This window comes from Molothrus ater, chromosome 5 (assembly GCF_012460135.2).
Source record: "Molothrus ater isolate BHLD 08-10-18 breed brown headed cowbird chromosome 5, BPBGC_Mater_1.1, whole genome shotgun sequence".
Classification (NCBI taxonomy): domain Eukaryota; kingdom Metazoa; phylum Chordata; class Aves; order Passeriformes; family Icteridae; genus Molothrus; species Molothrus ater.
The window spans coordinates 49,791,840-50,076,044 of record NC_050482.2 but is presented as its reverse complement, the minus strand read 5'-3'; the positions used below and the strand labels follow the sequence as shown (position 1 = coordinate 50,076,044).

At 47.1% G+C, this 284,205-nt stretch overlaps 6 protein-coding genes across 10 annotated transcripts; 5 read left to right on the top strand and 1 right to left on the bottom strand.

Annotated features, from left to right (window-relative positions):
- The first annotated feature begins 4,085 nt into the window (after positions 1 to 4,085).
- Positions 4,086 to 27,695, top strand: MGAT3 (beta-1,4-mannosyl-glycoprotein 4-beta-N-acetylglucosaminyltransferase). The gene is made up of 2 exons (XM_036400662.1): positions 4,086 to 4,338; positions 21,017 to 27,695. Exon 2 carries the CDS (start codon positions 21,018 to 21,020, stop codon positions 22,524 to 22,526), a length of 1,509 nt encoding a protein of 502 aa, XP_036256555.1. The 5' UTR covers positions 4,086 to 4,338; position 21,017; the 3' UTR covers positions 22,527 to 27,695.
- Positions 27,696 to 34,860: 7,165 nt separating this feature from the next.
- On the top strand, positions 34,861 to 35,337 carry LOC129046703 (MIEF1 upstream open reading frame protein). The gene has a single exon (XM_054514888.1). It carries the CDS (start codon positions 35,112 to 35,114, stop codon positions 35,322 to 35,324), a length of 213 nt encoding a protein of 70 aa, XP_054370863.1. The 5' UTR covers positions 34,861 to 35,111; the 3' UTR covers positions 35,325 to 35,337.
- Positions 35,338 to 35,359: 22 nt separating this feature from the next.
- Positions 35,360 to 44,933, top strand: MIEF1 (mitochondrial elongation factor 1). The gene is made up of 5 exons (XM_036400942.2): positions 35,360 to 35,505; positions 36,839 to 36,987; positions 37,133 to 37,313; positions 39,340 to 39,602; positions 40,659 to 44,933. The coding sequence occupies exons 2-5, from the start codon at positions 36,844 to 36,846 to the stop codon at positions 41,463 to 41,465; spliced, it is 1,395 nt and encodes a 464-aa protein (XP_036256835.1). The 5' UTR covers positions 35,360 to 35,505; positions 36,839 to 36,843; the 3' UTR covers positions 41,466 to 44,933.
- Positions 44,934 to 56,439: 11,506 nt separating this feature from the next.
- Positions 56,440 to 58,114, top strand: ATF4 (activating transcription factor 4). The gene is given in 3 exon segments (XM_036401069.2): positions 56,440 to 56,666; positions 57,178 to 57,399; positions 57,402 to 58,114. Coding segments are annotated over 3 exon segments (1,062 nt in total). The 5' UTR covers positions 56,440 to 56,449; the 3' UTR covers positions 58,025 to 58,114.
- Positions 58,115 to 65,870: 7,756 nt separating this feature from the next.
- On the bottom strand, positions 65,871 to 68,333 carry RPS19BP1 (ribosomal protein S19 binding protein 1). Its single transcript, XM_036401589.2, has 4 exons — positions 68,237 to 68,333; positions 68,006 to 68,146; positions 67,608 to 67,705; positions 65,871 to 66,506 (listed from the first exon to the last, which is right to left on the bottom strand). The coding sequence occupies exons 1-4, from the start codon at positions 68,283 to 68,285 to the stop codon at positions 66,372 to 66,374; spliced, it is 423 nt and encodes a 140-aa protein (XP_036257482.1). The 5' UTR covers positions 68,286 to 68,333; the 3' UTR covers positions 65,871 to 66,371.
- A 34,195-nt stretch (positions 68,334 to 102,528) lies between these two features.
- Positions 102,529 to 280,415, top strand: CACNA1I (calcium voltage-gated channel subunit alpha1 I). 5 transcript variants are annotated; one of them, XM_036400208.2, is made up of 38 exons: positions 102,529 to 103,005; positions 103,136 to 103,169; positions 115,933 to 116,234; positions 182,384 to 182,495; positions 183,492 to 183,625; positions 199,804 to 199,901; positions 214,620 to 214,779; positions 217,450 to 217,765; positions 218,393 to 218,485; positions 224,253 to 224,556; positions 225,912 to 226,312; positions 233,298 to 233,449; positions 234,503 to 234,688; positions 235,342 to 235,459; positions 235,901 to 236,056; positions 236,503 to 236,593; positions 238,507 to 238,709; positions 239,828 to 240,244; positions 241,138 to 241,238; positions 242,293 to 242,416; positions 243,302 to 243,370; positions 244,231 to 244,415; positions 244,753 to 244,879; positions 245,952 to 246,077; positions 246,525 to 246,614; positions 247,030 to 247,222; positions 248,340 to 248,491; positions 250,216 to 250,325; positions 250,931 to 251,064; positions 251,789 to 251,859; positions 254,722 to 254,800; positions 255,356 to 255,477; positions 256,199 to 256,537; positions 257,146 to 257,292; positions 261,467 to 261,583; positions 261,955 to 262,123; positions 262,984 to 263,180; positions 273,979 to 280,415. In XM_036400208.2, exons 3-38 carry the CDS (start codon positions 115,954 to 115,956, stop codon positions 274,681 to 274,683), a joined length of 6,579 nt encoding a protein of 2,192 aa, XP_036256101.1. In that variant the 5' UTR covers positions 102,529 to 103,005; positions 103,136 to 103,169; positions 115,933 to 115,953; the 3' UTR covers positions 274,684 to 280,415. The 5 variants fall into 5 exon arrangements, with proteins under 5 accessions (XP_036256101.1, XP_036256102.1, XP_036256103.1 ...); XM_036400209.2 differs by lacking the exon at positions 103,136 to 103,169; XM_036400210.2 differs by having other exon boundaries at positions 102,529 to 103,169; positions 261,958 to 262,123.
- Positions 280,416 to 284,205: the final 3,790 nt, after the last annotated feature.

Below are 284,205 nucleotides of genomic sequence, written 5' to 3'. Positions count from 1 at the left end.
AGTATTTGTACCAGCACTTGTTCAACTTCCCTCTTGCTCAACTGCAGCCTGATTGCAGGAAATGGTGGTTGCCAGTGACTGTAATTTTCTTCGGATACAAGGCCTCAGAGCAGTCAAGGAGGAGATAAATATCATTGTCTCAGGCCGTTTGCATCGTGACTGATAGAAATGTCACTTTGTTGTTTCCCTCCCTGCCACCAGCAGTGCAAAGTGAACAAGGGCATCGGATTTCAAGACTGGTTGGCTCAAAGGAGAACTTTGTTTGCAGAGTCTAGCTCCAAAGGGCATTAAAAGGACTCTAATTCCAAAGGGGAGGGGGGGAAAGACGTGACCTTTTGGTGCCCTTCTGGAGAAAGGGCGACAGTGAAAGTTTGGCTCTGCCACCATTAACTCTGCTCTGTAACTCAGTGTGAAGGAGTTAACCAAATGTCGTGACTTGAACACAGAGAGACCAAGAATCACTTACCAGCATTAACCACAAGGTGAAGAGAAGTTGCCTAATAGCAACTGAGCACATGCCCTTGGGTGCAAACCAGGTTCATCCAGAAGTGATGGAGAAGGGTCTTTCCATCCCCTGCCTCTGGCTGGCAGGTTGGAGCTACCAGCTCCGCCGGGTTTGTAACACCCAGCATATGCCTGACACCCTGCCTGGAGGGTCTTGCCCACACCAGCCACTTTTGGCACTGCCCAAGAGGAAGAAAATAGGGCATGTCACAGATCACAGCCACCAAAATATAAGAGAGAAACCCATATAGAACAATATTTTGCTTCAAAACCTTGTACCTGGCAAGGCAGAAGCATGGAGTGGGGAGGCGCAAATCGTCACAGGAGTGAGAGCACCACCTTGGCTTCAGCTGCACACACAAAGTGTCTCAGTTAGTAAACAGGCTCAGCTGTGGCTGGCTGCTGTTTTATCTTGCTGCTTCCATCAGAATTCATTTGCATGCAGCCGTTTGGATTTTTAGACCTTTTAAGGTTAACTCATTGCAATATGTTAATCGGCTGTTTTTCCCGGAGGAGCAGCCGCCGGGGCTTAGGGAGCGTGGAGAGCAGAAGTTGCTCTGCCAGCGGCAGGATGATCATCTCTGCTACATTCGTGCCTGGGGTTGCTGCATGCCCAGGACATCTCTGCAGTGTGCTCAGCGACTTCCTGGCCTTACCAGCCTCACACATCGATCTGAGCTCAATTCCTCTCTCTTGCCCCGGAGAGGAGCTGGAAGCATCACAAGCCATGCCAGAAGGGGTGTTTGGATGCCATGCAGCCCATAGGCACACATGAGCATTCCCTTCCTCCCTCCCCTCTTTTGGCTCATCATGGAGCTCATCTGAATTGTTTTGCTATAAAATCCCTTCCTTGCTGCTGGTGCTGGGTTGGGTTGAAATTGGCCAGTGGATTCAAACCGTATGGTGGGCGGCTGATAGACAGGCAGATAGACAACATGATTGTGAGAGCTTCATTTCTGTAAGGAATCGGGCTAAAAATGACTCCTCATCCCAAGGGAGCTTGTCCAGCATGTCTCAAACCAAAGTACGCAAAACAGGGAGAAAACACTCCACAGACAGCAACGGTTACAGTGCTAATTCAAGATTAGCACAGTCAGTTTTCTACCCTACCACAACCTCTCTGTTTGGCCTCCAGCAAATCACATAACTTTTCTAATCCTCTGTTTCTCTTATGTAAAACAGTACCAAAGGTTTGGGGTTTTACCTTTAGGAGAAGGGATGACAACTGAGTAAATTAGAAATCATGAGGTGCTTGGATACTACATCTAAGACTACAGCCTCACCCTGGTGCCATCAAAGCAGATAATACCATTAGTAAAAACATATAAAACCCCCAACTTCTGTGTCTGGACCCGCAAACCCAGAGCCACATGGCTTTGGAAACCAGGTCCCCCTTTAGAGGAGGTACTGATGCAGTTGCACTGGTGTGGAGGAGATGGTGTGGAGGAGATACCAGCGTGCTGCTGCATCTGGCAATGTACTAGCACATGCTGAAACAACAGCCCTCTGCATCATTCTGCTCTGATGCTCAATCCCTCTCTGAGCTCAGGAAAAAAGAGCAAAATCTTGTCTTTCCTCACACAAAGATTTAGAGGCGAAGCTAAAATCCCACATTCTCTTCACATTGTTGCATGGTGTAGCAGAGGGGCAGACACCTCAGGAAGGCTGCAGGAGCCTGTCTCTCGTTAGGAGTACTGAGCGTGGCAAACACTGTCACAAGACCGAGGAGCTGTGGTATTGCAGGTGCCTCTCTGTGCACAGGATGTTATTCTACCTCTAGGTTTGTGGTCTGAAGCTCTTGAACATTTGCACTCTCTGGGTGAGCCCGTAAGCCTTCAGTTTTATCACATTAACATGGAAAAGTGTTAGCTGTCTTCACATCACCCCAGGGGTAATATTTGCAGCAAAGGGATAATGTTTTATGAGGAAAGGAGGTCTGAAATAGTGATGTTTTCTTCCCTTTAGTGCCAACCATTCCTTCTTGATGGGTGTTCACTGGCTGGGGGAAATGAATTGGTGATGGCTGCCCATCCCTAATAGGATTTATACTCCCAGAGCTGAAATCACCCACACATGCAAGGCTAATACTGTCACTTGCCAGCCATCTCAAAAAAAAACAAAAAAAACCACCCAAACCAAAGAAAAAGCAGTCATGGACTCAATGCAAGTGGAATCATGGCTGTCAAATTCTTCATAGGGATGTAGAAGCTGGGGACTCCCTCCAAGCCCAGTTCTCTGCTTGGGACCCATGACTGTCTTGAAGAACATAGTCCTATCAGAGAGCAACTTCATCCTGGACCCACAGAGACGGGGATGCTGTTGTCTTCCCAATGTGTTCCCACCAATATGATGTTGCTTTCCATGTCCTCAAGGACTTGTGCTGGTGCGGGGTTGTGTCTGCCACAAAATGACCCCTCTCATGTCATGAGAACTTCCCTTGCTGTATCGTTGTCTTCCTCCTATGTCCTCATTCCTTTCCCCCAATATTCTACAATACTCTAGAGGCACTTCTGAATCCAGCTGACCTCTGGCTGTCTTTACTCATCTTTCTAGCTGAGTTTGCATCAGGGAAAATTCCCCTTCAGTTATGCTGTCTCTTTGCCTGAGCTCTGACACGTTCTCTATCTTAGCCTTAAAACTCAAAATTAGGGTGACCCCCTCCCATGGAAACCCTCTCTGGTGCTGGCCAGGCAGCAGATCAGAATGTAGGGCAGACTCTTGTGCCACAAGTGCTCAGAAGAGCCGGTGGCAATTTGACAGAGCCACTTCTCACCTTCTCCCCAGCGAGCTGCCCCGTGTGCCCATACGATAAATGGCAAGTTGGAGAGGTGTTGGCACCGAGGCTTGTTTGTAATGTGCTGCTTTTCCAAATTCCCACGAAATGTCGAGGAAGGGTGTACTCTAATTCTGCTTCCTTTGACCTTTTGCTTGCTCCTGGCTGCAAGGATTGAGGTCCCATGGTTGTGTTTCAGCATGTTTGTAGCGGTGCCGCTCCGTCAGGGGGGAGGGGGTGGTGGTATTTGGTATTATGGTTTGGCTTGGCTTTGTTTTCCTTTCCAAAGATGGGCCCAACGTGGAAGAAGGCAGGGAAAAGTTGAATTGAGAAAAGATAGCTTCTGCGGTTAGGGTGCACGACCGGGAGTCAGCAGACGCAGGTTCTATTTCTGGCACCGCAGCAAAACTTCCTGATGTCGCCGGGCAAGGCAGCTCACGCATCCCCACCTCGCCTCCCTCCCGCCAAGCATCGGGAGCTCCCGCCCTCGCCGGCCCCCCGGGCCGCGGGAGCGATGCGGAGAGGGCGGCTCTGCCGCGGGGCTGCGGGCGGCACGGCGGCTCTGCCTCGGCCCGCGGCATCCTCGGGGGGCACCGCCTGGCCCGGCGCTCGCTACCGCAGCCCGCTCGACAGCCACCCCCGGCCCCATCCGCGGGGCTCCTTTGTGCGGGGGGCGGGGGGCGACCGGGCCGTGCCCCGGGGGGCGGGCGGCCCGCGGCGGCGGCCCGGGGGGGCGGGCGGGCGCGCCGGGGGAGGAGACAGGCGGTGAGGGCGGCACAAAAGGGGCTGCTGCAGCCCTGCCCGCTGCCGCCGGCGGGGCTCGGCTCGCCGCGGCTCCGCAGCGCAGCGCATCCTTTCCCGCGGCCGGGAGGAGCTGCCGGGCCGCTCCGCGGCGGAGAAAGAAGAAGGCGGAGGAAGGCGGCGGGGGGCTGCGGGCTCCGGGCTCGCCTCTCGCCGCGGCCGGCGCCGAGCCATGCCGGGGGGCGGCGGGCGGGCTGGGGGCGAGCGGCAGCCTCGCCCCGCCGGGGGCCCGGCGGGCACCGACTCTGCGCCGGCCGGGGGTGAGTGAGCGAGCGGCTCTGCCGCGGGGCTGGGGCGGCGGGCAGAGCGCGCCCCGGGGGAGCCGCCCCGGGGCTGCGGGCAGCGGCGGCGGCGGGACCTCCATCGGTCCGTCCCCCCCGCCGCTGTCGCCACCTGCAAGTTGTGCCTCGGCCCGGGGGTGCGGCGTCATCCCCTGCGAGCGCTGCCGGAGAGGTTTCCCCCACCGAGCCCCCACCTTCGCGCTCCTTATTTATTTATATTAGTGCTATTTTTTTATTCTCTCCCCCCCCCCCCCCCACCCCACCCCCCCATAATCCCGGCATCCCCTGCTAGGGAGCATCGGCTGTGGGGAGGAGGGCGGTGATGCTGCCAGCCCCCTGCCCGCAGCGGAGGGCTCGCCGGGGATGGAGGCAGCCTCCCTCCGGCCGGGGCACTGCAGCGAAGGCCCATCTGCTGCCCGGGCTCGGCTTGCGAGGAGGGCACGGGCTGGGGATGCGTGCCAAGCCTGCAGCAAGCGAGAAGGAGTAACAGGAGTGCGTGCGTGGGAGGGAAAACATCCATACAAATAAATGTGTATCGTCAAACGTCCCCTGTGCCCTGCTCTGTCTCCATGTCAGATGGCTGCAGGTCCCCTGGTCGGGGCTGGCCGCAGAGGGACGCGGGCACCCAAGTTCTCCCCGCTCATGCGGGGCTCTCGGGTTGTTTGTGGGCTGGAATAGCTGTGTGTCCTACCACAGGCTGGTGTACCTCAGTCCTTGCAGAGTTTTGCTCCCTGGGCGAGCGTGACAAGGTTGATGGGGAGCACGGCATCTGCTGCAGCTCTGGAGTTCCTCAGGCAGCTCAGTGAGGGAGGGAGCGTGGCGCGGGATGGAGAGAGGCTTCTCTCAGTGCCTCAGCTTGTGGGTTTCCTTCGGGGATTTCCACACGCTGTGTTTCCTCTAGCCGCGCCTGGGTCGCATGGGAACCCCGCCTATTTCCCAGAAATGATGCTGGGGTCTTGGATTTTTCCTCCGCACCCTAGGACAGAACATCGGGTCAGGAGCATGCCTGCCCAGTCTCCAGAGCATAGTGTGGGTGCTGAGCACCTCTCCTCCAGTTAATTCCACATCTCTCTTCTTGAGTGGGTAGTTCAAGCCTGTGAAAACACTCGGTGGCACCCCTGCTAACAAATATGACTTGAGTCACCAGGAACCCCCAAGCCTGTGCAAACTGAATTTCAAATTCCTGCATACTCTTGCCCCTGTGTCCCTCACCTTGGCAGGGTGTGAGTCAGCAGGAACTTTTCAAGTTCCTTCCCCAAAGGGTGTCTCTTGTGCTCTGTGGGTCCCTCCTGCAGCAGTGATGTTTAGGTCCAGCTGGCAACTGTGATTTAGGAAGCACTTGCAAGTTCCTGTTGCTGCAGCCTGGCTGCTGCCAACTTCTCAGAGAAGGACAGAAATCAAGCAGGATCTACCATTCATTGCTTGACCCTCAGGCAATTGAGAGACATCTCTGAGGGGAGGAAGGACTATGCGTGTCCCTACGCTCCAGCAAACCTCCAGTTTCTAAAGCCCCTCTAAACACAGCTCTAGCACCTGTGCTTGTTTCAGCCCCAGTACAAGTGCTGGGAACGTGTCCTCCAAGCTAGAGCGGGAGAAGAGCGGTCCTTTGAGCTATTCCTGGGGAGGGAGTCTCCAGCCTGCCTGTAGCACTATAAAACAAGCAGTGAATAAAAGCCATTGCAAACTGCAGAAGAGCAGTGAAGCTGTGGCTCCTCTACTGCATGTAGTAAAAGTCCCTCAAAGATTTACAGCTCCTCTACACTCTCAGGTGATTTTGCAGTAGGGGTAAGAAATCCACTGCAAGGTATAGCCTCTCTTGAGGACTCAGTTATACCTGCATTGTTTATTAATGCCCTGGATATGCCAGTTATGTCCTTAGGAGAGGAGGTGGATTCAGGCTAGCTGCAGGTGTATTTTTTTGCCTAGTTCCTAATTTGGTGGCCCAACTGCTGCTTTTTGTCTAGTATACTTCTGGTCCTAGGTGCTGCTGTGGCTCACCTCCATTGGAAGTGCTCTCTACACTCTTGTTTCCAAAGTGGTTTTGGTGGCTGAGTTGCCTGCCTGCTTTCCTCCCTCCCTGAAAATGCTGCTAAGATTGGAAAAAAAGTTGCCTGCGTGGCATGCAGGCATTGTCTTAGCAAGGAGGTCAAGAAGAGCAGGTGGGAAATAGTGTACTTGCAGGAATGTTAGCTTAAGTAGATGCTCACAGCTGTGAGCTTGCCTTGAGCACTTGTGCCCAACGTGACACAGGGGTAGCTGGTCTGGAGGCTTGCTGGGGCTCATGGTGAGCACAGAGCCTGTTGAACCTTGGCCAGGCACATGGCAGGCGCAGACACTCAGTGTGTTTGCCTGAGGAGCGTACCTGTGAGGTTTGTGTACTTGTGGGCTTCCTGTGCGCCTTGTGTTTACCTTTCTCCTCCTTCTCCCACGCATATCTGGCTAAGTGGAGTGTGACACTGGGGCCTGCCAGATTGATGTAACATGCTTACTGCATGCCTTTGAAGGAGGCTTGTGTGGCAAATGTGGGTGGCTGTTTGCTGGGCGTGTGTAGCAATGCACATGGGTCCTGCTGGATGCACTTGGCATGGAACTTTTGCTGATTTTTATGGCTGCAATAAAGGTAGAGCATGTTAGCAGTCATGGGAATGGCAGTTGTTCAGGGCAGTGCACATAGATGTTGTGTATGTTCAGTAGGTGAAGGGCACCTTAGGCTAGACAAATTCCTCTCTGTCCCTCCCTTGCTTTGACCTGTCAGCAAGCAGAGATAAACTCTGTCTCGTGGAAGGGTTTATAGCTGAGATTTCAGCTTGTTGTGTCTGAGCTTCCTCCTCTCTTGAGAACAGTATCTTTAGGGTGCACCTGCTATCACAAATTGACACTCCTATAGCCCCCAGCCTCTGTGCTGGATCATAAAGGTGGAGGAAGGAGGTGGGGGAGTTTGCTGATGGACAGATGGGGCAAGCTGGGCCAGCATTCATTCCTAACGGCCATTAGGCTTTAGGTGGGGTTAGTTGCTCTAAAATGAGCCCTTTGTACATTGTTGGAGTCTGTGACCCAATCAGTGGGATGTAGCTGGAGGAGGTGGTGCTAACGAAGACTGGTACAGCTGTCAGTAACTCTGGCAGAGAGGAGGGCGAACTGACTGGCACAAGAGATGTCTTCATGACTTTAGGTCAAGTGGAGGTGCCTCAAAAGGCTGGTTCATGTTACCAGCCCTGGCTACAGAAGCAGAAAAGTGTGGGTAGTTGTGCCCACGTGTTTTCTGCTGCTGTCACACATCAGTTCTGCACAAAAGGTCAGGCTGCACTTCACTAGCACAAAATGCCATCAGGACACTACAATGAAACATTACAGTGGGATCTGAAATCTGGGGAGGGTAGGCACGTGGGGCAGTGCAATCTAGGGGGATGTGGGCAGTCTTAGGAATGCCTGCTGTTCCCAACTGTGGACATTCTTGGAAAGGTGGTGACATATCTGCAGTGCACATGTGAACCGTGCTGTCGAGTCAGTGATTCAGGCTGGCCTTGAGGAGGCATGACAGAGCTGCGTGGAGGGGCCAAGCCTGGCACTGTGGGCAGGTTTGGGTCGGGTTTTGGGTGCTGTGATAGCATTAGGTGAGTTTCTGGCAGGGACTGGGCTGTGCCACAGCAGCAGTGCTGGGTGGGGTGCCAGGACCAGCTGCTTGTGCCAGGGACCAGGGCAGAGGTGCTGTCACAGAGCTGGTGAGTTTCCCCTTCTCCAGGGGGAAATGCTGGAGAGAAATGCTGTGTGCTGGAGTAGTGGAGTAGGATTTACAAAAGCACTCTATGCCTGCATCCCTGTGGAATAAACTCTGGCTGCGTATCTGAGGAAGGCAGAAACACGATTTGTTTACCTTTTTTTGAACTTCTTTGTGTTCCTTGGCATGCAGACCCTTTACTTCCCGAAGCTGTTCCTGAAGTACAGCAGGTACCTCCTGCTCTTCAGACCTCTGAACACCTGTAGCAGGGTAGGTGTATTTTTGTGCTCAGAAACTTGCTCAGTAGAGCTGATAGGTGACAGGGAGTGCAGCACTGCATTTTGATGTTTCATCAGGCTGGCTGCCTTAAAAATGGCAAGGGCTTGTTGTGGAGTGGTGGTTTTGGAAGTGATTATTACCTGTTTTAGGACAGCAGGACTTATGTGAGCTGCTTGCTGTTGAGGCCTTGGCCTTTTGTACCAAGATAACCCCCCTAGCTGAACAGGCAGCTTGATGACCTCAGCTAAGGTTCCTTGTTTCCCCACCAAGGGGAGTGCCCAGCTCTATATCTAAATAGGCTTTTTCCAAAACATCAGCCATGGCTGTGGGGTATGACCACAGTGAGCATTGACAGAATTCTTTTTCAGCCTGTAATGCTCAAATTGCAAGCAAGAGGAGAGGTGAGGAGAGGTGGATGTGGCTGACCGGAAGAGAAAAGCAGAGGGTGCTTCTCTTCTTTCTGAGGATCATCTCTGTCTTGCGTTTTGACAGAATTTCTCTCCAAGGACCTTGAAGCAATCTATTAAGCTTCTTTTAATTAGGTAAGCCCTTACCTAGAGTAGAAAAGTCTCTTGTATTTCCCACACAGGGAGACTGAGGCATGGAGCAAGGCTGTGCTGTGCCCAGTGGCAAACGCAGGGGTTGGTCAGAAGAGCAGCAACCAAAGTGCCACGCTCCCTGTACTTGCTTTGCTGCTGGTTGTCTTGGAAATCCTGGAGGACAGCTGGGTGGGGTGCTGAGCCAGAGGTTATCCATAACTTTCTAGTCATCACTTGGGTTCTGCAGCCCTTTTCATCACAGATATCGCCTCCTTCTTGATCTGCTGCCTAATCTATAATCCCAGCTGCCTGCTGCCTTTCCCTCAGAGAATCCTTCTCCCCTCGGTGTGTAAATCTATACAGGTTGGGCTAGGGTTAGCAGGCAGACTCAAACTCCATGCTCTCTTCAAGACTTTGGGGTAATTTTTATCTTGGGATATTGCTGCATGTCTCCTGCATGAGGCAGGTTTGGAGCACAGCTGAGAGAAGCACGGATGCAAATCAGCCCCGCCGCACAGCGGCTCGCAGCTGTGAGCTAAGCACAGGTATCTCCTGGCTTGGCGTGCAGATACAGAGCTGGACAGACAGCCAGGCAGACAGCATGGCAAAGAGTCCTGACAGGGAGTCTCTCTCCTAGATGCTGAGCCCTTTAAGAAGGGGAAGGTAGGCTAGAGCCCTGAGATTTTAAGCGGGTTGTGCTGAGGCTGAAGAAAGGGCTACGGTAGTGCTTTTAGTTCTTCCTCTAACCCAGACCCTTCTAGCTGGGCAGCAGGGAAAAGGAGGAGGCTGGAGGCCTGTGCAGGCTGAGCATGGACAGACCTTGGAGGCTGCAGCAGCTAGGAAAGGTAGGCTTTTGGAAGAAGGATTTGGCTGCAGGGGCTGAGGGTGCATGGTGCTCACTGTGTGTGAGGAAGTTGTGTTTTTGTGGAGCTTGTGATGTGAGGGCTGGCTCTGAGGCAGAGCAAAGGGCAGGGTAAACGAGGAGAGCAGTGCCCTGGAGTGATCAGCGTGAGCTACACTCTGTTGCTTAATGACCGCATTTCCAAGGGAAACTTTGGAAGCCCTGATATTCAGGGAAGCAGGATCTCCTGAAGGCAGAAGATTGGGGCAGCAGAACTGACTGTATTTCTCTCTGCTTTCAGCTCAGCCTTCCTTGTATGTTATTTGTGTTAGCAAAGCTCTTCTTTCTTTACCACTCCAGAGGGTTTTTTTGTTCCCTTTTCTCCTTCCCACCTGCCCCAGCAGTCCTTTCTTCCCTGCCTCACTGTGCCAATGCTGTCCAGCTGCAGCTTTTGCCAGCTAATCCGATCCATGGAGGCAAGACCTACTGAGCAGCCTTGCTCGAAGGGGACACAATTTTCTACACTTGCTCCTGGGGCCATGTGAGGTCTCTGGAGAAGAGGTGGATTAAAGGAGCTGCTGTTTGCCCATCAGCCAGCCCTGTGTCCCCAAATCCCTCCTGTCGTGTCGTTGCTTGGTGCAGGCCTGGCTGTGAGCAAGTGGCCAGCGTGCTCTCAGATATGTGCTACTGGCACAAAGCCTCTGTGGCCTCAGAATCCCTATTGAGCAGCAACTTCTGGAGGAAGGGTTGACCACACCTGCATTCAGCTTGGCCGGGGGTACGATGGGATTGCTTCTGCATAATTTAGCAGTCTCTTGAATTATTTATAGTGCAGTTGTGCTCTGGAACAGAGTCTTCTCGCTTCCCGTGAGCACTGGGGGGGAGGGAAGGGGAGTTTGTCAGGCATCCAGAGTCTATCACTTAGTGATGAGGAAGTGCTGTGGGCTTCCTTTTTGCCTGTGTTTGTTTGCATATGGCTCTGTGCAGCACTGAAAATGCAGTTCTGGTTTCTGTATTGCTCAGGTGTGTGATCCTGCTGAGCATCTCTGTGGCTTGGGATTGTGTGAGAGGTTCCTGAGTTCAGAGCCTTGTCTTTGCAGTAGAGACTGTGTCAAGCTGGAGACAGTCAATCTGGTGCTTGGATTTGGTCCCTCACTCAATTACAGTGCTGGAATCTTCTGGACTGTTCTCTAAAATATTTAGATGCTTGAAAGCATTTTTCTTCTTTCAAAGGCCCATCTTGTCTTGCCAAAATGTTTTTTAGATTTGTCATGACACGGTCCATTGGACTTTGCACACAATCATCAGGACCTGAGCACTGGGTAGACCAGGTGGTTGAGTAGCAAACTGTGCAGCTGAAATTGCCATCACTTCTCAGTGATTAAACCTTGAAGAGAAGCTGACTGGGGCGGTTTGTTACAGGCTCTTGCAGCAGTGGAACATCATGGAGATGAGCTGGGTAGCCCAGCTATGTACGAGTTTAATGTCCTTTGTCCCTCTGCCCCACTGTGGCAGGTTGCTGCACCATACAGGTGAGCTGTCCTGCTTCTGCCCTGCTTGTCCTGTTGGCTTCAGCATGACCACAACTCCCCTCCTGCACTGCACATCCTTCTTGTTCATGACTGATTTTCATAATGAGCTTACACATAAATTCTGTCTTTCTCCTTTCCTTCCTTTTTGACCTGTTTGTGGCAGCTGACTTCTCGGAAACACAGTTCAATATAAATGTTTGTGTTACTGAAGACCTTAAAGAGGAGGAGGAGGGCTGAGAAAGAAGGAAAGAAAGAAAGAAGCTGTAATCAAGTGATTGTGGTACTAAACCGCTCTGTCTGTTGTGCAGTTGAGCAGAAATGCTCAGCTTCCCTGTTTTTATTTGCACGGTGTTCACTTGTGGCTTTTGTGTTTGGGGCAAAGTTGGACAGGTAATCACTGTATGTTCCCTGGACAAGGTGTGCTGTCCCATCTTGCCCTGGCCTGGTTCTTGGTCTCATCAGCCTGAAAAGAACCCATTCTTTCATCAGATGGTTTTACCTCTTGTCAGGGGCATTACCCTCTGGCTAAACAGAAAATTCCTCCTCATCCTTCTCAAGAAATAAGGCGACCTAAAGGAAGAATGTGAAGACAGGTGATCCCCAAAACTGTGTGATGTCCAGGATGGTATTTGATTTTGCTGATGAAGACAAACTTTCTCCTTCTTTTCCTGTAGACGTGCTCCTAGTTCTTTCTGCTTGGATTAATCTGGAGATCAGGGTACTGCTTTGCTTAGTGAAAGGGAATGTTTGTGCAGAAGCAGTAAACATATTGTTGAGACCCAGGCCTGCTGCAATGCCTGTAAACAAGGTCCAGTTGTCTGTGGGAGGCAGAAGAGAGATTTATGTGACCCTGAGTTAAGTGCATTAGGAAGCTTTTGATTTCATTCTGGGAAACTGCCCCTTTTCGTGGTACCATATGCCTGTTACCGGCATAGAGCTGTGACTGCAGAATTGATTTGTGGGGATTAAATCCAAGGGGCTGCAATGCTGCAGTCAGAAGGATAACATAAGCAGGAGGTTGTCTCTGCAAGCCAGAGCCCCTGAGCTCATGCCCTTCGTCCACCCCAGAGGTGGGAGTCTGGGCTGACTTATTCCTGCCTCGGGGCAAGGCACTGAAGAGCTCTCTGCCTATCGGCCCTTTCTGTCTGAAAATAATAACAAAGTGAAGTGGCAGCGGGGGACCCAGGCAGCCCTGTGTCGAGGTCTTGCCTAAGTCTTGAAAGAGGAAATGAAGAACAAAGGCAGAAGAGACAAATAAATAAGGGTCTGTTCGTGGTCCAAGAAAAATTCCCATGGGCTTGTGTAACATTCTCGGGAAGATGTGACACTCCCTGGGCTGGAGTTAGTTTTTGAGAAAGGAAGGGAAAGGGGGGGAAAAAGGCGAGAGAGTGAGCAGCGGGGGTTGGGGAAGGGGAGGAGAGAAGGAGGGAGATACCTCTGTGCGTGGAGTCAGGTTTCTGCGTTTGTTCCTGCTGGAGAGGGGTTAATGCTCTTTGCATGGGATTGGCTGGTCACCAGACATGCAGAATGGAGGGGGATCCGGGGGCTGCCAAGCAGGACCCCTGTGGCCTGAAAAGGAGGGGAGGAGGGGAAGGAAGAGGCTCTTCCAAACAGTAATAGGTCGGCTACTGTGGGAAAGTGAGCACACTGCCAAACCCCAAGTAGTTGGTGATGGATGGGGGAGGAAAGAGGGTGGGGATGGAGGGCCAGCTCTTCTCCTGGCCACTACGATCTTGCTGCTATTCCATGGCTTCTCTTTATTTATTGTCTTCCTGGGGTTTAATTATTCTGCTCCTTGATCCCCTTTATCCTGGGGATGCACAAACAACTGCCACCCGCTTCAAAAATAGCTGGAGTTAACGTGGTTTCTCCTGCCTGCGTGGGTCTGTGTGCTTCACCCATCACCATGGCATCAAGTGTTTCTTGCCTCTTTCCTCTTTTAAGTGCCTTGCTCTGGGCTCACAGGGCACACTTCACCTTCCTCTGGGCTCTTCAATCTGCATCTCCCTGTTGTTTGGGCTGTCACACAGTCCCTGCTTTCCTTTGCACAGGGTTTGTGTGCCTGATCTGGCCTGTCTGCCACGTGCTCGTCCTCTTCACCCATGGACCTGCAGGTCTGAGGGTAACCTGGACTGTTCATCTTGCAGCTGTTCTCAGGATTTGTGGCTTGTACTCCACTTGCTTGACCTGCCTGGAATGCCTGCCAGGATCTGCATTGAAAGCAGTTGCCTCCTGCTGCTGGTTCTTCCATTTCCTTCCTTGAGATGTGCTCCTTCTCTGATGCTGCTGGGAAGAATTAGTGAGCTCATGGTGGTTGAATGGGGGCCTTGTTGGAGATTTGGTTAGATGAACAGTGGCTACAGTTCTGTAATTTTGAGTTTCTGAGGATGTATCTACATCTATGTGTTTTGATCAGAAGTGAACTGGTAAAATAATTTAGAAAGTTTCTGCTGGTCATCTGCTTGTTCCCATGCCTAGGCGTTTTCTTCAAGTTTATTTTTAACCCAGCTAGATCTGCTGCTGATATGGCTGTAAAAGCAGACTTTCATGTGATTGACAGCTTGAATTCATGCAACTGACAGCTGAGGGATGGGTAAGCGGTGATGGTGGTGAGTGAGGGGGGAGAACCTCTGACACAACAGCCTGTGTTGTCACGTGCCTCACTTGAAGTCTCTGCAAGCTTTATTTGGTTTTGACCTGTCCCTCTTTGCAAGGCACCAAGGGAGATCTTGCATGCTTGTTTAATTGCCCCATGGTCTGTCTGAAGACATAAATTGCTTTTTTGTGTAGTGTTGTCCCTTTTCCCTTTCCTGTTCCTCATGATGGAGTATCCCTTCCCTGTAAGACCCCAGAAGACCTAACCAGCTGTGTTTTGCAGTGACTGACTGCTGTGCAGCTGGAGCAGTGAGCAGCAGCAGTTCTGTGTTTCTCTGGGAGAAGGGCCTGGCATCCTGGGTGATGCAATGAGCAATGCCTCAGCTCGCCCTTGGATGTGCAGAGGCCCAGCCTGGGAGCCAGGTGGTGGCATGAGCTCCAGGGCCATCCCAGCAGACCTCATGGAAGCAGATGTTTTGAGGAGGCAATAAGCAGGGCTGGGGAAGGGTTCTTCCAGGATATCAGGCACTTCCAGGCAGAAGTGAGGGAGAGAGGTGCCGCTTCTCCTAGAGCAGAAGAGCACTCAGGCTAGTGATGCTAGGAAATTGAAGGTGCAGCTTCTGAGAACCTCTGAAGGATTAGGGTGTGCAGAAGCATCTCTGAAGCAGTGGAAATTCCTATGGTGAGACTGGATTTAGCTGGAGAGAGAAGATTAGCTAAAAGGGAGCCCAGCATATCTGAAGGATGCTGAGAAGAATATTTGATTGATTCCAGTGGAGTTGGAAATCCAGCTTAGTTTCCTTTAGCATGCAGTACTGCACTCTTGTGACGTCCAAGTACTTCTTGGATAAAATTAAATTGGTGTCTTGTAGGCCATTACTGGATTTCACTAGAGTTTTCTAGTCTTTTTTAAATTTTAAATTTTAAATTGAGGGTTGGAGAATTAGATAATTATGCTGCTATCAGTAATATGGTAGCTACAGTAAGAACAGTCTGTTTGAGTGGAGGGTTTTATAATGGACTCTGAAGGTGTTCAGATGTTGGTCTGTTCTGCTGACTTCTGGAAGATCAGTCTTGAGACAAAATCCTGTCAACAAAGACTACTTTATCTCCAGGTCCTATGTGTTCTGTGTGGAGGGTTAAGAGCTGCTTTGTCCCACAGTGTGAAGCTGTCTTGTTGCAACTGGAGGTGTAGCATCTGAAATAACCAAGGCTTAGTCCACTGAAAGGCAGGACAAGACACTTGAGAGAACAGTTGAAGGTCCATGGGAAGTGTGGATTCTGAACATACTGTGCTTGCAGAGGTAAGGAGGTGAGCAGATACAGCACATGAAAAGCTGGAGGCTTTGTGTTGTATCCATCTTAGTTTCTGTGTGCAGCAGATAGCAGCTGCTGGTGTGGAGCACTTGAGTCTCCTAGAGGAATGCATTAAAGAGATACTTTGTTTGTTTTTTGACTGTGCATGCTGCAGGTGCGTTGAGACTTAGCAAGGTCTCTCACATAGTTTGAAGGCTTGTGGTTGACATGTACATCATGTACCTGTCCTCCCTGGGAAGGGGAAGGCAATGCCTTTCTTTGTGCTGTGCTGTCACCCTTCCCTGGCCAACCTCAAACCTTAGTTTTGCGTAGATTCACCCTTTAGCTATCTTTTTTCCTCAATCTGGTTTTCTTTTTGACTTGATAAGACCTATTGGTAGTGGGTGATGACAGCTCCAGGGGACAAATGACAGTCAGGGTGGCATACTTTTGAGTGCTTACCTTACCACTCTTCTTACCTGTCTGCAGAAATGGAGGGAAGGTGCTTAGGACAGAGCCTTGCTGTCCCTCAGCCTGACCTTGCTTGGGGAGTGCCCCTGCTGGATGGCTCCATCCAGCTGTTTGGGCTGGCACCAAGTCAGTGGCACCTTGTGGTCAGTTGCCTTGGGGCTGCAAAGAAACGCAGAGTGTGAGGTATTGCTGTTTTGCATTTGTGCTGTGGGCAGCAGCTCTTGATGAAGGACACAGAAGAATGTTTTATTCTGTCCTTGGAACTTGCAGGGAAGCTGATACGGACCTGCTTACATTGAAACCACCTTGTGCTGTGGCTGCCAGAGCTTCTTGCTGATGTCCTTGTAGCTTGCAGTCCCTGAAAGCACCGTGGCATCCTTCATGTGAGAGATGCTGAGCCCTAGCTAACTTCTGGTACATCCTGCTTCTCTCAGATTTTCCTGCAATGTAGGATAATCTTCTTTTCCTACCCTTAAGCAAAGTGCAGTCCTGCTGTGCCTGAACTCGTGTGAGTTGTTGACAAATACTAAGTTTTATGCTTTCTCCTTCTGTGGATGTTTGCAGGACAAAAGTAACTTGAGATTTTTAGAGTGTTTAGAGGTACTCTGGCTCTGACGATGCTTGCTTGGTTCCTGTGCTTGAGGATGGCAGGTAGACCTAGTACTCCAGAAATGTGGAGCCTGTTCCATTTGTCTCTAGCTGGAGCAGAGAGAGTTGGGCCCTCTGTGTGGAGTGGGGGGTGGAAGTCATACTGGGTTTCTAATCTGCCATGTGAAAGTGATTCTAATTTGAATTGCTGCTTTGTGTTGAAGTGTCTGAGTGATCTGCAAATATGTTACTGCATGGGTGTTATGGGATAACTTTAGGCAGAGGAGATGAGCATTATGGTATCAGGGGAAAACCAGAAGCTTCTGCTCTGACTTGTTCTCCACAGCTTCATTTTCCCTGTAACCATGGGAGAGGTCTAAGGAGTCTCGAGTCCCATGCCCTAACAAGATGGGGTAACAAGCCTGTATCCAGCAGCCTGTTGTGTGGCCTCTTGCCAGTGTTCTCCAGAAGAGAACATTGGGGCTGGTGAACTGCCAGCTTTTATTGGTGCATATCTTTCTCTCTGGATTCTTGAAAAATAAGTATGTTCTTTCAGGATGGTATAAATCAACTGGTCACTGAAATGGCAACAGGTGCCTGGGGATAACTCATGTGCATAACACTTCTGGCTTTTTTCCTTTCTTGAAAGCACTTCCCCTGCATGGTAGAGAAAGAACTTCAAGCAAGGAAACATCAAACCCCAACAAAAAGAAGCTTTCAGCTTGTCTCTCCAGGACTGTGTGTTGCTGAAGCAGTCTATAACTGTGCACTCCCTAAAGAGCTTTGTCTTAATGGAGCTGACTGTCCATACTACTTCAGGCTTTTTCTTCTACTCAAACATCAAAGCTTTTCTTGCTGCTGACAGCAACTTGATCACTCTCCCAGAGATCAAGTAGACTTTTCCCCCCTTCCTCAGTCAAAATTGTCAGAAGGGAAATACCTCTTCTTGCTGTTTTCTGTGTTCCTGGTCACTGATGGTTGCTTTGTGTTGGAGCAGCTGGGCTCTTCTGTGACACACTGAGATATCTCCCTGACTGATACCTCCTTTCTCATTTCCACCGCATGTAAATATTTTGGATGGGGAGGGTGGGGAATCCTCCCTTGCTGGCCTTTGTCTCCAACTAGCTGCTACCAGACATGCCTTTCACTGCAGGGCTGATCAGAGGATATGGGAAGGGATAGATGATTGATGGTATTTAGTCTTGGCTCACCCAAGGGTGCATGAGTGTTCTCCACTCCCTGGCAGAAGAATCCCTGGCATGTGAGAATGAAGGTGGTTCCCAGGGAAGAGATTTTGAAAAGGACACACCTTGCTTCTTTGCTTCCCTCCCCTCTTCCAGGAGGGGTTAGGAAATGAGGGAAATGAGTTTGTGTTCCCACTCCCTAACAAAACCAACTGAGCAGTGAAAATTGCCTGCTGGGCAGTGTCAGCAGGAACAGCAGAGGGTACTGCAGGGCCAGCTGGCCTGGCAGAGCAGCCAGGGAGGGCTGTGCACCCCAGCCTGGCACAGGAGCCCAGGCAGCCCTGCCCAGAGCCCCTTGTGCCCGTGGCTGAAGGGCTGCAGAGCCACATGCTGAGCCTGACAGATACTGATGTATGCTAATGGCAAGGGAGGAAAATCTGCTTTGCTTCCTAAAGCCATGCGTCCTGCTATGTTGACACGGCGTGCTACATCTCAGAAAGCAGAGCAGTTTGTTGAATGTCAAGAGTTATGGCTTTTTGTCTGGGAATTTACTGTGGCATGCAGAGCATCATCACAGCCATCTGAGAAGGTGATGTGCCTTGTGTGATTTTTTCAGCACTTGCCTTCAGCCCTGGGCTGGCCCAGGGGAAGCTGGCTGCCCTGCATTTGTGTGTCCTGTAGGAACTGGAGCAAAATGAGCATTACCTGGCAGTCATTGGGATTGCTGTGTTGGAGCAGGCCAGCTGTTCATCTTGCCCTGGTTTCAGTGTCTGAGAGAGCAGCCTGATGTCTGGAAGTAATGCCTTGGAGAAGTCACAGGACACCTGGCAAGAGAAAGTTGTACTCATTTACCAGTTAGGGACGCTTTCTACTGACACCCACGTTGCAGTGTGATGCCATTTCCTGTTTCACCTATCCCAACCCCCAGGTGTGCCAATCTCTCCTTTCCCCTCCCCCTTTGCCCTCCTGCTGAGAGCTGTCCATAAATCTTAACATTCCAGCAGGGTTGTGGTGTGGTTGGCAGAAGTTCAAAAGATGCCCCTCAGGTCCGGGCTCATTGGCCTGTCCAAGTGTCTTATCCCTTGAGCCTTCCCCTCCTCCCACCTGGTTGGTGCCTCACCTGTCCCTTCCCCTCCCCCTGTCCCCGGGCTTAAAAGGACACAAGACCATGCAGTTGGGATTCTGTTGGGAGCTGTTACAAGATTCAGAGGTCTGTCATCCTGGAATAAAACTCTGGATTAAAACTCTACAGCAGAATCCTCTCCTTTTTCTCTTCACCGTCACCTGAACCTTTTCCACCAGAGGTAAACTGAGTTTCCACTATGCCTGGATTTGTTCCAAGTGCCCAGCTGCAGCACCCAGCCGGCCAAAGGTATCTCTGGGGTGAAACACCACAGCTGCCGCCTTTGGCCCAGCAGCAAGGGTCAGACGAGGCCAGGCACGTCCCACCAGGTAATATTTGGATTAATATTTCATACACCCAGTTACTGCTAATTTAGTGGGAGTTTGGCTTCCTTGTGCCCCTCTCTTCCCCACACTTCAAGACAGACTGAAAACGGGTGATGCATAAGGAAAAGGCACTGAATATTCCTCTATTTTACAAGTGATCTTGCTGCTTCTGCAAGACATTAACAGAGTCTCAAGGAAAAAATCAATCATGGATAGAAAGAGATGCTCATGGTGTGTTCTGCAGCCCCTTGTTTTGCCTACATGAAGAAAGCTTGACAGCAAGCCCCAAGATTATCTTTTATGGCTTTTAACAAAAATATCCAACCCCTTAATGGCCGGGCCACTACAAAGGTGATGTCCAGAGCCAGCACCCTGCCCTGCTGCTGACTTGTGTTGTGGCAAAGTATATCAAAACCCCTACTAAACATTAACCAATAGAATCAAGTTCTCTTTCCTTTTTCCTTGTTTATTTTTCTTTCAATTTTTTCCCCTCCAAGGCCATGGTGTAACTTTTCCACCAGCTTCAGGCTTGCAGTCCTTGCAGTCCTTCAGTCAGAGCTTAATCTGGGACTCCTTGCCCTGCCACCTAAGCACTGGGGACCATGGCAGTGGATGGTGACTTCCACTAAAAATGTGACTGCCAAGTGAACAGAAACACTTTGCTGAGCTGTAAGGTACAACTGTGGACAGCCCCTCTACCAAAGTCTGTGTCAGAGCCATCTGTGGAAAGCCAGATACATTTTTCTTTGGGCAGTTGCCATCTGTCTAAATGCTTTATGGCTTTTCACTTCAGTATTAGAGTCTCCTCAAGTTACTCAGTAACACACTTTGCTGTATTTTACCTAATACCCTCTGAAGTGGCAGGAGCTGGTTGGGTTCTTCTTCCTTGTGCCCCCACACCTGCCCATGTGTGGGGCAGCTGCCCCGTGACCTGCAGGAGCAGGGACTGCCTCCAGTGAAGGTGTTGCTGGCACCACTGTGTGCCAGGTGGAACCTTTATAAAAGATCCTGAGCCTCTCAGGAACTTTGGCCGTGGAAGGGAGACTGCACCAAGGAGAGAAGCACCAGAATGGAGCATGTGGAGGGGGTGAGGTGGTACGTGTCACATGTGTGGGGATCTCTGCCTCTTTGTCACTGCAGGAAGGGTGTCATGCTCCAGGACAGCCTCTGCTTTTTTAGTCCTTTTTCTGAATTGTAGTCTTCAATCACTTCTCTGCCTGACAGCAGCTCTATGTTCCCTGCCTGGGCTGGAGGAGGGGAGGTGGTGGAGGGAAGAATGAAGGCAATGCTTCATGTTGTTTGGAGGGAAGGGCTCTGCACCGCTGGCTTCTTCCTGGCCTGACGTGGATCCATCATGATGGCACAGTATTACTGGCAGAGACAGCTAGGCATTTATTTTTGTCACCTTGATCCAGATGTAGAAAAACCTCAGCATCTGGTCCACAGAAAGTGAAAAGCAAAATGAAACATATGGAGATACAGTGGACTTGAGAATCACAGGTGGGAGAAGAGTAAATGTGACAGGATCTTAATTTTATTTTTGTTTTCCTGTCCTCCATGTGAACTTGGGTAGTATTTCCTGAGAACAAGGGTGGTTTTTTAGGGTGTGTGTTGTACAAACATTGTAAAGATCTGGGGAGCGTAGGCTGCCTCTGGCAGTCTGACTAATGATCTCGGTCTTTTAAAACTGCATCTCTTGCACTGGTCATGTTTCAACCATGTCCCCCCAACTCTCTCACCCTTCCTGGGCTTTTCAGTTTCTCCCAATCCCCTGGTGATGCACCTCTGAGGAGGTTTACATTAATTTAATTTCCATCAGTGAGTAGGGGCAAATCTTCCATGCGTGGTGAGTTCACTAGATCATGAATTCCTGTTATTCTGGATTTCCTGTCTTTCTAACCCATTGCCAGTGCCTTTCTTGTCTCTGCGGATTTATGAGACTAATCTAGCAAAGGTTCAGCTTGGTGTAGCCCAGCTGAAGCAAAAGGTGCAATGTGAAGATGGCAGGGGGTGAGGGTGTAATTCCTGGAGTCAAGTCTCTAAAGATGCATGCTGAATTTGGACCAGCATTTCTCCCTTCCCCAACCTGTTTTTCTAACAGTGGTAAACTTTCTGCACCTCAGTAACTATTGAATGTGACTTTCCTTTTCGTGGCTCTTCCACAGGATGAAGATGAGACGCCATAAACTCTTTCTGACTCTCTGCATGGCTGGTCTCTGCCTCATCTCCTTCTTGCACTTCCTCAAGGCCCTTTCCTATGTCACCTTCCCCAGGGAGCTGGCTTCACTTAGTCCCAACCTCGTCTCCAGCTTCTTCTGGAACAATGCCCCCGTCACACCTCAGGTCAGCCCTGAGCCAGGGGGTGCAGAGTTCCTCCGCACACCCCTGTACTCCCACTCCCCCTTGCTCCAGCCCCTGTCTCCCAGCAGAGCCAGTGAAGAGCTGCACAAGGTTGAGTTCGTGCTGCCAGAAGATTCAACGGAATACTTTGTCCGTACCAAAGCCGGTGGCATTTGCTTTAAACCAGGCACCAAGGTGTTGGAGAAGCCACCCGCGGGCGGCCGGCAGGAGGAGCGAGCGGATGGCGCGGCCTCGGGGCGGCCGGCTCGGAAGCCGCTGAGCGCCGGCGGAGCCAAGCGGCGCAAGTGGGTGGAATGTGTGTGTCTGCCGGGCTGGCACGGCCCCAGCTGTGGCGTCCCCACCGTGGTCCAGTATTCCAACCTGCCCACCAAGGACCGCCTCGTGCCGCGGGAGATCCCCCGGCGGGTGATCAATGCCATCAACGTCAACCACGAGTTCGACCTGCTAGATGTCCGCTTCCATGAGCTGGGAGATGTGGTGGATGCTTTCGTGGTGTGCGAGTCCAACTTCACGGCCTACGGAGAGCCGCGGCCCCTCAAGTTCCGCGAGATGCTCCTCAACGGCTCCTTTGACTACATCCGCCACAAGGTGCTCTACGTTTTCCTGGACCACTTCCCGCCCGGTGGCCGCCAGGACGGCTGGATTGCTGACGATTACCTGCGTACCTTCCTCACCCGGGACGGCATCTCCCGCCTCCGCAACCTGCGCCCGGACGACGTCTTCATCATCGATGATGCTGATGAGATCCCGGCCCGCGATGGCGTGCTCTTCCTCAAGCTCTACGACGGCTGGACGGAGCCCTTCGCCTTTCACATGCGCAAGTCACTCTACGGCTTCTTCTGGAAGCAACCGGGCACCTTGGAGGTGGTCTCGGGCTGCACCATGGGCATGCTCCAGGCTGTCTATGCTACCGACGGGATACGTTTGCGACGCCGTGACTACTACACCATGCCTGGGTTTCGGCAGTACGAGAACAGCACGGGACACATCCTGGTGCAGTGGTCGCTGGGCAGCCCCCTCCACTTTGCTGGCTGGCATTGCTCCTGGTGTTTCACCCCAGAGGGGATCTACTTCAAACTGGTGTCAGCCCAGAACGGGGACTTTCCCCGCTGGGGTGACTACGAGGATAAACGAGACCTCAATTATATCCGGGAGCTGATCCGGACTGGTGGCTGGTTTGATGGTACAATGCAGGAGTATCCCCCTGCTGACCCCAAGGAGCAGATGTATGCTCCCAAGTACCTGCTCAAGAACTACCAGCGGTTCCGCTACTTGTTGGAGAACCCCTACCGAAAGGTGGAGGGTGCTGGGTGAGGCCACTGGGTGGGAAATCAGAACTTCACAACAAAGGGAAAGAGTCGGGTGTTTTCGTCTGTTCCTTCTTTTGTTTCCTTTGTTTATGGGCAGGGTGTGCTGTTTACGTGGGCTCTCTGCCCTCCCTCACTTCCTGTTCTTCTTCCCTTCATCCCAGGGTGATGCCTGGGAACCCAAATTCCTCAGTCACATGAAGGGAGACCTGGACAGGAGGAAGAGAGATGTTGAGAACCCGCTCTGTAGTAGCATAAAGACTTCCTTGCATCTTCTGAGCCTCTCCTGCTGGCTGGAGAGAATCTCTGCAGCCAGCTGGCAGATTTTCCTCTGGGGGAGGCTGAGAGGATCCCATGGGGAGACAGGGCAGCTGTTCCCATCCACCCTCATCCTTTGTGGATTGGAGCAAGCATAGATGCAAGCCTGGGCTGTTTATTGAGCGTGTGAGTCAGCAGGCACAAACTCTTGTGAGTGGTTGCGTGTGCAGATGTGTGTCACTGGCATTTTTTGGATGAGTGAATGTGCAAAAGCATCTCAGTATGCTTTTTTTTTTTTTTTTTAAATACTGCTATATTCAAAGGGTATTTTGGAGAAGGGAAGTCCTTTGCTTCCAAGGTGTCCTTCTCAAGATGCAGCCCCTTGCACAGGCTTAATACATTCTGTCCTGGGCTGGATCTTGTCCCAGTACTCTACCAATCCTGGAGCAGATAGCTAGGAAGCAGAGGAGAAAGCTGGGTTTGAGGGTTTTTTCTGCTCATTTTTCCCCCTGCCCCGACAACACTGCATGGACTTGTCCTACAGAAGCCAGAGTGTCTTCCCTGCAGTACAGGCTTCTGTTGGGGCTGGGATAAGCTGTGGGGGACTCAGTCAGATGGTGGGAGTGGACGTTTGCAAGTGCATGGTTGCCTGTGTGCATGAGTGCTCACATGCATGGGTTTGGTGTGCACCTGGGTGTTTATTACCAGTACTGGGGGGGAGGAGGACATAGTGGGGCTTGGCTGTGTGTGCTTGCAGAAAATGGTGGGATCCAGAAACTGTGATCTCAGTGTTGGCATGGCTGATTTCTTGGGCAATTCATAGAAGAGGACCAGGGATAGCATTGGCTCTGCATAGCCAATTGTGGGACTGTTGCACGACTCTCTGGGGCTCTAGAGCCCCACAGGCTATGCCTCTTGCAGGGCTGCTGCTTACACATGCTGGTTACTCCTTCTTACCACAGAGTAATAAAAGGGAGTAGAGGAAGGGCAAAATTCTGATTGTTGTGCACAAACAAAGCCTGTCAAGGCACGGGGTCCATCTGTCTGCCCTTAGGGTGTGAGGGGGCTCTTGAAGAAACAAGCCAGGGCCAATTCTTCCTGGGGCCAAGAGGCTGTTTGGGGACCACGGTGCAATCGAGAGTGTGTGCAGCCCACATCTGCAGCCTGGGCCATGCAGACAAGACCATGGAGAGGAGAAGGGGCTCAGGAGTGTGCTAGTTGCAGCTGGTTGGGCTGGTGTCTGCTCAGGCATGGGCAGTGAAGACCTTGCCTGCTGTTGTATTGGGTTGTTGAGCTCACTGAGGAGGCAGATTCTTGTCTCCACCCTTACCACCACCCTTCCTTAGCAGATGGCTTGACAGGGTGCCCAGAGCCTGGGTCGTAGTGGGCAGAGGGTGAAAATCATAATGAACTTGCTCTCTTAGCCTTCCAGTGGAAAGACTGACTCATGTTCCGAGCAGGATAAAGAGGAAGGCGTTGGCACAAAGAAGTGTGGCCCTTCTGGCCAGCTGTTCTAAAGCAGGAGGGTTTTCATTGCCCTTAACTCCATCAGGGTTCCATGGTCCTGTGTTGCCCAGCATGTGCCACTCTTGTGCTTCATTCCTACCTATGTCTCTCTCTTTTTTCCCTTCCTAGTTCCCTCTCTAGAGAAGAGAAAATTGTCAACAAAGCCAACTTACTTGCCTAATAAGGCAGAGACTGCAATAAAAAGAAGATGAATGTCTTTTTCTGATCAAATGGAGATGCAGTTCACCTTAGCTCCTTCCTCATGTTGTGTGCCGTAATGCTTCCTTAGGAGAACTGAAGGAACCTCTTTTTTGTTCCATTTTTGGTCTCTTTAAAATCACTGTTCTCAGTTCTGTTGTGCCTTCCCCACAGGCAGAGAAGCCCCTTTGGGAACTGGGTAGAGAGACAAACTTTGCTAGGAGAATGCTTTTCCCCCAAAGGGAAGTTGTGGCTTTAAGTCCAGACTGATTGATGTAGCAGGAGGAACTCCTGACACAGTGATGGGGTTCTGGTGCTGAGCAACTGTGTGGAGGTCTTAGGTATAGAGAGATGGTAGAGAAGTGGGGTCCCAGCTGAGAAAGGAGGAGCCTATATTGAGCAGGATGAAAGCCACAGCACTGAGGATGTAGCACAGGGAGAAGAGGCTTTCCCCAGGGACAGCTGGAGGAGAGCAGGTGTGTTGGGTTGTGCAATTCAGCAGCAGCACAGTATGGAAGGAAGAAGCCATTTCTCATTTTTACTCTGAGGAGGGAGCCTGAGGTCTGCTCTTGGACCTTTTGGCTTTGCTTTGTCTCAGTGATGATAACACAAGGTCATTGCCAGGCTTTGCTGGAGACAGAGGAGAAAGACAAGCCAGGCTCTGCGTGGGTGCTTTGGCAGCACCAGAGCCCCACTTGAGCAGGAGCTGAAGTTCACGTGTGCTGGGGCTGCACCTCCTTATCTCCCACAGTGGGAGCAGCCTTTCCTCTGATATCCCTTCCCATGCATGGACATCCTTGGGGATTTTTAGTGCACAGCAGTCATGTTTTCAGTGTTGAGGTGTGGCCTTTGTCTCTTGGGAGTTTAGTAAGCCCACAGCTGCAGTATCTGCTTCTCCCATTCCTGAATTACAGCCTGTTGCTTTCCCTCCTCCATTATTTGCTCCATCATTCTCCTCTTCTCTCTCTGATTTATCTCTCCCTTCTGCTCCCTTGGGCTGGAGAAGAAGGTATTGCTGGAAAAGGAATGCTGGGGCTCTTGAGCAGAACTCCTGCCCTGCCTGTCTCCTGGACTTACTCACTTCCTTATTCTTAGGAAATTAAATTGAAACCAGACTTCTGTTGTAGTGGGAGGAAGGGGCTTTAGAGATGAAATGCATTCTTTATTGTTTCTCTTTCTCAAGAATTGTTTAAGCATTTTTTGATTTAAGGCCAAACCAGTCAATGTTTGTCTAATTTGTCTGGCTAACTCTGTGTTTATTATCCTTAGGGAGCTAGAGTGCTTGTCATTAAAAATCTTCCTTCCTGTCCCTGGAGGGAACAGACACTACTAAGCTGGCTTTCACACAGTGGTTTTCCAAGGTGGTGGCTTGCCCTCTGCTCGGCCTTGCCTGTGCTGCCTGCTGGGACCTCTGCAGCCAGCTCCAGGTGGGACAGCCACCCCTCCAGACAGCTGCCACAAGAGGGAAGTCAAAAGTAAGTGTGTGTGTGAGGTAGTGAGAGGCAAAGCAGGGGGCAGGTTTGTGTCAGATCCTTGTTTCCCAGTGCTGGACTCTGAGTGAGCACTGAAGCTCCTTCATTTTATCTGAAGCAGGTTCTGAGATTTGAGAAGGGAAAGACCAAGAACCTTGTCCTGGCACTGAGGTGGAGCTGGGCTCAGACTACCAGAGCCTGATGTCTGTGGGTCGTTGCAGCCCATGGGGGCAGTGGGCAGTGAATCCTGCTGTCTCTCTTGGACCAAACTGTCCAGTGGATGGAGGGAATACATCACCAGCCTTTTCCTGCAGCCCTCTTCAGCCTTGTGCTTTTTCATTCCCAAAGCCTTTTTTACCTTCAAATTGGTAAACAGTGGGGCCAGGAAATAGGTGAAGCAGTGTGTGGCACACTCAAGCCTTGCACTTCTTTCTGTCTGTCTTGGTGCTTCCCACCTAGGAAGAGACTGTGTGCCTATGCATGGCTTTGGACTGGAGAGTGCCTCTTCCTCTTTTGCCCCAAGGGAAAGGAAGGACGTGGGCTTTGGTGCACCTGCAGCTGCTGAGCTTGCTGAAGCAGAGGGAGTAGGGCAGGTTAGACCCATTTGCCCATCTGGGGGTAATGCCACACCCAAGTGACAGAAAAGACATGGTGACTTTGTGCCTGTGGTTGGTATGGAGGATGACATGCTCAAAAACACTCTTGCTGTTGCTTTCTCTGATCCCTGTGTCCTGCTGAGGTGTTGTGCTTGTGCTGCCCAGGCCAACCTACTCTGTGTCTCTGTGACAGGTGAACAAGGAAACCCAGCTGGCACGGAGGGAGAGTGTCAGAGCAGAATTGGGTGTTCATTCCCCTCTGCCTGCCTTGCTGTTTCCTTGTGGGAGGGTGTCTCTTCCCCTCCTCAGTGTCCCTGGGGCTGTGTCCCTGTGTCCCAGCTCCTGCTGGCAATCTCTGCGGCTGCTATGCCTCTGCACTGTGAAGATGCTGTCCAGGGTCACTCCTGGTTCCATGGGTGAACACTGGTGGTGGAGAGGGAAGGGACGGCTCGTCCTGGCTTCACTGACCTCTAACCTTGGTGAGAAAGGAGGGAAGTGAGTGGGAGAATGGATCCTGTATCCCTCCATCATTGTGTTCTCCCTACCCACCCTAATCCCCTGATTTCTGAGACATTGGACAAACTCCTGTTACGGGAAGGGAAGGGGAGCAGGAGGGTAAGGGAGTGGCAGGAGGGGCTCAGATCCAGCATTGAGAAAGAAGAACTGTTTCTAATGCAATACACTGATGTTTCAAAGCTTTGGGCACTACAGGTAATGGATTAAGAAGGGATCTGAAATACTCCAAGAATTCAAACAGCTGTTTTTTCCTGCCTGTGCGGATGATGATGCAGTATCATCCTGGAGGTGGTCCAGCAGCACTTCTGAGCCTGGGGTCCATCTGGACCTACTGCTGGTGTTGCTCCTGGAGGGGCTCCAGGACACCCTGCTTTGGAAAAAGAATGCGTGGACTTGCCAAAAACTAAAAAGAAAAGAAAAAAATAAGAGCATCTGCAAAGCTCCTTTCAACTCTGTAATTTATAAACAGCAAGTAATAATGAACTTTTTGTAAGGATAAATCAAATGTACATTCTGAAATCATTTTCTCTGTAAATGGTTGGATTTCATTTCACCCTTAAAGGGATGCTTAAAAGGAGGAGATAATAATAAAAAATTAAAAAAAATTTACAAAGTATGAAAAGAAACCAAGATGTGTGTGACAACTTTTATTTCTGACTGCCTGGCCAAGGGGGCTGCTTGGAAAATGGGGTGAGGGAGCTTCCTATCTTGGCAGAACACTGTTCCCAAAAAGGGAGATGGAAGAGGATCTGGCTGGTGTGGGGACTGATTCCTGATTTTGTTGGCCCCTGTCAGAGCTAATCTGCATGTTAGGTGAGTGTGAACATGTAAAGGCACATGAGTGGGAAACAATGGCTGCTCGTGGCTCTCAGAAGAGCTGGTGGACGTGGGAACCATCTCATAAAATGGTCCCTTGACACCATCTTTGCTCCTTTGGATGCATCCATTTTTCCAAGTAAAGCCCTGGAAGCCCCAGAGCCCCAAATTAAACCTCCCAGTGCAGAAATGCCTCTCTGGTGGCTGACTTTTGGCATGGTGCATGAGAGAACATGACCTCCTTGTTTTGGTTTATTTTTAAACCTGTCTGCTGTAGTTTTGGCTGTTCCCATTACTTGGTACCAAAGCTGGTCCTGCTCTGAATCCTCCTAACCATCTGGCCTCTGCAGTGCTTTTGGCAAGGGCCTTTTGAAAGCTCATGTGCCACCTACAGCTATTTAATTTTTTACCTTTTAAAGTGTCTTATGCTTCAGGTTCATTCCTGATTACATTTAGAGATAGTGACTGTAAGCATTATAGATTATTTTCCTCATGATTATTCGCTCCAGTGAATTCCCTCGTCTTTCATTCATCCATACCAGTCTAATGTTCTCAATTCTCCTTTTGTGGAAGGGTCTCATCAAACTAGAGGCTTGTGTTGTGCATTGCTGAATGCAATTCTGCTGCTTCCCTCTCTGGAACAAAGGGCGTGAAAGAAACCTGCCATTAAAAATTAGCAATTAAAATTTTCTACATAGAATTTTTAGCATTCTTAGTGATTACTGTATTTTTGTGCCTGAACAGGGGATAATCTAAAAATAGTTGATGACCAGCATGCTTGAAATTTCAATTTTTCAAGAGGGGAAGTATAAGCCTGTAAGCACAGACCGATGGCAACTTAGTGAGACAGTTTAAAAAATTACTTTGACTAGGTCAAAGGTTCTCCCATGTTATTTTTCTTGCCTCTAACACAAAATCCTTTCTGACACATATTATTTTAAAAAGTAACATAAATGACATTTCTTTTTTGTTTCTTGTAAGATTTTAAAAGACCTTTTTTCCTGGAAAGCATGAGCTTCTGCTGCAGGAGCTTCAAGTGCCTCTGTGAGCAAGAGGGGTTGACTCTTGGACAAACCAGTCTGGGGTGGAGACATTCCTTTGCAGGAGCAGTGGGGAGCACGTGGCCCCACCACAACCCCATTTACCGTGTCAGAGGGTCCCTCAACACACCAATGCAGCGTGCATCCTGCGTATGGATACAGAGCCTTAAGCACCATATGGAATCAGGAGCCTGCAAGCCATCTGATGCCAAGCAATCCTGCGTGTTTTGCAGGATTTCAGTAACCCAGCAGGTGTTAGATGGGCTGATGGATCCTGGAGCAGCTCTGGGTGACCTGCCTGGAAGTCAGTGGTTTCTCCCAAGCTCTTGCTCTTTGTCATGGATGTCTGGTGCTCATCCTGGGCATTGTGCAACACTGCTCGGTGGGGAGGCTGGGAGGGACCCTCTCATGCAGGGGTTGGCTCCAGCTGATTCCTAATTGATGCCTATCAGGTGAGCTGATAAAGGGATAGACATGCTGTTTCCAAACACCAGGGTGCTTGGAAACAAAGTGACTTCATTATAAACTTAAGACACCTTTCAGAAAGCTGGAAGGGGGATACCAGACCCCATTTTGCCAGCTGTTTGTTTTTGTTGCTGGGATACGTTTTTTCCCTGTGTGAGGACACGTTTTAATGTGCTGCTTAGCAGGGACAGTTAATTTTCAAGTATTAATCCAATTTTATATTATGCTTCTAAATCTCGCTGCTTTAGCGGCTCAGCTGGGGAAGCGGTGAGGTCTCAGCTGGCTGGCAGGCAGCCCGTGGAGCAGCCAGGGAGAGTCACCCCAGCCCCAGAGAGCGTCACCAGCAAATGGCTTCATGCTCACAGCTGCAGGCACTGGCTGCCCTGCTTTCCAGAGCACTGCCACGGACAGGATTTGGCCACGGCCATGGCAGAGGGGAGGCACGTTCTGCTTCCTGGCAGTGCTGTGTGTTCCTGAGGCTCCTGGGCATGCTGAAGGCAAACCTTCACTGGGCCGTGAGCTTTGCAGGGCTTCGCTCTGTCACTGCAAAACTGTCCCATCTAGAGGAGGGGCTCCGGATCGCTGGAGTGAGAAGCTGACATAAGGAATATAACCCATGGATGCTTGGTTGAGGAGCCTGGCTTGGGGCCAGGCTGCTGCAAGCTCTGCCTTTGAAGCTGCGGCAGGGACAAGCATATCAGCAAAAAGGAAAAGGATCAGCCCTCTTCAGCTAATGTTTGGGACATTACTGTAAGCATCTCTGAGATCCCCAGACATGAACCTTTACTTGGAACTAAGGAGCATCTGGCAATCCCAACATTTTCAGCATTTCTGTGTGTGCTTATTTTTTTTAAGCAAAGTGAGAAGTGAAAATAGTCCTTACTGTCTTTTAAAGTATATTACAGCTATGTAAGAATACAAATCTTTCAAGGCCATATCTCTCCTCACCCTGCCAAATGAAACACAATATAAAACTCCATTGTTTTACTCTTGTGTTTCCTATGCCTTATGGCTTGAACAATGGATCCTCTTGGCTGAAGTCCATCCCAGCAACGATTTAATTTGGGAACACACTTCACCTTTCTAAAAATAAGGAAAACTGAGAAGAAGAGCAAATAAGCTGTATTGAATAAAGATCTAAAATGACTTCTCCAGGATCTGAAATGAGAGAAAATATGTTATCCAAGGAATGCATAAAATAAAATAACATAAGCCTGCCTCTATGCAGCAAACTCTTTCCTGGCATTTTAGCCCTGTTCTACAATCTGGACTTTTTCCAAAGAGAGAGCAACAAATCATCAGTTATATATTTTTTTTCCCCCCTCAGACACTTACTAAGAACCAGGCATACACACAAAAATAAAAGAATGTAGAAAACATCTACCCACTTCCTTTTGCTTCGCAGTGTTTTTAAAGCTTTTATCTCAAACTGTTACCCAGAAGTGAATGTCAGACCACAGCAAAACCAAAACCAGATAAATGGAACAAAAATAAATCTAAGGGCCTGTGACTTACTTAGGCAAGGTGTGCAATTGGTGCCTTTGCTTAGAAAAAGAAGAGAAGCAGAAAGATAGAGCAGCCATGCCCTTCTCAGGTGGTCTGTATGTACATGGGACCAAACCATACCTGATGCTGGAGTCCAGGATACCCGTACACAAACCAAAATCCCATGTTCACGCTGAGAGTGCCTCATCCCAGCACACAGCAGGTGAAGGAGCACAAGAAAGCCTGAGGTCAGCATGTGCAGCTCAGCTCAGGCAGGTGGTACCACCAGCTGCAAGCCCTCTGCTTTCTGCTGACACTTCCCCTGCAGAAAACAGGGGCTGCTGTAGGGATGCAAGACTGCAAGGACAACAGCACTCACAAAAGCAGGGTCTCTGAATGGCTCTTTAAACCTCCTGCAGCATGCAGCTGGTGCAAAGTGAAAAATGAGGAGGGGGAGGCCGGGGGATGGAATCTTACCAGTCAGGGAATAATGAGAAAAGTTCCCAACAAACTCAGCCATGGAGAAATTTGTTTGAAGAAACACGAGTCGTGCTGGGAGTGAAGGTGGGCACAGACCAATTGTAAAAGTACTACAAAAGCAATTTCAGTGTGTTAGGTAATAAAACTGAGCCTCCTCAGTGGCTGTCAGTGCAGTCCCTCATGGGGACAGCAGCTCTGTTTCACACAGGAGACCACTCACTGCTGATGGTGTTTGCAGCCCCCTGCACTGCAGGGATGGAAGGCTGGGGGTCTGAAAAGCCCCACTACAGCTGCAGCAAGGCTGGGACCTTCCCCTTCTTCCCCCTGTCAAAAACACAGCCTGAGCATGGCTTCCCAGATCAGATATTTACTGTCTCTACTACAATGTGGGTTTCAGCTCTAAATCAGAGATGCTCCTTGAAAGGTGGCTTTGTACCAGTGGTCTCTCCTCCCTCACCATCTGTCTTCCCACATGCACTCAGCATCAAAGCTGCTGGGGCTTCAGGGAATGAAGCCACAAGTGCCACCCTTGGGCCTCCGCCCCTCTTGGCTTGTCACAGCTGGAGAGCAGGATCTCAAATGCCATTAATCCTTGCAACTGCTCAAGGAAAGTAAAGAAACAGAGCTGCAATTAAAGAGAGCTGTTGAACGGGGCTGAGACTGCCAAAAGGCCTCCTACAAGGTCCATTTACTAGAAGATACTAAAGATGTTACGTTCAAGCTCAGATACCATTGGTGGGTCACTATCCGTCTTCCCCCTCATATTTTAGAACTTCTCTCTGGCTCCTCTAAGAGACCAGCCTTCTGCTTCCAAGCAGAGTTTGCTTCCCATCCTTTCACAGCCCCTCCAAGATGCCATTTGCAGCTCTGAGGCTCACATTCACCTCCCTGCTGCCCATGGAGGGTTTACTGGCTGGTGACAGGAAGCACAGGGATGTCTCCCTGGTTGGGAATGGTGCTGCCCTTGCAGAATAGGTGGTGGGAAGCCCTGGACATGGCACCTGGCTCCCAGGAACAGAGGCTGCAAGCTGGGCTCAGGGGCAGCCATTTGCTGTTTTTAGTGGCCATCAAAGCCTGTGGCAGTGGCTGCCTGAGTGGGAGGACTGGCTGCAAGCATGAGAAGACCAGCAGAGGAGTGGCAGCTCCAGAGACCCCCAAGGAGGCGAGGGACAGGAGGGGATGCCTTAGTCTTATTCCTCTTTGCAAGGGAGAAGGGGCAGGTTGAGGGCGTGGGCAGCCCCAGTGGGGCAGCGGGCACAGCGAGTGACATCCCACAGGGGCTGGGGCACTTGGTCACACTGCACAGGGTGGGTGGGGGAGCTCTCAATGCACACACGCAGCTGCTGGCGAGGGGCCCGGGAGCTGGCAGCCAGCCTGGGGGAAAGAACAGAGAGAAACACCAAAAGAGGCACAACCCAAGGGGCTGGGCTGGGGACGGGCACTTGTGGAGGTGGCACTCCTTGGCTGCCGTGGCAGGAGGGCAGCAGGGAAATCCATCACTGCTCTGCCTGACCTGGCAGATCCCATCAATAGTACACCAGGGGTTTGCCACATATGGCTGCTCAAGTTTTGATCCAGACTTGAGAATTTTGGGGACTGGGCTGATCAGCACACCTGCCCAGGGGTGACAGAGCCTGCTTGTGAGAAGGGAAGTATTTCTGAGGATTAACAACCCAAGCAGGAGGCAGGAAGCTGGGAGGAGGGGTCAAAGATCAATTTTCATTCTGGCAGCAGGTTAAGAGAAGGGAATGTGAATGCTGCCTCCGAGGTCTTGGATAGCCCAGTATATGAACTGGTGATCTGGAAATAAAGATGAGCAATATACCGAACATTTTTAAAAGTTGACTCAAAGCTATTGACTCTTGAGGAGATCAAAAAGGACTCAGTAAAATGCAAATGTGGCAAATGGGGAACACCACATATTTGCCAAGGATCAACTGGGTATGTGCAAGGTCAGAAGAGGGAAAACAAATTGCACATAAGAATTACAAAGCTCCAGATGTTCTCTAGCAATCCAAGAAATAATATGGATGTCACACAAACCCTGGCTATGAAAGTAGCTGCAAGTTAAAAAAAAAAAAGCACATGCAAAATATTAGCATGCAGAAGGAAGAAGGAGGGAATAATATGGAAAATATGATAATGCTATTATGTAAATTACTAGCACGGCCTCTCTGGGAATACTGTCTGCAGTTCAAGTAAGCCCTTCTCAGAAAGGGCTGATTAGGGGCATGGCAAATTCGCTCACAGAGAGATCAAAATGATTGGGGTTGTTTATCTCAGAAAGGAAATGAACAAGAGGAGATTGGCACGGAGTGAGCCAGTCCAGAGCTTCTGTTTTTCTTCCTGTTTAGTTCTATCACTGTCATATCTGGTGTCGCTGAGAATTGTGTGAAGTGATGTGGCTCTCCTCTGTTACACACCATTTGCTCCTTCTCTCACCCTCCCTTCCAGGGGAGGCACAGCACATTATGTTTTATATTTAGGTAGGACCTGGGGAGGAGGAGATGGCTAAGGAGAAATATATATGCCCCAGAGATGCTTCACAGTAGAGAAGGTGAGAATGGAAAAGTGGGATTTACACCTGGACAGTAGAGCAAAAAGTTCTGGCTTTGAGAGTCTCTTTCCATCAGCTTAGGCAGATCCCAGAGGGGCTGCCAGCTACTGCCCTTCTCCTAGAGCCTTGAGGCTTCCAGACCAAGCCCTGGTCTCGGGGGGTTCCTTGGAGATAAAGAAAAGCAGCTTGAATTTGATAAGTTAGTTTGTAAAAAGCATCCCAGAAGTCAGAAGTACCTTGAGAGGCAGCATTGATGGACTGCTCTCTTCCAGGGAAGGGTCAGGTTGGACATTAGGGGGAATTCCTTTGCAGAAAGGGCCATTAGACATTAGGGATGGGCTGCTAGGGAGCTGGTGGAGTCACCGTCCCGGAGGTGTTTAAGGAAAGACTGGACGTGGCACTGGGTGCCATGATGAGGTTGACAAGGTGTTGTTCAGCCAGAGCCTGGACTCCCTGCCCTCAGAGCTCTTCTCCAACTTCACGGAATCCGCGCTTCGTGACCGTGGCGCACAGCAGACGCTGCCTCTCTGGCCAGCGCGCTATGTTGCGGCACACGGAGCCCCACACGGCGCACGGACCCCCCACACGGCACATGGAGCCCCAGACGGCGGGAGCCCCACACGGCACACGGAGCCCCACACGGCACACGGAGCCCCACATGGCACACGGAGCCCCGGGCGGCGGGAGCCCCACACGGCACACGGAGCCCCGGGCAGCGGAAGCCCGGGCTGCCGGGGCCCTTCCCGGCCGGAGCATCCCGGGCTGCTGGGGTGGGCCGGGCGCGGGCCGCTCCCCTCCCTCCCGGCCGCCAGGGGGCGGTAGCGCCGCGCCGCCGCCACCTCAGGCCCGCGCGGCTCGCTGCCCGCGGTGCCGGCGCTGCCATTGGCGGGCGCGGGGGCGCGGCCCGGAAGCGGAAGCGCGGCGCTACCGGGTGACCCCGGGAGCGGCCCGGAGCGGCCCCGCGCGCAGCCCGGTGAGAGCGGGGCGGCCACGCTCCTCCCGCGGGGCTGCAGCGGCCCCCGCGCCCGCCCGCGCCCCGGACCGGCCGTTACCCCGCGCCGTTGGACAGGCGGCCCCGGCACCGAGCGGGGCCCGCCACCGAGCGGCGGCCGGCGGGTCCCTCGGGGAGGGAGAAGCTGACCCGGATCCCGCCCTCGGTCACTCCTCTGCCGGTCGCCCGCCCGCACCGCACAGCTGTCCCCCATGGCCGCGTGGTCCCGGGAGGCGGTGCTGACTCTGTACCGGGCTCTGCTGCGCCGCGGCCGCGGCCTGCGCTACACCGACCGGGATTTCTACCTGGCCTCCATCCGCCGCGAGTTCCGCCGGAACCAGGGGCTGCAGCGGCTGGAGGACAAGGAAAGGCAGCTGGAGAAGGGGCAGGCTTTCCTGCGGAGCAGGCTCGGGGGCCTGGTTTAGCCATTCCCTGTAGCTCCCACCGGTCCCACGTACCTCCCTCTTCTTTCCAAAATCCCCTCGCCCACCAGAAGAGATGATTAACACTCACTACCCACCACTTTCTTGAAGAAGTCCTGAAGGTGCTTCCACAGGCACACCAGGAGGGCTCTCCTGTTCTCTTCATAAATGCATTAGGTCACAGGTAGGTCATTTACAATGATATAACCGTGTTCTTCATGCTGCTGTTACAGTGAGCTTTGCAAAAGTGTGGGGTTTGTTCTGCTTGGGGATGACAAGTGAATGAATTCTTAGTGCATCCAGGCAGGAACATTGCCGCTAGCTTGGCTTTAGAAAAAACAAAGAGCAGTTTTCAACCACCCCAGACAGGCAGGCAGGCTCAGATCCTTGGAGCCTTCAACACTGACTCAGAAAACAGCCCTAAAGTCACAGTGCAGGAGTTTCTTGGTGTTTTCATGTAGGTTCACTGGGGATCCCCCTATGGCTACAGTGATGGTAAAGTGTGTTTTACAGGATCACAGAATCATTGAAGTTGGAATAGGCCTCTGACATCATTGACTACTATCTTTGACTGATATCCACCTTGTAACTAAAAGGCACTGCCTGTCACGTCCAAGTTAAACACCCCCAGGGATGGTGACTCCATCACCTTGCTGGGCAGCCCAATCCAATGTCTAATTACCCATTCTGTGAGGAAATTCGTTCTGCTGTCCAGCTTGAGCCATCACTGGCACAGCTTGAGGCCATGGTGGCCTGAGAGACTCTTTAAATTTAAATCTCAAGGTCACATTTAATGGCAATTTGAGGACACAAAAGTACACATGTAAGAAAATATTCATCTCAGTGTTTTACATGATTTGTCTGAGAGTCAAACTCACCAGCCTCCAGGGCAGGAATAAACATCAAATGAAGGCAAGGGAGCTGTTCCTTTTATGATGTGTTGCGGTCTCTGCTGCTGATTCTTGGGCATCTTTGAAGTATCTGGGATTGGACACTGTTCAGAAATTAATCTGTGAATGGAAGCTCTGAGACTGCCTGTCACTTCTTGGGGAAGATTCCACTCTATGCCAGACAGTTGACCAACCCTGTATTGCCTTGTCTGTAAGCAAAATCACACTTGTTACATTAGAAATTACAAAATAAATTGGATGTGCTTTGGTTGGGAAGCACAAATTATAAGAAAAATACCAGAATAGTTAGAAGGTTTTGCTTAATACGCAGGATTTTATTGCAAAATACTGTGGAAGTAAATTTTGCTTTCTTTCATTAAACCTATTCAATTATTAGAAACCTCACCTCAAATTTGGATGTGTTCCCTGGGGCACTGGACGTTGCTTGGTCTGTACTGTCCTGGCACTGCTGGGAACAAGCAGCAATTTGAGGGAACATCATTAGAGAGGGTGCAGGGCTGGGTGGTCCCTTCCTGTGGTAAAACCTGGGGCAGCAGTGGGTGTGAGGTGTGGGAGGAGGGGGTGAACTGTCATTTTGTCCCACTGTGTGACTCCTGTCCCTCGCAGGTGAGATGGCAGGCGCTGGGCAGCGCAGAGGGAAGAAGGATGACAACGGCATCGGCACCGCCATTGACTTTGTGCTGGCCAACGCGCGGCTGGTGCTGGGCGTGGGCGGCGCCGCCATGCTGGGCATCGCCACGCTGGCCGTCAAGAGGGTGAGCGAGGGGATGAGAGAGGGAGGGAGAGAGGGAGGGAGTGCCACGGCCAGCACCGGGCACGGCTCTGGCAGCAGGGTGCTGGCAGTGGCCTGGGTACAATGCCAGCGTTGGCCCCTTGGTGACTCAAACCCTTCTGGTTTAGATGTACGACCGGGCAATCAGTGCTCCCAGCAGCCCCACTCGCTTGAGCCAGTCGGGAAAGAGAAGCTGGGAAGAGCCAAACTGGCTGGGCTCCTCCTCACGCCTGCTGACCCAGGACATGAAGAGCAGCCTCAGCCGCTCCCTGCAGACCCTTCCCACTGATCCATCAGCTGCAGACACTGGTAAGAGGCATGGTCATCCTCCTGCATCACAGAGTCATCCAGGCCTATAAACCCTGCATTTCTTTAATGGAATGCAGAAGAAGGAAATACCGTGTCTGGCCCAGGATTTTTATGTTTTTCTTTTAAGCAGGTGTACTGGTACCTTCAAGAATCAGAACTGACATTGGGAACAAGTCAGTAATGATCATCTATTTGCACTCTTTCTTCCTCTCATGACTTCATGATGTTAAGCTTTATTCTCCCCAATTTTTGCTCTTTCAATCTGAATATCTAATCTTTCCTGATAGAAAGCTATTCCATTCGTTTCAAGCACTCTGCTGCCTTTCTTTGGGCCATTCCAGTTTGCTTGCATCTTTTTAGGGGGAGAGTATTTGAGCTGTGAATGTACTATCAGTTTACAACAGTATTTCCTGTATTATTGCTACCATTTTCCGAATAATTTCTGGATCGATGTTTCCATGTTTAGTGCTGCTTATCACTGTGTTTCTCTTCAATAGTCTATAGGAAGTGTCCTGTAGTTTTCTTTCTGGATGGGATAATCAGTAATTTAGAATCCAGCCATGTTTTGTTATGTGTGGGTGGTTCTTTGTTCTCAGTGGTTTTACTTTCTATCCCCAATCACTCATATCAGGAGATTTATACTTGAAGATTTAAACTAAAATTTAGAATCAAGCTATTAATTTGATTTCCAAATTATTTTAAAGGAAGATATCTTTGGGATGGCAATAGGTTTTCTGTTGAGGAAACATTAAAAACTAGACAGCTGTGTTAAATGGGGTCTAGATCATTTGATTGGAGTCCCCAAGCATATGGGCTGAGTAATAAAAACATTGATGATGGTGTCTTAAATTCTTCAATTAGAAGTAAATTAAAATTCAGTATGCAAAAATAATTTTTTTTTCATAAATAGGCAATGAAATCCACTTCCCTATGGTTTAGTGCATTATTTCCTTTACACAAAAATTCAAATCTATCCAAAAGAACCCAGTGGGACAAGAGACAGCAGCTGCTGAGGCTAGGATAGATGGCTTTGTGTACAGCTTGGTCAGCCATTCCTCATGTGCTGTGTGGCCAAATCATCAAAAAAATCATCAAACAAAACTTGGCAACACCCAATTGCTTTAATGGGGCCAGTGACTTGGTGATTTCTCCTGCGCCCCTTAGGGATCACAGCCCTTCCAAAGTTCTCTTGGATCTGTAATTCCCCTTTAATTCTCATTGTTAGTTTCTGAAACTCTTCATCTATGTTAAGAGAAATCTGAAATGGATGGGAAGCATTGATTTATTTCTTTGGGAAACCAGTCAGAAAAGAAGGGACTCAGAGAATCTGTGCAGGTCAGATATTGTTTAGTAATGCAGATACAATGTAAACCTTGTGTTGTTGCATTGTGCCTCTGAGTGGGCTCTCTGATCTTTTTGCAGTGAAGGTTTCAGGGGGGTATCACTGGAGCTATGATGGCCTGAGCTGGGATGGCCTCAGGATCTGTCAGCTCATCATCCTAATAACTGTGCTGATCAGACTCCCAACAACTGTTTCATTTCCAGGTGGCACAGTCTTCTCTGATCTCACATGCTAGTCAGGACTGGGTTTCACTGGTAGTTTGTAATAATCTGTTTCAATGGTAAAAACTCAAAGACATCATGCTGGTTGTTCAAAAGCGTTTTATTCACTGATCTGGGATCACACTGAAAGCTTTTGAACTGGTAACAGCACTGAATTTTTCATTAAATTGAGCTGACATATTGCCCACTGTAGCCATTAAAATTACATCCTTGTACACAATATTAGTCTGGCTAAATTTCAAATCTAGTAACTTGTTTTCATCCATTTTGATGCTCTTACTAGTATGTTTTGAAGTTCCTCAGCGTGCCCCTTTGGAGTGGTAGCTGTGTAAAGCCTGCAAAATGTCTGCCAAGAGCTTTTTGAGACCTGGGAGGCCGCAGTTCCGCGCTGCAGATTCTGTTCTGCGCAACGCTTCGCAGCGAAATCAGCTGCAACCTCAACAGTTCTCCTTCTGTCCTGCAGACTTCTTTCGACCCACAAAGCCCAAGCCATCTGCCAAGAGGAGTCAGGTGGAGCTGAAGAAGTCCCGCCTTCGGCTGTCCCTGCAGGAGAAGCTGCTGGCGTACTACCGGCGGCGGGTGGCGATCCCAGCGGACGAGCAGGCTCGGGCCAAGCAGGCGGCCGTGGATATCTGCGCGGAGCTGCGCAGCTTCCTGCGCGCCAAGCTGCCCGACATGCCCCTGCGGGACATGTACCTCAGCGGCAGCCTCTACGATGACCTGCAGGTAACTCCTGGGCTCCTCGGTCAGGAGGCTGACCACGCAGGGGCGTTTCAGGCTTCCCTGGTGGCGCTGCTGGCTCAGCACCGCATTCCTCAGTAATAAGGCCCCTGCTGCTGCCTTTCCCACTGTGGAGCCAGGCGTTGATTTCCACAGTGCTGTTTGAACAAGCATGACCAGGCTGCTCTGTCATTGTCTGCAAAGCCTTTGCTTTCTTGTTTTGTCCTTCTTTGTTTCTCCTCTGTCTCTTCTTATAGTTGTGTTTTTCTTGCTGTTTCTCCGGTACATGTCTGTTTTCTCTCCATCCCTCTGTAACCATCCAAAAACATTCCCTTAGAACTCCCATGTATTCATGTAGGTCTTTCCTACCCTTTATTTTTTTTTTTTTTAATGCATGACAGACCTGGATTGGACAGCAGTCCCTGCTGCAATATCTCCCTGATGGCAAGATGCCCATGGCTATAGTGAGTGATTCAGAGGCACACTTCTTTTTTTGAGTCAGAGCTCTGGAATGGAGCATGGAATGTCCAGTGAAACTTAGACCTGGGGTCTTAATCACATTGATGAAAAGGGATCTTTAACAACCTTTTTCCAAACAATGTGGCAGACCAGGTGAGGGCAGTGTACCTAGCTGTAGCATTGGATTATTAAACCATGGCAACGGAAGCTTGTCAAGAAACTTGAAACTCTGTCTCCTGTTTAAATTGTCATGTGGTGTTGCTGTGCCCTAGGCCAGCTGCACCTCACAACCAAGGAGCAGATTTAAAGCAGTATGTGGCAGAATGATTCATCTATATGCAGTCCATGTCAGGTCTCTAAATAGTACATACCACGTAAGCACTAGCTTCAGCTATACCTTGGAATTATCCCACTGATGGCTGGAAATAGTCCTTCAGAATGCCTTTTAACAAAGGGAGGCTGGGAATCCCACGCAGAGAGGAAAGCGAGACAGCTGAATCCTTATTCCAGCTTCCTTTGGACAAAAGGCTATCTAAAGGTGGTGAATAAAATGAATGTGGAGTGAGAAAGCTTATTCTTACTGACTTTTCTCTCTTGTGAAAGGTAGTGACAGCTGACCACATCCAGCTCATTGTACCTCTCATGCTGGAGCAGAACCTGTGGTCGTGTATCCCCGGGGAGGACACTATCATGAACATTCCTGGCTTCTACTTGGTGCGTCGAGAAAACCCAGAGTACTTTCCTCGCGGGAGCAGCTACTGGGACCGCTGTGTGGTGGGAGGTTACCTTTCCCCCAAAACTGTAGCAGACACCTTTGAAAAAGTTGTAGCTGGGTCCATCAACTGGCCAGCAATCGGGAGTCTCTTGGACTATGTGATCCGTCCAGCGGCTCCCCCAGCAGATTTGACTCTGGAAGTCCAGTATGATGCAGATCGGCATCTTTTTATTGACTTTCTGCCATCCCTGACACTGGGGGACATCGTCCTCGTTGCCAAACCTCACCGACTGGCCCAGAATGACAACTTGTGGCGCCTGAGCCTGCGGCCAGCGGAAACGGCTCGCCTCCGCGCCCTGGACCAGGGGGATTCTGGCTGCCGCTGCTTGTGCCTCAAGATCTTCAAAGCAGTGTGCAAGTTAAACCCGGCTCTGGGACACCTCACTGCCAGCCAGCTCACCAATGTCATCCTGCACCTCTCCCAGGAGGAGTCTGACTGGTCCCAGGACATGCTGGCTGACCGCTTCTTGCAGGCCCTGAAGGGGCTGATCCGCCACTTGGAGGCTGGTGTCCTCCCTAGTGCCCTGAACCCCAAGGTGAACTTGTTCTCAGAGCTCACCCCTGAAGAAGTGGATGAGTTGGGCTACACCCTCTACAGCTCTCTGTCGGAGCCAGAGGTCTTGCTGCAGACGTAATGGGGCCTTACCTAGGGAAGTGTTGATAGGGTTTAGCCAATGCAGACTTTGATTACTGCAAATTATGTCTCCTCCACTTCTCCCTGTCTCCCTCTCTCTCTCTCTTCACCACTCTCCCCTTTTGGTTCATTAGTAATTCCTGCTTTGGAGTTGGTGCTCCCACTGAATTTCTTGGTGCTACTGGTCCATTTCCACCATCTCTGCCCCAACAGGTACCCATTGGCTAGGGAGGAGAGGCTTAAACTGCAGCTCTGAGATCTTCACATAAATTCTGATGAGTTTTTAGTGTCTACCAAAAAAAATAAACCAAACTATGCACTTCTTTCTTCTGTAGTACACTTACTGCAGCAAACCCTTTTTGGTCTGAAGAAGGTGGAACTGGGCTGGTAAATCCAGTGATGATTTTAGCAGACTTGCACTGAGGTTGTTTAATTTCCTCCAGCCTGATTTTGCCCTATGTTTCTTTTTCTCTGCTGTCCTACACTGTCTCACTTTCCTTTCTTTTATGTCCTTTTGGCCCAGTCATGCAGGGCAGACTGAGTGAGATATTTCGGATAGGGTTCTTTTTGTATTTCTGAGTGGATAATGATTACACTGGCAATATTTAGGGCTGTAGAGCTTGAAATTGAAGAATTCACGCAGCTCTTGCTCCCATGGAGCCTTCTCATCCTTTGGAAGCTGGGTTCAGGATTAAGGGCCAAAATTTGTCCAGTCTGCTGCAACACAACGTCCTGTACAGACAATTCTTGTTGAGGCTGTCACAGGGGAGGAAGGAGCCTTTGTGGTCTGGTTGTGTGATGAGGCTGAAGGAGCAGAGCTTGCTGTTCCTGCCTAGCCAGATCTACTGGGAAAGGCCTCGGGAGTGGAGAACAAGGCAGCTCTTCAATTGTCTCTGGCCTAGAGGAAGAGAGGGTGATTATAGGGGAGGGGTGGGAGACACACATGGGAATGGGGATTATTTTTTTTTTAACTTCCCCCCAAGAGCTTATGGCTGTTTTGGTTTACTGGAGGTGGAAACAAGACTGCATGCCTCAAAGGGCTTTGGAATAAGCACACACAAGCCAGATTCTCACCAGCTCTAAAGGCTGTGAAGGTGATAGAACTGAACTGGTGACATCAGCAAGGTTCTGTCCCATACAGTGATATTAGGGTACATATACAAAGCTGGCATTTAGGGATATATTAGCTTTGCCATCTGCTCTGTGTGCTTTAGTCTCCTCCCCAGAACTGAGGCTGTCCATCCCCTTCCTCATTACCATGTGCTGACTTTCCAGTGCTCCCATTTTACAAATACTCTTAGAAAGCTGGTGAGGGCACACCTTCCCATTCCATCTCTTTGGACCTGTTGGCAGTGCAGTTCTGCTCACTCCTGTCTGTGGCTGCTCTCAGGCTGTAGACTCTTTATACTCTGCATTTAGCCACCTGCTGTCTTCAGGAAGTAGGAGAGAAGGTGTCCCCCCGAATGTGGAGCTCTGTGTGTATCTCAAAAGACCAGCATAACTATTGTTTCAGAAACATGTTTGCCTTTTCCCTGCTTTAGGAGCTTTTTTCACCCTTGCTGTCCAGCCTCCTTAGCCAGTGGAGAGGAGTACTGTAGCAGCAGAGTTTGGAGGGAGCAGGAATCCTTTTTTCCTTTTCTCCTCCCTTCCTCTCAGGGCTTCCCCCATCTTTGAAAGAGAAGTTTCAAGGTGAATTTCAGGAGTGGAACCATGGAGGGAAGTCTTTCATCCTGGGTTTTTTTTAGAGGCAGTGGTGAGGTGAGGGAGGGAGCAATTTCTTGGACAATCCGTCCATTTTAGCCAGTGTGTCAGACAGCATTCTGTATACAGTGATAACGCAATGTTGCATTTTAAATTATTTAATCTTTAGGGTACTGGTATTTTCTAGACTGCCAGATGTGTACTTTGGAGTCTGTGTGTGTATATAAAGTCTATAGCCTATCAAAGGTTAACAGGAATCCCATTTGTATGACTTTGTGTTTTGCAGCAGTCAGTGTTGTTCAACTGTTGATTGCTCTTCACTCTGGTTCCCAGATTTTTCCCCCCCTCTTCCTTCCCTTGCCCCCCACTGCCTTTCTTATGTCAGCCTTTCTACCCTAAAAGCAGGCAGATGAGACTTGGAGCCTATAGGCTATTGGGAGGAATTCCCCTTGTTTTTAATTACTTGAAGGTCAACAAAAATATTAAAATATCTGGGTTGTCAGGAGTTCCCCCAAAGCTCATTTCTTCAGTGTGATGTCACCCCTCACTTGGTGCTGACTCCAGTACTGTGGTCTTCACATTTTAACAGCAGTGTGGCTGGAAATCATTAAAACTAGATACAAAAAAGAAAAGGTGAGATATGACCTGAGAACAGTTGTCACATACATATCTGTATATATAATTTTTTACATGAATGCTTTTACTTCTTCCTGGCAACCTAATGAATTAATATTTTATGGCCATTTTTTGCTGCTATTGAGCTCAATTTGTGTATCAAATGGAGACTGAAGCTGCCTTTTTGCCTTTTTTGTAGACTCTGCTCCACTTCACTTGCATCAACCATCTCCATCATTTCTTCCCTTCACTTTTGCCCTCCTCTGAGCTAGCCATGAGCCTGTTCTCAGGGGGCAAATGATCGCTTCCCACAGGCAGCCACCACAGCAGGCAATAGCTGCCCTGGCAGTGGCAGTCTTGACAAAGGCCAAAGATGTGATGGGTCACAGGGACACTGCAACTAGGAATATTTTAAGAGCAAGGTCAGGTATAAGAGGCAATAGAAACAGGGAAGGTGTAGGGAAAGTATGCAGGAAACAACCACTAATGCTGCACCCAGCCTTTGGGTCAAACAGAATGTTGCAGAGTCTTTCAAATTGGCACCTTTCAGTATTAAATGCAGTACATGTGTTGATGTACAGCCTGGAGGGCTGGCTTACCTGCAGGTGGGCTACTTCCTGGTCAAATCTGTAGCACAGAGCAGGAGAACCTAAAGCTGAATGTGAAAAGGGCAGCTCCAGGCCACCTTCCTGGCAGAGCGGCTCAGACAGATTGATTGTAAGAGGCCCAGGGCATGCATTGGGCTGGTGGCTGCCTCAGCTCCAAGAATGTCTCCCTGTGTTCTGCTCTAGCTTAGCTCACACAAGCTTCCATGAGATTGTCGTCTTATTCCCTGTAACCACAGGGTGAGGACCAACTTGCTCAGCTGTGGGTTTCACTGCTGCTGAGCTCCACTGCTAATCTTTCAAGTCAGATGGATTTCTTTTCTCGTGTTTAAAAACAATTATGGAAACAAGAGGCTGCTTTCTGCCCCCTGGCAAGCTGCCATCAGGGCCCTCATTCTTAGCATGTGGGCGCAGCAGTGAGAAGTGAAGAGATGATGCCTCATCTCGTCCAGGCCTGGAGGCTGTGGATTTGCAAAGGGGAAAGTCCAAGTGCATGATCTGTGACAAGAGTGTGTGGAATTCTGAAATAAAATTACTTTCCACAGTAACCTGGTTGTCTCTGGCGTGTTTATAAACAAAGGAACCGCTCTGCTTTCATCTTGGTGCTTCACCTTCATGCTGATACAATTCTGCACCACACCAGTGCTTGGGGACTGACATGCCCCATGCTGATTCACTTGCTTTCCCTTTGCAGCTCTGGGCACTCAGCACTTTGCAGCTTGTCTCGAGGGAGCAATCAGCTCTGCAGCAGCGTCCTGCCCCTGGCAGCTTCCACACCAGTCACAAGACGATGCGTAATTGTGGTGCGGAGCCTGTCCTCCTCTCCCCGATGTGCCCGGACAGGCACCTGCTTTTCATGTGGCTCCCCAGACTTCAGAGGCTTCCGTGCCTCTGGAATATTAAACTTTCCTGTGCGGGCTCCCCCACCCTTGTTCAGTCACACCCTGGTTTTTGTGTGCCAGGCCTCTCTTATCCAGGCATCAGCCTTGAGGCAGCGAGGAAGCTGCTTTGCCAGGGGCCCATGTCTGGTATGGTAAAGTTCTTTACAGTAATTCCCAGTTTTATGTGCCTGCCTGGGAAGGTGGAGTGGAAATGTTGGATGTCAAATAAGGTGTGAAGTCATGCTGCTGTTGATGGGTCTCAGGCTTCTTAATTCTTGGAAGACCGGCTACAGTGGCAACGTTGTCCATTAAGACTTGTCTTAATGAGGACTCTGTAATTAACTGTTTTAGAGGGTATTTTATGATACAAAGGGAGTCTACATCTCCAACTTTTTTTCTAATATTCTTTGCCTGCGTTGCTTTGCTTTTTTTTCCTTTAATCTGTTCTGTAGAAACAGATCAGATGAGATCAAGCACATTTCATGCCATACAGAGTCTTACAGGAGCAGCTAAAATAAGCTGCTCTTTGAAATCTGTGACAGGCATTATCCCCTCAAGTTAAAGCCCCTGGAATGCCTGGAGCCTGCAATACATGGTTAATAGAGACAGCGGTTTGCCCCTGTGCATGAAAGCTGTCCTGGCATGAAGAGGGAGGAAAGATCAAAAGATAAGTGTCTGTTTAATGTAAAGAAGAAATAATTGAGGGGAGTGATGATAATTATTGCAAGTATGGAAAAAGTTGCTACAAAGAAGAACACAAGTAGTTCTCCAGGCTGCAAAGACTTAGAATCTCTTTTGTTCTTAGCCTAAGGAACAAATACCCTAGGAGGAAAGTGAATTTTGGAATAAGCAAAATATTTTGCCCACTTTGTTATATAACCACAGTCCTGTCCTGGATATTAATATAGCTGAGTTTACATTTTCTTTATTTACTTTCACATCTCTTAATTTTAAAAATAAATACATAAATGCTGGCCTATTTTTTTTTATATAATCTTAAACTGGGGAAGAAGGATGACTGAACCCCAAATTTGAGATTATCATGCTAAATTGTTGAACTGCATTGATAATGTTTCTTTTTTTGTTCCCAAATACTTAGTTGCATACATGGTTTTTTAAGGTTTATTTTAATATTCTACACTTTAGAAAAGCTGCAGACAGCTGCTGCTTTTTAAATTTAGTCTCATATTAAAAAAAAGAAGCACCTCTTCCAACTTTTAGTTTCACAGAAAAAAAGAGGAGCCTCTTCCAAATGAGGAAATTTTCTTCCAGATAAGATATGTTTGCTCACTACCTGCACTATTCAGTGGCTCCAGCATGGCTTACTGAATCTGGGATTGGATCTTGAAATGTGGGGCTTTGCTCTCAGATGCAGCAAGGAAGAAATGGGAGATTCTACCTCTACCAGTGAAACCCTGTATTGGCTTCCAGCCCCAGGAGAACTGCTTGAGATATCTAGATTTTATCTTCTTTATCCTTGTCAGGCTGAGTTTATGATCTGAAGGATTCAAGAAATATCTTTCCCCTCCCTTTTATTCTTTTTTTTCTCTCTCTTTTCTTTTTTTTTTTTTTTTGTAACATTCAAACCTTCTTAGAATAGGTTTAATGTCCCTTGCACAATCAAGGATAAAACTTTTACCAGCATACTTTGAGAAGGACAGCATTACTCACAAGTCAAGGACCCAGAAATGTGCTTGGTGAGCAGGCTATTACTCTTTTCTTTACAGTATGTGATCCTGTGGAATAATCTTGCAAACAATAAGGCAAAAGAGGGTGGTAAAACCAGTGGGTAAGGCAGGGAAGATCTGAAGTCACTCTGTAGATAGGAAACATTCTTGTCATTTTACAAAAAGCAACGAGAGTGGGAGTGGGACACAGAGTTTGGCTCAAGGAAGTCAAACTTCTCATGATCTTAAGCTTTGCTAAGTACTCATGCAGAAGTCAGTTCTGAACCAAATCACATTAAACACACTAAAAGTTGGATTGATTTTTATTTTGCTGCCCTGGTTCAATTTCCCTGGCTGCTGTGGCTAAATAGCTCTTTGATCTGTCTATTAACACTCAGTGCTAAGCTTTTCAGGGGAAATATATAAAAATTCTAACCACGTTCTTCATGAAAAGCCTTCTCCATACAAATAAAGGACAAAAGTTGCTCACTTGTGTTACTTGTTTTGTTTAGGATTTTCTTTTGTTAGGCAACAATTCCCTGGCTTCAGTGCAATTCCACCTTTCCCCTTCCTCTCCCTGTGGTGGAATTGTCACTGTTCTACAGAAGCCCAGGGGTGATACTGTCCCATAAGACATCCCACTACAATGATCCCAGTCCTGTACAACCCTCTTGTCTCATTGTGCTCAGCATTGCAAAGGACAGGCCTCAGAGGCAGCAGACACAAGGGTACAGATGCAAATGTTGGACTGTGTTGGCTCTTTACCTCCCACAATGGGCATTACTTCAAAACTCCTAGAGCCCTGGTGGGCTCCTTACCTCCCTTGAAAGGCAAGATGCAATGGAAGCACTATGGCAGAATGACATTTTTGCTTTCAGATTCCTGAATTTATTTAGCACAGGGGACCTTGGAGACAGTAAGTACCAGCACTTACATGGATAATAAGATGTGAATCATATTTAGCTGCTGCTTGTTTGCAGCGCTGTCAGAGGTGTGCTGCAGCCAAGGCACTACAAGGCACAGCTGTCCCAGAGGCTGCAGAGCTGCAGCTCCCATGGTGCTTGTTAGAGAGCACATGGCAGGGGCCCAGCTGCCTGGCACTCACAGGGAGGCTGGGTTCTGCTCAGGCAAGGACGTGACCAAGGCACAAACCTTCTCTTTTCCAAACTGCTGCCTGTCGTTGTGAGAGAGACAGTAGAAAACACCTAGACCTAGTCTGGTGCCTTTTCTTAACCAAGGAGCAGTGAGCTTGTTGTTATGTATGCCCAATTATCCCATAATAAAAAAAACCCAAACAATATTTGCAATAGCAGCAATTTTAATTGAATAGTTTAGAAAATATATATTGAGAATATAATTTGATCAAAAATAAGGGATAATTTGGTTCCAGTAATAGCGCATAAGCAAAAGATAAACGCGGGGTACGAAGTGCAGGGTTCTGGACCCCTGTCATCTCACGTACGAGCCTGCCAAGTGAAGATTCCCCCCTTATATGCCATGTGTCAATGCCATCTCCTCCCATTTTCGATTCATCACACTTCTACCTCCGCCCTCATCACCGCCTTTGCTGCGCATGCTCCACCACTCGTTTTGGTGGTCGCACAAGTCTTTGGGGGTCGTCACTGATGAAGGCCTCTCTTCTTCCTCGATGTCCTTTAATTCATCTTTGGGTTACACCAAGCCAGTATAATGTAAGCCAAGACTAACATAGTACTGCATTTAAGCGTCAAAGCAATAAATCTCTTATAGCTGGCATTTTCCTGGGACCCAAGCAGATTTTCCCTTCCTTCTGTTAATTTTTAGTAACTATTGTCTCTTGCTTTTTTCTCCTGTCCTTGAACATCTGCAGGGAGGGGGGCTGGAGCCCCTCCTCTCCCTTTCTTGGCATTACAACTTTTAACTGTTTTATTATTTCCAAATATTAATTACTGTATCAATACTGATTACTGTTTCAATTTTATCAGCACGAATCATACCTATTTACCACATTATGTTTTGGGCTAGGAATCTTTCTCCTCTTTTTTTTTAATTTTTAAAAATTTTGTAACTTTTTCTTTTTCTATGTAAAACAAGATAATGACTGAAGAATAATGCATCTTCAGTCCATCACCTAGCACTGCCAAGGAGGATGTTTGGTGTCACCAGCAGACCGGTGACTCCCAAGCTTTGTGCCCTGGGACAGATTTACCCTTTTGTAAGCCTGCCCTGCCTGGGGGAGACCTGTATTTCTGATAAGTGCTCAGCATCCAAGCACATCTTACTGACATTGCATGACTGAGGTGAATGGCTCAAATGTTACCTTTCTGAACAGCACCAGCATTGCCTCAAACCCAGAGATGTCTCCTCCTGAAGCCAGGACAGGGCCTCAACAGTCTCACACTCTGAGTGCCTCCCCAGCAGAGCTGGGCTGCTGTGGCTGGCTCCTGACAGACCTGGGTTAGGTCTCAAACCAGTTCTCTCTGCAGTCAAGCACAGAAACCTCCTTCCAGTAAGAGAACTGCAAACCTCCCTCACCAGGCACCACAGCAATGGCAGCAAGAGGGCAGGTGGGTTGAGAGGACACAGCACCTACACAATATGGTACTTTGGCTGCAAAGTCTTCTTTGGGGACTATTATCCAGCCTGCCCATGGCCAGGCCACCTGTAACACACCTGAGGAGGCCACCTGTCAGTCCATGTACAAGTGCAGGGAGCAGAACAGGCTCAAAGTCTTCTGAAATGATCTTTCTAACATAATTTGCCAAATCCCCTAACACAGAGACCTTAGGAGAGAAAATAGCATTCCTTCAGGAAAAGCTATAAACTCAATGGTATCACAGTTGTGTCAACATCCGCCAGGATTTTTTCTCTTCTCCTTTGTAAACAAATATATATTAAAACAGTACAAAGTCTGCTGGTAAACACTGAGAAGCTGCTGCCTGTGGAGAGTGGAAAATTATTACTGAATAATGGCTGCTGTGTTCCTCCCCAGGGACCTGGGCAGCTCCAGCCTCAACAGTGATTTATCCTCAAATGAGTTTCAGAGCTTCATCTGAACATTTGTCGTGTCAGTGTTCTTGCTGAAGCTGCCTGCCAGCACCAGAATCAAAGAGACCTCATCTCACACACCCCCAAAAGATCCCTTGACTGCTCTAAGGGGCAGTGAGACACTGAAGGAGAACTCCACTGAAGTTAACTCACGCCCTGGTGACTGGGCTGGGATGCTGCAGTCTTATAATCTGTACCTGCTTGTCAGGCCTCAGGTCTTGCTAACTTCACATTGGTAGAAAATAAGCAATGTGCATTGTCACTGTCCTCCTCATCCTTTTGCACGGAAGGGCACAAGACACCTGGCAGGTGTGACTCCAGCAGATGCTGATAACTTGCAGGTACATACATTTTGATAGACACTGAGCACACAGTCTGCAGAGGGGTCACATCAACTACAGGCCCATGAAGAAAAATAGTTGACATGAAATGTGTTTCTGTTCATTGCTTGGATAACTGGAAAGCTTTTGTTTGTGTGCTAAACTGAGCCCACATGTTCTAATGCACATGAAGGATTATTCTTGACCCCCAAGTCCTTTCATCATAATAAAATAAGGCTGGACAATGAGACAACTAAAAATATCCCCTAATGGTCAGAACAAAAGTCAGAACCCCCTCCTCTCCCTCCTTCATGCATATTTTTTGTTAAACATAATATTCAGCCAGTTGTAGCTTTGCTTAGGAAACTCATGCTTGGGCAAGTTACAACTCACCTCCCTCTTACCAGATTTGCACAATGTTTTTACTTGTGGCAGCTGGCCACAGCCTGGCTGATTCTGAGTAACTATGCCTCTGGAGACACATTATTTTGTGAGCTATCAGCATGTGTTTGGCATGCCCAAGTTTGTTCAGTAAGAAAAATGTAGGTGGACAACCAGGGTTGTTTCCATAACTGTGTGAAATAATTGAACTGTAAGTTGCAGATGTAAATTGCAGATTTAATCCTCTTTTTTATTAGTCTCATTTCTAATGTCAGGGATATTTACATAGCAGGATGGAAACAGAAGACAGTGAGGGAGTGGGTAAGCAGTGAATGATTTATTAGAGATTCCATTTGGTGTACTAGTCCAAAACAAACGAGGCAGAGCATATGGATAACTTATTTTGTATGTAATAAAAGATGGATGTTAATACCTGCCAGCCTGATCTTTAATCATATATATTTGCTTTTTGATCTAGTTTTAAAATGGAACATCTATAAAGCAATCCCTAAAGAGCTTACAATGAGAATCTGGCAGAAAATATCTTTCAGATACCTGTTTGTACCACATGAAGAAAGAAGCAAGCAAGTACTGTGAATTAGTCTGTGCCATAGAGGTTGTAGATAATTCTCCCTCAAAATTGCTCAAAATGTCTCTCTGCTTTGCCTCATTCCTCCCTTGTGTTTTCCTCAGCACTCTGTCTCCAGGAAAAATTCCTGCTAGTCTCTGGAAATGCTTTGTTCATTGAAGTAGAGGGTAAGGCTTCCTGTCCCTCCTGATGGAAGGTTCAAAGGACTCAAGTTATCCCTCATTAGAATCCCCTTGGGGCTTGCCTGACATTAACCCTTCTGCAAAGCAGGCAGTGCCCCCTCCTCCCCAGGCAGCCCAGCAGAGCCCAGGGCCAGCAGAAAGCCCATCTGCTCCTTCTCCGGGGCACTGAGGCTCAGCGGGGCCCAAAGCTGCCTGCCCAGTGCCACCATGGCCATCATGCACTCTCCCAGTGCAGTGTCAGCCCACCTTCCCCCTGGCTGCAGCTTTCTCCAGAGAAGAGCAGACATCTGTGTCACTGTTACTTTTGCTGGTTTCCCCCCCCCCCCCCGGCCCCAGCCATTCCCACTCCTCCCAGCACCCCTGCTCCCCTGCTAGAAAGGCCCAGCACTTCCCTGCCACTGACAGTCCCTGAGAGCGTCCCATGCAGCCTGTCTAGACTGTGTGAGGGATGTTACTATGGAAACATTTACGTCCTCTCTGTCTTTAGTGTGCTTACTAGCAGCATTCAGCATGTTTGTCTCCCGTATTCTTGCTGGTGGAAGAAGAAAATCTTTTCTTTAAAATGTTTACTTTATCAAGAAAACAACAACAACAACAACCAAAAACCAGAGAGGTTATAAAAGCCCATATATTGACCTTCAATCCTAAGGAAGGAGGAGGGTGAATGAGGAGTATTAGTTTTCCACCTCCTGATGCTGTTTGGCTGGAGGTGGCTCTCTGCCGTGCTGGATTTATCAGGGCACTTCATTGCTTCCCAGCCAGGCCCTTGGCCTCTCCTGCAGCGAGCTCTGGAAGAGCAGCTCCTCTCTCCTGCAGCTGGCCCCTCGTTTCTGTGTCAGGATGGATCTTGCTTATCCCAGGAGTTCCCTTTGCTGAGGTTCCCAGGACAGGAAAATAAGATCCATGGTGATAAAGCTGTTAACATGACAGCAGGACTTAACTCACCATGCACACAAATTGGTGCTCCCTCAGAAGACACCTTTTTGTGCTGGAAATTAAATTTTCTTCAGAGCTGCTCAGTCTCTGAGCAACAAATATATTATGTAATATTGGAAAGAAATTATTTTTTTAGACACTTTTGAGTTAGTAAAGAGTAGCTAGTAGTTCTGTGCTTAGAAATACTGGTAATTTCTTTTGTACAAAAATTCCCAAAAATTGTTATTTGTGCTTTAAAATAAAGTGTCTTCTACCTTGGTTTAAAAAATCTAGACACAGTGGAGATATGTCTGACATAATATCTACAAAAGAAGAAAGATAATTTATGAAGGAATTGGGCTTGTAGGTCATTAAATGATCTAACAGTTATTCTGCAGTTCTGCAGCAAACAGGGGAAATTATGCTTTTCTCTAAATGGCTGGCTTCTTGTTACTTGATTTCACTTTCTGGATTGGAGATTGTTACAGAAAATCTGTCTGGAACTCATAATACAGATGAATTTCCACCTCAGTTCACACACAAAAGGGAAAGCAGGCAGCTGGGAAACAGGCAGATCTGGGTTAAGTTCCTCATTGCCTACTTCATTTTTGCTTACGTGATTCTTGCGCACACATTCCCAGAGTCCTTCCAGAGAAATCTATAATTATCTTTTCAGGATGAAGGATTGCGTGTATAAATATTGGGTGCATTTCTGTTTGTTTAGCTGCTATTATGGTCATACAATCGGCCTTTTCACTTAAAGGAAGGGAAGGCAGGCAGGGCAGTGGATGTGAGAGCTCTCCCTTAGCCAGTGAGGACATGGAAGTGCTGTCCACCCATCCACACAGCCAATCACCCACTCGGCTTCTTTAAAAGCTGCTGCATCCTCTCAATTCTCCTTGGAGGCAAGATCTGCCTCCTCCATAGTGTTTATCAGAACAGTTATCTCAGACTGCTCTACTGCTACAGTGGTGTTTGTTGGCACTGGAGGACATTTTTCTCTGCCTCCTCTATTTTAATGAGTCATTTCAAATTCTGTGCTTACAAAGAAAGAGAGAAAGAATTAATCAAAACCAACCAACCAAAATAAAACAGCAACAAACCAACATATAGGGAAAATTGCCCTTTTTAATTCAGCAGCCAGCGCTCACATTACAGATGTCATACAGTGACATACTCTGCTTTGTAGTGACAGTGCTAAGACCAGACTGCTAAAAGTAAAAATTAGGTCACGCTCCGTCCTTGCAAATCATCAACCAGTTTTTTAAGACATTCCAGGCAGTTAGACCTGAGCAAACAAGGTGAAGGCTATGGCTTTACCCAAATACTACTGAAGCCTTAAATGGAAAATAGTGGAGCCTTTTGCAGAAGTAGCTGAGAGCAAGCTGAGTTGCAGGATGAGGGTGTTTGAACAAAGTCCCACTGCAGCTCTTAGAGCTGATGGTGCTGTCAAAGTGGAAAATCAACATTTGAATCTGGGTAACTCTGACACAGTGAGGAATGACACAGGTATTGAAACTCCCAGCTCACCGGAGCTGTCCAGTGCCTGTGTGACCCGACTGAAAGGATGATGAAGGAACTGAAGCCAGTGGAAACGTGTTGACCCCTGTGAGTTTCTTGCTGTGAGCTGTCTCAGTGGGGACCAGGCTAGATGGTGGAACTGTTTAAGCAGGAACTGGGTGGGGAAAGAGTCCTAACTTTCTTTCCTGGAAGCAGGTTGATTTGGATCAGATAAAATGCAAAACCGCACTTTGAAAGCTACCCAAGGTGACACTGCCCTTTGTAGATGCGAGGCTCTACAGGCGATCAATTAATGCTCACACCAGTCGAGTGATGTCTGCACAGAGAAGAGAGAAGCAACTACATCAGCATGAAATTGCACGGCAGACGACATTTTTATTCCTCACCTGTGGAGTAACCAACTTGATTTTCAGCCCTTGCATGGGTTGAAGGCACTAGTTTGACTGATACTGTCGGCTGCCGGGCAGCGCGGCTCTGCAGCCAGGCTCCTCAGAAGCCTCTCGGGTCGGTGCGGCGCCATGGCCGCTGTGAGGCTGCGGGCAGACGCCCTCCTGTACGCACAAAAACAAACAGCCCGGAGCCCGTAATCTACGCACTCCATGTGTGGGGCAGGCAGGGAGGGAAGGCAGCGCGTTATCTAAGGGAGCAGGAGGCCATGGCGGGCTGCCGCCGCCTCGGGGGCGCCATGCCAGCGCCTCAGCCGGGGCCGCAGCCGCCAGCTCCCGCCTGACTTCAGCGGGGCTTTGTGTGGCCAACAAAAGGAGCCGTTGGAAATCGAAGTGGGGAGCACTCTGCTTCAGAGGGGCACGTCAGGGGAAACGCAGGGCTGCCGTCAGCGGGCGCCATTTTCCTGCCCGGCCGCTCGTTCTCGACCCGCTCCCAGCATCATCTTTATTTCCCCCACCCCGTCCAGCCGCCATTTTCCCACCCGCTGTTCCTTCTGCCCCGCTTCCCCTCCGCATTGGTCTCCTCCGAGCCCTGGCCAATGACAGCCCACGGGGCACGTAAACGACTCTCCCACAGCCAATGAGCGCCGCCCTTCCCACGTGGTGAGCTGCGTGACGTCTTCCGCGCGAGCTCCGGGTCTTTGTTGGCGGGTAAAATTCCCCCCCCCCCCCCCCCCAACGCTCCCCGCGGGGGGGGGGGGGGGGGGGGGGCGCGTCCTCAGTCGCTCTGGTCACGTGTCACAGCCGCGCCCGAAGTAGGGGTGCCGACGCGCATGTATACATCATATAGTCCCTTCTTCACTGTTCCGTCGTGGAGCTGTGGCGTTTTGTCGGCGGCTCCTGTGTTTAACTCGTAGTAGAACGGCAGGAGAGAAGCCCACAAAGACAGGCCACAGGCCCCGAGCTGCTGGTGACAGGCAGGTGACGCCTGGCGGAAGGATACCTCAGCGCTGCAGCTTTTCTGGACACGCGTCCATATATAAAAGCGGAGCAGCGCCGGTGCCACCTCATTGTTTCCTGTCGCCGAGAGAGGAGGTTGTGTGCGTGGCTCTGTCAGTGTGCGCAGCACCTCCCGCGCGGCGCGGATAAGAGCAGCCCTCCCTCCCCTGGCCGCCATGGCTCTTTAAGGCGGCAGGGCCAGCGGCGGCATCGGCCAGTGCACCAGGGGCAGCAGCAGCGGCGGCGGCCTCAGCACACCCCCGGCATCTGCAACCATGGCGTGAGTATCGTGTGTGAGGGACGGCTGCTCCCTCTCTTGTGTGGTGATAGGCGCCCTCTTACCCTCTTGGGATGCGTTTAATGCGCGTGTGGTGTTTGTAGGTTTCTCACGGGGAGCGGGGGGAAATATCTAGGTATACTAATGTAATACACTAATTACCTAGTTACGCCCAAATGGGTGCGAGGTGGGGAGCTCTTTGTAGAGCGAAAATGGGTGCGGCGAGTGTCAGAAATAACAGGAAATGCCATTTCGAAAGAATTTACGAGCGTCTACGTTTCCTATCGTTCGAAAAACCTTGCTTTCGAAAAAATCTGGCATTTTATTCTGTAATATTTATTTTCTGAGATTTTCATGGGAATAAGGGACTCTCCCAGGGAGGATTTCTTGGCTCTCGCGAGGGAACGTGCTGCTGTATGTAAGGGAAAATGGGGCATTAGAGGTTGTAGGGTTTTGAGTCTTACGGACCACGTGCTGGAATCGCAGATAGATGAACGGGCTTGTTACTCATCTGGCTTCAATAGTAATGTTAAGTGTTGTAGTAATGTAGCGTTAAGCCTGCCCTGGCCATGGGGCGCGCAGTCCTGTGCGGTGCTGGAGCCGCGGTGGAAACGTGGCAGGACACAAAATGGCGGTGGCACCGCGAAATGGCGACGGGTGGGCGGGGCCGGCCCCGAGGGAGGCGGGGGACGCGCAGCAGCACAGAAATAAAGAATTGAGATAATTTGTGAAGTTCCGCCGTGCTCCCTGAGGCGCCCCCGGTAGAAAAGGCTACTATGTTGGTCGAACCAAATACTGATGGGTGCAAGTTCTGTTCGCAGGTTTTTCACGGCATCGCACAGCAGCATTGCTGTAGTCGACGAAAAAACCTTCTACTTGTCTACATCCTTCGACGTCAAAGCATTAAAAGCTGACGAAAATGAGCTTCTTGAACAACGAGATGCTGTTGGGGGATTCAATATCCCCCTTCAGCCAGCCGTGTTCGGTGGCTGAGGAAAGTCTGGGACTCCTAGATGACTACCTGGAGGTGGCCGAGCCCCTCGGTTCGCATGGGTTCTCCAGCGACAAGGCTAAGGCAGTCTCCTCCAATTGGCTTGCTGTGGACAGTTTAGGCAACACCATAGATAGCAGTCAGGGTAAGGTATTACTTCTTTTCGTAAAGGGCAACAATTACATAGTAACACAACATTCCAGTTGAAATTAAATTGCTAGGTTTTCTTAAATCTGAAGGCGATCTTAGGTGTGTTACCTGGGCTTGGAAAGAGTGTATGCTATGCTGCTTACCCTACAAACATTTGCTGGTTATGGTAAAGTGCCTCTTGTGCTGGCCTTAAAATAACACACCAGCTGTTTCTGTTCCTTGACAGAGGTAACAATAAGAAAGCATGGTTGTATGTTGTGAATGTCCCTGAATTCTTCTGGTATTTAAATAGGAGGGTTGGAATGTCACAAGAGCTGGTTATGTTGTACCCTGCAGTTTGAGGAGCTTAATGAAAGAGTATTTTTTCCTGATGGTCTACTCTTTGTGCTATAATACATGAGAGAGCAAGGATGCTGAGTTGATAAACTGATAGATTGTTTTCATAAGCTTGAGTTGCACTGTGAGATGGCTTACTGAAGTGGTAATCTACTTTCTGTATTGTGCAGAGGATGCCTTCTCTGGCATGGAGTGGATGGTGGAGAAGATGGATCTGAAGGAATTTGATTTTGATGCCCTGTTAGGTATGGAACATCTGGAAGCCACCGTCTCACCAGACGAGCTGATGGCCACGTTGGAAGACACGTGTGATCTATTTAATGCTACCATCCAGGAATTTCACAACAAAGAACTTCCACTGATGAATAACGTAATCACCCATCTCCCCGAATCCCCGTTGGAGCAGATCCAATGGCCCCATTGGCTTCCCTTTGGTCTTTTCCCCTCTCCCCAGGGTCTCTGACTTCCACTTCAGACCACTCATTTAGTTTAGAACTAGGAAGTGAAGTGGATGTTCTGGAAGGAGAAAGAAAGAGGGAGTACCCCACTGTGGTGGTGGTGATCACCAAGTCTGAGAAAGAGGATGAGAACCACTCAGATGATAGTGGAATATGCATGAGCCCAGACTCCTACCTGGGAACCCCCCAACACAGCCCCACCAATTCACTTGGATCCCCCAATGGCAACCAGTTCCCTGCAGATGCCCCTTGTGGCTCTGTGCAGTCCAAACCATACGATCATCCTGCAGAGAAGGTAGTGTCAGCTAAGGTGAAAGGAGAAAAGAAAATGGATAAGAAACTAAAAAAGATGGAGCAGAATAAAACTGCTGCCACGCGTTACCGGCAGAAAAAGAGGGCGGAGCAGGAGGCACTGTCTGGGGAGTGCAGAGAGTTGGAGCAGAAGAACCAGGCCCTGAAGGAGAAAGCAGATTCCCTTAGTAAGGAAATTCAGTACTTAAAAGATCTGATAGAAGAGGTCCGCAAGGCCAAGGGCAAAAGAGCTAGAGTCCCTGAGTAGGGTAGTCAGCAGTGTTGTGTGCATGTATATAAGCTTCCTGCTAAAGCTGTGTATTGCTGTCTAATAAATAATTTTGTAGTAAATGTGCAATGATGGTGTGTGATGAGTGGTACCTGTAAAACCAGCATGACTTGAACCACACCTCGGTGTAAGTACAAGCACAACAAGCTATTGTGTGTCTGGCGAGTGCAGTGTGTCACTTGGTGCTGCTTGTTCTGGGTGTGGATGCAGTGCAAGTGCACAGAGTGCTTGGAACTGGAGTGTGTGGAAAGTGTTGCAGTTGACTTGGCCCCTCAACAATTTACATGTATTCTAAAGTAACACTGAGGGTTTTCAGCAATTTGTAAGCCCATTGAAACAAGTGAGATTGGAGAGTCATGGAAGACATAAAGTCAGTAATACCATGTGGTGGGAGGTGCTTATTTTCAGATGTGGGTATTTCTCTGAAGGGAGGAAAAGAGTCCAGGGACAAAATAAAGTTGTGAACACTGGTTTAAGAAAGCTTGTTAGGAGACAAAGTTCAGAGCAAGCACCAGTGTTCACTATCCTGTGGGTCTCCCTAGTGCCAAAACCAGAGCAGGAGCTGTTGACTGGCCCTGTCAAACTGGTGTGAGCTGGGCCAAGTGGATGGGGATTACTGATGGGTCATGTTCCTGTATCAGTGTGAAAGTCTGCTTCAGCCAGCCACTGATGAGTCAAATTTTTAAAGATAATTCTGCCTTTATATGGCCAAGGCTGTAGCTGAGTTGGTCCATAGAACTAGTTCAGCTCTGATCCTGCCTCAGCTGTGCAGGGAGGGTACTGATGTGCTGGAGCACCTGTGTTTGTGTGGGGGTGTTGGGGGTGTTAAGGATTTGGGATGTGCCATTTTAAAACTACTTCATCTATGCTCAATTTATTTTTTTGGCCACTGATACCCCCATTTAACACTGCTTAATCCCTTTGGCATATGGACACACCACTAGTGTGGCTTCCTCAGCTGCTGGGCTCAGGTGCTGGACATCTGAGCCTGGCTGGCACACATGCAGTGCAGTGACATCAGGGCTCCAGTCTGTGCTGGAGTGGGGAGGGGCAAGGTCCTTAGGGAAACCTTGGAGAATGGTTTCTCCATGGGCTGGAGTGGAGAGGGGAGAGGTCCTTAAGGGAACCTTGGGGAATGGTTTCTCCAGTTGCAGCCTGCTGAGGGTCATGGTCTCTGACATTTGAGCTCCTTAAGCTCTCAGGTTAGGGCTGCAGTCCTTCATCCCTGCTCCTTGCCCAAGCCCTTAGAGTGAGGTGGGATAACAGCTGTGCGCTGGGGGCCTGGTGTGCCAAGGCTGCTCCAGCCCAGGGATGGTGCTGCTGGCAGCAGGAGCTGGTTGCTGCCATGGAGGGCTGAATGGCCGGGCCCTCAGAGGCACCTGTCTGTGCTTACAGCTGTGCCTGGTTGCTATTTACAAGAAGGGTCCCCATCAGGAGTTAGGGCTTGTGTCACACTGTGGAGGGGGTGGATAACTAAGACCCTCCCCTTGGAATCATGTTTGAGTAGTCTCAAACCTCCTGGGTAAGGGCACTGGTGACCAGGTACCGTATGAATGGGGTGCACTGCAAACTGGAGACTGCAAGCAGGGACAAGGAACTCTGTTGTGGTTTAGGAGGTAGACCAATGTAATAGGTGTCCTTCAATTCAGCTGCATCAACCAGGTTGGGGATGGGGATCATTAGAGGCAGAAAAGCCCCAAGGTTTTGGTCAAATTTGCACCTGAGGTGTCATTGTGCTTGGTCTCAGTTGAGCCGCAGAAAAGTGGCTGTGAGTCTATCAGTCGGTGGCCTCCCTGTGTAGGGGAAAACCCTCCTCTCCTCCTCATACTGATTCCCCCTTCCCACCACAGGGCAATCACCTCCTCTTCCCTTAGAGCCATAACAACTTCTGCTTACACCTGGCAGCAGCCAGGGCTGAGGGAGCATCTCCTGTGTTCTGCTACCCTTACCCAGTTCTCCTGAAGCCTGAAAAATTAGCAGCACGTTTATCCCCTCCCCACCCCTGTCTGTGGGGTGGGGAGGGGGTAAATGCCCTGGCAGCCCTGGCAGGACTGTCGGTGAGCCACTTGTGGCTAAAACCAATTTTTCTCTGCATTCATGCTCTGCAAGTGGATGAGCTGGCCAGTAAGTTCATGATTCTGGTTTCTACAGCCCTGCAGAGGGTAGGCAGGTCCAATTTACCAAATGACACTCACTCCAGGGAAGGTAGATCAGAGCTGGAACAGGTGAGGAGGAATGCATGATGCATCCACGCTGCTTTGCTCTCTGCAGCCATGTGAGTGCTTTTCAGAACTCCTTGCAGTAGAATCAGAAACCTGCCCTTAAAGAGCAGTCAGCACCGTCAGTGCTTGCTGAGGCTCCGAGCTTGTGGTTTTGCAGAGGCAGCCCATATGGCAATCTCCTGCAACGCCTGCTTGAAATGACGCTGTGTTTCCATACTTAGTAACTTAGTTAAGATTTTACAGGGGCTGGAGATCAGGGCTGACTCTTCCTCTGCATTTTTTATCTAGACTTTTCCTCCAGGCTTCAGTTAGGCACAGCAAGCATCACGCCACTTGGCTCTGCAGCCCAGCAGCTTGTCCAGCCTGCAGCAGGAGCCAAGGAACACCCAGGACACCGTCACAAGCTCCAGCCCACAAGGGTAAAATGTCTGATGGCCTCCTGCCTAGTAACTGATTTTATATTTTGCAAACTGCAGGAGCTCTCTCCTTTTTCTCACAGCCTCACAGAACAAATGTTCTTCAACTGATTCCTTGCAGCTTGGATAGAGCATGATACCATGTCCAGAACTAGATTGTAGTGCATGTAATGCAGGCTTTACCTACCCCTGGAGAAGCCTAGTTCTTCTACATCCTTGGAAACAGCAGAATTCCCCCAATCTGCCTTATATAAAAGCTGTTTGAATCTGAAGTTGGCACACCTGATGGGATTTCTGTCTCAGTTATTTTTCCTCTGAATTAAGGGGCAGTGAGATAGACTTCACACAAACAGAGTGTGACCCTCAGGCTCCAATTCCTCAGCCAGTTTTGTGCTTCATGGTAAACAGGAGTCCAATATTCCCCCATGTAACCAACCATCCTTGTACAGTTCACTGCTCACAAAGCCCCTTCTCATAAGCTTGTTCCTGCTGTTATCATAATATTTATAACTACCTTCCTCTTCACCCTGCCTTTAGAGAGACCCAGGTGCATGTCCTTCTCTTTCAAAAGGAAAAGAGGAAACCATCACTGCAGATAACTTCTTCACGTGTGTGTGGAGAATCAGATGCACCTTTGCAGCAAGCTTACAAAAATAAATCCACAGCTGCAGTGTTGGGGAATGAAGAAAGAATGATGATAAAATCTTTCAAATAGCTTTTGCCCTGGCAGAAAGCCCAGAAATAGCTGCAAGGACAGGCTGTCCTTTGGGAGATTAATGCTCCTCCAGTGCTCCCAAGCTGGACTATAGAAAGAAAATGTGGCTTATTCCAATGCAGTTTCACACAGTGATAGTCAATTCATAGCATTTTTTGGGGGATGGGAAATCTATACATTTTTGGCCAGAAGAATACCGGTTTTCTTTATCTTCCCATAGACTTAGGCCTTCAGAAAAAAAAAAAAAAAAAAGAAGAAAAAACCCCAAAAAAACAACAACAACCAAAAAACCAACCCAAACAGGATCTCTCTAGTCCTTCCTATAGACATAATTTCCATCTTGTGCATACTAATTTTTTCTCAGTATGGTCCAAGTAGCTTCTGGGGATATCCTACCTTCCTCTGTCCTGCTGTATTCACAGCCTTCCCATGCAGTGCTGCACATAAACTCTTGTTACACTTCATTTCCAATGCAAAGGCCATCTTGGGGTCTTACCGTGAGCATCCCTTGCTGGGCCAGAAGTGCTCACCTTTGCTGACTTTCTCATTGAAATGCTTCAGGCCCTGTGAATTAACAGAGGAATTCAGTCCCCTGACCTAGGCAATATTATTTTGGCTGCTCAGGTATCCCAGGCATGCAGTCTTTGCATTATTTTCAGTGCACTCATGCAGTGTCAGAAGTGAATGAAGTCAGAAGGAAGGAAGCTGGCTGCACCCACAAGCTCCAGTTTCCCTATTACAGAGGTGCATGCTCTCCAAGTGATGGCCAGCCACCTCTCACTTCTCCTTCAGCTGCTCTCTTCCTCTCTTTTGCAGGCACACACCCTTTTAAGGAATGGCTGGAGCAAGTTCCAGGCACAGCAGATGCGTCAGCTTAATTTATATAGGGCAGAGAATCTCCTAGTCTTGAAACTCCTCTGCATCTCCATTGCAGTGTGCAGGCAGGTGGAGAAAGAGCCCTGGTCTTTACCTCCCATTAAAGGAGATAAATGATCTTGCTGTCATGCAAACACTGCAGCTCAGGACAGACCAGCTTGGCTATGTTACTGCTTAGTCCTGCCAACAGCTTATTTCTTCAGAAAAAGGTGTGTGTAACCCTCTAGACAGCTGCAGAGCAACCTTCAAGCTTTTTGTATCCCCCACCCCCACCAGTTAGTGACTGGCTCTGTTAATCCTATTTAAAATAACTACAGATAGACAAGCAAACCTTTAATCCCTCTCCAACCAACCCTTCAGCCTGCCTTGGCTGGAGTTGCACATTTTGAGCTGTAAGCAGATAGTAGGCAGTCTGCCTTCTTTCCCACTCCTCATTTTGACTTGAATTGATGGGTCTTTATGTCTCAAAATGAGGAACTTCTTTCACTGCAACTTTTCTGAGTTATTCAGGGCCCTGCTGCTGTGTACCCTTTTTTACATTAACCAATCCCCTTCCTGAAAAGTTCAGGAGCCTGTAAGTGCTGTAGGTGCTCATGCTGTGTTGATCATGAACAGGACTGAAATGTAAGGCAGTCATGGAAAAAAATGCCAGAGGGTAAGATTGGCTAAAGTTTTTAGGACTCTGCCCCTACCCCTTGATTTTCCCCTGTAGCTTTTTCAGTGTTTTAAATCTCATTTGCCTGAGCAAGTTCATTGGCAGCCGGGTTTGTTACTGCTATGTCATTTCAAAGGCAAGAAGTTGGTGCCCTGAACAAACATGTTTTCTTGGTTTATATTTGCAGTCCCCCCCCCCCCCCCCCCCGACACACACACAGTGCTGGTAGTAGCTGTTGTTGCTTTCTGTGGCAAGGAAGTGGAGACATGCTGATACAGCCGAGGCTGTGTGGGCTTACATTAGTTTGTACCCACTGGAACAAATTTCCTTTTTTTGCTTTTCATTCACATAACAAGGGAGCAATAGGCCATTAAGAGGCTTGATGAATCTTATTCACACTAAGCTAGCTCAAGGCTGAGCATCTGGGAACTATTCTAAACAGTTTCCCTGGAAAGGTTCTACCACACTAATAACACTCCAGAGCTTTTATTTGCATTCATGTTAAAGCTGCTGCTACTGCTGCCCATTCTGACTCCCTACTGCGTGTGGGTGGAGATGCCCTTGTAAGATGGCACCCTCAGCATTCGCTAGCTCAGCTGCCTCTATTTGCTGCTGCAGGATGCTCAGCTGGTGTCGCAGAGCTGGGAAGGGAGCCAGCAGTCTGATGAGCTCAGCGAGCACGCGGCGTTGGCCCGGCAGCAGTGGGACGCGTCCCTGCGCCGCTGCTCGCAGATGCGTGGGACAGAAATGCTGTCCGGCAGATCCAAAGGTTGCTGTGGCCTGCAGCCCTCAGCTTCCAGCGTGGGAAACAGGTTGGAGGCCAGCTGGGAAAAGCAGCGACGGCAGCTGCTGCTTCCCTAACCCCTTCTTGTCTCTATCATCGGGCAGAGAAATGTGGCTGAAAAGAGCAAAGATTACAGAATCATCGAATGGTTTGGGTTGGAAAGGACCTCAGAGATCATCCCATTCCAACCCCCGAGGGAGGTGTGAATGTGGTCACTCAAAGAGAGAGATAAAGCAAACTGCCCACTTGACAAAAGATAATCTGCCATACAGATGGTAATGGAAAACAACTTGCATTGCAATCTTCAACAGCCACCATCCACTTCTGCTTCTTTTTCTTCATCCCACAAAATAAAATTTATTTAAGGATACTGTTGACTCTACAATCAGGTTTAGTTTCAAATGGCAAAATTCAGTCTGTCAGGTAGCTTTACTCTCCTTGACAACATAATGCCTCAAGAAGTATGTTGATTACTTGTGTTGGCCTTAGTAGTCTTTCCAGCCAGTAATAAGAGCTGCCACCCAATTTTGAAACTCCACTGATCTGGGTGTTATTATCCCCATGGAAAACTGCTCTGGGCCCCACTTTAAAGTTCTTCATTAGCTTTGAAAGAAGAGCTTTCCTGTTGCTTACATTTGCAAACAAACATGCTGGGTTTTGCACAAAGAGAGTGAACTACATTACCCTCCTGCCCTTTTCTGGAGCGAGGAAAGGGCCCAGGAACTGAACAACCACAGAAACAAGGATGTGTAGGAGGAGCAGGAAAGGACCTGAAGGACTTCTGTAGGGTCATAGGAAATGCCAAATACTGAAGATGAAAGCTTAAAACAAAATAACAGCCCAGAAACCCACCTCCTTCAGTCAAGTTGTGGCACAGCCAGCTTTTTCACATAGTAAATTATCCTCATGACAGCTCCACACAGAGCTGCTTGAGTTAGGCCAGCTCACATGCACTGCAGCATGCACATAGTGCAGAAGTTTTAGGGAATACATGCTGAATACATATTTTGCATATTAGGGAATACGTGCTGAATACATATTTTGCTCAACTATTTTTTCAAACAATAGTGTTTCCATTCTTTTAAGAAGCTTTTTTCCCCACATTTTTTAATTTTTGGAAGTAAGAACAAACTAAAAAAAAAGGAATTGTTCTTTGAACTGTTCTATACTTACCACTTCTGGCTGCAGATTGTTGAATCTGATCCTATTACAAGAAATCCCCTCCCACGTGCTATTACCCAATTTCCAGTACACACACTTCAGTACATTCACTATTTATTTCCCCTGTCTGGAACTCATATATTCAAGTGACCTTTCCTCCTATGCACACACACAGGAAAAGACCTCAACAGAGGAGGCACAGAGTTAAAATGACAGCACCAGGAACTATAATCAGAGGGCAGGGAAAGGATAAGTGAATTCCTGCCTGTGCTGGCATCAAGCAGCTGCTGCTCAGGTCAGACAGGCCCCTTGTAATCGGCTCCTGAGCTTAACCAAAGCTTGGCATTAGTCCTTCTCCTTACCTGCTTTTTTTTCTCCAAAGGAAAAATAGGGAACACATCTCCATCTTTTTAGGTAAGGGGCAGGATAAGGTAGTGGCAGAGCCACCCAAGAAGCACATTTACAGTGGTTTAGTGGGGACGTTTCTGGAACAACACTCCCACCTGCAGGGCCTTCTGTTTGTTACAGCTGGGAACTTAGTGGGAGTCTGGGAGAAAACAACTTCCCTTCAACCCAGCACCACAGGTCATGCTCAGATTTTAATCTGATGCCAAGACTAACATCTGGGTCACAAGCTCTCCTGGCTACAGGACCTGGCAACACTCAGCAGTGGTGCCCTGATGGCATGGCTACATCTTGGTGGGACACTTGGCTATAAACATTGAAAGGACGCTTACTCCATGTGAGAGCTCCTCCTTGGAGAAAGGGAAGATTGTGAGTAGCCAAAATGGAGGAGTCATCTCCGTTCCAACTGCACTCTTTGAAGACCTAAGCATGTCAGAGAGATGATTTAATACATGTGTTAACATGAATTGGAGAGGCCATTCACACAACTGAGTCATCCTAAAGAGAGGAATGCCTGGATCACAAAGAGAGCAATGACATGGCTCATCTTCATCACCTGTCATGATAATCACAACTACAAAGGCAAAGAGAGACAGTGTCTGCAACAATTATTTAATCAAACAGCATATAAAAAGTTTTTGCAATGACTGACAGACCTGACAGGGGCTGTAATCAGAACCCAAACTGCAGGGTTACTCAAGTTTGACAGTCTTTCAAAGCATCCTTCCTTTCTTAATGCTGGTTGAAAACATTTCTCCATTCAGATACAGTACTTTCAACACTCCCTGCCAAATAACACAGGTAGCAGGAGCCTTATAACCTGAGGAAGGGGAAAAAGATTTTTATTTGGCTCAGTCCACCCTTCTACATCAAGAATGCAAGACATGGTAGCTGCAGGAAGATAATTACAAGGAGAACACACCTTAGAGTCAAGAGCACCTCTGTGGCCTTAGCTGGCCAGCAACAAGCTCTGCATCCAGGCAGAGCTGCTCTGCAAGTCTGTGCCATCTCAAACATGCCAAGGAAATGCCCAGGCCTGAGAGCCAGACTGGAGAAGCTGCAGAAAGACTGCAAGAATCCCTGTCACGATGTTTAAGGGATCCCAAAGTATTCCCTCTCAAATTTACGGAAATCTTCCTCAGTAAACACAGTGCCTTCAGGCTTCTTCTTTTCTGTCTTCTCTGGAGGCTGATCTTTGGACTTCCTGCCTCTGTTCTGAGCAAGAACCTTCAGACAATACAGAAATGGAAAAAACAACAGTCATTGTTATCCACACCAAACCACAAAACAGGGATTTTCAAGCTCACCTGCAGCACCCCTGCTGTTCTACAAGAACCCTGCTATTTTCCAGAGTGCCTCCAAAGAAAAGTGAGAGGCAAACCACTGCTGTTAACCAAAGCAAGTCACTGGGACAACAGCAGATACCAACTTGTTATTTGGAGTCAAATATGAAAACTATTTTCTAGTAATTGTCACAGAGATAAGAACATGGACTTCAATTCAGAACTTTCTGAAACGATTACCTTCTTTTTTATCCCCTCTCTCCAGGACACAAACCAAAAAACCAACAAGTTGGTGGAATTCCCTCAGCATTTTCTAATACACTGTCACCTCCTGTAACAATCTCCAGTCTGAGAAACAGTGGCCTAAACCACTTTCTTTGTTTATGTAAGTTAGCAGCCTATATATCCTAAAACCAGCCCAAGATTCTAGCACTGTCATCTATTATTCTCTTCAAATCCTGGCATGAGACTACCTTTTGGGGAGGACCATTCAAGAAATTCTCTAGTTATGAGAAACATCATTTAGGAAGCTGAGTAATTCCTATTAGATGAACCAGCAGCACATCTGCTTCCTCGTTAATCAGCCTCCAGCTACGGAGAAGGCCACTTTGATCAACAGTAATGAGAAGGTCTAAACAGGGCACCTCTGCCAGCTGAAACTATGAACTATTTTAGGTAATTAAGAAAAGCCAGCAACTGTCAGGATATTTTGAGGAACCTGATGTAGCAGGTGGCATTCCTGCCCGTGGCAGGGTGAATGATGAACTGGATGATCTTTTAAGGTCCCTTCCTATCCAAACCATTCTATGATTTTCACTAGTATCAGAGAACATCATAGGGGGCAACATTTCAACATCAGTTTAAATCTTGCTAAGTTATTTTGCCAGTGCACACAGAAATTCCTCAAGGCCATCTGTAGACAGAAACTTAACCTGACTCTCTTGTATAAGGTATAAATCTAGAAGATCTGGGGATGATTCCCATTCACCTGTGTTCCTCAGTGGAAACAGACCCTCCCCCATCCCCCAAAAAATAACAGTCTTACTTGTTCTGTGACAGCTTTGTCTGCAACAAGTCGTCCCTTTAACATGTACTGCAGGTTTTCTCTCAAGTGATTCACAGGCTTCTTCTTATGGTACTCCTCTGGGGCAAAGTAGAAAGTGACAAAACGCATCAGCTGCTCATCCAGGCAGCTCACAAGGAGAGACAGAGGAGGATCAGCCAAGTCCCGGGAGAAAGAGGAGAAAGACACCGCTACAGCTCAGGGATAGGGGTGCGCCCACAAACCAGGCTGTGTTTAAAGTGAGCGACACAAAAAAGGGCGACACCAAGAGGACATACAGGAGAATTGGACGGGATGGGATGGATACAGCAACCGGCAGCGTGGCTACGGGACACCACAAAGGTCCCCGGTGCGAGGGCTGAGGAGGGGTCGGTACTCACCTATCGCCGACTTCACGACTCTGCCCTTGACCGTGGCCTTGCTCCTGCCGGGCTCCGGGGCCCTCTTCCTCCGCCTCGCCGCGCCCGCCGCCCTGGGGCCGGCCCGGCCTCGCTGGAGTCCCGGCGGCGCCTTCGTCCGGCCTGCAACGGGAAGAAGGACGGAGTCACTGCAGCCGTACCGGAGAGCCCCCTCCACCCGCCCTCCCGGCCCGCCCCGGCCCGCGGGCTCACCCGGCGGCTCCAGCAGCTCCAGGCCGCGGCGCAGCAGCGATGCCGACATGGCCGCGCGCGCGCGCGCTCCCGGCCGGCCCGCAGCGCCCCGCGCGGCCCGGAGGGCGGGCACGCGCACCCCGCCCTGAGGGGCGGCAGCGCCGGCTGGGCGGGACAGGGCCGGCGGCGAGGGGACGGGCGGGAGCCTGCCGGGGCCGCCCGACTCGGCAGGGCGTCGGCTTGTGGAAAGTGCATATTATATCCACTACGCAGATATTCACCATATGTAATTTGATGTATTGATTAGTAGTGCTGTATTAACATTTTAATAATATGATAAATGTAGTCATTAACCAGCAGTTGTAGTTAAAAGGTAATTTTGTAGTTAAAATAGGAACTATGTAAGCGGGATATTTTTTTAAGAAAGGAATGAGGCACTCGCGCCAGATAGCAGCCACAGGACACCTAAATCTTTCAGAGAAAAAGAATTTATTGCCCTCTTATCAGAAGAAACGAACTTCTTCCCACCTCGAAGGCGCTGTTAGGACTAAGAGGACGAAGTTGACACAGACCTGATAGAATCCCGTGTTTGAATGGAATTTATGCATCATGTATGAAGTGTGTGAATATGCAACAGGCTATTGTTTTTAAGGGTTAATCCTTTGTTAACGGGTGTCCTTTTTCAGTTTCGTGCTACCCAGAAAAAGGTACCCAGACATCTGTAACTCTTTGTCTTTATTGTCTTATATTGTCCTAATTCAATTTGTCCAAATTATTATTACTCTAATTGTATTACTATTTTAATAACCATTTTATTACTATTAAACTTTTAAAATTTAAAAACCAAGTAATTGGTGTTTTTCACAAGCTAAAACATAGGAATTTTCACCTCAAAAGGAGGCAGAACTTCTGGTTAGGGTAGTAGAGCGCCAGAACCGGCTGCACGGGGAGGCCATGGAGACTCTGTCTCTGGAGACATTCAAAGTCATCTGGATGTGTTCCTGTGTCATCTGCTCTAGGTGACCCTGACTTGGCAAGGACTGGGGCTAAGTTATGTGAATATCCAGATCATCTTAAGTCAGGAAGTTTGATGATGCAAGATCTTTGAATACTTTCAATGCTAATCAGCAAGAAAAAAGACTTAATTGGTGTAACAGGCAGCAGGCAGCATCCCTTAGTCAAGGACGTCCAGGAACTAACAAACTTTAAGGATGTAGTAAGTCAGGATGTTCTGTATCAGTAGATCAGATAGCAGTTAGTATCCGATACTCAAGGATATCCTGGAACTAACAACTTTTAAGGATGTAGTAAATCAAGATGTTGATGTATGTCTATGTATATTGCTAACTTGGCAAAATACTCAAGGTCAATGTGTGTTCCCTATGGTACTAAAAATCATGCCAAAAGGTCAAACAGACCCCTGGCCAGGTGAAGGCCCTTCCCCTGAGCCTGCACAGAAATTAACTGGGATTATGTAATTACTCCTGCTAACTCATCACAACACAGGAGCTGTAATTGGAAAGTTACATACCCTGAAGTTCTGCATATAAATGATAGTGTGGAAAGTCTGGTGGGTGTGCTTGGTTTGGGGAATGTCGCTGAGCACCTGGGCTCACACAACTCTGAAATAAATAATCAAGTCTCTCCTAAGCGTGTAATTATTGGCTGGTTGCACACCTTGTAATGAATCTGATTTTGTGGACAACACAAGGGGTCCTGCCATCTCAGGGGTCATCACAGGCCAGGAGGAAAGGGGATGCTGTCATGTTTTGTCTCAACAAGGCCCCAAAATCCAGATTTAACTGTGCTAGACTCATCAGGCTGAGAGGTTGACTCTGCCATAAATTGCATATATTATTCAGGGTTACTTTGGTGTATTTGTTTAAAGCTTTCTTCTCCAGTTTTCACCCCTCTAGAGACTTCATGCTAATATCTGCTAAATTTAGCTATCATTTGAATAAAGCTTATTCAATTATAGCCAGCGCTGCCAGTAACAAGCTGACACTGGAGGAGGAAAGCAGTTTATTCTCCCTCAGACATGTCCTGCAGGGAGAAGGGAATACAAATGGCTCTCATTGTTTCTCATAGTAATGATCTGTAACAGGGACCAATAACAGTTAAACCTCTGTGTATTAAAAGACAGTCATTCTATGGAAATTGTTCTCCAGCCCCTGCAGATGTCACCTCAATGCCTGTCTTTTATTGTTCCTTCTCTTCTGAATCCCTCCCTGGATGGATATCAGCATCCTGTGTCAGCTTCCGCTAGTGCTGCTAATTCATTTTTCTGGACAGGACTTATGTGGTGCCTATTCCTGGCTTCAGAGCTGGGGAACATTAACCATTTACTGCTTGTTCAGCATGTCACTTCTCACTCCTAGTTTTCCCTTCAATGAGCTATACTTTTAAAAATTGATTTGGAGGAAGAGTCACTGGATATGTAACACAGAACACTTCTTCATTTTCTTGTCTTCTGTTAGTAGCTGGTGAAAAATTGAACCTGTTCAGCTCTTATTCCCTGCCAGATTTGTCCTTCCAGTTGTGTGAAAGCTCACAAAGTTACAAAGAGGTTATTGTAGCTTTGTGAACAAGCTGAACAAGCCATGAGTTAATTGCCTATTGCTGAAATTGAAGAAAGCAATAAAGAATATTATAGTCAGCAGAAAAGTTGTTACTGCTTGTATATGCACATTATCTTCATCTTGGTCAGAGTGAGATAAATGATAGCTGCCAATGCAGGGGGAAGGTATTTTCAAAATACTTTATCAGTCAAACACTCTCTTTTAGCCTCTAAAATACAATTTATATGTTCTGTGTAAGCTGTTCATGGTTTCATATCACACAATATATTCAAGACAGCTTATTCTACTGATTAAACACCATGTTTGTATAATTTATTAGGAACACCTAATACATTGTTATACATGCTTTGTGTCAGAATGGTGCAACCTCACAAATGCCTTATGCAGGCATCTGATGGAAAAACATATTTTTTGCCAACACTGCAAAACATGTTTAACAAATTAGTGTGATAGAAGCTGCACTGATGTATTATCCTGTTCATGGAACACATATCCCCTTTTCTACCTCAAAAGTAAACCATTACCATCTCATTTCCATTTCTTTTGTGCCAATTAGTAACATTCTCAGTTATGTAGGTGTCTCAGAAAATCTGACTCCCTTCTCATTAAATACCTTCAGTAGCAAGGACCCATAATGCAGGCAACTCCTCCTTGACCAGCAAGGCTGGGTGCAGACTTGCTGTGATTTTAGTCAGCAATTACCTGCAGAATAAAATTTAATGAGCACACAGGGGTCACTTTGCTGAGGAGGGAAGGCAAGGCACTTTCTTTAACTGCATTCACAGTCTCCTGCCTCAGAGTCTGATCAGGCTCTTGAAACTGGTTAGTTCACCAACAGGTTAAATGGATACACACTTTGTGGTTTGACATATTCCCCAGGCTTGGATCTGTTGCCAAAGATCATGGTCTAACAGAAGCTGTGGGGTTTTTAACACTTGGTGAAATCACATACCTATTATTAATACATTACATTTCTTCATCTCCTTTTAACAGGATCTGGCAGCTTTTCTCAGGGCATGATTGTTGCTGTTTCTTCTGACTGTGTTCTGGAGGCAGCTGTGCTTGGTCTTACCAGACATGGTGATTTCAGCATTTGTCCTGCTCCTGCTGGGTGGCTCTGGTACAACCAACACCTGCCATGCTCATGCAGACAGAGGTGCAGAGTCTTCCTTTGCTCTTTGACCCTCATAGAGAATTATGCTCATATCTGTTTCCTGCACTGCAAAACAGGATGAATTTGTTGACTTATATTAGGAATGTATAATCATCTCTTAATATGAACTGGGTTTTGCCTGTGTAATATATGCTACTTCTACTACAGCTGTAGAATGTAGGCATTTGGATCACATAATGTCTTCTCCATGTTGTAAACTGTAAAGTATCCTCTGCTGACCTTAGATTAAGTCAACTGCCTGTTTCTGATAAATCTGCTTTGTGCTGAACACAGCATATGAAATGCTATATTTCTCTTTACAGGAGCTTCCATAGCTTTATCAATCTCAGTGGTGATATGCTCCTTGTGTCATCATGATATATACATTTAACTAAGCCTTTCTTTTACTCAGTCACTGTTGAAAGCAACTGAGCAGACCCTACAAATAGCTTTTTCCAGACTAGTATGTACTATTAAAAACTTAATGTTATGAGACTTTGTCTATGTCAGTACAAAAAAAAATCAGTATTTCATTATACTGTTTTAGGGCCTCTATTCAAATTAAAATTTCATCCAAGATGAATAAAATTAAAATTTTATTGCTTTGCAATCCCTCAAAAATCAGTTCAGTTAGCTCTTTGAAGCACTTTGGGGACAGAATGAATGCCAAATGTTCTTCATTTAAATGCATAACATCCAAATAAATCACTATCTTAGAGCCTGAATAATCTGAGTTTAGATGGCAAAAGCCACAGGTGCTGCATTTCAGATTGAGCATGCCTTTCTTTCTGAGATTTAAGATGTCTTCGAAAGCTTCCTGACACTAATGTTCATGTTTTATAGCTTTCTTTAATTCTCATGCCTCAGTGGGTAGCTGGCTTTTCAAGTACTAAATAACCCAGCCTACAGATCAGTTGGAGTTTGAAGTAACTTCCATATGTGAATATTATCAGTTCACTTTCTGCTTGCTTTCTTGTGGCATTGAAAAATGGTAATTTTTCCTGCTTGAATATGCGGTTAAGTTCCTGGTTCATCCTGGAACAATTATTATTTCCCTATTATTCTGGGCTTTGGAAGACATCTGATTTAGCTTGTTCCAGCTTATTATTCTGCGTTACATGCTAACAAAGATGTACCTGATATTTATGTCTAATCATACTGCTATCTGTAGCAGTTGATAATAGCTGTCTGTTTGCTCTTACTTCATGTTCCAGCTTCTGGATTCAGGGGGTTATGTAGGAGTCTCAGTCTGAAGGAATGTTGTGAAGGATGTGAGAAGACAGAAGCTAAGGGCAGCATTAGAAATAAAATGTAACAACCACAAGCATTTATTTAGTTTAGGGCTTTTTAAAAAAACACAGTTTTATGATTTTGGGAAATGGGATCCTGATGTCTGAACACTTGGTACAGTCCACACTGCCACATATATCTGTATTGTCTCTTCCAAATGAATCAGACTGATTTTCAAGCTGATTTATAGCAGATTGTCACCTCAGCATGTTTCTTCATATGTGGATTGTGGAATGTGCTTTGCTTTAAGCAGCTGTCCAGTTTTACCACTTCCCATATTCTGTATTTTCTCTTGAACAGCAATACCCAATGCTGCTGTCATTAATATTTAGCTGTGCTTGCCAACCTGAAGCAGTTTGTGCTGTGGTCACCATTCCTACAAAAAGCCATGGATCACTGTACCTCAAGTGCACAGGAACCTTTGTCCTTTAACAGTGTGACATGCCTTTGAAAAGCAATTTAACTTTCCAGCCTACTGAATTTGAACAAGGGCTGGGCAATGCTTTGATTCATACACTTGCATGGATAATATCTAGTTATTTTAGACTGACAGAAAGTCTTTTATACTGTTGTTTGTTTTGGTTTGGTTTTTTTTTTTGTTGTTGTTGTTGTTTTTTAATCCAGTGCAGGTATCTACCCCTTCCATTCACTTTTCAGTGACCTGTTCCAGTTCACCAAGAATCTGGCTCTGCCTTGCACAGGTCTGTGGATAATGCTGGAGCAGGTTAAGATTAAATCAGCTTCCCACTGTACAAGATGCTGTAGCAAAAAATGAACTCTGCCCCTGAAAGAGACATCCTATACAGAAGAGATAAGGAAGCACAAAGATTAAGCAACTCTTGACATCCTTGTCCTCTACCTGTTGTTTTCTTTTGCTCCAAATGGAAAGAGAATAAGCATCAGTAGCTCAAAGAGCCCACTTTGTAGATAGAGAAATATTTTTAAGTACATAAAATGTTGTGTTTGGGAAAAAAACCCCAAAAACAAACAAGCCCTTCTTCAGGACTTAGAATACCAGAAGAAAGCACTTTGCTAGTAATACTTTACATAAAATACAGAGTTGGTGTCACAAGGTTTTTGTGGTCAGAAAAATGGGTTTTAGAATTCAGACTCACAAAAATGCCTGAAAGTCCAGTGCCCTCCTACTTTCTACTTTTCCCTGAAGGGAAAACTCTCTTCAGAAGAGCATCTGCTGGTCTTGCACACCTCCTAGAGTGGAGCAGGCAAAACAGTAAACAGTTCTGCAGCTGGAGGGGAATGATTTCTCTCTGTTTCCCACTGCTGTCTTTAAATGTCAAAAGGATGAAGGAGTAGAAGGATCCTAGGGCTCAGAGTGATTGACTTTGCCCTGCTCCTTCTGTGGGCCACAGACATGGTTTCTGGGTCTTCCTCCTACCCTCCCCACCTTCTTCATTCCTGCAGCATTGGCTCTGGGGGAAAAGGGCAGACCTCACTGCCCCTGTTACCCTCAGTTTGAAAGACCTAAACCTATCCTGCTGTAGTTGCTTTCCTCTTTCCCTAAGAACCTAGGAGAAGACGTAAAGATCCTTAGGAGCAGGGATGGGCCTGAGTGAACAAAATATACAGGAGCTGTGGAACTGCTAAATTCTGGAGAACAGGTGTAACAGATGGCAGACACAGGAAGGGGCAAAGGCAGGGCTTGGACAGAGTACACATTTTCTTTGTAGATTTTCAGGCTGAATGAAAAGCATTGTAGGAAGGTGAGTAAATTGTGGACAACACTTACTGCCACATATACACATTGGGAACTACTGAAAACTTGAGAGATTTAGGCCCCTCTCTAGCTTATTGGAGATCTGACTTGTTAATTTTTGTGGTTTTGTGTCACTGGCACTGCTGGATCAGAAGTTTAGAGCTGTTTCATAGAAGTCTTTGCAGGGTGTCTTCCCTTGTTATTTGGAACTTACAGTTAATGTGAGTTTGATAAGACTTCCATCAGCATCTGAGCCTCCAAGTTTACAAGTGTAGGTACAGCTTGTGGTAATTGGAGTGGGGCTGTGGCCAAGCCTCATCCCCAATGGGCTGCAGCTGTGAGCAGCATTGACAGCAATGAGCCATGGAGCGCCCAGGAGCACTGACCAACCACCAAAGGGAGCAGAGGGCACCCAGGTGCAGTGCATGGACATGAGGGGTATAAAAGGTTGGGCTAAAAAAAGAAAAAAGTATGCAGATGCAGCCTCGTGTGGAGTGAGCTGATGTTACTCTGTAGGGGCAGGTGCCTGAAGCCTTCTGATGTGGTATGGTGTCACTCTGTATGGACAAATGGGTTGAACCTTTCTGAAATTGTATGGTGATACTGTCTGTATTGTGTCTTTCTCAGCTGTGACGTGTGCTGAGGTGTACCAGGACTTTTGCTTTCCTTTTAAATCAGCTTTAAGCCACTGGACTGTTACCTGCCGACTTGAGTTTTTTTGCTTTCTTGCCTCTGGACTTCAGCCTATCTTTTTTTGTTTTTTTCCTTTTTGTGCTTCTAGAATTGATCTTCCCTTTTTAAATTGCAGACTGACCTCCCTGGTTGACATCTGCTTCTTTTGTTTAACTTTTGGCTTTTCATTTACTCTTCATTCCTTCCTTACTTTATTTCCTGCTTTGTGACTTTCTTTTGTTTTTTAGTCAGAAATATAGGTCTTCCATGCCAGAATCTGAGAAATTCACCCCAAGAAAGTTCCCCACTGAATACAGAGAAAATGGACAGAAACTGAAATGAAGATTTTGGGGCAAGTTTCAGTGTATAACATTCTTTAACTAGAGGATTTGTAAAAAGGCAGTAGTGGTTCTCTGTTCTGGAAATATTGTGGACTTTGATGAAATAACATCTTGTTTCTTCCAGGAAGGATGTATTTCATTGTGATTACAGTGGAATTAATGATTTCTCATGTAAAGACCTTGGAAATACACAGAGAAGATGTTGTGTTAGAGCTGAGAGCTTATGTGTCCTCATTCTGTGTAGATGTGAAATTGGGCATGTCAGTGGCTGCTAAACATGGCTGCTTTCAAAGCAGTGACAATGAGGTGGAAGGCTCTGTGTTTTGTTCTCAGCCTCTCCACTCCTTAAAATGTTTACAAGCCCCAGAGCTGGCTCAGAATGCAGCAAAGTTTAGCTAGCTATGCTTGTCATCAATTATTAAAGGTTTGGAGACAGACAGGAGGTGGGCTGGGGCCATCACAGGTTTTGCTGCCTTAGGCAGGCCTTGTTAGAGGATGTCTGTGCTCTGGTGCAGAGCAGAGCCAGGGGAGCTGGGGCAGCACTGCCTGCTGCTGCTGCAGCTCCTGCCTGCTCTGTCCTCTGCTGGCACAGCCTGATCTTCCTATGGCTGCAGCTATGTCATGCGTGTCCCTGCTTCACCTGCTAAAGGTGAAGCATCTCCTCTGCTGCTCCCCACTCCCTTCAGATTTAAAGGGCTGGATGTTTATAGCCACAGCACACACTGTGGTTTCCTAATTTCTGGGATTTTTTTCAGAATTTCTCAGAACTGTATAGAATAACTTGTGAGGCTTCTCAGATCAAGGGAAGATACTCTGTCCAGAGGCTGGCAGGCTGCATTCATCAGTGTAGTGCCAGGCCTCTCTCTCTGCACTCTGCTTTTGTAATTTTTTTCTCTCTCCATTTTCCCCCTTCCCTCCCTTTGCTCTTTTTCTCTGTAATAGCTGTATTTTGTCTTTCCCTGTCTTATTCCCTGCTTCCTTGACTGCTGTCTCTTTTTACTGCTTTTTCTTCTCCAAACAGGATCTGCAGTTTCTGAGGCTGTGGGAGGGTGACAGTTCAACCTTTTTACTATTTATTCTTGACTCCCAGCAGTTGAGTCTCTCTAAATGATATGTTTGGGTTTCTCCTCTCCTCCCTTCTCTCTTTTTCAGCCATGTCTCCTCTCTGCACAGGGTAGAAAGCACTAAGGCTTTAAGCACAAGCACTGAAGCAGGTACTTGGGGCACTCCCACTCTCTTGGGGTGCAGGGGCAGCCCTGGAGCTGCTGGGTGCAGACACCCATAGGCTGTGACATGAGACCCCCGCGGGCCAGGCTGCCTTTGCCAGGGCCACATCTCCTGCTCTGCCTCTGTCCCCTGAAGTCTGGGGAACAAAAGCCAGAAGGAGACGAGGCTGCTGCCGTTGCTTGCACGGGTGCATGGTGCCACCAGGGCTTTCCTCACTAGATGTCACTGTGAGGCTGAGTTTCGCCTGCCATGAGCACTGCAGCCAGGAGAGACGGGTGCCGAGTGATGAGTTTCAGGAAGGCCCTGCCAGAAGCAGGGGGAGGGCACGGAAGAGATTTTTTAGGACAAACGTGGAGTTGCTGTAGGTTTTACCCATCCCTGACAAGTTTTGGGAACAGAACCAGCAAGTTACACAGGGGCTTTGGGGTGCAAATCCATACCACTGCCATGGAGCACACATCCTGTGTGACAGTCATGAGGGTGACTTTGGTCTGAGTCGTGCTCATCTCCTGTGGGTCACCATACCGGCTGGGCTGCAAGTCTCTTGCTAATTAGTGCTCAGCCCTGGATTGCTGTTTACTGTCCCATCTGCCAGCTCCCCTGTGTAGCCCTGGCCCCAGCACAGCTTTGTACTCTGAGTGGCCGTGGGGGCCACATGCAGATCTCTCTGGCAGAGCTGCTGTGAAGGGACCCCTGGCAGGCACCGTGGCAGCCCCCAGAGGTGGTGGGGGTGAGTGGTGGAGGGAGGCTCGCCAGGGGCTGCTCTTTCCTTTTGCTGAGGAAGCTGAGTGGCTGGAGCCATGAGCCTCTGTTGCTGAAGGTGTGGGGCATGAGTGCAAGGTGGGCCTTTTATCTCTTGATCTTGACTCACAGCACTTGAATTCCTCTAAATCAAAAGACCATCTCTTTCCTTTCTTGTATTCATTACTCTGCTTTTTGTTCCTTACACTTTGTAAACTGGACCCTAGGATCACGTCTGCAGCCTTTGAGAAGTCCCTACTGAGCAGAACCTGTGAACTGTGTCCTAAGCGAGAGTAGTGAGCTAATAAATGTCCCATGAACCACTGTATCAGTGGCACAGATGGTATTTAGGAGAGTTAGTTTGTTTTATTTTTAAGTTAATCAACTGCAGTTTGAACAAGGGTTATGTGGAAAGCCATCAGCTCTGGGGAAGTGTTTTGGTCTGGTTGTGTAGCTGTACAGCCTCTCCCTGTCTCACTGGGAACACCATGATTTATTTTGGGAAGAGAGCACACCCCATATACATGTCAGCATCCACATGAGTGTCTCCCTGGGTGTACTTGCACAAAGGGAGACAGTGCCATGGCAGGTACAGTGTGCCATGCTGGTGTTGTTCAGCCAGATCACTGTGTGCAGTTTGGGTGGCTCTAAGTGACTGTGTTTGTGTGCATTTACACAGCTGTCAGTGCTACAGAGGATGGGAAAGCTACTGGATCCAAACCACCAGCACGTGCAGCCTTTGTGGCTGGCCAGATTAGTGGGGAGCCCCAGAGGCTTCTCCACTGGGCTCACCTTGCCCTGCTCTTTTAGCTGCATGCTGCACTGGAGGCTGAATCCAGCTCCACTTGTTCCCGTGCCAAGGCACATTAACAGTCACTTTATCACAGTGCAGCCCAATTAATATTTGACTCTGGTGAATGAAGGAGGGCAGAAAGATTAAATGGAGTTGCTAGCTGGGGTTGTGGGAGTGGTAAGAGGCAGGCATGCTCTTTTTTGTGCAGCCTAGAGGAGTAGGACTGAAAGACTTTCTAGGAAGAGGAATGAGGATTCCACCAGGCTGAATACTGTGTGGGATGATGGAGGAGGAGCAGTGAGCTGCTTGAACCCTCTGGGCCCTAATCATACAGATCTAATAGAGGGGACATAGCTAGTTAGCCAGTGCTCATAGAAGGTACAGGACTTGAAGCAGACCCCTTGGAAAGCTCTCTGCAGGAAGAAATGGACAGATCCAGGCCACAGAGCTCTGAAGAGCAACTTCTGTGTCATTTATGTGATGCATTGGCAGATAGCAACTCAGTGTCAGTGGTGCACTGTCAGTGCTGCTCAGCAGGATGTGTGGCTTTGCTTTCACAGCCCAGGCAGGTGAGATGAGGCAGATGGACTCTGCCTCGTGGCAGAGGTGATTCCTGTGCCATTCCCTTGTTCACAGAGCTACCTGAAGTCCCCTGAAGGCGGGATGGCCCAGCAGGACTCAGCTGGGTCAGGAGAAGCTGGTCTGGGCTGCTGCTACTTTAGGACTCTCCCAGGTGGATTGTCCCTACCCAAGTACACATCATTTCATTTCCCAATTGAAAAGCCAAATGAAGTTTCCAGGTAGTTTGCAGTTTTTCTGATTCAGTTGTTTGCTTTTTTTCCTGTTCTTTCCTTTTTTATTTTTAATAATTTTTTCTTTCTTCTGTTTGCATTCACTCCTGCCAGCTGCCTGCTTGGAATTTAGTTTGTTTCAAGGGCAGGAGAAATTAATTTTATGATTTCATATTTGGTGCAGAATAGCTTCTCCCCCTCCTCCATTCCCTTTCCCTGCCTTTTGCTGAAAGGGAAAAGAAAGAGGTCTTGGCAACATTTCTTTTTTAAAATCTCCTTCTGACCTCTTGTAGCTATTTGGCCTCTTGGCTGACAGTGTGGGATAAGTGCTACCAATATGCTCCTTTCCTGGAGAATACACTGTTGGGTATATTGCAGAAAACCAAGTGAGAGCACATCTCATTACAAATTTAGCTAAAAACAAAGGGAAAATAAATCTTAGGACAGTTGCAGAGGGAGAGGTTTTTCATCATCCCTGGGGTGATATCCCTGTGGAGCCCCTGGGAGCTGTCAGCATACAGAGAGTATCTCATGGTCCAGTGTTGGGACAGCAGATGTGGGCTCACCCTGACTGGACGTGGGAGGACAGCAGCCAGGAGGTGACAGTCAGTTTGCAGCAAACATCTGGTAACTCTAACATTTTGTTCTGGGAACTGTTGGGTTTTGTGATGGATTTAAAATTTCCCAGCTAGGCATGAAGGAACTGAAAGCAGCTCCCACAGACCAGTGATGTACAGGTTCTGTGTGTGTGTGTATGTGCAATAATTTTTGGTAGAGCATATTTGTGAGATGTGGTGTTTATGTTACCTTTTATCAAGGAAGAATCGTTTATCTCAGCATTCTAATTATGTTCCATTAAAATGCAAATTTGGGTTTATGCGTTGAAATTGTCAGTACCATTGCCATGGCAACAGGAGCTTGAGGGAGGGGAATTGGAATAGGTGGGACTGTGCATCTCACTCAAAATCACTCTCAAATATCTCCATGTAATTGAAATACAGTGCCCTTCCCCAGGAATGGTGGCACTTTCCCCCTAGATAATTTGGGGCATCACTGAAGTTCTTCACAAGAGTTGTTCTAACAGGGCAAATGTGTGTGGGCCACCAGGTAACTTCCACCAAAGTGGAAGAGCTGTTGCACAGGTCTGTCAGAAGGAAGAGAATCCTTCCCATTTGACCCCCCCCCCCCCCCCCCCCCCCATGTGATGCTTCTTTTGAGGTATCTCGCAGGAAGGAAGGAAAAAGAGATCCCTGATGATTTAACAAATGCCCACCTGGAAGCCCTTAGATGCTGCCACAGTTACTGGAAGGTTTAAATTCCATCTCTGCCTCTAAACCCACTCACCTCCAGTTAAGTGCCCACTCAAGCTGCCTGCACTGACAGTGTCCTTCAGCAGTGAGTTCCCCAAGTCAGTCATCCTTGGTGCAGGATGAGTAGAGTCTTCGCCACGCCGCTGTCTTGGGGCCCTGTTCCTTTCTCTGTTTGTTTTTATGTCAAGATGGTGTGAATCTGTGGCTTCCTCCTCCCTTTACCAAGCACAGATGGAACTCCTGAATCTTGTCTCCCTCCTGTTTAAGAATCAAGTGAAGGGGTTTAAGGATGCTGGGTGGAAGTGAATGCTGAGAGAGACAAGGCTGAGTACATTTTACAGAGGAAAAATGTGCCTTTCTCTTTTGGCTGTTGACTGAAAATTTTGATGATAAATAAAGCATGGTGAGTTAATTCCCAAACTGCAGTGACAGCTGGGCAGGAAAGACAAGACTAGGTCTGTTTTCTGGCTCCCCATCCCTGATAAGAGGTTTACAAAATCATCTGATACCTCATCCTGGTTTTGTCAGGGGAATTTTTTCCTGTGCACTGGGAATCTGATTTGCTGATAGTAAAATCTAGATACAGTCTTATGAACCTGGTGATCCAAACTGCAGTTTCTATTGAACATAATGGACTTGGACAGCCTGAGGCTGGTTATCATCCATTTAACAGTAAAATAAGGAGGAAATATTCAGAGCAGGGTTTAGTTCAACCTAGGGAGATCCCAAGCAAGGAGAGGCAGACTCAGGTACTGCCTCTCCACTATGAGACAGAGTGGCAAACTGGAGTGGCTTCAGTGGAGGGCCATGAAAATGGCTAAGGAGTTGTAGCACTTAACATGTAAGGAGATGCTGAGAGTGCTGGCTTTGTTTAGCCTGTAGGAAAGCAATTTAAGGGGGATCTGACTGATGAGGCGATGGGGGATGTGTGTAGAGAAAATGGAGCTGGACTCTTCCCAGGGGTGTGTGTCAAGGGCAATAGGCAGCAAAGACAAGTTGCAGCTTGCAAAATTTCAGCTCTGTATGAAGGAAAACCATAAACATGAGGGTGGATCCAATGTGAGATGGTGACCCAGAGGTGTTTTAGAGTCTGCCTCCTTTGAGATACTCAAAACTCAAGCAAACAAGGTTCTGAGCTACCTGCTGTGGCCTTGAACTTAGCCCTGCTTTGAGCAGGGATTTGGACTGGAGGGCTCCTGAGATGCCTTTTGTCACCAGTCATTCTGTGGGCTCCCACTGGGGGCAGGCTCTGTGACGCACAGTGAAATGGGAGCCCACACTGTTCTCTCTTCCAGGATGAATCACAAGCAGAAATAATCTGCCTGCTTCTTTTACTGCAAAAAGCATGACCCTACTGTGGACCATCAGCTTCTGCACTGGGGCAGTTATGTCTGTGCAGCGAGCACAAAAGCGATGGGGATGGGGTCTGGGCCAAGGTCTGCATGTCAGAAGGACAAGAAATATATCACTTGCTACTTCCACGCTAGGCAAGCCCTTAACTTGAGGAGATTGGCTTTCCCAAGAGTGGCATCTGACTGGGAATGAGGGATAGGACTAAAATAGTCCATTTTACATCTCAGGCTTTCTCAAGGAGCAGATAAAAAATATATGATAGAGAATGTCCTTCCCTTCCAAGTGGAGAAGATGGTAGAGGGGAAAAAAAAAAGCTGATATTTGAGTTTCTGCATCTGAAGTGACAAGGAAAGGTATGAAAGTGGCTGGTACCTGAAAGCAGAGCATTGAATAATTGGTTTTGGTGTGAAAGAAACCATTTTACCCTGTTCAATATTATCATCATTACACTGATCAGCTTCACCAGTAAGGAGGATAACTGAGAATGGGAGAGGAAATATTGTAAGGTGTGTAGAGGAACACACATTCAAAATAACTGTATTTTGGAGAAGATTTGCCAACAAGTGATTACAGAGGAAAAGACAGAAGGTGAGACAGAGACCAGAAGAAAAAGTGGAGAACAGAAAATGACAGGGCAGAGGAAAATGGGAGAAAATTTCTATAATTTCTGTAAATCTCTGCATCCTGCTCCTTCACACACAGAAGTATCCTCCCCTCCCTTAGCTGCTCTGAGTACTTCCCGTGGCACTTTGTTTCTTCTGATGATGAGCTGAGGGGCTTCAGCCCAGAACTTCTGCTCGACATCTCTGCCTGCAATCCCTGACTCCCACCCTCCTCTCCACCTCCCCAGCCAAGCACTGTGCTTTAGAATGGAGCATTTGTGCCACATCTCCTTCTGACCAGCACACCAAGGTGCAACAAAAGCTCCTTCCCTTACTGGGCTGAGGTTATACTGACTGGGAAGATTTGCCTCTGTGTCAGCTGATGTGAAGGAGCTTTCCAAGATAAGGAGTAAGTGCCTACTTTGCTAACATTAGCAAGAGGTGGGTTTTGCCTCACTGATTTGAGGAAGAGCAAACTGACCCCATGTGGTCCCTCGTCATCCCACACTTGTGTAGTGATTCATGTGACACTGTGTGAAAACAGCCTGTGACCCTTGTCCTTGCTGTATGGGTTGGCATTGCAAAGTATTGTATTGAACCTTGCCTTTCCCAAGGAAGGTCTTCTACTGGCAACCAGGGCAGAGATGTTGAGATCTCTAGCAGAGGTGGCAGAGCCAGGTGATGGTGATGCTTTCCCTCAGCATGAGTTCTGCCCTTTCTCCTGCAAACCTGGGCTGCTTGTGCACCAGCACATATCCAGACTGGTGGGGATGGCAACACTGCACCCTCAGGCAGCCACTCCCTCATCCTCCCTTCCCTCTGCCTGCCAGAAACAGATCGCCATGGGCTGCTTTCCTCTCACACCCCTGGCTGTTCTAACATATCCTCAGGGAAGGTGTAAGACTGGCTGTGGCGATGAGATTGTGATCTTTCCTTTTTTATTTTTTTAAAAAATTGTCAGTGGAGTTTCCCTTGCCATTTTCAGCAGATCTAAAAAAAAACCCCTTCATCGAATATTCAGCATCTTCCTGGAGCTCGGCGGTAGCCGGCGGGGGCTGTGGGTATGCAGGGGATGACTCACGAGTCCTGTCTTGTTCTCGGGCCCCCAAGACTCCTCTGCTTCTCTCCCTTTCTTCCAGCCAGCAGTTTGTGCTGATTGGCCTGTGGCTGCCAGCTCTGACAGGGCTCTAGTCACAGCAGAGCTGGGGAGAGGGAGGAAACAGGCACTGCTTGCAGGCTGTGGGGATGGGATGGGAAGGGAAGTTTTTACTGGAGTATGGGGATGATTGAAGGAGGGAGCCTGGAGGGTTTGCATGTAATGCTGGGGGTGGCCTAGGGAAGAAAAATGGACCCCAGGAAGCTCCCCCATCCCCTCCCACTAGCTCATTCTTAATAGAACCTGAGCCAATGCTGGTTCATTTTCACACCCTGTCGTTTGGTCATTGACTAAATTAAATTCCAATTACTTTTTTCTTATTAAAAAAACTGGTGAGAACAGCAGCTTTTAATTGGAAGCAACTACATGGCCTGTTGCAGCAGTGAAGGGTGTGCAGGTGGTTTGATGAGGAGGAGGAGGGCAGAGGGAGGTGCTGAATCATAGGGGGAACCTTTGTGTGGACACCTGGGAGTGCTCAGGAGTGGCTGCATGTTTCACCAGGAGATGTGGCATGACCTGCTCTGCTCTTTCCCAAGAAGGGAGGCTAAAAATGCCATCTGATGGCCCCTCACTTTGGGGTTGTGCACCAGCTGCCAGCCCTGGGAAGGGGAGCCATGCTGTAGGGTGAAATTGGTCTTCAAGAGATGCTCTGTTGGTCCCTTATGGGTGAACACGAACAGCTGGTTTTGATACCCTTGTCCTGATGGGCTGCTGAGAGTGTGGCTTGCTTGTCAGGAGACCTGGCACAGCCTGACCTTACCTCTCTGGGCATGTGTCCTTCATGGCCCCTCAGCAAGCTGAGGAAAGACAGTGAATGTCTTCACTTGTTCACCTGCTGGGACTTGGGGATGAAGTGTGTCTGTCTGAAGGCACACATTGCTTAACTGCTCCCCTGCCCCTCAGATGAGCAGAACAGGAGCTGTGCAGGAGGCAAAGCTGTCCTGGATCCTCTGGGAACTCCAGGAGTCACGACAGGTGCATTGTTTTAGATCTCTGGTTTCTGCTGTTGCTTAGTTGTTTTTTTTTTTCTTTTCCCTCGAAGCTCCTCACTGCTCTCCTCTGAGAAATATAACCTGTGACCTCAGCCTTCATAACTGTGTCAGCCATGTGGGTCAGGAGCACCTGGGGCCCCTTTTCTGCTGGTGACATCTCCTGGGTACACGGTGACAGGTAGTCAGGACTCATTGTCTCTCAAAGAAACCAGGAAAATAAGCTTGTGTTTGAATCCCAGGTGCAGAGAGGGTCTGCCTGTCACAGCCAATTCAGCTGCTGCTCTGCCTGGCAGTGTTGTTCTGTTTTATGGGCTCCTACTCACATTGCTCTCTTTTTGTTTTGCTTGCTTTCCCCCTCCCTCCTCTCTTTCTCTCTCCCTCTCCTCCCTAAGCTGCCTCCTAGGCAGAGGTTGGCTATTGAAACAACTGCACTGAGATGCACACAGGGTTAGGGACAAATGACACCGAGCACTCGCCCCTGGTGCAGCAGCTGGACACCAGGAGTCTCCAGGAGCATCTGCCAGGGAGGGTGAGTGTTCTGGGAGAGCTGCTGAGCTGCCCCTGGCACCACAGGCCAAGGTGTGGCTCTGCACTGCTTGAGCAGCCAACATATGGGCGTGCAAATTTCTGCCATGGTCCATGGGCCAGCAGCTGCTGTGTGTCAGGGTGTGTTATGTACGGACTGGTGGCCATGGAGGAGTTGCTCAGCTCCCTCATGCAGCTGTACAAGAGCCAGGGTAAACACTGTGGACAGCTCTGGGTTCCCCTCACCTGCGGCCAGAATGTAAATGCAGATGCAGTTGTGGTATCTTCTGGCATTATGGGAGCACTGGCTGGAAGGGCACTGGTGTGGAGGAGGCATTACAGGTGTGTCTGTCAAAGTGACAAGAGCATGGAGGAGGGGAGGTTTGGAAACACTGGAATTTAGGCAGCTTACAGCAGCCCTCTTTGAAGGATGAGAGTGAGGTGTTGATGTAGTCACTTTTTCCCCTTGAGAAGTTTATTTTCCTTTCATGATGGCAATTTCTCAGATGTCTGGACTGTGAAGGGTGTGTGGTGGAATCCTTCGGTAGGGAAAATATGGGTTAGAAGGCGAAAGTCTGGGTACTGGGCAAGTAAGGACATTGTCCGGGAGGAAGAGGATAGAGAAAAGAAGAAGATCATCAGACAAACAGACTCAAATAGATTTTGTGAGTTATTCTTTATCTGGGAAATTAAATGCCTTTCCCAGAGAGGCACCAATGATTTGGCCATGGCTGTGTTCAGAAGCTGTGTTGAGGTGGCCATGGTTGCCATGGCTTCTCAGCACAGCAGTGCAGGGTGCTGATGCTGGGAGAGCTAGGGAGAGTGACATGGCCATAGTGCACAGCCAGCCATGCTGCTGGCAGGCAGGGTGCCCACAGGCCTTTGCAGGGGACAGAATCAGCTGAGGTGGGATGATTCTTCGTCCACCAAAGGGTCGGTGCCTGCTTGGAGTCTGTCTCACTTTGAGATTGTTCACCTCACAGTGGTTCCCCCTCACTGTGACTTGTTTGACTTCCAGGGATTTGCCCAGGAATGGGTTAAACTTCATCATTAATAACTAGACTGATTAAAATCACTGGAAAAGGTAAATGAAATGCTGCTCTGACACATCTGATGCAGAGGGGGAGGCAAATTCTCCAGACTGGAAAGCCATTGTCTCCCAGGGGTTTTCAGATATCACATCCTTGATGGAAGCAAATAGGACATGCCAAGCTCCTTGAGAGCATCTGGTAATGTAGCATGGAGGGAAGATACAGGGACAGATTGGGGCCAACACTGCTTTTTGATTTTATTTTGGGAGAGAGCTTCACAGGACAGAGGCAGGCACTGTTTTAATCCTTGAGCTAAAGAATGAAGTGCAAGGGGCAGAGACAAGACCAGCTGCAGGACTCCTCTGGGGGGGAGACTATGTGGGCGATGAGCAGTGCAAGGAAAGAGTGAATCAGCCCCTGCAGGATGGAGTGACAGACCCAGGCTTGGAAAGATCAGCAGTGCCCAGTGCTTCAACACTCAGACTTTTCCCTAGCATGAGCAGCACCTCCAGAGACTTATTTCCCTATGACATAGCCTACAGTATTAAACAAAGTAAGAAATGGTTAGGCAAGTATTTCAGCTACCTCTTGCTGTTGTCAAGGCAGCTTTGTTGCAGGCAGTGGTGAGGACAGGCAGCAGAGGCTGACTGGCTGCTGCTGGGCAGAACATCCCAGTGGGAGGTCACACAGAAGGGAGTGGTGGGCCAGGGTTTGGAGCAAGGGGTCCTGCTATAAACGCCTGAATCTTCATCCTAGTGCTCACCTTTGTCAGTGGCAACCAGGCAAACTGCAGCAGATCCCCCCCTTTCTCCTGTGCTTCTACTCTGAATCTGTTCAGAAATAAAAAAGAAAAATATGTTGGATGGGGGAAAATGCGGGAAAACTGCCTTGGAAAAATAATTCTGCTGTAATATAGGGAAAATTGTGTCTTATTTTGTTGAAACAGACTCAGTTTAGAAGGAGGAACATTAAGGAACACTTCAGGGAAATCTTTAATCTGGTTGCAGCATCCAAGAGAAACAGTGTAGGAGAAAAAAGACCTGAGGGAAATGAAGACATGGAGATGCATTAGCAGATAAATAGCATGTAGCAGTCTCTGGGCACTTCCCCATAGCTGTGCTCTGGAAGGACCATCTGGGCTTTCCTTTCAGCAGCTCCAACTTTCCGGTACAGGAAGAGAGGATGCATGGCTTAGCTCTCTGTCCTCTGCTCAGCAGAAGCTTTCGTTTGACCTGGTGTCTAATTCTAATATCCAGAGCTTGTTCCTTTAAGCATTTATACCTCCAATCAGGCCTCCAATCCCACTGCCATGTGCAGCCATAAACAGGGATAAACACTAATTAGTATGGTAAATAGCTTGGCCTTGTGTTTTCTGGTTACAGTATCATGGTAATTATTTCCGGCTCCCTGCCTGTGTGCGCTCCTGTTGCCTGATTTTGTGCTCTGTACATCCTTGCCACCCTGATTATTGCTGGTTGCATTAAAATTGGCAATTGCCCTCTCCTGTCTCCCATCCATGTCTTGGGGAGGGGACTGGCCTAAGCCAGTTTCAGTGAGGTAGTCAGGGATGATTGAGGGGCAGTGGGTAACATCACTCAGCTCTCTGTCTTCTCCAGGCTGTACCTTAATGTGCAGGATGTGGGGTCATGCTGAGATCACACAGCACAGCATTTTCAGGAAGCCCACTGCTGCTCACCAGGGCTTTGTAAAGTATGGGAAGAGAAATGGCTAACTGGGCAGCTCCTACCTGTGACTCCCATTGCTGAGGTTTATTCTCTCTCCATTTTGGCTGCCTTGCTTCAGCAAACATCTTTGTCTCTAACCAAGAGTGTGACTTCAGCCTGGATTTTTGCCCAAGATGGACAGCTGTGCACAGGCACACGAGTGTACATGAGGTGGATGAAGGTCCTGCTCACTGGGGAGGGACAGAGCGAAGATTCCTCATTTTGGTCTCTTGACAAGCATTCCAAGCTTAGCTTCTCTCTAATGCAGTGCAGTTGCTTTGGCATCTACGTGCACGGGCTGCAGCCAGTGGAGAACATATGGGTTCAGGGGCTGTGACCTTCTGACCACTTGTGTGGAGCCTGCTCCAGCTTGTGAGCCAGGCCTCTGGTTTCTTTCTAAATTCCTCTGCATTAAAAAAGTCTCTGTACTGCAGTGTGATGTGCTCTTGTCTTGTCTCTGCTCTTCCCCAACATTCCTGACTCATTTTTTCCTTCTGAATGTTCCTCCTTAGCTGCCCTCCTGCACACTACAGTAGGTAGGTATGTATCTCTGGTTTATTGCACCAAGCCCTTTCTGATATGTATGCACACAAATCAGAGGCACTGGAGGCAGCTTCTGGAGTTGGGGTAGTTGCACATTCTCTCCCTCTCTTCCAGTGGCCAGGATATTAGTATGAGCAATTTGTTAGAACCCTCTCTCAGCTCCTGATTTATTCATGATTTCACCTGTGAAATGTCACTAAAATGGTTGTGTGTTCCCAGTTATAGATGATCTCTCCCCTCTTTCCCCTGTGGAGGCCCATTGCCTTGCAGCCCCTGTGGGCCTGGTGGGTTGGGTTTTGCAGCACTGTAGGGCTCATTGGCAGATGCCTTGGCTGCTCCTCATGTACACAGGCATATGCCTTAGCTGACCCAGTTTTTTATTTTGCTGGAGATATATGAGTGTTATTATTCACAAAGTGTTGCAAACACATGCTGGGCTCTGTGAGACTCTCAGGAAGACAAAATAAATGGGTATTGCTCAGGAAGAAATGGCCAGGGGAGAAACAGCTGCTGTTTCTCCACAAAAAGCACCACAATAACAACACTTGATCGTGGTGGTGGCCGCAGGCCATTTGGGATTAGACACCCACAGAAGACAGGCCTGGCTGTGTCCTCGGGGTGTCACTGACTTCATATTCATCCCAGGATGATCAATGCATGCATTATTCCCAAGAGATTTGGGCTGGCCTGGTGTCAAAGCCCTGAAGTGCAGGATGATCCTCAGGCAGTCTGAGCATTGCCCTCCTCACCACTAAATGCCCTGTACTGCAATGTAAGCCCATTGTGGCTTCTGTCCACTGTGGACACTAAGAATTGAGAGCTCTTCTCCTTTTTTAGCAAACTTGTATGCGTCTGAGGATGGTTACTGCAGCCCTTCTCAATCTTCTGTAGTCTAAACAGCTTCCTTTTGCTCAGTACCTTTCTGGTAGGTCATGCTTTCTGCATCTCTGCTCACGGTGGCATGATTCTCCCAGCTATTTGGAGCAGTGCTGTGCTCTCCTCCCCCAGCACTCTCAAGATGATGGAAGAGAACCTGTCCATCACTCGTGGAACTGTAAGTCCTTACAGAGAGGCATGCTATCCTTCACTCCTCAAAATACCACTTTGAGTGCATGTCATTTTCTGAGACAACCAAAGTCATTCATCAGATTTGCCTCACAAGGCTTGGATTGGAGTGTATTGCTGTTCACTAAGGCAATTAATTCTAGCTAAGTCTTGGCTTAGATGTGAGCCAGAAAGGTGTCTAAAGGAAAACTGATTTTATGTGTGTCTGTAGTGTTGATCTAAGGGGCGGAGAACCTTTCAATTCACTCTGTGCAAGCTCCCATGCTGCTTTGAAAACCATCTCAGCAGTGGAAACCCACTCTACTGCCTGCAGTCAGCAAACAAATGAGCTTTCCCTGGGTGGCTGCCTTCAAAACCAGCCTTTAGGTCCCCTCAGCCAACATATCTGCATGGTCAGGGTTTTGTTTCCTCCATCCAGGGTGCACAGCAGTACATGAAAATGATATAGCAAGATTCTGCAATCTCACCATTCCAGAGTTTTTTATCCCCACAGTTTTTTATTCCCCCTGTCTGTCCTATGGGCTAGCAGAAAATCATTCTCCTCTGATATCTCATCTCATTCAAGCACCTCTTTTTACCTTCATCCTCTTTATGCCCACTTACAGAATCGCAGAATTATAGAACAGTTTAAAGGGCCTTAAAGATCCTCTAGTTCTGTGGGAGGGGAGATCTTCCACTAGCCCAGGTTGCTGAGAGACCGACCCACTGAGCCTGGCCTTGGACACTCACAGAGATGTGGGGCATTCACAGCTTCTCTGAGCAACCTCTTTCAGTGCCTCACCACTCTCACAGAAAAAAATTTATTCCTATTACCTAGTCTAAATCTATTCTCTTTATGTTTAAAGCCATTACCCCTTGTCGTATTACTATAGTCCATGGTAAAGAGTCCCTCCACATTTTTTGCAGGACCTCTTTAAGTACTGTAAGGTTGATGGAAGTTCTCTCTGGAGCCTTTTGCTGTAAGCTGAACTGTTGGGGAAGATGAAACAGGAAAGCCTTATAAATGATTGTCTGGCAAAAGATTTTGAGAATATAGAAACTATAAGCGAGATTGAAATGAAAGCAAGCTTTGAGATCCCTTAGTTACTGAACAACAAGAAAACAATGGTGTCATGGTTTGACACTGGGACAATGCCAGTGCCTCCATGAGAATACTCTCTCCCTGGTTTCTGCTGTGAGATGTGACCAGGAATAAGCAAAGCAAGCTCCCACTTAGGAAAAAAAAATTATTAGCTAAACTACAAGGGAAAGGAAAAAAAAGAAACACACAAGGAAAATGAAAACTTCACAAATACATCTCCTCCTCCTCCCCCAATTTCCCAATACAATACATCCCCCAAATCATCGACTCTCGGTCCAGCACCACCCTTCAGAATACTCAATCCTCAGTTCATCAAGAGGAGAAGGAGTCCTTCTTGTGCCAATGGTGACCTCTTCCTTTCATGTCCAGTGCTCTCACCACTGAACACGGACCAGAGCTGCTTCTAGGGTCGACTTTTAAGGATGCTTCGTCCCACTGCAAAAAGCCACAGTCTCAACTTTGGGACATCTGTCCCCCCATATTTTTCACCCCCTGAGGCCGAGGGGTACCCACACCGAACCCTCTTGGTCCTGAGGCATTGCCTCCCCCTAGAATGCAGTCCCTGTATCACAAGGAAACATGGCTCTGTCCATGGCTACACAAAAAGAGTCCAGCAAAAGCTACTCCATCAACTCTTCCACCTGAGTTCTTCTCTATTTCTCTCGTGGCCCATTTCCTCTTATCTCATCTCTATCTCTCTTCTCATTCAGCTCCAGGAGGATTAGCATTTGTAAGGTTTCCATCATCCAAGAAAAGGGTTAAAAATCTGAGGCTCTGTCTGTCCAGAACTCCCACGGCTGCCCTGCCAGGCACCTTCTCACCACATCCCCCCCACTTCTCCTTCTCGGCCGGCCACTATTAAATTTCAAGGTGGCACAGGCTCAGCTCTCTGTCTCTCCTGGGAGGGGGTGGTGGCTGCCCGATGCCTCTCAGTGCTCCTCCTCCACCCTTCCATCCTGCAGGGGCCTTCCCCTCCCTTCTGTCCAGGCCCGGCCTCCCTCACCCGGCCCCATGGCTGCCCCTGCCCCGCCCAGCCCGCAGCCGGGCAGGGGAGCTCTGAACCCTTCACTGACCAGAACCCAAGAGAGCCTCCCAGGGCAAGAGCCCTGCTTTAACCCCGTGTGCTCAGAGGCCGATCCAATGTCCCAATGGCCACATTAGGTGCCAATATTAAAATCTGAGCCCTGATTGGCCTGACCACAGCATCCCAGAAAACATATTTCCTGTCAAACCACCACAAATAGTGTGGCTGGACTGGAGGTAATCCCCTTTTGATGAAACAAGACCCTCTGCTTGCAGACAGGTCTAAGGGTTAGAGCAGACCCTACTAACTTGGCAGAAGGGGTCCAAAGAGTCATTTTTAGGGTTTAAAATGTAACACAGTATGGTAATGTAATGATTCTAATAGCCTGTATGTAAATGCTATAGGATTTGTATATTGTACTAGGTTGGTTAGTGAGAATCAGAATATTCAACACAGAAGATTTATTGTATTCTAACGACAACTTTGCTCTCTTACCCCTTTTACTCTCTTACGCTTTTGCTCTCTTACCCTTTTACGCTCTTATCCTCTCATCCTCTCTCTCTTTTTCTCATCCTCTCTACCCCTCTCTTCTCTTGGGCCTGCTCCAAGCTGTGGCTGGCAGTCCCCAGCAGGGCCCTACACCCGGGCCCTTTGCAATAAACCCCAAGTTCCATGACCTGGCTGCAGAGATCTCTCGTCTCTGTCCGTCCCAACCATCCTACCCCCCGACGCTCCTACACTGAACAACTCTCAACCAACTCTCTCAACCTTTTCTCACAGAGGGGCTGCTTCAGCCTTTGGATCATCTTTGTGGCTCTCCTCTGGACCTGCTGGGGTGGGTCAGTGTTTTTCTTATGCTGGGAGCTTCAGACCCAAACACAGTATTCCAGTTCTTATGGCTGTGGGCTCTGCCTACCTGCCATGGCTGAAGTCTTCTCCTCAGCCTTGGTCTCATCTCCCTGATGCTGCAGTTCCCAGCTTTGAAAATTATTTCCTCCCTGCTTGCCTTTCCTTATTCTGCTTTCTTCCTTGGGATCTCACCCCAGTGCCTGTGAGAGTCTTAGCTGGCACTTGTATTTTGGGAGCCACCTGCCTGCCCCTCCTCACCCCTTCTGCTCCTGCTGCACACAGCTGAAATGTCACCTGTCCTCTGTCCCTGTCTGTGTCCCTGGCTGCTGAAGGTTCAGCTCACAGCAGTGACACATGCAGAACAGTGAGCGTGTGCTCAGGACACGCAATAACCCTACAGGCTGCCTTTCAGCTTGGCTTGGGCTCCAGCACACTTCAGAAAAATGATTGAGATGTTGCCCTCTGCTCAGAGGGGGAAGGTGACTCACACAGAGGTGCCCAGCCTGTCTGTGCCTGAGCTGGGAGGGAAATGCAGGTAGCCTGAGCCCTGCCTGATGCTTCCCGTGGGCAGGCAGTCCTGCCTGTCTCTGGCTGTGTTTGCCTGAGACACCCTGCCACTGGTGATATCTGTGCATGTGAAGATGTCCCTGTGTGGGCACAGGCTGACCTTGTTCTGGCTGTGGTGCTTGTGAACAAGTGTAGGCAGGTATGTGAGTGCTGGAGGGCATGTCTAGGCATAGACAGGCTCCTGACCCCTGGTGGCTTTCACAGTGTCTGAACTCTCTGCCTGGCTACTTTTCAGACCTGTGGTGGCCAGGGGAGGGAAATGAGGAGAGTCACCAGGAACAGATGACAGCAGGGAGGCTGGAAGGGAGTGAGTGGAAGGCAGAGTCTGTGCCTGCTATGGCACAGCAGTTTTCTGGCTAACAATGGCTCTATCCCACCTCAGGGCTGGCTGCTGAGAGCTCTGTATTTGGCTTGGAGTGTCCCAGGTAGTTAGCTTGATAGGCAATCAGTAGCCATGGGATGAGCAGCCTTCTCCCTGGAGCTGTGCTCCGCAGCCTTTTAGCTGGGGAGGATGGTGTTGTGCTCTCTTGATTTGCAGATGAGATTAAGCGTTTCTGAAATGCTCATGGCCAGTCTGGGGCCCTCGCCTTGCTGCCCAGTTGACATCAAGGCATCTCCTCTTTGAAATGGTGGCTCTGGAGTACTGATGGAGACAAGAAGTCACATATTTTTTCTGTCTGCACACAGGCAAAGTATTTTGTGGGTGTCTTCTTGATGTATTGTAGGGAGTTGTTTCATATGGAACTCTTCATCTCACAGTTTAAAATGCTGGAGTCCCTTCCTTCCTGTCAAACCCACTAGCACCAGTCTGCTCTGCACATGGCTGGGTCTGACCTCGTGTCCCAGTGGGATTCAGAGTGAAAGAAAGCTTTTCTGCTCAGTCTGTACATCAGAGAGGGCAGGACAGGGTGACCAGGGGTATGCTTGTGCTGCAAGCTGGAAACAAACCCTGCTGTCCTTGCCCAGGCCTCCTGAGCAGCCCTTGGGCATGTATAAGGCCCACTGCAGTACCATGCAGACACTGCCTGGGTGCCAGCACTGGACCAGCTCTATCAGCAGGACAAACTGGTGTGGCTGACCCCGGTGGCTCTGTGCATGTTCTGCAGCCCTGGCTGCTCACACAGCCCCTTCTCCTTGCTCCGTCCTCAGCCAGTGCAGAACTCTCCCTTCCAGTTGTGGTGCGCTCCCAGCACCTCCTTCCCAGCCCGGGGATGGGTGGGGTGTGGCCCCGGGGGGGATGGGTGGGGTGCGGCCCTGGGGGGTGATGGGGGGATGGGTGGGGTGTGGCCCCGGGGGTGGGGTCGGCGGTGTGCAGCCGTGGGGAGAGGCAGGAGCCTCGCATCAAATCCCCAGCCTGACACGAGGTGATGGAGCAGAAAGAGTGAGCGACAGGGAGGGTGGGAGCGATGGGGGAGCTGGGGGAGGGTAGTGAGAGACTGGGCTCTAGCCTGGGAGCAGAACAGCAAACTGGCTTATTATTAACCATAACCCCTGTCCCTTCCTAACCTTGCATCTGATAATCTGTTCTCTGATTCTTTTTTGTTTGTTTGTTTCTTTTTTTTCTTCTCCCTCAGGCACTGCTGTAGCTCAAATTTAGCCTTCAATATTTATATCTTTCTGTCTCTTCTACTTCTTCTCTTGTTTAGAAAATATACTCAAGAGGACTGTGGGACTTGGGGAGAGTTAGAAGTACGGGGTATGCCACATTGGTTTAGCTGATCTACTCCAAGATCTGAATTTCTGCCCATACCCTCCCTTCACAGAAAGATTAAACCACCTATCCCAGTGAAAAACACAGCTGTGTGATGGAAAATTTGGCAGGAAACACCTTCCTCACCCTTCCCATGGCAGTGCACACCTTGAAGTGCCAGATTTGGTTTCCATTAGATGACATTTGGTAATCAGGGGCTCTCCCAGCTGGCTGCTGGTAGAGGATGGCCCACTCTGTGGGTGCTGAGCTGGGGCTGGGCAGACCTGGATTTACATCTGCTCTGCAGGGTGATCTTGAATGGATCACCTTCTTTCTCTGGACCTCAGTTTCTTTGTCCCTAGGATGAGAACTAAGTGCTTATGTAACATTTCTCCAGCTGAATAATGCTGGAGGAGATGCCTTGTTTTATACTTCAACAATAGAAGAGAAAGTATATCAGCAATCTCTAGAGCTGGAAAATTCCTTGCTGGTAGCATCAAGTACCTGGAAAGGCATGTTCCCTCTGATTAAGGAGAAATAAGTATGCACTGTGCTTCAGATAGAGCTGGAAAGAGAGAATGTTGGGGAGATAATCACCCCAATGGGAAAGGTTCCTCCAAGCTTATGTCCTGGGGATTTGATCTTGTTTCTTCCTGCTCCAGAGCCCAGAATAAGAATCATTGGATGAAATAAATTTTCACTTATGTTGGAGGGTGGTGAGTCTCAAGCCTTTCTTGTTGTGCCAGTTTATGCTTTTGATTCAGCAAAAGGTATCTTTGCAGCTACCCCTCCACTGCAGTGGTGAGTCCTACAATAAAAAGCACATTTTCCTTTTCATCCCTATATTGTTTTGTTCCTTTAGTCCATAGCTTCTCTGCCAGAGGGTACAGTATGATGGAAAAAGGTTGAATCCATCAGTGGTTTAGGTGTCCTCTGTCATTTGTGCTGGAGTTATCTACTGCCTTCCCTGGGCTTTTGTTGCTCTCAGGAAAAGCAATGTCTCAGTCAAGGTCATGCCTTTCCTGAGCTGTAGCAAACGTGAATGGCTCTCACTTTCTGTTGATCTTAAACCACATAGACTTCTACCTCAGTACTTTTCCACTTCTGCCCTTGGTCCCAGGATTTCTTGGCCCAGGCTACATTGTGCAAACCCATCATGAGGTGGCACCACAAGATTGCCTTTCTTTTTATTTTGCCTTTCTAAATCTTCCTCCTTTACTCTTACTGGCCCCAGCAGTCCTCTTGGTTTCCAGCCCATTGCTGTTCCCTGCCACTTAGCTCAGTGCAGATGTTTGCCCTGGCTCCAAAGCCAGGTGAGACAAAGCAGCTGTGCAGAACATGGCACAGAGCCTCAAAGAATTAAGCCAAAGGGATGGATGGTTGATGAGCAGGACTGTCTGTTATTTGAGGTATGGATTTTCTCTCTTCTTTTTTTTTTTTTTTTAAGGAGCACTGAACATGCCTGAGAGGAGACTGCAGTCTGCCCTGGGTGCTCCCAAGCCCTTGCTGCCTTTTCCTGGCGTAGCTGCTGATCAGAGGACTCCTCTTGCCTGTTCTGGCCTCCCTCTGGCTGTGTGAGGGCAGACAGAGGCTGCCTGACAGAGCCAAGGAGCACAACTGAGCCAGGAGAGTATTGGATGTCTTGGATGCTGTTGACCTCAGCCTAAACAGAGCCTGTCCGTCTGCAAGAGGCATTTTGCAGACACACTTGTTAGATTGCCTATGCTCTCCAAATGAAGTGCTGGTGCTTCTTGCATGGAAGCAAGAATATGATAGAGTTGAAGATATGAAGAGCTATTCTTAGCTGCTTCACCCCACTGATCATCCAAAGGACAACATGGGGAGTCTGACTCCCCATGTTGTCCTTTGGATGATCAGTGGGGTGAAGCAGCTAAGAATAGCTCAGCTTTGATACTTGCTGGGAAATCCACTCTTTAATATTTTGCCTGAGGATGAGAAGGTTTGGAGCAAGATGACAAATAGGGTACTGTATGAGACTGTCCCTTAGGAACTGATGTACCACAGTCTAGGTCCAAACCCAAAGGATGCCTTGGGGAACCTCAGATCCAGGTATCACCATTGGGTCCCACAGACTTACATCTAGAGAAGATTCAAAGAGGGCTTTTGAACACAATGCTCCTCTTCCCAGCATCTGCTTGAACTGCAAAGGTGATCTTCCTTTCCTGGATTGAGCTGTTGTGTTAAATTGAATTTCATCCTTTGGAGTCCTCTCTGTCAAATACCCACTCTATCATTATGCTTTTCTTCTCTACTGTTGGTTTTCATAAAACCACCTTTTTGTAAATGGTCTTTGTTTCTTATCTAGAAACTTGTCTGCCACCATAGTTAAGAGCTGCCCTTTGGGGCAGAGATTCCCTTTTCTCTTGCACGCTCTTTGTTTCTCTTCTCTGCGGGAGGGATTAATTTATAATTTCCCCCTTGCCTCTTTCTGAGCTCTTTTTTTACTATCCCCTTCTTTGCTGTTTCGGATGAAGACATTCCAACTTTAGGATGTTACAGATCCACAGTGACCTCCTTGCAGCTGACGGACAGTTTGCAGCCTGTGTCTGAAACATAATGAGCGGCAAATGGGAGAGTGACCATGGCCCCATCGTGCCCTAAGTGTGTGAGGGATGGTGCTGGGAGTGCCAGCCATGCTCTGGCAAGTGAAAAGATTTGTAGAGCTCTCACAGAGCCACCCTTTGCTGATGACAAAGTCTGTTTTCTGGTCTCAGAAGTGGACAATAGCTGGCAGTGGCTGTCAGCCTTTCCTCCTGGAGCACCTGATGATGTGACAGCTAGGGCCTGAGGCATGATGGCAAAGTGACATCATGCCACAGGGCATTGGGCTGGAGAAGACAGCACCTTGCCAGCCCTGGGACACGTGGGTGGGGTCAGGAGTGGAGCTCCATGCTGGAGCAATGGGAGGGAACTGGTGCTCCTCCTGTGAGCTGTGCAGCTATGAGGACCAGCAGATCAGGAGGCATCAGAGGCTGTGACTGCCAGCACTGTGGCTGGGAGTGCTGGGCCAGCTCTGGAAAGCATTGGCAGATATGTGTGAGGAGCTGTGCTTAAGAGTCACAACACTGAATCATTTCCCAGAAATCCCCTGTCAGTCTAACCATAAACACGGGAGTGGAAGGTGGGGACATGTGTTTCTTCAATTTCCTACAACAAAGCAAGCATCAAGGGGATTAAGAAGGCAATGCTGGGGAAAAAGAGAGAGAGATTTAGTAGGGAAGGGAACATTAAGACTAAGATGGATAAAATGCAGATTGAAGCTGTTGGGCCAGAACAGAAGAACTTCTCAGTCTACATATTTAGCTCAGTGAGGTATATAAACAGAAACCTACAGCCAGCTCAGCCACTTCTCCCCCAGTGGAGTGAGTCATCAGCCCTTGGATCTAAAGTTAGGTTCACGTCAGAGCTTACACTCTCTCTCATTTTATTTTTCTCTTTCTATTTTGAAAGATATGGGAAAAGCTGGGCACTGTCTCCTGGAAGCAGCAAACATAAACGCACACTAGCAACAGATGCAGGACCTGATGCCCTACCTGGGAGCACTGTGGCAAATATTGCTTTCTGTCTGACTGCTCCTCTTCCTTGCTGCATGCCCAGGGATGAGCTTGGACAACATGCAGCCATGGCTAATTTGGGCACACAGTGGACCCAGCTCCAAGGGGTTTTGTGCACTCTGCAGATGAGCTGGAGGATGGAATGGGCTGTGCAGCCATTCCTGAGGCCACAGCAACAGGATTCCCTGTGTTTGGCTCCCATGTGCCATGCAGGGGAGCTGGATTTGCAGGAAGGGCTGGGGCTAGGTCAGCCTGACAGGAGGCAAGATGATGCCTGTGAGACTCGGCTAGAAGATGCCTTTAAATCCACTGTAGGTTGCTGCCTGGTGGGCTCAGCCCACAGCCACCTGCAAACCTGCAGAGGGGAGGGCTGCATCTCACTGAGCTATCTCTGCAATCTCTGCTTTGATATGGCTCCCCTTTCCTGCTTTTCCCCTCTCCCCTGGTCCACCTTCTCACGCAGCTACAGTGAATCACATACTTTCCTTACTAACTCACCAGCCAGTGCTGCTGGCTCAGGTAGTGACAGGAACAATGTGGGCTTTTCTGTTCCTCTCAAAAATCACAGAAAGAACAGAGGGGAGCTCTTGGAAATGCTCTGGATGCAATGGTAGGACCAGCTTGTGCCATGCTCACGTCTGGTGTGATCTAGCCCCAGGTCACTGCCAAGAAAGCCCATCTGTGTCACTCAGGGCAGATGACAAAACTCTCTCAAAGTGCACTGGGGGTAGATGATGGAGCCCTGTGAGCTGCAGGACAAAGAGACCATCTTCAGTCCCTTCCCTTGTGGATGGTGGAGAGGAGGGCCTTGCTCAGGGAGAACAACAGCTTCCCAGCCCAATTGCTGCTCTGGAGGGATGCCTGAGCTGTACTTCCAGGAAGCCCATGGAAATCCCCCCCAGAATGCATGGATGGGGAGGGTTGTAGGGATGAGGGGGCTCTGCTCTGGAGCATGAGCTGCCCCAGGCTTGCTCTTTTCACCAGCTCCAAATCTGTGATGTGTTGAATGGCACAACTCCATTTCCCCACCCAGCCCCTTTCCCTCTCCCTTCCTACCAGGTTTGTAGCATGTTTTTATCCATTTGGAGGGTTTGTCTGAGTGAGAGTTCAAATGTCTCCTTATGCCTGTGCCATGGATGTGCTGGAAGGCAAACAGATATGATCCTAGGATGAAGACATGAGGGATGACCCACAGATTGTCCTGAGTGTGTGTTTATGTGCCTCTGTCCTGCTGTGCCCCTCTGCATGTACTCTTCACCTCCCTTGAACATTTTGTTTCTTTTGCCTCTCCTTACTGCCCTGTTTCTCCACCCGGCCTCACCCTCTTCCTCTCTCTCCTGCCCTCCTCATTCTCTTTTTCTCATTTGATATTCATGCATGAATAAATTCAATTGCATTTTTCCCTGTTCCCCCTGAAGGGGCTTGTTGGTGAATTACAGGCATCTGAAATCATATAATGCTCAGATTCATCATTTCTGGGACAGATTTGAAGCCCTTCTATTTCTTGGGAAGGAATAATAGATGATTTTTATGAGGAGAGGGACTGGTGAGTGTCGTGTGGCTGGTGAGGAAGAAGCCAAGGAGATTAACCTTGGCAGCACAGAGTGGCCCTGCTAGCAGAGGGGTAAAAGGTCAGCCAGCCCCTCCTTTGCAGGCATGGGGAAGGCACATGTGGGTAGGGGTGTGTGTGTGGGATGTGAGTGCCTGTGATCACTGCATGCTCACTGTGTGGTGTGAGAGAGGCCCTTAGGAGGGGTAAACCTCTTAGGGAACTGCCCAGAATTGGCTGAGGAAGGAGTAGCCTGACACCTGAGTAGTTAGAGAGATTCTCTAGAGATCTGTTTGGGCATCTGCCTCAGCCAGCTTCTGGGACACTTACAGAGTTCTGGTATCACCCCAAACTCTTCTGTGGGTCTGTGGTTGTGCCCACCACCACATCCCCATCACACTGAGAAGCTGAGGTTTGTATGTCCCAAAATCCTTCACTTTCAAGGGCTTCCTGTTGTGGATGGGCTGCCTGCTCCAGGTGGGAGCCTTCTAGCTCATGCAGGACCATGAACTCAGGGTAAGCACAACCATCTTTGGGGCCAAAGGTGACCAGAGATTGTGTCTTGCACAGCTCCCATGAAAACAGGCTCTGACCCTGGGCGGGGAGAGGTCTGACCACCACAGAAAATTATTATCCTGGAATAAAATCTCTTTCCAGCTCGTGGAAGATGAGTGGGTACACCATGGAACTGCAGCCCTGGTCAGAAGCTATGAAAAAAAACAGCTTGGACTTGTCCAGGGAAGAGCTGCTTTGCATGGAAGCTGTTCTTCGGGAAACATTTCATGCTACGTTCCTGTTGTTTATAAGACTGCTCTCTTTTCTTTTTTAGCACTTCTGGAGCAGCCTGAGGGTCCTCTAAGGGATGAGTTTACCTTTCAGGAGAGGTAACAAGATTAAACACTTTAAAAAACACAAAAGTGTTGCGTTAAAAGCAGACAGCAGCCGTTGTCTTTGTTCCAAAGTCTTTTAAGGGTATCCTGAGAGACAGTGATGGTGCCAACCATGTTGCTCAAGCTCCAAGGAGCCTGACTTATGTGATATAAGTGGCTAGAAGCTCCTTGACTTCTGCCTCAAGTCCCTGGCACAGCAAACTGAAGCCACATGGAGATAAATGGCAGAGGAGAGGAGATTTACAGGATATTTTTCACCCTAGGTGGTGAACATGTGTGAGTTATCTTAAGGGTAAAGCCAGAGTAGTCCTGACTTTACCAGAAGGTGGGCTTGCTCCATTGCCTTCCTGTGGTGAGTTAACATCCAAGGGTTCTGTTTCTCAGAACAAAGTGCTTGGTTTCCCAGCCATTTGTAGTTTAGATGTGTTAATTACCTTGACCCAGCTATTCTAGCCATGCACTGCAAAGTCTGTGACAGCTGGAGCGGACATTGTCTTGGTGAGGAAGGTTTGGAGAGGCTTTGTGGAACCTGCAAGGAAGCAGAGGAACTTCTGGGCTACATTGTTGTGTCATACCCTAGCTGGCAGCTGGGCATTTTTTTAGCTTCTTATTTACAATATATGCCCGTGCTAGAGGCAAGAATGTCTCTATGTCTTGTAACATGTGGAATTTTATTGGTCTGAATGGGAAAAACCCTTGAAAAACCTTGAGGAATGTGATGGCTTCCTGTAGTGTCTCTTTCCCAGGGTGGACTTGGGATCCCCACTAGGAAAACTGAAGGTTGATGCTTCAAGAATGAGGGGCCTGTGCTCAAGTGGGGCAGGGCTGCTCAGCCCCAGAATGGGACCAGTGGGGGCAGATGGGTGTGCTGGCCCTCCATTGGATGAGGCTGGGGAGGCTGTACTCTGTTCCAGCCACTGGCAGGTGGGATTCCTGCATGTTATCCATCCCCCTCATTTCCCCTGGCTCTACAAAGTTCCATGGGAGACTAATTTGCAGAGAGTTGTTCCCACCCCCTGAGTTCCAGTAACAGATCTAGAAGCAGGATGGGGCAGAGAGGAGGGATTGGTTTTGAGGGAAGGACTTTGTGGGGGGGGGGTTGTTTGTTTTTTTGACTCTTCCCAAATGGTAATTCACTGATGTGCTTGATCTGTGATCTGTGGAGGGACACATGCTTAAAAGTTCAAGGAAAGGCAAGCATGCTGAAGGCAGTGTCCACCCAAAAAGGAAGGATGAGTGGGCTGAAGGAAGGGGCAAACCAGCTGTCCTGAGACCCCACTGTGGATGCAGGTGTGTGATGCTCTGCAAGGAGATTTCTGCCCTTCCTCCTGTGTTGTAAGAATTCCTGCATTCTGTGCCTCTAATTGTAGGTTCCCCTAAAGACATTTGGTGTCACTGTAAGGACGGTGTTTCACTCTCTCTCTGCCTGTACAGTTATTCTCTCTCTCTCTCTGTGCAGTTCGCTCCATAAGCCGGTGGTGAGCATACCATGAGACGGAGCGAGACAGAGAGAAACCACACACCAGCCCTTCCTCCTCACTTCCCCACCATGGAATAGCTTACCTTGCCCCCACCCACACCTCCATCACCTCTCAGCGTCCTGCAATTATTTTGACCCTCTCTCTGGTCTTTTTGGAAGGAAGCTTCTGTCACTTCTTAACACCACTCACCTGGAAAAACACACAGAGGCAAAATCCCCCCAAGCCCTCCTGTGAAGGAAGAGGTCCTTTTTTTTAACCTCTTTTTGTTTGCTCTGACTCTAGAGCTTCAGACTCCAGCCTGAGCAGCCACAATTTCTTACCATGTATTCTCCTTTTAAACCGTCTCCTTCCTGCACACGCTCAGTCCTCGCAGGCACGGATCTAACACAACTCCCCGCTCCTCGCCGGCAGGTTCTTTGCTCCCCATCACTCAGCTGATCCTGATCTTTTTTTCTCCTGTTCTCCCCACCCCGGGCACCGAGGTGTGTGTGTCTGCGTGTGAGTGTGCCTGTGTGCAAGGGGGGGAGGTGGGGGGGCCTTTTTTTTATCTTGGTGGGGGAATTTTTTCAAAGCATCTTCATTATTATTTTATTTTGCTTCTCTGACTTGGAGACTTCTCCCTCGGAGATTTCTTTTCCATGCAAAGGTAGGTGAGACGCATGCACACCTGGCTAACCTTGTGTCTGTCTCATTTTGCTGTCCTTTTAATAGAAAACTTGTGCCCACCCATGTACCTGCATCATTCCTGTTCTCTTTCGTACCTGTTTCCTCTCTGGCAGAAGTAAAAGCTGAGGGTAGACATGTCTGTAATGGGAATAATTCTGTCTTTCCAGAGAGGAAAGTTGTTTCTGTGTGCATGTCCGGTGGTACGTGTATGTCCGAGTGCAGCGCCCATGTATGTGAAACTGCCTCTGTTTACCTAACAAGTAGCAATAATTGATTTTGGTCTGTGTTTTGGGCAGTGGTGGTGGTGGTGGAAAGGGAACAACTGTGTGTCCAATAGTTCATGTCCACGAGCAATTGCAGCAGGGAATGTGTATCTCACAGATAATCAGCAGCTCTTTATACATGACTGTAAATGATACAAGGAGTGTGAATAATTCCAGGAATTTCAAATTTAGCCCTGGTTAGTTTGTTCTGTTATGATGGGGAAGGATGGTGGGAAAGAGGGAGGGTTACAAAATCTCCTCCCTGGAGAGGTAACTGCCTGAGACTTGTAAATACGTAACTTTTCCTAAAACCTTCTCACTGTTTAGGGTCTTCTTGGGTTTGGGGTATTGTTTTGGTTTTTTTTTTTTTCCCAAAGCAAGAGTTTGGTCTTGGATTCAGGTTTCCTAAATTGTCTTTTCTTGTTTTGTTTATGGTTGTTATTGCATTTCAATTGCATGTGCAACATCCTGAAAAGGGACATGGAATAGGATGTACTTTAATTCAGCAAAATGCATCATCTTCTGTACATCACTGGAAGCTGTTGGCTGGAGTCAGGGGGTGGAATGGGGTGGAAACAGAAGAATTAGAAAACAAGAGAAACAGAAATAATGTTAGACCTTGTTGACTGGCAATTATCAGGCATATTTTCTGCCAGTACTGGTTTTCATAACCCTCTTGATGGTTACCTTTTGCTTCTTGGTAACAGCAGCTGTGTGAAAAGTACTAGTGGCTTGAAAAAAATAAAAGGCCAGAAAGAAAAAAAGCCCCAAATATATATATAATTTCCCTGCAAATTATTGCAGAGGAAAATGGTAAACATCTAAAGCAGAACTTGTTGTGCATTTTCTCTCTGCTAATAGGAGGTGTTTATCTCATTGATCTGGGGGCTGCTGCTGGTTCTGTGTCCCTGTCGCTTGGAAAACTGCTATGTAAATTGTCAGTTGTTTCTGTGTGCTATTGCTGAGCTCCTGATCTTAGATTTGGGCAGGTGACTGAGGATTTGTTACCTCAAAGAAGGAAGGGGTCTGCTGACCCTCATCTTGCTTACCCGTCAGTGTTTTAACTCTGACACGTAAGCTTCTCCATCAGTGGAAAGAAATCCTCAAGCACATTCTTTTCTCAACACCCTATCTGCAAAGAAACTTTTAATTGAGAGCACTACAAGGAGAATCCAAGAGCCCCATTTTTGCCCCCCTTTATATTTTTAAGGACACCTTCTAAGCAACTCTCCCCCAGCCAGCACTGCCCCATCCCTGAGGTCTGGGCAGGCACACAGCCTCAGGCAGGAGGGAGCTGCCTGCAGGGGACTGAGAGCAGTTATTCCTCTCTCTGTTAAATAACAAAATAGTTTCATGGCATGGCCACTGGATGTGAGCTTCCTCAGAAGGGCTGCAGTGCATGTCTGTCAGTGAAGGTCTGGTGCCACAATCCTCTCCCAGGCAGGCAGACAGGCAGGGATGGAGTCTGGGCACAGCACTGGGGTGCTGCCCACTGCCAGGGTGCTTGCACCAGGCTGGCTGGGCAAGGGGGCAGTACCTGCTTGGCAAAGCCTGGGCCCTGACTGCAGCAGGAAGGTGGGGAAAAGCAGCTTCCCTGCAGATCTCACTGGAAAGCTGTGTCTAAACACTGGCCACCTCCATGCACCAGAAGATGCACACGTGGCTTGCCAGGAGATCTGGTAGTGAATATCTCAGAGGAGAGTCAGGGGGACAAAGAAGCGGCTTTGATCTGCCACATCTAAGGGGTTTGCCTTGTGAAGCCTGGATCAATCTGACAGTGCCTATTATAAAGGGGGTTATGCCAACCTGTTTCATGTTTTATGTTTCAAAATCTCCCCTTGTTGCTGCCTTGGGAGTGTTTTCAGGCTGTGGATGTGGCTGATGCAGAGCCAGGGCATCTACAGCCATCAAGGGAGTGAGGGGAAGCATTGTGTGAGGGGGATGCTGTCTCACAAGGAGCTCAGTGCTTGCCTGTGGGTGTTCCAGGGTGGGGACAGTGGCCTTGGCTGGGGTATGAGGAGATCAGCTGGGCATCCTGGGGTCTATCACAGTGCACCTACAATGCTGGGTGAGCTTTCCTGTGTCCTCATTCTAGTCCCCATCAAGAGCAGCATCTTCCTTGATGGTCCAGTCCTGAGCACCCTCAAGGTGCCAATAATGCACCTGTGCCCTGGGCTACAGTTCTGGCATCTCTAGTCCTGGGCTTGCTTGCTTGCTTCCTTCCACCAACCCACATCCCACCTGGCTGCATCTCTGCTGCCTGATCCACTTTTGGAGACCCCATGTGTCCATGCCCCATGTGTGACGTGGTGCCAGCCTACAGCCCTGTTTAATGTTAGAGCCCTGCAAGGCACACCAGGAGGATGTCCCACACCAGGGTGGCTTGTGCTGAGCCCTGGCCACCTCTGATTTTGGGAAAAGTCTGCAATTCCAGGCTGTGCTGCAAAGAAGCAACATGCTTGGTCAGCTTTTTTTCCCCTAGTGAAAAAAAAAAAAAAGTTGAAACTAATTTTTATTCATTTTTCTCAAAGAGAACAAGTGTCTACAGCTGGAAACTCATGAAAAGCACACACAATGTTAGGAATCTTTAAAAGAATGGGGCACTGATTTAAAATAAATTTAATCTTTTATTAAAGTGAAGTCCCAGTCCTGCACATTCAAGCAAGCAGGTGAATTTCTGCAGTTGCCCAGAGCCTTACTAGAACCTCTGAGTCCATGGATGGGTTCAGAAATCAAGTGGTACAGGTGCATCTGTAAGATCATGTACTACCATCTCTTAGTTATGTTAAAAAAATATTAGATGGGATAACATAGAGCTGATTTGAAGGGTTTTAAAGATCTGTAAAACCTCAAACTGCTCTTGGAAAGTAGAATTTTCTTGTCAGTTATGCAGAGGTACATTGCTGTTTATAATGACCTAATATAGGCAGCTTATTAGTTTATTCATCTGTGTCTGAAGTGCATGTATTGAAGCACCTAGAAATCACATAGTGGTTTGAAAAATGTCTTATACTGATAGAAAATTTATTTAAGTCCTCTAATCATAACTCAAATTGCATAAATCAACCCAGTAACTTTGTAATAAACTCTCTCTCCCGGTGCTTGTCAGGCCTCGGTGTTTGAAGCACCGCAGTGTGCCCTGAAGAGCAATCAGCCCAGTGTATCAGGGACTAATTGCAATGAGGAGATGTCAGAAAATGCCTCCTCTCTTGCCTTGAGCTGGAGGTGTGTGCTGCTGTGGTGGCACAGGAGGGAGGTGGTTTCTGGGCCAAGCCAGCCTCAGTCAGCAGGGGCTTTGCAGATTCATCCCAGTCCTTGCAGCCTGTGGGCTCCTGGTGTGGAATCCTGCTTGTTGGGGTTTTCTGCAGTAGCTTGTGCTTCCCAGCACCTGCAGAATGCAGTGCAGAAGCCCCATCTCTGTGTGATCAAGGCAGGATTGGAAGGGTGCCTTCAAAAGCAAAGGTTGTTACCCTCTTATCAAATGTGTGTGTGTATTAAAAAAAACAGCACCAAGGGTACTGCTGGTCTCTGCTTCTGACATAACCATCATCTGCAGCATGGGCACCACATCCTGCTCCGTTTTGCCTTGATGTAAAGCTCCATGGGGGCATCCCTGGAGGGCAAGCAAAGGGCAAATCCTTATGAAACGACTGGATTTGGGGCTATTTGGGGCTAACAGGGTGGAGAGGAGCTGCTGACCTGTGCTGTTGGTAGCTGATGAAGTGACAAATGCCAGGGATTTCACTGCTGTGATGTGGCTGCTGAAAGTGCTTGTCTGGTATGATCATTAGGATGGGGGGCAGAGGGTAGAGAAGGTTTATATTTCCTTTCTCTGAAGTGTCAGAGTTTGGCTGTGGCTACAAAAACACTGGTGTATGGAGAGCACAGGTAGGGTTAGTGGTGTTAAACCTTGCTCAGGTGCTGCCTTAGTGTCTGTCTGGCAGGCTCAATTCAGTTGCTTTCCAGGACAGAGGTTAGGAATGGATTTTCCTGCAGGTCAGACTGTCAGGAGTGGTTGGGATCCTGTTTCTGCTGCTGCATGTGTATGTTTGCCAGTGTGTGCATGTGTACAGTGGGCCTAGCACTATCTTGCATCTCACCTCTGAGTGGAGACTTTTAGCAGTGCTGATGCCTTTAATTGCTTGTCTTCCTTGGGCATTTTTTCCCCTTATCTTGCCTTTAAACCCACTATGAATTTGGCAGGGGGATGGATGGAGGTAGGGGGCAGAGTAACTCCTTATGGACTCTTTCAGACTGGGTTTTCTGGCAAGGCTGTAAGGATTTAGCTTGGATATAGGGGTCCCTTTCAGGTCTGTGGTCAGATATACTTGCACTGGCGTCTCTGCTGCTTTTCAGTGATTGCTATTCAAGCAACTGTCCCAGCTTTGTTTTTTTTTTCCCCTGGTGACAGCAGGGAAAGAAGGGGACTTTTACTTTTAAGCTCATGTAAATGAGCAGCAGTGCCAGTAATCAGGTCATGTGGGATGCAGGGGAACCATCACAAGGTCCTGTCCATCTATTAACCTGAGACTGAACAGTCTGTAGGCCTTTGCAGAAGAGTTAGCAACATTGTCTCTTCTATGCTTCTAGAAGTTTCCCATCTTCAGAGCTACATTTATTTCCCATATCTCTCTCTTTTCTGGAGGCAGAGCCTGGGGCATCATCACACTCCACATAGCTTTAGCTCCCTTCCTGTTTTTGTTTTTGCCAAGAGTTAGTTTGCTCCAAATGCATAGCTGTGTTTATGCAGATTATCTCCTTTGGAGAGATTGAGGGGGAGCAGTAATTTTTAGGGAGGAGAGAGGTTGTAAATGTAACCCTTGATGCTCCCCAAAGCTCTTCATATCGTGTTCCCTTTAGATGTGCTGCTTACTGTCTCCACCTCCCCATTTCCATTTTCACCCCAGGGAATCTCCTCTCCAGATGTGAGTGGTGATAGTGAGTTGGGAAAAAGTCTGGAGGTGGTGAGGATGCTTGTGCAGAAGTGGGAAGTTGCATTCAGTTCTGTGCTGTGACAGGGACCAGGGAGTCTACTGGGGTCTCCCCACTCCTTGTATGCTGCTGTTTTCCTGCTCACTCCAGCAGGTCCTGAGGGGACACTGGGTTGGGCACTGGGATAGAGATGAAAAGGGCGGAGAGGTTGATACAGGAAGGATGGTGTGAAACAGCAGAGCTTCTCGCTGCTGGCTCAGCCTGTGTGGGAGCAGCCCCAGGATGCCCTTTTCCATGCACTTTCGAGGTGCAGTGCTGGTAGCTGCCGCCTGGGGCACCTGTCCTGGTGGTGGGCAGGAGCTGCAGCTCTGCTCTCCCAGCGTGGGCTTCTCTTGGAGGCACAGCTGAGGTATTTGCACGTTTTGTCTTTCCTGCTAGCACTTCAGGATCTGGGTCCTGAAGGGCTAAGAGTGTGAGGATGGCCTCAAAGCCATCATTGCTGGTAGCCTATGACACCACTATCTTCCTCTTCATCATCCTCCTCTGACCGTCTAATTGTCATGTTCATTGCTGACCTGAAGGAGAGTGTAAACAGCGCATTAATGACTTCCCTGGTGATGATAAACCAGGTTTTTGCCTGCCAGTGGAGATGCAGTAAAATAACACAAAGGGAAACTACTAAGGTCAGAAAGATGAGTGGGAAATAACTTACAGATATTAACCTTAGGAAAAATACAAGCTGATGCATCTGGAGGCAATCAAAAATGTGAAACATGGGCTCTGGTGAGGGACAAGGAAGGGAATGGCTCAGGCCACAGGATATGACCGTAGATGGCACATCAGACATGGACTCGCAGCGTGACAGGGCCAGCAAGAGCCACGGGGCTGGCAGCCCCGCCCTGCGACACTCGGGACATCGGTCCCGGCACAGCCTGCGGGGCGACGGGCGGCTGCAGCGACATCCACGCGGAGCCACCGCGGGGCTAAGGAGATTAATTTACGAGCGAGGATTAAGTGCTAAAGATGTGCGGCTTGGCTAAGCGGGGGTTTTGAGTGAGAGGACGCGGCAGGAATTGTCTCACGTGAAAGGTGTCCGTGTGCACGAGGAGGAGGAGGAGGCATCGCTGGGAGCTGTGCCGAACAAAGCAGTGACCCGGGAGAGCGGGGCGGGTTTGAAAGGGAAAACACTGACTCTGGGGCAGAGTGTCCACATGGAGACGGATCTGTTGCAGTATGGAGTCATCCTCAGAAGGAGATTTTTAGAGTCTGTTCACTTGGAACATCAAAAATGGAAATGCTTTGTTGAAAACAAGTATGCATATCCTCTGGGAAGCAGTGGGATAAAGTTAGGGTCCGTACCTCGCACCTCTGGGTCTCAAACACTCCACATAGTTAAGCTCAGGTCAAGATTTTCTAAAGGGAAACTTCTTTCTCCTCTGTTTGCCTACACCCAAAGTGACCATATTACCCCTATGCCTTTTCTTCTCTCATTGTTTACTTTCCCCCCCTCCATCTCTTCAGCAAAATTTTACTGATCTCCATAACATCTCCTTTGGCTTGGCCAAAGGCTTCTTAGCAATGTAAGCAGATCCCCACTTTGCTGTGCCAGGGACCAAAGGTACGGACAGGATGGGGCTGTCCCAGCCACAGGACAGGGAAGTGATACATTGGACATTGAATGTGATGATGAGGGTGGAAGTGACCTGGAGATCAGGGCTTGCTCTTCCTACAGCTGCAGAATGCTGCCTGCAGTACAGGTTGAAGGCAGGGTATTGTTGTTGAGACTTCAGGACAGACAGTTTGCTTATTTTGCCCTGTGCTGGCTGGACTGCTCCTTCACCTGCTCAATGTGATGCAGGAATTTCTTCTGCTCCCTGTCCTTAACAGGACGAGGGGTGAAAAGTGACCAGGGTGAGGCTGTCAATCACTCAAGCAAATCTAGCAGAGGGTAATAGCATGTGTGGAAAGAAGGCACAGCAATCAATCAGCATGCAGCTGCAAAGGCAGCAGGTCATGGGCATTTGACCAGGGCAGGGAGCCTGGGAGACCTTGGCTCTGGTGCAGGCCACGGGTGTTGTGCTTCAGGGGCCTGTGGGAGCACCAGCATCTCCGAGCAATGGATTCAGGCACCGTTTGGAACACTCCGTGCTGGCTTTCTGCCACGTCCCATTGCAGGTGGAGGTGCTGGGATGCTGGAGATGTGAGAGCTCCTGTTTCAAATTAAGTGCTAAGAAAAGTGACCCTGTTCCTTCCTGGCACTCATAGAACCCCACACACACGCAGGCAGATGAGAACAGGCAGAGAAACACGCCAGTGCCAGCTGAACACACACACAGAGGGAGCTGGGTACCACTAATTACATTGTACCACGACAAACGCTCCAAATGTGAAACCTGTATGACTAACACATCCCTGCAGCCAGACACAGGCATCAAAGGTAATGCTTGCCACTTATAGCAGCAAACAAAGGCGGGCTCATGGCCGTGCTCAGCAGAGCCCCGGGAGGCTACAACAGCTCTGGCTGGGGTCACCCACACACCTTCCCAAATATGCCACACACACAGGGACCTCCTTAAATAAGTCTGGGCCTGTGCAAAGCTGGCTGCAAAAACTGTGCCCCAGATGCTTTTCAGCTTTTGGATGGATGTTTGGGGATGATGAATAAATACATGTGCCTCAGGTGCTGCTCCAGCTGATGGGACCATCTTGATCTCCCCTGCAACACCAGCTGGAGGTTGTCATTTTTGTCCCTTTTCTGCAAGGGTGTTAGCAGGACAGAGTGGCTGCTGTGCTTCCTGCTGCTTCTGAGTAATGGGTGACTGATGGTGATGGATGGTTTGGAAAGGACTTGTGTGCCCTCAGAATGGGAGGTACTGTGTTTACATTTAAAGGAAATGCAGTCTGCACTTCCATTTTTGATGTGGACCCCCGTGTTGTCTGTGTGAGCAGTGCACAGGCAGGAAGGAACAGCTCTGAGGCAGTGTGGGCTGGCAAGGGATACAGGGTTGGGGATGATGGTGGGGAAGGTGAGCTCTGAGGATGGTCCCATGTGAGAGGGGAGTTGTATCCCACTGGACTCTGGGTGGATTCGCTCCAGCAGTGGGACAGTGCTCTGGGGACCTCTCTCTGGTATTTCCCTCTCCCAGCTGGCTGCAGAAGGCCCTTTCACTGTCAAGCTGCAATAGTTCAGAAGGGGCTGCATGAGCCTTGTAGGGGTCCTGTCAGCCCTCCCTCACCCACGGCCCTGTCAGCCCCTCTGCCAAGGGGGCAGAGAGGAGCTGGGAGGCTGCTTTGGCTGGGGTGTGGTGCCTGCAGGACACCTTGGGCTGGCTCACTCATGGCAGGTCATGGCACTGACAGCCCTGGGATGTCAGCTGAAGCCCTAAAGGGGGAGTGTGTCTGAGCTGAGACTTCTGCAATGCATGCCAGGAGGTGACATCGGCCTTTTTGGACAGACACCTCTAACCTGTAGCACTTCTCCTGCATTGTGATAATTTCTCCTTTTATTCCTAACCAATTTCCACTTCTCATGAAGTCCACGACTTCTCTTGCTGTTTTAGAGCATCCTTCTCCCTTCCTGCTCAGTAGTCTGGCAGGACCAGGTGCTTTTGGGGAAGGGCTGAGCCAGAGGCTGTCAGCTTCTCTTGTGCTTGCCAAGGCAAGGAGCTCCCTGCCAGCACACGTGCCCAGGGCAGGTGTGTGTGCAGGATGCAGCACCAGTGGGTGCTCAGCTCAGGATGCTGGTGGCTTTAAATGGTACCGGGGCACGGACAGTGCAGACTCAAGACCTGGCTCCGCAGAAGGGTTTGGCACAGGCTGTGCAGGGAGAGAAGCAGGAGGAGCTGCCAGCCAGCCCACAAATAACTTCCCTTCCCCTGGGAGGGAAGTGCAGCTGGTGTAGCATCGCTCCTTCAGTGGTATGTGACTTTTGCAGCGGAATGTTTTCGTGTATTTGGGAGACATTTAAGATAAGTCCAGGCTGGGGACGGTTTGATTTTTTCTGGTGGGTCTGGCCTGCTGTACCTGCTGGGGTTAGGCTTGCCTGAGCAAAAGGCTGAGTGAACAGAACATGCATCTGGCCATCCCATAACCCTCATCTTGGATCTTCGTCCTCCTGTATTGCCCTTGTCACAGTAAGCTGCACTTGCACAAAGGGGAGGTTAGAGGCATCCCAAAGACAAATTCTGGAGATTTATAATTCTGTTGAGTATTACTACAACTGTCTTTTATCTGGGTAGCAACCCTCTCCATTGATGCACATTTCTCTGTATATGCAGATAAATGCATTTGCCAAACTCATTCCTCATTTTGATTTAAACAGGGCTCCCCTGGGTTGAAATACTGTATCAGGCTGACTCCAACCAAGTTACAGAGCAATGCTACAGCAAGGGAAGGCCACAGAATGCAATCCCAGAGAAAACAGCAGTATTGCATGAGTTGCAGCCTAACAAAAATAGGGGAAATAGCTCATTCCAACCTCCACATCTGAAATGGTAGCAGAGACAACCCTGGACCTATCTCTGGCAGGAAAACCACTCTACTCTTCTTTGAAGTTGAGATGGGAGGACTGACTGTATGAAGAGCTCAGAAGTGCCCCAGTGCTTGATTTCCCCTCCCTCTCTTTTGACACAGAATATTAATCCTGCTTAATGTAGGAAATACACCATGATCACAGCCTTGGGAGGCAGAGCAGGATTGAATCTCAGGGAGGTAACGGGTATTACTCACATCTCCAGTGGGGCAGCTGTCATTCAAGGACTGTATTTAGCTTCAGAACTTCCAAAGGAATTCACCTGGCCCTGTGTCCATATGAGCCTTAATGAGTCAGTCTGAGCTACACAAATTACAGTGATGGACTGTCTGTGATAAGCACACTACCCAGTTTGTGCATGAGTGTATTACATGGGCAGAGCAGCATCCCTGAGTCCCAGCTGCATCCAAGCAGTGGTGAGATGGAGAAGAGGCCCTGGATGCTTGCTGAAGGGAAAGCAGGGAAATGATGATGAGGTTGTTTCTCCTATTCCTTCTCTCAGTTGTACTGGTAATTATGAAGCTTTGTACGCTGCAGTTTGGAACTGTCATGCCCTCATCAGTGTGCATGCTCTGAGCACCATAATAAGTAATTTCTCCTGGCTGTCTCTGCTAATCTTTCTCCTCTGTGCTGTAATGGGCGGGAAGTTGGGCTCAGCCACAGCATGTTAATAGACTGCAAGGGAGCCAGCTCAGAGCAGGCAATGGGGAGCTGGTGGAAATGGGGAGTGAAAAAAGTGGTACAAGTAGTTGCATGGGTGCATGGGTGCCCAGAGTCAAAAATCTGCCGAAAGTTTTTTTGGAAACAGTAGCGATAGATGGTGAGAAGGATGCACTGTAAATTTTTTCACGGGGCTTAAAAAATTATGAACAGCATTCCCAAAGCCAGTCAGGAGACATGGTATCTGTTCTTTCCAATAGCTGCAGGCCTTTGGGATAATGAATTCCAAGAGTCTCTCTGCTATCCCCTCAGGGACACTGTGTCTGCTTTCTAAACCCCTGCACTTGCTGCTCTTTATTCTGACAAATACCAAGCCTCGAAGAACAAGCAAAGCTTTGGATCAAAGTGTCTGTTGGAAGCAGGAGGCTGAGAAAACAGGATAGGTAGGCAGAGGTTTCAGGGTCTCATCTGGGAACGATGGGGCACTGCAACCTGAGGTGGAGTGGTTGGCAAGCCTGACAGATGAGTGGTGTGGAGAGCATTGGAGATCACAGATCCAGCAGTGTGAGCATCAAAAGGGCCACGGGCTGAAATGTCAAGGGTGCATTGCTAAGGCAGAGCAGTGTGAACAGAACCCCTCACAGGCTTTGTGATCCTAAAGTGACGAGAGCTGAGACAAGTGCCAGGGAGGATAACCTATGGCCAGTATGTGAGGAGATGAGGTCTGGACAGACATATCCTTTCCTGCTGCTCATCATCCCTTTCTGCACTGCAGTGTGTCTGAGGGCTCTTGTGTGGCTTTTAAATCTGCACTTGCAGCATGGGCACTCCAGATGGTTGAGCATGCCAACAGGGTGAAGGGAAGACAACCAGCAGTCATTGGCCAAGCTCTCTTTCCTGAGAGTGTCCCTGTAACACCCCTCCAAAGCCAAGCCTTGGAGTTTATTTAATTCCCCCCAGGCAGCAAAACTACAGTTTTAGTAAAAGTTTGGTGTAGTTGCTCTGTAGAGTGCAAGAGTGTTGTGGTTCCATCCTGGGTGGCAGCTAAGCCACATACAGCTACTTGCTCACTACCCTCCTGCTGGAATGGGAGGAGAATCAAAAGAGTAAGAGGGAGAAAAAGGCAAAAAAGTGAAATAAAGGCAGTTTGATGGGTAACACAAAAGTTGTGCACTCAAGTAAAGCAAAAAAAGGAATTTATTCACTTCTTCTCATGGGCAGGCAGGTGTTCAGCCATCTCCAGGAAAGCAGGGCTCCATCATACATAACACTGACTTGGGAATACAAATACTATCACTCCAAATGTCCCCCTTTCTTTCTTCTTCCCCCAGCTTTATGTGCTGAGAATGATGTCATATGATATGGAATATCTCTTGGATTAGTTGGGGTCAGCTGTCCTGACAGAATGACATCATTCTGGCTGTGAACCCTTCCAGCTCCTTGTGCACCCCCAGCCAACTCACTAGTGGGGTGATGTGGGACACAGAAAATGCCTTGGTGCTGTGTGAGCCCTGCTCAGCAATGACTAAATCATTGGTATCATCAACCACGTTTCCAGTACAAATCCAAAACACATCCCTAGTCCAGCTACTGTGAAGAAAATCAACCCTTCCCCAGCCAAAACCAGCACAGGCTGCCAGTGAGCTTGAGCCCCTGCTCTTCTCATGCCCACCCACGCTCTCTGACCATTCTGTTTAGGGAAATAACTTTTGCAGCTCGTGTTCATGGTGTTTCCACTGCTCCAGCATAGGAGAGCTCAACAAGCTCGAGTAAAAGGTGCTTAATGTTTAATCCTGCTTGTGTTACAGCTCACTGCTTGAATGAGTGACTGTTGTGTATGGGTTTGACATGCATTTCTCAGTGTCAGTCTGATGGAGCCTGTGCAATGGTGTGACTCAGGACCAGCCCAGAGTGCCCTTGGATAGAAGAGCTGGGACAGCAAAGCTGCATCTGGAGCTGGCAAGGCTCTGTTAGGGACTGCAAGGGCAGGATGGCTCTGTTGTGTCAGGATGGGCCCATACTATTCAAAACATTGTGCTCTGCTCTGGTGCTCAGGCTGCCTCCAGAAGAGCTGCCACCACCCCCTGAGATGGTGCAGCCCTCTGACAGAGTGTCTCAGGGGCTGCAGGGATGGTTTAAATGGCAATGGAGGGGAGCAGCCAGAGCAGTCTTGGTGGAGAGGTGACTGCCAGAAAAGAGCTTAAAACTGCTTCAGCACCAAGTGGTTTATCACTTGTCAGAGCCATCAGTCCTGCAGCTCTCCCCTGCTCTGCACTTGCTAGGAGAGCCCAGATGTGCTGTGCTTTTGCTGCTGGTTCCTTGTGGGATTTAATTTCTCTTACTCGCTTCCCCTGCAGGGGTTCTCGCTTGTGGCTGGCATGGCAGAGTACGTCCCCCAGGCTCCCTCCACCTGGCCTGCAGGCCCACAGCCCCCTCACACTTCTGCCAGCTGCCCCCTGGAGCCTGTGGATCTGGGCACCTCGGAGCAGCCAACACCACCGGAGCAGCCACCCTCCTCCCTGGAGCTGGGTGACGATGAAGAAGTCACCTCCCCTCCGGATCCTGACGTCCCCTACCCAGACTTGGCCCCTGTTGTCTTCTTCTGCTTGAAGCAGACCACGAGCCCACGGAGCTGGTGCATCAAAATGGTGTGCAACCCATATCCTTTCTGAGCTGCCCCTTCTCCCTCCCTGCCTCTGGCTCCCTCCTGCCCTGTCCTCCCCTCATCCTGCCCTCCTGGGGTGCCTTGCAGGTAAGGAATAACTTTTATTACATTTTTAACAACTGTCTTTGTTCATTGCTTGTGTTTAAACAGAACCTTTGCTGGTGTGATTAAAAGACATTGATTATGAAAGAAGGGACTTCAGGAAGAGCCACTGACATTCCCAGGCACAGGGACTGGGAGTAGGGAGAGTGGAGGTGTGAGGAGGGGTACATTAGAAAACCTCTTCTTCCCCTTCCCAGCTCCCTTTTTGCCTGGGACAGAGTAGGATTTGCCAGCCCAGGAGCTTTTCAGACTGCCATGAGCAGTGGAGGTGTCTGACAACAAAGGCTTTACTGAGAGCTCACCTTGCCTTAGTGAGGGAACCACCATTCCTTCTCCACCCTGATTGCAGGGAAACCCAAGTGACCCTTTCCCTTTCCATGTAGTACATGTCACTGTCCTGCCAGTGCCTTGTTGGGATGTCTGGCCAGGAACGAACAGGAGAGTGTGTGCTCCACACAGCCTGGGAGAGATCTCTGGGACACAGGCATGTCCTCCTCTCCATGGTCAGCAATCACACACAGGTGTTGTCACTCACGCTCAGTGCCTCGATGGCAGGAGGGCCCCTGCAGCCCAGCAGTGCCCAGGATACCCACCTGCAGCCCAGCAGTGCCCATGAAATCCACCTGCACAGCTCATCACCAGGAGCCTGCCAGTGTGCTCTGTGGCTCCAGTGGTATAAATGCCAGGTAGAGAAGAGCAGTTGTTCCTTGAACTGTGGGATCATGGACAGTGTGGAGGAAATGGAGAAGAAGATGAGTCATCAGAGAGGTTGGTCTGAGATTTTATGTGAATGTTTTTCTAGCTGGAAATCTCAACTGGCAGCACTTTCTACCAGGCAGTTTCTTAGTTCCTAGTTAGGTGGGTATTAGCTATGAGGATGCCTGCTCTGGTTTTGATGTACAGATTAAATCCGAATGTCTGGGCATATAGTGGAGCCTAGCAAAATGTTTCCAAGAGTATTTTCAGCTTTAAGAGCCTAACCCCGGGTGAGGACTTTGAAGTAGTGTCAGCAGTAACAGCTGACCTTAAATGGATGAGATTTGTTTTAATTTCAAGTGTAGGTAAAGGTTTGTGTTTGAGCTCTGAGCTCTTGTCTTAAAGTTCAAAAGCCACTGAAGAGTGGTTGCAGTCTCAAACACAGGTTATGGCTGAGAACACATTGGAGATTTAGATATTTTGCTTTCTTTTCCACTGGCTGCTCTATAAAATTTTAAAACTTTGTATTGAATTATGCATTGCTTTTCTATAACAGTGTGCCTGTGCTAGTTATTATGTCCTAGGAATCTTGTCCTAGCATGTGGTAGAGCAGGACTCAGAGTAAAGCCCAAGACATTTGTGTCACGATAAAAGGCTGGATTTGGGAAGTGAAAGAAGAGCAACAGCGTGGGTTTGGGATGAAGGCTTGCTTTTGGATGAGGGAAGGAGGTTGTGGTGGAAGAAGAGAAGAGCCTGTCCTTATTGCTGGCTAAAAAGTCACACAAAGTAGTCTCTCCAATTTGGTATATTGCAAGGAGTTTGCTTTAAGTTGTTGGAACTATTATGCAAGAAATTGGCCTGTTTTAGTTTTTAAGTGTTATTTTTGTCCTAATCTGCAGACAAATGTGTTCTTTGACTTGGAAAATGACTTTTTCTTATTAGAAACTAGACAAAGGAGGAAAAAGCCTCATCCAATCACCTGTTGATGACCTTACATGTGGCCACCAGGGAGTGAAGGGCAATGGTGGGGCTGCTGGTAACCTTTTGGAAGGGTTGTGTCAAACTTGAGGTTTCAACTCAGCTGTGTGATGTTGGGAGATTTCATGACTAGTGGAGACTGAGAGGTGAGGATTCAGCCCCTCTTCTGATTTCCTTTCAACCCCTTGTGCTTCTCTTTTTAAAAGGCTCATGAAAGAAATGTTTACCTTTTTTTCTCAAATGAGGGGTTGCTTTTGCACCCTGAAGGCTTTTTACATGTAATCATATGCTCTTGGCATCAGACTTTTTTTTAACAGCACCATAGACAGGATACATTTACATGGCCTGGTGGCCGATGCCTGGCTGGGAATCAGACCCTTCATAAGAGACACTTCTATGAAAATCAAATCAAGTAATATCTTCTAGGAATTGATATGCTTGCCTGCTTTTCATCCTTGTTACACTGAGCTATTGGGTCTCCAATGTACTTAAGCTAAGCAGGGGCAGGAGGAGTCACTGTCATAGGTCAACACCTGGCCTTTTGTGAAGATTCAGCAAAAAGATGGGGCATTCATTAAATGCCTATTAATCTTCTTGTGGAATTTTTTCCTGGATTAGAGCTTCACAATTGCCGTTGTGGAAGTACTGTCAATGAGATTTAAAAAGGAAACTCTGATAGTTAAGGGCCATGTAACAATTTTTTTAAGTACGAGGTCATTAACCACCAAATTTCAATTTAGGTAATTGCATTCTAACTACTTAAATCTCTCTCTCCTGGAGATTATTTTTCCTTTTGTGAGCAGTCCTGCAATTTTGTTATGTGCTATTAAACAGCTGCCATATTGCTTTGCTGCAGTGCAGTAATAGGAGAAAGAACTGCTAATTTCTTTGCTTTAAAATTCCTTCTGGAAGCATGTTAGTGTAGAGATGTGTGATGCTGTTGTTGCTAAAGCTGTAGATCCTAACTGCCTTTTAAGAAGAAGACTATGATGCCTGTGAAAGTCCATGTATTTGTCCCCAAAGGGAGTATTTGCTGTGGTTTTGCTGTTGTAGTGTGTGGTGAAAAGGAGCCTGATGCTTTTGAGTTTGGTGATTTGAATGTTTTTGGGATGGCTTTACCTACAGCTCAAGTGAATGCATGAATAACTTTAGCTTATTGGGAAGCAGTTTTTTAAATTTATTCCTAATATACTTTATTAGAGACAGGTAAGTGCTGTTTCAGCTGGGTGTGCAATGCAACTCAACAAGCACCTGGAGCCTGGCTTGTCCCCTGATTAGAAGGGAGTTGTTGTGATGCAGCACATGAGCAACCAGCCAGCTGGTTTGTTTAGGTTAATTTGTGCTTTGGTAACAGAAGGCTGGACCACTTGGAGTTGTAGATCATGGAGCTGTTGCAGCTACAACATTAATATAGTCCTTTTTTGAGATATGGTTATGAAAATGGCTGGAAGATTTTTTTTTTCCTTTTATAAAACCTAAACTCTGTCATGTAGGATTTGAAGTCAAGCTTGGATGGGGAATAGGATGAAAAGTATAAAAAACATGTTTCTAAACCAACTGCATAGCATTTATCTTATGAATTTATGAAATTTTTGGGACTAAATAATGGGTATGCCACATGGCACCTTAAAAATGGATTCTCATGAGAGGCTCTGCAGTTCACTGCTCTGTCATTTTCTTGCTTTTTATGTACCAACCCCTTGGTGAAGCTGTTGGCCCTTTGGGCTTCTGTTTTGCTCTCAAGCAGTGAAGTGTTGCATTTCCAGCTGATTTCAGTGGTGTAGGAGCAGCAGGTCAGATCCCAGATGAGCCAAAGCTTATGTGCACACTTAATTTTTATTACTGGAAGCTGTGTTTTACAGAGTATTGAGCAGGGTGACTTCTTACAGCTGTGGCATGACTGTGTGTACTGAGGAGCTGCCTTGTAGCTCATTAGTTTTAAAATCCACTGAAAAGGGGCTTTGCCATTGTACCTGCTGCCAAAATCCCACCTTGCTTCTGGAGATAGCTTTCCTGTGGCTTTCACTGTGGCATTGTCACCTTGGACTGTGTGCTCTGTGCACAAGGAAACAGGACTGGCCTTGAGCATTTTGGTTGGAATCAGAGGAACCCTCAGCATTTATTCCCCACAGGGATAATTTATGTATGAGTCAGTGCAGTATAGGATGGCTGGTGATGGCAACAGTGATGTTTCATGCTGGCACTGCCCCCTGAGAGCCAAGTGCAAAGTGAAATTTTGGAGAAGAAAAAAATGTGTGAGTGGATTGGTACTTTTATTGGTGGCAGAGGCAGGAGGTGCCACAGTGCATGGGGTCTGTGGGCTGCCAGAATCACTGCTTTTTGGGTGCTGTGTGGTCAAGGGGGCAACAACCCCATTGCTCATTAAGCTTTGGGTGAATGTGTTATATATATAAAATATGCCTATGTCAGATACCAGTTTGGGCAATTAGTTTATGTCCAGTGAAGTTCTCTGTGCACATTCTGTTGTATGCTGTGCGTGTTTCTGCCTGAAGTTTGTAGACTGTCAAACCCTGGACACACTGTTCTTAATGACTGGCTGTAGTTATATAATAAACAATCATAATCTGCAAATTTATTGCAAATCTTGTAGTAGTTGATGACTGTCTTAAGGTCTGAGTTCCTGTAATAATTTGAATTTTACTTTTCTTTTTCACATGTGTTTGTATATATAAATAAAAATAATGCTTTTCTGCATCTCTTGTAAGTAGAGAGAAGCTTGGAAATATGACCAGAAAGCGTAATAGTACATCAAAAATTGAGTGGCTTATGAATTTTAAGCAGCATTGATCATTCTTGAGAACCTGGGGATCATGGCTTTCTGCTCTTGGGGTCATCAGTATCAGCTTTTAGGTGCATATTTGAAAAAAAAATTTATATGTTGTTCATGTGTCTCCATTTTAAGGGCAGCTCTCCAGTCTCTCTTAAAAAGCCTCTCTCAGAAGACACATGAAGAGTCTGGCATTTAATTGAGGTCTTTTGACAGCTTTGTATCATTCTAGGTAACCTGGCAGATGTTGCTGCTGTGCCCTCCTTCCAGCCAAGGAGATATATCTGTACACCAAGCCCCACAAGTGCACGATTTTTTTTTCTTGAAGAGGTTATTTGACCCTTCTGCACTCCTCAACACTCTAAGGCAACTTTGCAGTTTCTCCTGTTGCATTGGGAACTGAGATGGCCAGAGCTGTGCAGTGTTGAGGGCACTGGTGTTCCCATGGGCATGTGCCAGATGATTTTCAAGCTCTGAGGGAGCAAGACTGCTTTAGGTTCTGCTGGGTTTTCTGCCACTACCAGCCTCCCTGCTGGAATGGAGCTTGCTATCAGCAAATAAGGATCACTTCTAATAAGTCAGTTGCCTGGTATCTTGATTAATATTTGAAGGCACTGAATGCAGTGGATCAATCTATCATCAAGTGCCCTCCTCCCCTGTTGTGTTAGCAATGTGCCTTAAAGCAGACATGTTGTACCCTTGTGAACTGACCCTTAATTTCCCCATTAATTTTTCCCTTGGAAAGCTGATAGGCTTTACCCCATCTAACTCCACCTGTCTGAAAGCCATCCAAGGTCTCTGTACGTATTTGACAGACTGCAGCAGGAAATTGAGTGTGCCTAACTGAGCCTCTCTCTTCAGAGGGAGAAGCAGATCTCTGGAAGTTCTTCCTTTAGCAAAGAAGTAGTTGCTGGATAGCAGGCTGTAGGATTTGCATTTAGGATTGCTATGCTGTTTGGTTTCCCAGATGCTCTAGAAGACGGCAAAGGGAAAGACAAGAGCAGGTTTCGTTTTGGAAACTGCACAGTCTGAACATTTTAATGTTTCCATAATGAAATATTGGGTAATCTTAGTTTTGTGGGAGAAGAACCCCATCCACCTGGACTCTGGATTGGGGAAAAGTAATTCTCTGAATTCCAGCTTTTTCTTAGGATAGCTGATTGTGGTTGGTAGGCAGGTGGCAGGGGAGGCATGATAGAGCTCAGGGTCTTCACAAGTAGTTGAGAAGGAAGTTGTCTCCACAGAACTAGTGACAAGGGAGTGCCATTAGTGCGGGTCATTTGATGTGCAAATTTACGAGGGAAGTTTAGAGGAACCGTTTGCACAGTCAGATGTGGTGTAAATGGAATTTAAACTCCTGCATTGTCATTAGTAGCACACAAGGGATGGATATGTTTGAAGGGGATTTGCATGCTTGAGATCTGTAAGAAATTGGCTGGGTTGTGTGTATGTGAGATGTATGCAATTTCAGGCAAGTGGGCAGATGTAAAGGGATGAGGTCTAAATTTGGCTGGCTTGCAAGTTGGCCCTGGGTATCTAAGCACAAATGTTGAAACAGGATAAATCCCTGCCTGCCCATCCCTTTAGCTTAATCCCTGGAGGTGTTTTTTTATAGTGAGAACTCAAAGACCATGGTTTGGAAATGAAGCAGGACAGCAGCATGTGCAAAACCAGGGCTCTGACTGAAGATTTAATGTTCATAGGGTCTAACACAGCTGGAAATAAGGCTGAAAATTAGTGGTGCATCCTTACTGTCTTCATTCAAAGCTCTGAGCATTTTTGCTGTTACTGAAAGATGGATTCCTACTGTTGGAGGAAGGGCTATAAGAGCAAAGCACAGAGGAGCCTGTGATTTAGGAGAGGGGTATTTCTGCTTTGTGTTCATAGTGCCCTGTTTCCTTAATATGTTTCAAACCCAATAAAAGACCTTGTAGGCCTCCTACATGCCCTGATGCTTTAGGAAAGCAGGGCTAGCACTCTTACTGCAACAGCTTTTGATGAGGTGCCTTAATATGGCACCTGGGTTTATGGCCAATGAATGTGGAAAGTGCAGGGAAGCAGGGGAGAGAACACACAAGTCATAAAATTGACTGGTGTAAATCAGTGTTATTCTGTAATATCTAGTAAGAACAAATCTGTATGCACCAGCCATTGCTCTTCAGGTGAGGCTGGGGAGATTGGTCTTGTTTTATCTTACAGCACCGTGTATTTGTGGCAAGCTGGGGGTATCTGGTATTGCTAGGCCAGAAGAGAGGGATGGTGTGCTCAGCTGGGCTGCAGGGATGGTAGCAGTGCCTGTGCTGAGGGACATCCCATCCCTCTGAGGAATGCATTCCTGAACTGAAACAAATGCTGAAAAACCTTTCTGGAGCATATTGTGCTTATTCACTGGAATATATTTTGCCTTGGAGATGAGAACCATTTATTTGAAAAACGGTCAGTTTGCCTTTTTCAGCCTTCGTGAACACCTGAGCAGGGGGTGTTAGAGTGCCAAAGGGGCTCCTGTTGGAATAGAAAGGGCAATAAAAATGCTCCTTTTGAGCTCAAGACCTGGAAAATACGCTGACCAGACCTCTAATAGCATGTCTTGTTATAACAATGTGAGTTAACCACTAACAAATTGACCAGCTGCTTATTTGAGGACTTGACACTCTTCCCACCCTAGACCATGGGAAAGGGCCTGCAGCTGTGGGTTGTGAGCAGAGTACTTCACAGGAGCTGTTTCAGGTGAGGGACAGCCAGCAAGTCAGCAGAGCTGCAGCTCCTCTGCAGCAAATGGCCTGCAGCTGGTCCCAGTGTGGCTAAGATGAGGCTGTGAAACACTTGGCCCATTACAGACCTGTGGAGAGAACAGGAGCAGAGTCTGCCAAGCCATCAAGCTCTAAGCTGGAGAGATCTTTGTGTTCTGGAGAACACTATCTTGGATAGGCACTGGGTTTTGGTGTAGGAAGGCTCTAGTCTGGTGTAGGATGGACCAGGCTCAAGCTTGAACCCTCTTCTGTCTTGTGCTTGCTTTGCCCACTGGTCCTGGCTGGCCTGGAGCACTTTGGTCATCCCTTTCCTGGAGTGCCTGGTGTATCTCTGTGCCACTGCCTCTCCTGTGCTTCCCTGTGTGCTGAGGGGCAGGGAGCCCAGCCCAAACATGTCCTGTTTGAAAAGTGCTGCTCTTAAATGGGGTTTTACAGCCTCTGGCTGGTGGGGCAACGGGATGAGGGCTGAGAGTGGTGGGAAGGGCCACCAGCTGGGGCTGCCTGTTCAGGGGGACAGATCTGGTGGTGGATTGGGCTTGCCCTGCTCTTTGTCACTGCTGCTCCTTGGGCTGTGAGTTTGTGCTGTGCTATCTCCTGCTGGCTGTGCTCCTCTACCAGGGAGGGGCTGCTGTCCCACCTGCCTCTCCTCCTTGGAGGGGTTCTCTGGGCTCAGCTGTGCAAATGAGAAGGAATCATCTCAGGAAAAGCTTTGGAGGAGGAGAGAGGCTAGCTCAGGGGGATGGCTTTTAATTCCATGTCAAGAAAACAACAGAGCTGTGACCAGCAGCCAGGGAATGAGGCTGAGATGAGCAAGGAAGGCAGGTCAGAGTGCAGCTGGACTTGAAATATGAGAGATGAAGTGTGGAGATGAAGATGTAAGATGCTGATGGGGAATGATACATGGAGGTTACCTAGGCTGGGAACAAGTGAAGCAAATCCCTCCTGACCTTGGCAGGCATCTCAGCAAACCTTGAAATCAATGAGATTGAAGGCAGCTGATGGACCTGGGACAATCAGCACGAGTGCTTGATCTCTGGCTGCCATCAAGGACTGTGAAGTAAGAAGCTGGTGTGATGGCAGAGCAAGCCTTGGCTGGAGAGCCTGCTTGGGTGGCTTGGCTGCTCTGAGGGATGGACTTGGTGAGCAGTGCTGGGGCTGGAACAGCTCTCACCTGCCCATCCTGACTGCAAGGTCAGCATGTGGGGATGGAGATGGGAAGTTTATCTTGGCCTTTCCCTTCTCCAGCTTTCTCCATGTGCACTGCATCAGTGCAGCCTGGGGAGGGGAGCAGCTCCCTCAGGGGGTGGGGATGTGCCAAGCTGTGGTGTGGGGACCATCTGTCCCCCTGAGACAATGGTGCCATTTACACTTACGTACTGCAATTCATCCAAGAGGAAAGATAAATATGTCCTGGCTAATGATACATCACAGTCTTTGCTTATCCTTTCTTCCTTTAGTTTTCTCTCCCCCAGTCTCCTCTTGTCATCACCTACTGTGCTTCAGTCTATAAAAGAAGCCATTGCTCCCCCTCCTTAAATGTGATTTGATGTTTGAGTCCCTGCAGCTCCTCTAGCAGACTCCCCTGTGACTAGCCACCCTGTCTATCCCTTTTCCTCTCTATCTGTGGCAGTTTGTCATTTCCCCCCTCTTTTATTATTTCCCTTGCTGTCATTCCTGGGCTTTGCTGCGAGCAGCCTGTCTGCACTGACTGTTCCTGCCCTTGAATTGGCTCCTTCTGCTGAGTGCCTCTCTTGGCCAGTATTGTGGACACCCAGCTTCCTGGGGTGAAAGGTCAGGCCTTAAAGGGGAGACCTGGAGGTGGGATTTAAACAGAGGGCATCACCCGTTGGCTTATTTAGAATGAGGAAAAAGGCTAGGGCTCTGCAGAGGTGTGAGTTTACCAGTGAAAATAGCAGATTACTGCTATCTCTGGAAGGGATTTCTACATGGCAAGGTGGGATTGCTTCTTCCTTGTACTCACAGGCTGCTTCCATCCCCCTTTAGAGCATTCCAAGCCCAGCTCAGCTGCTGTCTTCCTGTGCTCTCTGACATGCTAGTGGCACCTCTGCACCTCTGACACCCCCATCCTGAGCTGTCAGTGTGCAGGAGCACTGAGCTCATTTCTGAGCTGCAGAGTCAAAGGGGTGGGAGCAGGGCCAGGCTGCTGGAGTGACCACCTCCTGAGCCACCCTGGGTGACACTTGCTGCTGGATCAGCTGGCCCTGGCCTTCTCTGGGCTGTAGCTGGTGCTCTGCTAATCCCTTCTAACCAGGTCTGGCTCTTGTGGGCTGGCACAGACAGATGTGAGCTCAGCATGCTGCCTGGGAGCTGTGTGGCTGCAATCTCCTGGCCCTGTGCCCCAGCTTGGAAGCTGGGCAAGGTGCTCAAGGATTCACTTGCAAAAGTTGAACCAACAGTGCTGGCCCAGCCTTGTTCCTGACCCCTGGACCTTTGTGAGGGCTGTTTCATCCTGACTTTAATAACTTGGTACTGTTTGTCACTACTTCCCCAGGGTAGCAAAAATTTGCTGAAATACTACAAGGGCTTTAAGACTGCTTGTAGGAGCTGGATGCTGGGAGAGGCAGAGTGAACCAAATGTACCTCTTGGGGGATTTCTCTTCTCAGAGTCATGGATTAAAAAGGCTAACATCAGTACAAATTCATCCAGGGGAAAGCTGCTGAATCCAGTGCTTGTAATGCTAGCTCTGAGATTTGCCTCAACAGGCAAGAAGGGAAAGAAGGAAAGAAAACACATGGTAAAATATTAACCTCCCTATTGGAACAGGCAGCTTGCAACAAACAGCAGCTGTTCTCTTTCATGGCATGAAAGATGTAGGAGCTCAATATTTGAGGGTGGAGAAATATTTTCTTCCATGCAGAGGTTGGTAGTTTCTCACATCAAAGATCCAAAGTATCTGCTCATCTTTCAAGCCCTGCTTATTATTTGGAAGCATACTGAAACATCAGTACTTGGCAAATCTGCCTTGCCCCATCATTCACACACCCCAAAAGGAAATCTCCCTGTCTTTACCTGTATCCTGCATCTTGCTTTGCAGCCAAGAACGCCTCACTCTAGTGTTCCCCTAAGAATACCATGTCTTTATTTTCTACAAAATGTTCTACAGATCATTTACCAGCCAGCTAGCAGATGTTAACAAGAATTGTTAACAATAATCAAGGTAAAACATATTTGAGAAAAGTAGGTTTTTTATGTACAGCAGTTTTTATGTAATTATTTTTGTTCACATATTTATCAACTTGTGATGCAATTTTTGCTTTGAGTAAGTCTCTTGGGTTTGTAGGTGATTTTGGAAGGCTCTGCTTTGTCCACATGTGAGATTCAGGCCAGATCTTGAAAATGTTTGTCATGAGTGAGTTATATTAAAAAAGACAGGCTTATAGAAGTGCAACAGTAATAATATATTGCCTTTGGTACTGCCTGATGTTCAGTGCCACTGGCCAACTGTGATATTTCTTAATGAAGGATTTTTTTCCCTCAAGGCAATTTTTTCTTGCTTTTTTCTTTCCCTATGGCTTCTTTCTGATTAATTTTCTTGATGGAGGAGGATCGTTCCCAGCTTGGGAGTTTGCTCCTCTCTTCTCTGTACTTGCTGACCCACTGTTTAGCAGCCTTGTGCTGGCAACTGCTCTTATCTTCCCATCTGGACCCCTCTCTGGAAGTGGGATTTTAGTGAGTGGAGGAGGCTCTAGATGTTATCCCACTTGTTTTATACAGGAAAGTCCTTTGGAGACAGCAATCTTCTCACTGTTTCCTTGTAGCATTTTTTTCATCCCATGTTACAGTTTCTGAATTTTCCGTTTTCTTGTAGGTTGACCCTGTTATCTTTCCCTGTGTAGACAAACTCCTCATATTATATGTTTTCTTCCTTTCTGGGTGCTGAGTAATATTTTTCCTTCTTTTCCTGCCCAGCAGGATCTCTGAAGAATCTCACACAGTTCATCCAAGGGCCAGAACACGAATAGAACCGAAGAAATGGAAGACATAGTTTCCATTGTTACATGATATAGTAGCATGGTTTTCAAAAGCTGTCCAACTTTTCCATTGTAACAGTCTTTTTATCCATTAATAAAACCTTAATTTGAGGTCTGGGAGGCAGGGATCAGGTGAAACTCTGGGAAGGATGGATACTGAAGTGGAGGACTGAGAAGCTGAGGAGGAAGATGAGGCCACTGGGTCAGGCAGGCAGCAGGGATCCGGAGTGGAAAGCTTATCCACCAGGTATCTGCCCTCCAGAGTGGAGGGGCTGGGCAGCAATGGCATGAGGGAGCAGCCTGGAGAGTGGACTGGGTGAGGGTAATGGAGGGGCAGGTAAGCAGGGTGGGTGAGGAGAGGCTCTGGGCTGGAGGGCTCAGTCTGCAGCAGGAAGGGGTGAGATGGGAGCACCCCATGGAGTGATGTTGTGTCCCTACCCTAGAGCCTTCATGCTTTGCATTCCTACTGATTGCTGTTTCCCTGCTGCCGGCAAACTCCTGTAAGCTTCCTGGCTCAAGAGGTGTCACATTACTCTCTTCACTGATGCCATCCCTCCCTGTGGGGGAAAAAACCAAACCTGAACATGTGAACCTACAATGAAAGGTTGTGTTGTGAAGGTGATGTGGAGAGGGAAAACTGAGATTCCAAATTCATCCTTAATTCTCTCTTCATTTATTGGATTGAGTCATATCAAACAGTCTCTCCTGAGCCTATTCAGAACACTTTTTTTGTTTGTTTTTTTTTTTTTTTTTTTTTTTTTGCTATGGCAGCTGCTAATTTATCTCCATTTGGATGGGTTATTAGAGGATGAGTGAAAGGGGTCTTGGGTTACCCTGCTGCCCAGTGTGGAAGCAGTGTTTTGGAGCATCCAGCAGCAAATGCTAGTCAAAAAAACCCCACCATCTGGGACACTTAAGAACAGACAAAATAACTTTTTTTATTTGCAGTCATTGACATTCAACTTAGGTTTTCCTCATAGCAGTCATACCTGCTATGTAAGTCTCAGCTCAAGCTGCCAATCAAATGAAGCTCTAAGCAAATGAGACAGGGTGCTGGAAGGAAGAGGAGTTTGTGGTAGGATTAATTAAAATTAGTGTTATCAGTGTAGCTGCATGCAGCCTTCCACCATATAGGTCAGCTCTCTCTGAAGCCTCAAGTTTCCCCTACAATGCCATAATTAACTATTAAAGTAGGTACTTAAAAAAAAACATTCCTCCTCCAGAAAACCATAACCCAGGATTTCTTTTTCAAAGCACAGAATTAATTGCATCCTTCCACAGTATCTTTGAGGTGCTGTTATTTCTTTAAAATGCATTTACAGCATATTGTGATATGTCACACATCCTTTAAATATCCAATAGCTTTTTAACTTTTAAAGATCTATTTCACACTTAGTGGCATGTCTGTAATGCATTTTTCTGCAACGTGTGGCAGATGTCTGGGGAAACTGTGTTTTCTCCCATATGGGGGTTATTTTGCTGGAAAATGAAAGAGGGTTGACACTTCTTTTGATTTTCCTGAGCTGTCACATCAGGGATTCTCTATCTGGGTGTGAGACATGAATTCAGATCATATGTAAACTGCACAAGGGAAGATGTGCTCCCTTCCCTGGCTGAAGGGGGACTTCCCATTGAAGAACATCCTCTGAGGGCTACAAGGGGGAAAACAGGATGGGGAGTTTTGCTCTAGGATTCCCTGCTCCATGGGACTTTCCAGCATGCTCTGGACATACAGAAGTAACATCAAGACTGTACTTGGACCTTCCTCTGAGAGAAGGAGGCAGGGGGCAGCTTTGAGGTTGCTCAAACCTTAAGGAAACTCCTGATACTTGTGACCCTGGTTTCTGAAGTGAGCTGGCACTTGAGAGTTGTGTGGTGCTGAATTTGACTCCTGGAGAGGCATCATACATGCCAGGGCTGCAATCACTTTAGATGTGTCAGACCACTACTGCACGGTTGTGGTTTATGGACAGACAGAAGGAAATTTGTCATCTGTGTTGGCCAACAATCTCTATCTGCAGATCTGTTTGCAGATCTGTGTTTCTGTTCTGATTCCTTCCTCTCTGCTCTGTCTGAATGTGGCTTTGTGTTCCCTTGCCCTTGTGCTGTGGTGAGCTGTCCCTGTGTTTTCTTTCCCGTTCCCAGACTCAGCGCTGTGCTTGAGGCAGACCCCTCTGTTGTTTCCCCTGCAATATCAGGGGGAGAGGAGGAAGATGAGCAGGGAAACTGCTGCAAGCCCCTGCAGATAATGCTTGTGCCAACATCCCCCTTTTCTGAGACAGATGCAGTGGGGATAAACACCAGGTGTCTCTTAGAGAGTAGTTAAATGCACCAGCAGTCCCTGTTTTGTCGTGTTAGGACAGAAGAGCCTTCCAGCTTTATATTCCAAAAGATTGCCAGTGGCACTTGGCACATCCCTCTTGTGTGCAGCCTGGGAGGCACTCCTGAGTTTCTGAGCAGTACCAATGCCCAAGAATTACTTGGATGTGGTAGCAGTCAGTGTCCTCACTGCTGGTATGTGTGAGCATGGGCACATCCTGTTGAGGCATTTCTGGGCAGAATTTCCTAGGGACTGAGGAGCAAAGCCCTGGGGGAAGCTGTCAATGAGGGCACAAAGCTGGCAAAGCAGGAAGGTGCTGGATATCCCTGGAAATACAGACATGGAGGTGTGCCTCCTGCATGGAAGCAAGGGGATGGGTGGGTGAGTGACCTAGAATGTCCCCCACCAGACTGAAGGTGTCAGTGATCCCATCAGTGGAAGCAAAGGTGACAGGTTAGACAGATCTAGAGGGAGAGCACAAAAGTAATTATTTCCTTCCCCAGCCACTTGACTTCTCTGGGTACTTCTTGAGCTGATTAAGCTGATTAGTGTCATGCACTTGAGGCTTTGTCTTGTACCCATGGCATTTCCCATTCTTGTTTGCATGTGTGAAGGGTTTTCTCACCCATGGCTGTGACACCTCTCCCCTCTGGACTCAGGATTATTCTTTTCTGATGATTAATGTTTTCATGGGTCTCAGCTTTTCAGGAACACAAAGACATTCCCAGTGGAGGATCTGATGCCAAGTATTTAGCTGCTGGGTTTAATAGTTACACCTGGGATTATTTCATCCCACTGAATGACCTCTTCTGAGACACTGCTGCTTCCCCCAGGTGGGTTTGTATTTATAGGTTTACCTCTGCACCCTTTCCCCACCAAGAGTGCTGCTTGTGCCTGGTGCCTTCAGCACGTAGCTACAAGCTTGTGATTGAAAACTGTGGGAAGGCCTCGTGCACCTCATGGAGCCAGAGTGGTTCTCTGCAATGTGGACAAGCAGCAGTCAGAGCACCAAATAGCACTGAGGATTGGCCAGAAGAAAAGTATAGGAGCTGTTAGTGCAATGTATGTATTGCTTTTATACTGTTAACTCCTGTATTGAGACACATACACAACAAAGATATTTGATTAAGTGATACAATTACTACATAATAAATCATCTGAGTTCTTTATTACTCTAATTTGTATGCATCTGTATAAATCAGAGATGTACTCACCATTCCTTTGCCATCTCTGAAAGATGCAGGAGGATTAGAAAACATTTGCATTGATGAGTCTTGGGTAAATATTTGACCTACTGGTGAATTCCTCTGCAATTATCCCTTGGAGAGATTTGCTGTGCCTTCCCCTGTGCATCTGTCTGGGTGATGCCAGAGGGAATCAGGGAGAAGTGGGGGGAGCCTTTCACTGGTGTTTTAAATCCTGGGGGAACTGAAAAGGTTTTGAGGGAAAGGTGAGGATTTAAAGTGGTTTTTACTGATCAGGTGGTGGAGGCAAGTTTGGAATTATGAGGAAAGAATAGGTCATGGTGTTGGAAATCTACTGGGCTGCTGTATGATGGGCCATCTGGAGATCATGAAAGGCATGAGACAGTTAAAATCAGTGAGCTCCCAAATGCTCTTCAGGGGTGTTGAAATCCCAGTGTAAATCACCAGTGCAAGAAATTGTGTTGATGGTGGGAGTGAGGTCCTCCCAACTCCTTCTGGGCACCTCCCTGTGGGGTGACATATCCAGTGAAGAGGAGAGGTGTGATTTGGTTAAAAAGTGGGGTGTGCTACAGGGACTGGAGTTCACACCCAGGAAATGGGCTGCTAATGAGAGAGCCTTGTTTCGGCAGAGGTGGGCAAAGGGCTGCCCCTGCCTGCTGCCTGCATGAGAGTTATGTTGGGCCTCCAAAGCTGCTGGGGTCAGTGCAGGCAGGTGCTCAAGCCTTTGAGTTGTGTGTGCTGTGGTTAATGAGCTCACACCACTCCACTGACTTACGGAGTTCTCTTTGCTAACCCCAGTTCAGGGCCTCGGGTTTCTCAAACTGGATGTAAATTTTAGAACAGAGAACAAGCTCTCTCTTGCAGAACTTTGGCCACACTTCTTGTTTTGGTCAGGGTGAGTATACCATAAAGAACAGCCTTTGTGTCTGTGCTGATTTCATGCTTCTGTTCAAATCAGGCATTTACTGAAACAAAATTAAATCTGAGCTGGCAAGTTGAGTTTGAGTTTCGGCTTCAGTTGGCCTGTGCTTTGTTCAGATTAATTCTCTTTTCCCCCAAATGCTCGTACCTCCCACCCCAGCCCCCAGACAGGGAGGCAGCTGTTGAGCTGTTGTCATTTCTCTGCCTTCACAGAGGCACAGTGGGAAGAGGAGACAAAGCAGAACATCATCTGCCTTCTGCTCGGGTGGCAGGCAGGGAGCTGAGCTCCCAGAGGAGCTGGTGCCCAGCTGCTGCCTGTGCATCACTGGGATGCTGCTCCATGGGATGCTCGTGGGACAGGCCTTGCTCAGGGAAACAGGAGGAAGGTCCATGAGAAGAGGCAACAGTCCAAGCACTGTGAAGATTCCCAGTTTGGATACTTCACTTCTGTGTGGCTGTCTGAGGGAGAAGTGCTAGGGAGGACCTCCTGGGATGGCCAGGCAGCCTGGAGCATGGATACAGCACAGGAAAGAGGACCTGGGGGATGAGAGGAAGCACAGAGTTAGTGCTCCTAGGAGCTGGAATGTCTTTAAAGCTGATGTGTTGCCATGGTGTGCCTGGCAGTAAAGCTCCCTTGTTGCTTCTCTAATTCCATTCAGGCAAAGAAGAATGGTGAGGTGATTAAAAACAATGCAGAGCCAAGGCTCTGTGTCCTGCTGGAGTGTGCTCTCCTTGGCTCCTGCACCACCCAGGGCTCTCTGCAGCTCAGTCCCCCACAGGGTTGCGTGAAACAGCTTCCCTGGTACCTGCTGCCCCAGGCTAATGCACTGCTTTCCCACATTGTGAGAGAACACTTGCCACAGCTTCTGCATGAACAACAAAGCAGAGAGAGAGAGAAGGGAACTTTCTGGAAAGCCAGGAGTGTGGGTGTAGGACTGAAGGCAGCAGAACCAGTGGCAGTACTTCCACTAAGGTAAACAGGAGCAGAGAACTGGGTTTGTGGTGGTCTGGTGTTAATTATCTTCCTCTTCAGCTGTTTCTGAGTGTGTTAATGGTCCTGAAGCAGACATGTCAAAAGATCCTTGACCAAAAGATATTACAGGTAATGTGACCTAGAACAATTAGTAGCAAGGAAAGGACACAGGATGCCACTTTAACCCTGTCATCTTGCTTAGCTCTGTCTCCTTCATAGAATTTCCTCCCCATTGTCCATCTCACATTGCCTTGTGATCTGTCTCTAGACCTCCTGCCTTCTGGATACTTCGCTGTCCCTGCCTGGGCCCTTCAGCTGGGCAAGCCACACTGTTCCATTGCAGGGTGCTGGGGACCAGCCCTATCAAATCTCAGCCTTCACCCCTTGCCCCTCCACAACTTGCTCTCTCCGGTCCTCTGGTTGTGGCCCAATGTCTTGCCCCACTAGCTGTCATGGTCTTTTTCTCCCTGAGACTTGCTGTGCCACAGGAGCCCCTGTGCAGCCAGCATGGCCCTCACTTGTCTGTGCCCACAATCATCCTCCATCTGCAAAATCACTTTATCCTTTCACTCCCCTTGCTTGATGGGGAGACAAGAGTCGAGTCACTATTCCTTCAGTATCTAATGTGGGGGAAATAATGTCTATAGAAGGAGCTGTGGTGGTAGAGGGAGAAGCTGCTGCTGTTCCTCTGCATGGGGTTGACCATTCTGTAGTTCTTGAGCAGTTCAGGTGATGTGGGATGGAACTGCTGCAGGGGGTGAGCCAAACCCCTGCTCAGGGAGGGAGCTCCAAAATGGTGAAGAAACAATCCTGTTTCTCAGAGTGCAGCATGCTGAATCTCTCCTTGCTTTAATAAGCAGCTGCTTCTCCATGGAGAGGTTCCCTGTCCCATGACAGTCAAAAGTACTCCTGTGTTAGTTAGGCAGAGGCACTTCCAGTGAAAAGAAGCCCTTTCCTGTCAGGGTTCAGTGCAATCATCATTTTCTTGGTAAAACCGGACTTGAGTCTTGTCACAGGTGAGGTACCCCAGGGGAGTTCTGTTGGGGAGCCCTGCTGCTCTCTTGCCCCAGGCTGCTCTCTGCTTTGTCCTCTGTCCCCCCTTCACCTCTGTGGGGTCCCCAGGCCCCTGTGCAGCTTCTCCAGTGGGTCTTTCTCCTTCACACTGAACTGCCAGGCTTCTTGTGCCCACACATGGTTACTGATGGATTGACGGTGTCTGAAGTTTGGGTTACTAATCCTGACCTAAGGCAATGTCTCATTAATGACAATAAAACTGAAAATTAATAGAAGAGGAAATAAAGAGGCTGAAAGCTGATGAAGAGAGAATTGTGAGGGAGAAGAGTGAAAAAAGGGAGGAAGAAATTCAGTTTGGGACTTGATTTCTCTGGAGGCAAAGTAGAGAGAAGGAAAAATCTGAGTCTTAACAGGGCAGGAGAGGACAGAGAGGTGGATGGAGAGAAAGGAGGGTCAAAGGAGCCCTTGCCTAGGCAGTCTGCCATGGGCCTGCTGAGAAGTCAGCAGGGCCGGGCTGAAGCAGATGGGGAGCGAAGGATTGCAAGCCGGAAGGCCGCTTGAAATATTTAAGATGCTCCATCAAACTATCTTCTCAATGAGGTGAGATTCTGGGTGGGAGGGACGAGAAAAGCTTGGCTGATAAAAAGAAATAATAATTTAAAACCCCTGACAACATGTAGCTCGCTTCTTTACATCTCTCCTCTTATCTCTGGGGCCCTGGGCAACCTGATCTAGAGGGTGGCATTTGTGGGAGGGAGAGAGGGAGGGCTGGAACCAGATGATCTTTAAGGTCCTTTCCATCTCAAGTCATTCTAGGATCTTACTCTCTCCAGAGGTGAGATGTCCAGTTATGCTGGATACAAGTCCAGGTTTCTTCAGCCTTTGAGGCTTTAGTTTGCTTTTGCTATGTTTCCTCATATTCTTCCTCTTTTCCCTGTTCCCCAAACTCACAGCACCTGTCACACAGTAACCAACTCCAGTCTAGCTGGGCCTTGCTCCCCTCTCCTACTCCTGAGGGAAGGTGTAGCTCTGTCCCCTTTTGAAGTGTCCCCTTTGCACACAAATGTGTCTTCCTTGACCTTCTGAAGCCCTTTTCTTCCTGCACTTGGTGCCTGGTCCTTTTGACATCTGCTCTTGGGAGTGGGATGACTTGACCTGCATCTCAGTTCAGTGAAGCCTTGAGCTCAGCTGAGGTGATGCAGGAACAGAATCTGTTGTAAAAGTATCCACAAGGATTTCTCTGACTTTACCCCACACTGGCTCACAAAGGCAGAACTTGAAGTGTAATGGATGTCACTGAGTGTCTGAGGATCCAGGGAATGGCAGAGCCCAAGAGAAATCAGAAAGCTCAACTGTCTCAGCTCATGAGGTTTTGGGCCACTGTGTCCTGCGTTCTGCCTATATACAAATGCCATCATGCAATTCCATCACCCTTTGCTTTTCCTGCTTCCTTTCCTTCCATGAAAGCAGTGAGGGCTGTTGCCTTTAGACTGGATGTGTGTAATCACCCTGACCTAGTTTGGGAGCTGAATCTAGAAGGGAGAGAAAACCATGTCCATTAAATTAAAAAATACAGTTAATAACTACTGTGTTCCCTCTCCATGCCCTGCAAATCCAGTGTTAAATTCACTCAGTAATTTTGATCAGGCTTTGTTTATGTTAAAAAAAAATCTCAACACCTGTAGCAGATGCAGTTTTTAAATGTAGAAAGGAGTACAGACTTAATTCTGAATGTTTCAGCTCTGGAGACCTCATTTAGGGGTGGCAGGTACTGCACCTTTCTTTTGTGATCTTCCTATGTGTGGTGTGTCCTGGCCACTGTTTGCTGCCTCCCTGTCCCTGTGAACTGTGCCTGATTTTTTTCTAAGCTGGTGGAATTGTCTGTTCCTGCTGCTCATCCAGCTGAGGTCTGCAGGTGACAGGTTAGCAGATCCATGGTAGTTTTTGGGTTTGGGGTTTTTTTGAGTGGGGCAATAATGGAAGGAAGGATATGAAGTATATTTGACATGGTTCACAAAGCAAGTGAGCCTGGGGCTTGTCTCCAGGTTTTCTTGATTGCTCTTTGTCTGGCACCAGAAAATATCACAGGACACAGACAATTGCTACTGCATTTAAAGGCAGGATGTGCTACAGGTCTATACCAGCATGAGTTAGTAAATGTGAAGGAGTGAACAAAAAGTAAACGTTATCTCAGATGATAAAATAACATGCTTTCATAACAAGCTAGCACCCCTTCCTAGGATTGATGGCTTCCTATAAACCTGAGCTGGTTTTTTCCACCCTTTGGTATTCACAGAGAGAAAACATTCAGAAAGCCTTTTGGGATTTCCCCCCATCATTTTTGTAAATGTTCCTAGGTACTGAAATATGTGGTTAAGGCTAGTGATAAAACAGCCACAGTACAAGACAGCAGCATTTAATCTGATTTTTCCCAAAGATGTGAAACATGTCTCTGAATTTGCAAGAGCAGTATGGAGTTCATATGTGAGTAGGTTATGCATGGGAAGCCTGCATGTTGATGCTGTCTCTCCATAATCCTGTACCAAGACTGATATTGAGCATTACCTTAGCTCTCCTCAAATGTTGGTATTCTCTTTGGCTGTTCTCATTCCTCCCTCATTAGGAGGAATCCATGAAGGAGGAGTGAAAAATATAGAAACCTGATTTGGCTCAGGAAGTCCTTGAGCTGAGAGTGGTTGGCAGCTGGAAGAGTGCCTAAGGGAAGTATTGTGTCTGCTCATCCCATTTTTGCACACTTCTCTGGCCAGCTGTGTTGCTGCCCAGTCTGGGCAGATGTTTGGTCCAGTTTGAGATGCTCATTTTTAGTTGTTATTGTTATATTATTCTGATGCTCCCAGACTTGTGTAGGCTGGGAGTCTGTAAACTCTTAGGTCAATTGTGGGTTTTGTTTTTTACCTTTTAAACATCTTTTCTGCTTAATTTTTATTTTCATCTGCCATCCCCCCTTCCCCTTTCTTTCAAGACACTTGTCCTTTTGATGGATGTTCCCATTTAGGGGGACATGGGACCTCCAGCTCTGGAGGAAGCAGGATCTGCTGTACTCAACACCTCTTTGTGGGGATTTCTTGCTTGTGATCAATGAGTGTGTGGGGTTGGAGACCACAGTCTCAGCACCTGGTGGTGCCCACCCCATGTTTTTACCTGCTGCCTAGAGCACTGAGGGAGCTGGCTGGACAGGTGTCCCTGTCCAGGCTCTGTGGTGTCCCATCCTCCATCCCTCCACTGAAAGCAGATCAGGAGTAAGAGCTCTCCCACAAGAGGGAGGTAAATGTGGGCTGGGAAAATAGATGCAACATAGAGATGAACTGCTTGCTTTGAGAGGATGGAATGCCCTCCAAGAGGGGGACCCTTGGTTGGACGCATCAGCCTGACTCTGATTAACCTGTACACTGAATTCTACTTCAAGGCTTGCTTTGTTTGTCATCTCCCTCTCTTTTTTGAGTATATATGAACCTTTGGTATAAGCATTTAATTATGGTGGCTTTTTCCTTCTAAGCTGTGATAATTACAGTCTATGATTATAAAGAAAGATCTAGACCAACTTATTTACTTGTTGGAGGCTCAGCCAAGTTTTGAAGCTCATTTGAGGACAAATCTGTAGCACAGCAAACAAGTACACAGGTGATCCAGCAGCCTGAGGCTGCGGAAGGAGAGCACTGGCTGGGCAGAAGTTTTTGTTCACTGCACAAAGGCACAGACCTGTTGCACAATTATTACATTTCCCATTTGTGGCTTTACACCAGATCTGCAGTATTTTCTGTACTCTCACAACAGCTCAAGCTCCCACAGGTTGGAGTTATGATTTGGTCATAACACCAATATATGCCAGCAAGAGATGCAGGTGACTTAAATGGAACTGGTTTTCTTTTGCTGTTGGATGGGTGTTTGTGTGAGAGAATAACCTATTTCTGACTTTTCTTTAAAATCATATTCAAAGTAACTTATGTTATATAAGGTTGTCCTCCTATCCTCCCAACCCATCATTTCCTTGTAATGGATTAAGCCTCTTTCTTTAGACTCAACATAATTTGAGGTTTTAAGACCTCCTAAGCTGTTTTCTAAAGTCATGCTTACTGCTCAGGACTGCACCTAATAAAATACTGCAAGCATGAAGTAGTCTGGAATGAAGGCAATGGGATGAATGAAAACAAGCTTTGATGGGCATCCAAGAAACAACCCTGTAAAGGACTCAGGGTCAGTCAGGAGTGTTATTTAACTACTTGAGAATGACAAGCAAATGCTGTCAGCCTTGGTAAAGCCTGCTTTCAACCCCCAGGAGCTGGTCCTTGTTCACAGGTGTTATACTGACAGTAGCACAGACCAATGCTAATGGAGACAAAGGTGATCAAGGCCTTGGAGGGGTGGGTCATCAGGGAACCCACTCTCCCTTCTTAGTAGAAGCATCCTGAACACCTAAAGAAGTCAAAAGGGAAAAGGAAAAAAAAGTTTGGATACAGCTGATGCTTGCAGTTTTGAAGGGAATTTAGGTTGAGGGCAGGACAGATGTTGAAGGGAGGGATTAATTCAAATGGGATAAAGTGCCTAATTTGCCTTAGAGGTTGCTTAACGAAAATGACAACTTGTAAAAATTCTGCCTAGCACTGGGCTAGAGTTTAGAAGGTGAAAATGATTGTTCAGCAGCCTGCTGACAGCCCGGAGGGAGCTCCAGAGGCGTTCGCTTGCCAGCGGGTGGTGCAGCCTGGTGGGCACTGGGGTGGGGTCACCGGTTCATTCATTTATCATCATTTATTTATCATCTGAGCTCTCCCTTGAGGGTTATCCCTGTCTGGGCAGAAGGCAAGATGGGACTCTGTGAAAGAGCCCTGATTAAAAGAGGAGGAAGGATGAATGCTGTGCTCCTCAGAGAGGGGGTTTGTTGGGAAAGCACTCAGGTGTATGTGCAACATTACCTTGAAGTCTCCTGTAGTAGAATATAAATGTGTTTACCTTCTTCCCAAACCACTTTCTCCATCTGTTTTATGTTTTAGGCACCTTGGTCCCTATCTAATGTTTTATCACCTTGATAGCTCTTGCCTTATTAAGTATGTCTGCTTCTATCTCTCTAATCTCTTCACATCACCTCCCCAGGGTGCTTTCTCCTTTGTCTCTTACAGTTCTCCTTTACCTGATGCTATTTTTTCCCACCCCTCACTGATGCACTGCAACCTCAGTTGACATTTCTGCTTTCCCTTGGAGCAGTGGTGAGAAGTGCTGCTTGGTGGGTACAGGAAAGGGATGCAAAGTATGCAGGGTGCAGCTGTACTGCCCTGGGGGAGCTGGACATCTGGTGCTCCCTGGCCTGGGAACTGGCCCCTCCAGGCTCCCTATGGAATTTAAGTCAGCTCTGAGCCTTTGGTGGCATAGAAAAACCAGTCTTGAAAGCCTTGGCTCTGTGTTCATGCAAGGAGGGAATTGATGGTGCTTAGAAGCTTTCCCCAGTGTGGCAGGTGATGCTCAGAGATGTTGCAGCAGTGAGCCTTTGGCTCCTGCACTGGCTCTTCCCATGCCTCTCATCCTCCAGGTCCTGGTGCACAAGGGCAGTTTGGGTGGCAGCTGAGGGATGGGAAAATATTGTGTGTCAAATGGAGAGAGGGCTTGGCAATGGCAGCAGAAGAAAAAGCAACCTGGAATAAGCATGGATTAAAGCTGCTTGGGACCTGGGGACAGACCCATATTTCCAAAATGGTGCAACAGAGAACTGGCCAGAAGGATGTGCAACTGGCAGGAGGGCTGATGATGCTGCTGTTCTGCAGGATGGTTTTCTATCCACCTTCAGCAGAGTTTACCTGTCACTGGCATATTTTCTGAAAAATCCCTTTGCCAGGATTTCTTCTCCTGGGAAGCTGAGAAGCCTCAGAAAAGAATAAAAACAATAATTATCTGATTGCTTCTCCCTGTTTTGCTGCTTTAGAATGTGGTCTGGAGATTGTTTGCCAACTGGTCATTGTTTGATTGGTTTCATATGAATTGTTTTTACTTAATGACCAATCACTGTCCAGCTGTGTTGGGACTCTGAGGAGTCAGTCATGAGTTTTTAGTTAGGATACATCAGAAGGCTTAACAAGATACTTTCTCTATTCTTTATTATAGTTTTAGTATAGTATTCTTTAATATAATATGTAAGTACATAAAATAATAAATTAACTTTCTAAGAACATGGAGTCAGATTCATCAATTCCTCCTTTGTCCTGGGGACCCAGCAAATACAACATTTACCTGTGTGATCAGCCAGCTCACCTGAGAGGCAGAGAGCCCTGGATGTCTCCAGGAGCTGGTCCTTGTTCTCTCTCCTCTCCTGGAGGCCTGGATGTCTCCAGCCTGTGCAGACCTGTTCTGCATGGGCACACCAGGGAGAGCTGCTAACAAGAGCTGCTTGCATAGCAAAGGGGCCGTGGTCAGCTGCAACCTCGTGGTGGAGCATCTGCAGGCTTTAGTGTGTATCCCAAGCACCTTTAGTGTGTATCCAAAGCACCTTTAGTGTGTATCCAAAGCACCTTGGCATTGCAGTGGCTCTTGAGCTCAGGTGAGCGCTGTGCTGGTAGACACAAGTCACTGCAGAGAGCCCCATCCCCTAGGAGTGGGTTTATTTGTCTAAGGGTTGATTTCTCAGTTTGACAGGCTTTTCACTGGGGGTGAGGTGTGGAGGTGAAAGCCCATGGAGATTCCAGTACCCCACCAATGTCTAGAATGGGAGCCTGATTTACCAACTTAAACTGTGTCCCTACCTTCCCATGGGCTCCCTGTCTCCTGGCTGAAGGGGTGTGAGGGGAATGTGAGCTGGGTGTGTGTGTGAGAGAGCTGTCTGCCATTATCCCATTATGTATAATGACATGTATTGTTTGATTTGTTGTCCTGCTCTCCTGGACTGCCCTCAGCCAGAGTGCACCATCCCTGTGCTCCTCAGGGCTGGCATCCTGTCCTCATGGGGTGCTCTCCTCAGGGATGGGCTGGCATTTTGAGTGCTGGCAGTCAGGCTCTGCTCCCTGGGGCTGGTTTCTAGGAGGTGATGAGGCTGTCAGTGGAGCTGTGTGTGTGAACCTGCAGCTGCTCCTCAGGCACAGGGACACCAGGAACTTTCTATAACTCCTGAGCTCTTTCTGCTGTTGCCTTTTCTCTGCCTTCATTCCCCAGATCCTCTCTATTCTTTGCCTTGGCAGGAAGAGGTGTCCCAGTGTGCACAAGGCTTAAAGAAATGCAAGAAAATTGGAAGTGTTTCAGCTTTTTTGTACATGTTTCAATTTTTCCTTGCAGTTTACAGTGCTAGACACACTGGATCTTATTATATAAAGATGTTGTTTCTTGTCATTAATCCAATGTGTGGTGGCTGTTGGCACTCTCCTAATTTGCTGTTCTCCTTGGTGAATAGATATCTCATGGCATGTGCAGACTTGCTGTAATTTAACCCTATTGAGAGTGCTTGCTCTTTAACCCTAGCACAAGAGGAAGTATCCTTTCATATTTTGGTTTGTTTCATCCTCCTAATTTTATTCATGATATAAAAAGCAACTCTGGCTGAAGTAATAACAGTCCAGCAAAACCTGGACTACTCTTTCTGGGGAGCAAGACTTTCCAGGTTTGTCCATTCAGCTTAGGTAAGAGTCACAGCAATAAAATTTTGGGTCCACTGGAATTGAGCACTGGATTTATGGCCCCAGTTTTTCCTGGAAATGCCACTTTGAACTGCTGTGAGGATCATTTTCCACAGAAAGAAAACAACTGTGGGTGCTCAGCTGTTCCTTCTCTCACAACTGTTACTAGAATGTCAGCATTAATGTTTGAACACTTTTCCCTTTTTGCCTGAATTGGGATGCAGAAAGCATTGTCATTACAGCTTTTGTGTCCTCAAGCCTGGTCTTTCAGCGAAGGATCTGACTAGAGCATGAGCTGCTGCTGTGGCTAAATCCCACCTGGCAGCCAAGTACCATGCAGCTGCTCACCCATTCTGCCCCAGCCCCAGTGGGAAGAGATAGAACTGGTGGGCTGAGATAAGAATAATTGAAACAAAGTAAAATAACAATACTAATACTGCTAATTATAATAATAATTGTAATGAGAAGGAGAGAGAGGAATAAGACCTGACAGAAAAAATGGGTGCACAATATAGTTGCTCATCACCCCCTGACAAATGCCTCACCTGTTCCTGACCAGGACTGGTGGCTTCTGACCAACTCCCTGCAGTTTATATATTGGACAAGGTGTTCTGTGGCATGGAATATTGCTTTGTCCAGTCACACCAGCTGTCCTGGCCACGCTTCCTCCCAGCTTCTTGTGAAGCTCCTCACTGGCAGAGCACAGGAAACAGAAAAGTCCTCGACTCAGGGTAAGACAATACCTAGCAACCACTGAAATATTGTTGTGTTATCAACAGGATTCTTGTGCTTAATCCAAACCAGCACTGTACCAGAAGAAAATTAACTCTATTCCAGCCAAAACCAGGATAGCTGTCCTGCCGTGAAAATTTAAGGCTGAAATCAGCCAAACTCTCCCTTTCCCTCTGAGGCTGACCTCAGGTGTGTTCCTGGACGTGTCTATATTTCTTGCTCACCTGAAAATAAAAATAATTGTGCTTTACCACTTGGCGTCTAATTAAGGCCTCCTTAAGGAATAGAAGGAGGGGAGGATGGAAACATAAGGAACTGTTGCAGATCCAAGTCCCCTGCTGTTCAAAGGGGCAGCATTAAATAAGTTGGCTGGTGCCTTTTTTTATGTTTTCACAGGCCATGTTTTTTCCCATTGTTCTCCTACTTCTGTCAGGTGCTTGAAGGATGGTGTTCACTTAATGAGCAGCCAGATTACACTTTGTTTTCCTGTGTTCGTTCAATGCGTGGCTCTGGGCCTTATTGACAGCACACTGTGTAAGTCCTGCTCTGGAGATAGGATTATTGATTTCCTCATAGTCCTTTTTATTTTTTTTATCACAGTGGTATCTGAGTGCTCATCGCTATAGAGCCCAAGTGCTTCACAAACATTAATTTATCTTTACAATGCTCCTGGGAGGAAAGGGCTTTTCTCAGCTCTCAGCTTATACAGAGGAGATGGAAGTGGGCACAGATTGAAATCAGAAGCATTCAGTAATTTTGAAATCCTAATTAGAAGTACATGGGATTAGTAATTTCTAGAGTCTGTGGAGTGTAGCACTTGCAATATTCAAAGTGCCTTAGATGCAGAAGTGAGCTGTCAGTCAGGCTGTACTTTGGTTCTGGTCTGCAGTGCATAATGAAAATAACTGAATTAGTGACCACATGCTTGAATGACCAATCTTAGAATCACAGAATCATGAAATTTGAAAAAAAAAGACCTCCAAGATCATTAAGTCCAACCTTTGACCAAACCCCTATCATGTCAATTAAACAACAGCACTCAGTGCCAAGTCCAGTTACTTCTTGGGCACTTCCAGGGGAGGTTATTCTACCACTTCCCTGGGCAGCCTGTTCCAATGCTTAACCACCCTTGATGGTGCTCCACACCCCACTGGAATGAATCATGTGGTGCCACGGCAGCTGCTCCCTCAGATGACAGTCCTGAGACCCTTGGCTGTGCAGCTCTTGCTGAATTTCAGCAGGGCTGGGAGCTGCAGCCTCCTCAGGGACAGCTGATCACTGGGATTTTGCCTTGGCACTTGGTGGGAGCATCCATCAATTGTTGTTTTGGAGCCAAACACCTGTGTTAAACTCTTGCCAGTTTTGCAAGCAGGGAAATCGGGGTTCTGCTTTTCCCGTACAGGGAATATTTGGGAAATTTCCCATGTGGGAAATATGGTTCCACTGAAGGAATCCCCTTTTGGTCTATGTACCTGTTTGAACTTCTGTTGCTTTGCCTTGAGTATTTCAGGTAAATATTAGTTATTTGCTCTTCTGTGCCTTTGTATTTTGATCTCTTTCAGAGAGCTTCTCATCACAACTGTCTTTCAACAGAAAGTAGCCTTCTTAATTTCATGGAAGCTTTGCCATGAAAAGAGTCTCATTTTCACAGAAAGGATTATGTGGGGCAACAAGCACAACACCACAGGGCCTGCAATGATTGCTGCAAGCTCTGAGTATCCAGGCTCTGCAGTAAATTCTGGCTCATAACAGAGCAGGTCATCTGCAGGGTATGACAGCAGCCAGACACCTGTTCCTGATGATGCCTGGCTGCCAGGGTTGGCTATTCCTGGCTGCCAAAATAGCTGCCCTGCTTTACAAAAGTGGTATGAACAAGGACCAAATACAGGGAGAAGTCCAAATGCTGAACAAGTGGATAGGAGCCCAATGGAGCCAGATTTCAGAATTCAAGTGGTTACATTTTTTTTCTGTAATCAGTGTTTTGATTTAATATCAAAGTAAAGATTTTTCTTTATTTTTCTGTCCTGCTACCCTCTGCAGTACATAATTGCATAGCTAGCAGGGCTAGTAGCTTTCCTTTTTGACTTCCAGCTGTAACTGTTTGATCTCAGCCATACTGGTTGATTGTCTTAATGATGGTTTTGTATGTCATAGTAAAATTTTGGTTTATTTTGCCTCTTGCCCAGCTGTGTTTGCAAGTCTGGGGTTTGCTTGGATTTGGATAACTGATGTCTTGTGGGGGATAAAAGTACTTGTTTGTCTACTTGTTGGCATCTGTGATGGGAAATCTAATCTTTCCATTGGTGTGTTTCTAGGATCCAGCAGAGATAGATATAGCTCTTTATTGTCAGTTTTAGCTTCTTTTAGTCATATGTATCTGCTGTCCAATGGAATGTCTGGTTCTCTGTGTGCATCTTGATGAGGAAGTAAAAAGGTGCAATGAATGTAGTTCAGTGTAATTAGAGAACTTCACAGCTGAGAGTTGGTCTCCTGTGTTTCTGTTTGCAGTAAATGATCTAGTATGCTGTTTGAGCTTTCCTTCCCATTGTAAAATTAAGCCACTTTGTTGCCTGCATTTTGTTTCCGAGGCAGGAGTGACCACCATGCATTTCAGCAAGTGTCTCTTTCTCAGTGCTGCTCAAGTCATCTGTCTTGCTTCATATCAGGACATTCCTCTCACTGATCTCTTCTGTCAGTGGCCAATGCCATCCCAAGGTGCATCTGCTGTCAGCCATCTCTAGGAAACTGCTAATTGCTGCTTATGCTTAACAAGGCATTTCTTTGTCATTTGGCTTGGAATGCTGCACATCTGGATGTGGAGAGACAGCTGCTTTCCTGAGACTGGGACTGCCATCCTTTGGATGTGGGCACAAACTCTGATCACCTGCACTCTGAGGTGGCATTACCACATTACCACTGTGGCACTGAAACACAGCAATGAAGCACCGTGAGTGTTTCCCTGTGCTCAGTGCCCTGCTGGTGTGGGCACAGCTCCCCTCTGCTTCTCAGCACAGCTCTGGGGGTGCATCGCTTGCCATATGTGCTGTGGGCATAGCTTCTGTATGAAAAGTTTGAGCAACAACAGAACTGAGCAATAACAAGGCCAGGGCAGGTTTTGGTCCTTCCCAAAGCTGTGAAAGCCCTGCACACACAAGCAGTAAACACTAAAAAATACCTTTATTTTTTAGCTTTGGAGAATGAATCTGCAATTCTTGTTCTTTTGTTATAATGGTGCCAGTTTTCAAGACTCTTTGCTGAAATTGCTTGGGGTGTCCTTTGAGGCAGCAGATTTTCTAATGAAAGCTGAGACAGCCAGTTGGAACACTTGCATGAGAACTGCAAGTCCAAGTGTTGGTGGGGAAGTGCTCTTGGCTCTACCTGTGGGAGCAGCTGGTCTGCTGTTACCTCCATACTGACAGATGTCACTGAAGCAATTGCTGATGTGGGTGTGCTCAGCTTTTTCATAAAATCATAGAATGGCTTGGCTTGGAAGGGACCTTGAAGAATATTTTGTTCCACCCCTCCTGTCATGTGCATGGACACCTTCCACTAGACCAGGTTTCTCAAAGCCCCATCCAGCCTGGCTTTGAACGCTTCCAGGGATCAGGCATCCACCAGTTCTCTGGATAACCTGTGCCAGTGTCTTTTCCCTACCCCTATAGTGTACAGACTTTCTTCTATTATCTAATCTAAATGTACCTTGTTTCTGTTTGCAGCCATTCACTCTTGCTCAGTTGCTACATGTCCTTGTGAAAAGTCCATCTCCAGCTCCCTTCTAAGCCTCTTCTCAGGGACCGAGAAGCTGCAATGAGATCTCCCCAGAGCCTGCTCTTCCCCACAAACAACCCTAGCTCTCTCAGCCCTTCCTAACAGGAGAGGTGTTGCAGCCCCCTGATCATCTTTGTGTCTGTCCTCTGGACTTGCTACAACAACTTCCAGTGCTGGGGGCCCAGAGCTGGACACAGGACTCCAGGGAGTTTCTCATGAGAGCAGGGCAGAGGAGGGCAATCACCTCCCCTGATGTGGAGTTTTCTCTGTTTGTACTCTACCTGGAAATAAAGGGCAATTTTTTGCTACCTCCCATGCATCACTACATAGTTGTTTTTAGAAAAGCAAAGTGGATCTGTTAGGTGAAAGAAGATCCATCATCTTTTCAGCTTTGGCATTGTATGTTGTAGTCTAGGTGCTGCTCCAAAGCATGCTCTTAAGAGGAGCTCACAGCCATCTGTTTGATATTTATGAGATTGTAATTTTAGATCAGGGAGTTTATTATTCTGTATTAAAAGGTAAGCATAAAATAAACTAAGCTAAAGGGCATACAACCTTTCAAAAGGTTTTCAGCTAGTTAAATCTTTCTCTCTCTCTCTCTCTCCTATATATTACTATGTTGAAAGCAAGGTTACAAAACCACTGGATGTGCTTTCTGTTACCTCTATGTCGAGATTGCAATCCAAATGCAACTGGCTGCTGCTCTTGAGGGAACAAAATGCCTTCTGGACCTTTGGGGTTGCTTTGGGAGCAGGGAGGGAAAGGGATACATGGTGCTGGCATTACAGCCGACTTATTTAAATTACAGTTTACAGCTAGCCTGTTGACCAGTGTGTTTTACTGTTCTACATCCCTCAAACCAGCTGCTGGAGGCAGGCCAAGTTCCAGCACTTTTCTGGAGTGTTTCTATTGTTTAATTGTAGACTTGCATTTTGTTAATTCACTTTTTATCACACTCACAAATCTTTACAGATTAGATTCTGGTATGACTGTTTCTCCCATAGCCTTTATTTTGTTTTAAGCTGTCTTTGTTCACTGCAAGTGAAGTTTTCTATAGAAGGGGATGACCCAGAGCTTGACTGTTGCTTGGCTTCTGGCTGGGCATAGGTAAAGGATTCTCCTCTGTGATATCTGTCTGTATTTCATCAGGAGCTTATGTGTGTGTGTGTTTGTCCTTAGCTGGGCTTTTGAAATAAAGATGAATAGTGATTTATGTGTAGAGATGAACTGTTTGCCCTGCAGAGAGCAGCACACAAAGGATTGTCCATATTGTTTTCTGAACCAAAGTGCTGCTGGATGCTCAGCAGATGTGAAATGTATGCTTTTAAAGCTTTGCATATATTTATATGTCCATTCATATTAGCTTTTCTGTGCACATGTGACCATGAAATAAAGCTGCTCTCCATGTACACATGCAAACTCAGCCCATAGCCTATGGATTTTGTGTGTGGGTTACTCGAGTTGAGCACATGGCAAGACTTAAAAGCCTGTATGTGACCATTGCAGCACCAGAGGGCAGCTATGCCAGCATGCTGAGGTTCTCAGCATCCAATGAGACATGTGAGTGGCCATCCAGTTTTTCCCCATAATCCTTTCCCCCTCAACAAGTAAAGGTTCAGTGCCTCTTGGGACCAGAAAACTTTTGCCACCCTGTAGTGGCAGGATAGTGAGGATAGGTGGATAAGTGAAGCATGATTAGGGAAAGCCACTGAGATTCATTACTGTGACAGAATATTTTAACATCTGTGATCTTTATCTCAAAACGTGGGGTTGAGTGACCTTGGAGAACAGCAGGAATCTTGTCTTGGGAAATCTGTGATGTGGTTTGGAGTTGAGCTGTTGTGTGGCTTGCTGAAAGCTGTGCCATCTCATGAATCTCAGCTGTGGAGAGCAAATGGCTTTTTCTATTGAAAGAGTGCTTTTAATGCATTTACGAGTTGATGCATGTGTATTTGTAGCAAAGCTTGTCTGTAGGGTGCTCTTTACCACTTGTTATGTCATGTTCATGGCAGAATCCAGGAGAAGTGAAATAAAACAGGGAGAATTAGGCCCTGTTCGCTATTTGTTCCTCTAATGGATTACCCTAATTAGAAATTCATTATTTAATAATTAAAATGCACTAATTTGTAATTCTGTAATGATCTAAGTAGTCAGTCTTCGCAAGACCTGAAGAGGAGATTTAAAGCCAGTTAGAGAGCTCTCATATGACATCCAAACAACGTGCACGACCATTAATTTAAGCTTAATCCTTGCTTTCTGCCAAAGTGCTTGTATGCACCTGCATATATAATGTCCTGTGTCTTTTGGGAGCTTGGCTTTTCTCTTCAGCAGTGGGCTTTCTCAGGCAGTGTTCACACTTTCAGTAACAGACATAAACTAGCTTTACAGGAAGCTTTCCTTTTTTTACAACTCTTCAGACTTTCTGTACTACTACAGTTTTTGCATGCTAGGAGAAATAAAATTTTTAGCTCTGTCTTCTTGAGGAAAGCTCCTAGGTGTCTGTACCATCCATCTCTTGAATCCCTTGGTCCTACTTGAGTCCCTGTTGGCAGAGAAGCAGAGGTATCAAAGCAAAGCTGCTGCAAGGAGGTCACAGGGATGTAAAAGACCACACAAAGGTCTTTGCAGCAGAAATCCTGCTGTGTGCACTCAGTTTGTGTCACCCAGCAGGGACTCCACGTGGCCCTTCAGCCTTGGAACACATGCATGCAAGGGAGCCCCTGCTCCCTGCAGAGCTCCTGTGCCTTGGGAGTCTGCTACTCATCTGCTTTAATGTCAGCAGAGGGGAAACCCTCATCCCTCAGCTATCCATGCAGCTTGGAAGATGAATATTTGCACCCAGCAGAGGCGAGTTTTTCTTCAAATTTATTTTTAAAAGCTGCTTTCTCTGGAGGCTCTGCCTCTGAAATGCATCTGACAGCTGACCCCCAAGCCTGAAGGCTGCTCCCACCTCCTCTTCCTCCTGCTTGGAGTTCGTTTTCCAGTCCCATCTGAGTGACTCAGTGGTGAATAGCCTCCATCTTAATGCAGTCCATGAAGGGAGGGAAATTCCACAGAGGAGCCCTGTGTTTCTCTGCAGGGCCTTGCAGGCAGCCATGCTGTACCAGAAGAGACCTGCAGCCCTGTCCCTGTGTCTAGCACTGCAGTGACACAGGGACAGAACATTAATCTGTGTGCACTGTATGGAAAGTTGTCACCAAGTGCTACGGCAAATTTTTTCCTCTGTGACCAGGGGGGAAATAGTTATTTCCACTTGTGCTTCGAGTCCTGAGTAAGCAGCATGCCTTGCCTCACAATTTCTGTGCATTTTCCTTAGATGTGCTATTTACCTTTGATGATTAATGCTGCTCAGAGCACCGGTGTCTGGATAACAAGGCAGAGTTCTGGCTCTATTCAGCTGTAGCTGCAATCACAGCATCACAGAATATCCTGAGCTGGAAGGGACCCACAATGATTGTGGAAGTCCAACTCCTGAAGCAGTTTGTACTGTGGTCACCACAGTTACCAAACATGTGGATCACTGTCCCAGTGCTGACCAAGCATGCAGGAAGTTTTGTCTGTAGCTGTAATGTAACTTTGAGAAAGGATTTCTTGTGTGTAAGCACTGGTGATGCAATTGACTAAATGCTAAGTGTTTTCTGGTTTTCTTTTCCTGTTTGTTAAAGCTTGTTACAGCTGTGGCAGAGGATCTTCTTTTGGCTGTGATGAGGTGTGGAGTTGGCTCTCTGCAATTCTAGTTTGATCTGTGATTGCTTTAGTTTTCTATATCTTTTGGCTCTGGGGATTTCTTTGTCTCTTTTCCCAACGATGTCACCTGGAATAGCTGCTTCTGCTGTCTCAAGCCTAAATTTGCATTTAATTGTAAAATGAATTTGCATTACATAGATTTTTTAAAAAAATCTCTGTGGCTTGGGTTAAGGTTAAATCAGCTTTCCACATGAGTCTGTGTCTTGCTGGGTCCTTTTGTATTCTGTGTATGAGCCTAATCTCTTCACTAAAGAACCGTATTTCCTCAGACTGACATATTTGAGCTTTAAGTCTGTCATATGCATCTACTGATTCATCTTTCCATTGATGAAGAACAAAGGAGGAAGGTCCCACACCAGTACCTCTCTGCACAAAAGAGGCTCCTTGCCTTGACACCTGTCTGTGCCCTGTTTTGTCATTCTTCCCTTCATCTGGAAGCCATGCATGCCTGCTTTGCTGGGAGCCTGCTGCAAAGAGGGATTGCATTGCCTGCTATTAAAGGTTGCAGGGGAACACCCAGCCCCTCCACCCCAATTTTGTATTGCTGCTGAGATTTGCTTGGTGGCTGTGGTGGAGGGAAGGCATCATCTCTTTTTTCCCTTTGTGTAGCATCTGGGATATGGGCCCTGACTAGGCCAAGGCATGTAAGCACTGCAGTTGTGCAAACAATTAGTAGTGCTAATTGCAAGGTCTCATGCAGCAGAGGAACGCTTTGGAGCTGGATGGCTGGGCAAAGAAAGGCTTTATTTTGTAACAAGAAGTAGGTGGAAACTGCAGGTCTATCCTGGCTGCCATCAGCATGGCTTTTTTGTAGTGGTGCCAGCTTCTCTTTAATCTTGTCTGGGCTCTTGGCACTTCTGACCTGTGACTTGAGAGGAGCTAATATATTTTAGCCTGCTGATTTGTTGTGTGCTGTCCCCGAAACTGATGCTCTCCCCTTCTGGTCAGGTTGTCTCCAAATGAGGTTTGCACCTCTTGCAGGGGGCAGCCCAGGGCTGTAGGGGGGATGCTGGTCTCTTGATGTGAGGTGGTCTCTGTAGGGGATGGGCTACTCTAGCCCCGTGTTCTCTGGGTGTCAGGTCTCTCCCTACTGCCACCTCCTGCCTCAGTAGCCAAGGATATGCACCAGGCCTTGCTGTTGCACCAAGACTGACAAGCTGGGCTGGTCAAGTGGGCTCCAGTGGTATTGGGGGGACATGTCCAGAGCAGCAGAAAAGGTTCCCAGAATCTGGGTGAAATCCTTTGTTTTGTTGCAGAAAAATTCAATATGTCCTTTCCCCTTCTTGTCTTCCTGGTTCCTCCCTTTTTTTTTTTACTTTGTACTTGTTTACATTTTTCCCCTTTCAGTCTATGTCCTCTTTTAAAAGGTGCTAAAGAAAATGATCTCATAAAACCTTTGCTCATGATTGACAGAGCTGCCTTGACACTGAGGCACAGAGGCCTGATTGAAGGGGGGGAAAGCAAATGGTGTTCTGGTTAATCTGAGAAACAAAATTATTTTATTTTCCTTTTAAGCCTGTGTAAAATGAAAAGGGGGAAAGGTAAAATAGAGGAGTTTGAATTCTGCACCAGGGAAGATATTGGTGTGTTCTGTCCCTGTGCACAATGTGTAATTATACCCAAAATAGAGCACTGAACTGAGGGATGGAGGTGGGCTAGAGGACCAAGCAGGGAGGGGGCAGGGTTACTCACTTCAGAAGCGCTATCCAAAAATAAGTCTCTATTTCTTTCCTGCTTTGTTTGATAAATGGGCTTGGTCTTATTAATACCATTTCTGGTTTGCTCTCTTTCCATCTTCATCTGCCCCCATTCTTTCTGCTCTGTCACCATGGGATGTGATGTCCCAGCTCGTGCTGGATCTGCTGTGCCAGGGATGTGCCTGCACTGAAGGAGGCTGGCAGCTGTCTGGGAAGCTCTGGGGAGTGATGGGCTCCAGGAACTCAATCTCTGTTGATTGTAGCTTGTAGCTTTCTCTAATATGTCTTCTAATTAGCTCTGTGGGCTTGGCTTTGTGTTGCCTCTCCTGCCCCCCAGACTGGAGCCTTTTCCTCTTGGTCCAAATATATTTCTGTAACTCTTCGATCTGCTGCGCCCCCATGGCTTTTACCAGATTTACGTACTTTGCTTCTGTGCCTTATTTAGCTTTGATTTCCCTTCACTTTTTTCCTTTTTCTTTGTTCACTTTACACATCTTCCTGCTTCTTCTATCTCATTTTCCTTCCATTTATGCTCTCTGCTTTATTTTTCTCTCATTGCATTGCATTTTTCTAGGGCATCACACTTAGAATATTGCCATGAGGTAAAGGCCAATGGGCTTGCAAAGGAAACTGCTTTGCAAGAAAGTGAGAAATTCAGGTTAATTGGATGCAATCAGGTCAAAATTTAGTTAATCTTTGAGTGGGTGGGTGTGTTAGCACAAGGCTGTGTATGCATGCCCAGTCTAGGGGCTGATTCAGGCATATTCATTTCCAACTTTGTGTGAATATGCACATTCCCTCAGACTGGGAGAGTTATGTGCATCTGGGGAAAACGACAGGAATACAAAAGTGACATCTCTTCATGTCATAGCAGAGAAACTTCTTCCTTCTCTGGCAAGAGAACACGGCTGTCAAATCATAGAGCAAGGGTAGCTGTAGAGCTGTAACACAATAAACAAGAGTGAAAGATCAAATAGTGCATCTGTCCTCAGGAAAGGATGCTCTCTGTAGAGGGCAGAGGGACATTGCCTTTGTGTAGGATGGAGAGAGGGAAGATTCCCTCAGATATATCTATTGATTTTTGTGTGTGTGTGTGAGATTAAGGAACAGGTTTTGGTTTTCAGAGCTGTCCCATTTTATTTAGCTATTGAGATATTCACTGTATTTGAATGTCTGGATGGGATTAAAAGTTAAGGAAATTGGTGCTGTAGTTTTGAGGAGAAAAAAAGAAATCATTGCATCCTTTAGACTGGAAGGGTCCTCAGTGCATCCCTCAGGAGTCCAAACTCCTGCTTTAAGCAAGGTAGGCATTGAACTTGGGCAGGGCTTTGTCCAATTGGATTTTGCAAACCTCTGTGTATGGAGTCTGCAGCACCCCTCTGGGCAATGGCTGCAATAGCTGCACTATCTAACTGGGGAAGAATCTTTTGCTTCCATTTCATTTAAAAAACTATTGTTTCCTTTCATCCTTCTACATAGTGCAGTAAAAAGCCTGGCTCCATCTCCTCTCTGTACTGGATAGAGGGCTGTTAGTTCTCTCAGATCTCCCCAGGCTGAACAAGCCCCAGTCTCTCAGCCTTTCCTTGCAGGGCAAGTCCTTCAGAGTCCTGAGGCCCTTGGTGGCCCTAGACTGTACCTGATCCAGTTTGTCAACATCTTTCTTGTGCTGACAGATCCAGAGCTGGTCTATGCATGGTCTAGCAAGTGTTCAGTATGAAGGGAAACAAATGCTTTCCTTAACCTCCTGGTGAAAGTCTTGCAAATACAGTCTTACATGTTCTTTGTTAGCTGCCTCTGCTGCTGGGCAGAACATGTACTCCTGAGCCTTTCCTTGCTGTAAAGCAAGCTGTCTGATGTGGCCAGTGTGGCATCTGAGTGGGGATCACCCTGCTTGACAGCTGACTGTCCCCCATCCAGGCCCTAAAGGCAAAGGATATGGCTCATCATTTCTGCTATGAACTTGGCATGTGAGAGAGACAGTCTGCTGCAAGTGGTAAGGGCTCTGAAGGTAAGGTGGAGCTGCTGACTTTGTGATCAGAAATAAAGGGATGATTTGATACTGGGTGGAAGCTATTGCAAAGAAAACTGCTGTTTGTATAAGAAAAGAACGTGCCCCTTTTAGGGACAAGCAAACAAAACTCCCCACTTCTCTTATTCATTGGGAAATAGTGACATTCTGCCTTCTATCATTTAGTACCATTACAACAGGCCAATTAGAAGCAAAGCATTCTGAGTTTCTATGGCCAGGGACTCCTCATGACTGAACGTGTGCTTCAGGTGCTGCTAAAACACGGGAATCTTGTTTAGGTCTGCAGAGTAACTGTCATGCTGTCCATCTGTCACACAGGAGGGTACTTTGAATAATTTCAGTCCTCCTGTGGTCTTAGGCCTTGCTGAGCGTGGTTAAGGGCAGAGAGCATGCCTGCAAAAGTGGTGCTCCACTGATCTAGGCTCTGATGTGTATTTTAAATTCCCAGTCCCATTGTGGTGTGACAGATCTTTGCACTTCTCACAGTGGATGCTCGTCTTCATGCAAGCAGGTGTCCTCACCTGTGTGGCTTGGTGTGACCACTGAGCTGTAGGTTCACAAAAATACAGCCTGTCAAAAGCTCTTTTACTTCCAGTGCTGGTTTTGACTGTGTGATTATGGGCTAGAGTCATTCACTTGTACATCTTTGCATCTCAGTAGCCGAAATATAATATTAATCAATTAAAAGGCATTTCTGAAGCAATTTGAATATTCAGAAATAAGGTGGAAAATCAGAAAAAGGAATAACAGATAATTTGTAGGGAGAAGCCGTTTAGAACTGTAAGCTGAGTCCCCTTTCTTTTGAATTTTGTTATAAATCATTCATTATTATGGTCTGTAGGAGGATGCTAGAAAATGGAGATGTAGGAAACTTCTAGGAAGCTGGAAAGAGTGCACTGTCCTGATGTAACCTCAAATGTAATAAAAACCTTGTTTCAAACATGTGCTCTGTCCACACTTGGGATAATCTTCAATGGAGCCAAGGACTTAATGTGGTAAGAGGAAAGGCCCCAGTAATGAATCAGCTGGTCTGACCAGTGGCCCAGGAACAATGAGCATTCATGGGCTTCAAGTGATTTCCCATTTTGGGTATATGTCAGAGCAGGGTTTGGAGGATGAGAGAGCTGCTGCCCAAGTCATGGCTTCAGGCTGGGATAGGTGGGAGGTGGATTGGGGTGAATTAGACACCCTCCCTCAACAAGGTGGTGCCTCTTGGCTGTCTGATGTGGTGGGTTGCTGTAGGAGCTTGGAGGCTGTCCATCTCCATGTTGCAGAGGAGATACCCACTCCATGTCCTGTGGATGCACAGTCTGGAGACTCCGTTACCCAGGATTGAGGTGCCTTTGTGTTGAGGTGAGAGCTAAGATTTAGTCCTTGAGGAGTGAAGCCCTGGTGCTTTCTGTGCCCCCTGGTAGGGCCCTTAAGCCCCCAAGGAAGGTGGAAAGCACCCAGCAGAAAGGTGGATGGATGTTGCATCAGTGAGGGACTCTGTACCTTTTATCCTGTAGCTGTGCAAAGGCAGCCCACAGGCCCCTGGCTGAAACACTTTCAAACATCTTTATCTGTAGCATGCTAAATGCTCATGATTAGTTTTAATTCCAGCTATTTTCAGCTATTAAAGTGCTGCTTTCCTTGCATGGCCTCGTGCTTTTAATTAGCCAAAGCAAACCCATGTGCTACAAAATCCTTTCCTTCATCCAAAAGGAGGAGAGTTTATAATTTCTGCCACAGCTCCTCTTTCAGGCACACAAAACATGATCCAGTAGCTGGGCAACCCTCTGAGCTGCCAGGAGCCTGCAGTGCTGCAGGCTGTTTCCCTGGTGTAGGAAGGGAGGGATGGAAGAACCCTTTTGCTCCATGTATCTGCTCCTTGGTGCTCATCACCAGGGACAGTGGGGACGCAGGATCTGCAGTACAGACGTGCCATGTCCCCGTGGCTGCTGGTGGCACGTGCAGGACCATGGGGCAGTGCACACCTCACTGCTCTAGGCCAGGTCCCCTCACAGACCCCCACCTGCTGTTCCTGCAGGCACCCTCTCTCCTCCTTTCTCCTCTGCTTTAAGCACAGATTTGCAGATAAGTGACACAATATCATCTTATTTTGTGTGCTATCTACTGTGCTAGCTGTATTCTCTGAGCACAATAGCACAAATTACTTTACATAACAGAAGTAGGGAATTCAATAATAGCAACAGTAGAGGGAAGGGAGAAGTGAACCACTGACAAAAACAAGAGATGTTTCCAGCTATGAGCTTTAATATACACGGGAGTCAAATTCAATGCAAGATTGCTTTTTTTTTTTTTTTTTGTGGGCCAGTCATGAAACAACGGAAACACCTGGGTAGGGAGTGACGTGGGGGGAAATCCAGGAGTCTGTTTTTCCTGAAATGCAGTGGAGAAGACAGGGGCACAGGGAATGGCCTTAGGATGGGTACTCAAGCTGCAAGAGCTGTCAGTGTACTTCCTCCAAAATTGCACAGTGGGATCGTGGTCATAGCTTTATTTTACTCACCCTCCCCATTTCATTTTTTTCCCATTCCCCCCCCCCCCCCTTTGAGATGGTGATCAGCATTGCACATAATAATCTGAGTGTGATTCCAGCCCTGAATTATAGAGGGCTCAGCACAGTCTTTGTATTGCTTCATCCTGTTCCTCCTGTGTTCTGACATCATGGTTGTTTTATTTTTTTTTATTTTTTGCCACAGCTGCATAGTAAGCTGAGCTCAGCATTCAGCTGTTCCTATTGCCATCTAGATTCCTTTCTTTGTTAAGAGAGTTATTTCATAAATTTGAAAGATGTGTGAATAATATGCAGTTTTCTCCTCTTTAGAGGTATTATTTGCATTTAGCAACATTGAATATAACTTCTTATCACAGTCTATTTGCTTGGGTCTCACTCAGGTTCTTCCCTATTCCTTTTGGTCTTGGCTACATCAAATAACTTGGCGTTGTCTGCAATTTTGTCACTTGCTGTGTGTTCTCATTTCCAGCTAAGTGTGTTTAAGTAAAATGTGACACAGCCTAGAAATGAGTCTTTATCTCTCACAAAATTCACTGCCATAGTAAGGATTTTAGCACTGATGTGGTACAAACATTGACCAATTTGATTCATTCACTAGCTTTTCACGTTTGAAATATTCAGAGGGTGGTAAGACACTGGTTTCTTTAGTGTATTAAAAAAATAGTTTGTCACAGCATGTTCTTCCAGATGTTTAGATACTATGCTTTCTAAAGATTATTTTATATCAGTTGTGAGGCCTAACTTGAAATTGTATAGAGGTTTCTGAGATGCTTTCCAAATGCAAAGTGCAGCCTGCTAATTCCCCGATTTGGTTTACGTTACTGAATTTTTTAGTGATGGATTTGCCTCATACTGCAAGTTATTTAGAGATCATTGGTGTAATATTTGGGAGTAGAAGCTTTTGGGTTTTGCTTTGCTGGTTTGTTCCTGAGCTACTTATCCTCCTGGCCTCTCAGCCCTCAGCAGTGTTGTTTCACTTTTAGTGCAGAAGAGGATGGAAAAGAGGCCAGAGACAAAACTTTTAAAAGGGGAAATTTAAACTAGTTTCTTCTAAATGAATTGGAGATTAATGAATCTATTCAAGAGCAAGAAAGACGATAGCTTTTCCTTGTACAACATGAACAATAAGAGTGATATTGGGGGCATGATCAAGTGAAGTGGGACTTGAGGCAAAGTAGGGAAATGGGTCAGGATAAGAGAAAACGAAAATGTGGATGAAGGGAGACTCAGGAAAACTGTAATGATGATTAATTAGGCTTCTCCCAAAATAACTGTTCCCATCTGTACATCTGAAAGCCATTCAGATGTACAGCACATATTTGGAGAGTCCTACAGGTAATAAAGGTAAGTAAATTAGGTGTGGAGTTACGAATCAAAGTACCAGAACAAAAGTTCATTGCAATTTTGAACTGCACTGTTAATGCTATTACTACTGTTATCTTTAGCTCTGTTTCCTAAGGAAATGGAGGTGATCAATGCTCCCCTGTAAGAACCTTTTGGCTGATCTCAGTCTCAGGTGGGTGGATGGAGGAGAGCAGTCATACTAATGCCCTCACCCAAGGAAGGATGGGCAGAGCAGAGACGCTGTCTGTTCTGCTTGATCCACCAGCTGCTGAACGGCAGTGACCTGTGCAGGCAGCCTGCTGTGCCAGATGGCCAAACAGCACCCATGCAGGGCAGGAGCAGCTGGGGTGGCTGCCAACACTTGCCAGGCTGGGAGGGTGTTTGTGCTGAGTAGGGTACACTGGTGGGCACAAGGAATTGACCTAGGTATGGTGACAAACTCTTGAGGAGATGCTGGGAACACTGGGAGGAAGTGTAGAACATTGTGGTGTGATGAAGAGTGCATAGAGCTGTAGGAGGGTTTGATCTGAGATGTGCTGGTAGGTGGGCAAACCCAGAGAGGATGAAGAGATGAGTTTTGTGAGCAGCAGAACAAATGATGCCTCATGTTTGTGTCTCAGCTGGTAGGAGGGGTCATCCTGAGCAGCACAGGCACAGAGACCTGTTCCTGGAAAGGGGGCTTCTGGAGGTTAGAGACAAAAACTGCAAAAGCTTAAATTCTGCAGTTCAGAGCACCTTGCTCTTCCTGTCATATGGGAGGATCAGGAACTGGCTGTAGTAGACCTTGTGTAAACATAGGAAGAGAAGATGGTTGCCACTTTAAAGAATTTGCTTTGGAACACAGCAAGAAATCACGTTGTAGACCTGGCATGTAGTCCTCCTTTTTCTTGTGTGATTGCAGTTGTTACACATTGAGTACTCTGAGTTCTGGGAGGGATTTTGGAAAGAGCAAAACAGGAAAAGCAGTGAAAGAGAAAACAAGGCAAGTGCCAAAGGATCTGCAATGGATTGATTTTTTTTTTCTTTTTTTTTTCCCCCTTTCTAGCAGGAAAGAATTGAAAGTTCTAATTATGGGTTGTTCGACTTAGCAACAAGTCAAGGGGAAGCCTGGAAGGAATTTACAACAATAGGAAAAGTTTCTGTCCCAGGGATGAGGAGGGATTTACTTTAAGGCTGTAGAAATGCTGGAAGCTTTTGGAGGAGGAAAGGGACAAAATATTTTGAATGCTCCAAAGAGCTGTGTGCATGTGAAGGTGTTAGGCTGACAAATGCCTCGTTGTGGCTTGTGGCACTTTTAACTCAGCTCAAAGGCACTGGGAACTGTGTTGCTAGGATCCTTCAAGGGAAGGGGCCTGGGTGCTGCACACCTCTGACACTGCTGACTTGCATCTTTGTGCTGAGATGAGCTCAGCTGGTGAGAGCACAGTGCTAATGACAGCAAGGTCATGGGCTTGGTCCTGGTATGGGCTACTCACTTAAGGGTTGGACTTGATGATCCATCTGGGTCCCTTCCCACTCAGAGTATTCTGTGATTTCTAGGGGGGAAGCATCAGCTCAAGCATGAAATTGAGAGAATATGCTAATTATTAGTCAGTCAGACTGGAAGCCCTGTCACTGTTTCCTTGGCTCTGGCCCGACCCCACAAGCAGGTGTAGCACAAATGAGGGGAAGCTGGGCAGGAACAAGAGACGCCAGTGGTGATTTCCAGGAGGATGGAAGTGCTCAGCATATAAGGCTGTGCTAAGGTCAAAGAAAACGAGCCAAGAGAAAAGCTCATGGTTTGCTTTGCAGAAGAGGAGATCATTAGCTATCCCAGGCAGTTCCAGTGCTCTGGCTGTCAGAGCCTGATCTAAAAACAGGCTGGGTTTATGTTCTGTATAAAAATGAGAGGCGGTGTTTCCCTCCCCCCTCTGCTTTCCTGAGAAGAGGGAGGGCTGCAAAGTGAGAATATGTTAGGGCAAAGGTGGAAATGTGCAGGAATAAAAGTAGTGACATCTAGCAAGTGGCAGGAGAGTAATGGAGGAGAAGAAATCTGGAATTGTTACAGTGGGGCAGGGAAAGTAGGTGGGGGGTGGAAGAAGTGGGAAGTGATGCAAGAGGAAAAAGAGATGAGGAATACCCTGAGGGATGTGAGAAGGAATAAATAATATCCTGGGAGCAGTGAAAAGCAGCAGCAGGCAGGGAGCAATGATATTGAGATTTAGACTAATCTTACACTGAAAGGAAGCAATGTGCTCTAGCTGCTCACAATATGTGTGTGTAAGCTTCAGTCCTGCATGCATACACCTTTTCAATGATAAGGAAATGACTATCCAATTAATTAGGAATTGGGAGCATTGTTCTCATTGTCTGGCAATCCATGAAGAAAAGATGGTCAAGTGCCACGACTGAAAAGGAGCTGGAAGCTCAGAGGAGGCTTGGGCATTTGGCAGTCAGGCTAACTGAGCTAGATAAAGCAATGCAAAAAAAAACCAAAAAAAAGGCTGGCAAAGCAATCTACTTATCCTGGAACTGGCTTGTGTCACTTCAGCAGTTCTCAGCGCAATACCATCTTGTAGCTGCACTTTCCTTGGGCACAGAGCTAAGCAAACATTCCTCTGCCTGTTTATCTCACAGAGGAAGCTGATGTGGAAAGGGATACGGATGCTGGGCATGTGTGGTGCTGGATTGAGTCTGATATGCTGGTGTGGTGTCTCTGACAGTGACTGGTGGGGAAAGTGACAAGTGCCTGACTGGTGCCTGAAAGGTGTTTCTACCTTCTGGGCCATTAACTAGCACGGGAAGCATAGCAGTTGTACTAATAGAAACAATGCTTCTATAAATCGAAAATGGGCTGTTCAGCAGGGTTTGCCTGGCCTGATCTGTGAAGGTCTGACTCAAAATAATGAGAGGAAACTGATCCTGGAAGCAGAAAAATATTCAAATGAGCATCACAGAAGTTCATGCTGATGCCCACTTTATCTGCTGTGACTCGTAGCTGCCCTTTACTTGCTTCGTTCTCTGGCTCAGATGTTGCTTTTCTGCATAGGACTCCAATATGCTTAGGCACTTCAAAAAATCAAGCAGTAAATGTGATTGCCTTGATTATAAATGTCATCCAGCTTGGATGAAAGAGGAATGGCTGAGCTGGTGTAGTACATAACTGCTGGTGATTAACCACAGCAGGGAGCACCTCACAAAAAGGTGTCCAGACCTTGCTGCAGGCAAGTGTGGATTTGTCCCCTGTGTATGGGTTAGAGATGGGTGTAAGTGATGGGGCTTTGAGTCTCTAGTAATGATAACTCTGCATATGGATTTATTTTCCTGTGAATTGATTGGTTCTGTATTGAGTGATGTGGCAATCCTGGTCTTGCTGCCTTCTGTGGCAGAGTTCTGCTGTTTAATCATATATTGAAATTGGGAGGAGGGGAGTGAGAGCAGAGCAGTATTTCATTTCTGCCAGGTTGGATTTGCCATCTTCTAATGACTGTGTATCCTCCTGGCCCTGTGCTGCGAGCACAGAATTTCGCCCGTTATTGGTTTTATTATTTCATGCACTTCTATATTTTTTTTTCTGTTCAGATGAGCTCAGGACCAAAAGGGATGGCTGGAGTTGCCTTATCAGGCACCCTGCAATCATGAGCCCCTGTGCTAAGTCCAGAATGAGCTGCCAAAAATGTACTCTCACACGTCAGAGGCTGTGAAATATTTTTGTGTGCTTTGCAGCAGATGTAGGACCAATGCAATAGCAGATCAAAAATCTTAACAGTAATATACCGTGGTGACAGCCCTGCCTGCCAGAAACCAAGGCTATTGCTAATGCAGCTGGTGCTTGTAGCTGGGAAGAGGATTTCCTTGGTAAAAGGGACAAGAAACCAACCCAAAGTTTTCCCCTCCTTGGAGACAACAGTGTTCCCAGGCTGTCCATCACTTCTGTCACCTTTCTCTGAACTCTCTCAGGTTCTGCAAAAACTGTTGCCACCTGAGATAGCCAATTCTGCTTATTATCTGTGTCCCTCCTCCTCTGGTCCTTTTGCAGCTGGGCACTTCTCCTGATGACACTGTGCTTGGCTGGGCAGTGCTGAGCTGGGTGTGGGGAGCCCAGCTCCTGTGCACTTGCCTCTCAAAATCCTGTGAGAGGACTTGGAGCAGCTTTAATGTGGGTTTTCCAGGATAATCAGTTTGTTTAAATTGACAGTGTCACTTATCATTGTGTTGGCCATCTGCCTTGCTTTGGTTAAGTCTCAATCCAACACCCAAGAATTCTGTCCCAAGATCTTGAGAGGCTGTTTTGAACTCCCCAAAATATCCTGTATCCTCCACAGACTCTGTGACCCCACCACGAGCTCTCTTCCCACACAATTTATATATTATTTAAACCATATGTACAGCACTTGCTTCCTTTACTCTGAATTAATGTCCTTCTGAATGACTCCCTTTGTGCTCTGAACAGTCTTCTAAAATCTAGTGCCATTTGTGTATCTCTTGATTCACTACCTCCTCCTAGGCCACTGAACTTAATTACACTGTGAACCATATTACTTAAGGGCTCAGATATTGTCACTTCTTGATTTAGTTCCTGCATGTTGCTGAAAATTAAGTCAGGAGTTGCTGCTTTTCCTTGTGGGTGCTTGAATTAGCTGTTTCAGGAAGCAATTGTTTAAAGAGCTATGGGGCTGTTGTGTTCTTTGTGCCAGCTTACAGGTGAATTCCACCATCTTAATTTTCTAGAAATTGTGTGTTCTTTCAAAACTGCATAGCCAGCTGTCTTTAGCTGCAGCCCTGATGATAGATGTGCAGTATGGGATTATAAATGTATTGCAGCTCCTGGGGTTGTGAATTCATGCAGAGTTGGTAAGATCTTCTGTACCTATTTTTCCCCCTTAAGAGTTTTAAGGTTTTCTGAATTAACTCCACCGAGGTATTGAACAGACTGCATTATTCTTTCAACCTTTGGCTTGAACCCACTTTTCTGTATAACTTGCTTCCAGGTATTATAACATCTAATTTGCTTTTTAGTGTTCCACCAAGTTTCTGTCATTCATAGTGTATTAGTCATCATCCATTGCCAGGATATCTAGTTCACCTTAAAATCAGCCTGTTTTGAGATGTTTAAAGCTAGGCTTGAAGGAGAGAGAGGGAAATGCTAATGCAAAACCTTTCTCCCTTGTTTAAGTCTGGGTAAGGTGTTACTTGATTGGTCTTCCTTGCTTCTGTCTCCTCTGGCAATGCAAGAGGTGCTGACGGAATGTGATTGATTCCTGGGCTTGGATTTGCTGACTAAATGGTTTGTTTCTTTATCTGCTGCAATGAAAACAAGCAAATTGGAGTCAGCAGGTGAGAAAGGACTGTCAGTAATTCCCCTTACTACACCCTGATGTGTAAACCTGATAGGTTTAAGGGGTTGAGGGCTATGGGGCTTTGCTCTGTGTCCCTACTACCATGATATACTGTGCTGGGAGCAGGGCTGCCAGCTCCAGGGTATGGTAAATGAATGCAATCTCCTGCCCCACCCCACCTCTGTCCTTCAGGATTGGCCCTTCCCTGAAAGGGGAGGGTGGGCCCTGCAAAGCAGCCAAGTCCAGTTTGGAAAAGGGGATTGAGCATCCTGGGGAATCAGGTAGCTTCCTCCCAGGGGAGCATACACCATGGGCTCTGAGAGCTATTTTATGATTATGCCAATCATAGATTATGCCAATCCTTTGCTGTAGGGCTCTGCAGGGAAGAGGCTGAGGGGACCTCCCACAGATTAATCTGGTTAAACTGTTCTTCACAGGGTGGATAATCTCTGTGTCAGCATTTGTGAGTTCAGACCCACTGATGAAAGCTACTCTGCAGCCAGCTGGGAGCTGGATAAATAGGGCAGATGCTGCTGAACATGATGGCTTTCAGCACTCTGTACAAACATTTGAAAGTCAAAAACAAAAAAAAAAAGGAACCCAGTGGAGAAAAAGGGACCAAAATTGGGTGTTTGAAACTGTCCAGATGTAGTGTGTAGTGTCTCAGATAAACACTGGGGACACCATGACAATTCCCAATGGTGCTTCTGGAGAATTTTGCCCTGGAACTGGGTTCAGTTGGAAATTGCTGATTCAGGGAAGTCAGCACAAATTTATTGTCACCCTTCCGCCCCCTGGAAATGATGTGCATGTTTTAATCAGCTCAACACATTTCCTTTGGCTTTATATGTTAATGTAAAAGTCAACATGGTAATGGTGATAGTCAAAACCCTTAGGTCAAAACAAATGTTCTTCAAACAAGTCAAAGCAAAATGCATTCTTGAATACATTGTTTCAGGCCATTGCAAATTAAGATGACACAGGCTTATGGCCCATGACGTTTGACTTCCAACAGCCTATTAGGAATCTGTGGCCTTAATGTCCAAACAAATGTTCAATAAGATTCAGTTTGTTTCTCTTATTTTTAACTGAGTTCAGTTTTGACAAAGGCTGTGGGGCTGACAGCTCTGAACAACCAGCCTTAATGCATTTCTGCAACTCACATCTTTAAAGCTTGATGTGTCCTGGCAACTCCTCCCCCGTTTCTGAAGCTATCTTTTATCTTTTTTTTTTTTTTCCTTTCAAAGCTTCTAATGTTTCCTAGGTAGACATGAGCTACATCTATCCAAGCCCCAGTTTAGCTGTGAGGGGTGCTGGTGGGGCCTGCAATGCAGCCCATGTAGTTTCCCACACATTGCTGGCTCCAAGCCCACCCCTTGTGCAGGCTCAGAGGGTTTGTAGCACACTCAGGCTGCCTGTGACAGCCCATCCAGACTGCACAAATGAGAAGGGACAGTGCAGGGCTGAGAGCAGTGCATGGGCTGGCACAGGAAGTTAGAGCAGCCATCAGGTTTGCAGGAGGGGTGAAGATGAAGCCTAGAGGGGACAGTGGCTTTTGGATCCCTGTGCAACCCACCTGTCCAAGATATGGGATATGCTTTCAGGTGGTTTTGGATAGGAGTCTGCTTCCAAGCTCACCTTTGAACAGGCACTACCCTGCAGGAAGCAAGGAAGGGATGAGTTCCCAAGGCTTCCTGCTTGTCCTCCTGCCATCCCTGCAAGAGTAGAGAAGGCAGAGGGGTGAGTGTTCCTAGTTGTCCTTGCTCTTTTGTCGGCTGCTGTTCCTCAGAATGGGTGTGCAAGCAAGGGCCTGTGTTGGGAACCAGGCAGGAGACAGGGCTGTCACCTTCCCCTTCATCAGAGCATGGAGGAAGGGCTGAGAGACAGGAGCCAACGTGCCAGGGGTCCTTGCTGGGCATAAGCAAAGGTACATCTCACCAGAGACCACGGCAGCATGAGCCTTGTAACCATAGAGCAGAGCCTGTAGCACCCCTGTTCCTGCATCCTCCCTGGTGCCAGGGCAGTGTGGGCCAGCTGGGGGAACCAGAATTCAAGCTCCCTTCCAGAGCTGGAGTGCTGTGAGGAGAGAAACAAGTAATGGAAATTGAAATGCAAATTCTTTTTCTGAGTGTAGAAAAGGCCCCCATAAATCAGGAGTGACAAGAACACAAAGACACCATCAGGATGCATTTGCACAATCAAGGGATGTTTCATATTTCTGAGAGAACCAAGGCACAACCTCCGCTCCTGAAATAAACCAAATCCATTTTTTTCTCATCAGTGAAGCAGTCTCTGAAATTCCCTGTTTGAAGAGCAACAGAAAAACAGAAAGGAGATTTGAGCTAAATTTTACTCAGATGAGGCATGCTTTCTAATCCAGAAGGAAAATATTTGTTTTAAAGGGTCAGTGATGAATAAACAGTTCTTCTCTCCCTACGCATCCAGCAACATAATAGGGATCTGCATTTTTTTTTCCTCTAGATTTGTCATCATGAAAGAAATGGTACAGCTGTTGAGAACCTTGATGATATAATTGTGTAGTCTAGAAAGAGAGTAACCTCATGGCAAGGAAAGAGCGCAGAAATGCTTGAACAGAGACCCTGTTCACAGAACACCAGAAAAGGAGCATGGCAGCATGGAGGGCTTTTTCCAAGGCTTGAACCTAAAACTGTAGCTAAGTGTTTCACTAACCTGTGTGTGTAAGCTGGAGGTGCTGCTATAGGAAGAGGTGGAGGTGGAAGTTTTAATGTGAAATCAGAAATGACAGAGCTGAGTGACTGAATTTGGTCAAGCAAGCCCTGTCCTGGATTTTAGCTTCACTCTTCATCATTCTGTCACAAGCCCCAAATCCATCTGTCTTTTGCTGTAGTAACTGATAAAACCCCTGTGTCTCACTGTCTTCCAGGGAAAACTTGAGACCAGTCTTCAGTCTTACTAACTGGCTTTCCTGATACACAGTGTGTGTTGGGCAACTCTCTACTTCCACTTATAGATTCCTGAGGAGCCTAGCTCCCATGGGTGAGATGTCTTTATCCCAGCCTTGCTGTGAGGAAGTGTTTTCTGCAGTTTTCAGTGAGTGTCTTAAAACCAGGTTGAGCCTGTCTGGTGCTATCTCTGCATCGCAGAAAATGTGATTAGATGTGTGCAAGTGGCCTCATAAATCGGCCACAACAGATCTGTGCTCTGCTTCTGACTGCAATTGTGTGGTCCTGTCCCACAGGTAGTGTTGGGTCACCCTGGCAAGACTGAAGCAGTTGCCATCTTCTCTTCCCCTGGTCTAAGGCCAGACTGGATGAGGCCCTGAGCAACCTGATCTAGTGGGTAGTATCCCTGCCCACAGTGGTTGGAATTAGAGGATTTTAAGGTCCCTCCTGTTAGGAAAATTAATCTACAAACATCAGAGGTTTATGTCCAAAAAGAGACAGAGGAATCCTTTTTCTTTATTTGAATAAAAGGAGAGGCCATGGGGCATTCCCCTGGGGTCTCTCAAATGTTTGGAAGATGCAGCCTCCTTTTTATCCTAATTTCCCTTCTCTCTTTCCCCATTGGCTGAGGTACTTGAGAGGTACAGACTTCCCAATATGCCTGATACCAAAGATTTCCCTCTAATGTATAACCCTCCCTTTTAATTTTTAATTCTTATGGAATTTAGGGTTTTTCTTCCCCATTGTTTCTTTCATCTTTCAATGTCTAATTTAGTTTAACAGCAAACCTAAAGTTTATTTGTAAAAGCAAATATCTTTTCCATTCATCAATCAGTGGAATCCTTCCCATTGTTTCTTTTATGTCCCAGTGCTAGTTTTATCTACCAGCAGACCCACAGCTTGTTTGTGGTAGACAAATCTACTATTCCTCTCAATCCCAAATTAACTAATTAACTAAGATATGTTAAATGGGTGTGGAGCTCCACAGACTGATGGAGTTACAGGCTATTCCTGCCCAATGCCCAATACAGGACCCTTCTGAAAGCCATTGCACAGTAAGCACTGGAGCTGTCCCAGTTTGTATTTCCTTCAGCTGAGCCATCATCCTCTGCTATTCCAGCTGTAGAATGGGGATTAGGCAGACAGGCTTTACTGATGTGATTTGTACTGGGTTAAAACTCACAATTGAGTTATGCAGGTTCTGTGTTAATAAAACCTTTCCATTACGCCACCACATGCTCTAAAGCACATTAGAAAGCTGGCTGCATTGTGAAGGGCTTGGGGAATTCAGATCTGCTTTCCTGCAGCTGTTTTTCTGTCCCTGCCAGGGTTAGGTGCATAATGTGCCATTAGTTTCCATCTGCTAGGGCTGGAAAGAACCATCTCTGTTTCTAAAAGATAGCCCATGACAAACTCCCCCAATGCTAAACTGTTTTTTTTTATTTTTTTTTTTTTTGGAGCCATTTCACGACTAAAAGGGAAGCAGGAGAATTGTTAAAATGTGAGGAGGCTCCTTCCTATGGAAGGGTGATTCTCCCTGGATCAGGTACAAAATTGGTTGTGTTTCCATAGGAATGCCAAGTATTTCATGGGTTCCTGCTCTCCTCTGCCTTGGTTGCTTTATCCCAGTCCCGTGCTGTGTCTCGCCAGCCTGAAGTGAGAAGCAAAACCTCAGCCAGTGGGTGATCACAGTGCCTGGGTGAAAAGAGAAGGTTATGCTACTCTTGCCCCAAAGAAGCAGACAAACCTGCACATGCACATCCATACTGCTCCCTCTTGATGTAATAGGTAAGAAAATAAGCATGGATTCCCAATGAAGTGCTACTGAGATTAGAGCTGAGGTAGCCAATATTTGATGGGGTCCGGGAAGGGGAGATGGTTGTCTAACCCTAACTCAAGTTGTCAGGCAGTGTTTGGAGTTCTCTGTGCTGTGGACTGACAGGTGGCTGCTTTACTCAGGACCCTGTCTGTGAGCATGGAGGGATTTCCTGGCTCCAGTGGCTTTGTTCTGGACCTTGATGGTGGTAGTTACAAGAGAGGGTGCCAAAGGATCACTGCAATTCCTTATGCAGAGCAGAGGCTTTCAGTGCAATGAAAAATGATGATTGCTTATTTCTCAGGTTCTTTTAAATTAGGGTTAATTGAAAAAAATTGGGCAGCTCTCAAAAATGGGAAGAAAAGGCCTTCTCAAGAGAGAGATTAAGTTTTCAAATAGGTATGAATGGTTTAAAATAGAGGACTTGGATAATTTAAAAAGAAGTGCATCAAATGTGTCATCAAAAAGCCTGGGCATTCTACTGAAGAAACAAATCACTTGACAGACTATCAAACCACCTGAATGTAAATGCCTTGCCAGGGAAAGACCTGTATGAGCTGATGGTTGTCCAACGTATGTGGCCTTTATCCTTGTCTATGTTACATATGCACAGGCATCCTTGCTTTGGAAAGCTGTAATGCAGCAGCCAGTAATGGGGCCAGCTTTAGTCTATCATTTCTTTTTTCTCTACTTCAAACCAAATCCTATCAGGCAGCATGGCGAAGCTGAAAGGAAGAGTGTGGGGGAAAAAGTGTTTACTAACAGGAAAGGGAAGGATCAGGCATGGATGTGGAGTGTTTGTGGAAACAGTCTTAAAGCAGGGAGGTAGACAGGACCATTAAAAGCTTTGTACATCAGAGTGCAGGCTGATGTGACAATTACCATTTGGAAACTTAAGGCTCTGTGAGGCTGAAAAGTTTTTTTGAACTGTTGCTAAAACTAATTATCCTGGAGAAACGAAGCTAAACTGAAACAAAGAAAAAATTATACTATGGGTCGCTGTGCATAAAATATTATTAGTGCAAGTTTGATTTTCCTTTGTACCCTCCTCCCCAGTTTTAGTGGCATGTGGGTGGGAAGAGTGCAGAGTGAGGCAGAGTGGTGTGGGGAAAATTGCTTTATCAGCCTGGTGCAGCATGCAGGGGTTTGAGTGGGTGTCTGGTTCCAGACCTGGCACACTGTGACTGCCCTGGCCCCCAGTACTGCCTGGCAGGGGTGCCCACGGGACAGAACCTCAGCCACGTTGCTGTTAGCTGGGATTTGTCATTCTCCCTGATGGCAGAGGGGTGGGGAGCGGAGCTGGCTTTAGGGACAGGCTGTTCTTTCTGGGAAAGATGGGAGCTCTTTTGCAGTCACTCTGAGATTTACTGTGGGTCCACAGTGGCTGTCTCCTCACGGTGTGCCAAGTCTGGCTTTACTATCCTGACCTATGCTCTGGTTTTTCTTTCCCTTCCACTCACTGTCACAAATAATGTGGAAGCTTTTTAAGTGCAGTGCAGTGCAGTGGGTGCTCCAGGCATGCCTGGGAGGAGGCTGTGCTGCACACAATGTTCTCCACACCTGCTGCACACCCTGTGCTGCACACCCTGTGCTGCACACCCTGTGCAGATGCTGACACCTCCTGCCACACGAACAGGAATGGCAGCTCCTCTTCCAGAAACAAGCAGTGCTGCAGAGGGGGTTTTGCCTCTTTCAAAGAGGTGTTATGACAGGGCTGTCCCTTCTTTTCCTTGCTGATAAATTTTAAATTATTTTTGGCCCTTACCTGACTCAGACCAGACCACATGTGCTTCCTGCACAGCATTCCATGGGGATAGGCACTTGAAGCAGAGTGCATCTTGGCAGCAAAATGGATGAGTGCTTGGGGCGTATAAGGATCTGTAGGAAGTAAGTCTTGAAATATAAGGGTAGGTTATGAGTAAGGAGCCAAAATCTTCTGTGGTAGTTTTTCCTGCAATACCTCTGACTCCATGTCTGATTGTATCTCAGCAGGAAGAATCATTCTCAGATGAACAAAAAGATTGTGTAGAGAAGATGAGTTTTATCAAGTCACTGCTAGGTGTGTTTGAAAAAGGATGCTGCATGTAGGGTTTGAAAAATAAATTTGCAGAAGTTGATGGGTCTTTCAGCTGTAGGTATCCTGAGTCTAGTAGGAGATGGTATGTTATCTCAGAGAGCAGCACATCAAGCTGCTGCTCCTGATGGTTTCTCTGACAGGGCTGTACAGGGCAGGAAGCAGCCATCCTAATCCACCAAGCACTGATTTATCACATATATCTGGTCACTGGTGCTCCTCCAGATGAGCATGACAATGCCTCATCTTGCTGAGCTGGGCAGATTGCCAATAATTTGATGACTCTTTGCCTTGGTGATCTGTTGATCCAGGGGCTGAAATGTCTGCACCATGATGCAGCCTTCTCTTCTTTGCAGGCTGCTGAGACCCTACTGGAGCCCTGTCCTCTGGCTAGGGGAAGATGGCTGGCTTTGTGCTCTGCTCACCAACATTTTGTACCAGCTATGTCTCAGCTAAGCAATCATCTTTCTTCCATCCTCATGGTGAAGTCACTTAATTGTGAGAAACAGAAGGGAAATTTTGGAAGTGTTCTGTGGAAGTGATGTAGCTAAGTATCATAGAATGGTGTGAGTTGGAAGAGACCTTACAGATCATCATGTTCCAACTCCTCAGCCATGAATAGGAACACCTTTCACAGGACCAGGATGCTCAGAGCCCATTCAATCTGTCCTTGAACATTCCCAGGAAAAGGGACTGCTTCTTTGAGCAACCATTTTCAGTGCCTCACCACCCTTGATAGAATCATAGAATAGTTTGGGTTGAAAGGGACCTTAAAGATCATCTTGTTCCAACACCCCTGCTGTGGGCAGGGACACCTTTGCAGTGGCAGTATTGAATCAGTGTGCACTATGCAGAGGAGGCAGGAATGTGAGGGTGGCTGACCTAGTGAAGGTAAGAGAACCTGCATGGGACAGAGGAAATGCACGTGATCCTTTGGTGATATTTAAAAATGTTAAATTAATGGATGTCTGTGAGGTACCAAACAGCAATCCAATAAAGAAGCAGTTCCTACAGAGTCAGGCAGAATGGGGAATAGTTGTTAAAATTAAAACTAAAAGGCTCATAAGAGACTCTGAAAAGAGAAAAGGAAATATTTGGCATGGCTAGAAAGTAAGGATGGGGTAATGGGTTAGGCTATCACCTGTGTGTCCAAAATGAAGTGAGATTAATGCACAACTGAAATTTCTGACTGGAAAGAGTATGGGGAAAAATAAGTTAGACTCTAAATAAGAAGAAGAAACATGTATTTCCAGAGGCTGTCAAAAGCTCTAGAATAGCGTGTGAAGTTGAATCAATTTGAAAACAAATAGGTCACAGGAATACAAATGTGGTACCAGTCCTAAATCTGAACAAAGGCGATGAATACAACAGGCAGAAAGACATCAAAGAGGCAGTAGAGCTATGCTGCCCTGATTGATGAAGGCTTTAGCTAGCCTGCCCTATTAGCAACATGCTGTGTAGGACCTGCCTTTTTCAGAGATGGTTGGTCTGCAGTCAATTGTGTTGGTAACTTGCTCTTATATATCGTGTTTCTATTAAAGGAACCTGGAGTGCCTTTGGAAGGTAGCGAATTCTTTGGCAGATTGGAAAAGAGAGAGATGCGTGGGTGTTAGACTGGTTTTAGTGTTACGCTATCACAACTATGGGCTGAGTTTTCTCTTGAGGTCCCAGTGAAGGTATCAGTGGAAAACGAGGTAGAGAGCGTGTGTCTTGTGGCTCTTGCCTGTTTATCCTGCACACCTGAACAGCCAGAAACCTCTCTGAATGCAGGGAACCCTGCATTTTGGTTATCTATTTGCAGTATGTTACTTGCCTCTACATGTGGAACCTGGACGCTTCTCCCATTGCTCTTAGGAAAGACTTTTTGGGGAAATAATTTTCCCTGTGAGCACAGTCCTCATCAAATGCAGTAGTAGTTGAGATAGAGAATGGTCTTAGGTCAAAGATGCTGGAGAACAGTTTGGGAGACTCTTGCTCAGTTCCCAGCTGTGCCCCATGTCTCCTGTCTGCCCTTGGGTAAATGCATTCATTTCTCTCTGCTCTTGCTTCTTGTGTGTGAAGCAGAAATCATAATGCATCGTTAGCCTGTCCTGTTCAGTTAGATTAAAAACCCTTTGGAGCAGGCAGCATGTTCTACTGCATGTTTATGTAACATTTTGCATAATTTGATCTTGGCTAGCATCATCGAGGACACGTGGAGATACCTCATAAATAATACTAATAATATTTTAATATTGTTAATGCTTAGCACATTCACAGCATTTAACCTCCCCCTAAAACAGCACTCAGCACTGTCGACGTCGCAGTGATTGAGCATGAGTCATGTTGGCTCCTTTCCCTGGCATGGTTCAATCTGTCAACTAGCCAGAAAGCTGAGGCCTTTAGTGAGCATGTACTGGGTGTCAGGAACACCTGGATCTTAATGCAGCCCTGGCAGTAACTTACTGTGTCATTGCTGGGTAATGTTTGTTTGTTTGGGGGTTTTTTTAAAGTGAATTCTGGTCTTTGGCCATCTCACTTGAGATAGTGGGAGCCAGAGGCTCACAGAGCTTTTTTGTGTTAGACATTAAAAGTATTACACATCTTGAAAACCAGTCTCTAAGAAGCTCATGCATTGGAAAACCCAAACTAGGGGACACTTTTGAAAAACCCTGCTCTTCTTGTGCTTGCTTTCTAATCAGGAACAAAGGGGAAGGATTTCTGTACCTTAAGAGGTAGATGTGGAATTCAGTAGAAGTTCACACGGTGTCTTGAAGGAAAGTACTAGAAGATTTATATAACCTCATTTTCTCTGACTGCTCTTTGTTGCAGGATGTAAGAGGAGGGATGGAAAAGAGACCAGATGTACTAGGAGAGTGCTGACACATCTGCTCAGCCACCACAGGGTCTCTTTTCCTCCTCAGATGAGAAGCTTAAATACTGAGGATCTCTCCCGTCCTTTGTCACACAGACACATCAGGACCTTCCTTTCCAGGAGTGCATCCACAGCCCACTTGTGTGCTCAAGGAGGTTCCAGCAGCTGCTGTGAGCCTGTATGCTGGCTGGAGCTCCCAGCTTCCAGTTATCTGCTGAGACAGATTGGCTCAGTCATTTGCAGTCTTTCCTCCAGGCACGTGTCCTGCAGGACATTGATGCCAAATCTTCCCGAACACCCTCTGGGAACCAGGGTAGACTGGCCAGCTACAAATCTTCAAAAGAATTAAAACTGAGAAGGAAAAGGTATTCAAAATAGGGGGTAGTGACAACTTAAACTCTGAAAATTATGCTTTAATTACAGCCAATAATTGAAACAAACAACAGGAGTTTTTATCCAGCTCTGTTACTGCCCTGCATTTTGCCTAGACTGTATCAAATTTCTTCTGAATGACCTTACCTGAGCACTCCCTACACTTCTGAATTAATCTTTATTTCCTTTGCTGCAAAGCTTTGTCCCTGCATGTCTTTTTTTATTATTTTTTTCTGTTCTGAAGCACTTGTCAGAAAAGCCTGCTAAGCTAAGCACCGAGCATAGGATTTAGTGCTGCTCCAGCCACTGAAAACATCATGCTGCCTTTCTTTCTGCCCCTCTAATCTAGGATTTCTACTAGAGGCAGAGTGCCCTCTAAGATAATTTAGCCTTGGAAACTAGCTGTATGGAGGAGCAAGGTGCTCGCTTCCACGTCCTTCACCAGGTGATGTGCTGGGGTACACGATACTGCCCTGAAACCTGCAGAGAGAAGAGCCCCTGTGCAGAAGGGCATACACACCTTTTAAAACTGTGAGAAGGTCCTTGATCTGCCTTTTGTATTTTCATTGTCATCTTCACATTCTTGCCAGGCAAGATGACCTTTTATTAAAGGTGCCCTGCACTCCCTTCAGACATATTTGAGTTGTACATCCCTCTAAGCTCAGCTTGCACTTGTGTGGCCTTTGACAGGGATAGATGGGAAGCTGCAAAGAATGGAAAAAGTAGTTTTTAACATCTGAAAACTACCATGGACTAGAAAGATGGAAATGCTGAACAAAGAAACCAGTGCAAGGAAAAGGAACAGGAGCACAGTTATTGTTTGGTGGTGGGCCTTAGCCCTTTGGTGCTGGTGAAGTTTCTTCTATCCTAATTCTTCTCCAGGGAAATGGCTTCTTATTCAAAGACATTCCATCCTTCCTTTGTATATGCTGTAAAGTTCAACACCCAGGACCCAAATCTCTGTCTTTCATGGTTCTGTGCCTACAGTCTGGGGGTGGTGACTCCCAGCTCAAGCCTGGGCAGTGACTGGGAGCTGCATCGCAGCACCTGCTTCAGGAGGTTCACTGGAATATCCTCTTCATGCCCCACAGACGGCTTCCCAAGGCACACAGAACCTAAAACCCGCAACATGAGGACAGACCCTACACCCATTCATAAACAAACCTGACAACATTAGGAGCAGTGAGGGGGCATAAAAGTAAGAGTTTCATTTTTAAATTTCTCTTCCCTGCCCTCATAAATCTAACATTGCTTGTTCTTTCCTCTTCCTTCCTTGAAATTGAGTCAGACAAACGCTGCTGTTCTGGTGCTGTATTTATTTAGTGTTTAGGTCTAGTGGGCCCACCCAAGATGAGGACCCTGTTCAAACCTCTCATGATCTGAAGGTAAAAGAAGGGACTGCAGCACTACCAAACCTGGCAGGATTGTTGCATCAGTTTGACAGGTGCTGAGGAACACTTACACAACTTTGGATGAAGCTGCAGGGTGACAGAGCAGTGAAACACAGAAGCAGAGGGAGGACTGGAGATATTTTTTTTCCTTTCCCTTTGCAAAACACCTTTTTATACTTTAGGAGGAAATTTCCACCAAGTAAGCTTGGCCACAGCCAGATTAAATCTGATAAAAAGTGGCTCAGGCTGTGGTTAGAGAATGGTGACTCCACCAGTCTCTCTGATCATGTCACTTCCTGGGGTTGTGGAGGATGGGGCACTGTACCAGAACATTCAGCTACACTGGTAAAATTCACAGTTCATCATTCTGGAGCACATTACTAATTGAAATCACTTCTGGACCACAAATACTTTTCTGTTTTGGCCTGCCAAGTTTAGCTCTTCTCTGGAGCAGAGGTCCAACTGAGTCCAAAATCAAAGCCTAGCTCTTCCAAGGTCCCTACTTTGCCACTGCTGTCAATAGAGAATTGCTTGTGCTATGTGAAATACCAGTAAACAATAAGAACTTTAAAATTTGGACCTCAGTTTTGTGGTTCAGGGGGTCTTCTCAGCTGGTCCTTCTCTGGTGTCTGTTACTCCTGTGACTCCATTCGCAGCAGGAAGCAACTGCTGGATCTGCCACTCTGACTAGGAGATTTTGGAGCAAAATTCTTTCACCTGTCACACAGCATAACAATGTTCCAAGCTGCAGTCCTATAGCCTCATGCTGTGACCTTGTTGAAGCTCCTACTGTGAAGCCAGGTCAGATTTTGGACAGCAATCTGCAAGGCAGAGCCAGAATGCTGCAGGAGGCACCATTTGGGAATCAGCAGGAGGTGTGATTCCTCAAGTCAGTCTTGAACTGGTTCCACAGCATGGTGGAGTATTGCTTTCCTGGCAGGAAAGACAGGCAACCTCAATCCCAGCCATCTGAGGATATTGAAAAGCTCTTTCTCCAGGAACAGTCATTATCTCTAATACCCTGCTTAAGTTTAAACTTGGGTAATTACTTTCATCTGACCTAAAAAAAAAGATTCTTAGGTGGGTTTTTTCCTAGGTACACTATTTTTTCATGCTTTCTGTAGTAAACAGCTTTGTAGGAGTGCTGCACACTATTAAACAGATGCTCTGTTGCACCCTGAAAGACAGATGCAATTTGGAGGTGGGTCATTATCAGTTGAGAAGCTCTGGGGCTCAACTGCTGCAGGCAGGAGGTGATCATTAATAGCAGGGCTGTGCAGCAGCAGCATTGATGAGGATGCATGATATTTGTGAGATATTTGAATAATTAGTGCTGGGATGCACACACCTCTCCTGGAGGAAACACCAGGCTGCTTTACCAACGTCTGTCCATGCAAATGCTGTGACAGAGAGCCAGAATTCTTGGTGTAACTCATGCTAGCTTTAGTACCAGTGAGTCCTGGTGGTGAGGGTATCTGAAAGAAGCCTTGCTTTTTTTCCCTGCAGCCTCCTGTTTGATTAGGGGCCCTATATTAGGTCAGAGATCTCCTGTTGTCTCCCATTTCTGGAGTATCTGAAGACTTGTCTCATTGTGTTAATACCTCTTTTTTCTTCAGGTTCTTTCTTAGCCCTTTAATCTTCACTGTATGTTTTTCCTGACAGAAATTTCTTACTACTATTTTTGGTTTTAGTGGACTTGAGAGTTTAATGGATGCATTTAGAACATCTGAATAAATCATTATGGAAAGAGTTTTAAGAAAGGAGATAGTTGCTTCCTCTTGTTTCTGTAATGCAAAAAAAGCAAACCTAACAAAATTTTTCAAAAGCTATCTACAATCCTTGCCAGACTTTGAAGGGGAATATGATGTGGTGCCTGAGAAACAACTGACTTAAATTCAAATTTAACTTAGAACCTAATGAAAACGGAGCTATGCATCCAAAATTCTGTGTGGCCTCATACAGGACCCACTTTCTGAGCATCCCTTGGAAGTAAGATCAGAGGGTCTGACCAATGGTGCTTTGTTTTTTTGGTGTTCATCTGATTTAACATGGGAACAACTGAATCTCTGTCTTTTGTAATGAACCTGTCCTTAATAGAACATCCCTTCCAAAGGGCAGAAACACAGAAGCATTGCCAACCATGGAAAATTTCTCTACTGCATCCCCCTTCTGCAGTTTCTTGTCCTGCCTGCCAGTAACACCAACACAAGTTAAGCCTTCCCCAATGCCTCTCAAATCAATGTTTCACTGCACTTGGCTGTACCACAGTCCTTTCCTTGGCATCAGTATTGCTGAAGGCTTGAAGACCTTGGCAATGTTTATGTCAGGTGCCTGAAGCTCAGGTGCTGCTCTTTCATGAGAAAAGTGTTTAAATGATGGTGTGATGGAAGCAAACGTGTACAAGATTGCACAGCATGGGAGCACTCAAAGCATGTCAACCTTGAGTGCTTGCAAAAAAGCTTTATAAACTGCCCTTGTGGCTTGGCCACCATGAAATCCCAACACTGCAATGCTGGGTGTTGGCATTTGATTTCCAACAGAAACTCAGAACTCCAAACTGGGGTGTTCTGTTGGGTCAAAAAAAAACCCAACCTTTTTTTCTGTTATGTTGAATTTTTTCTTTGCATTAAAGAAGACATAGAAGAAATGCTTCAGTCTTAACAAATTAGGATTTTTAAAGTTTCTTGTTTGAGAAAATGTTTTGATTGTTTTGATCCATTTGAACACAAACACATTTTGAGAGGTATTTTCCTTCACATGAACACAGTGTTACATTCAGTTTCTTCTAGTGAGTTAGCTCACAGACTGAGCTGAAGAGAAAGAACCCTGTTGATTCTGCCAGCTTATTTTGTAGGAAAAGACAAAACTCCCATGTATCAACACAGAAGGAAAAGACCCCACAAAAGCTGAGTGTTGATAAGAAAAAGTGGGAGGGGGCAAAAAGTGAAACTTGCCTGTGAAAACATTTTCAAAGACAACAGCAAGGAGGTAGAGAAAATGAGCATTTCTTTCCTTGGGGCTGTTGCCTTCTCTGACCTTTACAACAAATCCCTCCTTCCATTATAAATGGAATATAAACTGTCCTGCTTCAAGTACAGCATCCTACTGGCTTCTTGCAGGACAGTCACAAAGCAGGGGAGGAAAGTAGGGAAGGAATACAACTCTGTCCTTAGCTTGTTTCAAAAGGTGGGCAAGAAAATGTAATCACTGCAGACTGGAATGACAGTGTGAAGCCATTTAGCTGGTGGAAGGATGGTGGGATGAGTGGTAGGTGGGGAGGAGCCCAGGGGCAGCAGAGAGGAGTGCTCATGCAGATGTGGTGCAGTGTCCTCAGCCGAGCCCGCCTGGCAGCAGCTCAGAGCTGGGAGGCCACAAGGAGTTGTAGGAGGGTGGCTGGTGTTTGGGATGCATTGCATGGGGCTCCATGTTTCCACTTGAGTCACTGAACTGTTCTTCTCTCCATTTTGGGGTAGGAACAGGTTCTGCCATGACCAGCCATACCGCAGGGCTGGCAGGCCTTCCCCCCTTGCTGGAAATGCTTTGTAGTCAGGCATTTCTCTGCACGTTAAACAGGTCTGAGATAGTCAGGACTTTCATTGGCACCAGGCATACCCTAGGAGTAGTTTGGAAATAGCAGCAGGAAACACTGAGGGGTTGTCATGCCTATAAAGCTTATATATTTTCTGTGCTGTTAGGAGTGCCTGCCAGCCTCTGGGGAGCTACTTGTGCCTCTGCAGCTGATGACGGAGGAAGAAGAGGGGTCCTCAGAGCACTGTTTTACTTTGCTCTGTTGTGCTTTTATCAGTGATAGAAAACAGAGATTAAGGTCAATCCCAAGAACCTTAAGTGGTACTCAGCTTTTTAGGTGCAAGGTTTTTACAGCTCCAGCACAGCAGACGTTTCTCCTGCTATTTGTCATTCAGAAATTGAGCCCAAAAGCTTTGCCTGTCTCCCATCACCTGTTTCTAACATCATTTTCCATTATGCACAGTTGTGTTATCAAGCACTATCACAAAACATGTCCCAGAAACATCTGCATATCTCCTTAAGTATCCTGTAGCTTGTGGCTTTCAGTGCGTCCCAGATGGTTTGGGGTGAATGATGGGTCTCTCCTGGTGTGTGCTGGTGATGTGTGTCCCTGTTGAAGCCTGTATCCTCATCCCAGAGTTGCCCTGACCATGGGGAGACAGGGTGTGGAGGGTCAATAGTTTCACAGTGGCTGTCTCTGGCCAGCAGCTGGCCAGGCCCTGCTCGGGCTGCAGAAGGACAGGGCTGGCGCCCAGCAGCAAAGAAAAGTCTTGCTGCCACAGGCAGGCACCAGCTATAGAACCAGTGAAAGTTTACTAGGCAAAGTCTAATCTAGATATGGACCTTGATGTCTCCAGACAGTGCTGAAATGAACAAAACTTTTTTAAGGAGGAGAGACTTCTGTGGATAATGAGACCAGCCCATGGTTACTCAATGATCCTTGTGGATCCTCCCAGCTGAGAATATTCCGTGATTAACTCAGGAAATACTTATTTTGCTGTATTTCTTTTTTCAAATGAGGGCCATGGTCCTTTTATCTGAAAGGATTTGAATCAGCTATGAACTGCCACAGTTAGTGGGGAAAAACCCTCCCTTTAGGGGCAAGTTATTACATAGTGGATTCCTGTGAATTTTCTGGTGCACCTTGTGGTGGCCGAGGAGAGAAGCTGACCATGGGCAGAATTTGTGTGGGTCTCCTTTTAGTTTTTCAAACCATTTGGAGGCTCCAGAATTCACTGGGAAAGATATTGAGAATGAGGCTGTGGGAAGGGAGAGAAACAGTGAGGAAGGGCTGGAGCAGGGCGGGGAGAACATGTGCATGGGTTTGCTTGTAATTAGGAGATTTAAACTTTGAAAGAAGTTAATTAATAATGAAACTTCTGACTGAATGATGCAGATTATGAAGACTGGCTTTGTCAGCAGCTGCAATTAATTACAGGCTCAGGCACAGAGAAAAGGAGGGGGGTGAGGGATGTGGGAGAGGGGAGGCATCACCAAAAGAAAGATGATAAACCTGGCTGCAGGCTGTTGCTGTGGTGACAGGAGGCAGTAGCTGTGGTTGACAACGGTGACACATTGAAGGCAGCAGATAGTCCTAATTACCCCCTCCACCAACCCAAGCAGGCAGCAAGCCCTCCTGATTCAGGGTAGGAGATGCTCTGGTTTTCTCCTTGCACTTTGTTCTTTTCTGCTGTAGGTTTGATGTGATTTTTCAGTGTTTCCAGCTGCTCTGAAAGGAAAACTGAGGGGCAGTGGCTTTTTCTAATGCCACTGTAATAGCCTGGGAATGGCCAGTGGTTCTGTAATATTGTTGGGAAGGCGGGACAATGCTGGCAAACTCTGAGAGCTGATATCTAAAAAGCAGGGGAGAAGAAATCATCTGCAACTGGCCATGGCATTTTGAGCAGGAAGATGAGATGAGATTGCACAGCTGCCCTAAGTTTCAGGCTTTTTGGGAGAGCTTGCCATGTCTTGTTAGGTCTTGTGCTTCATGGTCTCACCAGAAACTGACAGCCCCCTGCCATGGTCTGCATGGCCTTTTGGGGGGCTCTGCAAGGAAACATGGAAGTGTGCTGCCCTGGCATTGCTGCTGCCAAGGCACGTGCATAGAAGTGTAGACCTGTGTTAGATCAAAACTCCTGACTTTCCTGAGTTGGGCTGTAGTCAGAGTAATACTCTTGGCCTCCAAATCTCTTGTGTCATGTTTTCTGGAGAAAAAAAAAGACAACTGGCTTTTAAAACAATTTCTGCTTTTCCTTTGTCATGCATTAATTTGTTCCAGGAAGGTTTGAGGCCCTGGTTTTGTCCACATATCTTCTGACCTCCTTATGCCCAGGGAGAAGGACTTTTGCAACCATTGGCTCAGACTGCTCTGAAACTGTTTTAGCCTCTTGAAGAATGTCGTTCAGCACTGACCTCTATCAGGGCTTCACTGGTGCTGCCTTTCCAGTCACTGTCAAAGCACCTGCAAAAATGGAAAGGCTGAGAGAGCTGGGGCTGCTCAGGCTGGAGGAGAGATGGTTTAGGGAGCTCTTATCCATGTGTATTGATACCTGACAAGAGGAGTAAAGGACACAGCCTGCTCAGTGATGCCCAGTGACAGGCCAAGAGGTAATGGTCACAGCCTGAAAAGTGGGATATGCCCTATTTTAACTTAAGAAAACACTTATTTTCTGTGTAAATAATCAAATGCTGGAGCAGGTTGCCCAGAGAGGTTTTGGTGCCTCTATACCTGAAGACATTCAAGCCCCAAGTGGATGCAACCCTAAGCAATCTGCTGTAGTTGATGCTACTTTGAGCAGGAAAGGTGGACAAGATGACCTCCAGAGGCCCTACAACATCAACCATTCTGTAAGGGAATGGTGACACCAAACAGATTTTGAAGAGTTCAGAAAAAGAACTGCAGTCTTATCTAAAAACCCTGTGTGAGCTAATGGAAACCTCTCAAATTGCTTTCCTGGCCTTCAGATCTGATTATTAAAGAAATGTGCAAGAAAGAGGGAGGTGGCAAGTTGAAGTTGTGTTGCATAGACCCTGAGGGAAAATACTTGGTGCCCTTTTGGTGCATTCTCTCAGAAAAGGGCCTGGTTTTGAAGCCTGCATTGAGGGTGGGCTTGATGTGCATGACTTTGTAGAGCACAGAGGATTAACTTTGTGAGGGATAGCGATAACACACTCTTGAAATCACATTTGAGCATAATTGGAACAGTAGAACTAGTGCCCTGCTCTTGTCTGATTTTGCAATTGAAGGTAGCTCACCACAAACCAGGTGGGGGAGAAGAGAGAGAATTAATAATCTTCTAGATCAGATTGTGCAGTTTAGTCATAAATCACTGTCAGAGAATGAGCATGGAAGAGTTGCTCAGAACAAACCACAGAAGCTGGATGTCTTTCAGAAGTGATCAGAGATACAGGCTGCCCTTTTAGATTCAGTACTGAAACGACTGAAAATGGATGCACTCAGTGGGTTGGATTTTAAGTTGATAATTTTATGCCTCTTCTATTTAAAAAAGTTTAAATTGTCTGACAGTGGAGACTGGGCAGATATGTTGTTGTGAGGTGTGTAAAATGCCCAAGAACGTTTCTGCCAGAGGCTGGAGGTCTATTTAGTCTACATCACTGCTTTGCAATGAGAACACTGGAAAGTACAGCACAAATGTACCCACTTTTAGAGCTAAAATACTGTAAATGAGTTCTTGGATAAGTGTGTATCAGGCTTTAAAACTCCTTCACGAGGAGAGGGATGGTGAGAGGGGGCAGCTGGTGTGTGTAGAGTACAAGGGTCACACAAATACACCATTTTTATCTACTTCTCTAATACATAAATGAAGTGGCACTTGATAAAATTATAAGACAACAAATTAATAATAAATAGGAGGGAACAGTTTTTAATGTAAAGTATAATTAGCCAATGTAGCTCCGGGCTGCTAACTATTATCAAAGCAGATATTTTAGCAAGATTATCAAGAAAGGATTCAAATGAATAAGCAAAGCATCTGCAGGGACACCAGTGTAGCTGAGAAAACAATTATAAGGACTATCAATCCTCATGCTTTAGGGCATAAACAGATCACCAGCTGGGGTCAGAAACACAAATTCTCCTTATAGTTAGTGAGTAACTTGGGCACATTGCGGAGTTTTATACAGCGTGGGTCACTGCTGGTAACATAGTGACAGGATCAGTGGCACTTCTTTACCCCCAAGTTTCTCTGAGAGGTGACAAGTGAGTTCCAGTCTTCCCAGAAGGGCAATAATCATGTAGAGATCAATCTGCCCATTTTGATTTAGATGCCTTGATCTTGGAGGTCTATGATAAGTTTAGGTATAGTCCACCTTGGAAAGTCTCTTCCATGTGTTTGGAGTATTCAGTAAACCAATGAGGGAAGGGACTCTGCAAACCAGCAGGAGAGGAGCAAGCATGTGTTTGACTATGGCAATGATTTGACTTGTGTAAGTACTTGAGGCCTCTTGTGCTACCTCTGCTTTCCCTTTTATAAAAGAGTTTTGGCTTAATCAAGGAATGGAGTAGTGATGAACTGGGTTCAGAGAATGTGGGAATGTAATAAATCAGCCTACCAGCACTTCTTTCCCTTAATCTTCCTACATTTTTACTCAAGCCTAGAGCAAGCTTATCTCAGCCATGATGCTTTTGCAGAAGTTTTCCTTGACTCTCTTCCACCTGGTTCGAGTGTGTCAGCATGATGGTGATTTTGCTAAACTGTGTTACCCTGGGAATGTACCAGCCATGTGAGGATATGGACTGCCTCTCTGACAGGTGTAAAATCTTGCAGGTAAGCAGATTTCCTTCTCGTTGTGATGGTGCTTCAGTCCAAGTCACAAATTTTCGTGCACGCTTTCCTTCAGTGTGTGGGCGATGCCCTCCGGAGAGGCTGGCAAGGCTGTCCCTGGCAGTGAGCTATCCTGCTGTAAAAGGCAAGAGCTTGCTTTGAGCAGGGGAATGGGTCAAGAGAGAGAATGAATGAACTTTGCTTCTGACTGTGCAATACTGAACACTTGCTAATATTCCTGAACCTGCATGTAAGCAGGGGTTTCCTGACACAGACACCCACAAGACACGTGGGTCAGGGTTAGGCCAGGGAGAAATAACTGAGGTTACACAGCCCAGGCAGGAGGGAACAGCAGCTCCCAATGCATTTGGTAGTTTGGTGATGTGCAAGACTATTACTGATTCAACAGATACTGTGGAATTCGGGATGCCCAAAGGGAGAGCATATAAAGAGAATGCTTAGAAGGGCCATGAGTACATCCAGACTGTAAGACATCAGCTGTGCTTGATGCTTCTCCAAAGAGAAGGTGACAGCAAAGGCTGTCATCCACAGTGGCTAAGGATTTCAGGTATTTGAAGCTTCTCTCTGTGATGGGTGTGTGCTGTCCAAGCTGTGTGGGAAGCTGCACTATGTCCTCAGCTGAGCCATCTGCAGCAATGTGATGAGGAGTCCCTCTTGGGGGGATCTTGGAAAAAACAGTGTTTTCCTGGCCAGGCTTAGATCTGCTGGTGCCGAACCAACACCACTTTTCAAGTCTACGTAAGGAGTCTCTGAGTCTGCATCAGTTACTTCACCTGTGGGTGAAAAAACTATAAAAGCCCTCACTGAGCTTGAACAGCAAGAAACTGTGATGCCAGGGCTACATGGAAGAAACTTTTCCAGCCCTGCCTTGATCTCATTTTCAGGAGTGCTGAAATTAGTATTTTTCTCACATTCTGTGTTTGAAAGTCCAAGGTTGAGAATGCTTGTCAAATATGCTCTTGGGTTTCTGTTTGGCAGGTGTTTGATGATTTCATCTTCATCTTCTTTGCCATGGAAATGGTCTTGAAGATGGTGGCCCTGGGGATCTTTGGCAAGAAGTGTTACCTTGGGGACACCTGGAACCGCCTGGATTTCTTCATTGTCATGGCTGGGTAGGTTGATAATTTCTGGGTTGGTTTATTTTGGGTTTACTAGAGTCTTGTATGGAACAGAAATGATGTGACTGAGGAGAAAGTTTCCACTCTGGTGCTACTCTGGTGCAGCAGCCAAGCTGGATTTGGGCATGCTGGGGTTAGCAGCCAATGGAAGAAAGAGCAGACAAGGTAGCTCAGCTCTCAGCTGATGTGCAGCCACCTGTCTAGCACAACTTCAGCAGAGGGTGCTCATTTGTACCAGCCGAAGAGCTTGTCCAGAGACATTTCTGGGTTTTTGTGTTTTTAAGATGTGTAGGTAGAAGAGGTGTAACCTTTACCAGAACCAAACTGAAGCTAGCATTTCTGTTTCTAGCAGCAGTGTTTCAAGGGTAGGAATGTAGGTTTTTTTATTCAGGGCTTTTGGTTTTGTATTGCACCAGCATTACCCGCAGTACTATTGGGACAAGTTGACATTTGAGGGTTTTTTACAACAAAGTTGCTATGGTGAAGCTTTGATTTTCCCCTCTGCATGTATCGAGTGGAAAGTCTACCAGAATTTGCCTGCTAAATCACAGCAAAATGTCCATTTCTGATACCAGTGGGATGTGCTTTTCCCCCAGAATTCTAATTTTCCATTAGAATGCCTTGTGAGATTAAAAAAAAAAATCATAAATAAATATGGTATCTTGCTCTTCTCACAGAAAAAAAAAAAAGCTGAACATCTTTTCAGATGGAAGCCCTCAATTTTATTTTTCTTTAGCCAGGAATTACCAGCTCCACTGTTGCCTGGAAGTGCATGTATTACTGACTGAGCTAGCAGTGAGTTTGAGCTCACTTTGCAGTTTTCCCCCTGGTGTGGAGCAGCACTGTCTTTATATTTGCTTTTGACAGAGTTCTTCTACAGCAAGACTTGAAAGTTATTCCCTCTGGAGGAGCAGATAATTGTTTGCTTCTGGGAGGAGCAGAGATTTTCAAACTTGGTGCAGCTGTAAAAATTTGAAGGCTGATTCTCAGCCAGGTTGTGCATGAAAGAGGACAGGCAGATGAAAACTGTAGGCTTTTCTAAATTAACACAATGTGTGTGAGATGGCAAGACCTTTCTTGTAGCTGATTCTGCTGTGGTTAAGATCTGATTTAAAGTGGCCTGACATTAGAAGTGCCAGTTAAAGCCCCTGAGACTTGGTGCTGAGGAAAGCCAGATCATTGTATGTTCTAGCCCGAGCTCCTGGTGGCTGAATTGCTGGACACTGGGTGCAGGGAAAGCAAAGACCCTAGCACATCAGCCTGTGAGAAGGAAAAGCTGGGTAGGTTTGCAAAGGGCGCCTTGGAGCTGCTCCATGTGGGTGATGTGCTGGGAGAAAGACTCTGCTCCAGTGGGCACAGGAAAACCAGCATGGGGTAAAAAGGTGTGGGAACTGGGGGTCTTGCTCTGCCTGGGGTTCCTGCAAGCATGGTATGTGAGTGGGGCTGTCTGAAGAGATGGTGGGGCAATACTAAATGAAAGAGACAGAGCTCAAATACTTCATGCAGAAAACAAGTGAAATCCACATTACCTAGGCAAGGAAGGAACAAACTCCATTACATATTTCCTTCTGTCACCATTGCTGGCAAGAATTTGAGGACAGACAGAGTCTTTTGTGCATCTGATAGCAGTACCAGGAAAAAAAAGCTCATATCTGAACTTCTTTTAATGCCAAGGAGACTTTGAATCAACCCCTTAGATATGAAATAATCTGTGTGGGGGATTTTTTTATTTCAGGTCCAAAACTGAAAGAAATTGATTTCCTGATTTCTATTCAATTGTCCTCATGAGGTGTCAGAATGAAATGATAGTAATCTCATTAGAATATCTGATCTCAAAGGACTTCTGCTAAAGAAAGATTTTTCCATTTAGTTATATAGAACTAATGACTATATAATGTATTTCGAGTTATAAAAGCTTGTGGTTATTAATTCATTATTCTTTGAAATTCATTAAAATTGTCTGCACTGTTTAAATCAAATCCAAGGCTTTATCTTGTCCTTACACACTGTAGGCTTTTGCTTAACCTCAAATGCAAGCCCCAACCTTTATCCTTATTGATTCCACACCTGGATCATGGCTTCAGCTTACTGAAGCCATGCTGTCCAGATGCTGCCTTAGCATTGACTTAGGGAGGACACCTAGCATTAGGTCTTGCACATTGTCTCCATGCCAGGGAGCTAGATCCTGATCAGAGGCTAATCAGTTTTCTCTAAGAGCCCTCTCCTTTTCATCATCCTGGATTCTTCTTTTCTGTAAGGGAAGTTATAAACTTGGCTCCTAAGGAAACATCCCTGATGTTGGGGAGCAATGCCCAGCCTGGAGTCCATGCAGCTTCTCTCAGTTTCAAGAATATGGATTGTACCTCCTGGCCCTTTCTCCTCCCTTCTCCCTCTCCAAATAAACACCAGCAAGGCAGCAAAGTTTGCAGAGAACAGACTGTAGCATGGAAAAGTGAGGTGCAGGCAGGGCCCATTCGGGGGGCATTCCTGGGCAGCTGAGATGTCTTCACCTGGTTCACTGCACAGCAGCACGTTTTATGAAAGAGCATAATGAGTGTTTGCTGCTATGGCCCCAGACAGTGCTCTCGTTACATAAACCATGTAATCAGGCAATCATTTCCTCACTTCCTTGGAAAGCCAGAAGCTATAGTTTTAGTTAGCTGAATTCCCTCGCGTGCCCTTGCCCTGCTTGCCCCTGCAACCCAGCAGCTCAAGGAGGAAGACTCCATTGTCACTAAAAATGTTCAGTTTCCATGGCAATAGGAGCTGACATCACCAGAATTTTCTCCCCTCTCAAACACTCCCTCCCCTAACCACCTTCAAAATGTTTTTTGGTTTTTTTTCTGAAAGGGTTAGGAAAAAACCCAAAACAACAGTTATAAGTCAATGTTCTCCCACAATGTTCCCCTCAGACCTCCAAAAATCAAATGAAGCAATTTGGTTTGAAGAGTGCCAATGCCCCTTGTGTGCACAAACAACCAGGGCTGCAGATTCAGCTTGTTGATGTTCCCATTCCCAACTGCTTGCTGGTGACAGGAGGTTGCAGGCTCCCAGACGTTTCAGGCAGACTGTGCTCGTCACCACCAGCTGTCCTGGTGGGAGTCCCTCTTCCCTTCCCTGCGTGATCAGGTCCTGTCTGGCGTCATTTGGTTCCCACAGTGATGGGTGTGTTTGGAGAGCTTGAACTCAGGCAGCCTCAGAGGGCAGCTACCTCAAGTTGAGAGCCTATGGTGGTTTGAAAGTTGAGATCATGAGAAAGCTAATCAGATGGGAAATGTCAGCCAGAGTTTGTATGTGTGTGAATTTAGGGGAAGAGTCACTTGTTTCTGGGCTCATGCTCATCAAGCCAGGCAGTTCTCTAGCAGTGCAAGAGTGAGCAATTGCCCCTGCTCACTCTGTTCTGTGAAACAGTTGCATTCACGTGTGGCTGGAGATGATGCCACTGTCCCTCTTGGAAAGGAGATACCATCCCTTTATACATCTGACCTGAGGGTCTCCCTGACCTTGGGGGCATAAATTCCATGTAGGGAGAGGTTGTTCTGCCTCTCATGATCCAAATGCTGTAATTAACCATCTGTGGTGGGAATTCTGTCTCTCCTTGCCCTCTTCTGTGGCATCCCTGAAACATGTTAGGTATATTAAGGGGCAGAGGACTTCACTATGAGGGGTGGGGGTCAGTGTTTGATTGTGATTACACGTGTGTCCCCAGAAATATGCTCAAAATCTTCAACTACTTGTTGCTTGAATTCCATTGACTGAGGAGTGGGTCTGTCTTTCACAGAATGCTGTCTTTACCTCTCTCCATTATCACAGTGGAGCGTGCCATGCAGATCTCAAACTGTGGTCAAATTCCTCTTGTCCTTACTTTTGGTGTGAAGAATGGCATTTTTGATATTTTGGCATTTTGAGATATTCTTGGAATGCTCTTAAACAGTTTTTAAAAGTGGTGCATTTCACAATAAGAGCATTCTTCTGTCAGTGCTTCAGTCTGTTTCGGTGCCATTGGCTGTAATATTGTCTTACTATTCCTGCCTGAAATTTCCCATTTCCTATAGCCAAGTATTGCAGTAGCCTGTCCATTCAATCACAGCACCTCACAATCAATTCATTCAGCTGCTTTCTTCATGGTCTCCAGGCTTGATTGGTTGGGGTTTTTTTCCCTATCTCCTCTTCTGAAGAGAGAAAACCCCTTCCTATTAGTAGGAACAGTAAACTTTGTTCACAGATGTATGTTAGTTCCATTTTTTTCAAACTGGAATACTGGAATACATATTATTTGCATTTCCAAAGCAGTTCATGCTGTTCTATCCCTGACTTGTCATCTTCATTTCTTTTCTGTTCTCCCAAAAATACGCCTCAACTGCAAAATCCATAAGGGACTTTTTTTAGTTTTCTGTCAGGTTGTGATAAATAAATAAAGAACAGAGTGGCAAGAATTGTGCATTACAGAAGTACATCTGCTCACAAATGAATCCCCATTTAGTGTTGCATGTGAGGTTTATTACTTAGACGGTTTTTCTCCAGCTAATGTATGTCATGATGATTACATATCATTCCAGCCATATCAACCTAATTACTTGTGTGAACCAGACTTGTAATCTCATAAGAGATTATAACACATTAGTTTGATGATGTCTATTTTGCCTTACACTTGTATTGGGTATGGTTAATTTTGTTATCCACTTTTAATCCATAATCTATCCAAGATGCATATTGACAATTTCATCACTGTACTGTCACCAGCACCAGTCCTATCACTGAGATCACTGTGTACTGGCACAACATCAGAATTCCTTTGACCCTTGGATGCCTTCCCAGTTTTCTGAGTCTAATCAAAAATTATCAGTACTGGTCCAGATCTTTTCTGGCCGTCTCTTTTAAAACTCTTGCATACAAATTGTCCAGACTTGCTTATCTTAGAAAATCCCTATTTAGACACAGCCTGAAATACTTGATCACAGCTGGAGCTGAAATTAGCTCATTATGATCAATGGTGCACTTACATCATCTGACCTTCCCCAGAGGACTTTTATTTTAACTGATGTTTTCTGCCTTTTTTACGCTGTTAGTGACAATTCTGTTTTCTTGTTCTAAAACTTATACCATTTTATGTGCTCTTTCAGTTCTCTTACAAATTTTCTACAAGTCTATCTCCTAATTTATATTCATGAGTATCACCTCTCCCTTTCCTTCTATTACATTGCTGCTTTTGCTTTCACTCATGTTGTACTATCTTCTTAGCCTGATCACCCTTCTTGTCTCTCCTGAAGGTTCTTGGATACTTGATAAATATTCCTAAACGCCACTTGACTGTACTCCACAGCTCATGAATTGAAGTCTGACTAGTTTGGCACTTTTAAAAGACAAGTAGATGTGACTGGTGCTTAAGGACAGGGTTTAGTGGTAGACTTGGCTAGGTTGAATTGGACTCAATGATCTTAAAGGCGTTTTCCAATCTAAATGATTTTATGATTCTATGGCTGTTTCTGTGTGCTTTCAAATTCATGAATATGGCCTCTCAAATCCACCAGATGTACCTGGTACTGTTGGTGACCTTACATGACTTGGACATAACAGATGCAATCAAGTTCTATAATTTTTTTTTTAAGAACTTGATAGAAAATCTGTCTTCCATTCTTGAATTTCCTGTGATTTCCAAGGCTGCCAACTTCCAAGGAGATTTAGGTACCCCCAATGCATTGCCCAAATTTAATTCTTAGAGGTGAATTGGGAGAGTGCTTTTATCAAGAGAGCTAGTCAGCCTGTATTCTGGTGTGATCTGGACATACCTAATCACATCCACAGGATCATAGGCAATCAAGGCTGGAAAGGGCCTTGTAGGGTCTCCACTCCAATCTCATTTAAAGGAGGGTCAACAGCAAACTCAAGTTAGAGTTGTCCAGTCAAGTCTTGACAACCACCACGGATGGAGATGGCACCATCTCTCACCATCCCAGCCTCACTGCTGATGTGTCTCTGTAACTAGTCTGAACCTCCCTTTCCTCTTTGTATTTATATTTGTTGTGTCTTGTTCTCCTGCCATGTGGTATTGTGAAGATTCTGGCTTAAATCCCACTGCCTTGTAGGTACCAAGGAACTGCTGTTAGGTCCCACCAAACTCATCTCCTCTCCTTACAGCACAAATGCTCCAAGCCTGAGCACCTTGGTGAGCCTCCATTGAACTTGCTTCAATTTATCAACACCTTCTTTTATTGGAGGGCCAAAAGTGAATGTGGTATTTGAGACATGGTCTACTGAGTGCAAAGTAAGGGGCATAATCCCTCCCTCATCTACCTGCTGCAATCTGACTGGTGCAGCTTGGTGTGTCATTGTCCTTCCCTGTGTGGACCTGTCCCCCAGGACTGGCAGCTCCTTTGCAGCAGCACCACTGTCCATCAGTCCAGCCCAAATGCAGGACCTTGCATTCATCTGTTGAATTTCATGAGGCTCTTGTCAGCCCATTTCTCTAGCCAGGAGGAATTCTCTGTATGGCAGAAAATTAATCCATAAGTATTTTGTCACTGACTGTGTACTAGAAAATGCCATTTCTGACAGAGTGTGTTACTCCCCCTCTTTCTGTCCACTTGAGCCTCCTGACTAGGTTAAAATCCTTGATTTTAATATTCTTTTCATGCAGATTTTCCCACCAGGCCTTCCTAATGCCATTTAGGCATTCTGCTCATAAAATGAACAATTCTTATTCTCTTTATTACTCAGGCCCCTGGCACTGGTATATAGGCAACACTATTTTTCTCCTCTTTACATCTTTTAGTGCCTTGATTAGTTTTGTTCTTGACATGTAGGTTCTGTGAGAATTAACTCTTTTCCTAGTTTTATCACTTTCCCCTTTGGCCTTTTATTTAATCTTCTGACTGGTCTTTCAGTTCTCTAAAACATAATTTTTCTTCTAATTAAATGCTGGTTAATATTTCTGCACAGGATTAGCCCAGTTCTCTGCCAGTCTCATGCTCTAGGTGGCTGGCCAAGCCAGCACTTTGTCATCAGATTCCTCCTTCACCTTTTTGCCTGTTGGCTAGAATGTGCCACTAATGAGTTCAGCTGAATATTTCTTGTCCAATTCCTTCAGAAAGGTTCATAAATCCAAGCCTATAATATGTGGTATATCTCTCATGATAAGAAAAACAATTAGTTTCAAAACATACCATCATGAGTAAATACTGTCCTTAAAGTCTGACTGCCTTCCTAAATTTGATTTTTAATTTCACCTATAGTATGGCAGCACAGCTCTCCTGGAGCTCTATTTCTTTTCCAAAGCACCTTTCCTTTCTGAGTAGTTATGCAGCATTTGGGGAGAGGGTTTTGCACAGCTGAAGATCCCTTTTCAGGCAAGCCTGGCAGCCCCTTAAGCTGAGCAGAACACTTCTTCTCACTCCCTGTCCATTTCGGCTAGTTGCTTCTTCAGGAGTGCTTTATGCAGCTTCCACACTGGGAGTCTGGAAAGTATTTCTATTAACAGAGATATTACTTCTATGTTTTCTTTCTGACAGTTCTCTACTGTCCTTGAGTTCTGTTCCCCATAATTCCCTAGATATGGCCTCCTTTCCAAAAACCTGGAGGGATGATGCCTCCCAAATCCATCCATCCAAGCTCTTTTCAGACATGTGCAGCATCACTGTGAACATCAACTTTCTCCTTACATGGAAAGCACTTATGGCCCCAAGTTCATCCCTCTAAATTTCAGCCTAGGAAAGGGAACTGGCAGCTCTCTGAAGGATGTGAGATACCAACCCTCCATTCTCAAATGCCCACCTGTTTCCAGGAAACAAATCCATCACTGTGTGGTGCCCTTCCACACTGGGAAGACGCCTCTTAACCTGAAACACACCAACTAGCCTTAATCTCACAAGATGGAGAAGTGTTGCCAGTTTCTGCTTTTTCTTTGCTTTTAATTAACTGCAGTCCTTCAGGGACCTGGCCAGAATTTGCATAGTTATGACTTTAAAATCTCAGATCATTAAATACTTATTAGCAGCAGGGTAAACAGCAGAATGCTCAGAAAATCCTAGTTAGCTAATGTTCGATGCCAAATAGAAGTCTCTATAAAATTATGGCAAGTCAAAGAAAACTGTAATAAATATAGCAATTAGGTGTTTCAAGTAGTGATCAGAAAAAGATGGAAACCAGCAAGCAGCAGGCTAAATAGCATCTTAACCAAAGGTAGAAATAGCAGCAGCACAGCCCTCCCCTCAAACATGCACTCGCTTTTCCCTCCTTAATGATACTAATTATTTCATTTGCTTTCTCCCAGTAAAGCTATCCCTAGATGTGCAACATATTGAAATGAAAGCAGTCATCAAAACGAAATGAATCACACCAGAGAAGAATCAAAACAAGGAGGCAGCTCTACCCTGCCTGCGTAACGGGTAGTTCTCAATTATTGCCTCTGATTTTTTGCCTTTCTGAAAGCTAATTCCCTACCATGTGAATGTTAGGTTTCTTTAGAAAAACAAAACACAAAGCTCCCAAAAAGGTAAAACCAGCTGGCTTATAGGACCAAAATGCAGGCATTCTTTTTTATTTTCCTTTTTTTTCCCCCTAAGCAGTGAAATACAGCGCTCAGCCTGTGTTCTGACTCTTGGTTTTTAGAAGTGAGGCCCCATCGCTCGCATTCAGTCATCTGAGCTTGCCGAGTCCTTCTGGCTTTCTTATCACAGTGTGAAAACCTGCTTATGTCTTTTCGTATCATGTCTCTGAAACTATTAAGAAACTCTGACATTTTCTCTTAGTACACAGTTTGGAGAGAAATCTGAGTGTTCCAGGGTGTGAAATAATCACATTCCAGGCAGCAAGGGACCAGTCTCACAGGCTCTGGAAGCTTTCAGCGGCTTTTGCTTGCACAGCAATATAAAAAAAAAAAAGTAAAAAAATATTTTGTACTGGAGAGGGGAAGAGTTGCAGGTTATTTTTTTAAGAATACAAAGCATCACAGCTCAGGAGCTGACTGTATAATTACTAATTGATCTATAACTCCCTGAGGAAATGTCTTTTTGCTAACAGAATTATAGACTCTTTATTATTATATTTTGTAAATGAGGAAAAAAGAGTGTAATTTTTGCATTTCTTGTTTTACTAGCAAGGCTTTTTTTCCTTCTGTGTTTCAGTTTTCATGTCAGCAGAGAGTTGTCTTTTTCCAGCATAATGAGCTCTAAATTTAAAAGAGATAAGCAGAACTACTTAGCTTAGTACACTGTGGTTTGCAGAGCAATTTGGAGGCCTACTGTGTTATTCCACTTTTTCTGTGGTAGATGTTGAAAGGATTTTGGATCATCTGTTTAGGGTGCATGTTGAAACCTGGCCCCAGAGGCACCAAACTGTGCAAAATGGGTGCAAATGCACAGTTTGTTCTAGAGGTATCTATATCTATATAGATATACCTATCTATCCCAAGAGAGCTGATACTGGTGCTGGGATCTGCCTGGCAGCCCTATGCCTCCTGCACCTCAATGTCCATACAGCAGAAGATCAGGTCCAAATAATGAAACAGTCTTTAACTTTTACCACCGCCTGCTGGACCTTTGGGGAAAATAAGGATGTGGCTCCAGCTATAGAGCAAAATGGTGGAGGCATGGGGCAGAAAGCTTAAAAAATAGGTCCTGGCTGGGAGCCCCGCTGGTCTGGCAAGTAGCATGTGTGCATCTGCTGGTCTGTGTGCATCCTGTGGCTGCAGACTCTGAGTGGAAGCAGTAGCCCTTCACTCTTGCCCAGTGTCTGGTCAGGCCTCATCAAAATCTCCTGGCCCTGCTTCTAATGTGTCCAGATGGATTTACAAGAGATTGGATTAATCTTGCAGCTCTCTTTGTGTACAAGCTCAGGCATGTCCAGCCTTTGCAAGGGATGACAGGAGCAATCTTGAATGCCCCATGTGCCCCATGCTCTAGACCTTTATCTGTGTGCTCTTTTTCCTGCCTTTCTGTGTACAGTTCCTCTTGCCTCATTGCTGTTACTCCAGTGCTGGGGGTCCCCACTTCCCAGGCAGTTGTGGACCCCAGTTAGTGGATTTTACTGCCTGCCTTCCCTTTCCACAGCACAGATTCAGCTGATGGAATCTCTGGGGTAGCCTGGCCAGCCCTGCTCTCCACACTCCCTGCCCATGGCTACACCTCTGGCCACAGAGGACCAGGGCTGTGTGGATTTAGTGATGCACATGCCATTTTTTACTTTCTTTTCCCTAGGGTGGATCAATAATCTAAGAGGGGAGATATGGGACCACTGGAGTTCATTGTCCAGTGCAAATTCCAGTTTGCTCCTTTTTTGTATTGTAGCCACAGTCTTTGAAGCCAGAGCAGAGGCAGTGAGATCACCTTCTCGTCCCGGTATGTATGACTGAAATGGAAGAATTTAGGGGTAAATCAGTCTCCCACCACCCCACAAACTTCAGGTGGAAGATTTGAGCTCATGCATCAGGGGCTAGACATTTTGGTAAATGGAGAGATGTCAGCTCCCACCTTTGGCATAGATATCTGAATAAAATTTCAGTCAGGGAAAACTGATGGTCTTCCTATGGACTCCTATGTTCTAGATCTTCAAAGTGGTAGAAAATCCAGTTTGCAAAATGTGATATCCAGATCAAGGAACCAAGAACAGAAAGACATATTCTTGTACACAGAAGACATTGATTAAATCCCATCTAGCCATGGTATAGGCACCCACCAATCTTTGAGCCCTCACATAGCTGAGAAGCTGAAGGAATTCAGAGCAGAGACCGATCAAACTCTTCTGATCTGGTCATATCAGGTGCTCATAGATGTAGGGATCAAATGGAAGTCCACAGGCAGAAAAAGCTTCATTTCCCACAGAGACCCATAGCAAGTCTGAAATTACAGCTGGAAAGTCACAGCCATGAAGTTTTTTGCTTCAGTGCCAAACCTAAATTTATTTGACAAAAAATATGAATTGATTAGTCTGTTGTTAATTAGATTTCAATTGAAAACTCCTATCAGAGAAGGGGAATTAGGCAGCTTTTGAATTTGACAAAAACATATTGGCTTTGTGTCATAAGAAAAATACTGCCTCGGTATTTTTCATGAATGATTTCAGAATAGGTTTTAAATGCCATTTTTTGGCTGCTAATTTTCAGCAAATAGAAGTTCAGAAGCCAAGACTAGGAAAGTTATTAAGTATTTAATAAAGGTATAAGGAGATGTAAATATGAAGAGGTAAATGGTAATGTTTGAACTGCTTTACTAATGGATTTCATTGAATGTAACTGCTAGGTAGCAGCTAGCCAGGCATTGCATGAGTGTATTATCTCAGGTCACACGTGCAGCAAATGAAGTCTGAATTTTCTGGACTCCTTACATGGCTTTTGTACTGTCACTATGTCTATTTCAGAGAGCCTTAGCTTTATTCTCCCTCCTGCTGGTCAGTCTGCTCCCCTGTGCCTGGCACAGAGCCACGCTGGCCAGGCATTTCTGCTCTTGGACAGCGAGTGCTGCTCCTGCCGAGTGCCAAGGCAGATCCAAGGCCACTCTGGAGCCCACAGGTGCACAGTACCAAAGGAATGCCAGGCTGGAGCTGATGAAGCTCTTCTGGTGTTGTTGAGGCCTCATGGGCATTGGAGGTTTCTGTGCCCCCCTGTCCCCATGCACTCGCTGTCTGCTCCAGTGCCGTGACACGGGACAGGGGACACAACACCAGCCACGTTCTGGACAGGGGCAGCTGCTAACAAATTGCTCACTTGTTCCCTGCAATTCCTGTGTTTAACTCCAGGTCCTTTGTGTTTTCAGCTGAGCAGATTTACCTAAATGGGAAAACACAAAGGAAAGTCAAGGGGCAAATGGAAAAAGTGGGAATGAAGAAGAAAGGTTGAAATGAGAGGTGGAAATGTTGCAGGCAGGCGTGTGTCAGAGGGATGTAAGGAGGCAGGGAGCAGGTGGGATGCCTTGAGAGGGGGGAGGGAGGCAGAGCTCAAGCAGAGAGGTGTTCCCTGCCAGGCATCCCTCTGCTTCTGCAGGATGAACCCCATGCATGCAGGCAGTGCCCCTGTCCCTTTCCCCACCCCGATAATGTTCCCAACATGGATCAGTCTTGAGCTGTGTGGTGTGAGGACACTGCCTGTGCCAATCCCCTCTCCTTCCAGTGAGTTTCATGTGGAAGGTTTTGAAAAAGAAAACCTCTAGCAAGGGAAGAAAAATTACTGTAAATATTCAATTATCATGACAGCTCAGCGCTCAAATTCCATCACAGATGAGAAGTTTGTCTTATTTAGCATAGCTTAAGCTTCTGAACCTGTCCTTCTACTCATCCATTCACACAAGAGGCCAGAAAATAGTTTAGTGATGCCAGAAATGAGCTGCTGTTTCCCTCGGAAGAGATGCATATCACCTAAAGGGGAAGGGTCACACCCAGCGCAGTCTTTTTTTTTTCCTTTCCTCCCCTTCCCACATCCTAGACTCTGTCTGACTGCCCCCAAACCTTAAAGAATTTATGGTGTTTACTAACAAGACATGCCTTAAGCAGCCAAGAAAGAGAGGAGAACAAGATGAAGGGTAGTCAGGTAATGGGGGCTACCCTCATTCATGGCACTAAGCTGCTACAAAGCAAGAACAAGGAGCCTGGGAGTCTCCTGGTGTTCAACCATTTTGTACTGGCTGTAACCTTACCTTGGTTTACAAACACCCAGCAAACGCAGGCTTCTGCAGGTTGCTGATGGGATAAGGATCCAAAACCCAGCTTAACAAGAGTCCAAACAAGCACAGTACCCCTGACCCACCACCACAAGGTCTCTAGACACAGGAAATGTGAACCTCCTGAAAAAAACCTGCTGGCAGCTTCTAACTGATCACTTCTTGCAATGAGTCCCTTTGACTCTCTGTCAACATGATGTCACCCCCATGTATGGCATTGGGAGATGGGGCTCAGCCCACACCTAGAGGGGGTTGAGGGTCCAGGGTTTCCAGGCTGTGGGGAGCAGGGCTGGCTGGGGAGTGATAATAACAAAAAGAGCTGGGCTAGCACCCCCTGAAATGCTGCAGATGCCTGGAGACTCCAGCAGAGTCACTTATAGAGATCCCATTTCATTAGAGAATGGAGGCAACATTTGGATTTTATCAGTTTTACCTACACAGGAGATGGGTGGGTTTTTGGTTAACATTGGAGTTTCACTGCACCTTGGTCACCTGCATTGTGTGGGCATGCAACCATTGCACAAAGAGAGGAGTGAACATAAGCTGATACTGAAGTCATCACTAGAAATGAAAAGGTCAAAATGAGCAGCCCTAATGCAAAATTAGACTGGAATTGTATCAGAGTTGTTTGGATACAATCTGCATGACTACAATAGTCATATCTCATCTGCAGGGATTTAAGCATCCTGGATTTCTGTGCTATTACAGCCAAGACCGGGAGGCCTCAGGAAGAACTGTAGTCAGAAGGGGTCTGTTAATAGAGCTGGAGCCTCCTAGGGCTGAGTTCATTTTTGTTACAGTTGCTCTTTAAAAGATTCAGCTTTTGCCCTTTTCTAACCCATCCTTGGGAACAGCCTGCTGTTTTCTCTGGCAGTGTGATTGTCTGTTCAGCTTTTTTATCTGGCTACACTGGAACATAATGGCAGTAAATCTGTGACTCTGGCCACTGAGGGCTGCAGGAGGCTGGCTTGCTGCTGTCTGAACCACAGGGTTGAGTTAAGGCAGCATTTGTCTTGTGCTGAAAGGACCCACGGTCACTACTTGGATGAGTGATAATTTTCTAGTGACACAGGAACTGTACTATATAGCTGGCAAACTCATTCCAGCTAGGAGAAGGCAGTGATGTTCACTGGGTTAAGGTTACTCACATGCTGTAGCCACAAGAGGACAAAACCCAAATGGTTTGAAAACATTTTAAAATTAATTTTGCATGGTTAAGGCTAAGAGAAGATGTCACCTCCATTTCCTCCTAGCCCTGTGCTTTTTCCCTGTGCTTGGTTTCTCTGAGTATTACTCAGGACTTCTCATTTTGCTCCTCCCAGTTCAGAAAAAAATAATTTCTGAAATTAGATGTATTTTGGGCCAACAGCTTACTTGGCATTTGACTGTTGTTTTGGGTTGTTCTGCTTCTGCTCAAAATTTTATTTAAATTTTTTTTCCCCTCAGAGGCAACCCAGTTCTCTTAGGAGATAAGTGTTTTTAGGGGAGAGGAAAGGAATTTCAGTGGGACTTCATCAAGCTTGAGGGCTTTATGTTTCTGTGCATATACATACCCCCACAACAGACTGCAGCATGGGGGCTCCATCAGTCAGGAAGCTGCTTCTGTGTGTCAGCTCTCTGTGAAGAGCTGCTAGCTCATGGCCTGGGAGCAATGTAACTGTAATTCTAAAGTTTCAGCAGGTCTGTCTAATTCTGAAGCAACAACATGCTGATGAGACAGTCTTGCTTTATTTGGAGCAAGGTTGGTCAGTGCTTACTCAAGGCTCTTTCACTGTGTGCCTTTGCACCACACAGGGCTGTCCTGGAGTCATCTCCATGTGTTTTTATCTCTGTGTGTTCCTCCTGCTTTCATACCTGCTTCCAATTTCATCTGACTGCATCCCAAGCCTCTGTCTATCACTAATTCTTTCTGTAGGCTGGTTGAACATTTCTGCTTGGCTTGGGGTCGGGGCTTTATTTGGGCGTGGGAATATTTTGATTATCTGCATGAAATTCCTTGTCTCTTCTTCTGCACTTGGTATATGTAGAACTGACAGCTCCAGGGAGGTAAATGAATGCCACTGCATTTCAGAGGAAAAATTATTTCATGCAATTACCCTAAAAGTGCAGGAGAGAACAGACTGTAAGGAATGAGGGAGAGAAAGAAAGAGAGCATGAGAGAGGATAATCACAACACTTCGACAGGTTTACCCCATCATGTTTGAAAATCTATCACTCTGACAAGTCCCCTTTGTGAAAGGTGTAGACAGATAACCAGGCATTAGCTCTTCAAGGTCCTCTTGAATGGAGGGTAATCTATAGAAGGATCAGTCCACTGTTCCATTTCACTCAATGCCTCTCCCTTATTATTTTTTATAGACTGCTGTACCCCATTCCCCTCTCAGCGTCTCACTTAAGCTCTCATTTAATTCTCAGTGATTTCTGGTCAGGGGGACTTGGGTAAACTTTTGGTTGACTTGTGGGTCTTTCTATATTATGTTTTTGTTCTGAGAAAGGGTGCAGTAACAAAAGGCTGTCCCCCCAGTCCCTTCCTGTCTCCTGAGTCCTATTAAAAGGCCAGAGAAAAGGGAACTTTTTGTAGTTTCATTATTCATGTCTGAGAAGAGATTCAGTAGAAGCAGTTCCTGTCCTGACTCTGCTGCTATTTCAGCTGCCAACGTTGTCATGCTCTTGATCCCATGTGCAGACCAGAGTTAGCCAAGGGAAGCTGGTGACAACAGCCCATGTCTTCCTGAAGGCCTCATGCATGTCTGTTCATGAAAACTTCTTCATGAAAGATGATTTGAGATCCTCAGGTGGAGATTTCTGGACAGGATTATCATTGTATCATTATAATTATCAAATTATCATTATAATGATTTCCTACTGTGCTTTTAAAGAGACAGGACATTTGCCATACTGGGCAAGGAGAGAACACTGGGCTAAGGATTGCTGGGCCAGGTCACTTTCTGTCACCTGCACCTGCTGCTCTTGCAGCAAAGCCAATGCATGAGTCACACCTATTTGCACTTTGAGGTTATTTACAGCACATGTTGTTGGGTTAGGAGAGCTAAGGTCTAGCATATGTCCTAAAATTAGGCTTTTCTCCTTTTGGTTGGTGTCAAAAAGGAGTGATTCACAGCCATGGGGGAAGCCTTTCCACGTAGTGAAAGCAGTTAGTGCTTTAAGTGAGAGGGTTTATTTCTGTGTGAGATAAAGCAGGTTTAGCTGAAGCTGCCTCCCAAGACACACCCTGCCGTGGGAGATGAGGGGAACACAGGGCGCACCCTGCTGTGCTGCAGGTAACTCCCAACAAAACTGGCCACGTGGCTCCTGTCCTGCTGGCTTTGTATGCAGGGGCCACCCCATACGTGTACTCTAGCCAGAAATGCCAGGATGAAGCTCAGGCTTCATACCCATAACTTCCAGAAGCTCTTCAATGAAGAAATGATAAACCCATGGCTCAAGCCAAAATTCTGGATTCTTTTAAACCTTCTTTTTCTCTCTTTTTTCTCCTCTCGTCTCCCTCTCTTTCCCCTGCTGCAGGATGGTGGAGTATTCCCTGGATCTCCAGAACATTAACCTGTCTGCAATCCGTACTGTCCGTGTCCTGAGGCCCCTGAAGGCGATCAACCGCGTGCCCAGTAAGTCGTGCTCCCCTCCCACCCCTCCCAGCTCCACTCCTGGGGAGCACATGATCCATAAGGCTGCCTGTGCTGCTGGTGTCCCAGCAGGTACAAAGGGAATAGAGGCTTCTGTGGGGTGTGTGCAGGCTTTTCCTCATCACAGGGCCCAGAGGTGGTGCTGGATGGGCAGGAAAACAGCAGTCTCCCAGTGTACCTGCCCTGGCCATCCTTTGTGCGTGGCCATGCCGATGGAGCTTCAGGAACCAAAGGTGAACAATGTGCAATAAAGAGAAGGGGTTTTTCTTTCTCTTACTGAAAGATATCACAGGTTTAATGATGTCTGTAGCCTCAAAAAGGCCTGTGTGTGAGCTCTGGAGAAGGATGAGCTTCAGGAATCAGGGAGAATTAGTTGGCTCAGGCTTCCACAAGACCTTCCAGATCCTCTCATCTGAAAAATCTTCATGCCATTACAGGTTAGGGGCATGCACGTAGCACCGACTCTTTTTTCCCCCTCTTCACCTTGTGCTTTGTATTCTCTCTTTTGCACCAGCTCTCCCTTCTGTGAGCTGCTGTGTGTGTATGAGCCAGGTCTGGGGCTGCCAGGAGTGTGCCCAAGCCCAGATGTGTCAGCCCTGGGAGACTTCAGGCATTTCTTCTGCAAGTTTTTCAGTCTTACAGAATGGCAGGAAGTCTCCTTGCTGTTCTCCATAATCTCCCTGATCAGGCTGTTGGCAGTGGCTGAGACCTTGCCAGAGCTCTCCTAATCCTTCTCTCAAACTTAGATGCTCCTTTTTCTTTTCCAGACCTGAGAAAGTTTGCACAGTTGACCTCCTAATCTGCATCATATGTTTTCCCTTGTGCCAAAGTAATTTTCATGATGTCACCTACTTCTTGAACATGCTGTGGAGGTGGATTTCAGAAACTCTAGCTTCATGCAAAGCCTTTCTGTAAGAGGATCTTGTCCCTCTTCCTGGATGTACTTTTATCCTTGAGCAATAGCCTTGAACAGAAGGTGCTGAAAGGTTTAAAAGAGAAACCGAGGCACAGTCCTGTGTACTCAGCATGGCAGAAAGGAACCAGACAAAAGAGCCACAGGTTGGGGCACTGAGAGAACAGCCAGGAATGTGACAGGTCCATCATGGAATGATAAAGATGAGGTTCAGGAGAAGCTTTTGGCTATTCATGGTCAGCGAAACAAACCCCCAAGTCTGTCTCCATCTCTCTGGCCCTTCTCCAGAGAGGAGAGGACTGGGAACCAGCCCTGGTCCTAGCATTGATGCCTTCTGAGGCTACCTAGAACAGAGGCTAGACAGAGTTAAAGGAATAAAGCAGGTATTTATTAAATGGCCTTCAAAGGATACACCTTGGGCAGTCCAAGAGCCTGGCTGTGGCTCCACCCAAGATGGACACCTGGTCATGAGGTTTCACACTTATACTCTAAGTTTTGGTCCAGTTACATATTGGGGTTAATTGTCCAATTACAGCTTCAGCTCATGAAGTTCCATCCTCCCAGACTGCTCTCCTCGATTTGCTGCTGTTTACACTTTTTGGGCCTGAAGCTGCAACAGTGTCCCTGGTTCTCAGGCTGGAAAAGGACTGCTGTGCCTAACTGCCCTGTGAAGAGAACTTGCTAACACTTTATGTGAAGCTAAGAGTTACACACTAAGGCAGTACAGAATCTAGAAAACATGAAAGCTAAAATTTAAGGCATCACCTTTCTGTGAGGGGTTGGCCCGGAGGCTGTGCATGGCAGACTCACCCCTTCCAGGAAGATGTGGGGAGCCATGTGAGAGCAGCACCATCCTCACAATGTGCAGCCTTCTTTCCTCCCTGCTTCATCAGGCGTGCCATGAGTTTGTGCTCAAAGACTGCTTGGAGAGACTGATCCCTGTTATCAGGGCAGACTTAACCTTGGAGGCAAATGGAAACATCTGGAATGACATCCAATTAACTCTTACAGGTGTCTGCCTTTTAAATTGCTGGACAAAGGTGGTCAGGAAGAGAGCTTGCCTGGCAGAAACTTAAGGTTTTCTATTAGTCCTGTTTATCTCTTTATTAGAGCTGCTCCAGGGAGGAACAGTGTGAGCCACGTCAAAACTGACCTGCTCCATCCATGCAGAAGCACCAGAGAGGTTTTCCATCATCTTTCCTGACCTTTGCAGAGCAGATGCCATTGAATTTTTCCTGGCTGTCCCTGCCCTGACACTGCCTGTTTGCTCTTTTCATCAGTATAGAACTATACCTGTATGAAATTGATGTTGTTTTAATTTCCACTCTGTGGTAAAACCTTTATGTATTTTTCTTGCTACATAAATCTGTGGTAATATGCAGAGAGTGTTTTGGAAGAAAGACATCCTGCCATTAATTAAAACAAAAAAAAAAAGAAAGAAACTGGATTCCCTGGGAGAGGAGGCATTGACTTGAGGGCTGAAAACTAGCAAAGAGGTTGTAAACAAAGGTTTGTGATAAATGGGAATGAGCTGCATTAGAAGAAGGTGTCTAGTGGGCTACAACAAACATAATTAATGGGACCTTTGGCCACAAATCTTTTTAAATGTCTTTTTAAAGTTCTTCATTACTAATCTGAAGCAAGAAGAAAGTCTATTAGTGAGATGTACTGATGTTATCAAGTGGGAGGTGTTGCAGGTGCTACCAAAGTGGGAAATAGGACAGCAGGAGGGAGAGGGAGATTGAGGTCATGGCTGTGAGTGTGAGATGTCTGGGAGAGGCAAGGACTGGGGGGTGGTTGATCCCCAAGGCAGATATTCAGCCAAGTTCAAAAGGCTATGATGGGCTGGGGGGCCCCAGTGCTCATCTTGGGCATTTCAAAGGCTCCCACATGGACACCCAGGTAGGAACTGATTTCCACAGGGGAGTCTGGCTGTGTGGACTGAATAATGGCACTTTATTATCAGGAGAATTGACAAAATGATTAGGAACCTGACTAATTAGAACACTAATGGAAGACTGCTCAAGTGATCTGTCAGGTAAATTATTTAGTGCCCAAAGAACTCTACTGATCTGCCAGCATTTGAAAAGTCCACATACTTATGTGAGAAATTTCTGAAGAAGTTTGAGAAAAATTTTATACTACCTGAAGAAAAAAAAAAGGCAATAACAGAAAATTAGAAGAGAGGGAATTCAGAAGGAATTTCTAAGGAAACAGTAGCAACATGGCAGAGTAAAAAGTTAAATAAACTTATTTTATATTCTTAGCAGGTGGGCAAGACTGAAGCTTAAATGCCCAAATTCCCAAATTGGATGTGTCTAAATTCTGCTTATGTGTGCTTATCTGCAACATGAAACTACTGAAAGCCCTTCCTCACAGTGACACTCCTGAGGCTTTGAAACAATATCCCACAAAGAGCTGTCAAATTCTATTTACTCATTATCTATGGTACAAAGGATGCATGTAAGGATGTAAAGCCTCTCTGAATCATGACAGAAGAAGAAAGGGACAACCAGTGTAACCAAAAGGTGATAAATGTCCATTGAGAATGCCAGTTTCTACCCAGTTGTAGTTAGGCTGTAAAACTCGCTGCCACAGGGAGTGGCACTGTGCAAGTAAAGAAAGCAAAATGGGATTTTCCAATGGGATTTTCCCATCCTTGGAAGTGTTCAAGGTCAGTTAGAATGGGGCTTTGGGGGACTGGACTGGTGGAAGGTGCTCTTGTCCATGGCAGGGAGGTTGGAAGTAGACGATCTTCAATGTCCCTTCCACACCAAACTATTCTGTGAGAACTCTCATGGAGACACTTCTGGATTTCAAACCTCCTTTGGGGTTAGAGCTGATCTTTAGCTACCAGTTATCAGCAATTGACTGCATTTCTTGCAGTTCTCAGCAGGATGTGCTACTGACCATTTCAGGTTTCCTGTCTGAAGCAGTCTGGGGTTCTGCCCTGCCTGATCATTCCTCCATTCTCCTGCCATCTGTGGAGCGTGCTAGAGAAAACATGAAGCACCCTGGTCTTGTACCAGACCTTCATTAACATTCCCTCTCATTCTTGCATTCCTGACTACAACCCCAGGAACTCTGGCTTTTGGGGTCATGTTTGAAAATGCAGGAAATGAAAAGTCAGAGATTGGTCTGGTCCTATTGCCATGGGATTCAATTCCATGGCAATGAGTTGGTGTGACAAGCTCTGCAAGTCACTGAATCAGTGTAAAGAGTAAAAAAATACCCTCCAGGTCTCTGTCAGAGGTAGCTGCCTTCTGCTCTGGCCATGTCTGTGTCCTGTCTTGGGGTGAAATTCCACATCCATTTATTGTTATCCTCTTGTGATTGTGTTACAGGTTGCTGGGTGAAATATTGCTCTTTGTGCTGGCTCTTTATTTGTTGCTTCTTCTCAAGGCAAGGCACAAGGTTTGGGGAGAGAGGCTGGTTTTGTTTTATTTTTGCCTGCTTTCCAGCAGTGAATCTGTGATAATTTCTGATAATTTGAATTTCTTGCTCTTCTTTTATTAAGTTTTTTTGACATTTAAGAAGGAAATGTTTCTTCACTTTACTCTTTCTTGTCACATTGGCCTTATGCAAAGAAGAACCCCTGCATTATGTGTGATGTCTTCCAGTTTCCACTTACAATTTAGTAGCTGATTCATCATTTGGAAGTAGATTTCTTCAGCTGGGTGCACTGTATGCAAGTGAAAGAATCTGTTGCAAAGCAACTTTACAGAGTAGAAAGTACACATATGTGCTAATACTCTGTCTGTAAGTGCACTAATATTTATATGGAGTAGTAGGTATTAGAAAAATAACATTATATGCTTATTATTTGGTGTGCAGGAAATAAAATTTCAGATTTGTGGGAAGTTCTGCTTTTTCTAAATGTGGTTTTTTTCCGTCAGAACAAAATTAATCTTTTCCCATCCTTTTTAGTACAGCTGTATGCTGCCTAATTTTAGAAGGTTTGTTTAATTTAATGTTTTTTCTTACACTGGGTCCTGACAAAAAAGTCTAAAAATCAGAAATCCTTAATCATGCCATTCTAGTATAAGAATGCTTTCCTCTCTTCTTGTCCTCCTTTTCTTTTTGCTAAATGTTTTAATGACTACTGCAGTGTTTTTATTTCAATCAAATAGCAGGTTTTTTCCTAGTACAAGTGCTGTGTATAAAAACTCTTGATCTAGTTCCATTTTTCTTTTTTAATGATTGTAATTATAGTAACTCCATGGGTCCAAATAGACTGGAGTTTTCTCCTTCTCCTCTATGGATCTCAAAGATATAAACCATGGCTTGTTATTTTTAGTCTTTCTTATGTTTCACACCAGGTTAGTGGGACCCAGTAAGTGTCGCCAGCAGATTCGGGAGTACAACTGACATCTCCTAACTCCCAGCTCTGCACTCATCTCACTAGACCAAAGCCCCAAAATAAATATAATCTGAACCATCTGAGTGCTGAAATGGGAAAAGCAGATGTTTAACCTGCATATGCCTGCTTTAAATCTGTATTCCACACCGAAGTACCTGTGCTTGGCACTGTAACAGTGCCTAAAACAGAGTAAGCTGGCTACGAACCCCACACTTGGCATGGGGGAAAAGTGATGACATTTACTTCTCTAAATGTGTTTTTGAAGAACTAATTTCACTGATGAGCGTGTGTGAAATGAGCTTCTGACTGAGATATATGAGGCTGTAAAACAGTCTCATTTACAGCTAGATCAGACAAAAACCAAGCACATTTGACAGGCACAGTCCTGCCCTAGCAGTTGGAAATGCAAACGGATGATGAAATTCCTCTTCTAAGTGCCCCCCATGGGGTCTTTGCTTCAGATGCTTCAGTGTTTTTGCAAGAGGACTTGCTTCTTCTCTTCCAAAACTGATTCCCTTTCAAAAATGTACTCTTCCAAATGACTCTTTTGGAAGTAATATCCCCCCCTCTCAGCTTTATTTGTGAAGCAATAGCTGAAACTCAGATACTGTTGATTTTTCCAAGTATTTTAACGTACCCAACTCACAGTTCGTTGTATGAGGTGCTCTGTAAATACGTATTATCACACCTCAGTGACAAACAAACCACACTCTCAACCACGTGCTAATGTGTATACATACAGATTTATCCACATACAGCCTGAGCAGGTTAGTAAGGGCACAGGAGTGATGTTCTCTGGCAGCACCCATATGAAAACGTTAAGAGGTCACAAAGCCCTGTTCATTCCCTGATCAGGCTGTGTGACTGAAATGTATTTAAAGGTGAAGCTGCCAGCTTCCTGTGGGGGACATATCAGAGATGGAATTGTACTCTGAGCTGCACTGTCCTGTATGTGCAGCTCTTTATCAAGTGTCTTCATCAAGTCAAGCCCTAAATTAGATGGACACACTCAGGATAAAGGGAAACCATGTAAAGGGGAGCAGAGCAGAATGAAGATCAAGAGAGATGAGAAAAAGGAGGGGGAGCTGGAAAGAGAAATGCACAGGAGGCAAGTGGTAGGGTTTGCCAGGCACAGCACATGAAGGCCTGATGCACCTCTGTGTGTAGGATAATGCAAAGAGGCAGGGAGGAAATCAAAACTGATACAAAGTCAAGGACAGTATAAAGACTCACAAATATGCTGGATGGGTTTGCAAATCAATGCATCTCTGAAGCTTTTTAACAAACCAACTGGTCTGTAACCAAACCCACTTTTGCAATGCTGGAGGAAGCCCTCATAGAAGCCTGGAATGGTTTGGGTTGGAAGGGACCTTAAAGATCAGGGACACCTTCCACTAGAGCAGGCTCCTCAGAGCCCCATTCAGCCTGGCCGTGAACACTTCCAAGGATGAGGCATCCACAATTTCTCTGGATGTTCCAGTGCCTCACAACTCACTGTAAACAATTTTTTCCTGTACTTAATTTTAAGTCTTCAGTCACTGAAGACAGGCTCCAGTTATATTTACTTCTTGTCTGATCTCCGTGCTGTTTTTCATGTAGATTACAAGTGTGCAGTGTATTGCCAGGTGTTTAACTGGGCAATCAAAGTAAATTTTGGAGAAAAACCCCAAAACATAATGAAAATTATATTCCTTTGTTAATGTGGCATCATGGCAAGGAGCTGGGAAACACTGAAATGCAGGAAACAGAGACCTGGAAATGCTTTGTTTTGTATGATACATTGATTATTTTCTATTTTTTGTGGTCACAGATCATGGGAGAAAGTAATATTTCCTTCTCTGAACCAGTCCACTTCATTTCTGGATTATTAGCAAGTATTCCAAAGTCACTAATTGTGGGCTTGTAGGTTTTTCAGATGACTTTAAAGCCATGAGATTTGAAAAAGGAAAAACAATCACAGATTATAATTATTTATTTTTCCTGTGGCTTTCAGACCTTTATACCTCTGAGTTCATATCTTTTTTTTTTCCACCCATACTAGTGGGAAATAAAAACTTCTCTCCTTTTTTTTTTTTTTGGCTGTAATCTGAGGTTTTCAAGTCATAGCAAGATTTCCCACCTGAAGGTTTCTGCCATGTAGCTAAAGACTGATGATAAAAATCACAAAAGTCTGTAACAACTCTTCAGAATTTGTGTTAGTAAAGCAAGCCTGGAAAAAACCAAGCCAAAACATTACAGAAACCAGTCATAGAAACCTTTGATGGAATCTTTATTTCTCCCTTCTCCTGTAGGGGAACATGCAGAGCCAGAATTTTAAAAAATGCTTAGTACCTCACAGCTCCCATTGTGATAATTCTGCTGCCTGTTCAAACAAGCTCAGCCTCCAGTGTACACAGCAATCACGAAAGCCCAGCCATGTATTTTGCTGCCTAAATAGGAGCTGAGCTGTTTTGCAAAATCTGTCCCATGGGACCTATCAAGCAATGGATACCATGGAAATGTGAGCAATAATGACAGTGTATTATGGGGTGAATGATACTGTCATATTACACTAATGCAAATTAAACTTTGTGTGTGTGGGCAAGGCAATTTACAACCATAACCTTAAATTTCTCTATCTTTGTGTATTTTGGGACCGATTCTCCTGTTCACACTCATTTCACGTAACGTCATGTCATTGCCTGCAGTAGAAAGAAACGTGATTCATGCTAGTGACAGCAAGAGGAAATTAGCCCTGTTAAATCTTACCCAGAAGTTGCATTAATACTGTTTTACATAATATTTTGCATTATTCTGTCTCACTTAGCACTAGAGATGTGTAAAGAGCTTAAGGATATTTATAGGATGGAGGCAAGTGGCTTGCAGCCACAGCACTGGAGTTGACTTTTGTCCCTGGTGTTAGGTGGCTCCTGCAATTCTGAAAGAAAAGCTGGCACTGTATGTTTTTAATAGACTCTTCACTGAAAGTGAATGCAGTCATCACTGCAGTGATAAATGGGGAAAAAATGAGATGATCACTGAATGAACTGCTGTAGCAGGTGGTAGTAGGTGTTGCTTATTAGATGTTCAGTATTACAAAAAAGAACAGAATGACAGTAATCCCCCAGAGAGACACCTCTCTAAGAAATAATCTGACACCTGTCATCACTTTCCAAGACAAGGTTGCTTAACAGTCCAAAGCTTGCAGGGGGATAATGGCAGGACAGAGAAGAAGGGGGCTACTGACTGGGACCTTTGCCTGCATGCATTTCTGCTCCTGTCACAGATTATGTGGCTACCAACCATGCTGAGGTGGCATGTCCGGAATGTGACTGCTTGTGGAGGAGGAGTTTTTGGTTGTTATCTGTCAACCTTATCTGGGCTTACAGCATCCATCATGAGGTGCAGCCTGCTGCAGAGCTTAGTGTCTCCTTTTTGGATGACAGAAAAGCTTGGACTGTGGCCACTCTCTCTTCAGAAATGTCAGTATTTAGGTGTCAAGGTAAATGCTCTGGATTTTGCTCTGCTCTCTTTCTTGAAGCCACTGCAGCTGTGGGGTCAGGTCTGCAATTAGGAGGCTTCACTTCTGAGCTTGCTTCTTCACATCACCTGGCAGCACCAGCTGAGCCCCCTTTGGCAGCCTGCTGAGCTCTGGGGCGCTGCAGTGCCTGTGTGTTTATTTGCTCCTCTACTCCTCCAAGGAAAAGAGCTTATCTCTGGTTTCATTGGCTCTCTTTTTGGTGGTTGTTTTAGCTGAATGTCTGTTGGGAAGTGTTTTAAGTGATGCATTTTTCTTCTGTTCTTTACTTTTTCATGACCTGACCTGGTCTGTGTCTTGCTCTCTGACTGAAAAGAGGTGAGGTCTGTGTTAGTCCCTGGATCCCAAGGGAATTGTTTCTAGGGCCTTGGAGCAAGCTTAAAGAGATTTTTTTCCTCTTATATGACTGTACTCTAAACCTTGTCTGGAAAGCTTTGTTCCAGCAGGGTGAAGCTCTGGCCAAAAAGGTTTTTTCTGGAGTTTGTCTCTCTTTCGGCTACCTCAGGCTTAAGCTGAGAAGTACCTTGAAGGTAAGGACTAGGGGCACTTAGTGTTTAAACTTGAGTATTCTAAGGGAAGTCATTGTATGAAGATGAGGATTGGTATGCCCGTGCTACTGAGAAAATGAACAACAGCTCTCCATACTGGCTGAGCTTTATAAGTGCTACAAATGTCATGTTTTGATCTCTTCTGTGGTTACACTGGGGAGTGACAAAGATAATTTGAGGTTATGTCATCAACAGGCTGTGTAGGATGAGATGCCTGAGCCAGTCAGGGATGCTAAAAGGCTTTGCTTGTCAGTAAGGCAAGAGTGGGGATTTGGTGAGGAACTGAGCAGTGCTCCTGAGCTATGGATCATGCTGACCATCTGCAAGTGTTAAACCCCCAGCTCTAAATGTACCCTGCAAATGCACCCAGAACCTGACAAAGAGATTGGTGGGAAGACTTTTCTTTTCTCTGAATGAGCCCAGTGTGTCTGGGGCAGTTTTTCCTTAGCAGCAGAACTGGCTTAAGATCTCTCAGTACCTCATACTGTCTGTCAACTGGACCAGTCTTTCCCCAGAGCTGATTTAATTTGGGTCTGGCCATCCATCTGGACATGCTCTCTCTCTTGCCTTGGTGCAAAACAGGCAGTGATGGTTTGCAATGTGAGTGAGGCTGGCTTTGCAGCTTGAGGACAAAGCATCTGGAGCTGCACACTGGCTCTTCCAGCTGAACTCCTTTAGCTTGCATGTGTTGTTTGCAGAACAGGCCTCAGTTAGAAGGAATGCATCAAAGAGAAAAGATCTGCATGGCAAGAAAAGCTGTGGGTTATAGTATAGGTCAGCTTGGCAGTGTGTCTGCTGTTGGACCCACAGCTGATTGGTGTCTCTTGGCAGTGTTTGGCCCAAGCTGGAGCTGAGTGCAATGTGTGAAATGACAGCTAAGCCTCAGGTCAGCAGGACATCAGTGAGGATGGCCACAAGTTGGAGCACGAGCTTGCACTGTGCACACAAACTGAGATTGTTTTAACTACAGGGGTTGGCTGCAAAATTAAAAGAAAAGAAGAAGGTGCACGTCTCTCTGTGTGTACTTGCTGCACAATCTATCTGCTGGAATGGTTCCTCGGTTCTGAAAATTTCCATAAAGGAGCACGCACAGGAGAATGCTGCCAACCCCATGCTAGCTGGATGGACTGCCATGTGTCCTGGGGCAGGGGAGGAAGGAAAGAAGGCACGCTTGGACAAGCAGCCTGGCTGAGGGACATAATGACACTTCAGTTTCTGCATTCTGCAAAATGTCCTGCCAGCTACAGTCACAAGTGCTGATGGGAAGGAGATTTGGTTTTGTTCCAGTTGAAACGACAAGTGGTAGCTTGGTCCACGATGCAGATGAGATGGGAGCTGAGAATTATGTTCTCCTCCACTGCTTTACCCCAGGCGAGGGAATGATGGCCTCAAATCTCCTTTTGACTTCACATGTGTTGGCTCTGTCCCTCATGCCGTAGCTGGGGCGGACTGAAAGCCTCAGAGGTGAGAAAGAACAGGGTTTCTCACCCCTCCTCAGCCGGTCCCCGTTCGTGTCACAGGGGGGTTAGTGCCAGGGAGTGAATCAGCCCAGCTCTCCTGGCGCTCGGGAGGAGGCAGGGGGGACAGGGCGAAGTGACAGGGCTGCTGTCACTGGCGGTGGCGGGCTCGCCCGGCCCGGCCCAGCCCAGGCCGACCCGGCCCTGCCCTGCCGCGGTGCCCCGGGGCGGGCGCGGCAGACGAGTCCGCTTAGCTGCGATAGCCAGGCTAATCAGGGTTGATGGCGAGTGTCGGGAGGGAGCTGGGGTCATTGTGGTGTCTGCTGAATTTGTCAGGAAGGGCCTCTGGGTGCCACCAGGCTGAGACAGACGATTTACTTCTGAACCACGGGGGGAGTTCAGAGGCTTTGCTCAGCCCTGTGAAGAAGGGCTGCTCAGAAGTGACCATCCTTCTGATGGTCACTTCTCTTGCCTTCCCACCATTTCTTATCCCTGTACATACTTTCCCCCATCTCCTGCTGTGTTTGAGTGGTGAACACACCTGTGGCTTTGCTCCTGCGGGATATCTTACCAGAAGCAGCCCTGCCTTCGAGGTACCATCAAGCACCCTTCTCTACCCCTTGCTCAAGGCCATGGGTGAGCAGCAGGAAACCATTATGTGAGCATTGTTTCCCTCCTTGGATGCCCACAGACAAGGCCATTTCATTTCCTCCCCCCGGTCAGAGTGAGTGGAGAGAAGATCTTTCCGAGCCCACACCTGGTGCTTATGAATATTTAATATTTCTAGCTTTTATTTCCCTTGAAGAGCAAAACCTTTTCATATTTGATGCCCTGGAAGGCTGTTTGGTTGCTGAATGTTGTTTCATCAATGCTCTCCCTCCTCACTTTTCCTCCAGACTGCCCAGCCTCTCTTCCTTTCTCTTCTTGAGCAGCGTTCCCCTTTTTACAAAGGTTGCTTCAGAAAAGGTCACTGTGCCTTTCATATCCCCTCCTTACTGTGAGCCAGCACAGCTTCTGCTCTGCCAATGGTAAAGGAGAAATGGGGATGTGGGGAAAGGCAGCAGTGGGGAGGGAGGCCAGGAAAGGTGTGCGCAGAAGCTGAGGAGCAGCACAGAGGCAGAGAGGAGTTGTAGGCAGAGCAAGAGAAAAGTGGCTGAACAGCAGGTGGAGGCAGCAGAAGGTGGGAAGAAGGCAGCAGCAGGATTTTGGTGAAGGGGCTTTCCAGCACCTTTCAGAATTTGTCATTCAAGATGCACAGGTGTTGCAGTGGATGGCAGCTTGTCCAGCAATGGCCCTTTGGAAAAGGAAGGCATCCCAATTCCCCAAAACAGAATACTCCCAAAGCTGCACTTCCCATTTCCACTGTTGGGCAGTTGCTTTAGAGACCTCATTATTGTGGCCACCAGCTTCTCTGGTAAATCATCACCTGTTGGCCTTAGGCCATTCAGCCTTTCTCCCTCTTTCTCCTGCAATTGCAACTGATGTTTGAATGTTTAGATGGGTGTAGATTCAGCATTACTGCTTTTGAAGAGCCAGTCTCATATCCATAGTCAACATCAATGGCAAGAGAAAGATTAATCTGTCAAACTGTGAAATTAAAAAAAAAAACAAACCCCCAAACTGGTTTCATTTGGACTTAGAACCTGTTAATGCTGAAATTCTTTGTGATGTGGAAAAGATGCCACAGGGGCCACCTGCCAGTTCTTGGGTCATGGCCCCACGTACCCCATAGTGCCTAACATGGGGGCAATAGCTGTGATCTTGGAGCTGTGGAGAGCATAATCTTGTACCATCAATAATCCCTCTGAGAGTCAGGATGGAGAACGTATGGGCAGGCAGGATGCTTCCAAGAAAAAGACAAGTTTTGAACGTCATTTGCTTTCTCTTGGAACATAGACAAAATAAATTTTTGTAAATTCTGACCCAACAAGGATGCTGTCTGTAAAATTCTGGTGTGAATGTCTGTTTTGTCTGTTCTGCATTTCAACGTAAGGGCAGCCTCATCTCTTCCATTACCCAGCTCTGAAATAGAGCTAGCGTCAACTGATCTGAAAAACACCACCCCCTCTTGCAGCATTACTGGTACCATGTCACTTGGCTCTCCCTAATGTACTGACCAGGACAATTTATGGGAACTACTGAGCTTCTCCTGTGACACAGCATTAATGCTGGGAGCACATAGCACTACAGTGAGGGTGCACGGTCTTGAAGTCCCAGGGCTGTCCAGAGTATTTCTCTGGGGCCCAGCAGGTCTCAGTGGCTGTGCTGTCGGACTTGGTGTGCTGAGAGCTCAGAGAGCTGTCAGTGACTCAGGGCACAGCTGTGATCCCCAGTGTGTGGCTGGAGCTGTGTCCCTGATGTACTCATCTAGAAGCTGCCTTATGTGGTGGCTGGTGACACAGCAGGACAGGCAGGCAGCAGGGCTTAACTACTGCTCCACAGCCTGGTCTTAGAGCTAGTGACATCATCCTTTATCCTTCATGATCCCATGGAGGCACCAATGAGCATCTTCTCCTTCCTACACATCACATACCTGTAAATACCACTCCTGTCTCTTCCACCCTGCTCTGTCTCCAAAGCATTCTCTACTAATCTAAACCAGTCTGCTGTTCCACAGCAGGCACACTTCTCCCTCTTCCTTCAGTGTTTGTGAATTCCGTGCCTGCCTGCTCCATCACAGGTGCCTCTTCCCTCCCCTCTCTGTGGGGCAAGCAGTCTGGGGAACAGACACGGAGCATAATGTATAGTATTGTGTGGTAATTACTTGGTGCTGGGTACACAAGGGAGATTATCTTGTGCCTCAAAGGGCTGTCAGAGAATCCTAATCCTATCTTCCTCTCCTCTTTCCCCTTCCACTGCCATCTAAAGCAATGAATTGGTTATAAATACCTAATTAGCTAATTATTTGCTGGCCTACATGGAACATCTTCAGTGAAGGAACTCTCTGGGTATCTGAGGGGGGACCTCCATGGAGACAAGGAGAGACAACCTCGTGAGGTGTGCACAGGGATAAAGGCAGTACTGTGATGCTCAGAAGATTTTCTAGGCTTTCACCATCCCTGGAGAGCAGAGGAAAAGCCATTAGCTCCATGGAGAAATGGACTATGTTTACCCCTACTTGTGGCTGTGCGCTAAAGAGCCAAGGGGAAAATAAAACCACAAGAATAATTCATTAGGTAATTAGAGAGTAAAAAAAAATTTTTAAAAACATTTGCACTGGGCAGAGATTCTGTGCTGGAAGCTTTTTGGGCTGTGCCTGCTACTTGTGTGCTCCAGCCCCACTGGGGCATGAGGACTAGCCAGGGGGGGAAATTGTGGTTTTCATGACTGTCTCTTGATGATACTGTCACTGAAAAAAACCCCAATTATCTAAGCCAGTTTATATGTTCTGAAAAGGTTCATGCTACTGGCAGGCTGGCCTTAGTCTATCCATGCAGATCTCACAAGCTGCAGGATTCAGTTGCTGTACTAGGATGACTTTCAGTTGGAGCCATTGGGTAATGGGGCTGTTGAGCTGACATGCCCCTTTGGGACCTTTGTCACTCTGTTGTCCTGCAGGGAAAAGGGAGGGAGGTATGTCAGTCAGATAGCTGATGGCACCAAAAGTCTCATTCTCTTTTCTTCTCTGCTGCAGATGGAGGCCTAAGGTTAAGGCATCACAGCATCACAGCAGCTCTGCTGGGCTGCCTGTCAGTAGAGGGTAGGACAAGAAAGGGCAATAACCATAAATCTGGCTGGGTTTGGACAGTGGTTAATTTCTGACACTATGCTTTTATTTTCATGGGGCTTTTTGCTTTTATTATGCATATCTTGTAAACTTCTTTCCTTCTCCTTCCCTTCCTCTCTCCCTCTCTCTATCCCTGTGTCCCACACTTGCTCCTGCTGGTTCTCTTCTCCCCCTACAGGCATGCGCATCCTTGTGAACCTGCTGCTGGACACCTTGCCCATGCTGGGGAACGTCCTTCTTCTCTGCTTCTTTGTCTTCTTCATCTTCGGCATCATCGGCGTGCAGCTGTGGGCTGGGCTGCTCCGCAACCGCTGCTTCATGGAGGAGAACTTCACAGTGTGAGTGACTGGGAGACAACCCTTCCTTCCTTCCTTCCTTCCTTCCTTCCTTCCTTCCTTCCTTCCTTCCTTCCTTCCTTCCTTCCTTCCTTCCTTCCTTCCTTCCTTCCTTCCTTCCTTCCTTCCTTCCTTCCTTCCTTCCTTCCTTCCTTCCTTCCTTCCTTCCTTCCTTCCTTCCTTCCTTCCTTCCTTCCTTCCTTCCTTCCTTCCTTCCTTCCTTCCTTCCTTCCTTCCTTCCTTCCTTCCTTCCTTCCTTCCTTCCTTCCTTCCTTCCTTCCTTCCTTCCTTCCTTCCTTCCTTCCTTCCTTCCTTCCTTCCTTCCTTCCTTCCTTCCTTCCTTCCTTCCTTCCTTCCTTCCTTCCTTCCTTCCTTCCTTCCTTCCTTCCTTCCTTCCTTCCTTCCTTCCTTCCTTCCTTCCTTCCTTCCTCCTCCTTCCCTCCCTCCCTCCCTCCCTTCCCTCCCTCCCTCCTCCCTCCCTCCCTCCCTCCCTCCCTCCCTCCCTCCCTCCCTCCCTCCCTCCCTCCCTCCTTCCCTGCTGTGGATGTTTCTCTTTCCCTCTGCCTGCTCATGTCTTCTGCCAGGCTCTCTGTGCATCACTTACTCCAAGTGTGCGATGCTAGTGTGCCACCAAGGGTGCTGGTCACACCTTGTAGTGGAAAGGGAGGGTGGGCAAAGACAGCTGGTTTTCTTCTGTCTCCACAGCAAGTGTCTGGGCTCATTTGGATTTGATCAAGGCACAGGTTAGCATGCCTGCCCCCTCCAGCCATGTCTAGTAATACAGGATGGTGCTCCTACACCCAGAAAAAACTGAAACTCTGAAACATGCTGCCAAAAGATCCTGAACCTGCTCCTTCTTGACAGAAAACAACACTCACGGGAGTCTTAGAGAAAGCCAAAGTGCTGCCTGATGCATCCAGGAACATCTTTGACACCTCCAAAATGGAGCTGAAGTCCCTGTTTCAACAGTAGTGCATTACCTTTGGAGGGACACTGAGAAATTTCTACAAAACTTCAGGAGTAGAATTGCATGTGGCCAATGCCATGGGGAAGAGATAGAGGGCTGGTGAGAGAGATGTCCCACAGCTGAGAGCATACGAAAGCAAAGAATCAATGTTTGAATGGGACAAAAAAGTCGTGGGGAAACATGGGAACACTTCTGTCAAAGAGAGCCTGAAGCCACACAGGGGTCAATTACAGGTATCTGAGGCTTGTTTGGGGGCTCAGGGGGGAGTCTGCAGAGCACAGCTTTACTCCTCCCACAGGCAGTGGGGTGGAAAAGCTTCTGCCTGCCATAAATTCTCCGATTACCCAGTTTCAGGGCACAGCTCTTCCTGTTGACTCTGTGGCTTTAGTAGATCTCAGGCTTTAAAACGTTTTCTTAAAACCGTATGCTAATCCCAAGGGTGCTATCAGTGTAGACTACTTAAAGAAAACCTAGAGCTGTAGATCAGTTTAAACTGATTAAACAGTTCTGAAGCTTTAGAGCATCTCAAATTGGAAAAAAAAGTGTGAAAATACAATGTGCAGAACAGCAGTGGAGTTGCAGAGTAGGAGCTGCTTAAAGCAGTGTTTATTTATTCCTTGGGGAAAAACTACTGTTTAGGATGATTGTCCTTTATGTAAATCAGGAGTAGCACTTCTTTAATGAGTGTAATTACATCCACGCAGAGTTGATGTAACTGAGAAGTGAATTGGGGCCACAGCCTTCACAATGACAGATATTAGAAAATATTTGGCTGACCATTACTAGGGAAATCAGTTCTGAAGGTGCCCATGCACCAATGATGAGGATGAGTTACAACATACTTTTGTAGTTTAGTCCTGCTTAGTTAACAATCAGAGCTTGTCTTTTTCTTTTTCATCAACACCTGTCCTCTTCCAATGACACTTAGTGAAAAAGTCTGCATTTGCACAACATGAAAGTTGTGCATTGTAGCACTGCAAGGACTACACCAGCTAGAGCTTAATCCTTTTTTTTTTTTATTTCCACCTTTCACGTTTCTGATATTAGCTCATCTCCAGCTAGGCAAGCATAAATGATTTTAATTATTCATGCATTTGGAAGGTGCTTGCATTATTTGGAAAAAATACATGAACTTGTCATAAAACATTGCACCCGTAATGCCAGCTGTCAAGGAGGAGTCAAAGTTAAGGTTAAGTCAATTTTATCTTTCCATTTCTGAATTTTAAGGCTTATCTGTGCAATGTTAATTATTCATGAACTGGATTTTTTTTAGAAGTACAGAAGGTTCACTACCAAATGTTATAAAACATGTCCATCAGCAGTTACATATATGAACATATTACAGTAAAGCCTGATGAACTTCCTTAATGTCATTGCATCTGATTTAGCTTTGATGTTAAAGGGGAGAGTATCAGACTGCAAATCTCTGCATTCCAGCTTTTTTTCAACTCCAAGCAAGCTAATTGTGCAATTTGGCCTGGGGTGATCTGATGGCAGGAAAAGCTCTGAAAACTGGAGGCTCACCCTAGAAATTTACTAGTTTTCAGGAGCCCTGTTATTCCTCCCCTTCTCCTGAGTCAATAAACCTGGAAATCCCCCACCCAATGCAGTCCCTCTGTCAGAATGGGGGCTCCCAGCCCCACCAGTATCACTGATAGATAGGAAACTCTTTGTCACAGGAAATTTGACTGTGGCTTCTTTTGCAGACAAGGTGACATTGTCCTGCCCCCTTATTACCAGCCAGAGGAAGATGATGAGATGCCCTTTATCTGCTCGCTGTCAGGAGATAATGGAATTATGGGCTGTCACGAAATACCCCCGCTGAAGGAGCGAGGCCATGAGTGTTGTTTGGACAAGGATGATTATTATTATTACAATTCAGTCCGGCAAGAGTTCAATGTCAGTGGCATGTGTGTGAACTGGAACCAGTACTACAATGTGTGCCGCACAGGCAACGCCAACCCGCACAAGGGTGCCATCAACTTCGACAACATCGGCTATGCCTGGATTGTGATATTTCAGGTAAGTCTGAGTTAGCCTCCTTACAAGACTGAAGCTTATATTTCTGTTTTTCAAACTCAGTCCTTCTGGGCTCCAGGGGTAGTTTCTGCAGAGTGTGACAGAGATGCAAAGTAAAGGGCCTTGTAACTCCCCTGGTAAGGGAGACAGTGCATACATGAACGCGCTTGCCAAAATAAGCTCCACTCTTCAGGCTGACTTGTACCAGTTTCCCCTCCAGTCCAGACAGCTATAGTAAAGGATTTTTTTTTTTCTTTGTAATTCCCAGCACGTGTTGCAGATGGGAGCTGAAATCCATGCTTTTTTTCTTTTCCTCCGGCTGTACGCGGTGTCCAGTCCAAGGGGCACAGCAACCTGCTGCGGGTTTTCCCCCGCTGCGATCCAGGGAAATGAACTATTTTAATGAAATATTCCTGCTGTGGACTAGAATGATCTCACAGGCTTTGACAGTATGCCAGTGTCACCAAGCAGTACCATGCTGATTTCCCAGAATGGAAATTTGGCTTCATTGAAATGAATTGTTGTTTCTCACCTTTCTTGGGTTGCACCCATCCTGCCAGTATCTGCTTGTTATACACTGAGGAGTGAGTTCTGGATTACCCCTCCTGCTTCTCTTGTTTGTCTTTGCAGGTGATCACACTGGAAGGGTGGGTGGAGATCATGTACTATGTGATGGATGCCCATTCCTTCTACAACTTTATCTACTTTATCTTGTTGATAATCGTAAGTATAAGGTTTGATGAATTGTTTGTCAGCAATGCAAGCTAAGAGCTGACAAAAACCAAGCCTTAGGTCAACATAGATACTGGGGAAGCAAACTTCTAGAAATTTCAGAAAATCCAGCTAGTTGATTTTTTTAGAGTCTGATTTTTTTTTTAGAGTCTGAGGCAGGATCACATATATACTTGTCAGCCAAGTTATTAGCCTTCACTCAAAAATATACTTAAGATTGATTTTTAAAGTTATACGTGCCTGGTGTAGAATAATGTTCTCACTGGCAGATCTTCTTGCAAAGTAAATTCCTCAAACCAGTTGACTTAAAAGCCAATTCTTTCTCTGCCCTTCTACTAGGTCTCTATTGAGTTTAAGCTCTTGAGTAATTTTTGAGCTGTGTTGAATGAGGAGCTTTTGGCAGCACCTGGGTTTATCAGGTTCAGAGTCTAAGATTCACATTTTGTTATATTCGGGGTCTGTCATGCTGAATTACTTCCTCACCATGAACGAAAAGGAGCTACTGCTCCAAAAGTGTCAGGAGTCTGAAAGAAACTGGCTGTATGAGATCCCTTGTGGATGATAGGATGGAAAGAGAAGTGTGTCAGCAATGAGAACTTAATAAGCAGTTTATAAGCCCTGTGGATTTATACAAATGAAGTCTGAAGGTTGGTTTTCTGCAAGGATATTCATTATCAGCACCTGGGATGAGAGCTGAGAAACATGGTGCCATTGCCTCCCTGTTCCTCAGGCTTCCCTTGCATAAGTGCATTTTCTTGGAGGGAATATCCTGTTTCTAACAAGGAAGGATTGAGTTTTTTATGAAGGCTCTTGCACGTTGCTCACCTTGGGGACCAAAGTCAAGAGTGAAATGGAAAGACATAGGATGAATTATAGGAAATATAAAATCTGTACATGGTAGATGCAATTTAGTTTCAGGTCACTGAGTAAGCACCTCAATATGTATTTCCAAGGCCAATGTGCATTTGGATAAATGGACCTGGCCAGGACTCTGATCTTTATCCAACACTTGTGCTACAGGGCCATGCCCTTCAAGAAATAGGATCTCTAGAAGCAGTCACCCAGTAACACTAACAGACTGACCTGGTACAGGATCCAGTTTACATTCAAGCTGGCATACAATGGCTTGAGATAAAGCAGACTTTAATCCATTTCTGTGAGAAATTCTGCAGCCTGTACATATGAAGGGCGGCCCAGAAGAAAAAAATCTCTTGGCCCATTCAGGTCAGACAACTTAAAAAAAATCCCGCCTTACAGACTTCTATTCTCACAAGGGCAAAATAAGGAGATAAAAACAGTAATATGACATACTCCCTGTGGGCTGAAGCCATAAACCTGGACAGCAGAGGTGAAATATACCTTAAGGAATGTTGCTTTTACTTTGATGCTGGAGAGTCCCAAAGAGACAGTGCAGGGATGTGATTGCACATGGGATGATGGAGGGGAGTTTCCACAGGCTCTGTTCTCAAGGGCAAACTGGACATCTAGTGCTTTTTGGGAGTTCAGAAAATAATATTTTCCCATTAATTTTGTTCATATACCCCACAATGCAATAGATATTTAGTACCCGCCTGCATTCTGACTTTGATCAGCGTGGTCAGGATACCCCAATTTGTAGAATATGCAATTAGACACAGACTTTACTCCTTGTCCCACAACTCCAGTCTCTCCCAGAGCCAGGAAGGACTGTGCAGGGTAAGTGTTTAAGCACTGGGGCACACATACCCAGTCTTTTGTAGGCCAGTTCCAGAAACTGCCCTTCCCCCCACATTTCAAACTACATAAATTCTGTCAGCGTATTTTCGGTTTCTAAGTATCCTTCTAGTGCTGGCTCACGTCATGTGGATTCACAGTGATTCAAACTGTGTCTCTGCATTTGCAGGCACCGAAAACCCTCAATTAAACACTCCACCTGAGATGTTACTGCAGAGTGTCATTGACATTTCTAGACACTCCCTCCTCATTTGCAGAAGCCATATATGTTTATTTCTGTCAAACACAGGAGAACATGATTCTCAGGTTACTTTGGGGACTGCTGAGAACAAAGGAGTCATATGCTAGGTGGAATATTTTCTTTACCTTTGTGGAGTTAGGCCAAGGAAGTATTTAGCCTTCCTGCTACCTCCTTGGTGTGTGATGCATCTTTTGCAGCACATACCAATGCCACCGTGTCTAACTTGATATAATTTGGCTGCATTTTCTATCTTAATCTTCATATAGAAATGATGATCCCTCTTTAAGTCTCATGAAGTACAGCCCTTTCAGCCTTTATCCTTCCCTCCTTCTCCATGCTTTGAAGGCCTGGCTTTCTAAGCAGGATTGTTCTGACAGTTGTATTTTAAGCCCTGACTCTTTGCTTTTCCACTCACATTCTAGCTTTGGCTCAGGCTTACTCTTCTGGGGCTGGATCTCTGCAGCTTCTCTCTAGAGCTGTGCTTTCATCCATGACTTCTTTCCTACAATGATATCTGCAAACACCTACATGGGGCATTACTTGCTACTGCTCATATGGCAGGAAGAAGGCTCCACCACCTGGATACACTCCCAGCACAGTTAGAAATCCTGCACAGATGTGCTTCTCTGAGGGGAAGGATGCTGACTGACCATGGTACTCTGAGTGGCCTTGTAGAACAACCTGGGAAAAGCATTTTATGTGTTCAGCAGATTTTAAAATGCTTCCCCCTTGACCAGAGATCATGGATATGATATGAAGGAAGGACTACTCCCTGCTTTTGGGTCAGTGTTTCACTTGGGTTTTCCTGCTTGAGGTCCAGGTATCTCTTTGACACCTTTCCAGCTACTTGGCCACTGCTATGGCTCCTGGAGTGGAGCAAGCTCTTCTGAACTCTTACACTGGCATCTGCATTGCAGCACTCAGGGGCTCCTTGAAGGGCTCTGTGCTTACACAAATGGGCCTCAGAAGGTAAGCTGGATATCCAGGCACAGGCAGTAAAAGTAATTGACAAGTCAGGATCTGCAGCACTAGTCAGATTTTGTCAGATATTGCAGAGGTGGGGCTTGAACTTTGGGCTGAATGAGGCCAGGATCTGCTTTATCAAAGCACAGCTCAGTCTCAGGGCTGAACAGGACACTGTGTTGGGACTTGGAATCAAGGGTCTCCATCTGCTTCTCTCAAATGCTTTGACTCCATCTCTGACTCTTTCTGTCTCTCTGCTCAGCCAGCTGAGATGAATCACTTAATTAGGAGCCTTTGGGACCCTTCCTGTCCTTCTCCTACCTGGGAGGCAGTGCCAAGCTCAGCAGAGACTGAGAGTTTATGGACTTGCCTGTGGTTTTAAGGATTAGCCAAGCTAATTTGCTTTGAGTTTGATGTTTCTTGCTAAAAGAATAAGGACTGGGGAGTAGTTCCCATATCCAGACCTCTCACTGCCCCCTTTTTGTTCATCTGGTGGGAGATGGCAGCAAACAGTGCCTGTGAGGACAGGGCTCAGGGATGTGAACCTGAACCCCTCTCCAGAGTCAACCCTAGGTTGACAGTGCAGTCCTGGTGAGGCATCTCAGCCCTCAGCTCTTCCTCTAGTGGCCCAGAGAGAAGGTGTGGCAAGCCCTAATTGCTTGTTGTTTGGGAGCTGTGGGAGGTTGCAGAGTATGGGGCAGTGTCACAGGTGGTGTTCCAGAAATGCTCACACAGCTGGTGCCCACCTCCCTGCCCTGCCTGCCTCAGTGCCAGCTGAGGAACGCAACCAAAAGGGAAAGCCCAGGTGAGGATCATGCTGCTGAGCAAAGTGCATCTGAGAAGAATCTGGATTCCCAGTAATATGCTCATCAGTTAAAATAAAACATGCAAGACATCACAGACTAGGGAGAATGTTGGGTGAAGGCAAAGGAATCTGAACAAGGCATTATTTTAATTTTCAAGGCTGCATGCTGAAGCTGAAGGAAAAATAGGCTGAAATATGGGGGAAGGAAAGAGAAGAGAAGGGTTCAGTGATGAAGGGAAACAGAATTAGAACAGCTTTGAAGGGTGCTGAGGGGAGGAGGGGAGGGAAAAAAAAGGCCTTTATTGTGAGATACTTTATTGTCCTTATGTTGAATCTGGATCTGGTTGGAAAGAGCTTCGTGTTTCAAAGTGTTATTGAGATGCTAGCAGGGACACGTCCCCTTTGAACAAAGGGCAACTGTGTCCAAAAGAAAGGGTCACTCAGAAGGGCAAGCTGGTCAGGGGGGCAGTAAGGGCTATGAACTGAGGGAAAGGCTGCTTGGATAGGTAAAACAAGCTTTGAGGTACTTGCTGAAATAATTTTTTTTTCCATTCTCAAGCACTGGGGTCAGGTTATCAGTACCTTTGCCTGCTCTGTCCCTTTTGCTGGAAAGGTTTACAGGAGAGGAGACATGTGAAGACAAGGTCAGGACTGAATCCTGCTCCCTGTCAGAGCTGTTTGCTTGCAAAGGAGGGACAGTGCGGGGAGATGGGTCCTGTGTGGGAGAAACTGGTGCCAGGGTGCCCCTTGGCAGGGATACTCACAGGTCCAGAAGAAGCAGAAATCTTGAGCTGGTGCTTAACCTCCTGCCAGGGGCTGCCCCACAGAGTCTGTTTCAGAGCACTGCAGATGCAGAGTCCTTGTTTAGAGTTTAGGCTCTGCATTTTATCAATGCCCTATTGACACAGCTCTGCAGTGAGTAGGCACCAATCAAGGTGTCATAGCTTTTGAAAATTATTTTGAATGTAGTTACTAGCCCATTTATATATGAAATTCTCATCATATTGAAGCCCAGGATTTATCATCCATCCATCTATCTATCTATCTATCTATCTACAAATAGACCTCCTGGTGGAAATTAATCTCTAATTTCATGATATATAGCACAGGGTGAGTTTATTTTGCCTCTAGAACTCTCAGCACAAAGAAATGCTTGCTCCATTTTATAAATAGGAAAACTGAGGTTTGAAGGGAGCATTCAAGTTTTAAATTAAAGCCTGGTAGACATTTGGGCTTCTGTATGGAGAATAGGGAGAACTTGGGCATTTCGTTTGCTCTTTCTAAGAACTTGGGAGTGCGTTTTTTACAGTTTTTGTGTTTGAAATGAGAAACCTATGTAGGCCAGAGGACAAGTTAAAGAAGAGCTAATATGATATGCCTTGTATCAGAAGAATAGAAAATAAGCAAGGAAGCCTGGCTTCACCAGACTACTTAGTGTCCTTCTAAAAAAGGACACTTTTTATTTGTAAAATCTTTTTGGATTTCAAAAGCTCACTCATTTCAGGAAAGCTCCAAGTGCCTATATGGAGAATTAAGGTGCAAATGGCGGAAATCAATAATATGCCCCAAGTATACTAGTATGTCAATAAAATGATCTGAGAATACTGACATTTATTCCAAGAGGTGGAGACTATAAATGGCTTTTTTCAGTGGTAAATTAATTAGTAGAGGAGAAATCAACCAAACTGGTTATCTGTCTCCTACCTTCTATTTAACACAAATATAGTCCAGTTTTCATCAAACTGTTTGTATGTAACTTGTAAGTGATTGCTAAGGGTCCCAAAACCTGCTGAAAGTTGGATCTATTTCCTGAATTTCAATGCATAGCTTTAAATTCTTAATGGAAATTATGTTGAGTGAGCTATCAAAACCAAGCTCATGCACTCCCGGCTTTCTCTGAAACCTCTTCTCCATGTGCAGACTGATTCCTACTCCTCTGCCTCCAGTCACTTTCCCCTCCTCTCTCCTCTTACAGTCCTGCTCCCACGTGTTCTTTTTCATGCTGACATTGGTCCCTTCTCCTCCTTTGCTGTTAGGTGGGCTCCTTCTTCATGATCAACTTGTGCCTGGTGGTCATCGCCACGCAGTTCTCGGAGACCAAGCAGCGGGAGCACCAGCTGATGCAGGAGCAGAGGGCCCGGTACCTGTCCTCCAGCACCGTCGCCAGCTACATGGAGCCGGGAGATTGCTATGAGGAGATCTTCCAGTACGTCTGCCACATCCTGCGCAAGGCCAAGCGCCGCACCCTGGGGCTCTACAACAGCGTGCAGAGCTGGCGCCACGGGCAGGAGCCTGGCCATGCCAAACCCGGCGGCAACAGGAAAAGCCAGAGGCACCACAGTAAGGATTGCGTGGGTAAAGCTGGAAATGCCAGTGGTGGAAATGTGACAGGAATGGGAGAGTCTCTGTGTGCCAGCTTGCAGAAGGACCTGTGCCTATAAAGCACAGAATTAGAATTAACATTGGCCACTGAGCGTGGCACTGTGGCCAGCACACTAGAGCAGCAAGGTGGGGGTGACCAGCAAGAATGGGAATGAAACAGGGCTGGCCAGTAGGTTCAGATCTGAAACCCAGAGACCATAAAGAGATAAAGGCACTTGTAAAGGGCTCCATGTCTGGTATAGCCAGGTGTTGATAGCAGTTTGGGAGAAAGAAGAATTAGGGGATACAACAAAGTGGGGCAAAGGATTTGACTTGGTGGCACAGCAGGTCTCCTAGACCTCTCCTCCCAAAGTGAGTTGCTTCCAGACCTGAAGAGAGAGGCAAAGAGTGTTGAATAGCAATAAGGTGTCACCTGAACCTAAGGAGTGATGCTGAAGAAGTCTGGTTGATATGCAAGGATGATGGAGACAACTTCTCTTGACGGCAGCACATGCTGTTGCATAAAATTAGACATGAGATATCATTTAAATTGGGTTCCTGGCTGGAAAAGTCACTGTAAAAATGGTTTTATAGAGTTAGTATTAACTGCCTGCTGATGCCTTTCCTAAGTTACGCTCCCATTAACAACCAAAAAGGCAGATTTTCCTTCAGCGTGTCTTGCATACTCAAACTTTCATTTTCTTTACTTGCTAGAAGAAAAGTTTCTGCAGGCTTCATGCACTCTGTTAATGAATTAATTGCTTCATTTCCCCCAGTGTCCATTTGATCTTCCAGGCCAAAATGGAGGATCAAGGAACACTAATTTAGATTTCTCTGGTTCATAGTGCACACTGTCGGGGGAAGTGTTCCTGTGTTACCTCTTCTTGAGATGCTTTGCTAATGTAGTTTCTCTGATTTAGAGAGTTCAGTTCTGTCTGGAGTTTCTCAGACTCCACTTGTAGCAGTTCAGGCCAAAAGCAGCTCTCATGACCACTTTTCCCCTCAGGTCCCACTTAACACAAGCTCGTGAGTCTCAAGCTATGATTTCTGCATGAGACAAAGCAGTTCTTTCTCTGAGGGACATGAACCCCATTCAGCCTAAGCACAGGCAAGCTGAACAGTACCATGTGTTTTGGAGACACAGCCTGTCAGCATAGAGCCCCCAATGGCAACAGCTCCCGTTGCTGCCCTTGAGATGATCTGTCAGTGTTTAATCATCCTCGCAGCTAAAAAGCCCAGTTACCCAGTCTAAATACCCAGAAGCCAAGCAGGTGTCCGCTTTGAATGTCTTTTTCATATCCTCCTTCTTTAAGCAGCACCATTTCTCTTTCCAGGGCTTTGCCAGCAGCACAACTCTCTTGGCTGCCCTCCTCAGGGCTTAGTCCAGCCCATTGCTGTGACAGCAACCTCTGATCCCACCAACTGCCCCCGATGCCATAGGGCAGAGCACGAAGCATCCAGAAGGCTCTCAGTGCTGGATAGCACTGGCTCAGACCAGGAGGATGGAGGGGCCAGTGAGGGGGAGGGGGAGGGCAGCCAAGAGGACCAGGGTGCCTCAGCGCTGGAGAAGGAGGAGGAACTGGAAGAAGGAGGACGGCTGAAGCTCTGCAGTGACATGTGGCGAGAAGTGAGGGTCAAGCTGCGAGTGATTGTGGACAGCAAGTATTTCAACCGTGGGATCATGATTGCAATCCTGGTGAACACCATCAGCATGGGCATTGAGCACCACGAACAGGTAAAGCACCTCAGGGCACAAGGTGGGCAGTGTGGACTCCGCCTCCTGCTGGGGGTTATGGCCTTGCTAAGCAGTTGATGCAACTTGGTGGAGGCAGAGACTGAGCAATTTGGACCTCAGACTGCAGCACAGATGGTCCCAGCATGACTTTGGAGAAAGCCTCAGGATCTTGCAGGGTCTCTTGCTTTCTTATACCGTACTTAATCGCTTTCTCTCTCTCTCTGTGTATTGTCCTCTCACCTCTTTTCAATGCCTCTCTTTTCCTCCTCCCTGGTCATTCATCCCACTGTTTCTTTTTTGCCCTGTCTCCACATTCTGTCCTCTTCTCACTCATCCTCATCTCTTCCATCTTCCTCATCTCTCTCACTCGTTTCTCTCTTCATTAGCTTACTGAATCCTTAGTCTATGTGGTTAATTTAATGTGCCCTCTGGGGATGTCAGAGGCACTTCACCAGCATCTCAATTCAAATCCATCAGCTTGCTAGCCTTCCCAACTTAATTAAGAGATGTCTGAGCACATTCTATCTATACAAGAAGGCTAGGAAAGACACCACCTCCAATCTCCAGTCACTTTGGGGGCTCAGGCTGCTTGAGCCTTTCCTTTGCCCTGAGAGTAAGAAGTGATAGATATGTCAGACACAAGCAGCAGGTGTGGGCACAGGCTTGACTTTCACACCAGTAGTTTGCAGGCAGCTCTGAGTCAGCCGTATACTTTATCCTAATGACAGACCTGTGAGATGGAGAGGAATTGTGTGCCCTCATTTTATAGCTGGGAGACAGAGACTGTGTCTACACTGTGGTGTGCAGTGCCGGTGTCAGAGGGGGTTAAGCATGCCCATGACCTTGCATCTGCATTGCTGGTTGGTAGCTCTGCTGCACTTTGCATTGAACAGTCCATGCAGAACATCCACATCTCAGATCTATCCTGCCAGTCTGAATGTGACCAAGATTCACTCCATGTGTCTACCCAGATCACAAAATAAGAGATTCCTGCACTACTGAGTTGCTGACTGTATTGAAGCTCTGGGGCCACGGTGAAGTCTGGTCCTGAGCACAATCTCAGGCAGCAAAGAGACAGGCAAGGAGCCCAGTTCAAGCAAGGCACTCAGATTTGTCTTGTGCTGTATCAGGATGAAGATACCTTCCGACCCAGAGTATCTTAAATTCCCTGTTTGAGGCAACACAGTGTCTGAGGCAGTATTTGAAGCCTCAGATGTCTGGATCCCACCCACGTTTCAAGCTTTAAACCAATTTTCAAAGCCCAGCTAGTTTCTGATACAAGGCTGTGACACCTTAATTTGATCCCAGAATTCAAAACTGCACTGGCTGCTTCAGTACCAGAAAAATACTGGCAGGAGCCCAGAAGAGAGGAGAATGAAGAAGACGCTGGAGGGGTTGACTCATGGAAATAGATAAAAAAGAGCAAAGTATTTATCACGTAGCAGAGAGATGACTAAGGGCTGGAGCCCAGGACAATTTGAAAACTGCCCACTGGTATTTTAAAGATGTGATCACTAAGCAGGAAGGGCCATTGTTCATCCTGGTTTAATGGACACAGCGTGAATAATAGTTTGACAGAAGAATACTTGAGCTGGAGATAGAGAATTCGCTCTCATGTTCTGGCTATTGTATGTGCAGATTTAAGCCCTTCTAGGATGCCTCTGCTGTGTTTGTACAGCCTGCAGCAGAGTAGGATCTGCCTCTGCAGCCTTGGGGTTTCTTGTAGCAGGTCCTTAATGACAGTCCTCAAAATTGTACTATCACTTTTTATCCATAAGTAGTTGGGAAAAGCTTATGACCCTGCATGCTGTTTCTACCAGAAGAGCTGTCAGCCAAACTGATCATAACTGAAAAATGTGGTGCAGCCTGTTTATTCAAAATGTGTACTGAATTCTGTTATCCTGGCACAAAACTAAAACATATTCATACCATACCATGAATTTTGGGTTCTTTTCTGTCAGCAGTTAACTCAGAAGCACACAGACATTTGTACCTCCCTTTGGTCTCCTCAAGTTTTTTTCAAACCACGCCATCAGTACATCTTCGGCTGGTGCTTCATTGCCTACTTATTTCTCCTTTCTTTCTCTTTTCCCTGTTATCTTTTCTCCAAAAACCACAAATTTTCACAGAACGAAATCCAGCAAAGCCCCTCTGCCCAGCAGGATCTGTGATTTGCAGGGTGACACCATCCTATGATTGAAGAAGCTTCTGTTGTTTCAGCTATTTCATCATGTGATATCTTCTGACCCAGAGCTAATGCCTGTAGAGACCTCTTGAGCTTTTATTTTCTGGTACATGAGCTATCACAAGCCCAGCCACTCTCTGGGGACATTCCTGGCTGGGCAGCTCATGGCATGTGTGTCAGCAACTTGGCACTCCACTTTTTTATGGGCTGTTCACCAGCAAAGCACCCACAGCCATCAGGTTAAGGGGTGAGGCACAAGTTTCAGGCTTATAAACACAGGAACTCAGGGGACAGAGCACATGCATGAGTGTTGCCCTGTCTTGACCAACAGACAGAAAGACATGAATTTAAACTGTTTGTTATAATTCAGGGGTTTAATATTCATGGTGGTTTTCTTCCAGGAGACTTAACCTCAACAACTCAAATACCTTTACTCATATTCAAATGACCTTGGAATTTGGCTTAGTTTGGCTTATTCATCCACTCCTAATTGTGTGGCCAAGGCAGCTTCCATCTGCATATATATTTCTTGTGAGGGAAATCAACTCATTTTAGGAGAAACTGAATTTCTATGAGTCATTTTTAATCCATGATCTTATAACAAGATATCATTTGTAAATAGCTATGTTTATTTAAATCCATCAGTTTGCAATATCCCATGTAATATTCTCAGTATTAGGCCTTTAGATATTGCTGAGACATTGCATAAGCCAAGCCCCATCATTTCAAGCTTTGCCCTGCTTGAAATAGTTTTAGCAGTTCTTCAGATCTGCCTCTATTTGGAAATGTCTATTTTTAAAATCCAGTGTAGAAAATATTAGATTCGTGTGGCTGTCCAGAAGAATTCTTTTAAGAGGCTTATTTTTTTCTTAATATTCACAGTGGGTCTGGTGCTGCTGATTTTTCTCCCTTACTCAGCATGAGAATGAAAATCTTGTCCCAGCTGAATCTCCCAGACTGCCTTTCTCATCATGTATTTCTTGAATGGCCTGTTGGATTCAAGCCTCTCTGCCATTAGCAGCCATTTTAGACAGCTGAGTGACTTGGTTTATCTTCTCCAGAATCTACTTACAGTTTTCCTTCATACATCATATCAGTATTTTATGAGGTCTCTCTGTGTGGATTAGATGATGATCCCCTGTTTCCTAACTAGATCCATCCTGTGGATCAGTACCCTCATATCCTTTAGCCTGTGTGATTTCACTTTATACCAGCATTTATTGCATTCGCAAGTTTGTATTTTACAGTTATTGCTTCTCTTTTTGTCATTTGCTCCTTGTCAGAAACATTCAGCAAATGTCCAAGCCAGCTCATCATACTGACGTTTAGTGAGGATGGAACAGTCTCCCTGGAGTGGTGATGAAACCACGCTACCTCAGCCTTGTAGAACCTTGTAGAACCAATCATGTAATCCTGCATTGGTTGTGGGGTGGTGATTAAACTTATGTAAAATTTGGTATGTTCTATAGCTGATTTTTATGGCTCTTCTAATTATTGCCAAGTGATTTTGAAATTGTGAGTAAAAATAGACAGGCGTGGAGAGATCTCTTTATGGAATATTTCTTTTTCGTGATCTCATCACAGAGGCGGTGATGTGTAGGTTCAGTAGGGCTGGTCTCCATAGGTCACATCAATTACTCTTCAGTTTCTAGACAGTTGCAAATTTATTCCTGGTTAGGAGAAACTTTTTTCTGCTTCATGGGGATCTGTATTTTCTTAGCCTTTCCTATGATGCAGGAGTTTCTGTCTGTTGCTAGATAATGGACTAATTATATTTTCAGTCAAATCTGGCAAAAGAGCTTCAAAGTTAGTAAGAAATTGAAAGGGAGAAAAAAGCTGAGCTGCTGTCCTCTATTGCCCCAGTTCTAGTTTCTGATCATGGGACAGGAGTGCTGAAATAAATCTGAATCATATCTTTTACTCTCAGTACTTGATGAACATTGTTAGAGATGGAGGACTTTATCCCACAAAGATGTGAATTAGATTGTTTCATGGATTGGGAAAGAGATCCATACACAGGATAGATTAACCATTCTGGTTAAAACACTGGCTCTGGACATGCCTTGCCCCCTGGGATCTCTGCCCCTTCAAGCCATCCTCCTTACCCCAATACTCAGCTCCCATAATTATGTTCAAGTTCCACTTCTAGTGTGATGGGTAAATCAGTCTGTCCTGTCTTGGCAATGTGAACAGACTGCTTGTGGGGAGATTTCTGGTGTTCCTTTCTTTTCCTTGGACTAAAGTAGCCTTGAGCTCAGTTCTTTCCTTGGAGATTCTTCAATGTACAGTTTCTAGGTAAACCTGGGAGGAGGAAGGGTTCAGATGCTGAATGCCTGAATGCTGTCTGTGGAAGCCCGGGGAGACCTCACAATTGCAAGGTGACACATCCATCGTGTTGGAGAGCCCATGTGTTGGTAGGAAGAAAAGGAGAGAACCGATTTTCCCCTTTGCTTGTCCTCTTCATCGAGTTCTCACTTCCCTGGCCAGAGAAGGGTCCCAGACACCTGCCTCGTCCATTGTCACTCCCAGCCACACCACCCTAGGAACAAGGACATTGCCACACAGGACACAACCCCGGTGAGCCCCACCCTGCAGCCTTGGCCTCTAGCTGATGGCTCTTTGCACTCTGACAAATTAGCTCCATCTCCAGAAACGGCTGCAATGCTGGATCTGCCTTAGTGCTTCTCCATCTGGCTCCTTTTTATCACCTCTTTTTTTTTTTTCCTGAGTTAATTTCTTTTGTGTTGATCTTCCTTTCCCAGCATTTACTTCTTTGCTACACTATTTAAAACAACTCTTTCATTCTCTACTTCTTGTGGGTGCTAGTCAGTTTAATTTTTTTCCAGCTTTGTTTTTTGATTTCTCTTTTTCTGCTTTTATCTCTGCTTATCCCTTCTTTCTGTCTTTCTCTGCCTAGTCTTTCCCGTTCCTCTGTTTAGGAAGGATGCTTTGCTGTGGCTGAATGATGGTCCATTAGAAACAGATTAACAGGTGAGGATTGACTAGAGAAACAGATGTCAAGGAGGGAAGGAGAGACAGAGGAGCAGGTGACCTTTTCCACAAGCAAGATGCAAGCATGGTTTTTCAAACATCAGTTGCTCCCTACAAAAGCATGAGAGAATGTATGGAAAGCAGAGCAGAGAATAAGCCCACCATCATAACCTGTTGTTTTTTTGCATTGCTTATTTTCACTGACATAATGGTTTGATTCAGACTGAAATTGGCATCTCAGTTTAACATATAGACCTCGTGTTCTCAGCAACTGTTACTGCTGGGTCTCAGTGAAGTGATCTTCACCTCTCTCTTCCCACATGCACTTTTTCATTCCTTCTCTCATCTCCACTCCTTTTTCCATCATTTTCAGGGTGGTTTTGCTTTTCAGATGTAACTATGGATGGAAATTGATCCATCTCCACTTTTTTCATTTTAAAGACATGGACTATTTTAATAAAAAGCTGCAATGAGGAGTGCAAGAAATTAACAAAGGGCATGGGAAGCCAGAGCTGTGAGGAGCAGTTTCCAGATCAGTTGTTCACCTGGAAGGATACTGGCCCCTGGGGGCCTCAGAGCAGGGGTTAAAGCAGACTCCAGCTTCAGGCAGAGAGCCAGAAACAGAACTGCATTCCTCCCTCACTTCCCTTTCCACCAGCTGTATAGGTAACAGGCATGGCCAAGGCAAGGGCCACCCTTCAGCAAAACAGCAATTTTGCAGACCATGGGGAGAGACCATGACTTCCCTTCCTCGTGGGCACTGAGTTAAAAATATTGGCTCTGACCTGCAGGGACTCACTTTTTTGTTTCCACAGGGCCAGGAATGTCTGTCCTCTCTTGCTCTCTACAACAGGCATTTGCAGTTTTCTTGTTCCCATCCATTTTATGTGATGCTTAAAAGAGTGGCTTGGTGGTCAGGCAGAGCTCAGACCAATGCAAAGGAAGATGCATCCTCTTTATTTTTCAACAGTCATCTTGTGTCATTCTTGGATTTTTCACCTTGTGCACTTGCCTTTCTCCTCTTCCTGTCCATTTCTCTGTATTCTTCACCCTGTTCTTCTCTCCCTGTCCCTTACAGATAGGTTTTAGCAGTGTGGTCCTCCTTGCTGTTGTCTTGTCTAGTTTGATATTTTCTTGGGTAATTATTGAGACCACTCTGAGGATAGAGGCATAAGACTGATGGAGCAAGACCAGGAAACTAATGCATACAAGGGTTTAGTGGGGAAAGGGGGAGAGAAAAATGGGGAAGTGAAAAAATAGGGAGGAAAGGGGCAGATTAGTGCAGTGATATTTAGAGGAAAATGGAGAACTGCTTTCCAGTCATTTAAATGTTTTCAAAATTTCAGGAAAAAAAAAAGCACCAGCTACCTGTGGAAACCTTAGAGGAAGAAATTCTTGAAGGAAGAGGTTGACTGCAAATGAGCCAATTTTGCTCTCATTCAAGAAATACTCAAGTTCTTTGCCCAAAATAAGTTCTTTACCCAAAATAAGTTCTTTGCCCTGCCTTTAGCCCGGGGGACGGGATCTGAGGTGGGATGTAGGAGATGCTTGGTCAGCCTTGGCTGTGTGAATGGCTGGGGCCTCTGATTTTCTCTAGTAAAAAAAGTTGTTAGAGATTGAATCTATGATGAAGGTAGCAAATCTGCACAGGAATTGGAGTGCAAGTGTCACTGTCCAGCTCCACTCTAGTCTCACCCAGGGAAATTTGCAACTCCCTGCAAACCCTGTTCCCTGGGAATGGTAACACTTTATTTCCCATAATTTCAGGGCTCTTTCAGTTCTGACTCTCTGAATTTGCATTCTCTCTAGCCAGAGGAATTGACCAACATCTTGGAGATCAGCAATGTTGTCTTCACAAGCATGTTTGCCCTGGAGATGATCCTGAAACTTGCTGCTTTTGGTCTCTTTGATTACCTTCGCAACCCCTACAACATCTTTGACAGTATCATCGTCATCATCAGGTGACAAGGGCCTTGGGGATCAGCTGAAATATGCACAGAAAAGAGTACCAAAAAGCTTGCAGAGTATTTCAAAAAGGATTTAGCAGCTACACTGAGAGGAGCTGGGCTGATGCACAAGGCCAAGGACTGGGAGACCAAGATGTCTTTTCCCAATGCTTGGTGTTAGTGCTATGGAAGCCACACAGCATTTTTGTCCCTTAGTTCTCTCCTCTGTGGACTGGAGGCAGTTGCAACTGCCTTGTTAAGTTCACAACAAAGGTTAGCTGTGAAATATTTCGAAAATGCACAAATTGAAGATGTTACAAAGGTTTAAAGTGTGATAGAAGAACTTGTCTTGCTGGAATTTGATGCTGCAAGCCTTTCTTAATTCCTGCAACATGTACTGCCACATTCATGTTCTTAAGGAATAAATGCAGCTTTCATCATTCAAGGATAAGCCTGTAGTTCATACTTCTGCCTTGCTCAGACAGATTTTCTTTCTCATCCCTTTGTACTGCAGAAATAGGGGTCTCCTTGAGCCAGGTTTCATAAGCTCTTGGAGACCTATTTCACACCCAAGGTAGCTCAGTTACCTTAGAAGGCATAAAATCAGCAGGATGGCTTCTGTGGTAGTGTTGGAAACAAAAAGGTTTTAATAAAAGACAAAATAACAAAACTCTTTACAGAGAAAAACTGAGCCAGGTGCAAGAGGTCCTCCTGCCCCTGGTAAAACACCTCACAAAAGCGATTAGTTTCTTTGTTCTCTTCTTTTTCTAGTAAATTGCTCAGACGGGACTTTTTGGCTCCTGTCCAATTAGCTATCCTTAAGTTTGAGGTGAAGTCCCCCAGGTCCTATGAGATATCTTTTCACCTAATTGAGGAGAGAAACTTCTAGGCTTATTTCCTTTTTGAGGGAATGAAAGATAGTTTTGTCACTCCGTCAACAAGGGGCATATTCCTATGTACTGCCAATGCCAAAGTGAAGACTTAGCCTTGTTATTCCTTGTTTTCTTCTGTTTGCTCACTTGTATTTTGTTTTGTGCCTCATCCTTGCCATGCCTGTCTGGACCACAGCATCTGGGAGATCATTGGCCAGGCAGACGGGGGCCTGTCCGTGCTGAGGACATTCCGCCTGCTCCGTGTGCTGAAGCTGGTGCGCTTCATGCCGGCGCTGCGCCGACAGCTGGTGGTGCTGATGAAGACTATGGACAACGTAGCCACCTTCTGCATGCTCCTCATGCTCTTCATCTTCATATTCAGGTGAGCAGGCAGCAGTGTTCTGGAGTGGCACTGTGTGGCTTCAGAGCATGACTGCATAACTCATCTTGCCCTTTGCTCCAGGCCAAGACAGTACTGACAAATATTTATTTTTTCATAAGGACTGAACTTGCTCCTGCCTTAAATTGGATTCAGCAGCTGAGGATTTTGGCCTGGACAGGGTGGTGAAATACTGCCAGCAAATGCAGACATTGAGCATAATGTCCCATTACAGGATAGGTGAAGTCTCCTGCTAATCAGGACTAGCTACGGCAACAGTTCAGTCTGGAAGCTGATTCTGGCAGAAGAGCAGCAGGAAGCAACCAAGAAAGTTTGTCTGTGCATGCCATGGATGCCCTGATAGCAAGATGAAGACATATGAGAGCAAAAAGGACAATAGAAAGGACAGATCTGACTGACAGGTTGGAGGGAATATATGGGCTCTGAGTCAGAAGAGATGGAAAGCAAATTTTTTGGTCACCTACAGGGTTGCAATATGTAGTTCCTTCTTCACAGATAGCTCCTAGTGGTCTGATTGTGTTGCTGTACCCCTTGCTTCTGTGATGTTGCATTAGATTTTCATGAGAAGATAATTACTCTGATGAGTTCATTGTGGTAGCAGAAATATTTATATTTGACATCATCTTGTTCCAAAGCATCCTAGGAATGCACATCTTTGGTTGCAAGTTCAGCCTCAGGACAGACACAGGAGATACAGTTCCTGACCGGAAGAATTTTGACTCCCTGCTGTGGGCCATCGTCACCGTCTTCCAGGTGAGCCCACTTTGCTCTCTATGGGTGGGCCAGGGCAAAGTGAAGAGGATCAGGAGATGCTTGTTCCTCACTGAGGAGCACTGCACTGACTCCTGACAGCACAAAAGGTTGTGGAGGAAGAACAATTGCATATTGGAACCAAGCACCTGGTGTATATCTCAATAGGGGACCTTCCTCTTTCCTAGAAGACAGTGTGCAAAGGTCACTCCTGCTGAGGCAACTCCCAAGTTTAACGCTCTCACCTCAGCACATGACTGTCCTAATGGCTGTTCTTGTTTCTTCTTGCTCAGCTAAGAGCTGGACAGTGACAGTGGGTGTATGTTAATGGGGAAGGTCAGAGGCCTGGTCTGGTCCTGATGTGTATTCTCTGACTGTCCTTTTCTGGGAATATGCTTCATGCTCTTCCATCATGTTTTCTGAGTTTCTCGTCCTCTCTTGCAGATCCTAACCCAGGAGGACTGGAATGTTGTACTCTATAATGGCATGGCCTCCACCTCACCATGGGCTTCCCTCTACTTTGTGGCTCTCATGACATTTGGGAATTATGTACTCTTCAATCTTCTGGTGGCCATTCTTGTGGAGGGATTCCAGGCTGAGGTGAGCTGCCACCAAGTCTTCATCAGAAGAGGAATAGAGGTGCTAAAAAGGGATCCTTTGTGACACTTTGAGGGTACTGGACTGAAGGACTTAGAAAATATCACCCCTCTTTAATTTCACTCATGAAATAATCCTTGTTAGGGTAGTATTCCACTAAGCAAAAGAAAAAAAATGAGTGTTATTCCTTGCAAGGAAAGAGGCTCTCTGGAAGGCCATTCACAATTTCTGTTCTGCGTAACACAACAGAACCTACCTTAGGGTGAGCCCTTTATCCATCCAAAGAAGCAGTGCAGTCTTTCAGCCATCCCAGATCACAGAAGACTCTTTCCAGTGCTCACACGATGCCTGACTGCCAAGGACAATTTTGCAGTTGTTCCAGAAATGAAAGACAAAAACAAATGGTCTTTTGTGTTTGAGTTTCCAACTTCTAAATCTCTGTGTTCCAGGGTGATGCCAACCGGTCATACTCAGATGAAGATCAGAGTTCTTCAAACATGGAGGAGTTTGATCAATTCCAAGAGGTCCAGGAAGGCTCAGGTACAATGGCTCAAACAGTCTTATTTGCTTGGGTCCTACTGTTGGTGAGAAACCTAAAAGCAGATTCTGCAGAAAATTTACTCCCACTTCTGAGAACTTGCCAGTTTTTATTTTGAACTTTATGCCAGTTTGTGGTGTTATTTGTGGAAAAACAGAGACATGTTGGCATCCTGAGGAATGTGGTAGCTAAGTGGAACAGTTCTTGAATGACCTCCAGAACAGCAACTGGAAGTGAGAAGTGAGGCTGTCTCTGGTTATCTTCAGGGTCACTATTTCAGGAACACTGTATCCAAATCTGAAACCCACATTTGGAGAAGGGATACCAAGATGGTAAAAAGGACTCAGGCAAATTTGGAAGCCTTGCCTCATAGTGAGAGACTAATGAAGCTTAGAGAAATCAGGAAAGTTACTTGATCACTCTCTCTGTAGTTGTAGACCAGAAGGAGGAGGTTGCGGTGGTAGATAGCTCTTTAATTGAGCAGAAAAAAGCATAATGAGATTGGAAAGGTCGGAAACTCAAGCTAGACGAATTCAGGCTGAAAAAAAGCCGTATATTTTCAAGGAGAGATAATTAACAGTGGGAACAACCTGAGTAGAAACTGCCTGCTAAGCTCTCTATCCCTCAAAGACTGAAAGTCTTTCTACAAGAGGTATTGTACTTCAAACAGGACTTGATGGCAGGGAGCAGTGAGAGTAGCTTGCTCTGCAATGGATGGTGAGCCAGGAGTTGAAGGGGACAAAGAGCCAGGCAGGAGGGCAGGGGCCACGCTGCACACTCTTGCACAAGGTGAGCAGAGCAAGTCCACTGACACTAGTAAAGGTCTGCCAATGGTTCAGTAATTACCAGGCAAACCCACAGTGGTGAGGAAGGTCTAAGGTCAAGCCAAGTCCAGTTAGCAAGACAAGATTAGGATCAGTAAGGTGCAAGGACAGGTACAAGCATACTCACAGCACAACTCAGACAAGCACCATGGGCACATTTCTGAGCATAAATGCAGCTCCCACAGCAGGGAGCAGTGGCTCCAGTTTTTGGCTCACAGTTTTTTTTTCCTGCAACTAAGCTCTTTTCAAAGCAGTCCTATCCTGAGCTACATGGTTGCACCATATCAGAGCTTATGCTGAATGCAGGCAGTCAGACCCCTGAGATGGCAGAGGAGGAAGAGGTTACAGAGGTGTTAGTGGAATCATGGCTGCCTGTCATGCAGACGTGGATAGGTGACCTTCATTATGCAATAAGTCAAACAAAAATGATTGCTCCAGTCCTTTCAGGCACTAAAATTCAACATCCTGTCCTTTCCATGCATCTCAAAAAATGCTGATGGTCATCGACAGGACTTAAGATTTCCTTCAAAAGTGTCCTAGATCTTAAAGGTCAAGGATCAGTCATTTGAAGAAGGGCAGTGTAGTAGGATAGACTGGGATGCAGTTTTTGTATGCAGTATGATTGCAGGAATTTTAAGGTGACCTCAGTACATGGATAGCTGTGGCTATCCCTCTATCTTAGTCTCTTGCTCAGTGTTTCAGCCTAACTACTTTAAGTAGCCAATTTGACAGCTGGTGGAATTTGTTCAGACCTGAAGATGCTGGTGTCTGCTCCTGGCATGCAGAAGCACCCTCTTGTCCCTCTGTTCGCCTTCATGCTCTGCCCATCAGTCTGAGGCTGCCTGGCCACCACTCTGCTCGTCGTGGTTGGTTTTGGAGGCTGAGGAAATGACTTTTAAGCCTTCCCAGCTTGCACTGCCTTTGTCACCACACCCTAAATCAGAGAAATTGATGTTGATTGGTGCTAAATGGCTAACAATCTGTTACCTGCTGTTAACGTGCTCAACTGCTTAGTCATCAAAACAGTCACTGGATAGTGAGGAACCCAACTTCTTCTTTACTCATTCTTCTTTCTGCCTCTTTCCACTCAGATCCCAAGCTCTGTGCAATTCCTGTGACACCTAATGGGCACCTGGACCCATCCTTGCCCTCTTCCAACCCACCAGTGGCTTCTGGGGGGGTCACAAACTCTTCACGCAACTCACTGCAGCTTGACCAGATCCGAGTTGCCGTTGGCTCCCGGAAGAGCAGTGTGATGTCCCTGGGGAGAATGACTTATGACCAGCGGTCCTTGGTGAGTGAGGGAGTAGAAATTTGTGTCATACCCTTCCTTTGAGGCCAAGCACTTTGTTGGTTTTCTGCCATCATCTGGGGATTTCTGGGAAGGATTGCTCTGCTGCTGTAGACTTCTGACACAACTCTATTGCCTGTCTTTAGAATCCAGCTCAGTACACATTATTTTTCTAAATTTCCAGATTTTTGAAGTCTATTTCAAGATTAGTTATCTATAATCCTTTGAGTGTGGGAGAGGGAGAACACCAGGAAGACAGTGTCCCTCTTACAGTGGAACATGTTTTTCCTCCTTGCCTTTTCCTTGTTTTGCTAGATTAAAGGACACAAAATGTTGCCTTAAGAAGTGATGGCAGAACCACCAAGTGCCATTACAGATGGGATTGTATCAGAGCTTTTGTAACAGTGGAAATCTTGTCTTTGAGCTCCCCATGGCACATTCTCCTGCCCCATAGCATTTCCCCAGCATGCGAGTTTGTCTAACCAGTACATCTCAGACCTGCTCACCTTGTAACATCAGCTTTGGGCTTTTTACCCACTGGCATACACAGCTCTGGGGAGTGCCTTGGTGCTTAAAGGGTTCATGCCCCTGTTATTTCCAAACAGGGAGTGCTGGCAGCCATGTACTACATGATACCTTGCTCATGTGGTTGGACTAGGCTGTAACCAACAAGCCTGTTTCTCTCATTTCTCCCTTTTACTAAGACTGGACTCAAAGATGGTGTGTCAGATGATCCATCACCTTGTGTTATGCTTAACCCCAGCGCAGTGTAAAAAGCTGCCAGTCAGATTCTTTGAGAACTTTACTCTTGCTCTGTGCTGGTGTAAGTAACAATATCAGACACCTGGCCTTTGGCTTTATTACTTACCTTCCCTGAAAGTGCTTTGCACACAGATGGTGCTATAAAGTAATCACAGTCAACACCATTGCTAACTCATTACCAATTTATTGTCAGATTTACTGAGATTGCTGCTGAATTCCCACCATGGAACTTGCTCAGTGTCTGATAAATGGCAGCCTTTTGGCTTAGGGGCTCAGGAAGCAGTCTGTGCTCTGAGAGAGGAGCACATGCTCCCTCCTTGTGCCCAGAGTCACCGAGTCCCCATCCCACTCTGTTACAGTCCAGCTCCCGCAGCTCCCACTACGGTGCCTGGAGCCGCAGCGGAGCCTGGGGAAGCCGTCGCTCCAGCTGGAACAGCCTGGCCCGGGGACACAGCCTGAAACACAAACCTCCCTCCGCTGAGCACGAGTCCCTCCTGTCTGGGGAAGCACACAAGGCGGCAGATGGGGAGCCGGATGGGACAGGAAGGGTGCTTCATCACCGCCGGACACTCTCTCTGGATAACAAAGGCTCCTGTGACCTGCTGGAGTTGGCCTCGGTCCCTTCTGGCCACAGAGTGACCCACAGGCTGGGAGCACCGCCTGGGGCCAGTGAGCATCAGGACTGCAATGGCAAAATGCCCAGTATTGTCAAGGAGATCTTTCCAAAGATGAACAACCACAAAGAACGGGGAGAGGACGATGAAGAAATAGATTATGTGAGTGCTTGGTGGAGGACTCTGGGGTTACATCACAGTGCTCTGGGATACCCCAAATCCATCCTCAAGTTTCAGTCTCCTTGCGTGTGGATGGGAAAGCTAGCAAAGGTGCTTTAGGAGAGCTGGAGGACAGCTGGAGGACTAAATGCAGATAGGACTTTCTAGGCACAGACAAGCTCACACCACCTTGTAAGGCTTGCAAGGCAGGTGGGTGGTGGGAGGAAGGCAGGTGTGCAACATACATGTGGTCAGTCAGGGGCTGTTATTTCAAAGCAGTGCAGCCAGTGATTTCTACAAGGCAGGGGAGGTCAGGCAGTGCAAGAGTGGGAGTTTTGCATGGGGAACATCAGCAGACCAGAGCAGGAAGCACAGGCACCACAGGCAAGGCAAGTGGGTTTTGTGGTATCAGCCTGGGGGACAGCAATCTGTGAGCAGATCAGAGAGTGGAAAAAGTAGAGTGAGAGTCAGTAGAAATTTGAACAGACATGTTCAAATGTCTGTAAGAAATTCTTAGCCCAAGTGCCAAAAGAAAGCTTTCTTGTCCTGGCTTCTCATTTAGCTGAGGTAGGGAGGAAACATTGGCCTCATGTAACACAGTCCCTCCAACACCTCTAAGAAGGCATCATGGGACAACATCCTACTCTAGAAGGGACACCAGCAGTTTTATTTTCATGATCTGGGGAGGAAACCAGATGCCAAGAGGTAAACAAGCCCTGGCAAAGCAGCTTCTACCTTCTTTTCCATGACTTGTTGCCTTTGAGTTGATTTTCTCAATCGAGGGATTAAAGAAAAGCAGGTAGTGGTGCATTTGAGTCAGATGTGAAAGGAAGAATGTCTCTCTCAGGCAAGTAGGAAGGTGACCAGTGGCAATTGCTTCTGCTGCATCCCTACAGAGCCTGTGCTTTCGCATCCGGAAGATGATGGAAGTCTATAAGCCAGACTGGTGTGACTTACGGGAAGACTGGTCCATATATCTCTTCTCTCCACAGAACAGGTTTGTGCAGTTTTTGCCATGAGAGGGTTGAGAAGATGGGACAGATTCTTTGCTCTCCTGGCCATATCCCCTGGTGCTAGGTGACAACTTCAAACTTAGCAGCTGAGAATGTGTATTTTCTCCTCCATTGTTCCTTCTACAGCCAAACTGCATTTCTTTTCCTAGATTGTGGCAATGAGAGGAAAGTTGAGCATCCTAAATAGCTATTGTGATCTTCCCTCCCTTTGGAGCATCCCATTTTTATTTTCTGTAATCATAAATATTTATAGCAAAGCAAGGCAGGGAATACTAATGTTAACACAAAGAGGATAAAGAATGCATTATTGATGACTCCATAATACTGATATTTCCTCCCCTGGTACCAGAATAGCATCTTCATTTAATTTAGAGTACCAGTACCAACTTACCAGCAGTTATATCACACCTTTTAGGGTAAAGTTAGAACTCTTCTTGCCTAAAAAAAGGAAATTTGGGTTGAATTCTTCCTGTTAAAGAGATCTCACCAGACGAAAATGTCCACGTACCCCAGCTAACATTATTGTCACCCATTCATATTCCCCCTTGAATAGAAAGGGCTTTCATTTTAGGTCACAAGGGAGAGCTTTTTTTGCTCTCTGTGACACCTATGTTAATGTACACAGTGTCTTTCAGAAGTGTGCTCCCCACATCTGCCAACCTACCTGCCTCTCCTGAGCTTTCAGCATGTGGCCTCTTTGCTGTGGAGAGGTACAAAGTATGAGTTTGGAGGAAAACAGGAATGCAGCCTCTTTACAAGGCAGGAGAGGAGCACAGGGTCATAGTGGTTAGGATACCACTCTGGCACTGGAGAAATAAATGGAGGTTCAGCACATTACTCTGCCCTTGCTCTGCTCCAGGCTCCCTATGTGACCATTAACCACCCTGGGCTATTGCCATTCCAAGGGACATCAGTATCAGAGATAGGAAAGCTGCTATATTGGAGCCCAGTTTTAGCCAGAATACTTAATTCTGTGTCCTCTTTGTTCCTAAATCTGTTCTGCCCAAGGCACAGATGCCTACTGGAACTCTCTTGCAGGTTTCGCCTCCTCTGCCAAACCATTATTGCTCACAAGCTCTTTGACCACGTAGTGCTGGCCTTCATCTTCCTGAACTGCATCACCATTGCCCTGGAAAGACCCCAGATTGAGCACAGAAGCACGGTGAGAACCATTACCTGTCACCCACTTTATAGCACAACCTCTAACAGTGGTTCCTGAGTGTTCCTGGTCCTCCTATGATCTCTGGAAGAACTTCAGCATTAAACACCAGCTCCGACTCATCTATTCAAATACCTAAGTATTAGTAATTGACATAAATATGTGTTTCCCCTGCAGGCTTTTATAATGGGGAGACCCACTTTATAACACAGAAAACCTAGTTCCTTCTGTCTTGGAAAGTAAGTGTCTCCTCCAGGAGCCTGCATTTAAGGGATGAATGGCAAAAGGGACAAGGAGTGGAACTGAGAGATAGAAGTAACTTCCATGCTGTAGCAATGGCACATCATCATTCATGTATGTTGCTCTTGAGCTATCTTGGAGGTGGCTCAAGCTGGCATGTGAAATTACTTTTTCTGCTTGTCTGCCTTAGCTGACTCCCAGACTTTGCTGCACTTGGACACAATCAGTGGTCTGTGCTCAGCAGCTCTTTGGGAAGGAGTGCCAGGTCCGTGCAGCAGGTTAGGCCTGAGAAACACTGACAGAAAAGGGCAGAGGCTGCCTTGAAACCAGATCTGCAGGATGCAAAAAAATCCCATCCACTATGGTCTGGCAGAGCTGCATAGGATCCTGTCCCAGCCAAGGTATATGAGCTGAAAGCTGCCTAGCACTGACCTCTGCCAAGAACATCTCCCTTATTTCATCAACTTTCAGACCCTTCACAGGAATGCAGAAATATCAAGATCATCAGAGGGGACTGACAGAGTAACAAGAAGCAGTGAAAATACATTTAAGATCTTTCTCTTTTTTTTTGTTTGTTTGTTTGTTTGTTTGTTTTTTTGTTGTTGTTTTTGTTTCGGTTTGGTTTTTTAAATTTTTTTTTTTTTCTAGGAAAGAATCTTTCTCACTGTGTCCAACTACATTTTCACAGCAATATTTGTAGCTGAGATGACATTGAAGGTAAGTTACTGGAGAACAGCTCAGAGCCTTTTTCCAGTGTCAAACACTGTTCATGTTTGCTCAACACCCTTTTAAAATGTGTTCATCTTTTTGGTGTGCCAGTCCTTCCCTCTACCTTTATAAAGGTAGATACTTCCTGGGGTTCAGTCCTGTCTTGTTAGGCATAGAGGAAATGTTTATTGCAGGCATTAGATCCAGTTGGATCTTAGTATTCATGAAGGATAGCTGGCACTCAAGTATGGATTTTGTAATGATGTCAAATGTCCGTTCCCTTTCTCCTGGAGCAAGAACGGGGGACATTACAACAATATTAATGACATGCTCAAAGGTGAGATAATGATTCAATAGATGTCAAAGTACTTTGCAACAATCAGAAAACCTTGTTATTCCCTTCTCATATTTGGGGAAAAGTCCTAAAACTGTGTGCTGGAAGTTAAACCCCTAAAATTCATATCTGAATTTTGACTGTGATTTGGAGGATGTTAGTATCTCCCCATGACCACCAATTTCTGTAGCACCCACTGTTTTTGAGAACTGCTGACAAACAAATTACCCCTTTAAGAGCCAAAGTATGGATTTGGTGCCTGACTTTACCTCCCAGGTGATCTCCAATTTCCCCAAGCCTCTGGTGTGGCAGGGAAAGATTTCCTGTGTATCCCCTACAGTGTCATGTTACTCAGGGAGGCAGAAAAAAGGTGTTTTCCTTCACAGACATCCAGGTGAAAGGAAAAGATTATGAGATGAGACTTCAGTGTCATGAGGAGTTGATAACTATTCCCCCTCCTCCCATTCTCTCCATAGTTGCCCTCTATCAGGTAGCAATAGAAATTTCACTCCCTCTTTTCTCCCCTCTCTTCCAGGTGGTCTCTCTAGGCCTGTATTTTGGGGACCAGGCTTATCTCCGCAGCAGTTGGAACGTCTTGGATGGCTTCTTGGTCTTCGTGTCTCTCATTGACATTGTGGTCTCAGTGGCCTCTGCTGGTGGTGCCAAAATCCTGGGCGTGCTGCGAGTGCTCCGGTTGCTGCGCACCCTCCGTCCCCTCCGGTCAGAACCCCACTGAGCCCTGCTTGGCCCCCTCCTCCCACTGGTTACCCCCAGGAGGGGTCCCAGGGTCAGATCAGCTGTCCCAGGCAAAGAGGGGTCTTTAACAAGCAATAGGCCACAAGGAGATCCCCCTTGGGCATATGGGTCTGATGCTGGAGGTACCTCATCAAAGAACAAATCCATGGGAGAAAAAAGGCCTATTGATCATGGGGGAGGGATCTCCACTGAGGGGTCACTGCCCATGGAGACAGGAGTCTGCTGCTGCTGAAAATGCTTAGCTTAGGTCAAACGTCCCTGCCCTGAACCTCTGTCATCCTTCCCCTTCCTTCCTTTCCAGAGTCATCAGCCGAGCCCCTGGTCTGAAGCTGGTGGTGGAGACCCTCATTTCTTCCCTCAAGCCCATAGGAAACATTGTCCTCATCTGCTGTGCTTTCTTCATCATCTTTGGCATCCTGGGTGTGCAGGTAGGTTGTTACTGTCCATCAAACAGCCCTTGAGCCCCCACCCCACAGGCATCTGTACCCCCAGGTCCTATAACAGACACAGGGAGCCAAGCAGAGCAGGAGAGACAATGAAGCCAGTGAATTTTCTGTGTTTACCTTCTTCCACAAGTCATCTCCATAATGACACAGCCTTTGGCAAGCACAGACAGGTGCTCAGCAAGTGCAGGCATTGCTGAACATAAGAGACAGGAGTTAGTGCTCACACCTGGCAGCAGCTGGGTCAGGGTTTGAGTCAGTGTCATAGCGAGAGCCCAGGGCTGGCACAGCACAGGGCTCCCTGGACCCACCTGTGTCTCCCCACAAGGGCAAGCAGCTCAGTGCCTGCTCACATGAACCCTGCCACCAGTCAGCTCTCCTTCTCCCCCTCACTCTGAGCCCTAAATCCACCCACAAACTTCTTTAATTTTTTAATTTAATCCTCCTTATTTTTGGCTGTTGCATTGCAGAGGAGCAAGGGTGTGGGCGTTACTTCCATCTCAGGGAATGCGCTATACTTAGTTTGCTCTGATGCATCTGTACAAATGCACAATCCAGTACCTTCCATATGGGGAAAAGAGCCCTGGGCAGAAGAGTCATAGAAGTGCAGTGCAGCTTTGTGAAAAAATATATATGAGAAGAAGAGGATGTTTTTTTCTGGTTCTTTACCCTCAGATGAGATCTTCTTTTCCCATCAGCACTTTCAGTAACTGGGAAGCAGGGAGTGAAGATTACTCTAGGGGACTGATTAGAAGATACTTTTTCCCTTTGTACCCAGAAAGGCTGCCTTAAGGGCTGTCAGATGGTGGGCTTACAGTCACTGCTGCCCTGGAGCAATGGAGAAGGCCGAAAAGCCAAGTGTGAGCTTACAGGGGTGGTCCTGCCTCCTTTGCAATGGTTGAGCCTGTGCTACACATTGTGTTGGTGGTGTCCCTGTCGTGCTCTATGTGGCTTGCAGTCTTGCAGGCCATGCAGCATCTTGGCAGCTTCTGTACATCCCAGGGAGCATGGGGAACCCTGTGGGGAAAGGGGCTGATGGGGCACTCCCCTCCTGCAGCTTTTCAAGGGCAAGTTCTACCACTGCCTGGGAGTCGACATCAGGAACATCACCAACCGGTCTGACTGCGTGGCAGCCAACTACAAGTGGGTGCACCACAAGTATAACTTCGACAACCTGGGACAGGTGAGTTTGCCCACAGCCCCCCCCTCTGATGGGAACCCAACACAGGGTTTGTCTCCTCCCCAGGGAACAGATGCAGTGTCTGGAAAGCCAGAAGGAGCAGTTATTTGGCATGCATGCCCATGCAGAAGCTGTGTCACTAGTTGGTTGGTATCAAAATGATACTTACAGGATGAGTGGGAAAGAAAAGTGGTGGCAGCAGAGAGCTTGATTTTCTCTTTTCTCCCGCCATGAAGCTGATGTTCTTCACAAACTCTCTCCTCTGGTGGGTCTGGCTGCACATGGCACCTTGTCACCCTGTCCCTGTCCAGGGAAAGAGCAGGTTTTGATGTGTGCAGAGACACGGGAAGAGTATTGCAGTGCTGTGTGTGTTAGAGCATAAACCCACAATAATTTTTTCTGCCTGCCAGATGCACCTGCTCCACATCAGTTTTGCTTTATATGTTGCAGGCTCTGATGTCCCTCTTTGTTCTGGCTTCCAAGGACGGCTGGGTCAATATTATGTATAATGGACTCGATGCTGTGGCTGTTGACCAGCAGGTACATGGACTTTCTTGTGAAAGGACCTTTTCACTTTCTTGTGCCTGTAAGGCAGAAGCATCCTTTAACATCCTGATTCAGTACCTCCCTCAAACCAAGAGTCCCTTCCAGGCCTCTTCTGAATCCTTTGCTCACCTGTTTGCAAGGGGTCAGGTCCATGGCCTTGTCTAGTCCATGCGGGAAGGTGTAGCTGTGGCTATGCTGTGGGTGTCTGTGGTAGGGTCAGTGGGCCTTTATCTATTTGTAATGAAGAAATAATAATGGCATGTGTCTTTCTGGGCATGCTGGCTCCCTCCTGGCCCACTCATGGTTATTTCAATACCTTGTAAAGCAGGATCTGTTGGGCTGCCACCCACTGCATCCCTATTCTTCTACTGCTAAGACAATGTCTGCCTCTGTTCTCCTCCCACTCCAGCCAGTGATCAACAACAACCCCTGGATGCTACTCTACTTCATCTCCTTTCTCCTCATCGTCAGCTTCTTTGTGCTCAACATGTTCGTGGGGGTGGTGGTTGAGAATTTCCACAAGTGCCGGCAGCACCAGGAGGCTGAGGAGGCGCGCCGGCGGGAGGAGAAGCGCCTGCGACGTTTGGAGAAGAAGCGAAGGAGTAAGGCACAGCCTAAGTGTTTGGTTGGTTCGTAGGCCAAGGTTTTCTGAGAAAAACCTTTTCCTCTTATTTTTCTTTCCCAATGAGCTGGTCTCCAAAATCCATCGCTCGTGGCCGTGCTCTCAACCTTCCTCCCCGCACCACTGCTGTGTCTCCACACACCTCACTGGGGTGGTCTGGGGAAGAGGGGTGGCCAAGGAGGTCTGCTAGGACTCCAGGGAAGGCACTGAGGAAGGGTTTTAGCACCCTGCTCCTCAGGAGATAACATACCAAAAACACCCCTGTGCACATGCCAACAGGCACTGTTGGCATGGGGCGAGCACACATTGATGCGCTTCCTGTGCTTGAGGTAGGGTCCCACCTGGGCTTCCTGCAGCTCAACTGGTGGCTGAAGAAGAACCTGAACAGACCATTCTTTGTGTTTAAACCCAAATCTAAATAAGAGGGGGAAAAAAAAAAGAGGAAGACCCCTGTGTTTTGTGTCCCAGTGACCCCAGTGTTGCAGTGTCGCTCCTTGGGATCTAAAACCCTCTGTGGTGTAGGAAACCTTCTATTCCTAGTGTTTCTGTCCTGTTTTGTGTTACCTTTAGATAAAAATTGCTGAAGCATACTTGCTCCTGGAAATCATCCCTACTACCCAGACTTCCATTCACAGCCTATGGGCATGCTTTCCTTTCCTCTGCTCCAGTTTTTCCCTTCTCTCCTATAACACCCCAGGGCCTCTCCTTGAACCATCTGCTCCCTTTTATCAAGAGTGATCTTAATTTGTCAAGACATGAAATGCTGATTTAGCACCATTCCCACAAACACAGTCTAACAGAATTTTTTCCTTCTATTCCATTCTTTGTCTTTTTTCCTATATATTTTTCCCCATTTCTTCTTTTGGTGAGGTTTTTTGGGATTTTTTGGTTTTGTTGTTGTTGTTTTTCATTTTTTCCCCCTCTTCTCTATGTCCTTTACCTATTCTTTTCTGGTTTTTCTCTCTCCCAACTACATTCCAATTTCTTTCAATGCTATCACCAAGCTTACACCTTCTCCCTCCTCAGTGTTTCTTACCGATTTCTCTCTTTCTTCTGATTTCTTCCTAACTCTGCCCACATCCCTCTTTCCACTGAAGAGGCGCAGCGTTTGCCGTACTATGCTACTTACTGCCACATACGCCTCCTTATCCATTCGGTCTGCACCAGCCACTATCTGGACATCTTCATCACTTTCATCATCTGCCTCAACGTGGTCACTATGTCCTTGGAGCACTACAACCAACCTGTGGTGAGTGAGATCATGGAGATAAGTCCTGCCTCCAGACACTGTCATTTTGGTACAGCTCTCTGGTGACCACTGTCCACCAGCATAAATAGGACACTTGGGTGTCTCTAAAAACTACTGTTAAAGTTTTGTAGAAAGTACTTTTGTAGTGGCAAATTTGTGTGAAGATTTTCATGTGTATCCAAAAAGGTAGTTCCTACTCAGACACTTGTTATCCATTAAAATCCATAGAGAGGTGTCTGAGCAAAAGTCAAGCCCCTAGAAAGCATGGTACAATTAAGTCTCTGTGCTTTATATTAGTAAGTGGATATGTGGGTCACCCAAATTTAGCTGCCTGCTCTGCTTTTTATTTTTCCCTTGTTCCTAATGGGAGCAAGTGGTGGAAGCAGCAGTGTCCTGGGAACTTCAGGCTTTGCATCAGATTTCCAAATGTCAGCCCAATTCCCCTGCTATGTGGCCTCAGCTGAGAGAACCAGAGGGGCAGGTTGCATGTCATGGGATGGTCCATCTTTACCAAGCCACCTTTTCTTATAAGGGAAACTGCAGAACCAAAGTGCTGAGGAGAGCCTCTCTCAGCTGCAGGGTGTGGTTCCAAATACAGTACCTTGGAGGCCAAATAAGTTTTTCACTTTGTTTGGGTACAGACCATGTACCTCTCAGTGTTCCTGGCAAAGCTGCAGATTCTTTTGGCGGGAAAAATGTATACTGCACATATCAAAGGAGCCTTCTACCTCCATATGTAGACAGAGCATTCATCATGACATCTGCCCAGCAACATTTCAGTTTTCTCTTCAGAAGACCCTTGGTTTAGGTGACAGCTCTGGTGTCTGAACAGATTGTCTGAGGTAACTCAGGCTTTGATCAGGGGCTGAATCTGTCCTCATTCAAATCTATTGCCAGGCTCCTCTGTTTCCTGCCCACCTTGCCCAGCTGCCCAGCTCTCATCTTTCCCTAGATGGTGCCCAGTTTTATATTTGAGGAACTCTCAACCTTTATCTGTTGGTGTCCTCACATAAGATCTTTGTTCCTCAACAAGTCACTAGCCTTCCTTACTCTTCAGCTCCTTTCCCTGGAACACAGCTCCAGCCAAGCCAACCTGCTGTCAGGCTCTGTTAAACAATCTTCTCAAAGCACTTCAAACCCTTCCAGTACAAAATGCCACCAAAAGCTGCCCGCTGCTCACACTGGTTCTTGGTGGTCATGAAGGGGCAGCATGTAAAAGAACCAGAAACCAAACAGCTCAGAGATGTGATGTGCTGGCACCAGACCAAGACACAGCAGAGATGACCTGAATCCACACCCAGAGTAACCTCTGTGCTTCACTCCTGGTTGATAGCTATGCCAGTGCCATTAACAATGTGTCATTCAGGTGGCATAGGCTACTGGCAGAAGAAAAGCCTGATGGCATTTTGTGGATTCTCTTGCAATAACCTCCTCCTCCTCCTGATTATGCTGAACAGTACAGAAGAAAGGAGCAGTAACTGATCCTCAGAACTGATCCCATCTCTGATGGGCAGAGGGGCTGGCTGGTGGTTGCCCTTAGTAGACGACCTCCACATTCAAGTACGTAGGAAGTGTGGGGCCACTTCCCACCCCACCACGAATATCTGGGGCAGCTTCTGCACCCAGGATGAGTTCCTGGCACTTAGGAGAGTCCCCCACACAGGGGGGTTATGTGTTTGATGTTGCTTTTGCCTCAATTCTTTTCCTTCTCTTTTCTGTGGCAGTCCCTGGAGACCGCCCTCAAATACTGCAACTACCTGTTCACCACTGTGTTCGTGTTTGAGGCAGTCCTCAAGCTGGTGGCATTTGGTCTGCGACGATTCTTCAAAGACAGGTGAGCAGAGGGTTGTCAGCAGGGGCTGTGGGACAGCTGGGTTTGGGGTAGAAGTTTGGGTATGGTGCCCTATTTAGACCATGAAGTGGTGGCAGAGTGCTCTGACTGTCTCCCAGTTCTGCACCGCATGGACCTAACCTCATCCTCCACAAGGTGCAATGCCTAGGCAATAGCAAGAGTTGTCCAAAAATTGCCTCTTGGTTGCAGTCTGCTGGTTAGGCTAGAAAGCAAAGGAGATGAGGTTAGAGCGAGACATTTGTTTTCCTGCCCTTGAGGCAAACTGTGAGCATGCAAAAGCAGAACATATATAGCAAAGTTGATTCAAGGTAGTAAGGCCGTAAAAAGCTGAGCCCATTAGTCAAAGCATAGCGCCATAGTAACACAGCTCCATGCTTTCAAATCAGCCTGGCTTGCCTCTGGCTGCTCAGGGTGTGTGTAAAGTGAATCTCTGTTTCTCTGGAAAAGCCCATATAGGTTGACTCAGAGTGGGCCTTGAACTCATACGTAAGGAAATGTTTAGGATGAAGTGGAGACAAGTACCTTTCTTTTTCAGGAAAATGGAAAAACTCTATCTACGTTAATTCTGTTCAATTTTTCTCCTAAAGGTGGAACCAGCTCGATCTGGCCATTGTGCTGCTGTCTGTCATGGGCATCACATTGGAAGAGATTGAAATCAATGCTGCTCTCCCAATTAACCCCACTATCATCCGGATCATGAGGGTGCTGCGAATTGCCCGGGGTGAGAGAGACGCTGGCCAGAGCAGGGGTACATGTGGCCATCGAGTGCAGCTTGGTGCCACGACTCATTGAGCAGTGGCTGTAATGTTGTGAGCTTGCCCTGTCCTGGCCCTCGAGGAGCCTCTGGAGTGTCCTTCATCACATCCCAGCAGGGATTCTAGGATCTAGGATAGCCTAGAAGCTCAGGCTTTCTGGTTCCCTGGGAAGTGAAGCACTGGGAGGGTGGGCAGATCATGTGAGAGTTGAACTTTCTCTGTTACTCATTTCTGGGGCAACTATAGTAGTGGTGTGGGGAGCAGAGGCCCCTGAGCAGGTTGAAATTTGAGGTAAGGGGGTGGCCAAGGTGTGCCAAGATGGCATAACAGCAATGGCTGAAGGGAGAGAAAGTGATGGAAGGAAAAATCAAAGCAGAAGGACAATTAGGACACACATTCCTGGGAAGAAGCATGGCTGGAGTGTGGCTGGAGTGTCTGGGTGAAGCAAAAGCAACCCAACAGACATGGGTAGCAGAAAGAAAATATTTAGTAAAAAGGATGTCAGCTTGAAGAGAAGGAACAACTGGGGTTGTACCATCAAAAGCAAGAAGAGAAATGAGGGGAAAATCCAGTTTTTTTAGGGGAACAAGATACAGGACATCTGTCTTGTGCTACTGTTATTAGTAAGTCACACAAAGGAAGCCTCTGAGCTCAGTCTGACTGCCGCTTTTCCTGTGCTTGTTGTGGCAGTCCTGAAGCTACTGAAGATGGCCACAGGAATGCGAGCACTGCTGGATACAGTTGTTCAAGCCCTGCCACAGGTAAAACATTTTCCCAAAAGACTCTCCTCTTCTGTCCCTTTTTCCAAAGGGTTGATTCTTGTGGGGTCTCAGAGGTGGTGTCTACAGTGGTGTGTAGGCAACTACCTGCAGGTCATGTCCAAGTTCTCATGTCATTCCTGGGGTTACAGCTCACCTCACATCTCTCTTCTCCAGCATCTGAAAAAATAAGGCTTGACCCCTGGATAAGGGTAGGTTTCTTCCCATCATGCCTAGCTAGTGTCTAACTGTTTGCAACTAGTCCTTGGCTCCTTTCTCCCCTCTCCATAAGAAGGAAAGACTGATTGGAAGCCATTTCAGGACGAAAGGACATCTTTCCATCACTGCAGCTCTCACCCTTCCCCAAATATATACCTTTTTCCCTCCTTCTTTTTCATTTGCACTCTCCCTTTCTTAGCCAGTGCTTCCCCCTTTCTATTTTTTCTTCTTTCCTCCTCCTGGATCCCTTTGTGTTTCTGAGCAGCTCATGCATGAGAAGCAGTGACACGCTGTGTTGTGGCTCACACAGCCGGCAGTTAAGTGTCTGCTGCAAGACATCGAGACAGAAGGATCTCATGAGCTGTGAGTGGCAGCTGCTCCTAAACGAGATGCTGACACCGTGCTTTACACAGGCTTCGAGCCCACTGTGAGCATCCTCCGTGATGGATGAGCAGTCAGGGAGTCTGGTCCCCTTCCTTTTGGATTGTTGGGGGAGCATTGTTAAGCAAGGAGTAATGCACCAAGTGGCTCTGCCGATCATACATCAGACCGGTCCCTTGGCAGGCCCTGAGAAAGCAGCTCTACTGCGTGATATCAAAATGCACAGGCATTTGTCAGTTGATTTATCAGCTAATGTGCCAGTGCTGGTGAGTGATGATGAGCTGGGAATCAATCTGAAAACAGCATGAGTAGTTACCAGGGAATTTACTTCTGGTGTGGGTGACAATAAATGTCAATCTGAATTAGTGGAATATGATGGCACAAAAGTGAAAAGGAAACTCTGTGATCTTTTATGGATCCTGAGCTCTGTCTGGTCTTCCATGCTTTTTATTAAGCAATAATTATTTGTGATTTATTATAGTAATAGTAATAACAACAATATTAATAATTCATTTGTAGGATACACAACATCATTCAGGATAGTTGTGGGCTGAGATACACTGGACAATAGAAGGAAGGGGAGATAAAGGATGGTCTTAGTGCAGGCAGATCTGGAATGTAAATTTTTATTAGTTTTTTGTTAGCTCTGCTGCCACAGACTGGCTCAGTGCAGCTTCTTTGCACCTTGCTCTTTTCCATTCCAGGAGCCACAACAGATGATTTTTCTCAGGAAAGGATCTGGGACAGAGCAGGTCTTCAGATCCAGTGTCTGCATGTCTGTGGCATGTTTATTCTGAGACCCAGATAAATGCACACAGATATTAAGAAATAGTATCCAGAAACTGTTGGTAAGAGGACTCTGCAATATATTTGCACTTAAATGATGAGATTCAACTTCCACCCCCAAAATACAGATAACAAATAAGAGAGGAAGAAATATTCATATCCCTGTCATGTAGACAGAAAAACAGAGTCATCAGACAGTTAAGTGTTTTGCTCAAGATGGCAAAGAGCACAGCTGGGACCTGTGAGTCTCTGTTTCTGGTCCTAGCCAAAAACCACAAGTATATTCTTCCACACTTTCTCATTTTTGATTTTTCCCATTTGCCTACAGCTCCTTTGCTAACCAAGTTTGTAGGCCAGGTTTTTTGGAGGTCAGTAATATCTGTCTCAAAGCAAGCAGATATCTGAAAGTTTGGTCTCTAGGTATTCCCTGGAAGATAATAAGAAGCAGTACTTAATCCCTCCAGTATCAAAGCCTATGACTTTCTATTGACTGGCTTTTGCTGCTTCCTATAACAGGTTGGCTTTGATTAATAAAGTTGTGTAGCAGGGATAAAAAAATCCCTCCATACTTATAGTTGCATAAAAATCTGAACTTCAAGGTCTAAAATCCACCAGTTTCAACGTTAAAAGAATGAATATAGTCTCCATATTTTATACACCGGGTCTTTGGGGGACAATTGAATTATCTGTAATATTCTCTAAGATTTATTGGCTTTGCCAAAAGAAGTAGTTTAAAATAAGCTGTCCTTTCCCTTGCACTTTCTCCTCTTCCTGACCTTTCTCTTTTTGTTCCTAGAGCACAGACTCAAATCAGGGATTTTGGCTTGCTAATGGCATACAAGGCATCTCCAGTTGTCCTGTTTCAATTCCCTTCCTGTCTTTGTTACACTGCAGCAATTCTTAATAGTGAATAGAGCTTTAATTTTAAAGAGCCCTTTGGAAATGTAGTCCTTAGCTAAGTTTTATTAACTTCCTTTTCTTAACGCCCTGTAGACACAGACCCAGCACTGTGCTTTCACAGCATTTACTATGGTGTCTAATTTAGTCATCAGAAATAATTCCTTCCAGTGAGTATGTAGCGAGCCAGGATGTGGCAGTCCAGGGGAGTGTGTGGGCTGAATCATTTATTTCTCTCTTGAATTTGGATGGCACAGCAGTTGCAATGACTAAATTAGATTCCTGAAGTGATGATCCTAACGTAGGCCCAGTGACCATATGCATTCAGACCAGAAACTGTTTAGTGTGTCAAAAAACCCATTAAGTCCTTAATTTTTCCATGCCTTCTCTTCTCACCTTCCTGCTCCTCCCCCAGCCCTGATGGCAACTGGATCCATCACTGAACATTTCTCAACTGTTGAGCAATTGTTTGGTTGCATTTGTATACTGGGATTTCACTTTCTTCAGACTTGGAAATGCAGAAACACTTTCTGTACAGATGAAATAGGCTTTGGGATAGGCTGATGGTGCCTTTGCTTTTAGGTGGGAAACCTTGGACTCCTTTTCATGCTCCTCTTTTTCATCTACGCTGCTCTAGGAGTGGAGCTCTTTGGAAAATTGGGTAAGTCTCAAGCAGACCATGCTTCAATGTGAGCCACAGACATGCTGGTTGGGGTTTCTCAAAATCAAAATCTTCAATAAAAGGACTCAGTTGTTTGATGCACTTCATTCTCCCTTATGCATAATTGATGTAAGAGGAATTTCCCTCTAAATTGTTATTCTAACAGGCTAACAAAATAAGAGCAGCCTCCATTTTCTCTTACAGTCTTAAACATTTGATTTTCCTGCACTCTGTCCCTGACATTGCCTTCAAGATTACAAGAAAAAGTTTGTGAAATCTTATTTACATCTCTTGCCATGGAATATTGATCAAGAAGAAAGGCAGGACAATGACTTGCTGGGAGGATCCCCCTGAGCAGCAGTTACACTGCCTGATATCCTGGGGCTGGGCCATCAGGGATTTTTCCATACTGATGGCTAACAGCCAACTGTTGGACAGGGTGCTGACACCATTCATTACTTGAGGTCTTCAGGTTGTGAATCCATGTTGTTGGTCTCAGGCCTGGTAGTGTGTCCTCCCCTGAGTGTTGTGCCCTGCACTCCCCTTGTTTTTCAGTGTGCAACGATGAAAACCCCTGTGAGGGCATGAGCCGCCACGCCACCTTCGAGAACTTTGGGATGGCCTTCCTCACACTTTTCCAGGTGTCCACGGGTGACAACTGGAATGGGATCATGAAGGTAACTGGGACTTGGAGGCAAGGATCTCCAATTTGTGGGGAAAGAGAAATTCTGATGTGTGGTCTGTTCAGCAGAGCTTGGGCCAGCAAAGGGAAGGGGAACAGAACACAGAAGCTGGGTTGCTAGGTAAGGTCCCTGCTTGGTCCAGAGACTCCCTCCCCACTATGGTAACTCATGCCTTGGGCTTGTCTAGTCCTGGAGACATCTGATTGAGAAAAGTGCCAATTTTCCTTAGGAGGAACAAGAAAATCATTTAGGCTGAGGGAATATCCAGTGTAGTCAGGACTGCACAGGACATGTGTGTTGGACATGGCACTCATCTGCAGAGCTACCAGGAAAACACAAAATAAATACTTCCTTCAGAGGACGTATGGAGAAAGGAAAGTTCTTTCATGACAAATGGTGCTTTTGAGAATAGATGGGAGAAGGTAGTACCAGCCTGCTCATTTTTGGTCTTGTTTACATATGTGGTCCTACAGGGGCAGCAACATGTCATGGTCTGAAAATTTGCTTCATATGCTCTTAAATGGTTTTGCTTTCAAGCAAACAGCATATGAACAGAGAGTATCCTAGATTCTTTGGGGAATTATGCCAAAAGACATGGGGTGACAGAAGTGTCTGCCTTGTTCTTTCCATTAGCATCAGTGTTTTTTGACAGAGAGAACAGCCAGGTTTCTGTTCTTACTTTAGTCTTTCCTTCCTTCCATGGTTCCCTCTCAAGGATACCTTGCGTGACTGCAGCCACGATGACCGCAGCTGTCTCAGCAACCTGCAGTTCATCTCCCCACTGTACTTTGTCAGCTTTGTGCTCACAGCCCAGTTTGTCCTCATCAACGTGGTGGTAGCTGTGCTCATGAAACATCTCGACGACAGCAACAAGGAGGCCCAGGAGGATGCAGAGATGGATGCTGAGCTTGAGATGGAAATTACTCACGGGCTGTGCTCCCACAAGTCAGGCTCTCCAAATTCAGGACAGGGAAAAGGAGCAGGAACAGGAGGAGGTGGTGGTAGAACAGAACCCGAAGGACATCTGTGCATGAGATGTTACTCTCCAGCCCAGGTGAGTACACCTTTGAACTTAACTAACCAGACTGCAGCAAGGAGCTGTGGGCATTAGCTGGGCAGCTCAGATGATTCAGGGCTTAGCAGTAGCAGAGTCTTCCACCTCAGGGTGAAAGGTTTGCTTTCAGCAGTAGACTTCTGAGTTGATAGGATCATGTAGGGACAAGGCTATGAGAGCAGTGTGTCCTGTTCATTGTCATCATGGCGTAGGAACCTGAGGGCCAGCAGAGGAGGGATGGAGCAGATCAGCTAAAGGTGTGACAGGAGCAAATTTGAGAGGGGAGCTCAGGAGAAGAGTGCAGGAGAAATGGCAGATCAAGAGTGAGTGACTCCAGCAGAGCTGGAAGGGAGATGTGAGCACTGAAAGTGAGTGAAGACTGTCCCTACTTATTATTTTTTTTTTTTCATTGAACTCTGGCACCTTTACACACCTTTTGGAGCAAATGTTTCCCCCAGTGACCCTGTGCAAGTACCTGCAGAACAAGATGCTGCTCCAGATGAGTCAGGGTGGAGAACCCAACCCCAAATTCACAAGAAACTTGAAAGCAAAAAACTCGACATTCTTAAAATGATCTCTCCCATCCTCCCCCCTTTCTTGTCCCCTAGGAGAACTTATGGCTGGACAGTGTCTCTTTAATTATTAAGGACTCCTTCGACGGGGAGTTAATGATCATCGATAACCTATCGGGCTCCGTCTTCCATCATTACTCCTCGCCGGCCATGTGCGAGAAGTGTAACCATGACAAGCAAGAGGTAACCTGCGTACGAGGATGTGTGAGGGGACTCTTCCCCCCAGACCTGCACACCCACGGGCCCGCAGGTCGTCCCATGTGTGCTCCTCGCTGTAGATTGTGTAGACAGTAGAGCTTGTGGACCTGTGTTTGTTATCTGTTGTGAAGTGCTGGTACTGCCGCTAGTACAGGCCTGCCCTCCTCAGCCACACGTGGATGTTTGAGGTGGTGGAAAAGTGAGATGTGACAGGACACATGTCAGGAGGGACTGAATGACCTGTAGAGAAATGACTATGAAGGCATCCCTTGGCAGCTCTTGTTGTGTTCAATTCTGCAAGAAAAGTCTAGGTTCAGGCTCATGTTGGATAGAGGACTCTAAGGATCTCACCCCAGTGAGACCACTCAGGAGCAATTAAGGGGGAGATTTAAGCTTGTGTTTTGTCCTCATTTTAAGCATGTGCTTGCTTATTCCCTATTGAGGCCAATTAGTTAAGCACATGTTTAAATGCTTTGTTGAATAGAGTTTTTGAGCAAGGATTGGTTTGTGTTGAAAACCAGTTAATTAGTTTGAGCAAAAACTAAATAAACATGAGCCCACTGAGAAAGTTTGTTAGCTGACAAATGGGTTGTTGGCTAAGACCAGGACCAAATGGCTTAGACTTGAGCTACTAAAGCCTCTACTTGGTAGAGGCTTTGGAAAACTCCTTCCTAAGCAATTAGTCTTTTTGGGTTGTGAAAAAATAGGAGCAAAATAGTCTGGGAAGGGTAAGGTGAGTAGCAGAACTGGTTTTGGTTCTGAAATAATTTTATTGTATGTAGGTGCTCTGATTTTGTGTGGTCAGACTTGTAGCAGTAGTGTGGCTCTTCTGACAGTAAATTGGTACATCAGTGGCAAACTTCACCCTCTCCTTCCCCAGAACTGACTGGATATGTTGTTATAGCTTATAAAGAAACAAGGAAACTTGGGGAAAGAGCTCTTATTGGCAGGTCATTCTATTCATGTTTGAAGAAAGCAATATTTTGTTTGCTCTCAGATGCCTAGTTCTGATGCTCTGATATTTTTTCAGCTTCTCAGCTGTCTGCTTTTCCCCATTGCTTCCTTTTGAAACTGTCAAAATGCAAACATTGCTGTAGTTTATCCTGAGACACTTCACAAATGAATTCTGCATTAATGCAACCAAATAACTAGTTTTCAATTAACTGCAATTTTCACTGCTTTGCTTAAGTCTTTATGTTCAGCAATTGGTGCTCAGCTTTAGCAGCAAATGAGGTCTAAGGCAGTCCAGAATGATTGCCCCCGAGTCAAGTCACTTGCAGCTAGTTTGGTACATTTGAAAACCTCACAGATAGTCTTCAGTATCCCGCCTACGAGTGAAGACAACAACCCATTTTCTTACCTTTCCAGCAAAGAAACTAGATTAGCAAAATCTTCAAATGCAACCCACAGCTAGAGCAAAGAATTTGATGTAATTATCACAACTGAAAAATTATTCTTAGATCATACTTTCTAATGGGTGTTATAGAGCCATAAATTACTTTCAAAAATGGTATTTCAATGCATCTAAAATGTGGAATTGAAAAGAACTTATCTATGCAAGAATGGGTTTAGTAATAAAATACAGATGCTTTATTTTGGATTATATGAGTCAAAGTGATACCTTAGGATTTTAAGCCAGGACTGACCATGATGTTCTCATCATATTTCAAAGTAGAAAAAAGAAATTGAGGAAATTGAAATGGTAAATCACTACATGGAGTCATAGCTAATATCACCAATGCACAGAGTCATTAAATTATACTGTACTCTGGTACATCAACATACCCAAATGAGCATTGTACACAGACTGAATTGTACAGTCCCAGAAGCAATTGACAGCAATTTACATAGGCAAAACTATTTATCCAGTGCTCTTAAGTGTGTGTGTGTTAGAAAAACCCAGTATGCTTACTGTCCACCCAATCAGCCTTAAACCACCCTTCTGACAAAAATCACATATTAGGCAGAAATGTCCCCTCCAATTTCATTGGTAGTTCAATTCACCAAGATGATGAGCACAGCGGATGGACACAACATTTAATGTTTAATGTGCTAAGCTTTTTGTGGCATTGAGCAGAAGTGCTCTGTGGCTTTCCCAATTATGCTCCTGATACTTTATTTTCAAACCAATTATTTGTACAATTAAGGATTCTTGTGATCATGGGTCTGTTCCTAAAGATATATCTGCAAGTAGTTGTTTTCTAAGGGATATGCGTGCATTGTTCAGTATCTCAGGCTGATGCTCCTGGCAGGTTTCATGGATTGGGATCTATTCAACAGCTCTTTCTTCCTCACTGCAATTAAAATTGCCTTTTTGTTCCTCATCTTTAGTCAGCAGATTTTAAAATATTCTGCCATAAGGGAAGCAAAAAGATCAGAACCTCCTTTTTTCATGGTGCTAAACTCTTCTCTTGCCATTTCTATCCTTTCACTCTTGGGATGGTTGACAGACTTCTGTACATGGATGACTGAAGTGTGTTTAGCCACGGTAGGAGTTTGTCAGTGAGCACCAGTGAAATGTGTTTATTTCACCTGCAGTTTATTTAGGTTATGACATTGTTGACTGTGGGTTTTATGTAGATCTCAGGGTGGTCAGAATTTTCAAGCAAGTGGTTCAGTGACAAAAAGACTGTTCTGGCTTTTGTTGAAATCCTTCTTTATGGATGGCAAAGGTAGTCACAGATGTTTACCACATGTCATGCTCGCGTCTCTACAAGCACAGCTGTAAGGCTGCTTTGGTGTAGCAGGCACTTGGGAGAGTAATAGATGAGTACACACATTAAGTGGGACTAAATGAAGACTGTGCTTCTCTGCAGGAGTTGTTGCTGACTGGTGGCCGTGTAGCATCCCTGGCATAAGTTCATTGTGGGCTCTCTGTGCGTTCATGCTCTGAGGAGCAGTTGTTGGTTTTGGGCTCTCTCCGTGGTTGAACAGCACCATGTTCCTGTGTCAGAATAACACCTCAAATAAGGATGTCATTTGTGCACTTTATTTAAATCCAGCTTCGGGTTTCCATTCTGCTTGTTTAAAGTGCATTATCCCTCAGATGGAGACCTCTTCCAGTCTCTGGCGTTGGCAGAAGCCACTAAACTTCCAGCTCGAAAGTCATCTCTCCAAATGTTTCACCTGCTGTCATGGTGCAAGAGCTGTAGCTGCCTCTTGCAAACACAAACACATGGCCAGAAGCTGTCCTGACTGAGACAACCCAGAATACAGCTCTCAAGACTTAGCTGCTGGTGGTGCAAACTTCTGGCACTCCAGAGACCAGTGATGGAAATCCGAGCACAGGAGGGACAGAGTAACTGCTTAGGCTGGTAGAAAAAGATGCTTTTCAGGCATTGTGAGAAAGAGATGTCAAGCAGAGGGGATTTAAAAGCTTGGAGGAAAAAGGATGGGAGAGGGGCACATGTGGTATAAAATAGGCCAAAAGATGAAGCAAGGTCAGGCATGGGACTGGAGCAGAGCTGAAGCACAAGAATGAGAGAAATGCAATAGTCAGACTTGCTTTCAGAAAGCAGGAGAGCTCAAGTGTGGGTGTGTGGGAGGGGGCTGAGTTTAGAGATGAAGAACAGAATGGAAGACGGTGTTAGGTAAGATCTTGGGTAGGTTAGAGGGAAAGGCAAGATTCAGGAAAGCTGGAGAGAAACAGGGTTTCAGTAACGAAGGTAAGAGAATATGAAAAGCATGATACTGGCATGGATTGCAAAAGGCATGACTTTCCCTGGAATGAAAGCACCTTCATGTTTAAGCAGGGCTGTCTGTGGTGCCTTCAGAAAGAGGGGTCCACTCCTTATCCCTCAGCAGAGCCAGCTGCCCTGTCACCAGCCTGAGGGACCCCTCTGCCTGCCTGGCTTTATTTGCAGGGCCTTGGGCCAGCTGTACCGCTGTGACAGATACAGGACTCGTTCCTCCAATTCTGGCACTAGAGGAGCATGGACTGGTAGCAGCCTGCTTGCAGATCATATATTCAACCTTTCTTTAAAAGTGAATTCTCCTGCCCAGCCCAGTTCTGGGTTAGGCAGCTCCTGATATATCCAAGGAATATAACCTAAAATTGATTTTGGGTCTACAGGCTCTCACTTATCCACCATCAACAGTGTGACTGCTTGAAATGTGGATTCCAGGCATGACCTGTGACAGCTCCTTTCCCTTCCTGCAGGTCCAGCTGGCTGAAATGGAAGCATTGTCTCTCAACTCAGACAAGTCCTCTTCCATCCTTCTAGGAGATGAGTCAGACAATCGAAACGCTGCTCAGCTGAATCCTAAGGAGATCAAGGTTAGCCTCAGTCAGCCATGGGCATCCTACACCCTGTGCTGTACTTATGCCCCTGCTCATTTCAGGTCTTCTGTATTCATGCAGGTGTCCCTGCTGAGCAATATAATTCTGGTCATTTTTCAAGAGCTTCTCCATAGAGACATACTGTGGAGTAGGATTTGAGGAGAACAAAAGAATACATGTATTTGAAAGTTCTCTTCACTACTGTTAGTAACTTCCTCTGAATTAGTCAAAAGACGATTTTGGGCTGGAAAATTGAGCATCTCTTAGCTAGGTTGAAGTTATTATCAGAATCTTCTTCTTGAGGCTTTGAAAAGTCTGCTTGATCATCTTCCATTAAATTCCACTTTGTCCTTGCTTATTTTTTCCAGCAGGATGGCCAGGACAACCCTGACTCCACTGGGGCAGACAATCTGGGGGAATGCCTGCTTCCAGCATCCAGTGAGGATGGCTCTACAAACCCAGAGAGTTACCTGTGTGAAATGGAGAATACACCTTTTGACTCAGTTCAGTCTTGGCTAAAGCATGAAAGTAGCAAAGGTGAGCAAGGCTCTCATTCTCCAGGTCTGCTGAAACTGTGGGTTGGCTCAGCTCTGTTTTTCTCCTGCTTTCCCTCTGCAAGGGGGTGAGTTAATGTGACTTCGGGTTACGCTAACCAAGAATTAGCTTTCAGCTTGCTAATTTGCTTCAGGAATGGGGGGAGGAGCAGGTCCTTCATTTTTGTTGCTAGTTTTTATATCTTCCCTCAGACATGACTCTGTGCAATACTGTGAAAATGCTGATCTCCATTTGCAGTAGTGCACCCATACACAGTCAGAAGAAAGTGGGGACAGATTCTCCCTACCTGCCAGCTGGATGAACTGTGCTCACTCAGCACAGAAAAGCTCTGCTGCTCCCTGAGACCAAGTAAAGGTTCAGGGAACACATAACACACGTCTGCCCTTGGTGGAAGTGCTCCAGTTCTACTCTTGAGCATGCTCTGGTCTCCTGTGATCCCCAGCTTTCCCAAAGCACCATTTAATTTATCTCCCTTCATCCCTTGCCTTGCAGGATCTGGGATGAATGTCCTCTGGCAGCAATACATACTTGAATCAAGGCAATATAGCTCAGCATTTCTCTGTGAGAGCAACAGCAGAGCTGGCCTGTTACCTTAGGGCTCTGAGCTGTGTTAGGTCTTCCTGATCTGGTGCAGGTTTTTGTGCAAAAAGTGGGATCCTTAGTCTGAACACCAGACTGAGGCTTCTTGGCCAGGAGTGCATGCTCCTGAATATCCTTTGTTCACTGGACCTGAGACTTTGCTCAGTGTAATAGCAGCAAAGGCACAAAATAAAATCAGAGGACTCTTCAACTTTTTTTTTCTTCTATTTCTGTTCTCCTCCCTTTTCTTTTGATGCTGTCAGTCCCTCCCAGCCCCTTCTCTCCAGGTGCATCTTCCCCTCTGTTACCTGTGCCAACAGAATTTTTCCACCCAGCCATCTCTGCCACCCAAACAGAGCCTGAGGAAGTCTCATGTCCACACAACCTTCCTAAGATCTCTCTGCAAGGCTCGTGGGCATCACTGAGATCTCCAGGTGTGAACTGCTCACTTCTCCATCAGGTGAGGAACCTCGCTTCTGTCTGCTAGGAAAACTCAATTTTCACATCTCACCCAAACAGAGGGGGCTGAATAAGGAAGAGGGCAGAGGAAGGAGAGAGGCAGCTGTGCTCACGGGCTGGGTAGCCTGGATAACCTGGGTCTGTAGGAGGAGCACAGTGGACTGCAGAATGCAGAAGGTTAGGGGAGGAGAGAGGGTAGTATAGCAAAGTGGTCTTGGATAGCTCTCACCCCATGAAGTCGTTTGTTCTTCTGCTTTGGATCAACAAATAGTTTGACAGCTGCAGTGGGCCCCACATGAAGATGAAATCACATCACTCTGTAGCTCCCCCCTGGCTCCCTGGCATTGGGTGTGCTGCTGACACCTGTGTGCACAGCAGCCATGGTGTGGGCCAGGGAGGTGACAGCTGCACAGCCTCCTCGGGTCCCCTTAACACTGTGACTCCAAATCATGCTCCTTCTCTGTTGGAAGAGGCTTCTTCCCACCTGCATCCTCCATATTCCTGAGTGCCCATCCACACACTGTGTCCCTAAGCTCACTGTTTTGCACTGCCCACTTAACTCTCACGTCCCAGAAATGCTGCGGTGCTGGGGTGATGAGTTTGCCCGGCTCACGTTCAGCCCCGATCAGCGGCGAAGGGGCGCTTGAGGAGCCCGGAGCTCCTATCGCGCCTATGGGTCCCGATGAGATCCACGATGCGAGAGCAAGGAGGGCGGCAGACGCAGGGAGGCGCAGGCAAGGAAAGGAGGACTCAGCCTTCAGGAAGGGTTGGCAGGTTTATTGGAGGAAGGTCGAAGGGGGAGAAAAAGCAGGGTGGGGGGAGAAGGACTGAGCACTGAACTGAGGGCAAATGACAGCTTATAAGGGAAGGGGGAGGGCCTGGGAGGGGCAACACGACGGCAAATGAGGGTATGAAAAAACTGATACATAGTTTGATGAACGTATGAGGCTAACAAATCAGCAAAAAAACTGGGGAGGGGTCCCTGCCCTTGCCCAATCACTTGACACCCTGGGGAGAAGGTTCTAGAAGGAAAGGCAGGGCTGCCAAGTGATGGACAAAGGCCAGGGGTGGGGACAACAAGACACATCTGATGGATAGGGGAGGGGAAACATGATAGACAAATAACGATAAGAAATTGGGGATTTCCAGGGAAAGAGGGGGAAACTATTCAGGATGAACCAGACCAAATCAAACAACGTTACATCACACACCACCACATCTCCCCCTTTCGCAAACAACAAAAAAGAAAGGGGGGACGGGGGGACTAACTTATTATAAGTATCTGAGTTTATGTTCTCAAGGTTCGAACTCGCTGTCCTCATAGGGCAGTTCTTGGTCTACAGGCTCCATGCTATCTCCTTCGTCAGGGTCCTCCCAAGAGTTTTCTTCTGGTGAGTTAGGGGGTGCTTGGAGTCGGAGGACTTCCGGAGAGGAGAGGGCTCGGTTAATAAAGTTTTTCAGTACTTTCCATAGTATTGAGGCAGCGAGCAACACAAATATAAGTGAAAAACATAAATAAACGATTGGCTTCAGGATGGCCACTACCCAGTTTGAAAACCCCCACCCGCGGAACATGTCCCCCAGCCAGTCGGTAGTTTGCGCTTTAATATTTTCAAGATGATTTTGCATGCGCTCAATGGAGACTCTCGCGTCTTCAGCCCTGGATGAGAGGTTGAGGCAGCAGAGACCTTCAAACTCCTCGCACTTGTGCTGGTGTAACAGGAGGAGGAAATCGATGGCGGCTCTGTTTTGGAGCGTGGCTTGCCTCGTGACTTTCTCATCATAAAGGAGGTCCGTTAGGGCGGCTGACGTAAGATTGGCCTGTTTTACAACCCAACACTCTAGGCGGCCCAATTCGCCTAGTGACTTAGCGATCGCTACCCAAGGGAGTAAAACTGTGAGGGCAGTCGCTTTTGTACGGTCCCAATGTTCAATCACAGAGTCGCAGCCTTCATCTAGATTCTTTAGATCTCTTTTGGTACGTACCGAATTGAAGGTCGAGTTGAGGCTTGCGCTTTTATTTTGCCAATCAATAATATGGGTCAGGTTGGGTGTAAACAGGGACAGCCGGCCTAATGCACATGGTCCCCCGATAGGATTAGATGGGATTCCCGCCCAAGCTCGGTTTCCGCAAATTAAGAACAAACCATGGGGAAGGGTCACTGCTTTGTCGTTCGGGGAGGTGGCTAGAGGGATTTTTTCAATGCGTTTGCACCATTGGTTCGGGAGATAGGAGGCATTGGAGGGGTTCAACAAGGTCAGAGTGCGTGGATACTGGAGTGAGGCAGAGGGGGGGTGTTGGGAACCCGGGGCTTCTCTAAAATATAGAGGATTACCGGGGCTGGGGATATATCGAAAAATGAGGCAAACTGGGGCAAGTGCAGAGCCGAGCAAATGGAGCTCTGGAGGGTTCACCTCAAGAGTAGGTTGTAAGCGGAGGTGGTCTCTCCAGGCGTTCCAAAAAGCAGTGGGGGATTCCGGGGTAGTTCTGAAGGAGTAAATATAATTGAAAGGGGAGGGAAGCTGGGAAGGGGGGAGCGGGATCCCCACGAGGCAAGACGCCATCGGGTCTTCTGCTGCCGCCGTGTTCAGGCAAAGGTGATCTTGCCCCAGGGCTTCCGCGAGAGTCCGCCAAACATTAGGTTTCGGCTGGGGGAGAGTCCATGCAGAGCAGCTGGTGGTGAGCGTGGCCCAAAGGAGGTAGGTGGCAACTAGGTGTGTCTGGGACCGTGCCATACCTGAAAAACTAAAAAGAGGCAGCATCAGGGAAGGAGAACTGGGTTTTAAGAAACGTGAACTAAATATTCAAATGGTTCTGGCTCACCACTGAATAAAAAACAGATAGGCGGAAGAAGGGGGTCAGGGGGCTTCCTTCGGCGCCTCCAACTGGCGACACGGACTTGTTGCTCTTTCGCCCGGTGTTTCGCTTCCCTGGGCACAAAAGGCCGAACCCACTTTGAGGGCACCCACTTGGGACCAGAAGGAGTGAGGACGCAAGCGTACCCTCTCCCCCAGGTCACCAAGTCAAAGGGCCCCTGGGTCTGCCAAGTCTCCGGGTCCTTGATGAGGACCGGAGGCTTGGCTGTAGGTTGCAGCGCGTTGTGGCTCCCGAAGTGTCTAACCATGGGCGGGTTCAGGCTCTCAAAGGAACAGTTCAAAAAATTCAAAGTGAACATCGCCCTTGAGAGTCTGATGTGAGGGGGCTCTACCTTTGTGGTGGATTTCTGGTGTTCTAAAGTTTTCTTAAGGCTTTGGTGAGCCCTCTCTATCATGGCTTGGCCTGTCGGGGAATAGGGGATGCCTGTTCGATGTTCTATTCCCCATTGCTGCAGGAACTGGCGCAGTTCCCTGGACTTGTACGCAGGCCCATTATCAGTTTTGAGCAGCCTAGGGATGCCCAGAACAGCAAATGCCTGAAGTAGGTGTTTTTCGACATCTGCTGCCCTTTCCCCCGTGTGGGCGGAGGCGAATACTGCGCCGGAGAAAGTGTCTATCGAGACATGAACAAAGCTCAACCGGCCAAAGGAGGGAACATGAGTGACATCTGTTTGCCACACTTCACAGCTCGAAAGTCCTCTAGGATTTGCCCCCAGGCCCAATGATGGAAGCTGGTGGGACTGGCACTGGGGACATGTCGCCACGATAGCTTTGGCCTGTTCGCGCGTCAGATTGAACTGGCGAACAAGGCCAGGCGCGTTTTGGTGGAACAGCTGGTGGCTTAGTTTGGCCTGACCGAAGCGATCAGGGAGCGGGGCCACCTGAACAGGAGCGGCAAGGGCATCAGCGCGCCTGTTGCCCTCCGCAATGAACCCCGGCAAGTCGGTGTGCGACCTTACGTGCATTACGTAGAAGGGCTGCTCTCGGTGGGAGACTAAATTTACAATTTTGGAGAGTAGCTCGAAAAGACGAACATTCGAGACGTCCTGGAGGATTGCTCCCTCCGCTCTGGACACTACACCGGCTACATATGCCGAATCAGTTACCAAATTGAATGGCTCAGAGAACCTCTCAAAAGCCCGGACAACTGCATCTAACTCAGCCACTTGTGGCGATCCTTCCACCACAGTGATGTCTGCCTCCCACCGCTGAGTTTGAGGATCCCGCCAAGTCATTACTGACTTGTGGGATGCTCCAGATGCGTCAGTGAAAACGGTCAGGGCATCGAGGGGTCTCTTGCTCTGTACTGACTTGATGGTAAAAATAAATTCTTGATTAAACAATTTATGGGCCGGCCGATCTATCGTAATTTGGCCCGTGTAGCTGTCCAAAGCTAGTTGTAAAAGTTCGTTCGTCTGAAGGACGTTCTCAAACATTGTTAATTTGAGGTGGCCCGTGCCGAATTTAATGGGAAGATGAATGCACGTCAAGTCCTCACCTGCCAGCTCCCTGATCCGTGATCTCGCTTTTCGGATCAGGTCAGCCACCAGCTCCAGTGGCGATGTCATTCTCTTGGACCTGTGGTGGCTCAGGAATACCCACTCTATAATCAAGAGGGGGTCCTTCGCCCCGCGGTCCTTGCTCTTCCCAATGACTCCGTCCCACTGGAAGAGCATGCCGTGAAGGTGTGGCAGTTTTCCCAAAACAATAAAACGGAATGGCAGGCCCGGTTGGTACCGGTGGGCCTGCCTGGCCGAGATTAAACTCTGAATTTTCTCCAGAGCGGTTTTGGCCTCCGGGGTGAGGGTCCTGGGAGAACTCAGCTCCTCTCCCCCCTTCAACAAATTGAAGAGAGGGGTTAGGTCTTCCGTGGGAATACCCAACCAAGGTCTCACCCAATTTAAAGAACCACACAGTTGGTGGGCATCTGCTAGGCTTCGGATATTGCTTTTGATTGCCAATTTTTGCGGAACAATGGTCCGCTTGGTAATTTCAAGGCCAAGGTACCGCCAGGGTGGCATCCTTTGAATCTTTTCCTGCGCCAGCTCAAACCCTGCAGCAACCAACGCAGTGGTTGTTAGGTCAAGCGCATGAGCCAACAGGTCGTCGTCTGGCGCACAAATCAAAATGTCATCCATATAATGATGGATGACGGCTGACTCCACAGCTGCACGGACAGGGGTCAGCAGGGAAGCGACGTACCATTGGCAGATCACCGGGCTGCACTTTAAGCCTTGTGGCAATACTGTCCAATGGTAGCGCTTGCCTGGGGCTTCACGGTTGATGGATGGAACCGTGAAGGCGAAGCGCGGCGCATCATCAGGGTGTAGAGGAATTTGGAAAAAACAATCTTTTATGTCAAGAACTGCCAAATTCCAATCTTTAGGGAGCATCGCAGGGGACGGCATCCCTGGTTGGAGGGGTCCCATATCTTTAATAACTGCATTAATTTGACGGAGGTCATGCAGGAGTCGCCATTTGTCTTTGTTGGGCTTTTTGATGACAAAGATGGGAGAGTTCCAAGGCGACATGGACTCTACTAAATGCCCTTTCTGTAGTTGTTCCTGCACGAGCTCGTTGAGCGCCGCTAATTTTTGTTTGTTTAGCGGCCACTGCGCCACCTGTACTGGTTCATCCGAAAGCCAATCCAGCTTCCAGGTGGGGCGCTCAGCAGTGGTCGCTGCCCGAAAAACCTGGGGAGCCACTGGTAGGTCAATTCGGGCTCCCCACTGGGCCAAGAGATCCCTCCCCCACAGGGGTTCCGTATAATCTAATACAAACGGACGAACAGAAGCCAATTGTCCGTCGGGCCCCGTAATTTGTACGATGCCTTTCGATTGCCTCGCCAATTGAAGCCCTCCTACACCTCTGATGTGGCCAGGGACGCTTTGCAGTTCCCAACGCGACGGCCAATCCCGAGAGGGAATAACCGTGACGTCTGCCCCTGTGTCCAGCAAGCCGCGTAGTGCGACTTGCTCTCCCCCCTTTTTTAATTTACAAATAAGTTTGGGCTTTTCATGCCCAAGGGCTTGAGCCCAGGCTACTGTAGGTATGTTTGAGGCCTGGGCCGCTGATTGAGGTTTTATAGATGGTAAAGTGGAAACAGTGGATGGTCGTGGCACGACGAAGAATTGGGCTATTATCTGCCCCTTCGGTAGGAAGAGCGGGGGGTGGACACAATGCAGCATGAGTGAGATTTGTTCCGAGCCAGCGGGAAGCAGGCTCGGGACAATACTCACTTCTGGTGGGGTCGCCTTTGTGTCGCCTAGGACGAGGAGACTGTGGCTTTGACGTTCCCAGTTTGTTAGACCCTCCGGGAGGACAGCAACGTGGTGGAAACCGGCGGAACGGAGATGTAATGGTTCCGCAAGCTGCAACCTACGGGAGGAAACACAGGATGAAAGAGCATGAGTATTAATAGGTGGCTGTGTCAGTCCGGTATGAAAGTCAAGTCCAGTTGGAGGCATTATCTCACTGTTCTCCCTCTTCTCCCGCCAGGACGGATGGTGTGAACAGGCCTCCGCATTTGTGTCCTGGCGCAGGGGGCCGCTGCGCTGTTTAATTAGTTTTTTTGAACAGTTTGCCCGTGGGTCCCCTGCACGGACTTTTTAAACTCATAAAATTGTTGTTTGAGGGGACATGCGGGCATCCAGTGCCCCAGCTTCCCACACAGATGGCACGGTGTGGCTGGAGGCTTGGGCACCGGGGCTGATGTTGGTGGCAGTGGCTGCGCGGTAGTGGGACAGACGTCGGTGGTAAATGGGGGCTCCTCGACGGCGGCGGCGGCAGGACGAAAAGGTGTCTTCAGACGGGAGGCTGCGGCAGGTGGTGGTCCGGTACCTGATGGAACTAATACCTTTTTCCCACACACCAAAAGCATGTCCCGCAGGGTGGGAGCTGGCTCCAGAGGGAGGCTGTTGATTGCATCTTTGCAAGCCGAGTTGGCATTGAGGAATGCCATCTCTTTTAACAGCTCGGCTTGCAAGTGTTCTCCTTCAACCTGATAGTTAATGGACTTTCGGAGCCGCTCCACAAACTCGAGGAATGGTTCCTCGGCACCCTGCAGGACTTTGGCATATGGGACCTGGGGTGTGGCCGCTCGCAACCCCAAGAAAGCTTTCTCAGCCGCCCGGGCAGTTTGCTGCAGAACCTCCACGGGTATGGCTCTGGCTTGGGTTGCTCCGTCACTCCAGTTCCCCGTCCCAAGCATATGGTCAATGGAAATGACATCCCCATCTACACTCGTCCGGGAGTTCGGGGAATCCCATAGGGACGGGAGCACCTTCAAGGCTTCCTTTCTCCACGCTGCCTCCCAGAGCACTTGCTCGGTCGAATTGAGGAGGCAGCGGAAGACTCGGCGGAGGTCGGCAGGTGTAATGACCGACTCCGCCAGGACGGCCTGAAGGAGTCCCCGAAAATATTCGGAGTCCCTCCCGAACTCTTTCTGTGCTTTGCACAGCTCCTTCATGGACGAGTGAGAGAAGGGGACCCATTGAGCCAGGGTTGTCCCATCTCCCGCGGGATGAAAAACGACCGGGGCTGCTGATGGGACTGCAGACAGCTCCGGTCCCCGGCTCGGGACCCCCCCCCCGCTAGCCCCCAGAGCGTGGGAACCGGAAGGGAGGGCGTGGGAACCGGGAGCGGGGGAGGGAGGGTCCCGGCGTGGGAACTGGAGGGAGGGTTCTGCAGCAAAGTGCCTCCCCTTGTGGGAGGGGCCCCATGACGTCGTTGCGGAGGCGGGGGGTGGTGGGAGAGGAGGGGAAGGGGGAGGAGTTGCAGGGGGTGAAGGCGGGGGAGGAGGGGGAGGAGTTTCGGGAGCAGGGGGCGGAGGAGGAGGGGGGGGGAGAAGGGGGAGGGGGAAGGGGAGGGGACGTGGGAGGAACCCGCGAGGGGGAAAGGGGAGGGATTTGGGGGGGGGCCCGGGAAGGAGTGGGGGAACTCTGGGAAGGAGAAGGGGGTTTTTTAGGATTGAACACGCGGTCCCCTCCATTTCGGGATGATTTGACGCCATCTTGGCGAGAGGACCGCGGAGAACTGAAACGAACCTTGGGTTTAACAACTGGGGTCGAGGGGGTGCGGAAAGAGGGAGCAGGAACAGTCTCCTCCGGAGGTTGGCCAGACCTTCGGAGGCTCGGGGACCGGGTCGCCCGCGAGGAACTTAGGGACGGGTGTCTCCCTGGCGCGGGGCTGTCGCGGGCTGCTCCCCGCAGGGACTCGGTTCGGGAAGGAGGGCGCGAGGAACGAAGGGCAGGCGCATGGGGACGGGGAGAACTGGGGTATAACTGGGGGTCCGCTGGCTGAGTCCGGGAGGAGGGTTTAACAGTGAGGGCAGAAATCAAAAGGGATATTAAACAAAAATGGCTCTGAAAGGATTTGCCGCCAGCTTGGATCTCTCTCTGAAGGCGGGATTGGACTCGCCTCAGGAATTTGGGATCCCGAACTGACTCGGCATTTAAATCGGGGTAGGTACGGGTCAGCCAGCGGACTAAACTTTTAACTTCCCTTTTGTTAAACTTATAATTCCCACCCCCCAGGGTACCCACAACTTGGTAAAAAACCCCTTTCTGAGTGGCCGACAGTTTAGCACCCATATTTGCAGATGGAATACGCAGGGGTCAGCCACTCGCTCTACCGCTAGCAACAGGGAAATCAAAAGGAATCTAAAATAAAACTAAACGGGGTCCCCACTGACCCTGACCTCCCCCTCCCACTGGCCGAGGAGAGGACCGGGATGCCTATGCCAGGTTTTCCGTGAGGTCAGGTGGTGGGCTGTACAACACAGCCAAGAGACTCACCCGTCAGGGGGACGAACCAAGGCTGCTGCTAGCGGGAGCTGCCTGCGCCGAAGGCGGCCTCTTTAGGGTGCGCTGAGAGGGTGTCGCCTTCTTCTCTCCGGAGCACCGCACCTCCCGAAACGAGGGCGTGCTACACGGAGAGCGGTGAGTCGCCCAAAGGATTAGAGCAATCCAACCCGCGCGTCGCGGGACTCCTGCTCCGAGATGCAGTCCTCCGAACGGTGTTCAGGATCGCAGACTGCCTCAGATGCAGGGGTCTTCACGCCACGCGTTGGGCGCCAAACTGCTGCGGTGCTGGGGTGATGAGTTTGCCCGGCTCACGTTCAGCCCCGATCAGCGGCGAAGGGGCGCTTGAGGAGCCCGGAGCTCCTATCGCGCCTATGGGTCCCGATGAGATCCACGATGCGAGAGCAAGGAGGGCGGCAGACGCAGGGAGGCGCAGGCAAGGAAAGGAGGACTCAGCCTTCAGGAAGGGTTGGCAGGTTTATTGGAGGAAGGTCGAAGGGGGAGAAAAAGCAGGGTGGGGGGAGAAGGACTGAGCACTGAACTGAGGGCAAATGACAGCTTATAAGGGAAGGGGGAGGGCCTGGGAGGGGCAACACGACGGCAAATGAGGGTATGAAAAAACTGATACATAGTTTGATGAACGTATGAGGCTAACAAATCAGCAAAAAAACTGGGGAGGGGTCCCTGCCCTTGCCCAATCACTTGACACCCTGGGGAGAAGGTTCTAGAAGGAAAGGCAGGGCTGCCAAGTGATGGACAAAGGCCAGGGGTGGGGACAACAAGACACATCTGATGGATAGGGGAGGGGAAACATGATAGACAAATAACGATAAGAAATTGGGGATTTCCAGGGAAAGAGGGGGAAACTATTCAGGATGAACCAGACCAAATCAAACAACGTTACATCACACACCACCACACAGAAAGGTGCCATCTCTTTCTGAAAAGGCAGCTATTTCTCACTAACAAAAGAGAAGAATAAAAGCACTGGGGGGATGTCAGGTGTCTCTGAAGTGCAGAAGGTGCAGAGATTAAAGCCCAGTAGAAATCCCTGTTATTGTTCTTGGAAGATATACTCCAAGATATACAGGGGCACTCTGTTCCAGACAAACTGAAAAAATAAAATCAGGTGTTATTCAGCTATATATGACAGACACTGTTGGCACAATAGAGATGTGTATAAATTCACCAAGGATAAATTTAGCCTTGGTCTGAGATTGAGTTGTTGCAGTGTTGAAACCTCTGGTAAAATTAAGACACAAAAGAGGTAGAGCCCTGGCGCTGACACACCACTGGGACAAAGGTACTGAATTGTTGTAAAGGAGAAATTAGTAAACTTCTGATTATTTAACACAGACTGTGTTGAATATCTATGGAGTCTGCTTCAGGAGACTGCTTCCAGTCCTACATGCATCAATCTCAGCGCAGTGTCCCAGTGATGATCACACAGTGCAGACCAATTTCCTAGAAACAACTAAAATGCAGCTTAACTAGATGAGCCCTATACAAGAAAATTAAGGCTGTTTCCTCTTCCTGCTGGAAGGGGACTGCACCTTTGTACTCTAAATGCAAGGGTAGTTCCTGCTAGTCCTGGGCAAAAGAACCATGGGGCCTCTTTTCTCTCCCCAGATATTGCTGATTTTTTTAAATGAGAGGAGGTCTGTACAGAAGCTCCTTGATTCCTGTGCAGCTGATAGATGTGTCTCCATCTGTGTGGCAGGTTTATAGGCAAGCCATGAGTGAGGACCCACAGGGAACCTTTGCTCTGGTGCCTCCTGGACCATCAGTGCTGAGGGGAGAGCACAGTGGTGGGTGCGGCAGGGCTCGGACACAGCATCCCTTCCCTTTGGTGGAGCACTTCTTGTGGGAGGGTAGATTCATTCTGAATCCTTTCCTCCTCCTTGCCCAGAAACAAATCCCATGGCAGGCTGCACGGCTAGTGCTTTGAAGCACTGGTTGGTTTATGGCTCCCTTCCCACGCCAAGAAGACAGGAATGGAGTTTTCCCCCTTTCTGTAATGGTGGCTTATTTTCGCACCCCTAAGTACCCCCAAAACCAGTAAGGCAAAGTCTCTTGCCCATCTCCTTCTTGAGAACTGTGTTTTCCTGCTCCGCTCCCCAGCCCCCCGAGAGCGACACGTCGCTGGACAGCCGGAGCAGCAGCTCGGCCGGCAGCCTGCAGACCACGCTGGAGGACACCAGTCTCAACCTCAGCGACTCCCCGCACTGCGCCCTGGCCCTGCCGGTGGCCCTGTGCCCCGTGCCGGCGCCGGGCACCCAAAGACCCCTGGCAGCGCCCCTGTCCCCCGCCTCCCGCCGCCGGAGCCTGCGGGGCCGCGGGCTCTTCAACCTGCGGAGCCTGTGCCGCCACCAGCGCAGCCACAGCAGCGGCGGCAGCACCAGCCCCGGCTGCACCCACCACGACTCCATGGACCCTTCGGACGAGGAGGGGGCGGGCAGCAGCCTGCGCGGCGGGGGCAACAACAGCGAGCCCTCGGAGACGCTCAGCAGCCTCTCGCTGACCTCGCTCTTCTCGCCGCCGCCGCCGGGGCTGAGGCTGGTGAAGAAGTGCAGCAGCACCAGCAGCCTGCAGGCCAGCCCCTCGCCCCGCCGCCCCGCCGCCCACCACGCCAAGCCCTTCTACACCGTCGACCCTCGGGGCTTCCTCTCCATGCCCTCCTGGGTGACGGACTTCTGCAAGGACACCCCCTCGGCCAGGGAAGGAGAGGAGCCGGGGGGCCCCGGCAGACTGGGGACAGGGGGCCGCAGCTCCCCGCTCCCTTCCGAGCTGGAGCTGGGGGACGGAGTCAGCAAGAGGAACAGATGAGGGTCCCTGAGGTGCAGGGAGGGAGCATTCGGCCGCTGGCACGGGGAGCATGTTTCACTGGCTTCTCCTTGGCAGCAATTCCAAAGGATTTGCAAGAAAAAGAAAACAGGCAAACAAAAAATTATAAATATATATATATATATACGTAAATATATATATATATATAGATATATATATATATAAAATAAATATTCTGGTACCGTACCTTAGAGGTGTGGGAGAGTGCAAGCAATACGGGAACAGTCCTGCCTGAGGGCAAGACCTGGGCCATGACCCCAGAGACTACAGTGACCAGAAAAGGCCATGGGGCTGGCAGGGACAGGACCCTCCAGCCAGGTGACTGCTACATGGCAGCTGTTCAGTTATATAAATATACATATATAGAGAGATCGATTTATTTATTTTTTTTACTGAGAGATTATGAATTTTAGAAAGTGCTAAGGAGGAACAAGAGAATGGAGGGCCTGAAGGAGCTGCTACACCAAACCGTGAGAGTGGGGTGAAGGGAAGCAGGGTAAGCAACAAGAGAAGAGCATCTGGGGCTTGCCTGATGTGTTTCTGGGAACTTCTTTATTGTCCATGCTTCCATTTCCAAGGTTAAAAATTGTGGGCCAGATCTTCAGGATGAGCATAAATTGGCAAAACATGCTGTTGGTGTAAAGCAGCAGAGTTCTGGCTTGAGGTGAATTCATGCTGATTTACAGCAGGTGAAAATCTGGCCCCAGCAACAGAGAAAAGCAAATAGCCATGGACCACAGGGAAACGTTTTGAGGTGAAAAGCCTTGCTTTGAAGGGAATGTGTGAACACAGCGGGCATGCTCATAGAAGGAGAGATGGTGGTTACATGGCTTATTTTTGTTGTTGTTTTGTGGATTTGGTTTTTTCATTTTCCAAAGAAAGAAAACTGCAAAGGAAAAAAAAATTACAAGGCTCATGGGGATATATGGAGTGGGAGAAGTAGGCTGGAAGGGAAGGAGGAGGTAAAAAGGGGAGAGGAAATTGTACTTTTCCCCCTTTTATTTGCAGTGATTGTGATATTTTATTTTAGAAGCCCAAAGGTGCAAAAATTATCCCTAGAGAAACCTATCTGTTATTTTTGTATCTATAGCTATATATATTAAAAGAATACAAAACCTAGAATATTAGAAAAGACATAAAAGCAAAGGGGGCTTCAACAACACAAAATACAGTCAGTCCCTTGACTGAGGGCTAACCCTGTTCCAAGTTCCAGTGGGAAGACCCTGCAAGGACATCCTCAGCTCAGTGGTGGTTGTCTCCTCCCTAGCATCATCCTCTGGCATTTTCCTGGTTTGCATCAGTGTAGCTGAGACCAGAGTCCTAATCAGTGCCAGCCATGGGCATGGAGAGCAGCGAATATTGATTGGAGAGTGTGTGTGTGTTTGCGTGTGCATGCCATTGTGAGGATGCTGATGTGTGCTGTGCCCAAGCCAACTGGCTCACCAGCTGGAGAGATGGGTGAGAGGGACAAGGAGAGCTGCAGCTCTCCTTGTCTCTGCCTTGCAGGGCAGTGGGAGTGGGGAGGATTGTGGAGAGTGAGGGCAGAACCACCCCTCAAACCATGACCTGCCTCAGGATCCAGGATTTAGTTCAGCATCATCCTCTCCCAGCGTGGTTGCAACAAGGCTTCCAGAGGCTGCATCCCTTCTTGCTTTTCCAGTGGTACAACTGCACAACTCTCCTTCCTGGCAGGGCCAGCCTGGATCTCCTCCTGAAGCAACTCTAAGGCTTTGTGCCCTTCCCAGATTTGCAAGTGGGTAGGAAAACCAACCACCCAAGGGGAACAAAGGATTTTGGATGTCATGTACCACCCCAGGGATGTTCCACTCAGGTGTGTCAAAGACAGACTGGGAAGGGCAGCAGGGAGATGATAGCAGCCTAATGGAGACAAATGTTTAGAGTACTGAGGAGAAGGAGCAGGGCTGCCTGTCCCATTTTTTTCCATCAGACCAAGAGGGCCTCTGCAGCCCTCCCAGAGGTCTCCCAGCTGGCATATGAAGCATTGTGAAGAGGGCAGCACAAAAGATATTCTGATTTTATTGTGACCTGTCTGACTTGAAAGCAGCTGCTGCATCTTACAAACCAGGGTTGTAAACAATGAGCACATCACTTGGGACCAGCAGCCAGGAAAAGGATGATTACTGTGGGGACTTAATTAATTTGCTCTGTTGCAAGTGTGCATGCTGACTGCAGGGAGGTCAGACCTGTGAGTAGAGGACAGGAGAGCCTGGGTCCTTGTCCTTGCAGAAAGATGCAAATACAGATTTATTAAAGCAATAATAAGGGTCTTTAAATGCTTTTTTTGCACTGGTGGTTCTTTGAGTGAGTTGCCCCTGCTCACTGTCCCGTGGGCAGAGAGGAGGGACACGACACATGGTTTCACATCCTCAGGGAAGGAAGTCAGTCTCTAAATGGCTGAACCATGAACTTAGGTTGCACAAGGCTTTGACCCAAACCCAGAGCTGCTTTGAAGCCAGAGGCAGGGTTTACACAGAATGCTCCTTGCAAGTTTGTCATAAGAGAACACAGAAGTGGGACTCCAAGCTGTCCTGGCAGTTGTGTGGGCTGTGAAATGTCTCAGCTGAGCAATGGGAGAGACATTAGAGATTGGTGGAGTGCTAGAAATTACCCCAATATTTGATCATGAGAGAAACATGGCCTGCACTTGGGATAGCTGGGAGGGAAGAAGGGTAAGAAGATGGTGGTGGTGACCTCATGGGGTGACTACAACCCCTTGATGGATACCTCTAGGCTTATTCTGGGTTGTCCCTGGAAGTGACATCTTTGTTTCTCTTGTGGTTTGGGGTTTATGGCAGTCCTTCTGCTCTGCAGGATGTCTCCCCTTCACGTCCCAGCAGGGTCATGCCACCTCACCCACCTCCTTGCAAAAGTTCTTTCACCCTCCCCTCTATGACTGGAGCAAAAGGCTTCTGGCTTAGGAAGTAGGTTGCCATGGAAACAGAAGACAAGATTATCCTTAAAGAATATTTTGTCTCTTTCTTTTAATTATTTACTAACTGTTTCAATAAGAAGCAGAAAACATCTATCCTTCCCAAAGAGGAGGCAGAACACGAAGCCCCAGCAAGAACTTTGTGGTTTTTTCCTGGGGATTTCTGCAGTGCTTCAGGTTGTGCAGCTTCTCCTGGCAAGAGCTGCCTTTCCCAGCTTTGCCTGCCTGCTGGCACACAAAACCTCTGTCATCACCCACCCACCTCCCAGACAACACCTGAGGGCACCTTAGGATTTGCCCAGCATCTATTCAGCCTCTAATACTCTCACTTCCCACAAGGGACTGTACTACAGGCAATTCCTGCCACGGTGCTCTCTGCTGTCATTAGCCTGATATTGCTCTGTTTTGTCCATTTGGGCCTTAGGGTTTTGTTTTGTTTTGTTTTGGAGGTTTTTGTGAGGCCTATGTAAAGGACTGCACACCACCAGCCCTCTGTGAAATTCTTATGAGCTGAGCAGGACTTGATGGGAGGGGAGGAACTGAAAACTTTATTGAGCAGGAAAATAATTTTTGAAATAGAAGAAACATAAAGCAGAAAACCTTGAAGCGTTTCAAGGAATTTTATATTTTTCCCACCAAAATGGCTCTCACATTCAAAAGGCTTCCAAAGGGCATCACACAGGCATTGTAACCTGGTTGGCCTCTGGTGACTGAATCCTCAAGACCCCAGGCCAGTTGTCCACCTGATGAGGCACTGAAGATAGGTCCCAGGCAGTGAGGTGCCTGCAGGAAATATGCCCTGCACACCCACCGTACAATGAGAGCAAAAGTTGTCCTAACACTGGATCAGAAACAGAGATTTATTTTTAGCCAATGTAACTAAAAACTCAACATTTATTATGGAAGATATGGAGGTAAGTGGCATGGGTTCACTTAGGTTCATCACAAAAATTCCACAGAGGAGGAAAAAATTAAACCCTGTGGATTTTTTAACTAGCTGTGATACAAAACACAGTGCACCTTGTAAGAAGAGCTTGGTACCTTGCAAAGTCAGGCACCTGGATGTCTGCCACTCAGTTCAGTTTATCTATATGTGACCTGACTTCCCAAGTGTCTCCCTTCCCTGCTCTTCACAAATACTTTATGAGATCTGCCTTGCTTCTCCTTTTTTCCATGTTGTTTTTGTTCCTTGCTAGGGACTGGTTTCCAGTAGGAACTCACTATCTCCATATCTTCGAGTTATCACTCATTCCTTCCACCTCATTTAGATATATATATATTTCTTCTCTAGCACTTTTTCCTTCTTCTGCATATTTCCAAGCCCTGTTTACATTTCCTGAGATCCTGCCACACAGGAGCTGGAGCTGGCAATCTGCTATCCAATATTTATGCCTCCCAGCCACTTCTAGAGCAGATGTGCTCAGTTTACAGGGAAGGAGCTCTCCCCCCCACCAAAACCAGCATCCCAGACACTGGTTTGCAGCACACCTCTGCTTTTGCTCCAGCATCAGCTGCAGCAATAAGCAATAACAATCTGCCCTTCCCCTTATGCCAGTGGTGGGGTTGCAAAGATGAGCTGTCCGCAGGGTTTGTTCTCAGCCTTGCTTTGCGTGTCAGCAGCGCTGCTGAGCATCTTTCATGCCCATGGCATCAGTAAGAGCAGGGAGGACTCCACACCTCCTGCAGTTGCTCCCATGAGCAGCTGGGCTGTTGCCATGAAAAGCACAGCAGGCTCCAGCTCACCCTCCCCCTTTGCTGTGCAGTGCTGTGGACACAGAGGAATACAAATCTTTTTCCTTAGTGGTTTTGTCTGTAGTCACCAAAGTCGACAGATACGACTCTCCCTTTGTCTCATGGTCCACAGAGCAGAATGATAGCAGAGGGAGAGGTACTGTTTTTCCAAGGACATTTTCAGAGACCAGAGCACTTTAACCTTCTGTCTAATGCTGCTTTAACTACCTGCATTATTTTGGAGAACTCTGAAAACAGCTGCAGCTGTGTTTTGTTGTTTCATTCTGTTCTACTTCTGGTTGCTGGGGCAGTGTCGGTGCACATAGTGCACCACGCAAATGAAGCGGCTCTTCCTGCAGCCCTTCCCCTTTCTTTCCTCCAGCTGACTCATCCTGGATGAAATTTTTGAACTGTAAATTGCCTGCTTGTGCTGACCACAGTGAGGTGGGATTTTTCATAGTTCTGCTGCCAAAACTTTCTTTCTGTTCTTCTATTTCTTATGCTGCTAAGGGAAATAGCACTGTTCCTTCACAAAGTCTGGCAGAGTATCTTCAAAAAGCAGCCACCCAGCACAAGCAGGCAGGGCAGCCACTCTTCCTTCACTCAGAAACACTCAGAGAGGCTAAGATGCTGCTTCAAAACAAGTGATCAGTGATACCATGGGCTCTGTGGATGCCAATCTGAGGAGAAAGTATTTTTTAGTGAAATGTCTTTAATCCAAGATTTGCTCTTAAATTGAAAAGTGCCTGTCTAGAAGAGAGCCACCCACACACACAAGGAGGAGAAGCATCATGCAAGAACTCAAGGTACGTGGTCCATGCACTGGCAAACATTTTTATTACCCAGCAAGTCCTTGGTATAAGACTTGCTTTTGAGCTATCACAGCTTTGGAGATAAAGCACCAGGTGGACTTTCCTCTAAAACTACCACTGTCATCCTGTCATCAATAATCACTGGGATAACAATGAAAGTGGGTGATCCCATTTCTCCTTTCAATTACTTCACCAATACAATGAATTTATTTTTTCACTTACACACTTCTTTTCTCGCCTCCTTATCTGAATCATATGAAGGGTTCATTTCAAGATGATCCACACACACATTCTAGTTAATAATAGATATTTCTAAGAAGAAGAGCTGAGTGCAGTGTAAATGGGGTGGTGTGGATAAAAGATCTGCTTTTGTGTGTATAATCCCTCTACATACATACAACTACCCCATCCTCCCTGTACACTAATATTTTTTGGTAATTTCTTTGAAATTACCTTACCCTGAATGTAGAGTTAATAACACGTGAGACTGTTAATCATCATTGGCCACTGATTAGTTTCTGCTGTTATTGTAAGCCCAGGCATAGGAAATAAATCAGGAAGGTAAAAAAAAAAAAAGCAGCCAACAACAAACAACATGGCATTGAATAAAAAAAAACAGAGAGACTATTCTGAAAATCCCTTGGTGTCTGCTCAATATTTATTCATATGCTTCCATAGTCACTGCTGCTTTGTGTATGTGCGTGGGCAAAGGCATATACTTGTTTCAGGGTGGTTGTGGCTCATAAACAGATCTCCCACTGGTCTCTTTTTCAAGGATATATTAAAGCAGCCCAAACTGCTGACTCGGGACACTGCTCACCAGCAGAGCCCACAGCTCTCAGACAGGCAATGTCTGGGCAGCGCTGTCTGTAATGAGTTGCAAAGGTCTCTGCATGCCCCAGGGCAGTGAGCCCCATCCAGCCATGTACTGTGGGCCTGGGACAAGGGGCAGCCTCAAAGCGTGGCAGTCTGAGGGGCTGGGCACAGCTGGGCTGCCACCTGTGCCAGTCCAACCTGCCTCTGGGGGCAGGGGAAAGAGGAGCACTGGGTTGGCAGGGAGCTGAGCTGATCCTGTGGTGGGGCATGAGGGGACCTGGGGCTGTGGGAGCCCCCACGTGTGTATTTGTGTGTGTATTTGTGTGTGTGCACTTGCACTGTTGGGCACCAGCAGGACCCTCTTCATGCCGTGTAAATTGTTACTCCATCTGCTAATCAGAACTGAAACTCTGGCACTTCTGCATCATCCATTTGCTCAGGAACACAAAGAGGTCACAGATCCATGTCAAAACATGTCGAAATACTCTCCCTTTTTGGCAAGGATGTTCAGGCACCTACATTGGAAGGCCAGGAAATGGCAGCTCTCCCTGCAGTAGAAACCACCAGCGTGCAAAGCCCTGGCTGGGGTGGGAAAGCATGGCAGTCACCCTTGCACTGCTCACAGACTTGGAAGGTTAGTTATTGTCTACCAGATGATGGCTCCATCCCAGCCTGACTGGTAACAAAACAGCCTTTCCTTTTAGGCTTCTGTGGACACAGCATTTTAATGTTTATTTATGTCCAACCAGCCAGGGTAATAAAGAGGTGAGAGCACCCGAGGGGAATTTGCACAAATGATGGAGAGATCTAAGGGTCTGGAGAAGATCTGACTCCTGACTTCCTATGGATGATTGACCTTGAGGGACAGGACACACCAGGGGTGCAGGTTTCTTCCCTCCAGCCTCACCCCCGCTTGCTGCTGCATTCTTCTGCTCTGTAAATACCACAGGAATCAATGCAGCAGCTAATGTGGCATTTTGACATCTGAGGGAGGATTATTTCACCAGGAGTTTATAAACCTGCTTCATCAAAAGCTCAGAGTCAGCAAGCAGTTGCCACCTTGCAGCCCCTGCCTGTCTCCTGCTGGCAGCCCCAGGGGGACAGGCCCCACGTGTGTGGAAAGCAATGGGGCTGTTGCAGCACTGGATGAGTCCAAGCATGCAGGTAGGGAAGGAAAGAGGCAGCCTGGCTGGTTGTGTTGTTTGCTTTGCACTGGTGATAATGCAGTGGTATCTTTTTCATGCTAAATGCTAATTTTCTGCTTTGCTGGCCTCAGAATAGGCTACATTCATATCCTTCATTGCAGCAATTAAAGGGCTGGGTGCTCAAGCTGAGGCACTTGTGATGAGCATGATTTTAATCAGTGTGCATGAGAGAGAAGGAGGAATGTGATTGCCTTGCTGCTGCTGTGGGAACACGTGACAGCCCATGAGGGGTAGGTAGGAGAGCCCCTACCCTAGTATGAGGATGCATCAGTTTCAGCTCAGCACTGGACAGGGAAGAGCAGGTTTACCACACCTTCCATTTCTCTGTCTGGTCAGGAATTGCTGTTTGACTTCAGCAAAACATTAGAACAAATCACCTGCTCCCCTGGCTCATGTTTATAGCCGGTGATGCTGCCCTCCAAGGCGCCATGCACATGGCACAGAGATCCCCAGCTGCTGTGAGACAGGCTGAGCATCACTTGCCTGTCCCCTCCAGTGGGGAGGCAGGGCAGGAGGAGAGGGCCACACACACGTGCAAGATTTCAAGGTGTGCCTGTAGGCAGAAGGATGGAATTCCATAGGTCCCTGCTGTGAGACTGCTCTGAGGCTGCTCTGCCTGGCTGGGCAGGAGAGTCCATTTGTGAGTGCCAGGAACAGTATTAGATGTAAGTACTTAAGCATTTATACTGTTTGCCTAAATCATAAAGCTCATCCTGCTGGATTTGCTCACACGTCCCCTCTGCCTCTTCAGGTGGCTTGAATGTCCCTCCAAAGGAACAGGGACTGTGTCCCTTGAATCCTCAGTGCTTTGCTTTTCCTCAGTGTGGCTCAGTGACCATGTTTGCAGGGAGGGGACCACCCTGCTGGGTTTCCCAGCAGAGCTGTACCTCTCCCTGCTGCTGCCACAGCACTGTGGAGTCACAGCAGGTAACATGGGTAAAAAACCCCGAGAGGGGGAGTGGGGAGGGACGCTGGGCTTGGTTTCCCATGTGAAGGGATTTGTATGTGCAGGGATATCTGCAGGAAAGGAACATCTAGGGGGAGACCAAACTTGTATCAAAACTGCAGGAGCCACTGGGAGGGAAACAGGGGATAACAATATTTTTGTGACTCTACAAGTTTGTCTCTACAAGCTTCCTAGGGCATATTTCAGCTCCTCCTTGAAATGTATCCCAATTCCTTCCTACATGGGCAGGGACACCTTCCACTTAGACCAGGTTGCTCAAAGCCCTGTCCAACTGGCCTTGAATAATTCCAGGGATGGAGCAAGTCCCTGTCTGTGTCATTTCCCCATCCCAGGGCCTACCTACTATTTTTGGCACCCAGAGGTAGTAGCTGCAGACAACATGAAAATCAGAGGAGTGGCTGGTTTTGTTCTCTTCACCAGTTCAGAGAAGGTCTTGAATCTTTTCTCTGGATTAGCCACCATATCTCAATGCCTATCCCGCTCCCACAGGTAAACTTTATCACAGACATTTGAACACTTACCCTGTTTTTCTGGAGGTTTTAACACTGCCACTGCTCTCTGGTCAGGCAGAAGGCTGAGTAGCCTTTGCAGTCAGTGGCAATCCTGGGCAAACAGTCCCTACATACTTATAGCACAGCTTCATAGAGAGAAGGTGGGTTCTTTCCTCCACTGAGCTCACAGCTCATGCTCAGCAGAACCCTCTGCCAGGCCCCATCTGACCTCTCTAAAAAGCTCCTCGACTGTCTTGGCTGGCATTCAAGAAGGGAGGACAGACACAGTAGGCACAAGCGTGTCAAAGGTGTATGTTCATTGTATTAAAAAAAAAAATTGACCAGCAGCATCTGCAGCAAGCTGCTATTTCTCTTTTCATCATGGATAGATGGGCTTCCAAGGCTCAGGTACCTCCAGGACAGGGGCAGGACATGCTCACAGTGTGGAGTGAAGGGGCCTGTTGCACATCCCAAAAGTCCATATCAGGGAGGGCTCACTACAGCACAAGGAAGAACAAGCAAGACCCTGGCT

Excerpts from the sequence above, each read along its gene's own strand:
- MIEF1 (XM_036400942.2), top strand. The coding sequence starts at position 36,844 with ATGGCAGGCGCTGGGCAGCGCAGAGGGAAGAAGGATGACAACGGCATC. Across the intron at positions 36,988-37,132 it reads CCACGCTGGCCGTCAAGAGG|ATGTACGACCGGGCAATCAG; the intron begins GTGAGCGAGGGG and ends CTTCTGGTTTAG. Across the intron at positions 37,314-39,339 it reads TCCATCAGCTGCAGACACTG|ACTTCTTTCGACCCACAAAG; the intron begins GTAAGAGGCATG and ends TCTGTCCTGCAG.
- CACNA1I (XM_036400209.2), top strand. The coding sequence starts at position 115,954 with ATGGCAGAGTACGTCCCCCAGGCTCCCTCCACCTGGCCTGCAGGCCCA. Across the intron at positions 116,235-182,383 it reads ATCAAAATGGTGTGCAACCC|CTGGTTCGAGTGTGTCAGCA; the intron begins ATATCCTTTCTG and ends ACTCTCTTCCAC. Across the intron at positions 262,124-262,983 it reads AAAGCATGAAAGTAGCAAAG|TCCCTCCCAGCCCCTTCTCT; the intron begins GTGAGCAAGGCT and ends TGATGCTGTCAG.
- MGAT3 (XM_036400662.1), top strand. The coding sequence starts at position 21,018 with ATGAAGATGAGACGCCATAAACTCTTTCTGACTCTCTGCATGGCTGGT.
- RPS19BP1 (XM_036401589.2), bottom strand. The coding sequence starts at position 68,285 with ATGTCGGCATCGCTGCTGCGCCGCGGCCTGGAGCTGCTGGAGCCGCCG. Across the intron at positions 68,147-68,236 it reads GGAGCTGCTGGAGCCGCCGG|GCCGGACGAAGGCGCCGCCG; the intron begins GTGAGCCCGCGG and ends TTCCCGTTGCAG. Across the intron at positions 66,507-67,607 it reads ACAAAGCTGTCACAGAACAA|GTTCTTGCTCAGAACAGAGG; the intron begins GTAAGACTGTTA and ends TATTGTCTGAAG.
- LOC129046703 (XM_054514888.1), top strand. The coding sequence starts at position 35,112 with ATGGCCGCGTGGTCCCGGGAGGCGGTGCTGACTCTGTACCGGGCTCTG.